This window comes from Falco cherrug, chromosome 5 (assembly GCF_023634085.1).
Source record: "Falco cherrug isolate bFalChe1 chromosome 5, bFalChe1.pri, whole genome shotgun sequence".
NCBI lineage: Eukaryota > Metazoa > Chordata > Aves > Falconiformes > Falconidae > Falco > Falco cherrug.
Window position 1 is genome coordinate 68220539 of NC_073701.1, and position 230219 is coordinate 68450757.

Consider the following 230219-nt stretch of genomic DNA (forward strand, 5'->3'; position numbering starts at 1 on the left):
CATATTTTAAAAAGGTAAGGCTTCACTTCTGAAAAAAGCGCTAGTGTTCCAAATAAGCACCAAATTATGCTAGGGTTTGTGTCCAGCTTTTGTGTGTCAATCCCTCTCATCTGCACTTCCATAAAACCAGTCTTATGGTACACCTGAAGTTTCTATCAGATGTCTACTGCAAAAGGGAGCCTTTCGTAGACAGACTTCTGAGGTGGTAGAGGGCACGTTTAAACAACTCTTCTAAACCTACAAGTTTACAGGGTGGAGAGTCTTGTAGGAGGGGTTGGGGAAATGGAGAGGAAGGGTACCATGAAACCTTTACCAGGGATTGGCTTGTTTGTGCCCTGATTTCTTTAGAAATTTAAACTTTTATCAGGAAAATCATAGGAAAACAATCTACTTTAATGTCATTAAAAAAATCCCTGCCTGTTCTGGCACATTTTGTTGTATTCAGACTTGTTTCCTTCTGTTAACCCTCTTGCCATGTGGCCTGATTGGTAGATTCCTTTTCTGTTCTCATTTCCTCCCACACTTGATGCTTCTCTTGCATTTCCTTCCTATGAACTGTTAATCTCCCACTGCTGAATTATTCTCAGTGAACTTCTGTCTGGTGTTTTTCTAAAATCTTCTCCTTCTAATCTCTCTGTCAAAATGATGATGATTTGTTGATGGATAGACAGACCAGTAAAGAGAATGCACCAGAGGCAATCTTTTACAAGAAGCTCTCTCCTTGTGAAGTGATTTTATACACTGAAAACTAGGAAATTAAAATTATTTCCAAATAAAAATACACAAAATCACAGCAGCAGCTCTGGATCTAAACAGAATCTAGACCTGGATCTGGTAGGTCATGGATCTGCCCACAAGTATTGAAGCTAGAACGTGAGCCAGATACCAAGGAAGGACCCTCTCTCCTGGAGCAAAGTCAAAATGTGGTTCTTTCTCACAAGAAATCCGAGATGTTGGTCATAATATTTTTTGGACTGGAAGGAAAGCAAGGAACGCTAAATAGCTGCTGACCTGTATACCTTCATGAAGGATGAGAGAAATCTAAACTCAAACAGCTGCCCTGCCTGCTGCAAAGGAAGGATTTGAATCTGGTTCTTGCAAACAAGGGGTGTTTGCTCTAGCCACTAGCATCTTGGTAATTTGGATTCAAGCATGTCTGTTTCTGGTTTTGACCAAAAATTGTGCACTGCATATGAGAAGATTTTCCTAATGAAGGTTTTATCAAAACCAGCATGCTCCTTTGAAAAGCGTTAACGAATTGGAATTTCCTGATGAAAATGTTCCACCAAAAAATTCCTGAACTAGCTCTCCTCTTCATTTTAGCTAGATTTGGATCCGGTCCTCAATTACTAGAAAACATTTCCTTCCCCTGCAGAGTTAACTAACAAAAGTTCTTTCAATGAACAAAGACAGACAAGTCATTAGCTTTTTTCACAGAAAGGTCTGAAGTGAATATAAAGAAAAATCCTGTACAGGCCGGTGAGGCTAGAATTGTTACTGTCATATAAATAAGCCTATCAGGAATCAAACATGATTTTTAGATAACTTCAAAAATAACAAAGCAGGCTTGTGAATAGGGACTGTACAAATATTTTTTGAATGAATGAGACTCACTTGAAAAGTTTAATCACTGTTTTAATTTTACACGTGAGATCATTTGTAACCCTGTTTCTTTTTAAAGAAAAACTGATGCAATTTAAGAAACATGAAGGCTGCAAGTATTTGCAAACCTTAATTTTAAAATATCACTTAAGGAAATAAAATTATCTCAAGTTCATAAAGTGTTTAAAAAACTTTTTAATAAAACAATGAAGTACTAAACCAGTAAAGAAATCCTTATTCTGAGAAGTCATTGGGTATATCAGACTGATTCTCTTCTCTTTTGAAGACTATGGGGCAAATTTAATTTAGGTGCTTGCTAGGACATAAACTGTGCTTAATTTTTTACTTGTCCTGTTAAATATGAACTGAAAATCCCAAGCTTGGACCTTGTTCTGTACTGCAGATGAACAGTCATCAGGGAACGATGGGAAACCTCAATAGAAAGAATGGACATAAACCTAAAGTAAACACACAGAAAATTTAAGCACAGGAGTTTCTCAAACCATTTGCACTGCACCTTCTTCCCCTCAGAAAAGTTGCTCAAGCCACAGGTAGAGACATCCTCATGTGATCTAATCTGGGAAGTTATTCAGCACAGGCATTTTCATGTATTCCTCTCAAGGTCTAAATAGACCCATAGTTTTCCAAACACAAAATTGGTGGTGACAGTGCCAGCATCTGTGTTTTATGTAGGTATCATATACTGATCAGTACCCAGCCAAGAAATGTCTGACAGAGCTGGAGTTGGGCACCCAAGCTGGAATCATCCAAGCTAATATTGTACATCTGCAAGGTACATGTGTGCAAGAGAGAAGCTCGCTTTCACCCAAGGAAGGAAACAAAGCGTTCCAGGGTAGAGTTCATCTGATCAGAACGGCATGCCTAGCTGGAGTGAGATGGATTTTCCCTAGCCCTGGCAGCTAGCTCAGGCGGGACTCCCTACACAGTGGATTTCTACAGTAAGTTGGAGGAATACCACACTTGAAGTCTGCTGAAGCCTTAAGTTTGGTACCCAATTCCTTTCACATACATGATCTGCAGTCTATCCACTCGATTACTTTTTAGCTTATTAAATGAGGAAAACAGCGAGGCTTTCTCAGTTCCCTGGGGAGCGTATACACACTAATCATGTGCCAGCTTCATGTTGTTTGGCAAGATCTGGGTGTGCATCCCTTCCCTGCAAGCCAAGCAGGATTTTCTGTGGAAGGAAACATGTTTTTCCACAGGCAGGAAGGGACTAGCGTGTTTCTATGGCTTCAGTCAATCTGGGTGAAAAAACGATGCAAGTGGTGGGGGTACACTGGGGATTGTACCTGGACTACAGCTTAGATCCAGCTGGCATGTCAAAAGTATTATTAGGAAAACCTGGGTTTATTTTTTCTGATCATAATAAAGTTGTGATGATTTTATAGCCAAACATATACTACCTGTCGCAGACCTCTTGTGTTGGGTGTGAACTGGCAGGATTAATTGTAGGTTTCATTTTTAAAAGCCCCAAAGCTTAATTACTGTTTAAATCAGTATAAAAATACTATAAATTCCACTTTCCAGTCAAAGGTTACATACAGACAGAAGGCAGTTTGGGGGGGTTAATTTAGTATCTAGGTCAGCATAAAGCTTTAGAATTTTAAAAGATCAAGTTGAAGAAATGTCTGGATAATGGTATTCTTGTTTTGCCTTTTACTACATCATTACTATTATTAATAATAATAATAATAATAAAAATAAAAAAATGTTTGCATGAGTCTTGGCATATTGGAGTATTCCAGAGAACTGGAAATAAGTAAATGCTCTGTAAATATTTTAAAAGGGTAAGTGGGACAATCTGGTAATTATATGCCTGACAGTTTGACATTGACACAGGGCAAAATAATAGAATGGCTGATACAGGGCTTTACTACTCAAAATCTAACGTAGGGTAACTTAATTAAAGTCAGTCAACATGGGTTTATAAAAACAACTCTTGTCAAACTATCTCTCGATGAGATTACACATTCCCATTGATAAAGGTAAATGATGCAATGTACTTAAACACTGAGTGGTATTTGACTGTTATCACAGAACATTCTATGAAAAGGGTACATTATAAAACCAACACATGACACATTATGAAGATTAAAACCTTGCTAGCCATTAAGTCTCCAGATACACTCATGAATGGGGAATTATCAAGTGGATGTGTTTCTAGAGAATTTTTTTCTGGTTCAGACCGCATTGCCCTCCAATATTTTTATCAACAGTCTTGAAAACACACAATTCCTAGACACCTTCCTGTGGTAAAATGTGAGTGAGAAGAGAATGAAAAGAACTTGTTAATATGGTCTTTAATATCAGCGATAAAAATGTATACACCTTACAATAAAAATGCAGGCAATGCATCTAGAGTAAGTGAGTGCTTCCTGGGATGCAGTGACCATGAAAATGGAGCGTTAGCACTGTGGATGTGTAGCTGATCACAATCCCGGCCTGACTCATGCCTATCAAAAAAGAATATAATGAAAACCAAGGGAAACGAGTGGGAAGGTTGCATTACCCCTGTATTTGTCATGTTTACTGCTCTGGGGATATTGTGCATTGTTAGAGTGCCTCTGCTCTAAGAAGCAGGTTTAAGCAACTAGAAAGAGTTCAGAAGAAACTCAGAAAGTTTGAGAAATATGCCTGGGAGTGACTGGATCAGTCAACTAAAGGGACTTAGCTTGTCTGAGGGGAAGGAGAGGAAAAAAAGATAAATTGTCTGAAGTCTGGAACTTTGACAAAAAGCACAGAAATGTGATAATGATTTTATGTTTTATTTTGTAAGTTTTGGGGGGTTTTTTTGAAGTTTTTTCAGTCTAGCAGACAAAATTGTGTATGTATGAACTGGATAAGGGAACACAGACTCCATGTAGAAAATTGCTACCATGTAAGACTAAGAGACATTAACTACTTACTGATACAATCTTTCTAGAGTAATAATAACTTTATCAGTAAAATATGCTTAATTAAGGATATGTGTTTATCTAATGATACCATTTGTTGGGATTAAGAGTTTAATATATCTATAATATTAATACCAGTTAACTGCATGCTATTGCTTGTTGCAGAAGAATTTATGTTGGAGGCCAATGTATGCTGCACCAGATGTCAACATCTATGAAAAACAATAGCATTCATGCCGATGGTCATGTTTTATTCACTAACTGTATGGTCAAATTGAATTCTGGTGAAGTATCCAAGTGTTTTTCCAAAGATCCACCAAACCGCGTTACAGGAAAAGTATGTTCACTGAAATTCATGTTACAATTGATAGAGGTTTGGGGGTTATACTGAATGCAAGACTGGGCTTGTAGCAAATGTATTTAATCCTTTCATGAAAGATGCAATAAATTACAAGAAGTTGAAAGGGAGTCTCATAATTCTCCTCCTGTGAAAGTTAGGAATGTTTCAAATTGAAAACATGTAAAAATTCAAAAGCTGTTTGCTCTGACCAGTAGAGCATGTTCTCCATCCCTGACCACTGGCATGGAAAGGAAAAGAAATGAGTTAGTACCAGAAAGGTAGGAGAGCTTTGGAAAAACACCCCACCATAATAAGTGAACAAGATCATTAATATTTTTTCTGTTGTTGCTCTTGCTATTTACTTTATCTCTTTGACACCTGGGGTTACACAGGTAATTACAGAAATGAGCAGTAGATTGGGGAAAGTCCAAAAGACTTGACAAGGTACTGACCCACGCTTTGCTCTGGGAAGCACAGACATATGACTGGCCAGAAGGCAGAGAAATCTTCAGAGCAGCCCAGAAAAAAAAAATCCCTGTGCCAGCTAGGGAAGAGGTAAGGTTAGGCTAACCAAACACCTTGATTCACATCATCTCCCTGGCACCATCTTTCAGGAGAGCCATCCAGGTTTTAAAGTTGGCTTTCTCTGGTAAACATCCAGGGAGGTGAAGGTATCAGTTCTGGTGCCTGCTTTACTCCAGGAGGGTGTGGATTTGCTCGGTTGTCTTGCTCCTAGGTGGTGCAAACTGTGAGGCTTATTCCCAGTAGGTGAACAGGAGCTATCACCTGCTGTGCAAATGTTGGTGTAAAGAACCCTTGATGTGCAACAGTCAACACAAAACAGATACTGTCGAGATCATCTCCATACAGACAAGTAGGAAGGAAAAGCAAACACATTCTGCTTATACTCATTTACACGTTATGTTGCCATAAGCCTTCCCCAAATATTATGTAGATGGAAAAGTAGACCTCATGCTGCTGTAAATCAGTAGCTGTGCTGTGGTGGCAGGAGAAAACAGTTAAGGGATTCATTTTTCTTCCAAGAAAAATCATACTTTTCAAATGCATCTGAATCAGAGCCAAAGGAATATTCCTTATCTGGCTGCAATGAGCGTTCTTTCAAGCAGGGGTATACGACCAACACGCAATGCTCAGGCGAGGTCTGCACTGCCAGGAGGTGGACGGGGGGGATGAATCAATGGGATGTGAGTGCCTAAATGTCTTAGATCAAAAGACCCTGAGGGACTTAGGCACCCACCCTCCCCTGCATTGTAAAAGGGATTTGGGTTCTTGCAGCCTCACAACTTAGGAGTGCCCTGAAATTTCTTTTCATAAACAGCAGTTCATATTTTTATTAAGGAAAACCACAGATGAACTTTGCATCTGGGAATTCTACCACACACATCCTGAGCTGGAAATTACTGGGCAGGAATTAGGGTGTTTAAATTTATGCATTGCTGCAAAATCGCTGCTGCACAACAACATCACTGTCTTAATATATACGGTTACTTTACTTGCATTGGAAAAAAATGAAATAATTAAAAAAAAATCAGCAAAAAGGCTTGATTTTGTTGCACCAAACAAAACCATAGTATGTGGCCTGTGATGGCACAGATCAACAGACAGAGCTAGCTGGGATTTAAGGCAGGATTTAGAACTCCTTCTCCTTGTTTCAAATTGGCTCCCAAAGCAAAGACGTAGGTAGAACAACTCTTTTGTCTTTAGTGCATTCTCTCATGAATTGACTGCTCATTTTTCATTGTTTCAGGGAACCTGTCTTTTGAACAGTACAGGTTACATCCTAAATAATCAGCGCTAAAAGCTGCGGATATAATTTTATGCAGCATCTTCATGTGACCCTGGACTGTGGAAGGTGAACATCATTATCCTCTCCACTATTCTTCATATACAAACGCTTCTCTCAATTGAATCAGTGTATCCATTTACACTATGTGTTAGTTCCCAGCTTGCCTGCAGTCAGCTTTCAGTTCTCTGTAGCCTGCTTGCCCAGGTGCTGGATTAACCACACCCTGGATGTAGAGACTGAAGCTGCCTCAATATAAAGCCAGTTTAGATCAAATAAGCTTTATTACTTCAAGCACAACTTCTCCCTGGAAGCTGCTCTGCTCCAGAAACTGCTGACCCCAGGCTCAGTACAGAAGTGAATGATTTGGATTTAGCCTGAGCTAAAAAGCCCTATGGGGCATGAGCTGGTCATGTGTGGAGGAACCTCAGTTCTCCCAAAAGACATTAAGGACCGTTGCAGATGCTTTGTGGCTCTGGATACAGCCATCCCTCTGGCATGGCCAGCACTAAGTTGAACATAAATAAGCCCAGCTTTACTCCAGTGACTCTTCCCAAATCATGTGGACATCTGCACTGGATTTCCCACATTGCAGCTATGTCTTTCTTTGGTTTTATGTTTGATGTTTTCTTCAAAATTATATTAACTGGGGTTTCAAGTACCTAGACATCGTAGCCTCCCATTCATAATAGACATTTCATTGTATCAGAAACATTTAACATAGAAACAATTTATTCCCCCAATGAGTGTTCAAAGCTACCCTTTCTCATACTTGAGTCCGCATGTCTAATGGGATCCTAGCTGGGAGGCAGAAAGTATTTTCATATTGATGTCTTACAGCTTCTCCTCCAAAAGATCAACCACTTTGCACAGCCTAATTCAGTACAAAGGAAAAGAGAGAGCAAGAGAGAGGGTCGGAGAGGAACGTGCCCAGGTCTCCGCAGCACCCAGGTAAAACAAGCTTAAAACTCTGACTCCAGGCTCTATTCCAATGCATATTTAATCATTTTATGCAAAATGTGAAAGATGTCACAGGAAGGATTTAGAGGGCTTCCAGCCCAGAAAATTCTGGCAGTTTCCTGGAATGTGGTAAATACGGAGCAGTGAAGGGCTTTGAAGTCAGGTCTCCCATCTCCCAGAGGTGTGCTTCTGTTACAAGGCTCCTGAGGAAAAGCAAAGCTCCTCTTCCTTACCCTGGTCATCCCACAGCCAGGGGAGAGAGGAAAAAGAGGCTAAGTGTCCTCTGAGGCTATGCTTCCCTGCAGCCAGAGAACGAGGTCCATGTTCTCCTGCCTCTCTTGTGAATCCTGGCGGGACTTTGGGGAAAGGCAAAAGGCCTCACAGTCCAGGCAGTGAGGGCATGTGCTCAGCAAAAATATTTAGGGAGGCTGAAGACTTTACCCGTGGGAGCTGAAGTACTCGATGCAGCATGTGATGTTTGGGATTCGGGTAGCAGTTTAGTCATTTGGAGGAAACAGCTTTCCGTGCACTCGCGGTGGACAGGAAACACCACAAACCATGGTCAAAGCTGCGTCCATCTGTTTTGAGCATATTCAGGTAATTCAGCTGCCGCTCATTTTCTATTTATTCCCAAAAAAAGATCTCTTGAAATTCTTCATGTTGATTCATTTTTAGATGGAGGAAAGCCTCTTTACAGAATGGGAGCCTTCTTATAAACCTTTGTCATTAGTTTTCATGCTTGCATGCATTTTAAAACATATAATTTTAGATTTTGGATCCCATATGCAGCTTTCTGTTGTCACATTTTGTACTCCAGTTTTGACTTGGTAATTTCTAAGCTGGTTTTTCAAAATTTACTTACATTTTGGAAAAATTGTAATTTTAAACATGGGGAAAAGAGATTGAATTTTGCATTGGAAGCTTTTTCCCTGAATTCAACAGCTGGCTATGAGACTGCAAGGGGAGATAATAGGAAGGTATTTTCATTTTTTAGCTTTTTTAAAAAATAAAATACACTTATTAAACTCTGAATTTCAACTGCTTTGGAAATTATATATAATTTAACAAAAAAAAAAAAGTATGTTTCTTCCCATCATTCACAAACAAAAAGATTGTACTTCTGGGTTTTTTTCTAACAGGAAAAAAAATACAATTCTGTCATGTCCAAAATCTGTTCAGATAGGTTAGGTACAAATGTAATGAACTGAAGACATGCAAAAAGAATTCAAACCTGGTAACTGCATGTGGAGAATTATCTCCAAAAAATGAGTGATAAAACACCTCTTTTGCAGATCTTTAAGGAGAAATGCACACGTTTCTATTAAACAGTTCTGCTAAGTTACTTCTTAGCAGACTCTTCCCATCATAATTTTAACCTGTTCCGTATGGCTGAAGAGGAAAACAACTGGAAACGGGGAAATAGAGAATGACAGAAGTCATGCACCTTTTGTATCCCTGGCAAGCTCTTGCAAATCTGGCTACAGGGAATTTATTAGGAAAAAAGCCCACATTTCTCTTATCAAAAATTAAAAGAGATCCTGCTGAGTAATTTTGAAGTTTACTGTGGTATATTCAGTGCACTTGCTGTTTGTCACCCTAACAATGCATGTTGTATTTGCTTATAACTGGGGACCAGGGCAGACTGGGAGCAAAAACGTTTACTTCCACACTGCAAGATGGTCACCTTGCACCCTTGATCTTGTTGTTACAACTCCAGATTCCCTACAACTCTCAATTTGAGTCTCCATGCACAACTCTGGTACTTCCAGCCAGCCTTAATGGGTAAGGGGACAGGAAGGTATAAATAGAAAAACTCAGGCAAATCCCTTTTTTTGCCAATGCAGCGTTCTAAAATCATGGTCTGGGCTTAAGAAAAATGTCTAAAAGTTCCCATTCTGAGGGCCCCATGTCTTCTTTCTTTGCGGAACAAACATGCAATGTGAATTAATTAATTAGTTCTACATTTGGATCAAGTCTCAATTCGGTTGCTAAAGATCAGCTTCAATACCAATGGAGTATCCCGTGGTACTGGAGACATTTATTTCCACAGGACAAGCAGGTATAGAACAGAACCTATGGCAGGTACGCAGCCTTCTGGAGCAGCACCTGCAGGTTCGTAAGTGTGTACTGCAGTGCCCAAAATGGTGTCAATATCCTATTAAATGTAACTGAATCACACTGAATGTACAAGGGCGAAGAGTCAGACACGTGGAAGATCCGATTCAACCTATCTTGAAATAAACAACATGAAACAAGCAAGGACTTCTCTTTTCTTTCAACTGTTGTCACGTCAACTACCTCTAACTGCAGAAAACTAAGTCAAAAAAATGTATTCTTGAATGTATATATAAAACCCTGCAATTTTTATCCAAATTGATCAGTGAAGTAGAAAAAGGGTGAAGTTTTGTTTAGATAAGACATATAGAACCACATCCTTAGACTTGGACTTCTAAATTGCAAACACATGCATTGATAAAAAGAATGATGAAAAATAAAATATAAAAAGTAAACACTGCTGTCTTGGAACTGCACATTCTTTGGGCAAAATCTACTATACCACACTGTCAGACACAGAGACATCATCAAATACTTTAATTTTTCACCACCAAGAATAACTTCTTATTTTACCCATATTGATTTGAATCTCGAACTTGAAAATATGCTTGTGTTTTTCATGGGCTTACTTAACACCACTGAGGATAACTCATCTCTAGCATCAAACGAAGATGCAACACTGCCAAAGCCCCAGTGGGAAGCACCCCCCCAAATCTGAGCAATTTGTATCCCAACATTGTATGCAGCCAACCAATAGCTCCGAGAAATGGAAAGAGGCAGGCAGGGGCCAAAGTTCTTAAAACTGTTGTTGAACCTAAGCAAATGACCTTATAACAACAGTGTACACAATATACATAGTTCTGGAATAATATTTTCCTCACTTGTTCATGTGTGTTACAGCTCTATGCAAAAGTTACAGCAAAGGTTAGAAACTAATGATCACTCCTCAGCGTGTTCACTGCACTATTCACAGCGTAGCTGCTTAGGTAAGAACATGAATAGCAGCAGAATGACTCCGAAATTAAAGCATCATAACCTGAATCCTTCAACAATCAATAAAAATCAATAAAAATCAAAGAATCTCAATTTTCCTGTTACCTGTGTCACAAAACTTCTCTTCCCACTTTCCACTTGGGCTTTTAAGGTGGGCAGTGGTGACCGCCAGCTCTGCTCGCTCTCTGCAGCATGAGTCCCATCCTGCTGGATGGATCAACAGCAAAATGAGCTCCTCTGCTTAGATGCATTACCCCTTCTGCAAGGAAGTAGGAAGCAAAGAATTCTGCTGCCACACAGCCTGCAATGGAGGTACAGGCCAACTGCTACGGAAAAGAAAAAAAATATCAAATTTTATCATGGGCATTGCTGAACCTACTCAGCCACCATTTCTTCTGCCAGGTATCCTTGTAACCCAAGTTAACCATTCTGCATTTCACCTATTTAGCCAAATTCTAGCGTGCAAGCATAAAAATATAAAACCTTATGTATTGCCAAATATAGCAAAAGTCCAATCTACAGTTTTAATTAGCTACAGGAATATATCATTTCCATCTAAGCTCTTTAGACAACATCAGGTGCATCTTGGCAAGCTGGAATTTATACGTTTAAATCCTCTTCCCATTTCCTTACAAACAGTTCAGTTACGCTCCATGCTTTCACTGCTTCATATAATCACAGCAGTCTTTCATAAACAGCTTGCTAACCTGAATTCTAAGGCTAGAGATGTACAAATATCAAGAAATTAGGCATTCTGTGCTGTATTCTGACTATATATACATACCTATATGCATGCACCATAAAAATTGTTGAAAGAGAGAACCATTCTGAGGCTGTGGAAGTTGCCCTCAAGCTGTTCTACCTAAGACCAAAAAGTGGGGACTCTATGTACCCATTTCAACATGTGGAGTAAACAAAATGAATGGTGACATACAGTTCCTGTCACCTCTATGTCAAAGAGAACGTGTATAGCAAAGTATTTTTGCCAACCCAACATTTCCACTTCTAGGAAAACCCTGATCCAACCGTAAAAAGTCACCTGAAGGGATGTGATGGATGGACAATGACTTGAACTACTTAAAACACTTTTGAAACATTTACTTGTAAGTAATAGTGGAAAAAAACCAGTTTCATTCTACTTATTTTCAGACAGCCACCACAGGAGTGCAGTCCCCTTGGGATCTTTATCCAGACAGGAGCCTTGAGCCAGCTCACCCAAGATCTGCGTCACCCCTCCGGGAATTTCTCTTTTCTGTATTGAAGAAACCTCCAGCCACAAGAGACTGCACCGGCTGCTGGGTCTAAGCAGTGAAATCTGGCTGCAATGAATTTGGCCTTAGGAAACTTAAGGAGTCATTTCGCCTCAGACATACATCCAGACTTTGGATTGAGTCAATTAAGCATTTGATGTTCAGCACTTCCAAATGAAGGACTGAGCAGTGCGGCTTGCCAGTAGCAGCCCTATAAATTTCAAGATAATAAAGTATGTTGTGAATAGTAGAAAGCTCAATTATATTAAAAGCCTTCAGCTTAAGCAAGGCTATTTCCTTGGTTCCTTTCTCTGTTTAATTTTCAGGCTATGGCAGTAACTACTTCACTGTGTGCTGGTTGATTTCCTGAGCGTTAAAGCATACAGTCAGTCAGACACAGCCATTGCAAAGATGAAAACAGTGAGGCAGAGCAGCCCTATGCAAAGTTGTCCTGGAAACGTAAGTGAAATAGGGTTTAATCACCATCATGAGATAAGTATAAGGATTTATTAATTTAGCTAGGATTTATTAACTTAAGCACTGGTCTCCAAACTTTGACATCTAGTAAGTACTCTAGAACTGTATACAGGGTTTGTAATAATTTTCCTGTTTGCAAACAATGGGAATGTCAAGCTATCAAAGTGCATTATTGCATTCTTTTTAGCTAATCAGTTTTACTGCAATTATATGCAGTTCCAACAGGATGGAAAAAAAAGGGGAAAAAATATCCCTTAAAAGACAGAAAAGACAGCTTAGAAAATTGACCTTTTTTTCCAAGTTTTAGCTCCATGCAAACTTGGACTTGCCACTTTGGAACTCACCAAATTTTAGAAGATATTTATGTGTCAAATCACCCAAAGAGATTTTATAAGCACTTTGTGTATAAGTTCTATTAATTTCTTATAAAAAATAATATTTTTGATTATTCTATTGAATGCCTTCAAAATCCTTACCTTATTCCTTTAAAGAATCAATGCTTAAAGTAAAAGCATCTCCCTAGCACCCTATATATTTCTCATACAACCCTACAGCTTCTTGCTCCCCTGAAATGGGGGAACTGAAATGGGTTAAAGCACCATATCAATACCACGCAGGCCCTTCCAGTGTGCTCAGTAACCAAGTCTTCTATTCCTTTATGTTTTCTAGTAACTGAACCTCACCCTTCATTTTGCTTATAGGCATACCACTCCCAGGTCACTGAGTTTTAATCCTCCACAAAACAGAAAAGGTGATGGCTGTAGCAGGGTACCATACAGGTGCATTTGTAAATGCAAATTACTTTGAGTACCTGAGGTGCAAGAATTCATTCCAGTGCAATGTTTCAAAAGCTTTCTGCCAATTATTTACTTTCTTCTCTCTACTTCTTATGCAGTCACCTACAGCAGCCAGCTGGATAGGCAATGACAAGCTGTCAGGTGCCAGCACAAACGCTGCTAAAGCTTCAGGTTTGTTACAGCACTGCACTGTAGTGCTGCATAACTGAAATAGCCGTCGCATGGTAAAGCAGACAATAAAGCACTTTTCCCATCAGAAAAGAGCCTTAGTTTGACAAATCACCACATAAAGCATTTCTATTCAGAGTTAACTTCAACTATAAAAATCCACTTTTCCTATCCACAGACAGAAATCCTGGCTCTCCAGGGGTCCCTCCCAACCGTGACCATTCTGTGATTCTGTGAAACTCAGGCTGCAGTAATTTGCCTTTCTTCTTGAAGATATTTTGCAGCATGCAGTGCTCTGTTCATTATATCTGTTAATATTAGTAGACTAGTTGTTAGTGAAACATGGTACCATCACAGTGATGGAGGCTGTCTTGGAACGATCATTGTCCAGGTCCAAGCAGTCAAATACTTTGCTGGTAAACTGAGAGGAAAAGAAAAACTAACTAATAAAGAGGAAATTAGCACTTCAAGATTTAGAATAATGGACAGAAGATTTCAGAAAAGAAATAAAACCACCTTTTTTACACATTTTAACTGGGGAAAACATTTCAATTTTGTTGCTGGCAATTTTGTTTTCACATTTGGTTTTGAATAGATGAAAATAAGGCTGTACCTCAGAACAAAGAGATTGGGTAGAGCTGAGAAAACAGCATAATGTGTAAGCTTCTCTTTGATGTTGAGCAGTTCACTCAACAAGCAGTTCAGTTTGCCCAGAATCCAACTTTAACAGCAGCTTGATCAAATTCACATGTAACAAACCTGTCCCCTGGGTATATTACTGACTGCTGAGGGATTGATCAGGGAAGCAAACTTCTTACCTATGTTGTCACCAGCATGCTCCTGTGTTTCTATTCTACTGTTTCTCAACACCAGTGTATGCAACTGCCCCTAGAACATCGGAGAGAAGTGAACTCAGAACAATGATCCTCACATTTTTTTATCAGGTTTCTGCTTTTGAAAACAGACTGGAACTTTGCCAATCAGATGCAAAGCAAGCTTAGAGAAACCAAATAATACCTACAGCTCTAGTAGCATGATCTAAATATGTTCCAGGGTTCACAATCTACAGCTGTTGGCAAATAGTGAATGTCACACATAAATACTCTTTATAAGGGATGTATCTTTATTTAAAACTTGATTCTTATATAAATAAAGTACTTCAGGAAAATAATGTCAAATTGTTAACAGTGATATGAAGCAGTCTCCATGTGTCATTTATTCCTGCTTCCATGCAAAAAATGTTGAAAGAGCTAAAATATTCTTGGCTTCTAAAGAAGAAACCATATTGGATCTTTCAGCTATTTCCTTTGGGAGAACATTAAAGTCAACCCTGAAACATCAACAGGACATCTAAGGAAAAGGAATGGTAAGAGAGAAATCACAAAAAGAAATTATGATAGTTGCAGGGGTCTTGAAAGTTAGATAAACATTTCATGATTTAGCTGGCTTAAAGACATTAGCCTTACTGTTGCCTGCAGCAGTATTATACTGCAGTCATCCTTTGTACAAATGATATCAGGCTATCTATTTTACTCTCTCCCAATTAAAAAGTTCATGTTTCTTTTCCACCAAGACTTGCTGATAATAAGAAAAAGGAAATATCGGAAACAGCTTTTGAAGGTAACTTCAAAGTTTTCTTTTTGGCTGATAATATAAGATTTTTCTCCCACCAGTTCACCCATCCCCACCCTCCTTGTCAACTCTTCAACCTATTTTTGCACTATTCCTCTACTTGTTGGTCATTAGATTTTGTCCTTTCCCGTGCTAGAACACCTCTTGTCTAGTAGCTTGGGAATCTTCTTCTAGATTATCCCTTTTTTCAGAACTATCTGCTTTCCTGTTGATTAGTTCTAACCACGGTCACAGTCCTACTTATGCAATAGCTTATGATAGAAAACAGAAACACCTTATTTCCCTGAACTGGAGATTATTTAGGGAAGATACAGTCCTAAATAAAGAGAAAATGGTGTATTTTTCATTGCATCTTTCAACTGTGAAAGAATGTCAAGCTTTTTTCATGCTTGGCTCAGCATTATGAAAGGCACTACTATAAAAAAAAAAAGCAGATATGCTTTAAAAAGGTTGCTTTTTTTTTTTTTTTTCCAGCCAGACCTTAAATTGCTGTGGCTGCAGATAAAGGCAAATTTGAAAACATTTGATTTTTTTGTTCAACAGGAGAAGCATTACTTGCTTTGCTCATGGGAAAGGAAAGGTTGTGCAGAAGTGGGTAGAGTTCAGTGAGAAACCTGGATGAGACGGGAAGCAGGCTTCCTGGAAGAGGGAGAGGCAGGTCACACCAGCCTTGGGAGGGGCAAACATCAGCAACAGCCAGCACATGAAGCTCCCTGAACCCAGTTATAGCATTCTGGGACACTTACATAGTCAAAGTAGGCAGAGAAGCCATAGCTGCTCTCCGGAAGTCCAAGCTTCTTCGCTAGGCCCCAAGATGCAGGACAGACTTTAGGTCAGAGTACCTCTGGGGTAAATGCAGCCGGTTAGAAAGATCCCAGATCACTCCTGTTTCATATTCTCTCTAGAGAAACAGATCCTTATTTTCCAGAATCTTTAAAAAGACAAATCCTCTAATGCCTGGGGCAAGAGCCACAACGATCCAGGAGCATCAGTCTGTGCTGGCTCCAAACTGTTACCTCAGATATCTTTTGATTTTTTTTTGTGGAGTAGTGGAAATCTAATAACTTTCAGACATCCAAACCAACCACCTGCCCCGGACCATCATCAGCAATGCATTCTGTGCCAGCTGGCCAACCATAGCCTGAGCACCTCTGTTTATCTGTACTTTTTCTTGAGCAACATTTGTCATGTAATACGAGGAAAACGGATCAGTTTTTAAGGCTAGATCCAACCTCATCAAAGTAAACACAAGACTTTCCAATGACCTCAGTGGAATTTGGATATGGCCCTTCATCTGTTCTTCTGTCTTTGAAATATAGACGATGATTTTGAAAAGTCCTTTGTGGCTTTGTGTATCTTTTCTGCATCTAAGTCTAGTAATTTATAAGGTGTTTACACAGAGGTGGGTGCTTGCAGCTTTTCTTTCCATCTTTTTGTTGTTGTTTTACTAATATATCACATCCTTTAAACAGGGGCTTAACATACTTGATTTGTTTCCCATTACTGACCTGAACTTTTAAAAACCAGATGTCAGTCTTGAGCCACACCTCTGTGGAATCTACACCTTGTCTCAACCAGTACAGCACTGCTCCTGCTGCTGGAGAAAAGAGCTGAGTGACCAGGTCCATACCTGCTGCAGACAAACTCACTTTAAGAAAAATAATAATTAAAAGAAACACCTATCTTTTGTGCTTTTACTGAAATTGTACTGGAAAACTCCTGAAGTATCTGAGGCTAGCATCCATGGCAACATAATATTTGCAGTCTCAAATCATAAGAAAGCTGTAAATGACTATGTGAGTTCAAAACAAATGTTTCATTCCTTCGGGAAGGGAAGTCAAGCTTGAAGAGATAGGAAACCAATAAAGGTGCATGACTGATATTTCTGAGACTATTCTGAACAAGGTAATATCGCCCACCCTTTTCTCCTATTTCCCCTTCCCCAAACCACTCTGGATATAATATTTCAAATACATTTATTTCCCTTTTAAATGTGTGTGAATGAAACAGGAATAATATTGGAACATGTGTTCATTCTTCTTACAGCTGTTCCATGACGTTCCCCATTTCAGGTTTGTGTTCTCCCCCTCTCTGCCCAGGTACACCTGCCTGAGCCCTCTTGGTGCACCTTTCCCACCTCACGGGCATTCTGAGCTGAAGCAGTCTCTGGTCACTGTTCCAGTACCAAAGGTGTATGAACAAGTCACAGACCTCATAGAACACGTCTTCAGATTGCCTGGGGGAGAAGAAACCTGCAAACACCTCTTCATCACGTTACTATTTCGCAGCCCTTTGTCACCTACCTTTCTGCAGTCCACCGGTCCCTCCTTTGGTTAGCAGCTTTTCAGGCACCCTTGGCCTTACATGAAGGGAAGGACACAGCAACAGTCTCCTTTCTGCATCAAGGAACAACATGAGATTTGTTCCACAAAGCATGATGTCCAACACTTCTGCTGAGTAGTGGCCTGGGTTTTTTTCTTTAGAAGCAGGGCTGCCTTTTGTGCAGGTAGTTCTCCTCTTTGTTCTTATTTCACTCATCTAGTTTGGGGGAACATGAAGAAACACTTTTCTCAACTGTACTAAATAGTACAGGTGTTGCAATTTCTTTCTACGCAGCGATGTCCTTTGGTTTTATTTGGGTCCACAAGTATGCTGAAGAACAGATATGTCCCCAAGTAAATTCACCAACCAGTGCTCCCTGATATGGAGCCTTAAAGGCTTACTGAGGTGCAGTGCCCATTCATGGATACATCCTTACCCCCCAGTAAATGCAAGGTGGTTGTGCATGCTCTGTCTCATAGCCATGTGCCCAAACCCCAAAACACATAATCTTCGGTATTGCAGCAAAATATTTCTGTCATCTCTTATTTTAAACTTTTTGGGGCAAGAGTTCTCTCTATTTTTGTTGATTATATTGTAATAAGCATAATAGCCTTCTGATCTTATTCATAAGACTTACTCCAAAGCAGTAGTATTACAAAAGTTCCTATTTGTAATAAAATAAACCAAAAATTTTATTCTAATAGATTGGAAAAAGACTAAGACATGCTTCAAAACAGCAGTTCACCATATATTAAATCAATGGATTGTCAACTAAAATTTATTCCAGTGCTTCATCATATTCTCTTATCTGTTCTCTTAATTGAAAATATTATTTTAAAATCTCCTAAACACTATTCTTATCATGACCTCCAGCCCACAGAACAGTGAATCCTGGGCCGCAGTTCAAAAAGTGCTACCCATCAGTGTTTGAACCTTGTCAGGAACTGGCTCTGCAGAATTTTTAAGAGGATTTCACTCTTCTTCTACATTTCTCAAGAAATCTGCTTCTTGCAGCTCATCAGTTTGTCAATGAAAGGGAAAATACTACTTCCCCACTGTTAACAAAAGATATGGTTTTGTGGTTCTAAACGAATGAAACTTTCTTATCTGTTCTGTCAAGACATTCTTCATGGAAGAATTTGGAGATATAATTGGTGAAGAAAATAAAAAATAAAAGCCTTTGGTTTTCCTAAAGATTGATACAAAGATACTACAATTTTCATGTCAAAATCCCTTTTGTGTGCAAAATTAGGGACTGTGTTAAATCAAAGATATATTCACTGTTTGCCAAAAGCAATAAAAGTCCAGTATTGTTTAAAACACAGAAATAAAGCAGAAGCCTTGAAGTGGAATAATTGAACTTTTGGCTAGTAGGCTCAGCACTGAGGCACTTCTAAGCTTTGTAGGAGCTAGTAGTACTTAGCATCTTGAGTTATTAATCACTTATCCCCCAAAAGAATTATCAAGTAGTTTTGTGTTAAAGGATCAAATTCAGACTTTGAGCATATGGAAATAACTCCAAGGTTTTTTATATATTACTCAAAAAAATAACCAAAGTGATCTCGGCCAGTTCTGAAAATGGGACTCGGGTACCTGTGTTTCACAGACATTTAATATTATTTAGGGCCTAAATGCCTGAAGATCTTTTAGAAGTTGTGTACGTGTGTGTTAACTTGTTTTATTCTTTATCTTGGGCTCCAATTCTTTCTGAGACTGTGGCTATAGGAATTTACGACACTTGTTACATAAATTCATCTAAATGCAAAATAAACTCATTTTCTCTAAACAAACATCAGATTTACTCAGCCAGATTGTTCACTGTCAGCCTCAAGAAAGGCTTCTCTAACCTCGTTTGATTATTTTCCCCCCAGCTGTACCACTTGCTTTAATAGAAGGTGTTACATTTTCCTGCACAGTTGGTTAATGGACTGGGCAGAGCAATTGTGAAGAGCAGAGATGACCAGAAGTTCACATGCATAGTTTCTAAGAAAAGTAATGCCGAAGTTCTTCATCCATGCAAAAAGGACATCAATAGTGGCACATTCTGTAAGCTGGTTTGTGTATCTCTGACAAGGGAAGACAGTGCTTAGAAGAGGATACTATTATGAATGCAGAACTAATAGCAGATCCATGTGACAGACAAAGAGGAGAAATTGCCGTACAGAAATACAAAGAATCGAAATATAAAAAAGATTCTACTAACTGAATTCAGCTGGAGTTCTTTATAGTAGACATTATACAGTACATACCCTAACAGACATATTTCTTGGCTAAATTGCACCTATAACTGGAAAATATTAATTCATTCTGCTGATTGACCTTTGCAACTTGAGTTTAGCAAAGCTTCATACAAAATTATTGCCAACAAATCAACACAAGACCAAATTACATTTCTTGATTCTATCAATGCTGTTGTTACGATCTTAACATGCAACTGTTAGAGGTTTAGGGGTTTTTACAGATATATACAATATTTTATGTTATGTAGGAAAAGAAATTCTGGGCTAGAAGTCCAGGTCTTGGGTGTGTCTGGTACTTAGTTTGTCTACTTTGAAGGCCTTCACAAGGCTGTGCCCGACTGATGGGTTGCCGCCCATAATGAACTGAACATGAGGCAGATCTTCCTCCCAGCACACATTTTCCTCTTTCATCATGTACTTGCTCTGGGACAGTTATTTGGCATGAGTAAGCCAGTTGAAATGAAAGAATAACTGGTAAAATTTTGAAGCCTCAGCTTAATGCTTTTTGGGAACAATAACATTTGAAGATGACAAAACCAGTTAGAACTAGTTGGAACATCAAGTATTTTAGAAGAACTGCAATTTGAGCCTCAGTGTCAGTCATATGGATGTTGGTTTGTATCAGCCTTTTTACATTGGTCGGGTAAATCCAGAGAAAACTAATAAAAGCGGTGTGGCTGGAAGGTTTGGGAGAAGGTTCTTAATTAAGCAAATTTAATTAAAACAATGCAATCTGCAGTGTTACATTTAAACAATGTTATATTTGCACAAAAAAGACAAGCATCACACACTGTCCAAGAAAATCTCTCTGATGCTAATCAGAGAAAAATAGAATTTAAAAGATGTAACTTCATATTTATCAAAATATTTGCATGCAGCCAAAATAGAGAGTAGCTAAAACTAAAGAAAAACTGAAGTTTTCAAGGAAGCAAGGGCTTAAACCACCTGTCTATCTGTTTAACTCTATAAAGATCACAGTTATTTTTTGTATACGTCATAACTTCCCCATCTTTTTTGGAGATCCCAAATCTTTGTGTTGCTTTTATTTGGCTTCTGTTGTTGAGTGCGGAGACTTGAGGGCAGGATCAGGCACAGCACTTACAGGCACACCACAGTTATTTATTAGCTAGTGCATACAGGTGTGGGCTTGGAAAAGTATGTTGTGAGGAAAAGCTATGGCTTGCCCTGGAATAGATTAAGATCTATGGCAAGATATAAGGTAAGATACATTCACACACAGCAGCATAGTCACACCTGATGAGTGCTTGCTGGCCATATCGCCATCAGCGAAGGGCAGTGTTAAGTTCTGCCATTCTTTTGAAATAACCTGACCCTCAGTATTGCTGATTTACCATCATCTCAATCTACCTTTTATTTCCCCAAATTTTACGCCTTTGCCTGCCGGTGGTTTTCTTCTGAATAATTAATTTTTAACTTCTTATTAACACATCAATCTCACTTCTTTGTTTCTGCCTTCTTACTATGCACAACTTAATGTCCTATGTGTTCTCTTACAGATTAATGGCAACAGCTGCTGCTCAGTGCTAGCTGCACCTAGATCACAAACTCAACCTCCTGCAACTAGAGCCGGGTCACGTCGTTGGCTGTGCAAGTCTAATGGCACATGAAAGTGGAAAACTTCGCTCTGCAGTTGATCCAGACGTTACATTCCCTCTACCATGTGTGTTTGTTACCGGTCAACTTGATTTCTGCAATTCACATTTAGACATGAAATCACATTCCAGCTGCGTGCCCCACGGTCTGTGGTGATGCCTTACTGATCTTGAGCAGAGGTTCTGTCCCAGGTTTCAGGCTTCAGTGTGACTATAGTGTATCACACCAATCCGTGCCTGCTGGCACCCCTAAGGGGCTCCTCAGCAGTTAAGGATTCCTGTGCTCAGCTATCTTGGTTTGCAGATGTGTCGCACAGCTGTTTAGAGCAATAACTCAGTATCTGTCAACTATTAGGACACTGGGGTTTTTTAGCCACCAAACTCCAGAAGCAGAGGCAAGAGTCTAGATGTACTTCAATGTGAAAATCTGTGTCACAGGGTAAAGTCTTTCTTACAAAAAGTACATTCATATAGTAAACCAAAAGTTTTTCCAAGGAGGACTGTGAATCTTTATCAACAGACACTAATCTGCTGCTGAGTTCACTATTTTTAAGTTCTAAGTCTCCTATTAAGTGCAAAGTCTGAAAGACCCGAAGCTGGATTTCATCTTAGACATTAACCCCTTTGTGTCAGTGAGGGTTTGTATGTGTTACAAAGTTTTGACATGGCAGATAAAGAAGGAGTCTCTATGGAATGTATACAGACAATTTTTATTTTTTTTCTGTTCTCTCTCCTGATTGTTCCATTAGCCCTGGAATGCCTCAAAACTGAGCAGGAAAGATCCACCAACTGTCAACAACTATTTAAAGACTCCTTCTGCATGGATCATTTGTAGAGCCATTAGAGCAGGTCTGTCACTTCACTCCACATTGAGAGGAAAGCCTAACATGACTCCTACCAGCTCAGGGTTTGCTCCCTGAAGTGTTCGCTTTGGATTGCTTAAAAAGGCACGTGCATACAAGGTAACTGGAGCTGACAGAAAAAAAAACCTAAATGTAGAATCTCGGGGGGGGGAATGAATAAACATCTCAGACTTTTTCTTCAGTATCTAAGAAGATGTACTGTAAGACCCTCACCTAAAACTTAGGCCCTGAAAGGCAATTTCTTCCTTCTCATCCACATTCTAATTTTCCATATTAATATTTTAACAATCCTAGTATGAAGCATCTTCCTTCCCAGAAGTGACTGAAAATTTGCCGCTTTTTTTTTTCTTTTTGGTTGCCTTGTTTTCTTTAAACACCCAACAGGTCACCTAAGGAATTCTAGTTATCCCTTGACAAAATACCAGAAAATTTTCTTCAGAGTACACTTGTTCTTTGGTGTTCTTTGTAAATTGCTATTTACAGTTGTATGAGTTTATCTAGATGGTTACAATCAGAAAATTATAAAACATTGTTATTAAATGTACCCACAAGTGCAGCAATAAAAGGCAGATGTGGAGTTTGTCCAGAATTCTTCCTTTCTTACAGATTTCCCTGTAAGGAACTCTACACTTATTAAACATTCATTGTTACTGTAAAAGCCTTTTGTTAAAGTCCAAAAAATTTGCTTTTTGTTGTTGCTTTTTCTGTTATTTTTCTCCTTGACACTCCAATATTAGTGCCATCTGCCTTCTCTCTATTTAACACACACGCAAATCAAATTAACTTGTTCTTTTATGCTTATCTTTGCAACAGGCATATTTTATCACCATCTAGCTATGGAAGTTCATTGGTTTGTTTCCTTTAAAAGAGATCTGTATAAAGAGTCTTTCTGTGGTTTTGTATGTTGTACAAGTCCAGTCCCCATTGGAAGATCATTCAAAATGTCTTACTACGTTGGAAAAGCTTTGACCCCAGTGTAAAACGTAGTTCCACCAACCAAGACCTAAAATTATGTTAATTATTATTCACAAGTTTAACAGCTGCTTCCATAGACTCATACTTTTTTCTTATGCAGTTTAGAGTGCTTTCTCAGGAAGATCCGGAAGGTTTGTTTAAATGAACATTCTGTGAGTTGTGGTAAATTAAAAGCATTAGCATGACAAATGCCTCCTTCCCCCTCTGCATGCTGTCTTGTTTCATAGGAACAAAATTTCCTTCTCTACAAACATAGTAGAGACACATCAGGTTTTGATATGATACAGTTTTGTATCTGAGCACAGGGAAAAAGGGGGTTTTGGAGATGTCTTGACACCTCTACAATCTTGTTTTCAATTTAAACCTGCAGGCATAGTTTGCCACCTTGTGGCAAATGTGCTTTTCAAAACCATGAATGAGTAGGCCTGTGGTCACAAATCATGTCTTATTACAATCACTTTCCAAAATCTAAGTCCATAGTTCAAAACAATTATCTTTAAAACATGGACCCTCTTTTAAAGGAATGAATTTTTTTAAAAAAATATTTTTTTACAAAAAGTGATCACTCCACTTAACAAATTGAAATATAGCGCTGATATCTGCAGCCTAGAAAAAAACATTTAAGCATTGTTCACACCAGCCTTGGAAGTCATATCATTTATATAGGCTGTTGACTGCTAAGTAACTAAAGGCGATTTTTTTTATGTATATAGATGCAGTCTGATTAATAGAAAAGCTTTGTTTTGAATAACAGTGATTATAGTTAAACTACCAGCAAAGACCAAGGTATCACAAGTAGCTCATGTTTCAGTTTGGTGGCAAAACCACAAATGAAAACTGGAAAGTTGAATTGAGTCAACCAGAAATAAAAATACTCCAGAATTATTTTCTGGTTTTTTCCAGTGATTTTATATAGAAAAAGCAGCTTGAGTAGACTTCCATGCATTCAACTAGGATGCTAGAAACAAAGATCCAAACAACTTTCTACTTACTTCGGAGCTACAGCTACAGCCATCCTGAGGATCTAACTGTTAGGCAATAAAATCTGCTTCCTCTTTCCAGGCCATTCACTAGTCAAATAGTTTCTAAGAAAGCCGAAAAACAAGTGTTTTAGACATAAATCTGAAATGTAAGAGACACAAAATTTATTGTCAGTTGTGGACTGTGGGGAAAGAGGCCCTGGACCTTGCCTTACCATATCCCAGATAAGTCCTTTAGAAAGTGAGCACGTGTATCTGAGAACTACTGTCATCCCTACATTAGCTTGATGAATTACTCCACAGACCCTCTCCTTTCCTCCAGATTTTTTGTTTTCCTATTACTATTGCCTGAATCTGGGAAGTCATTTGAAGAGCTTTAAGTCACCTGAAATGCTTTGTTTTCCTTTTTTTCTTTTTTCAGTTAAGAGGCTAAAGTACCTTGTGGCAGTGCCAGAATTTACTCAGATTTAACAATTGCACTTCAGGCTGTCTTGTCTTTAATTTTTCCAAATGGAGATTCAGTTTGACCTAGAAGTCTCAATTGGCCCACAGATCCCATCCTGTGAATCTTTGTATGTATTTCACTGCTTTGGTACAGGCTCTGAGGCATAAGTTAGATGTGGAAGAGACACTCATGTGGCTTAGGCTGATAAGCAATTGTCAGCAGGTCCTTACTGTCCTAAACAAGTTAATCTCCCTAACACCAACTACACAAGAGAGTAACCAACCTTTTTTCATATACAGATATTCTAAAAAAAGAAGAGGAGAGCAGTACTTCATCAGAAAGGGTTTTCCTCAGCTGCAAATGTTGCGTTTTCCATCAGGTTTTTAATATTAACCCATAAAGGACAGTTGGAATACTGCCCAAAAAGTAAAGAGCAATTCATGTAATTAATTCAAATGGCAGAGAGTTCCATGACAAATTGTTGTTTCTGTAGCATATAATGTGCTAGATCATTTGGGGATGTCATAAAACATAGTTCTCTGGATGACTTTTTCTCCAGGTACTTAGGATAACTTCCATTTCTGTTTTGAATGAGAGGTTAAATCAGACCAGACAGCTGTTTCTCAAAGGCATAGGTCTCAACAATCTTTCTCTTCTTAAAAGCAGAAGATCCTTCCCACCTCCTCCCCCTTACTGTCTGAATACATATACTGTTTTGATTGCTTATGTTTTGCTTGTACTTTGAAGCTATATTGACATATTATCCTGTTTCATATCACTTTATGGACTGATACAGTCATGCCAAGACTGAGTCTCCTCTCCCACAAGTGTATTTTTTCCTTTACAATGCAGATACAAGCCCCCTCTCTGCTCCCTCCAAGAAGCAATTAATGCAATTACAAAATGAGGGGAAACTAGATGGCTTTGACTTGCCTAATCCCTCAGTATCTATAGTTTCCTAGGTAAGGCTACAGGAGCCTTAAGATGGTTTTCACTTGCCACAGCTGTTTTGAAAATCAGGAATAAGTAATGCACGTTAAGCCAGCCTTGGCCGTTTTCTAGGTTCAAGATATAAGAAATCCTCTACTATTTAGCAGTAATGAGACTGAAAATCTGCCCAAGGTGTATTGGTTCCTTTCCTCCCTTCGTTTACCAGGAATCTTTTTGGTCCTTTGTGTTTCTAACGCCTGGCACTCAAGAAGAGGACAGGATACCTCAGCTCTACCATAAAAACACAAGGGTTCAGGTTCAAGAATTTTCTGATGCCTAAATTAAGTAAGTTTAGTCTATCAGCAATTCAGTTATACACTTCTGTGTAAGTATAAAACAGTATCAAGATATCCAGAAGCACTTTAAAAATTACTTATTTTTGATTGTCAAGCATATGAAAAAATCAGCATAAAATAAGGATGATAAATATTCTAGCATGTAGATTGTAATGACCCTACAGTAGAAATCCGAACTTTTAAAAATATTGGAAGTGAAACAGCTCTTCAGGAAAATGAAAGTTGTAATTTCTTGTAAATCTGAGGTCTAATATGTTAAAGGTAAAGGGGGAGGGGTGGGAACGGAAACACCACTTAAGGCCATGAATCTTCAGTAAAACTATGGGAGTCACATAAGTTAAAAATGCAGTACGCAACCTAACTTTTTTCTTCCTATCTAACTATTAGCCTTTGAACTAATATGAAAGATAGGCAGCTTTTACAGTGGGCAGATGATCCAGTTACTCAAGGCAACTGCCCAGTTAGGAGGAAAGTGCTCCTAACAGCAGCTGAAGAATGAGCAGCTGCAGATAGCAATCCTGTACACACCAGATGGTATAACCGCTAGGCTTCTCCCTTCGTGCTCCAACACGAAAGTGTAAACTATCTTTGGGGGAATAATAGATCAAGTAGGTAAGTGTTGCATGAATTTGTATCACTGAGCATATCATTTGGAAATGTCTAAACAGGATCATGTTGATGAATTTAAATTACGTTCCTTAACAATTGATTATTAAATGAAATTAGCTTCAAGTATTCTAGGAGGTATCCAGTGTGCAGACAAAATATACTACTTATCAGCTGTATTTGCCTTAGGGTTTTTTTTAATTCTTTTCATGAAAATATGTTCTTGCCTTTTCAAGGTGCAGTAGAGGCGAGGGATGCTGGTGGGCAGGGGTAGATAGATGCTAAGTCGCTTTGGGATGTAGCAGCTCTATAATTTTATGAGGAGGTTTTGGGGTTTTCTTAATTAAGAGGAAAAAGGGAAACATCATTTTTCTTGGAAACATTGATTGAGACTTTCAACCAAAGGGTTAGGCTCAACACTTCTATTATTTTTGTTAAACAGTCCCTGTCTACATTCCAGAAACTCCAATTTTTCCCTTAAGCTAATAGGAAAAACATTTGAAAACTTCAACTTTGATTTGACCAGGACTTCTTCTTTTTTTTTTTTTTTTTTTTTCCCTTGGTAATTTTAACCCAAAACTCTACCCACTTCTAAGTGGAAAATTTAGACTGGGATCTAGATAAATACACGTAGGTGGTCATTTTATCTCTTATAACAAATCAACACAAAACCTCAGGCATGAGCACCTTTAGGGAGTTCAGATCCATGTTTGAATCCAAATGATGTGGCTTAGGCTCTCTTCAACATGTGCAGTAGTTGGAAATCATCTCTTGCTGCTTGGAGGAAACCTTTGAGGGGCATAATATCGTTTCTTCCTATGTCAGGGAATAATGAATGCTAAAAGCCACCCAACCAGCATATTAAGACCTACATGTTTTCTTCTGTACACTGAGTACAATTAAGTTTTTGTGGGTTCCTGCAGTATTTTCTGGGTTTGCTTATTACAGAAAACCATAAATTTTTTTGTAACCCTTGGAGTAAAATCAACAGCCTCGTGTATGTAAAGAAAATGATCTTACCTGACATCCACACGTGGGGTTTTTAACCTGACTATGGCAACAGGAGGCTTTTGCTGTCAGTGTGCCTGTCCGTTATAGCCCTAATCTGGCACCTCCTTTCTCCTCCTCATAAAACCAATATTTTATTAAAGGACTTCAGCAGGGGAGCAGAAGCATCAAAGATAATCAAGCTTCCACCTGTTTCGTGAAAATGGATGACCAGCATCAGCAAAAGAACCTGCGTGTTATGCCTAATGGAGGAAAAAAGGAGATGCTCACATTCATCTCTCTCCCACATAGGAAGAGTTTTTAAGCAGGTCCCAGGTGCAGGAAAAGTTCCAAATGGAACCTGTGCTTCCTTCGGCTCTGAAGTCAGTTAGGCATGCAGCAGAAATATATGGAGCAAAAGACATCCTTATTTCCTGTGCTTGTGGAACTCCTCGTTTAACTAATTAGCCTTCATGACCGTATACAAATAGCTTATACAGAGTGAATGCTTCTGGTACAGTTGGGGTTTTTTATGTGCTGGCAGATGAAACATCAGTTGCGCAAGAGATTTCCCTCTGTGAATTAACCGACAACTGCAGGGTCAGTTACCTCTCATCCTCCCATACGCTGAGGCGGAACAGCAGCTGCCTGCTGTGTTCTTGCTGCCTGCAAGGCGTAAGAGTATGTGATAGGTATATTGTTTTAATTAGCATTCTTGCATGAACTTACACACAATGAATGTTAGATTTAGTGCATGAGGAAGCAGCTTGCAAACTGTCAGAAGGCAGGCAGCTGGGCAAGGTTCTGGGTTTGATCTTTGGTGTACCTTGAATCTACCAGGCAAAGGTCGGAGTTCCTTCTAATGAGCATTGCTAGTGTGTTTCATGTCTTAAATATGGCTCATTGCTTTGCAGTCTCATTTCCTAAAAGTCTTGGCTGAGTAAAATATCTCGTTATGCCCTGACATGGAAAAATAACCATGACTATTTCTTAAATTTCTGAAACAAGTTCTGTGGGAGACGTACATTCTCAGAAATGCCTGAGCAATACTTTGGCTCTTCAACCCTGTTATGACTCCACAACATCTCAGAGGTTACCCTAGAGGTAAACGCAGAAAGATATCCTTGCTGAAAGATTTTTTTGTGGTACTTTTTTAATTTGCAGTATGGTCTTGTCAATGTGAAGACCAGAAATATGTATGAGACAACCTGAGGGAAGAACTGGAGTTTTTCTCACAATATATTCACAAGACATAGGGACATCTCCAAGGCACGGGTTGTAATTAACTGTCTACAGAGAAATCGTCAGCTGAATAAACTTTGGGATGTCTGTAAAAGAAAGCAAGAAGTACTGCCATGCATCTTGCCTGCAGTGTAGGATAGTGGAGGAAAAGTTTTCCTCAGAAATGCTTCTTCTCTATTCTTCCCATCTTTTCTCTCTCAAGATATGATTTCTTCTATTTTCTCTAATATTTTGTAATTTATCAGAGGTTTTGTTTTCAAATCTAAGTGCTTTTATAGAGGAACCAGCTATAGATGAGGATCCTTTACTGTTTCAGGAATTTCTAACAATTTGCCTTGTTCTTGGAAGAGACAGCCTTCTTCTCCATGCCTCTCTCAAAGTTTTAACTGATTTACCAGGTCTCTCTTTTCCTTGGCACTTACAATTTTGAACTGTAAACATCCCTAGTCTCAGCCTTTTCTGCAAAGGTAAGTCTAGCTGTGAACACAATTTTTAAAAAGCTAGTCTGGAAGAAAAATTAAGAATAGTCAAGGGGGGGTAAAAAAAAGTGGGGGGGCGGGTGAGGGAGTGGAGAAAAATAAAAAGAGAGGACTCTCTGTCCCCTGGTATATCTGTCATGGCCCTCTGTGTTTAATTACAATATTAAAAGTTTCATCCTGGGATATCTAAATCAGTAATCCCCAATGAGCCAGACATTAGTAGCTTTCACCATGACAGCACTTTCCTGAAAGTGATCCTCCATGCTCCTTCAAACACACAGTCCTTTACCCCTATTAGCCAATAAATCTGGCCTCTAAAAATATAGAAGATTTTCTCTTTTAATATTTCCTTCCTCTAGTATAACAAACAAGAGAAACAGTTTTCCATTGTCTGAAGGATGGGAAGTATTTTAAAGAGCATTAACAGGATTTTTCTGAAAGCATACATTGTTATACTGCTACCGGTGCTTTTAGTCTCATTATCAACAAGGCAAATCATTTTTATTCAACTCTATTTATACATGTGGTACACCAAGAAAAAATGTTTTTTAAAAGGCTCAATGAGGTGTTACTTAAATGTGGTTTTCAGCTTCAAGTGATTTATTATCTATAAATTGAAAGTTTTCATTCCAGAAGGCTCTAGGACACTGCACTCTTCCTTCTTGTTGCAAGCCGTATTTGAGCTAAGATTACAGCAGGTGAAAGTTTTAATGTCTGTTCAACAGACCTTATGAAATAATTACATCCAGGAGCCATTTGGCTCTCATTAGATCCAAGACTGAAGGAGCAAAATCTTTTGAAGGCAGGAAACATCTTCCCCCAAGCAACACCCCACATCCACACACAAACATCCTACTGGCAAATTCTTTCTCCCCTCAAAATATTCTTAGTAAGCACAAAAACCCAACTTCATGGGCCTACCACTGTTTTTTAAATCCCACGGTATTTTCATTTCATTGGGCATTACTAATTATTTATGTGTCTTAGACTTCTTCTGCCTTCCAGTGTTTTTCCCTCTACTATATTTTATAGCTCTGAATTTGCGTGGTTTCAGTTCTCTGCCTAATTTTTCTCCCTACTGTCTCCAGCTATTCCCTCCAGCAGTGCTATGGCTCTCCTGTATGATAAAGAAACACCATCACTAGTCTGAAAAGTTGTTTCAGAAGAGGAAGAAAGTAAATGCCCTATTTTATATTCATAATTCCTGCTTTCTTTTGTTTGTTATACCTTGTGTAGATGATGATCTTCAGAAATTCATCCTGGCCAAGAAAATTCCCTCGTAAATCAGACCCAGGAGGTTCTGTCTAAACCTTCTCAGTAGGCCAGGCATCAGAGAGTTGGCTCAGAGCTTCTTTTTTTCTTTCTCCCTCCAAACACATTTTTCTGTTTCTTTCCTGAGGCATTTCTTCATTTTCTATGACCAGAGATGTTGCCTAAGTGTGAAAAGAAAAGGAAACTGTCAGCAACTCAGACTGGGTATATAATTGGCAGCAGAATATTACATTTCTCAAGTCCAAAACCTCTTTTTTCCACATCACGTGACAACTGTAGACTTTCTGTCATCAAGACTTACGTCTGGAATGGCAGCCTTGGGAAGGCCTTTAGGGTGAGCAACTACTGAGATTTTTTTTTATAATCAGATCATTAATTCATGAGAAGCTGTGGGAGTTGAGTACACAGTTACTTACGGAAATTCTAATGAGTATCTATCTGCATCTTCAGGTGCCAAATCTAGCCCGATGCATCCTGATGGTTCCTAACAAACCCTGACGTCTGAGCAGCGTCATCACACTCTAAAATTACTTGAAGACTGACATGGGAAAGTTACTTAAATGTTCAGGGATGTATTTGTATGAATGTCAAGAACAGAACATAGGAAGAAGGTCTTTCTTTCACCAATTAACTCATTAGAGGTCCATTGAAAAATTAATAGGATAAAAGGGGATTTTTAAGGAGCAGATTTGTTTGCCAAAATTCCATAGTCATCACTATGACTCATCTTCCGTAATCATTATCTTAATTGCTGGTGTTTCTGAGATCAGTCTGTAACTTTCTCGGATGGTTTTAATTACAGATACCCAAGAATAATTGTGGTGAAAGTAGTGCAAGAGCACAGTTCATGGTGGCCCTTGAGACACAGGTCCAGTACAAAAAGAAGCTAAACCCAGTCCAGTTATATCCTACCATCAAGAAGATAAGTAATAGATGTTGAAAAATGATAGTATATACTTCAAGGGTACCAAGGGTGGTGTCCTTCATAAAACACATTACTCTTGCTGTGGTTGATTGTCTCATCATCTGCTATGAATATTTTCGTTGTTGTACCTACCTAATATGATTTTCTGCTTCTTATGGAAGCTTGGCTGTAGGGGTCTGAGAGATGAGTCAATCTCCTATGCTGCAGAGACAGCTGCAGCTATGCTGCTGAAGTGTTTTCAGTCTTACCAACTTATGAAAGCTTGTATATCTATCTATCCCGTTTGATCAGTATATTCGTCCATCATGGTGTTAGAATCCTCTGAGTTAAAGAGAAAAGTTTTCCATTTCTTCATAGGTCATCCTCCCTAGTTTTATGTTTCATTCCTCAAGCAGGGACAAATGGTGTAGTTAATGAGGGCAGAAGCACAGAGGCCAAAAGCCTGGGTTTGCTTTCCTTCTCTGTCATGAGTTCTCCTGCTTCCATGGCCACATTTGTGTGTGTCTCAGTCCCTTCTGTGGTTCCCAGGGTGCTCTCAAGGTACACAGCTGAAATATTCTCTGAGTTGCTAAGATACTCTAGTAATAGAAGGGGATTTCAGGTTGTTTCTTCTGTGGCCACTCTCTAGAAGTTGGGGTTTTTTTGATAGTTTGAGACTGTTGTGGTACACTCCCTGCTCTGATAATTTGGAAATCATCAGAGTTTTCAGACTTATTAAAAAGCAATATTTGGCAGGAAAGGGTCTTCCTCTTCAGTGTTCTGAAATATCTCTTCCCTCCCCCAGTGCTTAGGTTGCATGAGGTGAATATCCTATGAGTTTAAATACCCTTTATACCATGTTCAGGAGAAGACACTGTCAGGAAACTCAGTCACTGAGAATAGACCTGTTACTTTTGGAAACAAAAATCTTGTCCCTGAATAGATTTATTTATGTGTCCCAGTTAAAGCACACTTTCTCAATTATTTTTCCATTTTAAAAAGTCTCATTAACTGTACATTCTAGATCCTTTATTTCAGATAAGGATTATTGCATCCACAAAATTTATGGAAGTCCCTTGCAAGTACCTCTGTAGTGCATGATCGCTATTTCCATTTCATCATGTGAAGAACAGGGACTGGGAGATTTAAATGAAGGAACATCAAAGACATAATTCGCTGGTAGTGCCATAAGGCTGGCCAGAAATGTTTGCAATCTGCTAACATGATTCAATAGTGGTTAGGGACTACTTCAGTAGGAATATCTGACTGCTTAGTATTCACTACACGTGGTCCTTCTCTAAAACAAGTGGTTTAGATCTGAGATTTTTCAGGGAATTTTTATCTCAAATAAATACGGAGAAAGAAATAATTAAATCAGTGCTACAATGCTGCTGTAGTTAGCAAGAGCATTGCATTTAACTAGCTGTTAAAGCAAAGACGTTATTAAAATAAATGGTTCTATTGTGAGTTTAGAGTTGAAAAAGTGTCACAACACTTGCTCGAAGAAGAAAAATAGCTAGTAGAAATGGAATTACAAAGAAATTAAAAGGATGGACTCGTGTGATGAGACCTCAGATGTAGCTGACCACAGTTTTATTTTTCTTTCTCCTTCCTGGCATTACTTACTTGAAATGAAGATTAATACCACATGATCATCCAAATTCTAACCCTCTCTTCTACTGCCTGTGTGCTCACCTGCATCCTAGAAGATCTAAGGAAAAGGCCACAGATTCTGCCAGTTCTTTTGTGTTGAATGTTCCTCGATTATATTCACCTTTGGCAATTATAGAACACGGACAGGAAATTTAAAGATATACTCTTTCTTCAACTATCAACCTAAAGGACTTCCACAGTGGAGTCCCCCAGAGCAATAAAGCAGTGTAAGGAAAGCAGGTTATCTGCTTTGCCTTTTCCATCTTTGATCTTTTTTAATGTGAGAGTCTAAGCAACAAAGGTACTTTGTGAAGAGTTTGAGGAAAAATGAGAAGGAATCGTTGAAGCTAGAAGAGGGATCACACAAGTCTAATTCTGCTGAAGCCTGGTCTAACTTCATAGTGCCAGGAATCAGAATCAAGGCTCGCTGGCTTGAATGCCAAAACTAACATATAAGCCCTATCTAGCCTTAATTCTTCCAGGAGTACCAGAAGTATATATATTTTTCTAAGTGCTGTTTTTACCAGTCTCTAACCCCATTACCCAAATGTTGTCACAAGGCCCATTCCCTGCTCCTTCAAGTTATGCTTCGGCCTGCAGGAGTCCTTACGGAAAGCATGCAGAATAGGTGTTTAAAGCCATGCACGAGGTCACAGAATGCCCAGGCTCTAGCAGCTGTTGCCATCACTTTCAATTTAATGCACTGAATGTGTGTGGGATCTCACCTTGATGGCCCAATCAAAATCATGTCAGTGAGCCCAACTTCTTGCCTACGCCCTACTGACACCTCTCCTACACAGAGCTCACGGGCACAGATGGTCAGTCTGTACAAAACTGAGTATTGTCAGTCACTGAACACACCACAACATGGTGGTGTAGCATTATCAAGAGGTCAAATTGCCTGGAAAAGGCATGTCTTTGCAGCCTGTTACTGTGCCATGTGGGAAGAGTTTCCAGTCCTGAAGGCAGAATAGCTTATGTGCATCAACATCTTTGTTTTCCTTCTAACTGTCATCAGCAGAAGCTATCGTCCCTATATCCGACTCCTGGCTAAACTTTAGATGAAAGTGAGTCTATGTGAAAGGAAAGTTCTTGCTTACGTGCCCCTATGTGACAGCAAAAGCACTAACAGTGATAGAAATGAAGTGATACCAACAACCATGGCACCTACATCAACCAAAGGAAGATGGTGTTGAGAGCTTTTTTTTTAATTATTCTTATTTTGTTCCTGTAAAAACACCAAACTCAAGAAAAATCGAAGCACTCAGAAGCACAAGAGAAGGACAGCACCCTGATGTCCAACGTGCAGGAGGGCAGGGCACTGATGAACACATGGATAAATAGCCAGAGGCTCTCATAGGCCCCTGCTAACTTATAAACACATGGGCTCCACATGTTCACTTCTGATCTGAAGCTGGTTTCAGTCTCTAAATAGAAGGCTTGGCAAGCATGTTACTAGTCCTGGGGACATGGGCTTTTTATCAGACCTGAGATGTTTGCTTAAAAGAGCCAGCCAACTCACGCTTCAGTAAACATGCCCCTCCAAATGCTGCTGTGGAGTTCCTTCATCACTACGCCTCCAAACCTGCCTTGTGCTAGGCATAAGGATTTAGAAACCAGGAGTTAACCTTCCTTGTATTTAGGTCTCTGTATATCTGTGTTATCAAACCACGTAAATGCAAGATCTCATTTTTACCCCCACAGTTATAGCAAAGTGTTTTAATATTTTGCTCAGAAGGATAAATCAATGGGCATTTTCCAAACCGGCTACAGAGAGGAACACCAGGAAAAATGCCACTGTGCTCCGCCGGGAGAGCACCCACAGACATCCAGTCTGTTGAGCGCACAGACAGAAACCTAACAGGGGTGCTGGGAGAGCTGCTGCTGCAGCTGGGTCATTCCATCCTGGGCGAGACAAGGCAAAAGTCACAAAGGGATTCAGGTTGAAGTGCAGCAGGAAACTTTTCCTGGGAGAATGGCAGATTCAAAAAGCTTTGTTTTGTTTGGTTTGTTGGTTTGGAGTTTTTTTGACTGGGGACAAAATCTGTCCCCAAATGTTCATGATGCAGTAAATATAACTTGAAACATACTGCTGTCATCCTGCTGAAAAGATTTGGTTTGCTTCTGAACTTTGGGATAGCGTAAAAGATTAGCAAACAAAGTTTGGAACAGAACAATTAAAGTTTCGGAGGACAAGACAGACCTGATATTTTACAGTCTTAGAACACTTAAAACACTTTGCCATTTTAATTCTTTTTTCACAATCTATTCAGTCTGGGATTTATCAAATAATCATTTTCACAAACATTACCAAAGGATTCTTGACGTATAGAGACACACTAAAAAAGCCAAGGAGCAATAATATTGACAAATCCTTCATTTGATCCAGAACTGTGGTTATTGTTATAGCACACGTCCACATGCAAACTTCTGAAATACTTGATACTGTAAACAGATTCTTAAAATCTGATCCTAATGACAGAAGATTGGGAGGGGAAGAAGTTCATAACTTTTGTTTTATAAAAAGCTCGTCATTTTGGTACGCTGAAGCCATGCTTTCTGGGAGTTCAGATACGGTATCATTGATTTAAAGAACAGCCAAGGACTTTACTCCAGAGATACTAGCACAATCAACGTCCTGCTCTGGCCTTTCAAGCCAAAATATTTGCACACATTTTTTCCCCAGCCTTCCCTTCTGCTTAGAACATCATGCCTGTCACCACAAGCCAATTCTTGAAACCTGACAGATGCTGAAGTATTTTGTAAATAGTCCTAAAAAATTAAGACAGCTACTTCTTGATACACTTTAGGTCTATCCCTGAAAGAGTGGTGAGATACTTCTGCAGAGCATGTGATACCCCTGGCTTCTTGTGTCGTTATATCTGAAGATCTGGGTCCATCTTTACCCAGACACACTGCAGGAGTTTCAGGTATCTGAACCAGCCCTGAAGCACAAGCTCGAGACATATCAGAGACTCAGACTACAGCAAATCTTTAACTTGGCTAAGATACAGAATGTTCCCCTTTACCATGAGCAGCCAACACAAAGTACTTTAAATACAGAACAGTCTTTTTCGACAGACGTATATATGAAATACCCTATCATATTATTTGGGGGGCTTCATGACGTTTATGGATATTTACTTTTACCAGTAAAACCCTATATTGTTCAGAGATGATACAGTAGTTTATAACTTCACAATTAATGTTGCTTTTTGGGGGTTTTCGTTACCACTGTATTTCTGAACTCTGAATTTGAGGGAGGCAGCCAACGAGACAGGCAACAGTGGACATTTCTAAGGTCCTAATTTTTGTGTTTATTATGATCCTTTCAGAGATTAATTTCATGTCCAATGGTAGGTCTCTTTCCCTCCCCCCCTTCCTTCTTTCTCTCTTTTCGTGAAACAAACAAACCAACAAAACCCCCCAAAAAACCATTTGAATTAGAAGTCTGAATTTCAGAGATTGCTGACAGATTCAGAACGTGAAAACAGTTTTTATGTAGAGGTGAAAAACTAAAGTTAGCAAAACTTATCTGAAGGCTGAATTGCATATTGGCGGCCACCTGCCACACAGTTAGTTCTGGTTATTTTTGGTATCAGCTCGAATAGAAATGCAGAATGTTGTTCTTTAGGTGTGCGGTCTTGCTACCATCTAGTGGCTGAAATAAATCTTTGCACTATGCTTTCCACGCCCGTATTTAGGTGCTACAACTATCCCTATCTGCCCTAAAGTTTTTTCTGAGATCTCGTATTCATCAGCAAAGGCACGGCAGGTGAGAAAATTATAAAATGGTGCCACGAATGGAGACCAAAAAAAAGGGATTTTTTTTTTTTTTTTAGATGAGTAGGAAAGTATGTTTTCATTACCACACAGATAAATTGCATAATTTTATTGCAGGATTTTAGACCTCAACTTTTTTCAAAAAAGGAGTCTGGGCGAAGCATTTTATGTTGACTCTTTCTAACATTCACGTAACCAGCCTAGCAGATCTCACCCTTGGTCTTCAAAGGCAGACATAGTGACTTACTCTGATACTGATAACAATAACTGATACCTAATGGTGAAAATACTATTATACTGAATGCTGGACCCAAAGATAGATATTGTCCAGCTATTCTTTGCTGCATCCTGAGTTTAATAGCTAGGTGTAATCAGTGGAATAAAAGTAACAAATAAACTGCTTAATCACTAATCATAGTTCTCTTCAATCCTGTTGCTTCTGCATGGTCAAACTCACTGAACCTTGCATGGACAAACAGATCGATTTCTTACTCCATGATGGGGAGCAGATTTTCTTGTGGATTTTTTACTTGTGGATTTCAGCTACAATATTGACTCAGCCATCTAGTGACAGACCTACAAATAAATTAAAAATACTTGAGTTCAGGAACACCAAATGGCTTGGAGCTTCTGGGAACTCTAGGAAGGGAGCCCAGTTACTACATGAATCTTTCCATTTGGTCTTCTGAACTAATCTACGCACATTTAAAACTGAACATAGAGAGTATTTAAACATTTGGGACATTATTTTTGAGAAGGATCTGTGCTATGGAAAACACTTCACTCAGGTTTTTATGCAAGTCAAAATATTGGGTTTGTGGTATCTCAAAGCCATGCTTGTGATCAGAGCCCTAATGTACCTTCCCTTAGTAAAAGACTAGCAGGTTCTTAAAGTAAGTTCTCTAAGCAAGCCAGAGGAAAGTTTGGTAATAAAGTTATTTGTAGTTTTACCAGCAGGGAAATCAAGGCACATAACATTTTACAGGAAGTCTCTGATTCAGCCCAGCACAGAAAGCAATACCGGTGCCACAACTTTGCCTTCGCTACAGGCTCATGCACTACTCTGTAGCTAGTATCAAAAGTGATTTCTCCTGTTAGTAAAAGCATTTTAGGGTAAATCCTTTTCATTCAATGTGATCTGGATGCCAAAATACTTTTTTCAAAATTGTTTCAACTGTTTCTCGGGATTCCTGAAAATTACAACTGTTAGTACTTATTTTCTCATGTGTTCCAGACCTTGAAGACTTTGCTTCTTCCCCTAACCTTAGGGGAAAAGTCTATTGTAAAGGTAATTAGTTGAAGTAAATACTGTGAAGAAAACAAATGGTACGTTAAGAAATACCACGGGAATAGATGGAGGAGAATCAACTACAAACCAATAAAATACATAGGATGAGGAGCACTCCAGAAAAGTGTGGGAATTGAAGTCTTTTTCTTCCCAAGTTTTAAATATTTGACCTTGTGCAAGTGCTGCTTTCAGCTTACAAGAACAGAATGGGCCAGAAATTTTTGACTGAAATGGAAACATGAACGCAAGATCAATCACATCTGTAACTCTTGGCTGGCCAAGATGCACAACCTTGCACATGTTCAGTCTTCCTACAGCCTTTTCTGTTGCTGAGCCAGTACCTGAGGCAATGTCCAGTATATGAAGTCATAAAACACGAGACATTGTGGAGCTGTACTTGTGCCAGGGGCCGTATCACATAGCACAATTCAGAGTATAATGGTTTTGAACAAGAAACCCCACACCAGAGCTGCAGGCTAAGGGCTCCTCCTGCTTTATAACCCCAACACATACAGCATGCTCCCATGAACTGAGGACAGCTATACCTAGCTAGACAATGAACAGAAACACTAACCTCATCTAGAAGCCGATAAATTTGCAGGACTGTCTCCAAGCTGCAGAGATTCAGGCCTACTGATGCTTGAAGCGTGCACTACAGATGAATATATTTTTAAAGAAGCAATCCTCCAAACTAAAAGCTTCAAGGCAATTTGGCCTTTCATTGTGTGGAAGCCAATTTCAGGTTGAACAGATTGCCACTGCAGATCCAACAGCCTTAACGAGCACTTGATTCTTCTGCAAAAGTCTTCATATTCCAGTAGCCAAGAGCCAGGCTTCAGCAGAAGGGCACAGACAGCTCACATCTGCCTTGGCCAGGCTGGCACAGGTCAGTAAAGGAACAATCCTGGATTTGGTGGAGAAGCTGGTGTAATAATGACAGAAAACTGTGCTGGAAGGGATGTCCATATTAATCTATGCCTTTGCCTGCTGACAGGATCAACTTACTTTGTCACCTGTTAAAGTTGCTCATGTTGGCTTTCATAGAAGCTTCCATAATAAATAATTTGCAGCCTCCTCAAGAAACTTCTAGTGTTTAGATTACAAGGCTCTCCTGTAACCTAATCTCAGTCAGTATTAACAAAGAAAGGTGATCCTTCCTTTTCTTTTTTTTTCTCTGCACATTGTTTAGTCTTTGAACACAAGTTAGCTACCCTGTAATTTTGTCTTAGCTGACTAAGCAACCCGAATTAAATACGTGACTTCTGTAGAAAAAACAAAATTCTATTCCCTTCCTTAACTAATCAATGTCTAAAGGCATACTGGGATGTGCAGGTCCGATTGCTCTTAATTCTGGAGAGGGAAAGTTGCTGTAGACTGTTACAAATATGAAATCGTAGCTGCCATATTTCTAGTGGAGCCAGACATACCTGGGTTGTGTTCCTTCCTAACAGAAGTCTGCAGAGCTCTGTGAAGATCCTTGTTCCCAAAGCTTCCACAATAATAGAAAATGTGGCAAATCATTTTAATGTTACGAAGATACGTGTGTGTGTGTGTGTATATATTGATTATGAGAAATCGAGAGATTCCGATATAAACATAGTGAACATGAATATATATAACTTTTACCTTTCCATCTCAACAGCACTATTATTAGGAATTTACACCTCAGCTGGCATAAACCGAGCCACTTGAAGTCGTCTCTAAATTTGACTGAGTCTGCATTTATCACAGTTCTCAATTTCCTATGTTTAATCTGGACTTCAAGAGAATAACTTCTGTTTTGTGTCAAGATTGTAGGAGTTTAGAGGAGCTATGTCAGCTCTGAAACTGAGGAAGTTTTGTTCTACCTCTGCCATGAGTGCCAGGTCTGGCTTTCACGTTCAAACACAAGAACCCCTGTAGACAAATCCATCCTTCTAGCATGTTGCTCTAGTCTCAGTGCCTACTGTAACAAGCTACAGAAGTCATGCACTGCTGTACAAGCCTGGATTTGTAGAAGTCAGTCCTCAGTTCAGCTCTGAGCACAGCCCTGATGGCAGGACCCTCACCCACCATATGAACTTATGCGTCATCTGGCTGCATTCTCCAGCATCCCACATCTTGCAGGGCTGACCTCTGTGTTTGGTGCTCATCCACGCAAAGCAGAGGCTTCAAAACAGACCGACTGACTGGCCCTCCTGTGCCTGCCCACCTGCCCAGTGGCACTATGTCCCTGTAAAAAACGAGGTCCTCTCTCCAAATCTCAGCAGAAAACACAGCACTGTCAGTACTTTGACGCTGCCTTCCCAGGCCAGGTTGAACCTGTAACTCTCTGCTGCTTTACGGATGGTGCTATTACACCACTGCACTGCTTCACCCCCTTTAGATTGTTCCAACTGCTCCCACTCCTTTAGTATGATGCAGTTTTTGAACAAAACCACTGACAGATGGCATTTCTTTTATTAATCTTCCATTGTTGTTTGTTTTTAATTATAGCAGCATATCATGGTTCTAGGCTTGCACAGAATCTTACTGAAGTGGTAGGGCTGTCTGTACCTTTCATTGACAGCTTGTCTCTTACATTGCCAGAGATACTTTTATAGACTCTTACCAAAATTATGGGGATGGAGAAGAAAGCAAAGCAGTCTTCCTCCCTCTGAATTATATGATAAAGGTGTCACTTGAGTAATATGATGATTATAGGCTGAAGAGAAATTCAGGTTTTTCAGTTCTTGCTAATAATTTTCACAGATATAAAATATCTGCAGATCTTCAAGGCACCCTTCAAACTTTTGTCAGGCAAGGATGTTATGATGCACAGATTTACCATCTCCAAACACAGAACCAGGGACTAGAGCAAAAATCTTGAATGTCTTAGTGTTGAATTAGGACTTTTAGGCATCCATTTATCTTTACTGTATTTAAACTCAAACATTTCTAAGGAGCAATGGTGTTTTTCTGTTGTCAGGAGTGTAAAGCAGTAAGATTAAGGGGGAACTGTGAAGCGTATTTAGGCATAAAACTGAAACTGAAATTGATGAGGGCTGAGTCCTTAAATATTTTTTATACATCTATTTGTTGAGTTGAAGGAAAACATCAGCTCTGTCCAGAAAAAGTTATGGGCAGGAAAAATCTTTCTTTTAAAATTTATGAATCTCCAGGATCATTTATAGGGGACAAATATTTAGTTTTCTTTAATTTGTAATTGCTATGATAATTTTTCTTTCGGAATGACTGATGGAATCAAGCTGGCCAAAGCAGCTGGGTTAAAATCTCATCGTTTCCCATTAACATTTAGTCAATGAGAACATGATGCTCCCCAGCAAAGATCTTTCAATTTATAAAGTAATACCCTATCACACATCTCTGCAATTTAAAGTGAGGTTATACCAAGAGACAACACAACTTAAGAGATGTATGGGAAGGGACTAGACCTTCTGTTTACCTTTGATGAGCAGGTGGGATAGAGATAATGTAACTAGCTTGAGCCAAAATTACATATAATATTTGGCTTTTGTACTTTTTCAATAATTAGACTAAGACAGCCTTTCTTTGTTCAAAGATGTTATATTCATGAAAGATTACAGACACATTATATAAAGACTGGTAGGTTAAAAGAAGCAAGCATATAAAGAATATCTGATACTGAAATAAAAAATAATTCGCATTCCAGGATGTAGAATTCTACTACTTTGTCATCTTGCCAGCATCATTCTTTTATTTTTCATGCTATGAACTGGCCATTGTCCACCCTTTTTTGTCCAAAAAACATTAATGTACACCAAAGAACTGTACCTTGAAAGCCGGTGATACCTCTTCAAAGTGAAGCATATGGGGTCCTAACAGCTTGAATTGATTCATAGAGATTATTTGTTTAGGTAATGAAGATCAATAAATCTCTACACAGATAAGCAAAATTTAGTAAGATTAATAGAGTAAACAATTGGGACAATAGTTTTGCGGAATTTCAAAGTGCATCATCAGAGAAGCCTAATGTGCTGTCTGCCTCATATTATCACTTTACTAACAACTCGTAGTTACCCTAAAGCAAACAGAATCATGAAGGAAACATGGGAGCAATGTACTGCCAGCGAGCTGTAAGGCTTCCCCTCGCCCCCAGGCTGGCTCTCTGTGCTACTGGTTTGAGCTTTCATATGTTCCATGTGCAAACTGGATGCAGGGGGAAAAAAAAAAAACAAACAAAAAAAACCCACTTAGGTTTATCAGATGTTTCTGCTCCCTGCTTAATGTTATCATATTCTGGATAGGAGATAAGTACCAGGAAATAGAAAATTAATAAATAAATGCGGGGGGATGGGGAGACAGGAGGGAGGAACACAACCCACAAAATTTTTGGAGAGACAGCTTATTGAGATGTACTGCTACAACTTTACAACTGGAGGCAGAAGAAAAGGTCATAAGCCAGACGAAGAAGAAGGTGTGAGCCCATTAAAGCTACCGGTGCTACTCCAGTCCCTATTAGGTGAGGAGCTGTTCTTGTGCTGTCAACTATCAGACTGCATCAAGAAGGCGATGATGTACAAGAAAAGTATCAAAACTTCTCTGCATTTGCTTTGTGTTGGTCATGTCTGTGTAGTTCTGCTTTGCTCACTCACCGAAACTGTGCTGTTCTTTAGGTGGTTTGGTTTTTTCCCTGCATTGAACGTATTTTTTACTTTTTCATTCGAAAACACAGGTGAGTGACAACAGAATAAAACCTGAAAAACTGTCAGAATCTGCTTTCTCATTTAGATATTTGTGCTTTAAAGGTTTGTGATTTGGTATTCAAGAGAAAGAGAACATTGTCGGTTATGACTTTTACAAGCGAGATGCAGTAACAGCAGATCCCAACATCAGTATTAATGGATTTTTGCTGTTCTGATAACATCCTCTTATTACGCTCAGTGGAGGTTACATCCCAGGTCATTATCTTTACAGAACCTACAGCACAATTTCTCTTAGAAGTCTTAGAAAAGATATTTTGTAAGTACAGCAGGATTCTTCCCACAGAGGTTATAGGTGTAGGAAAAACAGTATCTTTTTGTCCCCTAATAATGATCACCCACCCCTGGTTGTTTTGCTTTGTTATTTTCAACACTAGCCTCACAGCTGCCAAGCTAAATAAGTAGAATCTGCAGCTACAGAAGTCAGACAGAGTAATTGATTTGTCCAAAGTGAACCAAAGTTCCAATTACTGGTATCAAGCTTACAAGTCTGGAACAGCTGCACCAAGATCCTGGAGCAGCCCTGACAGCCCTGGTTAAGCTGCCGCTTTTCGTGATGTGCATCAGAGGGACTCGGCTGCATTCCTAGTCGTTAGGTTGAATGGAAGATCTGATCTCAAGCCTTTTCCTTGCATTGACTTAATGTTTCTCTTCCTCCTCCATTTTAAACTGCATATTAAAAAAAGAAAATCTCACATTAAAGAAAAAAAAATTCTTTCACAAAAAGAAAAGAAAGTATGGAGTCACTATACCAACCAAAACAAAGAGTTGGTGACACGAAGCAGTTGTTAAGAAACATTTCAGACCTAGAGCCCTTTATCTGAGCATTTTCAGTTGCTCAGTTCCACCACCTGACTGGAAGCAAGACTGTAGACTGAGAAAACAATTCAACCTTTCTTCTGAAGACTTTGGAAACTTTTTAAAATATGTTTCTAAAGTTTCAGGTTAAAAGTCAGATCACATTGTGCCTGTCACATCCTCAGCTCTCTGCATCCACTTGAAGTTAGAAGGCATCCACTTCTATTCAGTGGCACTTACTCTGAAGGTATGTACTTTAATATAGGTAATTCAATAAGCAAATAAGCCAATTAATGAATTCAACGGTGATTATTGTGGGGGCAAGCCATTATTTTATAATCTTACAGCTTTTTATGGCTTATAATGATAGAGGTTCATACTTCAGAAAAATCTCAATCATCAAAGTAGTGATACCTGGGTATATATGTTGTCTAAAAACTGTAACTTTGTGTCTAAGGGCTTCGCTTTAGCTCCAGGGCAGATAAATTATTATGCTGTAAGAGTTTCTTGTTGATTGCTCATTCTATGCTATCTATTGTTAGCAACAAAGTGATTCCTTGCTTTTTCTGTTTCCTTTTTGTTTTGTTTGGGTTTTTCCCCTGTTATAATATTCAGAAAATGTGAGTCCATGCTAGGTCCTTCAACATATCTGCCAGGCCTAGAAGGAAGTTTCTGAAATCCAAAAGTATTTCAGACATTGTTAGTTTTTTGCAGCTGAACTGGCCGTCATGTACCACCGCAGAGGAGCGCAGCTCTCCCCAGGGGTTGGGTGGCATGTTTGCCAGCTATATGCTGATATCTCAAATACAGTTGTTCTGGCAGGCTCTGTTGACTGTATTGGCTAGAATGCCGTTAACCATGAGATCTCAGACATCTCGTTTATATAGACAGCTAAACATAGGTGTCTTAGTCTTGAAATGAATCCCACACAAAGTGCCAACTTAGTCACTGGTAAATGACAAGTTTATCATCATGTGCCATGTGTAATTTCCATGAAAAGTTAGATTAACACTTCATAATTCATTAAGTCACTTTTTCTGGAAATAAAGTGTCCCTCAACCTGACTAAAAACATGGCAGATGTGGAAATGGAAAGAAACATTTGAAGGGAGTAACTCACTCTTTCCTTAATTTTCCTTTTATGTGTCAGTGCTAAAATCCAGAAAACAGAGGGAATTAAAATCAGTTGTTACAGCCATATTTACTAAAGACCATTATATTTTTATATCTACTTTCTAAAGACAAATGAAGAAAAAGATGGGTAGAAGCTGTGGAAAGAGAAACAGAAACCCTCTACCACTAGTTGAGGAGATGGGAAAAAGGAAGAAGAGAGGGAGAGGAAATGTGACAGACACTTGTCCATGTCCCTCTGGGAAGAGGTGGCCTGTACTAAGCATAGTACATACATACTACAGGTGATAGTACTTCATACATCCTTGTTTGTACGCATTAGTAACAAGAATAAGCAACAAACATGCAATGGCTAAAGCCTGAGAGACAAGGATCCAAAGCCACAGATCACGTGGAGATGTTATGGAGCATAACATCTGATGGCTTTGGAAATGATCTTTGTCTCATGGGAATCATTAGCTGCAAATTACAGTTATGTGTGTAAAAACTAATCAGCAAGAACACAAAGGCCCAGTGAAGATCAGAACAATGCCAGACTGAGGAACCCTGTAATGTAAATGGTACACCCTGAACAAGCTGCTTGGGACTATCCAAGGAGAACTGCAGGACTGTTGTCCCTAGTGGGAAGCCCACTAAGAACCAAGGACAGTCCCTCCCAGTGCACCCTGCAGACCAAAGGAGTTGCTGTATGCACAGGTTGGACCCTTATTATGGGATACCAGAGGAAGCAGACTTGAGGGGTTACGTAAAATGTATTATGAAGTATTTAAAGGAATTGTGGCAATGTGTGAGATATTACAGGATGATTAGAGAAGGACCAAAAGTGGAAAAGGGAACTATCAAGATGGATTAGGAAGTAACAAGCAGGAAAAAATAGAGAGGAAAGGGGATAAAGCAAGTTGGCCAGATGTAAATGTCTTTTGTTGGTACACTCCTCAAACAGCCCAGCATTTCACAGTTCCAGTCTGCCCTGTCTTCTCATTAAATCTTCTTTCTAATTATCTTCTGTATGGGTGTGCTCTCTATTCTGAGTGGGTATGTGTGAAAGTTGCTGAACTTCAAACGGAACTAGCCAGCAAGTAGGCTACAAAGTACCAGCTACTGGAGTGAAACTGCAGATCTCTGGGGATCCTGTGTCTGGGTACCAGCAGCTTTGGGGACCAGGATATCAGGGGAACAGCTACTGCGTAGCCTGAGCATCTCAGGCTCACCATTGGAGCGATTAATATTTTGTGCATACATATATGTGTGTGTGTGGCTTTTTGGTTTTGTTTTGGGTTTTTTTCTCGACACCGGATTTCCACCCCCATAGCCAGAAAGCAAGAACAGGATCAGGCCATCCACACTGCTCATGTTTGTGTGAGTGCTAGATGCATTTATCTGGGTGCTGGCAATGCAGTGCTGTGCATGTTGATCCATGTGGCCAGCAGTGCATGTGTCTGTGCATGTCTCGTGGATACATATTCAGCCTTGCTACTGGCCACAATGCAAAGCAACCTCACATCCATCAGGCTACTGCTTTCAACTACCTCGAACAAGAAACATGTCTGCCCTTGTGCAGCCAGGTGGGACAGGCCTTCAGCTGAGAGGCTATGATACTGTCAGCTGAGATCAACAGAATCACAATAATTGGCCAACTAAAAACTTATTCTCTTATAGATTTTCACAATTAAAAGGGGAAAGATGTCTGTTCATTTTTTGAAGACATAGATGCTTAGCTTACCTTTTAATAACAGTCCTATAGGGCTTTTGGGAGGTGGGGCTGGGGGGGGTGGAATTTGAAGCCACAGCAGCAGTATTTCAGTTAACTTGGGTTTGGAATATTCAGAAATAATGCACTCTTATTGTGAGGAAGCCTACAACTGTGTCCTTATTCTTGATATGAATATATAAAACCAATAGTATCTTAGCTTCATATAAAATATACTATATTGCTACTTATGAGTAAGAGGGCAAAAGTGGGCTCTGGTGTGATTCACATTGATTCTTTAATATAAAGATACTGCATTTGGATATACTATGCATATCAATCTGGTGAAAAAGAAGCTATATTTTCTGCTACAGCTCAGAGTTCTTCAATATGTCTGAGGAAATGGTGCTCTGCAGGAAGCACTGTGAAGCTAAGCAGCTGTGGAAGCCCACAACAGATATGTGTCTGTAGTGTAAGTATCAGAAAGGAGTATTTCCACCCACAGGAATTAGTTATTGTTCTGTTTCAGATGGCTTTCCCAGGTTATATGTCAGGATTCCAACAAGCTGGAAAGTACATGGGCAATTTATGATACCAAATGTATTGTACCTTGGAAGGTCAAAGCCATATAAATTGGCAAAACACAGGAGCAGTCTTGAAGAAACTACCATTCATTCTTTTGTGTTAAGGAAAAAAAAAAAAAAAAAGGCTTTAAGGCTCTAACTTATGGCATCAAATACATTGTGATTTCAAATAACTATATCATAAAGATATCACAAATTGACCTAACTTACCTTGAAAAATATTTGATTCTTTTTGACCTACAATATGTAATGGAATTTAGTTTAATAAATTCACTGGAATATAATAAAAAATATCTGATGTTTAGAATTCTTCCAATTTCTGTCAAAACTTTACCCTTGACACTTTTGCTTTTGTGCCAGCATTGCCCACTAATATGCATGGGCATTTTTCCATTTTTTGATGGTTGCTCTTCAACTACTACAACCCCTTTCAGCTGTTTGGGTTTTTTACTTTAAAAAAAAAAAAGAGCTGTTTGGATCCTGGGTCTGCATAGGTGTGCACAGCCATGTACAAGCAGTGATTGAAAAGCTCTTTCCCAGCTCTGCGCAAATGAAGTATAACTCAGTTCTTATCTCAAATATTTTTAAGCTAGTTAGTATGCAACTATTTGTTCTCAGCCTCTCAGTTCTTCGTTGCATCAGTTCTAATACAAGAGCAAAAGGCAGCACACTTCTACTGACCTGCAGAGTATTACACTGAGTTGTACCAGCTCGGTGTCCTACAGTAATGCAAAAATGTTAACAGGAAGGGGCTGATTGACTGTTTCTGGAACTTAAATCTGTTGTGATTCTAGTAATGAGCTTAATTTAAATTAGTGCAGAGAGAAAGGAGAACTTTCTTGCTTTTGATCCATACCCGGTATTTCAAGATGCCTGCTGGTCAAGAGCTGGTTTGGATGGGAGTCAGAAGAAAGACCATTTCAGATGTTGATAAGGCTGAATTCCTGATAAATGCAGGCAACTTTCCTGAAAATGCCACAGTTACAGTCCTAGCAACATGAGGAGTTTCTGTAGATGCAGTTTCCTGTGTTCAATTAAATGGAATTGATGTTCTGCGAGACTCATTTTGCCAACTGATACAGTAGCTAAATGCATTGACAGACAAGATTGGAAACTGACAACAGCAGTGACAGATGTATTGTATTTAATAGGTCAGTTGTCACTCTTTGGCAGCTTTCCCATGCTCAAACTATCTTCAGGATACAAAGTAACTAAGGTGGAAGAGAGTAATTTGTCTTCAGTATGGGGTATGGAGCTGAAATTTTTCACAATCATTTTGTTTGAGATGGATTTGTTTGCACACTGCATTGATGGCTCTATTCTTCTTTCTTTATTAAGACCAAGAACCTGCAGGTATGAAGCTTAAAAGTCCATTTCTCCTTGACAGCTTCACCTTTCCATAGGGACTAAGGTGCTGTCTTAGTTTTCAGCTGTTAATGGTGGTGTCTGTTTTCTTCACTTGGGGGGTAATAGCTTCCAAAGTGAGTTTGGAATCAAGCACTCAGGCAACCAGCTAGTTGCTAAGTCTGTGTGTGCTAAGATAGACATGGAATAAAATGGGGCTTCTTGGGTTGTAAGATGATTTAGTCCTGCCATATGATCTTACTGATAAATTCATAAAATCCTAGTTTATAACAAGTTGTATTTTTGGCCTTCTGGAATGCAGTTTTGAAATCCCGCCCATCTGGCGGTAGGAGCCCAGTATACAGGGGAGGGGGGGCAGGCTGTTACCATGTGACTGTACCATACTGTAGTCACCACTGTCACCTGCACATTGCGGCACAGGTAGAACACTAGGCACAGTGCTGCTCCCTCCAAGGGGATTGCCTGTGTTGAGCACCTTGCAAATTCAGAGCCGAAGAGGAGTGTGGGCAAGTGTTGCCACTGCTAGTTTGCAATTATTGAAAATGTTTTGCGTTAAAATCTTTTACAGATAATGGTAGGCTGACTTTTGAGGTACAAACTCTCTTTTTCCCTCCCTTTTGAGAAAAGGGCAGGAAACGCTTAGAAAATTGAGAAATGGAGAACAATAACATTAAACACTAATATTATGAAATTATCTAAAGCATCTTGCTTTGCCTAAATGATATGGCATAGTTGTTATATTGAGACCCATACTTTATATCCCTATTTAGAGAATTCAGTACCAGCTGCAATGAAATTGGGTTGCAGGTGTCATGGCAACTTTAACTCAGAGTTCTGTGTTGTATGTATACCTGGTAAATGGGATCTTCTTCTGTTTGTTATTTTCTCTCTTGGATGTTGCATTTCTATCCTTGATCCTCTTGTATAAAGCAGTATGGGGATATATTACAAACTAATTAACATTCTCAGTATTAACAGTGAACCCTTATCTAGAAACCCAGCTTAACTGAAAAATCAGTGTAATGAATCCATAAGTAAACGCTAGAGATACTGCTGGTATCTTAATGCTGATAGATACCCCGTGCTTTCCGTCCCCTCAGGTATGATTTTGCTGTCTCTACCACAGTTAACTGTTGCTCAGGAACGCAGTTCTTCCTCACCAGGAGTTATCCTGCAATTCTCCACTGACCAAAGCAGGGCTTTTCTCAGCCCAGGCTGACCTGCAGTCTGGCAAGACACACGTCAGTAGGGAAGGAGCATCACTTGCACAAAGAACAAAAAATCTTCCAATTTTTAATTTTTTTTTTTTTTAAATATTTGTTAGCATCTGACAGTATGCATGTTATGGCTGAGCACAGGTCATGTGGTGCTCTTTGTTCTGAACAGATAAGTAGCTGAGTCATTTTTAGGATTATTACAAATGTAAAATCAGCATTTCTTTAAGATTTGCTTAATATGTGCAATTTCACTATTTCTGCAGAAAGTTTTCAGGCTAATCAAGAATGACATGAGATAATAAGCAATGAGAAATTTTAAAAAATTATTCAATTCTACTTCAATTTACTTTACAATGTTATCCACCTTGCCCAATTATGAAATGTTGTAGATTATAAAATTCAAAGAAAAATAATTTTTATTTAAATTAAAAACTAACCATGGTTTATCTGTCTGGAGATGGCTATAGAAACACAGATTAACATCACTCCCTCAGAAAACTCTTACAATTAAAATTAAATTTAACAGATAATTACTTCCATTTCATAGGCTTTTTAAATAATGTAGAAATTTACAGCAAGAGTATTTAAAATTCCAGACGGAATCAAAATCCACCTCTCACACACTTATTTTGCATGTGCTTGCACACACACCAGGTTCTTTTACAGAGCCATTTTACAAAACTGAACAGTATTTCCCTTATCCCCCAACCCCCACACACCCACCCCTTGCTGCCCTGGTTTTAAATTAGTTTTATAAAACCAGTACTGCTTTGTCTTCACTGCCCTCTGGGTCTAGGGACGTCTCATGTCTCCCATCCCACTCACCCCTATGCCAGCTCCTCACACACTGTCATTTTTATCTTTTTTTTCTTTTTCATAACTGGCAATGTACTACATGGATAAATTAGCAGAAACATTGATTTTAGACTCCCCTTGCTATAATAAAGGGGGGGCAGCTGAAGGGTTTTTTTTCCATAAGATCCCCAAGGCTCAGAAAAATCCATTTTTATCAGGCTGTTAGACATGGATCCAGATGATGGCCCCCAGCCATCAATACCTCAAACACTGTTTCTAAGGAAAAGACTCCTGTTTGTGCCATGAAATTTGGTTTCTGCTGGGGTAGAAGGGTGTAGCTCTGGGTGTCTTCCAGAAGTTACCTTCGTTTTGTGCTGCTGATTTTACATGCTTGGCAGCATTTTCAAAGCCTAACAAGAGTACACTGCACTAATATAAAGAAAAATAAAAAGTATAGCTGGTCATTTGTTATGCCATTGAATTTTGTCTGCTTTTCTACTTTGTTCTTCTTATGCATTTTAGGAAGTTTTAAAAGAATGCACTAATGATTGAAGCAATAAAAAGCTGTGTTCCCTGTAGCCTCTCTCTTCAGATGGATGTAGCAGAAACATGGACAGATGCCAGCGAGCTGCAGTTCTCTGCACCTCTTAATTTTTTAATTTCCTTGTCTCTTTTTGCCCAGGCCAAACTTTGCATACAAAGCTGGATGATGAAAGAAGGTACGGGTACACCAGCTCTTTGCTTTCTCAGCTTTCTTCACCTTGCCCCTAAGGGTGACCTAGAAGCTATTTGAGAAAAGGACTGGGCTAGATGAACACATTGCTGACTCCAAAGAGCTTTGTATTAGACTGTCTCTGAACTCCTGAATGATGCTGTTACTGAAAAATGACACCAAATATCTTGGGACAATGCCAAATGTTTGGGATCAGTAGGTGTATAGCTCAGAAGGGAGGCTTGAGTGAGAGCTGTCTGCTGGCACAGGCTTTCAAGTGTGTTGTTACTCTGCTGCTGTAATAATTCTCAGCTCCTCACGGAGGAGCTTGTGTGTAAGCTACACACCGGCTTTTCAGTGGGCAAAACACTCTGCATTATCTGTTTAGTACAACATTCAATTTTACATGATTCGTTATAACTTGAAACCTCCTGTTTGGCAAAGCTAAATAAGCATCCGGTTCACGTAACTTTTTGAGCAACATGTAGTTAACTTCTTAACTGTTGAAATGCTCCTATTCTTTAATCCAGTATCCCAAGGTTTAGCCAGAATAGCGTAACTCCCCTGGTACTGGAAGAATAGGTCTGAGGTAGGGCTACACAGCTGACAGCCACCGACCTTGGAAAAAATCTGTTGAAATCAGAATTTTGCAGTGGGTGTGTTTGTCTAGTATGTTCCCAAATAAGGTAGACTAATCACATTTCTGGTTTTAGTATGCCAAAAAGATAATTAGAAATATAGATACATAGAATCATTCAGGTTGGAAGACACCTTTAAAATCATTGAGTCCAACCCTTACCCTGGCACTGCCGAGCCCACCACTAAACCATGTCCCTGAGCACCACATCTACGTGTCATTTAAACACCCCCAGGGTTGGTGACGCCAGCCCCTCCCCGGGCAGCCTGTGCCAGGGCTCGGCCACCCTTTCCATGAAGGAATTTCCCCTCACACCCACCTAAACCTCCCCCGGCACAAGGTGAGGCCGGTTCCCCGTGTCCTGGCGCTTGTTCCCTGGGAGCAGAGACCGACCCCCCCTGCCTACAGCCCCTGCCAGGCAGCTGTAGGGAGCCACCAGGTGCCCCTGAGCCCCCCCTCTGCAGGCTGACCCCCCCAGCTCCCCCCGCCGCCCCCCCCCAGCCCCTGCCCCAGCCCCTGCCCCAGCCCCTGCCCGGCTCTGGACACGCTCCAGCCCCTCTGCGTCCCCCCTGCCCTGAGGGGCCCGACCCTGAGCCCAGGCCCCGAGGGGCGGCCGCACCGGTGCCCAGCACAGGGGGACGGGCACTGCCCCGGCCCTGCCGGCCACAGCGCTTCTGACAGCGGCCAGGGCGCTGCTGGCCCCCTTGGCCACCTGGGCACGCTGGGGGCTCCTGCCCAGCGGCTGTGCCCAGCGCAGAGCCCCCCCGGCCCGGCCGGGAGCAGCCGGCTTCTCCAGGAGATGCTGGGCGAGACGGTGCCAAAGGCTTCGCTAAGGCCCAGGCAGGCGCCAGCCACAGCCTTTCCCTCAGCCACCCAGCGGGTCCCCTTGTCCCAGCAGGAGATGGGGCTCCTCACGCAGGACCTGCCTCTCACAGCCCCACGCTGGCGGGGCCCGATCCCCGGCCGTCCTGCCCGTGCCGTGTGACGGCGCTCAGGGCGATCTGCCCCGTGGCTGCCCCGGCACCGAGGCCAGGCCGGCACCTGCAGCTGCCCAGACCCTCCTCCTGCCCCTCTCGTGGCCGGGCCCACGCTGGCTGACCCCCGGCTGCTGCAGCCCCCCCTGAGCCAGGGCTGCTGGTAGGGGATGGAGAGCGGCTGGGAAAGCTCCTCCACCAGCTCCCTCGGTGCTCTCGGGTGGATCCATTGTGCGTGTCTAAGCAGGGTAGCAGGTCACTGACCATTTCGCTGCAGCATAACTGCCACACTATGTTGTTAACACCATGTAAGCGATTTATACAAGTATTTGAATTTTTCTGTGTGAGGAGCTATCTCAGCCATACAGTCAATCACTGATCAAATTCATTCAACCACATTTACAAAATAACATATAATTTCATATAAACAAATAACCATATCTTTGACTCAAAATGATTGTTAAAAATCATTCCTCTAGCCCAACAGAAGAAACACCTGAGAACTGTTTACTTGTTCTCCAGGTCTGGCAATATACCAAGGGACCTGATTCACAAAGTGAAAAGCTCTTTATCTGAAAGTCTGATGAAAACAAATTTTATTTCATTCAGCACTCTTCCGTGGAATTTTTTTTGTCCTCTGACCCTGTTCTCAGCAAACTACTGAACAGATTTGCTGAAACCTTCTAGAGAAATCCAGCCTGAGGCAGACACCTGGTGTTTACATTGTAAGCCATCCAGTTAAAGTTTAGAGAGGTAACGTGCCTGAAAATGGAATTTTAAAGTAGAAAACATAAGGCAAACTGATAAATTGTGCTACTGGCACCAACTGTAATCTGCAAATAGTTAAATGTCTGGAACTCAAAAATACGTAGCATATTTCTTTCGGTTTGCATGATTATGAAAATCCCTGCCATCAAATGGCAGATCTTAGCATTAGTTTATAACGATCCAGCCAAATTGGGACAGACCAAATTAATGGATCACTACTGTCCAACTGTTATTCACTAGCAAATCTGAAAGATTTTCTGGTATCTTGCTGAGATGTCAATGGTTCTAGAATGTAGGTAATATTGAATATCCAGGTGCTGGCTTGCACAGAAAACACATTACACTTTTCCCTACTAGTATTACACTTACATTACATTTTAGTATTTACACTAATATTTTTTTCCATTTCAATGGCAGACACTGAGCCACCTTGAAGAATTATGAATGAAAGACAGCTGTGAACTGTAAAGTTGATTTCAACACTGCAGAAGTTTGAGAACTTACACATTGTAAAGTACGTGGCAAAGGAAAAGTTATACTGTGGGATGGGTGGAGAACACATGATCTCATATGTATCAAAATGTAAACTGGTGCCAGTTCATCACTGTTCAAGGTGGGCACTCAAATTATGAAGATTTCCTTTTTTTTTTTAACTTGAAAATTATTTCTGTTTTCTAAACTATGCGTGAGAGAGAGATTTAGTGGCTAGAAACTGCAAGGGAAAGCAGTAATCACTGAGCTGATATGTAACATGCAATTCAAAGTAGGATTTTTAGGGATTTATAACTTTAAACTTTTTTCAATATTTTTCTTTAAATCAAGACAAGGAATCATCCACATCATTTAGAAAAAAAGCGTTCCACAAAGAACCTAAGAAATCTATGGAAGTTACTGGATACATCATCTACTGAAAAATAGAACCAAGCTGACTTAAGCAGTAAAGCTGAGATCCATCACATACCACTTTTTCAGTACCTTGGCCTTAACTTAAAAGTTTTATGCCCCTAGTTTAAAAATGAGGTGTGCCTCATAACAGTACAGAGCTTTAAAAGGGCCAAATAAATATTGAAAAACTTGAATTAAGCTTACAGCAGAAAGGTAAGGCTTTGACTGATTATAAGGGGGGGGGGGGGGGGGGCGATTCCAAAAAAAGCAACTTAATCCCCATGTAAAGCTGATTATATCCTAGAATTATATCTAGAAAAATTCATCTTCTGTTCTAAAGGTAATTGCAGTAACTTTCTTATCTTCATTTTTCTTCTTTCCCTCTATTTTTTAATTTTCCTATAGACTAAATACATCTTTATTTCTACATTATACTGGAGTTTGTATCTGAAATCTGTATCCCAGATAGGTGTTTGACGTAAATTTGTATATATTTGCCCTAGTCATTCTGTATGAGTTTGAGTTTCTTGAACTCTCTTGGCACAGATACTGATTTTGGCAAAGAACAGAAAGACTTTACTGCTTTTCACTGTTGAACGCTTTACAATGAGAACTAATCCAGGTGCCAAAATATACCTGAAGTCACTAACATGCCTTTGAATAACTCAGAGAAGAATTGTTCACATACAAGACTACTTCAGAGCCTGTGAAAACTAACAGAAAGGCTTCTTCTGACTTAATTTGAATCCTGATCCAACATCAGCAGATGCTGATGGGCCAGCTCATGCAAGTAAGTGTTGCAGGATTAGACCCTGTAGGTGTATTTATTTTTATTATAAATACCGTGTAAATAGATCTACTTTTGATGTCTTTCAAGAAGAATTAAGGTGGCAGAAAGATTATTTTTAAGTCTTTTACCAGGACCAAAAATGTAGAAGCAAAAATATCGTACACCATAGAACAAGAGAAAATTCAAAACTTAATCACATCCCATATAAATACAACCCAGTTCTACTAAGAAACATTTGTTTTCAATGAATAGATGAATAATTGTTTGTGAAATATTTATCACTTATTCATGCTTTTTTTAAAATCACAGTTGCTAGGAATAGCTGCATTAAATTTGCCTTTATCTGAATTATATTGTGCTTACTGTAATCGTATTGCTGCAGGTACACAGGTAGTTTTTATTTAAAGTCTGACTTTACAGTCAGACATTATGGCTGGATGTGTGCTAGTTAGGGGAGGAAACATCACTGGTTATAGGTCTAAAATATTAAAATGGTCTCTAGCACAGTACCGGTCTGAGCCAGCTAGCCCAGTTAGGCATGTTTTGGAAGTTAACACAGATCAGGCTTGACTCCCAGTAAGTAGTTTGTAAGCATCCTGCGTGATCTGGAGGCTGAGCGTTTAACAGCGGAGATACAGGCCACCTGGTGGCAGCTGGCCCCAGTGACAGAGAACAGCCCCACGCAGATCCCATTTGCTCCTGCAGACACAGCTAACAGTGCTGGCAAGTGATACCTTATCAGACTTGATCCTGGGTAAGACACGCAGGACTTGCGTAAGAAATCATGGAGGAACCAGCTGTCATGGGAAAGGCTCAAGAGGATTGATGGGAGAGAAGGGGGACGGGGGGAGAAACTTCCTCTTGAGTCATTTATGCTTTGTTTCTATTTATCTCCCAAATGCAGATCCACAATATAATTTGCAGCAGAGCATGGGCTGTGCAAGCAGTTGTTAAAAGCACCCAAATCTGTCAGTAAAGGAGGCAGTTTCCATTAGCAGGCATGCACTGAGCTCACTTTGCATCTGGAGCCTACCAGGCTTCGCAGGAAAGTTATGTGTCATATTTAACCTACAAGAAAGTGTTTGATCTTCATAGCTGGAACCTCAGGGGACAGTTTTGTGAAAAATGACAGCAAGAAAGTCAGTAGTCCGGCTTTTCTTTAAAATGCATTTAAGTGGTAAATAATTCCACTAGACAAGTCTCTGATCTCAGTCAAACTGTTGGAAATCCGCATCAGAAATCTTGCTGATAAACATCAGCTGCATTACTCTAATTTATCAAGGAGTAATGGTATAACAATTACCCCTAGAAGAGACTACACAATGTCATGATCCAGAGAATAAACAGAAAAGCATAAGGGTTGTTAGCAGATTATCCTACATTAAGCTTAGCAAATAAAGCACCATATTCTGAAGTCTGTGTCATACTGCCTAGCAGCAAACACATGTTGTGAAAAATGCACAATTTCACCCAGAATGTCTTCCTTGGAAAGAAAAGGTGAGGATTAATGACTGTAAGTTGTGTTAACTTGAAGTGACATAACACAGAACTCCAAAGTTGAAAACTTCCTCTGGGTTTTCTACAACGGATGAAAGCTTTGCTCCATAGTAACATTTGGCCAAAGTCAGTGGAACTGCTTCAGCACCTGAAATTGAGTATTTCTTTATCCACCGGAGTGCCGGAGTTCTTACGGCAAATTCTGTCTCTCCTGTTTCCTTATATCACAGCAGAATGGATCCAAAGCCCAAATCTCCCAACCTTCTGTGTGCTTCCAGAAAAGTCCTAAACTCAGATGCAAGTGCCATATATAAAGTAATCTTCAGTCACATATATCTTCATATGGATACGGATATCTGCAGATGGATGAACCCAGTTTGTCAAAGACAGGTGCACTCAACATGATTCACATGTTGAGCCACCCTCTGATCTTCCTCCTTAAATGTGTGTGGACTGAACAATTTTAAAGGACTCAGCACTAGAGACCTGGTTTCACATTTATTTTCACACCCTTTTTTTTTTTTTCCCCTTCTTTATTTAGCAATCTTTAAATGGTTTGAATACACATTTAATTTCCCAATTTTTTCTGCAGGAAAAATAAATTTAAGAGTGAACCTTAAGAGCTACTAACAGGGACAAACTGTCAGATTGTAGGACAGAAATTTCCAGATTGTGATAAGTCTTATTCACATGTTTCAAGAAAGCAAGCTAATCTCCCTTTTATATAGCAAGGTGGAATAACGTTTACATATTAGATTTTTTAACTTATTTCCCCACTAAGATTCTTAATAATGGATGAACTTTCAGGTTATGAAATATTAATTCATAAAACTAGGATTTCTAGAGTCTAAAAACTTCACTTTTGATCTTTTTCTCCAGACATATCTCAGATGTCCTTTTTCCTTTTTTAAGTCTAGTCCCATAATGAAAAAGTCCATCTGCTTTTTGTTTTCATGCCTTCTTATGTTTGTTAAAGCATGGGAATCCTCCAAGTTTCACATGTTTTCATTATATATTGAGGATGTAATGCTTTCTGAAGATGAAAAACAGAGCCTTCTTGTAGTGCTTAGAACTATGGGAGATGCATTGTTTCAGTTTGATAAAACCAGGTTGCTTGCTTCTGGCATTCCCAAGCCCTGTTGTGTCAGGTCCATGGCACCCAGGGGTTGGTGAAAGCCAGCAGCAGAACTCCATCCTGGTGCCTTCCCTGTGGAAGCAGAGGCCATACGTTTGTATGTGTGTCTAAGACCCTCCACCATAGCTGAGAACATGCCAGGGTAGTTCATTCAGCTCAGAAATCAGGCATTTTCAAGTGTGTCTATCCTAAGTTGGAGGATAACAGCAGCAAAATTGAAGCTCCTCTGTTTTCCTCCATATGTGCATGAAGAGGAGATGGCTGCAGAAAACTGCTAAAAGGAAACTAACTAAAACGTCCTGCAGACAGTCGTGGTTCATTTTGTTACTGCAGGGTCAATAAAAAGAAATGAAAAGCAGCCTCCCTAATGGGAGAGCCCGAGGCATACTCTTTTGAGAAGCATGCTGACCTGAAGGTGCATAGATCATGTTGATCAGATCCAAGAAAGGGATGTGGGATGGAAAAACCACGATGAAAAGGGTCATATGGTCTTGTGTGGGGAAAAAAAGAAAATGTTTGGACTTACTTTTCTAACGTCTTTGTGAGACAACTTCTAATTTCCAGGTCCACCAAGCAACACTTTTTGCAGCTTTTTCCATCTGCCTGCACACATGCCGGTGGCGGTGCACTGTCCTCCTACATGCTCCGTGCTCTCTTCAGGTCCAATTCCAGAGCTTTAATTCTCTGTTCCAGCTGTTTTCTGCAAGAGGTTATCAGTGATGCTGATCTCTGGAGTGGCTGCCTGTGTCTAAAGCAGGTGATGCAACTTGAAGAAACAGGAAGAAAAAGACCATGCCCACTACTCTCAAAAAAATGCTCTTTCTGCTGTTTTTATGTGAAAGCTGGTATTAAACAGCCTACAATGTTCTATAAGCACGGGTGAGGAAAAGGCTCACATTTTTCATGCACACAGGCTCCACGATGTATGCAGAAGCCCTTTGATACAGCCTTTTGCATCTCCCCAGCTTCCCTGCAGAAAAGCCAAACCCACAGCACTAACAAAGAGAACTAGATGCCCAAGACAAAACACCTAAAAGCCACAACCACTGACACAAATGAACGCAATGCTGTGCCAACTACAGATAAAAATCAGTACATCAACTGACCTGCAAGGGCAGACTGGAATATTGCTTCTCTCTCATTTCTTCTTGCACTGGCTGCTCACACTGTTTCCCATAAAGCACTGTTGTGCTATGATCCACCCCAGGAGTCACCAAGTGATGTGACAGAAGAGGCCCCAGCCCTCACAGCTGCTGATTTGTAGCCTCAAGCTGCAGAGATTTTTGGGACTCCAATTCCAGCTGCGCGGAGAGTTCATGCATCTGTATGCTGGGAAAAAGCAATCTGCATTCAACAAGGGGATCAAATATCCCTGTGCAACTCAAATGTACAGATCAGGGTCAGAGCTGTAAGCCACCAAGTTTGTATTTCAAGCCAGGGAAAAGCCACCTGTTTTTTTGAAGAAAAGTATGCCTTTCAAGCCCTTGCTGAGAAGACAACTCCAGCTTCCACCCTTCCCTCCTTTCCAAAGAGGCACTACAGCAAAGGCACTTGACTCCTACAGCATCATACAGTGTCCACACCTGGGAAGACACTCTTTTGCATGCCATTGCATTCATTGCATTTCACTTTGCTTCCATGGCACTCCTGTTCTGCCCCATCCCTTCCCACAGGCTCAGCCTTATACTAATGCCTGCCTGGGGCAGACAGTGTGGGGGAAGAGACAAGAGCCTCGAGGCCTTACTCAGAGGGAGGGTGAAGCCTGGCTTATGAGGTGAAAGCAAACAGAAAGGTACTTTCCTTCCCCCAAAACACCGCTGTAAGGGAACTAGACACCATCTTTCTGCAGAGACCGAGAGGAGAAAAACTTAGCAAAGAAAGCATTCCAACCCAGTGACATGTGGGAGCATGCAGCTTGCGATGTCACATCATGGCCACAACTTTTGGATGGTGTTGGAACAGAAGCGATTCTCAAAAGTTGCTTCCACCCGGATGTTGCTGCCAAGCCACTGCTTTCCCTCTCAGCCTCGAAACGAGCTCTGTGAAGAGCTGGGTGAGTTTTTCTAGGTGACAGAGGGATAGGCAGGGAGGAGAAAGGAGCTAAAAGACCCCTCTAGTCTGGAAAACAGTTGTTAGTGATGTTGAAGCTCATAACATCCTCAAAGAAATCTCTCCTGTCTCTGTTCCCATAATATTTTCTTCTCTTCTGGTCACTGAAGGAAAAGAACAGCTTCATATATTTTAACACATTCACAGACTTTGTTTTACCTTGGCCTTAGCCTTGTTCAAGTCCTCTTGCAAGTGGGAGTTTTCTTTCTTCAGGTAATCACGTTGGTGTGTAGAAGCTTTCAGTGAAGTTTCTGCCATCCACTGCTTTGCAAAAGCATCAGCAAAGAATCCTTGCAGCGCTCTCACTGTTCTCTAGGGAAACAATGTCACAGGAGTATGAAGGAAAAAGTAAGAAGCCAAAGTCTGTATTCTCAATTACTTGTTAATATAGCGAGATCAGTTCTCTAAGTGCAAAGAAATCTCATCCTCTGGAAGAAGATGGCATCTGCACAGCTGCTCATCTCTAACCATCAATGGCAAGTGAAGACAACTAAAGAGACATCATCTCTTAATTAAGATTTCTGTTTCCCAGCACATTACTCTCAGAAGATGCTGAGGCTGTGCCTTTGTGGGGTTTTGCTCGTTTGCCCAAATCCCATCCGATGCCAATGCAAGAGCCATAGCTGGACTGCAGCCCTTTCTTCAGTGATCAGAGGCAAGGCTTTCTAAAGCCAACTCCATGCATATCCTTTACGCTATTCTTGTGCTACGCAAACAAAAACCAGGGCACGCCTAAGCATTTGTATGTACACGTGTCTATAAGCTCCTCTCAAGGCTTGCCAGAACTTTCCATAATTCCAACAAAACCAGAACCAAGCAGAACCAACTTGACTGATGGGCTCCCACACATGTACCTTATACCTGTGGATTTTTAGGAGTGCCAGATAGCCTTGAGAAGTGCACTTCTTTACATCATTCCTGATCAGTGCTCACCTCACATCTTTTTTTTCTTTGTCACCTCACTTGTAAAGGCATCACTTACCATTCATTCTCAGGCAGTCGTCTTCTGCATGTCTCCCAGATGGTGACAGAGCTGGAGCTGGACCCGTTGTTCCTGCAGCCCTTCTGCCTTCTTGATGGCATCTTCTTGCTCCTCAGTTTCCTCAAGGTAGAGAGTATGCCACTCCTCTGCCAGCCTCTGGGCCCAACGTAAATTTCTTTCTGAGATGTCTAAAGCTAATGTCTTTGCTCAGAGGGTTTTTTTCAGTTGGTCCACTTTGTTTTCCAGCTTGTCAGCTTTCATTTTGCCTTTGCTCAGTTGCTTAGACAAAATGCTTTTTGTTTCTCACGTCTCAGTGATGTCCTCTTTGACCTTTTCTTGCACTTGAAGCCATTGCTCATATGCTCCCTGACACATCTCCACATCAACACTTTCTAGTGTCCAATGACTTCCAGAACTCAGGTGGGAAAAGGATGACTCAGATCCTGCTGTTGGCATTTGGGTTGTGCCGTTTTCTGCCTGTTTGAAGCTGAAGAATAAAAATTGACAAAACTTAGAATCCACTCAAAACAGGAGATAGTGACAGCATAACATAAAAGCAGAAGAGGACTGTCACCAACTTGACATCAGATTTTGATAAAAGAATTTTCAACATCTCTGCATTAGACGTTATTCATGGAAAAGTCTTATTTGGCATTCACATGCAAGTTAATCCTATAACGAAGACTCTCAGTTAAAAATCTTTGGGTTTACTTACCTCCCCCCCAGAGCTTTTGCTCTCCTTGATGGCTTCTTCAGCTGCGGGGGACTTGCGGATGGCAGGCTCTGATTGTACTGCAGGCTCATCTGCATTAAACCCACATATTTTTGGAACCAGAGTGAGCTAATACAACTCCTTGGTGCCTGGAGTGCTTTCCGAACCATCATGCTTCCAGAGACAATGTTAGCACAAAAACACACCCCAAACCCATGAAATTCAAGCAACGTATCAAAACATGGATTCAAAATGCATCAATTTTCCTGCTTGGAAATTCACTTCCTCTAGCGCACACACCTTTTCCACATGCCAGGGAGATCCCTCAAACTGATCAGAAACTAGCCAAAAGAGAATCAGTGTCCTAAGAATTCTGCTTCCCAGGGACAATGCCTGGCAGTGTGATTTTTTCCTGCATCATGAGCAACACGACATCATCATTTCCAAACATCCTCTCTCCAGGGCATCCCATCAGAAGGGCAGGTGACAGGTCTTTTCCCCATTACCTCCTCTGCACTGGAGAGTCTTACCTGCTCTCCCCAGAGCAGGTGTACACCATGTAACCCCAGCAGCTCCTGCCCCATAGACAGCACTGGATGCTGGCACCCCTTTTGCACAGCCTGGAGCAGCTTCTCCCTTGTTTTTCTGCTCCCTGGGGTCCACAGGCTGTGCTGTGGGACTGTGCCTGCAAAGACAGAAAGCACAACCAGTTGTAAGCACAGCTGATAGCAAGGTAACAGCCTGTTATTATCTGCCCTTGCCAGATTTACCTCCCTTGAGAACAGCCACAAGCACAAAGCCCCAGGGGAGGAACACAGCCCAGAGGTTTCCCAAAAAACACCCATCTGCTGGTGCTCCATTACCTGTCATCCTTGTCGCAGCGGTTGGTGTTGAGCTCCTTCACCCACGGCTGCCCTGGGGCCAAGTTGCCAATGGCAGCCACATGCTGCAGCTCCTCCTGGCCCTGTGGCTGGAGCTCACCTCCCTCATTGTCACTGCTGCTCTTGGAGGGCACAGGACCTCCCCGTACCCTCCTCCAGTGCAGGAACTGCCAAATCCTCTTCTGAAGAATATTCTGAAGAGTACCTCCTAAAGAGAAGGTGTCAGGAAGGAAAATTCCCTCCTGGCACCTATTCTGGGGGAGCAATGGCTGGACATTTCCAATGTGCATTTGGGCTCTGGGAGAGTGCAAAAATATGGGGTGCTGGTTTTCTTGGTTGAGAAAGTAGATAGCTCAATTTTTGTTGAGTCACTACCATGGGTACAAAGGCAAGGCTAGAAGCAGCAACAGAATTCCTTCTAGGCACCTTCTCCAGGGAAGCACTGGTTGAACATTTCCAACGTGTGTTTGGGTTTGAGTAGAATTCAAAATTTAGGGGACTATTTCATTGGCTCTGAAAGCAGATAGCCCAAGTTTTGTTGAGTTACTTCCATGGCTACCACGGCAAGGTGACTGCCAGCAAGAAAATTCCTTCTTGGCATTTTCTCTGGGGGAGCGGTGACTGGACATTTCCAAAGTGCATTTGGGTTTCCAGTAGAGTGAGAAAGTGAGGGGACCGTTTTCTTGGCTCAGCAAGCAGGTAGCCCAAGTTTTCTTGTGTGACTTCCATGGCTTCCAGGACAGGGTGAGAACCAGCAAGAGAATTCCTTCCTGACACCTTCTTTTCAGGAGCAGTGTCTGGATGTTTCCAATGTGCATTTGGGCTCCGGGGGCACACAAAAGTGAGGGATCTGTTTTGTCAACTCAGAAAGCAGATCGCCCAAGTTTTGTTGTGTCACTCACGTGGCTACCCCAGCTCCAGCGGAGGCACTTGCCCGCAGATGGGAAAGTCTGGCCTCTGCTCCTGCAGGGAAGGCACCAGGCAGGAGTTCCGTTCCTAGCCCTCACTGGCCCTTGGCCACCAGGGACCTGCTGCAGCAGCAGCAGGTCTTGGGCTACCTGCTTTGTGAGCTGAGGGAACGGTCAATTATTACATTGTTCTTCTCTCAGTCCTCGTGTTTACACTCCTGGCTGCCCTTCCCATCGCCGGGTGAGGGGGAGCGGGCGAGTAGCTGCGGGGTGCTTGGTTACCGGCGGGGTTACACCACGGCAGACCCCAAAGCCTATAGTACGGAATTTCATCCCAGAGAGTTACCATCAGCCCCCGAGTGATCTTGTTCTCTCTGCATGACACAGCTGTCCTCTCTGCTGAGGGTAAATCCCAGCTTAGTGACACCAACAAGTTTTCTCAGCGCAGCCCTCACCTCCACCCCGTGGTCACCGACGCGAACGCCCCGTGGAATCTGGAGACGTTACAGCACAAGTCACCGTTCCCTAGCAGGCCGCCGACACTTCCTAGCACCCTCATGACTGACCGCCCCCTTCCCACCCTTCCAGAGCAGGAGGTCCCGGGCGGCCTCATTAGTGCTACAGCCCCCACGGCGGGGAAACGCGGGCGGCACTCGCCGCTCCGTTCCGGGCCCGGCAGCACTCGCCGCCCCGGCAGCCGACAGGGCCCGGCCCCGCGCCGGGCGGGCGGGCCGCCCTCGGGGCCGGTAGGAGGTGGCCGCCCTCGCGGTCGGTAGCGAGGCGCTCCCCGCAGCCATGGCCGCCACCCGGCTGTGGCGACTGCGGAGGCCCATGGCTGCTGCCTTCAGCGGCGCCGCGGCCGCGGGAGCCGGGCTGCCCCCCCCGCCGGAGAAGCTGACGGTCCGGCGGCAGGCGGAGGGCGTCCGGTGAGGCGGCGGCGGCGGCCGGGCCGGGCCGGGCCGGGGGAGGCACTGCTGCGGGCCGGGCCCTCCGGCTCTGGTCAGCGTTACACTTTGTAGTAACCCTGCTGTGTTTAACGGCTTCTGCAGACACATTGTCTTGAACAACCCGCGGAAGAGAAACGCCCTGTCCCTCGCCATGCTGCAGTCCCTCAGGGAGGACCTGCTGCACGACGCCAAGGGCAGAGACCTCCGAGTTATCATCATTTCAGGTACTGCCGCCATTTCAGGCCGGCGGGAGAGAGAGGGAGGGGGCAGAAACGGGATAGTTGAGAGTTCAAACCGAAATCGCTCACAGAATTGCAGAAAACGGGACGGAAGGTACTTGCGTGTTGCTGTCCGTGCAGCAGCCCAGGAACAGGCAGTGTATCCTGCCGGTGCCTTCGCCCTTCAGTCCTTGTTCTTCTATATTCACCCTGTTCTTCTATACTCGTCCCAGTTTCCACCCTCACATACTTAATTCCTTATTCTTGAACACCACATTAACTTGGTTTTTATTATATATTTGTTGATAGTTAACGTGTCTAAGAAGAAACACTGTAGAAACACGTTCCAACGTGTCAGTATTTCAGTCAGTTTACACACAAACAATGTGTTTTCAGAGTTGATGAGCTTTTTCCTTTTGTAAAAACGTTTGGTAGATTTGGGTTTAAAACTATATGTAAATAATACTTTAAACAGAATAAAAGCTAGGTCATCAAACTAAAAAACTAACATTCCCAAATAGGGGGTTTTGTGCTGGGACATGCTGATCTCGTATGACACTTGTTGCCTTTGGTGGCAGGTATTGATGGTAGCAAACAGGGTTCACAAGGTTTATTCAAATTATGTGCTCTGTTGCTCTGCTGTAAGCCAGGATCAGCCTCGTATCTTTGCCACTGGTTTGTCAAAAATGTTTTTAAAAAACTCTCCAATGCAGGAGAAACCATAATATTGATACTGCAGTCACCCGTAACCTACAGTTGTAAAATACTCTCACAGTCTAGTACAGTTTTCTTCCATTTAGATATTAACCTGCAGAGTTATTAAAGATAGTGAAACTTGAGCCTGAGCTGTTCTTAAGCCACCTTTTTTAACTTTGCAATTTTAAGATAATCTTTCCCTGCCACCCTCTCAAACATCTTGGAGAAGTAGGTTTATTAATTTAGGATGTTGCTGTTCCTGTACGCAGAGGAAAACACTGTTAGTGCACAGACACAGGAGGGAGGAAGTAAGCTAACTTCACAGGGGTGAGTTTAAATATACCTATTCAATGTTTCAAAGAGCAGTTACAAATTTTGTGAAACACTTCAGGTTCTTCTTTGGGAGTATAGTCTGGCAGTTCACAAGCACAATTGAATTTGTTCAGGTTTTCTACTTAGAAAGAAATTGCACGTTCCTGTTGATTTTTAATTCCCTTGCTGAATGGAATGCAAATGAAGAAATCTGAAGATAATAAAAGACTTTTCAGGGAATGCTTTGAGTCTTTAACACAGACTTTGTAGTGTTTTCTTCTTCAGTGACGCACAAATGCAGAAGTGATTAGTTTCCAGATACGTATTGCTGATCCCATGAGCTGACTGATGTTAATTGTGTGGTTATTTATGGATAGACTGTGTCACAATAATGTGATCCGTAAGAAACGAATGCATAGGTAAGGTTGTGTCTGCATAGTTGTAGCTGGAAATCTCACATCCATACAAATACCTGAGAAGTTCTGAAGGATTCAAAAGCATCAAATTAGTTTATTCATATGGCAGATATCCTCATGACAAAGGAAAACTGTTGTAAAGATAGCGAACCTGTGAAGGGTGTTTTGATTTTAGCTGCCACTGGAGGCAAGCAAATCTAAAGCTTCGGTCCACAGAAACCTGCTTTTTGCTGCCCAAACACTGGACATGCTTTTTGGGGTTCACCAGATGACAGTTTTAGCAGTGGAAGAAAAGATACCCCAACAACCCTTTTGGTTCTGCTCTAGCAGAACAACTTTTTTTTTGTTTTGTTTTCTTTCCATGTGGCCTTGAATGCCGTGACACAAAAATCTTCATGCTTATTTAGTAAAAGTTAATCATTAATGCTGGGTACAATAAATGGGGACTAACTGTATTTATTAATCTGAGACCAGAGCACTCCACCCTTGCTCCAGCTGCCCAGTTTACATTGTACCAAGGAGCTGTTTAGAACAGTATCCTTACAGAAACTGGGCTCAGAGGTGTGAAGTGCCTTATTTTTAGCAAAGTAACTTGGAATACAAGTAGAACTAGGCCTTTAAAAATGTTTATGGCTGTTATTGCGGTTAAATGTTGCATTATGGCGATTTAAAGTTGTTATAAAACCCAGAAGGCAGTATTTTGGAACTCTGTAAAACTCCCTCCCCAAGCTCCTTTCTGACCATTGACACCTCATTGACATACCTTTAGGGGGGCATTGATATGCTGCTACCCCTGGTTTCTCGATTAATTCAGACTGACTTCCTGAAATTCTTTGCAGCTGAAGGACATGTGTTTTGTTCCGGCCATGATTTAAAGGAACTGTCAAGTGAAGATGATGTGAAGCATCATTCTCAAGTATTTGAAATATGTGCAGAGGTAAGCAGATGTTCTTATGTGCCACCCCCTTTTGCCTGGTATTGAGAGCAAGCAATGATACTGGTTTAAGGAGGGACAGCATTGCTCATCTGCCATCTAAAGCACATGCTGTTGCTCCCCATTCCTTGCTTTTTGCCACTCTGTCATTTTAATACCTGATCCTGGTGAAATTATGTTTTCCGTGGTTTTCTCGACATGCTAGTAGAAGGGCTAGAATGCCAATGTGCATGTCTCCTATGATAGGTACAGTCATGGCACGTTCCTTAGTTTAGCCAGTGTTCCTTGCAGCTGTTTGGGCAGTGTCTTTCCTAGAAGTCCAGGGATAACCATTTTCAAATCACTTGTGATCAAATGTTCTAGCTGGTAACTCAAGACCATCTTAAACATCAAGTAAACAATGTGAAAATAAGGTCTGACTCACTGGTTGCCCAGTCAGCCAACCAGACAAGAACTTGTCAGGAAGTTGAAGTGAATCCTGGAGCCTTTGCAGGGAATGTCAAACCCCGATCTGATTGTAACAGCAGTAGAATCTGACCCCTAATCGTGCTCAGTGTGACCACAGGAAGTAATTTGAAACCTTTTGTTCTAGTTCCCCCAGTAATAATGATCTTATACACATTGTCAAGCACATATTTAGTAAATGCTGTAAAAACCCTGTGTGAAAGTTACAGCTGAAGGGCCTTCAGTGTAATATGAAGAAATTCTCCTGGCAGCTTTGCGGGGATTTCATCTTGGTATGTTGATCACAAAGAAGTAAGTACAAATATGGCTGAATGACAGGTTAGTCCCTTCATCAGAAAGGAGCCAAGGTCCAATAGTTTAGCCACCAGTAGCTTAACATCAATTTTTCAGTTGCAGGGCAGAATACCAGTATGTTGTCAGTGGAAAACTGAACCATGCAGCTTCCAAGTCACAGAACAGGAAAGATTAGGCAGAAAAAAATGTGAAACTTATTCCATATGGCATGAAATCAAGAGCTGGTAAACTTCTCACTTTAAGGACCATAAGAGTTTACATTGTCCTGTATGTGTATCTAGCACTGTACCTATGTTCAGGGTTAATTAATAGTATAGCAAGCTTAACTTTGGTTAGTAAAGAGAAATAGCCAAAAATGTCAGCATTTAGAGTTAAAAACAAGCCTAGCTTTCTTTGTGAGTATGGTGCGCTACTGAATAGTAAGTTTAGTAAGGGACCATTATGATAAATAATAAATGGTGTATCAATTTCAGATGAATATTCCTGAGACCATGAAATTCAGAGATAGGGAGATATTCAAAATCCAGTTGGAGACCGTCCTGGACAACCTGCTGTACCGAAGCTTGCTTGAGTAGGAGGGTTGGACTCATCATCTCAAGAGGTCACTGCCACCCTAAATGCTTCTGTGAAACTGGCAAAGCGAGTTCAGGAAGAAATTAAATATGAGAGATGAAAGGACACTTGAAGTGATCCTTTTTCTGATGTTCGTGGTAGTGATAAGTGCTTTAAACTTTCTACCTGAGTATCCTAAATGGATTTAGGTTTCTCATAAATCACAATTCACTGTTGTCTTACTGTTAAATAACAATGGCACTTTACAGGCAAACATAAATAAAGGTAGTAATTTAGGCTTTATTTAGGATCCTAACTAATATCTAACTTTTAGTTTTAGCTGTTGGGTAGAATAATTGATTTTTGCTTTTTTTAGGTCAATAGAGAGAGAAAGGTGCTTTTGAGGGCTTCCAAAATGGGATTGTGTCTTCCTAAATTTCAATACTTAAGTAGGACAGATCTTACCCTAAATGACATGCTTACAGTGTTGTGGACTAGGGGGTCCAGAGTGTTGGACTACTTTTCAGGAACCTTGTATTCTACATCTGTCTATGACTGTTAGTCCTAAGCAGATCATCTCAACTGCTACACCTCTGTTGCCCCATGCATATGGCAGTGTTAGCAATACTATAATGCAGTATCCAAGAACTAAGTACTTGCCACATACAAGATTGAGACAGCTGAGAATATCACTTCTCCAGAGGTTTTTCAAATACAGAACCGTAAGTACCAGGGGTGGGTTTTTTCAGAGAAGCAGCTGACTGAATTTTTATAGCCACATGAGTACTCTGTAATTGTTTGTCTGCATACATGCTATATTGTTACTCTTTTGTTGTCTGCTTCTCGAGACCCACTGAAAATTTGTTTTTAAAGAAAGATAGAAAGAAGAATGGATACAAAGACTGACCAAATTCAAAACTGAATGTAGGTAATTTTACCTAAGCAATGTAAAATTTGCTAGGCATCATCTACTGGAGAAATTGAAGTAGCAAATGAAAAAATGTTACCTTGCTACACTGTGCTAACATGAGATATTATTTTTTTTGGTCTACATAATGACTGCAGTCATTTAACTAGCATTCTGTATCTTCAGGCATTAAAATTAATTGAGTTCATTTATTCTGATTGTACGGAAGGACAACCTGCATTAGAAATGTTAGGACAAATTAATCTTTCTTAATTTCAGCTATCTGAAGTTGGATGTCCAACCTTCAAGAGTTACAGGGAGAGAGAGAGAGAGAGAGAATGAGCGTGTTTTCCCATCTTGTGTGTAATATAAACAGGAAAAATTGTTTCCTGGCAAGTAAGTCTCTCCCTGGAATGCAGAATAAGCCTAGAAAAACATTCAGCGCTTGTGTTTGGGGGAAATTAACCCAGTCTTGAGATCATGCAGAAACCAGCAAGACAGGCTGCAGTGCAGAGACCCCAAGCTCCATGCAGATCGGATAACAAGCGTTTCTGCCTTTCATTCTTGTGTTTTCCATTTCCACTGGAGTTAGCAGGACCAACTCATGCTACGTAAACACAACTGGGCATATCGTGGGATGGCAGTGGTCTTGTGCATTAGAACAGGTTTTGCAGAGAGTTTGCTTCTTTTACTGAACTCCAGTTAATAAAGCTGAAAAATGCACACGAGGTGCATGAAGCAATTGCAAGTTTTAGAACAGCTACCGCTTAAATTTCAGAGACTAACTGACTGCTTTCTTTTGTGTATGCAGGTTATGACTTTAATCCAGAAACTTCCAGTACCAGTGATTGCCAAAGTAAATGGTTTGGCTACAGCAGCAGGCTGTCAGCTTGTGGCAAGCTGTGACATCGCAGTGGCAAGTGAGAAATCTCAATTTGCTACTCCTGGAGTAAACATTGGACTGTTTTGCTCCACACCAGCTGTAGCCTTGGGCCGATCTCTTCCCAGAAAGGTAGGCTTCCTTCCCAGCTGCTCTTTGTAATTTTGTAAGAAGTAGGTTCCCATGTTAGGAGTTTTAGTTCCATTGCCTAAACTTTATGTTGCTGCAATACAACATGCAAAATACTTCATTGCAAAAGACACCTTCATAATTCTTTGGACTGGGAAAAAATAATAAAGGGATGAACTCTGTTTAGGGAAAGCAGCTTTCTGTTGATGCAGTTTCAACCAGCAGGAACTCATACCAGCAGCACACCAGCTCAGCAATCCCTTTCCTTTCCAACAGACAGCTCTGTGCTTTAGCCAATGATGTTGTCCCCTAATGAGGAAACCCCTGCAAGCTCAGGATATCAGTCTCACTGAGGTATCAATTCTTGCCAGGCAGTGACATTTCACAGCCAGCATGACCCGCCTGGGTGTACATCAAGATGCTTTAAACAGCATCTAAAACCCTCCTATACTTTCTTCCTGCTTTATTTTCTATTGATTATGACTACAGGCCTCACTGCATAAACAATAGTATGATCTGTAAAGCTTCCATAACTGAGAAAAGAAATTTTAAGTTCTGATCCAGTTGGGTTCATGCAGACAGACTCTTCAAGCCCAGCAGGGCTTGCTGAGATGCAGTGTCTTAACTGCACAAGTCCAATTGCTGGATAAGAGCTTCAGCTTTAAACTTCCCATCTGTAAGGCCATCTTGTTCAAATCTAGCTTGTCTGTGGGGTTTTTTTTCCCCAAGTCTGCTGTAGTATACAGTTAGAACTGTTTCTGAATTAGTATTTCTGGGGGTTGTGATCACCTTTTGAAAATGTGTGGGATATACTTTTCTCTGCCACTTTTCAAAGTAGCAAGAACATTCCCTACAGTTCTCATGATTACTGATTTTACCTTTTATAAAATGAAATGTTACCATTGTTTGTAGCTACCAGAGCAAAGACACTAGGGAAGATAATCAGCTTTCACAATTCAGGGCATTGGTCAATTGCATTAGGAGTCATGGAAAAAAACTGTTATTGATATATAGCATTGAATAGTCACTGACTATTTGGGAGACTTTTTAATATGAAACCTCAAGTACAAGATGCTGGGAACAGCAGAGGACTGAAATAGCTGTGGCTATAAGAAGGACATACTTAAAAACACCCTACTAAATGTAAAACTAATGCAGGTATTTTCAAAAACTACACATTTATGTAAAAAGTCTTTATTTATTATTATATGCCCAGCTTAAAATACCAAGTTCAGTCATTTGACATTGTGGATGATCCATCTCTCTCTTAATTCCTCCTGCAGTCACTAGAGACTGTGAGCTTTTGAAAGGAATCCCAGGGGCGTCAGCCTAGGACAGCTGGAGTCAGTGGGCAGGTTTGAAAAAAGGTCAGCTTTCGACCCAGTCCCTCTCTTTGCTGAACCCTCTTTAACGCTTCCTTGACAGTTTAAGAGGCCAGAAGATTTAAAACTTAATCAAAAGAGTAACTTGCACTTGAAGGAGGAGGCTGAAATTCCCCAGACAAACCAAAGCAATAAGGTGGATGAATTGACTTAATACAATACTTTTTCTTGTTCAGGTGGCACTAGAGATGCTTTTCACGGGTGAACCTCTTTCTGCCCAAGAAGCATTAATGCACGGGCTTGTCAGCAAGGTGGTACCTGAAGACAGGCTGGAAGAGGAGACCATGAAAATTTCTCGCAAGATATGTGAAAGCAGCAAATCTGTCCTGGCACTGGGGAAAGCCACCTTCTACAGACAGATGGCACAGGACCTCGATACTGCTTACAAAATGACTACTCAGGTCATGATGGACAATTTGACTCTGAGAGATGGGCAGGAAGGTATTGAAGCCTTTATTCAGAAACGTAAGCCCATCTGGTCACACTCTCAGGATAAGAAGAAATGAATTTTGTTTCTAAGCTAACCTTAGCTGTGCTTTGTGATTCTTCATGCAGTTGCCTTTGGGAACTATATTTTTGTTCTTACTGAAAGTTAGATTTCTCTTCTTACATATGCCAAACACACAACAAATTTATTCTAAGTATATAATAAATCTTGAGAAAAAATCAAACAAAATGGTTTTTTTCAGCAATGAATTTAATCTATGGTTTTAGAAGGAATTCTGTGCTGCAAAAATCAGTTTAATATGTCCCAGGTTATTTAGGGAATCACAGGAACTTTGAGAGAGCTCAGATCACACTGTTCAGTACCTGTCCCCATAGTTCTGGGTGAGAATTTCCATTTTGTAGTAGTAGTAGTAGAGAATTAAAGGGCTTGGACACGTTCCAGAGGTGATGGTAGAACATATATCATAATGGATTCCAATCCTGTTTAGATGTTACAGACAAAAGCCTGGAACAGTAGTCTGTTGCTCCGTATGATTATATCTGCTTATGAACTGTATGTTTGTCTCTCTCAGCACTGTGGCAGACGGACGTTTTGCCTTAAACATTTCTTGGTACAAAAGGTGCCAGCTTTGCTGACTCAGGTGCATAGCAGGTGTTATAACCACAAGAAAGAATGAGACAGTGGTTTCCAGCCCTGCAGAGGCAGGACTGAGGTGGTATTTTTTCCACCCTTGCATCCCATGGTTTTGGTGCCTGTAAACAGCTAACTGCACACGTGCAAGGGTACTAAGTCATCAGCCTTGGGAAGGGTCTGGTCTGGTCTCACCCCAAAATCATATGATGCAACCCCAAAATAGTCCCTCTGTGACCGCCCAAGATCCACTGAGCCTGTGTGGAACCAGGCCGTACCTACTCTCACCTAGCGTCACACCCACCATGCATATGCATCAAGTTTCTTGGAACCGGGTGGAGATTTTGGGACTTGGCCTGTATAAAAATGGTACCGTCAGCCGCTTGGGTGGGACACCCACCACCAAGATAGCCAGAGTGAAGAGGACCAACAGGACGCAGCTGGATCCACAGGTGGTGATATTTCTTTCTTTTATCTCTCTCCTCTTTTTCTAGCTCTCTCTCTCCCTCTCCTCCTCTCTTTCTTCTTAGAAACTTGTGGCATGGAACTTGCTTATCCAATTAAGTTATTCAGTTAAGTAATTGCCATTGAGTTATTGTATCTACCCACATGCCTTCTATTGTGTGTTAATAAATCATAAAATTGGTTGGCTGGTGTCATTTCACCTTAATTCAGTCCAAGGGGATCGTGAACTTGGTCATTAGTCCCAAGGGGAGGGAACAGCTCCCTTTGGGTCGCAACAAGCACATCCTGGTTTTCCATCAGTTCAAGCACTTGTCCCAGCTCTGGAGAACTTTGCTGTTGACTCCGGTGAGGCCAAGCATGGCTTGGGAGTGTTTAGTTTCACAAAGGGCACACTGTGAAAGCCACTGCCTGTGGCTGTCAGCAGACATTTTCACCTGGCAGTGTTTTGACCCAGGTGTAATTTTCAGGCTGTATGTCTTCCGTTTATCACATCATTTTAGATGTGTTCGTTGGAAAGCCCATCCTTGCACTTAAAGCTGGGCTTTTACTGACACTGCAGCAGTTCAGCTATGGATTTACGGTCTTGACAACCTCCAACAACATGGATTCAGCTGTTCTTCTGGGTAATCTGTTATAGCACTTTGCAAACCTTCCGGTGAAATATTTTTTCTTAAAGTCCAGTCTGAGCCTCGAAGCAGCATTTTTTTGGCCAGTACCCCTTGTCACATTATCTGACATGGAGAAAATTTCAGTTCCATTATCTTTGTAACTCTCTTCAAGCAGTCACAGGCTGCAGTTAGACCATGCATAGATTCCTCTGTGCCAGACTGAACACGTTCAGCTTCCTCCACTTTCTTTGTAGGTCATGTTCTCTAACCAGCTTGGTAGCCCTCCAGTGGACCAATTGCAGTTTCTCCACATCCTTTTTGTACTGGTTGTGCCACAACCGGACTGTATTCCAAATAGAACCTCACGAGTGCTGAGCTGAGGAGAACAAAATATTCCCTGTATCTGCTGGCCAGTTTCAGCCAGTCAGTATCGCTCAGTATGTATGCATTTTGTCTTATTTGTGATGAGAGTGCACTGTTGGCTCATGTCCCGTTGGGCATCCACCATAAGGCCGGTTTCAGCAGGACTGCTGCCCTGCCAGGCAGCACCTGGCCTGTACTGGTGCTTGGGGTTGTTCTTCCCCAGGTGCAGAAACTTGCCTTTCTCCTTAGATTATTCTTCTGGATTGAAGCCAGGCCATTTGGTGTGTCAGCCATTCCCCCGGTTTCTCATCATCTGCAAATCTGCTGAGCATGTATTATTGATGATGATGCCAAGTAATATATATGAGCCTCGGTATCAATCGATGTTGATCATGGGATGGTGTCTCAGCAAAGACATTTTTTCTACAGTTCCACCTAGCCAAATTGTGTAGGCTCATCTGCTTTATCCTTAAACAGGCATCTTAGAAAGACCAGGTGAATCACTATATGGATGGGCCTTTTTTTATTTGTTGACAGTAAAAGTAGCCCAAAGTACTTAGCTCAGACTTAGATGTCTTAAGTTAGATCAGATGAGTCCTACCTACAGCTGCTAAAACTCCAAATATGGAAGTATCATGAATCAAGGATTGTTTTAAGGCATGTTTGCTCCTGTGTCCTTGGTTCCCTGTCTTGTATGAATGTTAGTTCATTCCTTAGTTCTACTCTGGAGTGAATCAGATACCTAGGAAAGTCCTGGCACAGTTCTCTCCAGGGACTGATTACTCCTAGGCAGTAGGGATGAGTCCACATGAGTTTTGGCTCGCTCAACCCTTCACAGTGCCCTGATACCACACCCATAGGCCTTGCCTAACGCTCCTGAGCATCCTTAGCATTATGCTAAAAACCACCCTGCCAGCAGGCCTGCCTTTATTTTGGGCACTTTGAACTGAAAAACTGCCACAGCAAAAAGTCAACACTTCCGTCTTTGGGCCTTTGGGCCATGAAGCAGCACCTTCATAGAGCTAGAGGAAGCCCAGGGCAAGTGCTATGCAATGCAGTTGATGCAGGTCTAATTCAGAATGACCTAAGCATGAGAGCCACCAAGCAAAGGCCATTGGTGGTGGTGTCAGCCTTGTTGCTGTCCCCCTGTTACGAGAAGTGGTCTCAGGGTTCAATCAATCTGCCTTCCACGCAGCAGCAATGGGCTGCACTCTGTCAGGTGTGCTGCTGGGGTCCAGGCGTTGGATGACATTTTGCTTCCTGAGTAGCGGTACTAAGTTCTGTTATTCCTTATAGTGGAACAAGACCTGAATAGTTTGGGGTAAAAATCAGCCTCTTTTCTTTCTGACTGGCCTACACATTTTCATTCAGTAATATAAATTCTCCTATCATTTATACGTATCCAGCCCCACACAGCAGTTCCCTTTTCCATCTACAAAGCATATTCAGAATGAAAAGAAAGCAATTTCCAGTTCTGCTGCTATTTTTAATGTGATGAATTAAAACTTGAAACTTGAATTTACCATTAAACTAGTTTGTTTCTACAGGAATGTGAAAAATGTGGATCATTGGGAATAGCTGCTTTAAAAATGTTCCCATGAGGAAAATGGGTAAGTTTTACATAAACTCACATAGCGTATTTAGGTTAGGAACTGTTATCAGCATTTAAGAGATAGAAGGGTTAAATTGGAGCCCAATAACCTTCATCATGTCCTTTTTAATGCAGTAAATTGCTGCACTTAGACTCTGTTCCCACATGCTGCTCTAAAAGCATTAGGAAAGAGTAAATTGTTTTTAAAAATATTTATACTTAATGGCTATCTTGCAACTACTCAGCAAATCTCTACTGGCTCTTTTGTTCCAGGCTTTTAGAATAAGTACATTACCTTATTTTTGCAATCTTTCCAACTAACTGCAGTAATAAAATGGTTTCACTGGCCATCTTAAAACATGAGTGATAATTTAGATGAGGATATTCTTTCCAATATTTAGAAATTCACCTTCTGCAGTTGATTGCCACCTATACAAGACGGGCTTTGGCATTATTATTAACTCCTGGTTATAATTTCTGAAGGAAAAAGGTCTGCATTTTAAAAGAATAATAACTTCATTTTAAATTGTTATACTGCAATGGAATCAAATTCTGGTCATCTTATTCCTTCACGTGGATACATTGAATTCAAATGGCCTTGTAAGACAGCGGTATTACAAAGACATACAGGTATCCTTGGCCTTTTTCGCTATGAGCAGGCCGACATTAATGGAAGTGCTATGTAAAGTTAAGAACAGGCATACTTTAGCAAGACAAAACGGTGATGGGAAGTTAACTATCAAAAATTATGTTCTGGTTGTTTATATGATAGGCACAGGGTAGGAGTGTTACCTTACCTTTGGCTTTCCCTGTAAAAGACCAAACACCACACTGCCTTGAGCTCCTTCACAGTTCAAATCCATGGAAGCTGAGGAAACACAGTGCTCTGGATGACTGAGTTCAGATCCTTAAGAACACTGCTTTTCTAGGCTCATGGTCTTTTTCAGTCTAATTCACAGGTGTGTTAAATGTTTCTGTTGTCCTTTCAGGTTGTAAGGAGAAAAAATATTTGTAGGTATGTTTTAACTCAGTTTTCACGGTATTCATTTGTACGACTTCATGCAATGAAGTAATTATGTACTTAGTAATTGTCTGTTCCAAAAATGATGACATCCACAGGAACATTTCCCTCTTGTTTGAACCACTAGACAGAAAAGCTTCAAAAGGTTTTAGAACATTCCTGCACTGGCCCCTGTAGATTGACAAAGCAATATAATTTTTTTTTCTGACTTGTATGGGATTTTTATTTTTGCTCACATCTGCCTTTATTGTTTAGTTGAATGGATTTACTGGCCATTTCTGAGAAACAGACTGGTTCCAGTATTGTTAATTAAGTTCTACAGCCAAGAAACAGCAAACCAAATGATAGATTGGGAGCCTTACCACTGTGGCTATCTACTGCCTGAGGAGAGTTTGTCCCAGAATAGCAAAGAGTCTATCCCTTGTCATATCCATTTTTATTAAAGAATCTGCTCTGCAGCGATATCTGCCAGGTAATTAGCCTAGTTTCAAGTGGCCCTGACAGCATGTGGCATACACACAGCCTTCTCTGTAAACTAAGAAGGAGTTCATCTGCGTACAGCCTCTAGGATGCAGCTTATCACTGCAAATTACAGAGAGGTACGCATTTTCTATTCATATACACAGGAACAGCTGGAGTAGAAACTCGTCAAGAAAACGCAAGTGAGGAATTGCCAGTATGAATGTAATGAACTATCGAGCCACTGACCTCAGTGGCCCTGAGGAATGGCTTTGAGACTCTACCTGGAAATTTTAGAAAAGATATATAGGCAAAATCTGGGGATACGATCATATCACTTTATGATGTAACTTTAGGCTGCTCTCATAAACAAGGCAAGCAAAAAGCCGGGGTGCAGCAACAGCTAGAGCAACACTTGGAACAAGGTTTTTCCTGATTCATGGACCAGGCAACAATCCGCCTCACCACATCAATTAGGAGATGTATGCTGAAGATAGAGTCAGACACCTTTGTCTGATTTGGGTGATGGGCAAGGGATTTATACCTTTCACGTTCCACAGAGCCGAAGAACAGGATGGGACTTCATATAAGCTCATATATAAACCTCATGATGTTTTCTTAAGGCCACCCAACCCAGGATTGAGCAGACTGGGTAAGAATTAGTTTTGTGCTGGTTTGAAGTAACATCCCATAGCTGTGGAGGAGAGAGCTTGAAAATCTGTACTACAAAGGCACAAAAAGCTGGATGTAGGTAACATTAGAAATGCATGACTAACTCATTGGCCAAAGTCAGTGTGGTAGTTTTTACCATCTAGCTCATGATTTCTGAACATTTGGAAGGCAACACTGTGTCCTTCATAGAATTGCCTCTGGGTAATTCCTGTATTGTCATCCCTGTGTTGCAGATGGGGAAATGGAGGCCAAATGTGCTTTACCTGAGGTCTCACGGTGAGCCAGTGGCACTGTAACAGTGGCATTCAGAATGCCAACACCTGCTCCTCATACTTCTTCAGCAACAAAGTTTTAAGCAAAATCAGAGGAAATGAAGGATGATTACATACCCTAGAGAAACTGCAAAGACTTCTGAACAGGAATTATGAGCTACTGCATCAAAGGCCCCATGCTTGACATTTATTGGCTTTTTGATTAACATTGGGGTAATTTTACTATCAACAGTTTCTCATTAGGAACTGGCAATGTTCTTTCTGACCGTTATCTCGCTCAATATCACATTGGGTTGCTACAAAGAGCAGGGATTTTATGTAAAATCCATCCATCTCTAGCTGCAAAATTTTGTAATAATTCTACATTTAAATAATCTCGTAGAAGTGCTTGCTGCCTTCTCTAAGCAACAGGGATAATAGAGAAACAGTTAAATTTTCATGAAGGCCTAAAGCTATAGGATAAATCTCATACTGCAATGAGTAGGATTAATTTGTCTTGATTTCGCTGGCATTGCACCTTGATCATACTAATTCTGAATTTAGCCACTGAAGAACACATCCCCATCCTGTTTTACACTCACAAAGGAGGGGAAAAAACATCAGAGCTATAACCTTCTATTTCTCCTTTGTATGATGTACCATCTCCTGGCTGCTTGTTGCCAGTATTAGGAATTATTTTTGTCAAACCCATAGCTTTTATAAAAAGAAAATAGTAGAAATGTACCCCTAATATCACTGTGTATTTGAAAGGGTGAAATTGTTCATTAAACTTCCATGTGTCCAAATGTAGTCATATTCATTATACGGCCTTTTAAAAGTTAATACTTATTTTAAATATTTGTATTCTGGAGTCATGACAATGTGAGCATCACAGAGTTATTGTATATTTTATTGATCATGTTTGTTATAGAGAAAAAATCGAGAACAAAACCAGGTGATAAAATAACAAATTGAATTTGTAGTGCTAAAAGTTAAGCCACATTCATGGGTTTGATCCATGACTGCTGTTCCTAGCTACTTGATACAAGAAAATTTAATTTTCCCTCTTTAGGTAGAATAGTGTTTTCAGCCTGCCGAAACCAAAACTTGTAATGCTGTGGAAGTAGTTCAAAATAGGAAACATTCCTGTAGCCTAGATCAAAATACAATCATCTCTTTAAACTAACTTTCATAGCAGTGCAAGTTAACCTGTTGGACTTAATACAGATATAGGTATAGGTCTCGACCACCAATTCTGCTGAAGGAAAGTCACCTCCTGGAAAGGCATAAAAGGCATGGATGGCAGTATCTTAGACTATCTGCTACTTGGCTCATTAGAGCCACATGCCAGTGAGGTCTGATGTAATGGGTCATGTCTAAGAAAGCAGAAGCTCCAACCGTAGTCTGCTCACTGAAGGAGTCTTTAAGGACAAATTAACTGCAATAAAGAGAATGTTGGCATTCAGGCTGCCTCAGCTGCTGATGACAGAGAAGTCCTTAGGTCTTCCAAAGGGGACTCAGGTTTTATTCCAGACCTGTCCTCCTATAAAAGTTACAGTGGATGAAATCATTTTTGGAAAGATGAGCAATGTTTTCCCTGTCAACTCTACCCTGTCAACATTAAGGGTAATGTAATATATACCTGCTCTGGTCTTCTCCACTTCCTGGCCCAAAATCATTCTCAGTGTAGACAGCGAGTGATGCTTCTGGAAAGAAACAATAAAGAATTAGTAAAACTTACATAGAACATGAGGGAAAGGAGAAAGCAAACGAACGCATTAAGTGATTCTCCTAATTCTAGACACAAATATTTTGTTTCTTATACCTCTTTAATAAAATGTACCCTTCATGCCATTAAAACTTTATCCTCTGTTGTTTAAGGGCATTAATCCTATAACAAAAATCTCTATTCTGAGTGTTAAGAGACTATATAAATATAGACATGATGAATACTTAGTCTCCGTTCTCTTTCAAGACCTCACTAGATTAGGTTAAAAATACTTTAAGATTAGTGTGCTTTTTCTTGCTTTTTTGTTTTTGAGTCTTTAGTGTGAAGGCAGAATTTTAATTCTGTTTTATCCTCTCCCTCCTTGGGTTTGTTGTTTGGTTTTTGTTTTCATGAGCGCTGAGGTCATTGCTTCTTGGCCTGCTTACTCCCATACAGCATTGGCCTGAATTGCAACTTTGGTTGAGCTAAGGCAATATCTAACTTTGTGAAGGAAAAAAGAAAAGGAAAAAAAAAAAGGAGAAAAAAAAAAGAAGATGCCAACAATATGATCCATTCTCCTTGCAGTCAGAACTTGTAGCTTATTTCTGCTTTAAATTCATCTGACTACAGCTTCCAGACAAGGTAATAGAGCTGCCTTTCTGTGGGCTTAGCTAGATCTTTCAGTATCTCAGCAGCCTTTATGTAAAATGGTGCTGATCATTCTTTTTTTTTTTTTAATTATTCTTTTTTTTTCTGTCTTTTCTCTGTAGACAAGCTCGCCAGTGGAAAATCGGCTCTCACTCCATGTACACCTTGCACAACAGCTTAGATGTGGGATGATTGATATGTAGCATTTAAGTTATAACAGGGAGAAAGGACATTAAAAAATCAAGCAATAAACACCGAAAATCTCTGAGAGAGGTTCCTTCAGTTTACTGCAGATCCTCAGAAATCCTTGCTTGCACAACAGAAAACCCATTTTAAACGTGATGGCACTATTAGCAAATTGTCAGCAGAGGGCAATAACAGCTCACATCGTGAAGCAAATCCTGGTTACTGTGCCAGACCAGTTCTGCCAGCGTTGTTTTTCTACTTGCCTGCTCACAAGGAACGAGCCCCTAGGTTAATCAGGCAGCTCTCTGAACAGCACGTGTCTCAGAAAGCACTCCTGGAAGTCATGCAAGTCATGGGTCTAAACTCTCTTCTTCCACTTTCTCTGCAGCCCCTGTCTTTGCATCCTCACTGATTACATCGGAGGATCAGTTGCAGTCCAATAGTCGAGGGACAGTTTGGTACCAAATGCTAGGAAGATCTTTGGAAGCAAAAGGAGACCCTGTTCTGCTTTAAGAAACACAGTTGTGAAAAATACAGATGTGTCTGGGGTCCTGGACCAGTCAGCAGAGCACAGTTTGGGAGAGCCTCGCTGTTCTGGCTTTCCTAGGGAGTTTTAATTGTAGATCCAAATGAGCTTGTGTAAATTGGTAAAAGGTTCTGGAGGGAACAAGTGATTCAGAAAGACCTTCCAGGAGACTGGATCAGCAAACCAGGCAGAAGAGGTGAGCAGAGTGTGACAATCATGCCTTCATGCCTCTTTCAGAACAAAGGATAAATCCACAAAATCAAAATGGATTTCTAAAGCTATCTTCGTCAAAGGAGTTAAGAACAGAGGACACCATTAGATTTTCTCTCTTACAATCCAAGATCAATTCTGCAGGCCAAATCCTCAGCCAACATAAATCAGTCAACTTCATTCAGACAAAGCTGACAGGATTTTATACTGTCATTCCAGATATATACTGCAATCCAGAGGATGGGTCTCTTAGCCAGAGTTTGACCAGCCAGAATCTGTGTCACCTCTTCCACCCTTCTTAACAGTGAACTAAGTGACACCCACCACCTCTGGTCTCCGTGGCTCAGTTTCCCCACCTGTAAAGCAAGCTATAAAGTTCTCTGTGACACACTTACGGCAGTGAATGATAAAAACTAATCAACTGTGCTACTCACAGCTTGGTGATGAACTAATGTGCTTGTCACACTGCTGGCCCATAGTCTGCTGGGTAGATAAGAAAACTGCTGAAGGTGTTAGTCCAGATGGACTGTAAATGCCAAGGCACAACAGGAACTGTTGAAAAATAAAAATATTCTCTCAAGTCCTCTCCCAGCAGGAACAATATTCCAATTGTAATGCAGATACCCTGCATTCATCCCTCATCCATCCCTTAGGGCAAGTGAACACTTTGCAAGAGTCTGCTAATCATTAGACTATTGTAAATATTGAAAAATACAAATGCCAGGTGTTTCTTTATCTGAGCTTTAGCTGTACGCGTGGCTTCATGAAAAGTAAGAAAACATGACCATGCATAATGATACCATTATTAATATTTGGAATTTCAGGGAACAGTAGTTATTAGGCTGAATTAACTGATTCTCCCCAAATTCCCATACTGTAGAAAAAGGATGGGGAGCAATTACATTGTTCAAAGCCACCACAGTAAACATCAAAAGAGCCAGTTGTACAAGGCTGTGCTGAAGCTACAGAGAAATTCAAATAAACAACATTAAATGACCAGCTCTGGAATGCAGTGAACCCAGGCTGGGTCAACAAGCACACTGATAAGTGTGCCAGGTGACAAGTGGGGTCCAGCCCAGGCTAAATCTCCGGCAGCCCATGGTAACGGGGTAGAGGTTATGGCAGCTTTGTGCTTGGCAGCTTCTAGACAACTCTTACCAGCAGACTGAGTGGAAGATGTAGTTTAACTGCTTCATCAGTTTTTACTACAAAGGCTCTACTCAGACCAGAGTCATCCCTATCAGTCATGATTCAGTGCCTTTTCCACTAGACAGCTTTTCAGCACAGTACAATTGTGCTCCCACACAGCTGAGACAGAGGTGATCTGTGCCCTCTGTTTCATTTTCCTCTCTGCCACTTTTTGATCTTTCTCTGACTCAGAGAAGCTGGTGCACGCAAAAGCCATTTCAGACTATGGCCATCTGTAACCACAGAAATTGAGCCACCACCAGTAACACTAAAAGCAAGAAGCAGAAACTTTGAAACGAAAAGCAAATATTACCTTGGAGTGATAAGCAGCTATAACAACAGACTTGGCAAGCCAGCATTTTAAGCCAAAAATATGTTAAAGAGATATTTTTGCAACCTTTTTTGAAATATTCTCTTCAAAGAAGCTAAATGCTGGTCTTAGGAAAAAGGTACTGAACATCAGTTTTAAGCAAAGTTATTTTCTTCTTCTGGATTAAAAATCTACATTTTAAAGAGTTTAAACAAAAGTTTATGCAAGCATTTCCATATAGATGAAAAAACCCCAACATTCTTTTATGTGGACAGAGAGTTCCTGTTAAGGCAGTGGTTGCATAGAGGATACAAAAATAGCTGGTAGCATAAGTATATATGGGATGCCATTAAGAAATCAGGTGCTAATGAGACTGCTCAGGACTGATTCACGACTGCCCTGTGGCTATTCCATGACAGCTCTTCCAGGAGGTGTTCTAGCAGCCATGAGTCAGATCCCTTCCCCTGTGTCGATCCTTCGGCAGGAAACTCCCTACAGAAAAGCTGGCAGGTATGTCCTTAAAGGCAAAGGAACCAGGGTTTTCCCGTGATTTAGCTCTTCCAGCTGCAAGAACTGAGGCAGCTTGGAGTGAGCACAGATAAAAGCAGCCTGAGAAGTCTCTGTACACTGGCACAGGCAGGAACCCGTCAGCATCACAAAGGTACGAAAGATGGCTGTGAGCCAGTTATTCCTGTTGGTCCTTGAACTGATGCTGGCTCTGACACCCTTGTGATCTTGAACACAGGCCTAGAGGACAGACTCTTTATTGCCTGAAATAAAATCCTGCCCTCAGTTACCCTAGGCAAGGTTAATGACTATAATTTATTAAAAGACCTATAATGATTTGTTAAATGATGTTGAAAATGGTAGTTTCAGGAACACAAGTTACAAAGCAACCTGACAAACAAAAGGTTTGCACTGTACTTCCTTTTAAAAGGAACATGGCAGATACATCTATTTCTCACTTCTTTTGGGCCAAGAACAACACATTAACTATATACATTCGTATCTACCATATACACACAGGTGCCCTATACCATATTGTTTCTTGATGCCCCAAATGCAACTGCACAATGGTTTCCTTCCCATTGCATGCAGTCCATGGAATTCACGATAATGGTACCGATAGCGGAGTCTGCGTGGAAAGCGACAAGTGAACTAACTGTAAACCACTTCTTTTATTGCTGTCTTCCTCTCGCAATGTAGTCTTAGCGAAGCAGCACCCTTCCTTATGAGAACCAGCAAAATATCCATAGGCATTACCTCCCGAGAGGCAGGGCTGGCAAGAAGGGAAATCAGTGCACAGGTGACCTCACCTGTCCTGTTTGTACTGATGTTATTCATAAAACACTTTTATAGCTATTAAAGAAAAGCCCAGTATTAAAGACTAACAATGTCACTTTGGTATTTAGCATTTGCAAGAGACCCTGCATGGCTGGAACTCAAAAGTCTCCAGCATTCAAACAATTTTCTCCCCTTTCCAGGGTCATATGCTCTCACTAGCCTGTTGTAAATATCCTGATATCCAGTGTTTGGAGCTTAGGTCCCCAGCCAAAAATTATATCCAAGCCCAGAGCTAATTGTCCAAGTTCCTTCCATAGTTATAAACAGAAATAAATGTTTCAAAAGATCAAAACACCCGAACTACTGGAAGGTACAGAGCTGCCTAGCAGCAGCTGGTAGGGAACTGATGTCTCTGAGCACTTGACCTTTGCCAGAGAAATCCTTGAGTCCTGGAGTCTGACACATTGTCCTGAGCATAGGAATATTTTCAGGAGTAAAACAGGGCCACTGTTTTCCTCTTGAAATGCACAGAAGATTGTAAAATAAACTTTTTCAATGCTATTATGTTGCTGTGCACATATATCGTTACTTTGCACTTATTTAAGAGCTTGAATATTGCTTTCATCTTGATGTAAGCCTTTTTTATATACTTTTTTTTTTTTTTTTTAAGTCAGGAATGTCTCTCCCACTCCAGTTTTAGAGATGCATATGATAGCAGTGTCCTGACCTTAGAAACTGAATTCTTAGTGCAAGATTTGGTACTAATTGTCACACTACCTCTTCCATTTGTCTGCACAGCATCAAGAGGATAAAAGGTGGGTGGGTGGAAGCAGTAACAAATGCGCTTTCATTCCTCACTTTTAAGGGTGAGATTTCCCTTCATGGGGGTAGATCTCAAATTATTTACTATTGGAGCCTGATATCTTTAATAGTATCTTCTTTCACCAACAGAAGAAATTCTTCTGAAAAAAAGCCAGTTCTCTGCTTGTTGCCACTGCCAGCTGCATGCAAGTACAAAATTACAAAGCACTCACTTAGTTGAAGTGAATACTTCATTAAACAATTAAGCAATAAGGCAGAACAAAGTCTGTGGTTTCCAGGCCTTGTTCTGTAATTGTATCCTACAGCATTAGGAGAACCAATGCTCCCATAGGGTTGCAATTTAGGCTAGGATTATCCTCTAATAACTTTGTCCTGTGGGATTAGAGGATTGCCATGATGGGGAATTTTTTTATCCATCAACGGCAATGTAAAATAGATGATTTGTCCTTGAAGTTCTGGAGGTGAGGATTCACATCTCTTTCCTCCTTTCATCATCTTGCTGTAATGCCTTGATTAGAAGCTTTTATCTCTGCTTTCACTTTCTGAACCATGAAAGCTATCCACCAGCCCAGTTTCTATGAAGGTACAGTACACAGAAAGCCAGTTTATAAGTAACACTGAGTATCCCCAAGCACACTGTGGACACTTTGAGCCTGAGTGACATTGAGGATGGAGAATGTGTAAGCCACTACGTTGAACAAGACGTAAGTTTGCGCTGAAATTTTCTGTTCATCTCATACAGCACGTGCAGCTAGTGAACTTTCAGGTCAAACTGAGAGGGACCTACAGAGGTAAGGCAGATGCAGGTTTAGATGGCTGGTAGGCAGAGATTGTTTGGATTGCAGATGAAATTTAAATGTCTGAAGTCCATCTACATTCTGCTACAGAGGTCTAAACCCCTTTCTTGATCTAGTAAAGCTCTGATTCAGCTCCTAATGAAATTACCAGGATTTGTTCTACTGACTTGAAGTTGACCCTGGACAGAGCCCACAGCCCTACCAGAATCCCTTTCCAGAACAGTTACAAAACATCCTGGATGGCAACAGCAAGTCCTTGCCTCAAACATGATACATAAGGAATCCCTCCATGCTGTTCTCCTTCTCCATATTCAGTTCTGCTGAAACAGAAAATACATCTCAAATGCAAAATACAGCTCACTGTATGACAGGACACCCTGTCCTTGGGAAGTGGAATTATGATAATCCAGATTCATATTACGGGTTAATGGAAGACCATTAGAAGAATTAACTTCCAGTTCTAACAGGAATCAAACCAGAAATTAAAAAAAAAAAATCTAAACCCATAAAACCCCACAATTTAAAAAGACAAGTTTATTTCTGAATATATGTATCTTATGCTGTCTTAGAATAAATAATTTTCTACACCTCTTTGATTCTACTTGCACTCCTTCCCTTTAGAAATAATATGATTAATATTTAATTAAATTCAGTGGCATATGTCTCCATTCCCCATAGGAAAATAAGTTGCATTCATTTCAGACTTACTGACACTGGAAAATAACTAGCTGCCTATACTCACTGGAATGTATGGGAGAACAAACTATCATTAAAAGTCAGAAAATACATGTTTTAAATAGTAGAAGCCAAGAAAAAGCTATTGGGTATATTTTTGTATTGCATTAATGCTACAGGAGCCTGCTCAAATTGGGTCACTTTCAGCCAGCTACTGCAAAACCAGTAGAAGGCCATCCCACCTCCCTCTGAACAGACAAAACATGGGACAAGGGAAGTATTTGCTCTAGCGAGTAGGATCTGCTGAAGGAAAGGATGAAGGACTAGATCCAATAAGGATTTAGGAGCCAAAACAAGGATTTAAGTGAAAATGAGGTACTGAATGCCAAAAATACACCCCAGCTCCCCTTTCCCTCCCCCCAGCTGAACTGCAGACAAACCCTTGAAGACAGCAAAACTCATCAGGTAACTTCTTTCTCTGTACCTGCAAAACCTTTTCTCATCAGTGAGGTGTACTAACATCAGAAGTAAGGCAAGGAGAGAAATCAGGTCCAACTCATTAGACAAGTCACTAGTATGCCTGTCAGGTTAGGCTCTGGGGCCACAAGGAAGAGGAACATGGTTTGACAGAGACAGAAGGCTGTAGGAAGCCACAAAGACAATATGGAGAGCTCTGGGGGAACAGGGTAAGTCAAGAAACACTGGTGGCGTGGGAGTGATGATGGAGGAGGCAGAAGGGATGGCTTGGGGACAGTGAGATGACCTCAGCAATACAGGAAGGAGATAAGGTACTGAAGAGTGAAGGAGGCAGGAGTGAATCTGGGTATCCACAAGACAAAAGGAGGACTGTGAAGGCTGGCTGGAGACAAGCTGATAACCACAGCTGCCTCCAGTTGTGCTTCTGCACAGGTACAGAATGGCACGGGCCACAGCAGTTTCAAAGGCAATTTCTCAATTAATTTAGAACACAAGCTGGAACTTAGATATTCTGGCTTAATCACAAATAGAACTAAATGCTAAAGGTGTTCCTAGACAGCGCCCAATAAATGCTGATTGTGTCTGCTCTCCGCAGATCCTATCTTGGCTGGTTTTTTACAGCAGGTGATGGTATCTCAAGTGCTTGTCTAGGAAGTGTGAGTCTAGGAGACTCAGTTGTCTCTGAACAATCACACCATTCGAACTCACCTCTCACTTTAGACACATGTACCCTAATCACTCAGGGGAGGAATGGGAGTTTCTGTCTGCAGCTCAGAATTTTTCCTGGCCCTGTGGCAACAGATCTGGTTTGAGAGGTTGTTATCTGTCTCCCTCAATGTAAAGTTTGGTTTTGTCCCATGACACTCTAAACAAAGTACAAAAATATCTGTGTAAAAAAAAAAAGATGATACAAGCTCTGCCAAATATGTTCATGGAATCATAGAACAGCCCAGGCTGGAAAGAACCTCAAAAGGTCATCTGGTCCAGCCTTCCATGGGAAAGGGAGCCTACATGGGATTCACCTAGCACCCTGTCCAGTCACATCTTGAAAATCTCCAGCGATGGGGACTCTACCATGTCCCTGGGGAGGTTGTTCCAGTAAGATTGTTCTCACTGTAAACAATGTCCTTTTTATATCAAGATGAACCCCCTCCTGGTGCAACTTCTATCAAGAAGGCCTCTTGCCTTCTTGATGTGGCTTCTTGTGAAGACAGAGCCTCCACTCTCTTTGTAGCAGCCCTTTAAGTACTGGAATACTCTGCTGACGTTCCCCTTGAGTTTTCTCCAGGAAGAAGAGACCTAACTCCTTCAGTCTTTTCTCACAGGGCAGGTTCTCCAGTCCTTTGATTATCTCAGTGGCCCATCTTTGGACCCTCTCCAATCTGTGTTTTTTCTTGAATTGCAGAGACCAGAACTGGACACAGTACTCCAGGTGTGGCCTGACAAGTGCTGAGCAGAGTGGGGGGATCATGTCTCTACTTCTGCTAGTAATGTCCCTGTGGATGCAGCCCAGGATCTGATTTGCCTTCATTGCTGCAGTGACACACTGATAACTTGCACTCACCTTGTTGTCTCTGGCACACCCACGTCCTCTCAGCAAGGCTGCTCCCCAGCCACACAGATGCTGGCCTGTATTGGGCTCTTGTGTTTTGTTGTCCCAGGTGCAGGGCCTTGCATTTGTCTTTGTTAAACTTCATAGCGTTCTTGCTAGCCCACTCTCCCAGCCTGTCCGACTGTCTCTATAAGGTGGCTCTCCCTTCTGACATGTCCACCTCACCATCCAGTTTAGTGTCATCAGCAAACTTGGTGAGGGTGCTTTCAATCCCATCATCCAGTGTTGAAAAGCATGGGGCCCGGTATCAATCCCTGGGAGATCCCACTTCTGACTGGCTGCCAGTCTGAGTAAAAACCACTGATCCCCACTTGTAAGCCGATTTCTTACCCATCTCACAGACCACCCATCCAGTCTGTATCTTGCAGGTTTGCCCTGTTTGTTTTGATCTAGTTCACTACGCAAACCTGACTGACAGCACCACAAAAGTCACTGGTTGGGCACGAGAGAGGCAGCAGTGACATCTGGGCTGGAATGTCAGCCTGCTGCTGAGTCACGGATAAATCCCAAGGTTTTGACTACTGTAAGTTTATCTTGCTGTTTGGAAATCCATTCTGCCAGCTAGGCACTGAAAAGCAAGGTGTGCTGTCACACCAAAGCCTGTCATTGGCTCTAGCTGTAAGTGCCTTGCCAAAAAGAGGACACGGTCAGTCAGGAGGAAAAGTTGTATAAATGAGTCATGAAGCCTATTTCATGTGGGATTACTAACTGTAAACAAGAATAACAATGACCGTACACTACCTGGTATTTATACAATACTTTGTACAATAAACCGTGGTCTTGTCTTGAGGTTTCCAATGGCACTCTTCTACAAATAACAAATCATATTACCACATTTATCACAACAGTATGTCAACTATAATGACCATAAATGTAACTCAGCCTTCACTTTGGATAAACCCTGTTTCTTCCACAGTTATTTCATATGTCAATGCACATTTATTCCCTATTTTGTCTACCTGTTGCCTTATGTCTAAAATGTAAGTTACCAGCTTTCTAAAACAGGATTATTTTTTTTACTTTATATACCCTGCCTCACATAAGGGGGCTCCAAATTTTAACTGTGGAACTTTCTAAGCCTACTGAAATTCAAACAAATAACAGATAGCTTTCCACCATTATACATTTTCTTTCTGACTGCTCAGTTCTACTAATTGCTTATCAAACCCAGGCCACATGCTTGGGGAAAAAAAAAAAACAACCAAGAAAAACCCAACCAAAACAACCCTAAAATGAAAATTCTTTATAAAGAAAGTCCAAACCAGGTGAATAAGATCTTCTCTGACCACAGCTGCTTAATTCTATGTGTCTAGTGTCAGCTGTTCGCAGTAATAAATATAATAAGCACATTCTGTGAGAAGAAACTTGAATTTTGGCCTGTAACACAAGGAAAAGGAGTCAGATTGCCAAGAGGATTTTTGCAAACACAGGCTTCATCTAGTAGCTCTGGTTTGGGTGGCATTTCCAGAGAAGCTGCAGAATGGACTTCCCATGCATAGGACTATACTGACACTGGCAGCTGGGAATGTTATGACGTCGATGTTGGAGTATGATAGAAGTTAGAAACCCACATAAAATAGTGTTTTGCTCTATTAAGTAGCAACCACAAATGTCAATATCACATGTTAATTAATGATTAATGTTAGAGGAAGGAGATGCATGCCTGACATATTTTTAAACTGGTACAACAAGTTTCCACAGCACAGAAGAGGGAAGTTCTCTAATACATAGTAATGGACTGTGTATTTGGAACTGTGCACCATAAATTTCCCCACCTCCAGGACAGAATGTGTCAACACACGGTTGCTCTCCTAGAATAAAGTTAGTGCTGGGATTAGCAGCTGGTAACGTTGCAGAACAAGGAAAGAAGAAAAAACATACAAATGACGATCAAAAGGAAAAAAAAAAACCTACCACCTCTTTCAGACACACCTGGGGTAGAAAAATGTCAACAGGGCACATTTTTAATATACGACTAGACCTCGTATTACAAAGTGCTGAGAGTAGATCAAGAAATAAAGAAATAACACTGTAGAGCCAACAAAGCCCTGGAACTGTAAGATCTTCCTCAAGGTGATATCCTACTTAGCAAGGAGAGCTTTAGCTCAGGCAGGATGAGTTGGCATATACCTACAAATAACACTGTAAGAATAATACATTGAAGTTATCTAACATCCCACATTGATGAATTCCAAAGCACTCTGCATTTGTGTTATTAGTGTTCCCACACTGGAAATCAATAAAGTACATGCTTACCTTTAAGTACATTCTTGAATTAAATATGTTTCCCAAATAAAGATATCCTCCTTAACCAGGGTCTACATGCTATATGTAGTAGACACCACTCCCCTTTGCTCCTTAATGAAATAATGCACTTTCCTCTCCTGTACTCTTGTGTAACAGATGTTACCCAGGACAGTCATACGATCCTGTACCAAGCTGCTGGCAAAGCCAAGCATAGAAAATAGAGGTAGGCGCACACTGCACAGCTCCTCCTTCCCAGTTCTGCTATGCCATTTACTTTGGGTAGGTTGCATCCTTCTGAAACATCTCCATCTTCCACAGTTTGAGGTCCTTCCTGCTCTAGGATTATTTCTGCCACCACAGCATGGGTGAGAAATAATGATTTCTGAGAGCATGTTGAAATTTTTAGTGTGACATAAGTCAAATAGTTACTTTGACAGCTGTCCTGGCTTTGTGCAACGGAGGAGGGAGGAGACATGACTGCTTGATAAATACCAGTGAGTATGATGATATATTAGCAATAAATAGAAGTACAAATAGGCAATATTTGTCATTGAGCTGCTAAATATACAGGTGGCACAGATCAACAAGGCACGTAAACCTCTTTCCTCTTGGCTGCGGACGCAAGCTCAGGCAGGGAGCATGGGGCCCCAGGGAGAGACCGGCTTCTCCTTCACCTCTTACCCTCAACGTTTCCCAGTAGGTCAGTGGAGGAACAAGCCCCACAGACACCAGATCCAGCACGGTTTATCCCTCATGATCGGGGCTGCCCCCGCCGCCCTGAGAAGCCAGCGCCGGGCAGGGTTTTACCTCAGGGCTCTCAGGGGAACCCGAAGGTATAGTCTCCCACTTTCACGGCTGCGCGCCGCCATGGTGCCCAGCTCACCCCCACCCTCACAGGGGGGCTGTGAGGACCCGCCCTACACACGCTGCTGAGGGGACACTGGGGACCGCTGCTTAGCGAAGCCACCTCAGGCAGCACTGTAGATGCGGGGACGCGCGTTTAACCCCCGCTCCAGGGGGACTGTCAGCAACACAACGCAGCCCCCCGGGCCGGACAGGGCCGTACTGCAGGCTACCGCCCCAATCCGCCCAGGGAGAAGGGAGGAGTACCGGCCTTATGCCCTGCCCAGAGGGTCGGATCAAAGGCGCCCGGTCCCGCCCGAGCTGAGGTGGAGCCGTGACGGGGCGCCGCTCCCCACACAGGGTGAGCCAGCCCCGCCTGGCGCTTTAACCGCCCGCCGTGGGTGGTGGCCGGGCGCAGTGCGCATGAGTTCGGGGCCGACTACCCGGCGCAGCCCGTGCCTGGCTGGGGCTGTCGCTCCGGCCACCTGCCCGCTGCCGCTCGTCCTCCGGGCTCCTCCCCGCCCTCTGCCGGGAGAGGTGCGGGCTGCTCCCCGCAGCCGGTGAGTGCAGCCTCCCCGCAGCGAGCTCCCCACGCGGAGCCCCGGCGGAGGGGACCCTCGTTTCCTCTCCGGTGTGAGGCGACCCGCTCCCGCCGCCCCGCCTCGCCCCTGGCTCAGTCTTCCTCAGCGGCCCCTTCGGGGAGAGGCCGCGGAGCGCTCCGCGCGTTGATCAGCCCCCGATAGGAACGGTTCGGTGTTGGCTTTGTTACTTGCTAAGGGATTTTTCGTTATTCCTCGCCCCGCCAGTTACCGCGGCTCCCCGAGCGGCGGGGGGGACGGCGCGGCTCCCTGTGGCGGTGCGGGCGGCGCTGGGCTCGGCTTGGGTCGCTGGGCAGGGGAAGGGAAAAGCTACGAGCCAGGAGCTTCCCTGCTGCCTGGGAGGCTTAGTTTGAGCTATGTTAAGGAATTATTTTTTTCCCCTTGGATTTCTTGTTCTTCCCCGTCATACCCTGTCTAAAAACAATTTGCACGTGCTAACTGGCAGTTTAGAGAGCATAATAATTAAGGAAAGGTTTTGTACCTGTGCATTGTTAAACTTTGGATGTGTGATGTTACTGGGGATGTGTGTGTGACTAAGGGTAATGGGAAAGAGCTGCCTTATTCCTTTTTATTGTGTTCTGACTGCAATGTAATGTTACTATTGGAAAAACTGTTGGCTTAAACAGTAGCAGATTAAAGTATCTTTTTCCACCTCCTACCCCGTCAAGTGCCTTTTCCATCTGGACACGGCAAGCATGAGATGGCTGGTGCTTAAGGTGGTAGTTCAGGTGAAGTTTAGTACGCGTAAGAGAAACCACAGCCTTAAAAACACTCTCGGGATTTTCAGTAATCCAGGATCTCATGGGCGTGTTTCCTGAATAGTTTTTGTTTTACTGTGGCACTGAGAGGAGGAGGCAGCTGAGAGCAGAGCTCTGTTCTTGGTCCTTGCGCTGGTGTAGCAAGAGATGATTCCTGCGGTCGCAAGCACGCCGATGAAATAGGAGGGAAATCTGGAGGAGGCTGTCTCTCTCTCTAAAAATTTTGCGTGGATTGTAAACTATAACAAGTATCAGAAATGTAAGTAACAATTATTTCCTTTCCCCTTCCTTTTATGAAGGGCACAGAAGGAAAGACTTCTTTCCAAACCCTAAAGCACAAGTCTTAGTTTTAAAAGCTTTTGCAATTTCTGTCTTAGGCTAATAAAAAGATATTATTTTAAGACTCTTTGGCTAATGCAGCACTGCAGATGGATTTCCTTGTACAGGTGCTACTGTAAAAAGTAATGATTGTGGCTTTTCTCCTTCCTTTGCAGTAATTACTGCTGTACAAGGGGGAAGCTGGAGTGTAAACAGCAAAGGGGTGTACATGTGTGTGTCCTCAAGCTCACTCAGGTCTCAAAGAAATGAAGATTATTTCTCAAAAATGGAATGATTTTTTTTTCCAGCTGTGTCTCTTATCAAGGATTTGTTGGCATTTTTTACAATGGAGAGTGAATAGCTGAAATGAAGTGTTATGACTGGAATTACAAGTAATACCTGGCATTGGAAAGGAAGAGGGAGATTCTATAGTACATTTCTCTATTTTGTCAGTAGTCTTCTCCTGTTGGTCATAGCTGCTTTTTCTCTGCATGCCTCTGAGAGAAATATTAACCAAGAATGTTGGCAGAGGGGCTTGCTGGTTGGGTATAGTAACTGGAACAACATAACTCCTGAGCAGTTGACACATCTCAGGCTGACCGACCTTCTGAAATACTGGAGCATGAAAATAAATGAGCATATGAATGTTGCTTTCAGAGCCAGCCAGACAGGCTTTGTCAAATACTGTTACCAAGTCCTCCCTCCTTTTTTTTTTTTTATTGAAAAATAAAAGCAAAGAATTTTAATTTCTAGTGTAACTAACTGCCTAAAGATATTCTTTTCAATTGGGTGTGTATTGATTATCCCTGTACCAAGGCAAGTCCAGGGCAAGAATTACTGCTCTGTTTTGCCAGTACTATTTTCAGCTCTGTTTGCCTTGGGCAGGCAGACCTTTATGTACTTACATAAGAATTAAATGTGCATTAAATTAGCTGCTTTTTAAAGTAAACACCTCTCCTTTGTGCTTCAGATGTCTTCTGCCCTCCTCCCTATGCCAGTACAGCAGTCACAAAAAGAAACATAGGAAAACAACCTAAGATCCAGTTGTGAGACTGTGACACAGCCCTCCTGGGGCTGAAAATTATCTTGCTGTCTTACATACTTTGTAAAACAGGATTTGGTTCACCTTTGCTGTGGCTGTAGCAGTAGTTACATAATGAAATCCTAAACCTGAGTGATGCTGCACCTGTAACAAGACAGAAGTTGACTAATTACAGAGGAGTCTGTGCCTGAAATTGTTTGTATACATTTCATGTTTCTAAAGTGGTGGCTGTCATAGATAGCACCACCCTGATGTTAACAGGGAGGACTTAAAAAGAGTAACTTTAAAAGACCTGGACACTTTCCTTGTTGAAATTTACATAAGGACATTTGTATTCAGAAGAGGCCCCAGCCGTCACCTGGATGTGTTTAAAACCCCACATAACCCTGGACTAGAGAGCCCTGGGTATCGTATATAGTTTTCCCACTGAGCAGATACTGGTCAACAAATCTCAGCTTTCTCAAGTGAGAGCCTTATTATCCTGGGGTAAGACGTTAATCTAAAGAAAAGTAACTACTTGTCACTGACTGGAGTTCTATTTTTAGTTGGGGCAGTGAGGGATTCTGGTACTGTAAATACATACGAAATGTGAGCACTTCAGGGATCTTTCTCTGGTTGGTTAATCTATGAACCATTGCCACTGGCCTTCACTTTAGGTAATGGGGTTCACCTGAAGCTGTTGGCTGATGTAGTGAACTGGGAACAGAGTTTACTTGCAGGGTGTAAGAGAGAATATGCCTCACAATTGTGGGTTTTTTTCTTTCCCCAGTAAAGTCTGTCTTGAGGGTGGACCAATGTGCTTAGCATCATCAAATCCTGTATTGGTATTCCACTGTAATTCCATTGGTATTCCATTTAAAAAAAGCAGCATTTCCTAAACACTGCAGAGAGGATGATGAGGTAATGATGATCTAAGCTGTCGCAGAAGGTCTCTTGTCTTGTGTTTGCTTGGTTGCCTTCAGTAGGTAACAAAGTTTCTAAAATGTAGGTTCTCAAAAAACTAAAAAGCCTGTTCTTGAAAATCCAGAAAGACCAGTTAAGAATGAGGCACAGTACTGAACCTTCTCTTTCTGGTATCTTGAGGCTTGGATTAACATGGTCAAAGATGTGACCTTAAGCATTGTTTCTGAGCAAAGCGTGATTTGGAGAATTCAGTGTAGCAATTGAATTATTATTAGATGATGAAAATGTTGGTTTGTGATTGTTTCCTTTCTTTTCAAGTGGTTGCTACGTTTAATTTGAGATCCAATTCACCAAACCATTTAAGCATGTGATGAAATACCCTAGTGAAGTCAGCTGGATTTAAGTTTTACTGAATTGGTGCCTTGCCCATCTAGTTCTTTTAAAAACTTATGTACACAGGATTAATTATTTCACTGTTGGCAGCTCTTGCCAATTCTAGCGTGAGTTGTATGAATGACATTCAGTGTGTTTCTTGAGGCTTCAGCTTCCAGGTTTAGAGGACTGAGAGAATCTTTGTGTTTAGTTTTAAAACTAACGGATTTTGTAGTTCTCCAGTGTGTAGAGGAAAGTTTGAATTGTCACAAGTGCAAACCAGGAATCTGAAAGTTTAAAACAAAATAATGGGGTTAGTTTCATTAAATTTTCTTGAATTCTGGGAGTCTTGCATGGTTGTTAGCACTCAGTTACTTTGGTTGCAGTTGCATGTCTGTCATGCTTCTGTGAGAGTACCCCAAGTTCCCACTTCGCTAAACATTGTTCAAATTTACTTGTCACCCATTCTGAAAATCTCAATCAGAATTGATGTCCCAGGAAGTGTCTGTAAAAATGCTGTTGGCCTGGTGGCTCTTGTTTAGAGGACCATACTGTTGTAGACTCTGTGTGTGTGTGTCTGGGGGTTTTATTGGGTTTGGGTGGTTGTTTTTTTTTAATAGTCAACACTTCTATTTGGCTGGCTGTACTATGGTGACAGTCCCTCTCTAAATAAAGGCAGGAATATTTCCTGGTTGCTGGATGTTGAATAACCACGATTGTCTCAGGAATTTTCATTAGCAGATAAGGAAAGTGCACCATAGTAAAATGCATTAGCTTATTATCATAAGCATCTACACTTATGATATGGAGAATAAAAGTTAGAGTTTAACAGTGTTGGCCAATTTTGGTTTAACTTTGTTCCTAAATGTCAAGCACTGTTGATTGTTATTTCAGTTTTATTTTGACTCTTTCTATAAGAACAGCTTATGAATTTACTGTCTGATTCTGGGGTTTTCATGCTCAGTCTTAGTTAGTCGGCTTCCCTGTGAGGTTTGTCCTTGGTAGGCAGTACTGTTACTTAGTCTATTCTTCTACCAGAAAGCTTGAATTTTACTGTATATCACAAGAGTAGGGCATGGGTTACCTCTAAAGCTCAAGAATTTACTCTTTCATATACTGAAGGAGGTAAGAATTCAGTTGCTGATAGCTGTGTTCATAAGGAGGAGATATGTCCATCATACTGGATCAGTTTTGAGGAGTTTGTAACAGCAATGGCTCAGTCAAGACATGTCATGGACCAGTTGGTTTTGTTTAGCTGTGATAGTGTACAGCAGGCCTAAAGGTATGTTGCAGGAGTACATAATACAAGGAAAAAGTCATTAGGTTATTAGACACAAATCCCTGGCCTGTTTTGGAAAGCCTGGTGGCTGACCACAACATGCAGGAATCTGAATGAATTCCTACTCTCTGCGTGCCTTGCTTTACATACTCTTCCCTCTGCTGCGAACTGGCAGAGGTTAATAGCGATACAAGTCTCAAGGCTGCCCCTATATCATCATTTTTATAAAACCTATCCCACTGAAACACTTCAGATGACCTCAGAGTGCTTTCAGATGTTTTTTCCAGATGCTTAACTCTCCAGACTCAAGCACTGCTGTGGAGTGCAAGGCAACTGATAGTGTACATTGGTGTGTCTGTATACAGCAAACAGATTAAACAAACCATGAAGTTCACTGGCCAGTTCTGTTTCAGTTTCATCAGTAAGAAATAGCTATTCAAGAACAGGCAAAGTATGTGTGATGCTCAGAGTACAGTCCAGGCTTAGAAATCTAACTTAAGAAATGGTTCGTGCAGAGTGTTCTAGAAATTGTATGTATATTGAAGGGAGGGAGAGACTCATTGTGCCCTTTTAAAAATGTATGATAACTCTCTAAAAATTGTTGACTCTACTTACTTTAAATATATTGTGCAGTAAATGGCATGATGCTATCTGCTGACTTTCAGCTCCTGGCTTATGTAGTGGTTGACTTTTAGCCTCTAAATGTCTTCAATTTTTTGTAGGATTTTATTTATTTTTTTTTGTCTAATAACCTAGTCTTCAAACAGGGTTGTTAATAAACAATTTTAAAAAAATCTCCTGCTACTGTAGGAACAGTGCTAACATTGAACTTCAGTGAAGAAGTAATCTTAGTCAGCAAAACTATAAAAATATCCTTCTTGAAAGGACAGACTCCACCTCACTTTGATGGCAGCTTAATGCAGTCTGTGAGTTATATGCCTCTGTCAAAGCAAAATTAAATCTTTGGAAGTAAAATTCAGTGTTAACTTCTGAATATTTCAATTTCCTACTACTGGTCTCTGACAAACATGTATGATATGTGACTTGGTTTAAATATCTCATAAAGGCTAGCCCTAGTGTAACTGAGAAGTGATCATTTCAGCTGATGGCATCTTTGGGCCGTTGCAATTCTTTTTTGGTTTAATATTTGCAATATTTTCTCCAAATAGTACTGTTCCTGTCACACTTCTGCACTCTTGTATCATGGTCTGACTTTTTTTTATTAATCCCTAATAGTACAGGTACATATCTCTTAAACCATGAAAAAAAAATAAAACAAACCTGACAAAAAACAACCCATTACAATGCATTGAATAGACCAAGCAACAAATCCTGTTGTGAGCAACTTTCATATTTAATGCATCTCTGAAGGTCAGGAGGAACAGCTGCCTGTTATCCTCAGAGAGCAAGAACAGCAGGACAGTCACCTTATTTTTTTGAACCCTTGCTTGTTACCTAGGCAATTCTACTGAAACAGGCAGTGGGGGTAGTCTTGAAATTCATTAGTTTCTTGGCTATTTCTGTCTTAAATCCATTAAGTCCTTCACTTAAAAGAGAGAGCATAAAAATTGTGAAGAGACTTCTGTGTTAGCCATGGTTAGGAGGGGAATTTGTAAAGCTTGCTTTATGCATTCCAGCAGGGTTAGGCAACCTCACATCAGCTGTTGCTGCACAGGGCACTGTACAAATATGTTTTAAGGGAGAAACCCCTACATAAAAAAAACCACAGAAGGGGAGAGGAAACAATGTATATGAATGGGTTATGATCTTGGTAACACATACCCTTGAAGTGTTGAAGATGGTGTAAAAGATAGAAGGAAACAAGATTTTCTCCTTGCTGCCTTTCTGCAGGCTCACAAGCTATCACACAGCTCCTGAGCTTTTCTGAAATGAGTAAAACCTCCAAAGGAGTCACAGCTTACAACACAAGCAGAACCAGTACCGTAATGCTTGCTACTTCATCCTGTGTGCATAGGTCTCTTAACCAGTTGCAGTCAGTGCCTTTATTCATTGTTTGGGAGCTTTGTGAAACATCTGAACTTGAGCTCCAAAATGAGCCCCAGGAGCTTGCTGGAAGCAGAGTTATTTGTTGTTATTTTGAACTTGTGGCTTTAATGTTTATTACTACTGACTCTGGGTGTTCCTGCTGTCCTGGATGTGGATAGCCTATTATGAAGTTTAGACCTAGCTGTGCTAAGGTTTTGCTGTCAGAGAAAGCAGAGCAGTACTCTTAAATATTTTCTTCTCCCTCAAAGTTTTGGCCTATTGATTGGTTTCTTGGTAACTTGGATTAATATCTTTATTTGTTTAGTCTTTAAATGTGGGTCTTGTCTATGATGGCTGTTGTAATCTGGAGCTATAACCCCTCGTAATGTAATCTATAAAATGTTTACAAACAGCTCTGAGTATAATTCCAGAAATCTAGTAGTTGTCTATAATATATCACTGAGGGACTGAACAAACGTGGCATATCCAGGGATACCTGGATAAAAATTAATGCTGCAGCTTAGAAGTGCGGATGACAAATAATACTCACCTTATGTTGGATGTCAGTAGTGGTACTCCCCTCTTGCTGGTCCCTCCTTAGAAAAATACTCTTCAGTCCCAATGTCACTTTAAAGTCATGGGATGAAATCTGAAATCAGTGAGTGTTTTTGGTGAATTTGAGTTTTCAAAATTTTCTCTGATAGTCTTGCCTCCTAAAAATGTTACACATCTGTGTCTGTGCTTTGAGTAGCATTTCAGAGGAGTCAAGACTTTTGCTGATGATGTTGCCTTCTAAAAATGATATATATGTTCTTGTGTGTGTGGCTGTTCAGTGCCGCAGGGTTTCTTGTAGATGGAGCTGCTGTTGCAGTGTGTGTTCTAGACTGATGCTGTTCTTTTCCAGTTTAGCTTTTTGCAGCATAGCTTTTGGGGTTGAGCCTGGGTGCGCGGCAACCAGAGGTACAGCAGCTGCTGCAGTGCTCTCATGTCTGCCTGTCTTGTGATTTTGAAAACCAGGACCAAGAACATGTTTGTACCTCTGTGGCATCACTTAAGGACCATTATCCTGAGGATGCAGTGTATCTATTTATAGCTAGCTATTAATAGAAGAAAGGAAGAATGTTCTTTATGTAAAAGCAAGGCTAAATCTTAATTGTTAGCCTGCCTTATGAACATTAGGTCTATCAGATGATTTTATTGTGGCAATCCAGTGCTCTGTTTGTGGACTGTGCTTCCAAGACTTGCTGGACCACAGCCTAGCTACACTGTGTGGGAGCCTTCCCATAGGACACAGTTGGTGCTATGGCATGGGTGAAGGAGCTTCGTGTGTACCTCTGGTAATGTCATAGCCCTCTCCTGGGAGGAAATGATCAGCAGGATGGAATTGTTGCTCAGTACCAGCAGATGCTATCTCACTGCTATGAAACAGTAATCTGCTTACCAGGAGTTCTGGTTTCTCAGCCTGACAGGGGAAGGGAGGAAGGAGAAGTAATCCAATTGAATTGGAAATGCAGACTTGACTTTGCTTCTCATGTTACCTCTTGAACTATAACAAAGGGAGAAGCACTTGGGAAGCAGGACCATCTCCTTTCATTTGTACAGTGTGAGATAATGGTATCCAGTTCCAGCTGATTGCATATAACATGGTACCTCAGAACAAACTGTTCTGAGGAATGCATCACTGCTGTTTCCTGGTCACAGGCAGGGTGGGGGAAAAAATTAACTTCTAACAAGGCAATTCCTTGTTGCAAAGGATGTTTTAACATCTTGGAGAGATAAATTAGTTAGGTTCTGTTTTTTTACCCACCCCATGTTTGTGCAGTTAGTGCACGAGGATGTCATTTGTTTGTGATACTTTGAGAATGAAGGAAGAAGTTCTGCCAAAGTGTTTTGGGAGATGACAACAATTCAGAGGGGTATTACAGCACTGAGCACTAGGATAGCTTAAAAGACTGGGGGCTTTTGCTCCAGTAAGTGTTGGTGCATGTGTCTGTTCCATTAAGCATCTTCCAAATGTACAAGCACTGTTCTTCATGGCTGAGTGAAATAAAAGCTCTGTAAGCTTTAAAAAGCAATTTTGCTGTGTAATGTGATGATACAAAAATGGCACCAAGTTCTGTTCGTGGACCTTTCACCAGGAGTGGTTGGCACAGGAATTAACTGCAGCAGTGTTGGGAAAAGAACTGGGTTCTGTTTCCCCCGTGATCTGATAAATGGCATTCTTGTCTAAAAGCTAATAAAAGATGAAGATGCTTGAACTGGGTCAGTTGATATCTCAGCTGATGGGATTTTATTGCAGTTAATGATGTGTCATAATGGAATACACAAATTGAATCTATAGGACCGGTGTGTATGCAGGGTCCATGCTTGTAACTGTAGACATTTGGTTTGGAAGCACATGAGATGGGGTATAGAACCTTGCTATGTTGGAATTTTAAAGTCAGCTTTTAGAATAAGACCAATTATTTTTTTTTAAAGGTACCCATAGGTAGTAGACACGTTCCAGAGCATAAAGATATGGCCTTTATCAAGAGGGATACGTTTTTAGTATTTATTTTTTACTCCTTTTCAAGTATTTTAAAACCAGATTTAAATGTAACACATTGTTCTTGTTTTCAGAAATGAGTAAGGCTGGCAGCCCTACATAATACACTGATGGCATTCTACGCAGTGTCGGGATCAATAAGAGTGTGATGCCTAGAAATCTCCTCTCAGATTCTCCTGAAATGGCAGCTGAAATCTCTCCAAAGCATGCACATGGGAGCATGGAGAGGGGTGGCGGTGTGGAAAATCATGGCAGCCAAGCTAGGTGCAGGAATCTTGCCTTGGTAAGTGTTTAAAGAACCTTATGTTTAGTAATACAAATTACATCAGTAGCTCTGTTCACATCCCAGGATTTATTTTAAGTGCTGATTTTTGTCATTTCTAGTCCTAAATGGTTGCTTGTAGTCTATGAGTTGCTAACAAACTGAAAGGCTAGAAATAACTGCTCTGACTTGGTACAACAGCTTGTTGTTCTAGCTCTGAGAGCTTGGAGAGTGCTTCTCTCTTGACATACCACCATTCCCAGGTCTCTGGGAGGAATGGAGCATGCATTATGCTGGCTACTTGGTGCAACCCACCTACACGTGGTGCACAGTTTGGGGTGCATCTCTGCCCTTGCTTTAAGTAGCTCGTAAAGGAACTTAGGGTGTTAGTTCTATATGCTGTTTCTTGCTTAAGCTGTTTGTTGACACTACTGAATGAAGGTCTTGGCTTATTCCACCTTCATATAATTAGGTGAGTAACAAATACGTCACCATAAACAAAGCTGTCTTTGCGTTAGTGAATATGAGTGTGTGGCCATTTAAATAGTATGTGAGTAATTGAGGGAGTAGGATGCATTTCTGCATTTTTCCAATTAGCAGGATGATTCAGGCAATGAACTCAACAGTACTGTTTGTACTGTGGCAGGCTAAGCCTAGAAAGCAGATATGGTTCCGTGCATGGTTTTCTTATCACAACCATTTGAAAAGCATCCATTTTTAATTGAGGAAAGAACACTACAGTAAACATGCTTTCCCTAAATGAAAATCTAGATTTCTGCTTTGCCTTAAACATAGAATTCTGTATCTTTCCCTTTGACCTCCCTACTAGCTTCCTTTTTAGTGAAGTAGTTTTCTGTGAAAGAATAAGTGGCAGAAATAAGTTGGCAAGTTGATACCTGTATTTGTCTATATACCACAGAAATGCGCAATGGTTTTGTGATACATCTTGAGCTTTTTGGCAACAGGAGGTAATTGTAACTATGCTCCTTCTTGGCTGTTTCTAATGAAAATGCAATTGTGAATATTATGCTGTATCTTTCAACTTGTGTGGCTAGGTAAAACATGAAACAAGTACTACTAAATTTAGTCCCTTAACTTTTCTGATCTGTGATGGAAAAAAGTTGTGAAGAGTCAGGGTGGAAGAGGTCAAGAGCATAGCCAAGTACACCATTTGGACTCGGGTATTTGGAGTATGTTGTTTATTATATGAAGATTGGTTGGATCTTAGAGAATGGCAGTGGGAGCTGGACTTTGTTAAATATTTACAACTTAATTTCATGCAGAAATACAAGTTAATTCTACGCATTACTCTGCAGTTTTCCCAGTTATCAACTAGTTGCCAATTACGTTTCCATGGGTTTTATTCTTAGCTGCAGTAGCAGGCATGAAAGTAGTCATTTGAAAAAAAAAAAAAAAATCAGTGTTGAATAATGAGGCTATGTATAAATCGGTATGTTTCTACTGTCTCATCCTGAGTCTGCTGTGTCAGAATGACAGATTCCTTTAGTCTAACTAGATCTTACCATGTGATAACCAATATGATGATGCATCAGCTAGAAGTGGAATCTCTTTCTACTCTGTAATGCAATAATCTCTAGATGAAGTAAAAGCTAGCTGCAGGTTTAGGCAATTCCCATCAGACCTGCGCATCAACAAAAGAAGTTTCTGAAGCCTTTAGTTTGTCTTGTTTGAGTTTGTGCATGAGGGAAGTGAAATGCCTTTAATTCTGGTGCCATAAATCCCCTTCCATGACTGTTCTTCCAGCAATATAGTAGGTGGCATGTCTGATAAGGCTGACAAATAGTATGTGTAGAATAACAGGTTGGGGAATTAAAATGCTTTTCAATAAAGGCATAATTTTGGTTTCTGAGTTTGAGAAGGAGTCTCTGTTGAACTGAACATGAAGGAAATCTTGCCAATTGTGATTTAAGTAAATAGTAGTCAAGGCTTTAGTGCTGCTTAGGTCTTTCCTTTTTGTGATCTGGTGTGAGGAAAAAAGTGTAATTCTACAGGCTGATGCCTTCTGTCTGTTCAGCCTTGACTGGAACAGGCTTTAGAAATCTTCAGGGTAAAGAGCAGCAGGATTCTTCAAATATTTATTTTTCTATATCCTTGTGTATAATTTTGTACTAAAAGAGTGATTTTTATAGTCCACTAAGCAGATCAGGAGATCTATAAGAGGAAAAGCTAGTTGCTGGAATATGCTCCTAGAGACCCTAACTTCTTGCTTCATTAGTTTTGTTACAAAGTTCATTAGACCCTTAAAGCTTCTGCATCTTCTGAATAGGAGGGGATAGCTAATTCTGTGTAGAAAATTTCTAATTAAACTAATTCTGAGAAAGTATAGGGCAGACTCTCAGGAACACTGTACCTTCCCTTCACAGCCCTGAAACGGAGCAACTACAGACTTACCTGCCTTCTCATATATCGCCTTTCTGGGTCTGTTCACCTAGAGACACAGCAAGAAAGGTCAGGGTTGACTTTAATTTTTTTTTTTATTGCCTTGCCAAGGAAAGAAGTGTAGCAGTACTTTTTATGACAGGCCAGTACTGCTGCAGATTTCTTCCTACTTGATTACAAAAAAGAGGCTTTTAAGCTTCTTGGTGTCAAATTACATTAGTCACTAAATATAACCTTTGTATTGCATTTGTGGAATTCAGAAAAACCTAGGGATGTGATAATAGAGACAAACATTTGGACTAGCCTATGCTGACTGCTTAGAGCTGGTTTGGCTGACTGTTGGCTGTTCATGCATACTCTGTGTCAGCGCTGGCATTACTTGCTGTAGAACTGGTTGTTGGTTTAGGAATGACTAGGAGATGGACATGAATTGCCATAAGGCAAAAACGTCTTAAAATTCTGTGTGTGATCCTTACCAGTTGGCTGTCATCAGTTAAGTTTAATTTTGCAAGATTTCTCACCTTCTTACCTACGCAAAGGTGCTTTTAGTTATTGTTTGACAATCGCAATCCTTAAAACCAAATTTATTTTTTCAAATGGAAAGCAAGGTGCTGATGTCCTGTCTTGATTGTAGTAGAATTTTCCATATAAATGATAGATTTGGCAGCATAAATCCAGACCTGAACATCTATCACAGCAGCTGAAGACAAGCACAAGAGCCTACATTTAGATGGAAAGAACATTTGCTTTGGTATCTTCATCTCACACCACCTTTCATAACCGTAAAAGCTCTTACAGATGAGGACATGAATTTGCACAATATTCTGGTTTCTTTTTAATGAAGGTGGTATCCATGCATATGCTTGGTAAAAGCATGAGGTAAGTGTACCTTCTCCGTACATGGAATCTGTTGCACTGTCCAAGGGGGGAGGGTAAACAAAACCACTCTGTTCTGCTTCACAGTTCTGACTTCCAAAACTCATTCTTGAATGACTCTGACATGTGGTATAAGAATTAACTTGCAGTGAAATACAGTTGCAGCAATTTAAGGACACTTAATTTGGAGATAAAACTAGGTCTTCACTTTTTTTGAAGCAATTTGTCTTCCTCCGTTGACGGAACAAGCACAGACTGACATCTTAAAGCAAATCCTCTTTCAGTGCTTCACCTTGGTAATTGTACTGTGTATCTATTCTCAGCCATGAGTAACTGCTTTAGTTTCTAGGTGTGAACAACATGCTAGAACACTAGTATCGCCTGTGAAATCACACTAAAAGGTGCTGGTTGTGCCTAAAGTGAACTGTGCTACTTGGAACTGTGCTAGTAATAAGCTGTGTCAGTGCCTTGGTTCTGTTGACACGACATCAGTGCTATACCTTCTGTATTTCAACCTATCTTACTGAATGATAGGTTTGAGGGATAGTGAGTTCTTGTTAATCTCAACAGATTGTGCTGTGGGCGTTGTTTTAATTTGTTTTATTTTTGCCACGGTTCATCACCAGTCTTTTTGGGGCAGTGATGACCTCCAGAATTTGGCCAAGTGACTATTGCTTTTGGTCACTAATAAAGTGGTTTAAACTGGAAGATGGCGATGAATCTGAAAAGATGTCAGTCTCATTCCATTTGTTACTTCCGCCAAGTAGCTTCCTCTGTGGCTCTAACAAGACAGTCACTGAAAACAGCTTGTCACTACCAGACACCTTGTATAATACAGGTGACATCTTGAACATTGGTTACATAGACAAGGAGAGCAAGTATCTTGTCAGTAGTCTGAACTGCCTCAGTATCTTATTTTGCGCACTTAGTCATTTAACTCAGGGCTGACTTCGTTATTTTGTGGTTATGATGCCTCTTGGAGCCTAAAAGTTAGTTGCTATGACCTTTGTCCTTTTGGGATCAGTACAGATAATCCAAATGCAACAGACCTGGCTCTTTAAGTGTACCACATAACTATATTTGCCCCAGGCTCTCTGCAGATGTCCTAGGATTCCAGTGTAGTTTTAGGAGTTAGTGGAAAAGGACAGATTCTGTGTCTGTTAGCCCACTGCCACCTTTTTTTCCTCACAATTTGAGTGTGCAGAGTCTTGTGATGCTGAACTGCACTTTGGGTGCATTCAAGGGAAAGTCCTGAGAGATTCTTTTCATAAAAATGTGTTTTTTTTCCCTTGATACTGATACTTTATAGGCTTTGCTGTAAAATAAGGTCTTTTTCCATGTCCAACTACTTTGCTAAATAACAATACTCAAAAAATGAGAAGAATTCTTGACTGATACTTTCAATGGATACAACTGTCTTTGGGCAGGCAGAAGCCATTCCTTACATGGTATGGAGAGAAGAGCTATGCTGTGCTTCATCCACTTTAAATTGATATTGGTATGACTTGGAAGCAGTATGCCTTGGAAAAATAAGAGTTACTGTTCCTAGCAGCAGGGCAAGAAGTAGAGAGGAAGAGGTGCTGGAAGACTGTGTGCTTTGGGCCATGGGTATAGAGCTAGGGTAAAGAGCGTGGCTCGTAGCAAGGAATGGCCTTGCTGTAGAATATGCTAGTGAGAATTTAGATACTGAAGACAATTTATGCGCTGTGCACAAACTGCATCGTTCTGCTTCAAAGAAGCATCAATCAGGTAGATAAATGTTATTCCAGCAGGTGGGCAGCTCTGCTCTTCAACCCTCACTGATAGCCATTCCTGAACCTCCAAAGTAGTTTCTTTGTACTCCACCGCTTTTCAAGGAATACTTGGATTAAAATTCTTGTAAAATGAAAGCCACTTTCCACTTGTCTCACCTTTAGTGCACGTATAGAAAATTATTTGTAATGATATAGGTGGTCAACTTTTAATATATATAAATACATACAGGGCTGTGTCTGCCTACCACCCATTCCTCCTTCTCTGTTTTAAAACATAACATGCTCCATTCTTCCAGCCTTCCTGTGCAGCTAAACCCTCAGCACTCCTTGCTTTGTTCTGGACCCTATCTGGCTTGGCTGTATCCTTTCCGAAGTTTAGCGATTGAACTGGAACCCTGTGTTCCAAATGAGGAGTGCTGTTATTTCATCACCCTGGTTAATATATCCCAGAATGACATTTGCATACCTGAACAGCGCTCTTTCCTCTTTACAGCACTTAAACTGACCTGCAGTTCTTTCTGTCTAGTATTGCTACTTAAACATTTTTCATCATTCTAATGTGTTTTTCAACTGAATTTCATGTTACAGACTACTGGCACACTTAATATAGCTCATGAAGGTATCTTCTGCCTTAGTTCTTGCAGCAACATCTTCCAGCATAAGGGGATTTTCAAATACTAAATTAATTTTCTACTGTTGTCAGTGAAGTATCAAGTTCAGAAGTGTAGAGATAAATCTGTTCAGGATTTCTTGCATTATACAATTTGCAATAAATCGTGCTACTTCCCAAAAACAACTCTCCCCTGCCCCCCAGTTACACAGGTACCTTGTAGTACTGCATCTAGGCATAGTTTCCTTATTCATCCATGAGTGTATTTGGGGGGGAGGGGGGGGGGGTGGGGGGGGTGGCAGGGGGGGCATGTCATGAAGCCTTCAAATCAAGGTATATGACATCTTGTGCTTATACCTATTGGCCAAGTCAGTAATGCTTTCATGAGAAATGTGATTGGTGTGAAATTACTTGATTTTTATAGACAGTGCTTAGTGGCTTTTGCCTGAAATGTCTCCAATTTTTCTCAATGTCATTCTAGCATAAACATTAAAGGGAAGAAAACTCTAAGCTTATCAGCCGAACTTTGATAACCAAGGTGATGTCTTCAGAGTTTAAGTAGATCTTGCATTGCTCTATCTTGCTTTTTTGAAAATTAGGTTAGGAGTAATTTAATCAGTTTTACTTCAGTTAATCTAGTGTATTTTTTGTTTCCTCACTTATGACCTATTGATTATATGCTTTGCTAACTATTATGAAGCACACAGGTACAATTATGTTAACAAACTGAAAAAAATAACATTCAATATTATAGTCTTCAGCAAATGAAATGGTATTATCAAAATCATCAGATAGTGGGTTGTAAAGGAAGTACTCTTTGACGCAGCACACAATTAAACTATGGAACTCATTGCTACAGAATGCTGTGAATGCCAGCCATTTAAGTGGACTAAAACAATAAGAAAAATTCATGCTAGAAAGCTTATTAAGGGCTATTAAGTACACAGATACGGATGCAACTGGGAAGTCCTTAAATAATGTGTTGCTGGAAACTGGAAGGACGCAGGGAAGAAAAATATAAACCTATCCAATATACAGGAATACTCCTCCCCCCAGCCACATTCCCCTGTCCTGTGCATTCTTGGTGGCTGAAGGCGGGCTACTGAGCTAAATGGACTTTTTGGTCTGATCCTGTGCGGTAGTTCATGGTCTGACCTGTTCTTATCTCTTGCTTCCAACTTAGGCAATGCAGTGGTATGACCCATTCTGTTTCCCTTTCCTGTAAATATAATCAGAGGTACTTGCCTTTTTCTTCTGTGCTGAAGCTTTTGTACCTGTTCCTGATACTGTTCCTGCATGTAGAGCTTTCACTCCTTACAAGTAGGACTGTTTGCTCTGTTATTAACAGGCTAAGGCATAAGTGCTGTTATACTGGTCTCTTTCTACTACATATTAGGATCGTTTGCTCCCTTCATGTTTTTTTGAGAAGCATCCAGTCATTTCTCTACTGTGGAACTATGCCTATTCATTCTTTGGCACTGTCAAGTGATTTATCATTAATCAGTTTAATCTGGTGTTCTGGTATTTTGCTAATTGAAATTTGGTTCTCTAGCAGTTTTCACAAGGAATTATTTTTTTATTTATTTTTGACTGCTACAGATGTCCTGTTATTTCCCCTGCTGTTCTGTTTCTGTCAAAGCTGTACTGGTCTTAAGATTCTAGGCCTGGGTGTGACTTTAAGAATTTCTTCAGATGCATGTGAAAAACTGTGGGCCTCTGATAGATATTAGGTTACTGTTTTGGACAGGTAGGAAAGGGATCTTTTCTATGAAACAGATTCTATTCTGGTCTTTTCCCTTTTTTTTTTTTGTTTTCCTTGCTTAATTTTTCCTTTTTTATACCTAACACTGTCATAACAGACTCTTTCCTGTTTGGTGGAAGCAGGAAACGTTTGGCTGCACAGAGATCTAAAATATTAATGCCAGCTGAGCATATTCAGCTATTTCAGCTGTTTGTGTCCCAAATTTCTTCTGTCCAAGCAGTCTTTTTAATCCTCAGCTAAGGCACTATTTTCAAATTTTAAATTTAAGCTGTCTTTTGACAGTAGCTTTAAAGTTGGTAGTGCTAGGTATATGTGAGATCGATCTAATTTCGGGAAGTGTGTTTGTAAGAGTAGGGAGCTGGTGGAATGTATGAGGTAAATAACTTCAGTAGCTGAAAAGACTGCTTTGACTGTTGAAAACCCAGTTTCTTCAAGGAGAAAAAGATGCCTAGAAAACCAGCCCAGAAAGAATACGAACTGTTCCAGTACTCGGAATATGTCAAAAATGCACTATTTGCAAATGGACTTGGTAACCTTAGTTAAAACTGGCACCAGTTAACTTATGACAAAATTCCTATTAAAAAAAAAAGCTTTACTATATTGTTAGTAATACAAGTGGGCATTTTATAATACCATACTGTTCTCAGACCAGTGGTAAAGCAAGTCACTGCTTGCTTTACATCTCCAAACTCCTTTGGTTTGACCAAATTGAGTAGGTTTATTTTCACTGTGCTTGTGTGTCTAAAATTGGATGATTTCCTTGTCTTGTAAACTGAAACATGCCCTGCCTGAGGAAGTTTCTAGTCAGGCTGTGTGCCTTACATCTCAGTACGGTGACCTGCCATAAGGCTGCCCATTCTCCAGAACTGCTGTCTGTCTTTTTGGCTGAGGAGATGTGATATTGGTCATCTTGAAGGAAAACTGCATGAGGAAAGAGACTGAAGTGCTAACTGAGACGAGGTTGGCCATTCACATCTAGGTATGACACTTACTACAAATGTATTTGCAAAGGGTTGATTACTCATTTCAGATCATTAATCTAAAGGGAAAGTGCTCATTCCAGCAAGATCTGTGAGGGGTGGTAAATTTGGCATAGCTCTGCTGACCAGTCCTTCTGCAAATCCCAACTGGCATCGAAAAGTGCTCAGTCTTATAGCACGGAAACAGAAGGAAGGGCTTCTGAAGGTCTTTGCTTCAATTCACCTGTTGTTTTGTACAGCTCTTGATCAAATGTGTTGAGCTCACGTGGGAGCAGGTCTTTTAAATGAACAGTGTGTTGCAGTCATTTCTGTACTGTACTGTATTCTGGATCTGCTGCCACTATGAAATTCTTAAACACAACCCCTTCTTTTCCTTTGCTTGTGGAAGTCTGGCTCTTGCAATGAGCTCACCCACAGCAAAGGCTTCTTGGAGTCCCTGTTCAGCTCCAGCTAGGGCCTACCTAACAACAGCTCCTTTCCTGTCATTCTCTTGCCTACTAGACATAGCAGCTGTATGAGTATTTGGGTGGGGAAGGAAGGAGATTGCAACATCCACGAAGGAGGGGAAAAAAAAAGGCTTGTCTGTCTCTCACTTCTCAAGTGCAGCCGTAAAACTTTCCTTGGCCTTTGAAAACTGAGCTCTGCCATGTGGTGTGCGCAAGCTGTGGAATACGTCAGCCTTTGAAATTTGTCCTTTAAATAGGCAATTGCAAATGGCATCCAAATTTAAGCTTTTGTAGCAGTTTTGCTGCAAGCTGGAATAAGTTATTTTTTTCTGACAGAGCACTGTGGATGGTAAGACTAAGTTACAAATATCTACACCCCAAACCACGTTCACCCTGATGGCAATAAAACTCAGTCTCTAGAAATGCAGTTGTAGCATGAGCCTCTTGTTGAAACCAACGTTGTATTTCCCTGCAAGGCTTCAGTCTTCTGTTTTAACAGAAAATTGTGCCAGCTGTGACTGAAGGATGCTGTGTTCATGTGATTGCAGCCACAGATCAGAAAACCTGCCCCAAAGTGGCTGGCTGAAAAGCTGTGTGTCGGTCTTATGTCATTCATTTATTTACAGGGAAAATGTTGTACAGGCCACACAGAAGGCAACTAAGAGCCTTAAATCACTTATTTTCTCATCTGTAATATTTCGAGTGTTTAGAGCCACTTGGTACAATGCAGCACTTTATAGTTCTTTAATCTATAGGCATTACTTTTCTACAGAGGTACATTGTTCTTATTTTTAATGCTGAGGACAGGGATAAAAGCTTTGTTTGTGCAAGGAGTTAACTGGTAGAGCTGCACACAGCTTTTTCTATTCTAATCTAATGTAAGATGATCTGAACAGGCACAGAGTTTGAAGCAAGTTGCTCTGCCCTAGCAAGAACATATCTACCTCTGGGATATTTGCACTGCATTCCTTTGTGTTTACCTAAATACCCCCAGTCCTCCATTGGGAAGTAGCCTTGTTACCTTGCCTGCATGCATGATCAGATGTCCTTGGAGAAGTGAAAAGCAGAGATGAGAAAGGAAATGGTCTTGTATTGCTTTGCTGGTGCCTTCTTAAGTTATTGACAGCAAAGTTTCCAGTATATGCCTGGCAGGAGAGAAATTCAATCCAGAAAAGGGAAAACCTCACTTACTTTTCAACAATACTTCATTATGTTCCAGAATTTACACAGCTCTCTTGGGAAATGTCTTTCCTGTATCCATTGTCTTAATGTAGTGCCTTTCCTAATCGTTCTTTGTCATCTCCAAGCTTCTGGAAAAGTAAGTGTTTCCTAGGGTGTAGGTGGAGGGGAAAGAGTTCGTGCATTGCTGCCTAGCCTAGCTTATCATAGTGATACAGTGTTAATCAAGAGCAGTGACTCAGAAAGTGAGAACTGGATAATCCAAGTGATAATTTATCACTTCTGTAGTCTAGAGGATTGTTCCCGCTGGAGAAAATACCCCAAGAAACTTTGCTGCTAGGGAACATATCTTCATATTTACTCTAAATTTTCCTTTCTGTAACTCAAAGGTAAAATCTTTAGAAACCTTTTCCCTCCTTATTATTACTTCTTTGTAATCTATCACGCAACTTCAGATAACTTGGAGATTGCAGTGGTAGAGCCAAATTTCAGCTCTAGCTCTGCCTCTAGAAGCCAAGTCTCACTTTGGTGTAGAGCAAAAAGAGAATCGATGCATTTGTTGGACTGTCCGGAATGCACCCCTTCCTTCCCATGCTGCTCCCTGAGTCTTGTCCCTGAACCTGACACAGCAATTGAAACAGCTTACCCCAGTCTGGAGCCCAAAGAAGTGATCTTAACCCTTGTAAAGGCACAGGGGTATGTGCAGAGGGTGTTGCCTTTTTTTATTTATGATCTTTTAGCAATTTGTCTTGTCCAGCTGTCGTTCAGCAAAAAAATATCCATTTGAGTTGGGTACTTTAAAGGACAAAATACCAGTTGCTGTCCTTAAGTCATAATTAATGCCCTGTAAACTCCTGGCTTTGTTTTTTTTCCTCTTGCATTGTAGTGGCTGAATGCTCCTTTAGGAAGGGGTGAAACATCAAGCAGGAGATGCCTCTGATGTGACTGCTGCCTGTTTCATCCTGCCTCTTTCTGCCTTTGAAAAGGGGTGCTGTGTTTGCTCTCAGTGTACTTACCTGTACTTGTCCGTAGGAATTAATCTTTCTGGCTTTTTTCTCTTTCCCCATAGGATGATGAGAGTCTGAAATACTTAACTCATGAAGAGCAGGATGTTCTTATGTTCTTTGAGGAAACTATAGATGCCTTAGAAGATGACTTGGAGGAGCCGGTCCTACATGACAGTGGCATCCACTGTCAGTCTCTAAGGTCAACAGAAGAAAATGTGTCCAGTCATTCAGAGGCTGAAGATATCATCGACTTAGTACAGTCTGCACCTGAGAGTAGTGACCATGAAGGCCCTCCTAGCAAAGATACGGAACCAGGTAGTAGTATTTCCTGAAAGTGTGTTTTTTCCCTTTGATCTAGCCCTGACATTCTAGTTCTCATTAGAAACAGCTGAAGAAAGTCTGTACCTTCCTCACTACCTCAAGATGAATCTGTTATGCATCAGGAGCTCTAAGGACCATGATTTCAATTTGATTTGGGATTTCTGGAATTATTGCTGTTATTGCAACTCTTTGTTGGGTTTTTTTCTCATGGAGTCCATGCATATGATGCTGTTGGACTCTTCTCTGTCCCCTACCTGGTGACAGAGTTGTAACAGAACTGAGTATTATGCAGAGTGATCGCAGCAAGGCAGATGAGTGTTCATCAACCTATTCACACTCTGCCTCTCTCAAAGACCTCTTAATACTGTTGCTAAGAGTTTTAAGATAGCAGATTGTTTGTAGTGCTGAGAGGCACTTGATACACCATTTTGTTACAAACTTATTGATAGTATTTTCTTCACCCTGTAGAGTTTGCTCTCTCCGTTCTTGGAGAATGGATTTATCAGCTAGCACATACAGTGGGATGTAATGTGTCCTCTCCTGGCTGTTATAATAAAAAATAACTGCAAAAGTCTTACAGAAAAAGCAGCCATTGAAACACAGCGGAGCTAACATGCAGACTGTGAATGAATAGCAGGAAGGGGGCTTTTAGTGAATGCATTGTAAATATGGGGATTTGAAGCATAGTGTCGCTTACAAGATGCCATTGCTAGGAGTTCAGTTACAGTTTCTTCTGGCAGTGTGGGCTGAGTTTGAGTTTGAAAGGCTGGGAGAGGAGGGTACAGATGCTTGCTAAGGATAGGTGAAAGAAAGCCTTGTATTCTACTCTGTGTGAAGACTTACTGACATTATTGCCACTTTGTCTTTCAAGCGTTGGATGCTGCCTGGAGAGCTGAGAGCCCTAAGCCAACTGTACCTGCTGACCATCCCCCACATCCCCCTGTACCACCACCATTGATGTCAGAGATGCTTCCTCTTCCCCCTCTGCCCCCTCCCCCTGTGCAGCATCCAAAACTGCTTCGTTCTATCCCCACTCCGCTCATCGTGGCCCAGAAGATGTCTGAGCAGCAGGTAGAAAGCAGGGTGCGCTTCCCCAGTGCCCTTAAGGAAGGGAATTTGGACAGGAAGAAAAGCCCAGTAACCAACGGTGATTATTCTGCGGCTCCAAAGCACCCTCCTGCACCTGCACCCAAACTGCACCGGTTCCCGAGCAACATCAACATAACAAATGTCAGTGGCAAAGAATTCAGTGAGACTATTTCAAAAGCAGCGGTTAATGTCCAGGAGCGGAGAGCTCAGGTGCTGGCCAACATCAATGGAGGAGCTGTTCTGGCAGCTGAACTGGAGGAGAAACTGCAGAAAAATGATTTCTTGTCACGTAACAGAAGCTCTTCCTTAAGGGATCTCTCCTCTGAGCAAACACGGTATGAGGCCCTGACAAAACTTGGCCTAGTTAAGGAAAAGCCAGCTGAGGACCAAGTGGACCATGCTGCAAGCACTCAGCAGCTTAATGTGCAGCCGAAACAGGCAGATGCTGTTCCCAATGGATATCAAAACATCCATGAGATTTTAAAAAGCGAGCCTAGCCCTTTCCTTCCTATGGGCAAAACTGTAACAATCAAGCCAGACATAGCTCTTGCTGCTAAGAAGGTCAGCAATGCACAGGAGGACACAGCAAAAAGTTTTAATGATTATAAACAACCTAGTCTAAACCTGGATATGAGGAGAAGATCGGGTTCACTGCCTAGACCTTCAGGATTTCGATCGCAAGGGATAACGGTAAAGTTTTCTGGCCGCGGCTCAACAGAAGAAGCTAGGAGAGAGGCACTTCGGAAACTGGGACTACTGAAAGAGAATGTGTAATTCGGACGGGAATGTTGTGGCAACAGCGGGGAAGTCGTATCATGGCTTTGTTGGCTTTGTGCTAGGATAGTCCCAACAGGATTAGGATCAAACAGATCGGAAGAAGAAAGGAGACTTTCTCTGCTTCAGGCAAGTAAGGAGGTACTAGACACTGCAGAATGACTGCTCGTGTTTATCCTAGAAGGACTGGCACCATGTATGGTCACTTACAGCAGCGGGTTTCAGCTGTCCTTCCTACAGAGAAACTCAGCTGTTCCTCTTTGTGACTAAGAGGAATTTTATTTAAGTAATGCTGGACTATGAGACAGCATCTTGTTAATGAAGTGTACAGTGCAGTATTGTTGTACGTAGCAAACCGAACAGTAAATCTTCTTTGTGCTATTTCTGAAGCCAAAACAGAGAGTTCCCTCCATTTGTCTTGCCCACATGTCTATGTCTGTTCATGGGAGCTCAAGAAAATGTCAAAACTGAAATTTCTGACCAGTGTGACACACCTCCATGACTTCTTGTTGTCTGTGTTATCTGGCTTGGCTTTGTTTCCTACCGGGGCAGAGTCGCCTTCCTCACTCTGTGCCCACTTGACTCGAGACTGTACAGAAGGGGTTTCTGTTTTGACCTTCTTGACAAAGCAGCCCAAGCTTTGAGTGGGTGACTGCATCACTCTGCTGCTTTGCTTGAGGTCTTGCCTTTCTTCCCAGCCACCTGCTGTTTGGTCACACTCTAGCAACCTAAGCGTCCAGTGAAAGACACCAGATAAGCCTCAAGGATATGCACCACGCACCGGTTTTCTCACTGACAGCCAAAGAGTCTCCTGACAATCTGTGACCCCAACTGTTCTGTACCACTGATGATCTTATAGCAGGGAAGCCATAAGAACAAGTTAATTTTGTACCAAATGAGAGAACCTAATGTTAAAAGTCTTACCTCTTACATTGGGGTTCCCATGAAAAAACTGGTTTTTTTGAACAATAGCTGTACTACATTGAACAGTTGTGCGTTCTGTTACTTCTAAAAAGCCTGTAGTATCACAGCCCCAATGATCCTCTGTTCACAGCCTTATTTGATTATGCCCTGCCAATGCATAACAAGTTACAGCCAAAATTCTTGCAGGCTAAGTGGAGTTACAGGAGAGAGCTGTATGTAAGAGCATGGAGCTGCTGACTGGTCTGAGTTGGCATTATTTTGCCTTTGTTCAACAGACATGCTTTTAAAGATGGTCCCAAATTATATTTTTGTGGTGGTATGATTTTTTTATGGCAAAGCTGCTCTTTTACATTAAAACTCACTTCCCTTTTTGTACACATGAAAACATCAAAAATAGCCATTTTAAAATCAAATGCCAAACTCTGGACCCTATAAATTTCTTGTTATTCCTGCATGTTTAAGAGTTCTCAGTGTTTTGGTTTTTTCTAAAGGGAAAAACTCACTCTCTGCACTTTCTAAAGTCTCAAGCAACTCCCTCTTTTTCCCCGAGTAGCTAAGTAATAACCTTGGAGAAGAGGAGGGGAGCAGCTATTGTAGAAACTGGCACACCCTTCAGTGAGAAGCTCTGATGTAACTGTGATAAACAAGTCTGTAGTCCTTGTGATAAAAGTATTTCAGACTTGCTGAGCTGTACTTTTAAGTGAAGCTGTCGTGAAGGAAAAATCTTTGCGTCATTTTCAACCTGCCTCATAAGTTAAAGTGGTTTTTGTTTTTTGTTTTTTTTAATTATCTGCTTGCTGCTTAAATTTTTAATTGTGTTGTTATGGTATCTGGCTGGTTCTGTTATGTAGTATTTCTTTCAGCCTTTTCACTGGGTAAGTGATCATGTTCCTCAGTGTGACAGGCTTACTATACATAAGCAATCGGTAATTAAAATATGTGGCCATTCCTCAGTCTGGCAAAGCACTTACACATGCATAATCAAATGTGAGAAGTGCTGCTGAAACAAAAAAGGCTTCCTGTACGCTGAAAGTAAAGCACGTACTTGTTTTGCTGGGCTCTGAGTCTGTAGTCCTAAATCAGAAAGACAGAAAATACTTTCAAGCACCTGGTTCAGTGCAGCCTGGAACGGAGTCCTACATGTGCATGATGCATCATAACTTATCAATGTAACCTGCTAAGTAAATATAAATGTTTCACGACCTTTGTGCTTTTAAATCCTTTTAAAGTAAATTCTTTGTTATAAATGTGAAGTGCATACAACACAATCTTCACATCTAATAGCTTCTTTCTAGCTCTTTGAGTGGTTTATAGCTGAAAGTCCATGCTAGGCAAACGGGGGGGGGCAAACCAAAACCCTGACACTAATTGTTTCATTGAAATGCAGTCCTGTTCAATAAATCTGTAATATAACCCTATTTAAAAAAACCCACATAAATTAGATGTTTAATATCTGAAGTATAAAGCTGCAGTATGCTGCATTAGCTGGATCATGTTCTTTCATACTTTGTGCTGGGCTGTGTCCTCAGCTGGTGGGAAGTGAGAGTTAAGATTTTTTCATTAGGTAAACAGATTTTGGCCCAGTGAGGACTTGGAATGAGGTATTCATTGTGGCCCTTCATTATAGCAAATATCCTACTGGTAAATTCTTCTCTGTGCCTAAAACTGTAGTAAGTAAAGCCATGTACTAAATGAAGTTGAGTCTAGCTGCTAATAACCTGTATATAAATTTAGCTCTATTTTGTGTATCTTGTTTTGTGTGTATATGTTGGTGTGATTTTATTTTTTTTTTCCCCTTGTGTTAGAGGTAACTGTCTCACAGAAATCTGATAAATAATCTATTAAACTGGGATAAAACCAATGAAATGATGGCTGATGGAAGGTGGAATTTTGTTCTTTGTCACTCAGTACCATGCATCTTTCTTGGAGGAGGGAAGTGACTTTCTTTGATAGCTAATACCAACTTAATGGCTTTTCTCTTTGTAACTGTGGATGTAACTTTGTGTGTGGGGGCCAGTTTCTGTCATACCATGGGTGAAGGAGGAGTAAGGGGAAAAAAAAAAAAAAAAAGGCAGGGGGGTGCGGCAGAGAGAATTATGTCTGTCCTCTGACAAGAGATATGTGTTCTCACTGCCAGACTTCAGGAACTGTGATAAGGGTCCTTGCAGAAAGCAAGTTCATCCTGAGCAGTGTTTGAAGTAGACAAAAGCCCCCCCTCTCCTAGTGTTTTGCAATACTGAGATGAGTTTTCCAAAAGGAATATTGTTATGTGAAAGAATAGTAATTAATCCTTGTGTTTCTGTGGCTGCCTTCCATGGGTGTTACTGTAAGTGAGTGTGATCCTGCCGAGGGCAGAAATCTATCTTGTTGCACAGGCCAAAGTTCCCCACTAGAGAATATTCCTACCTCTCCCTTCTGAGCATGTGCATGTGTGTTTGCAGCCTTTCTGTCTTTTGTTTGGATACTTGCACATCAAGACTGCTAAAACACTTCCAACAATAATTAGTGCTGACTCTGACATGCATTACTGGAGTTACTGCTGCTGAGTCGAGCAGAGAGGTGAATGTTCCCTGATGAAATGCTGTGCAGCTGAGGTGGTGGCTAAGTCATCTTGTGCTGAGATTTGTCCCGCTACGAGCAGGGAATGGTTTAGAGCCAAAGTTAACAAACTTGGATTGAATAATGACGACAGCATCCTCGGAAGAACAGCTGTTCAGGAATGAGTGGCTGCTTTTTGCTCAGACTGGCAAGGGCTGTCTTCAGTGGCTTCAGTCCCTCGTGCAGGCTGCTCTGAGTAGGAGGCTGGAGGGTGGCACTACCACTCCAGCTCATACCTGGAAGGAATCCTTGAAACAATTCTACTGTTTTGAAGACTTATTTCATATATATATATATATACACACAAGCATTGTTGAGCATTTGACCAAATCTCATGTATCATAAAAGATAGGTTGGTTTGGTGCTTTTGTTTTTAGAGTGATTTACATTCTAACTCCTGTTTGCATAAGATACTTTTTGGCTACCACCAATATCCTACCTGGGGGCATTAAAAAAAAAAAGTATCAGCAGGTCTAGCAGCCTGTCCCCAAGCTTTCCAGGGCTGCCTTGGGGCTCTGGTATGTGTCTCAGCCAGGCCAGGTGGCCTCCTGTAACTGCATCCAGCTCCAGCCTGGAGCCAGTGTGAGAGAATTTAACTTGGCTCAATCTCTAATGAAACTTAAACTAAGTTACAGTGCCTCACCCTTGCCTGTAGGGTAAAACCTCACAGAGCTGCCCGTTTACTGTCAGCCTTCAAGTGGCTGCAGCTTTGGGAATAAGCTTTTGATGTTTTGATCCTTCTGTGCGTGTTTTATAAAATTTGGCTTCTCCCTTAGACAGCTTCAGAAAGTGTTATCCATAAACTTATCAGGGAAGGCATGAGGCTAAAGGTAGGTGATAGTTTTAGCCCAGCAGCTTGGGCTGCTTTTCTGTACTGTTAGAGGCACGAACAGAAGGGCTGTAAGTGACAGCGCTCCTGAATGAACTCTTCACTGTTTTGTAACTGAACTCACCAAGGGAAAAATGATAGAACGTGTTTTTCACCTGGCTGGTTGGTGGTGGTTATTCTTGGCAGAGCCGGAGTCCAGGGTAGCACTGCTCAGAGCAGCGCGTACTCCACTCGTGGCAGGGTGTTGTTCAGGCTGCGCTGGAGGCAGCTGCAAAGCTGAGCCCTGATGGTTCAGTTCTCAGGTGTATCCTGTGCCCCTACAGCACCCATAACTCCAACTAACTTGTTCTTAGTGACTTGGACCCTAAGCATGTTGTTTGATGTCTTTAATAGGTCAGCACTAAATGATGCAGAGGTGAATTTGAAGTGAGTGGAAAAACTTGAAAGTGTTTACTTTATGCAGACACATTTAACTCTAACCTTTCTTCTGCTCTAAGAATCTAAGAATCTTTTTCTCTACCATTCTACTTTTAATATTTTGAGAGGTCAGAACAGCACCGGCTGCAGCTAGGTTGGCAACAGGCACACAGAAAATGGTTTGAGTGGTGTCTTGGGGCCCGTGTTGGTAGGTTGCATGACTGTAGTGACAAGGGCAGAGCTGGGGGAGGAAGGGTCTTGGAGCAGGAAGGCAGCAGCATGGTGCTCAACCCAGCACGGTGAGGCTCTCACTTAGCACTGCTTGGCCGCTAGCTGAAATGTGGGTTACGGTAGGTAGATGCCTGTTCTGTATGTAGCTTGGTGTGTAGATATGGACGCTCCCTTAGGTGTGATCTTGGAATAGTAGAATCGTTGAGATTAGAAAAGACCCTTAAGATCTTCAGATCCAACTGTCACCCCAGCACTGGGACCTGCCTCTCACAGCCCCACGCTGGCGGGGCCCGATCCCCTGTGAGCACTTGCACCAGCTCCCCCAGTGCGCTCGGGTGGATCCCATCCAGCCCCGTACACGTGTGTGTGTCTCGGTGGTGTGGCAGGTCGCTGACCATTTCCCCTTGGATTACGGGGGCTCCATGCCGCTCCCCATCCCTGCCATCCAGCGCAGGGGGCTGGGTGCCTGGAGAACAACTGCTCTGACTGTTAAGGACTGGGGCAAGGGCAGCACTGGGCACCTCAGCCTCTGCCTCAGCCTGTGTCGCTGCTTCCCCCGCATCCAGTAAAGGGTGCAGATTCTCCTCAGCTCTCCTTTCGTTGCTAATGTATTTATAGAAACACTTTTTATTGTCTTTTATGGCAGTGGCCAGATGAAGTTCTAGTTGCGCCTTGGCCCTTCTCACTTTCTCCCTGCACAACCTCATGACACCCTTGCAGCCCCCCGAGCTGACTGCCCCTTCTCCCAAAGGCCACAAACTCTCCTTTCCCCTCCCCCCCCCCCCTCCCCCGAGCTCCCCCCAAAGCTCTGTGCAGCCGGGTCGGCCTCCTTCCTTGCCGGCTTGTCCTTCGGCACGTGGGGACAGCCCACTCCTCTGCCTTTAGGATTTCCTTCTTGAAGCACATCCAGCCTGCCTGGGCCCTGTGGCCCTTCAGGGCTGCCCCTGAGGGACATTGTCAGCCAGTTCGATGAGAAGCTTTTAGTGCATCACTTCTCGCACGCACCCCTCCACCTGCCCAGGGTCTTGCTCCCAGGTAATCCCTGCATCATGCAGAGGCAAAGGCAGAGGAGTGGAGTCTTCCCCACGTTACTGACTCCCAAACTATAAATAACTTCTCCCCTGAGGTAAGGAGGGTCCTTAGACTAGATGGAGCCAACCCCTTCCACGGGAACACACCCTTCTCTGTGTGTTTTGTTTTTGTTTGGTCATCTTTTTTCCCTTCAAAACAGGCCGCTCTCTTCCCATGTGGGGTGGCTCCTCCCATGTTAGGAAATGCCTGGCTTGAAAAGTTGTCAGCGCAGCCGCAACTACTTCACCTAACGGTCAGATGCATTCTTGTCTCAAGGGTTTTGCCAGGAAAGATTATTTTTGTTAATAGGGCTGGTCAATACTTCTCAGCCTTTGGATTTTTCCACTGGGCCATAATTACCTGCTGCTACTTGCAACCGGCAAAATAAAGAAAACCAGAAGAGGCTTCTAGTAACTTTAGGATTAAACTGAACAGGCACGAGGAACCAGCTGGCAGGCTTGGAGAAGCAACTCGGTTTCAATGTCCTTCTTGTTCGTGAGCCTTTGCACCTGCCCTGAGCTTTCATGAATGTCTCGTGGAGCCCCAGGAGTCAAACTAATTGGGAGAGGTTCCCCGGAGCTGCTGAGGCACTGTTATCCTAGAACCATTATTTTCTCAGATGGGTGTCTCTGTGTCACAAAGAAATGCAGCTGTTACAGTGTCTTCACCGGAGGGACAAAGCAAGCCCAAGGTTTTGGGGGTTCCACCCCTCATCATTTTTTTTTTTTAAAGTATAGTTCCCTTTCCCGATAAAACCTGGCATGTATGTTGAAGGTTTGAATTTAGAAGACAGACATAAAATCCTTCGCTCAACCATTGAATCAGGGTGCAGCTCCAATTTCCAAAGCCTGTTCCATAGCCAGCCCAGGACTCTGCTGAGCTGCTGCCCGAGGTCTGTCACACATAGCTGTTTGCCTGAGTCCCTTCACTTGTGATTGCTCAGCCAGTACAGTGTCCCCCGTGGTGTCCCCTTGCCTTAGTCCCTTCACTTGTGATTGCTCAGCCAGTACAGTGTCCCCCGTGGTGTCCCCTTGCCTTAGTCCCTTCACTTGTGATTGCTCAGCCAGTACAGTGTCCCCCGTGGTGTCCCCTTGGCCACCCTGCTCTCAGACTAGCCCTTGCCTCAGTCCCTGCCCCAGGCTGCAGCAGCCACCTGACCAGCAAAACACTGTGTGGGGAAGGAGGCAACGACTGTCTCACCATATCTATTGCAAAATTTTCTTTATTTGTGAAGCAGCAGCCCAATGCAGAGCTATGAGGAACCTGGGGCAGGCTGGGTTAGGACGTGCAGCTAACTGGTGCCATTCATTGCATAGAAAAGTGCTGTCTACCTTCCACGAGCAGCCCCTGGCGCTGCCGTAGCAGAGGAGCCAGGACATCCTTCCTCTCCATTTCCTGGCTTGCAAATGGAAGATTACAGCAGTTACTGAAAAAGCACCTGACCAAGAAACTAGCAAGACAGGACCAGCAAAGGTCAAGGGATGTTTTGCCAGAGACCGGCCAGACCAGGGGAAAGCCCAGCTTAGCGGGTACTGCTGAACACCACACATGTATTTGTGAGTTTATGCAGAAAACTACAGCCAGGCTCTCCCAGTAAGCTCACATCCACCCCCCCAGCATCACCACACTCCCTGCCAAAGCCCCACACAGACCCTAGGACAGGCCCCATCTCCATAAACCATGGCTTGTCCTGCCCAGGAGTAACAGGGACCTGACGGAGCTCAGTGCAGCTGTATGACAGGGTGCAAGCATCCTTCACCAGCTGGAGAGCCAGCGTGGAGCTGCACGGGGCTCCGGGGACCCCAGCTCTTGCTGGGTGTAGCGCACGCTTGTGCTTAATGGCAGCTGTCACAGTACTCCTCTCCTGTTGCTGACGGTGGCTTCCCATGCAAGTCACTTCCCTCTCTGATTCAGCCTCGGAGAGCTCTTGTAGTGGGATCACTCATTTCCTCAGAGGTTTGGGAAGGTCAACTTCACCATCAAATGTTCGTGATGTACTTTTTCCCATCATTTCAACGGAAGTTCTCTACTCTGAGCTTTTGTTATTGTAAGCATCAGAAATATGTGTCATTTTTTATCTGTTCTCTGCTGGCTTATCCGTCCCCACGAGGAAGGGCAAGGGCTGCGTTTCCCAGCTGGGAAACAAGGACAATGATGTTAAGCCACGAAAAAAAGAGCAGAGATGAGCTTGACCTTTGGGTTGCCAGGTTTATACACTAATCCTGAATCACCCTGCCTCTCCCACCACCACACCTACCACTTCAGTAGCATTTCCTTGCCAGCCCAGGAGAAAAACCAGCAGCCTGGAAGCTAAGACTCACGTGTGCAATGAGTTGTTCATACTGTGATTAACGAAGATAAGCCACCCATTGTGCTGATGCTGAGAGGGTGGAATGACACCAGAAGGAAAAGAGTATTCCTACCAGCCGTCATGGCAGGAGGGAGAGTATTTCTTCATTTCTTAGGAAACAGTTGTCAGCACATTTCTATTTCCGATATACAAGCCAGCACAAAGGTAGAGGATCGACAGGGTCTTCAGGCTTCATGACACAAACTTCATTACCATGGAACATTTCCTGCCTCCTAAACAGGTTTACCTTGCATGATTAGGTTTAAATTTTATTTATGGCATGAGTTCTCCAGCATGCTCAAGCCCAGGAAATAGGCACTGTGTGCCCAGCACGGCAGTTCCTGCTACATCCTGTAATAAATGCCCGGGCTCTGCACTGGCTGTGCCAAGAACAGACTTTCCTCTGCGGCGTGTCACCCTGCAGGCAACAGCGATGCTTTCCCTGAAACCAAAAGCTGGTTTGGTTTTACGTTAGGTAGGACTCACAGCTAGTAATAAACCCCTAGTTTCACAGGGCTTGGGATTTGGGACCCACCTGAATAATAAACCACCGACGATTACACCTCTCAGGTGTTACAGTAAGAAAGGGAGAGTTTGTCTAAGTCCTGCTGTTGCATCCGTCTTTCCACTGGAAAAGAAAGGCTGCCGCAGAAGGGATAAGGAACTGGTGTCTGCCTGGAACAGCTTGGCTGAATTCTCATAAAGAAGCAGACTGCTCCTCCTGACCAGGCTGACCGATGGGTCTTCCTCCCAGGAGAGGGTTCTTCCTGCCACAGGCTTGAGGAGGAAGCCATAGCCCCACCACCACAGGAAAAGCTTCCCAGAGCAGAGATAAGAAAAGTCCCTCTCACTACTAGGTTACCTGGGCTTCATTTCTGTCACTCCAGGGATGCAACTCATAGCAGTTTAATAACCACTTACTGGATTAATACAGCCTAAGCACCAAACCTCTCTTCAGGCAGTTATAAAAGCCTTACCGATGCATTCAATTCTTGCTTCCCGGGAGAGAACACCTGATCTTTAGCTTGCTACAAACAGACATACGAGAGATGTATGTGTGTGCATGTATGTATATCTATACATCTATAATATACCTAATTTTAAGAATTGGATACTGGCGCAGCAAGGAGGATGACCAGCTCAGCCGGGCAGTGACACTGAGACACAGGGGAGCTCTGCAGCCAGGACCAGCTCTTCCTCGTAGAGCAGATGTGGACTTCCCATCACAGCCGGAGGGGCTTCCAGCAATTGTTCCCTGAAGAAATGCAAGCAAGGATGAGCGGCAGCCCCGACACCAGGCAGGCACAGTGCGCGCAGCATCCTGGCCCTGCCGGTGCGAAGGGTTTCTGAAGCTGGCTCTCTCAGGGCATCCTCTGGCTCGGGAGAGGCTGTTGCAGTCCCTCACTCACTGCCGTTTCGTGGCATTGCTATGTTCGATCAGGAGCTGCCCAAGAAGGAAGCCAAGGGTTCAGAAATTAGCACCTATCTCCAAAATGGGGATTTTTGATTAAATTTGATTTAACTAAATTAACCAGAAAAGAGGCTTTTAAGGGACTGAGTGGTGGCTGCAAGCCCTAGGAACTAGGAACAGCAGGCGGAAAACTACAGTCCTGAGCAGGCTGCTTGGGTATCCCCAACTCCTGTACTTGCACAGGCTTGTCCTTGTTGGCAGCGGAGGCGCAGCTGACGGTAGTGGCTAATGCTACCAAAATCAAGACTCTCATTAACTCTGTTTCAGCATTTCTTCTCCCGCAGTGAGCTGACTGCTGTCAGAGCAACCCAATTTGCTTGCTCACAGGTATTTTGAGATGTTTCATGCCCTAGCATACCTTGTCTGAGCCTCTGCTACCACTGGAGGAGGACACAGGTCTACCCCAAGCCCCATATCATATCCGCCAGTCCCACACAGATGCCTTGGGTAACACCTCCAACAGCCTCAGTCACCTACGGGACTCAGCTCCAGATGAAGATGTGAATTTTGGTGGCTATGCACATGTGGGACACCCTGCTCCCACTACTGCAACAGAGATCTCACCCGTGACACCTAGGCAGTGACTGAAGTCACCCTAAAGAAGACACCTAGTAGCTGCTGAGGCTTCACTGATCTGATCTCCACCAGCTGTAGCAGGACTTTGATGCCTTCTACACAGTGTAGACATCTCAGCTGATTTCCACACTCAGGCACCTGGTAGATGCAAGAAGTAGGACCTGAGCAATTTTGCATCTGTATGAGACTTCATGGGTACCAGAGGGCTTTTTTTTTTTTTTTTTTTTTTTTTTTTTTCACAGAACTGGCAGGAAACAAAACATCACTCTTTACAGCATCACTCCTTGACTGTTTCACACCACCTTTGGTGGTGCTTCCATGGAGCTTTCTGCATTTTAAGGTCTTCTTCTTCCAGTTCAAATTCCTATTTTGAGGAAGAGCAGTACACAGAGGGAACCCCTTCTCACGCACACAGAGCTCAAGTTCCAGTGTCTGGGAAGGAAACTTGCGGTCTAAATACATAAGTGAGATGACGTGAATTCCTACAACAAGCTCTGTCTACCCTGAAACAAGGGTCCTCACCTCTGTCACTGCCAGGATGCCTACATGGACAGAGGAGTGGGGGTGGCCAAACAGCCACCAGGTGTGATGGAGCTTGCCTAGGACACAGCAGCATGAACAGGTTTAGCCATACAGCTTCTTAGATGCAGAGAGAACACCCTGCAGTCATGCCTGGAAGGCCAGTGATAAAAATGCATTCAGGCAATCAGCACACGGGAATGGCCCTGGGCCATGCGGGGAAGGACAGCCCATTAGGACAAGCCACCACAAAAACCATCCCCGTGTTACCAAGGGGGATCCGATGGCAAGAGGAGAACTGGCTACAAGTATCTGCTGCAAACAGAGCTGAGCAATGAAACCAGCCTTAACATATTGGGTAATCTATCAAGAACAGGCCAGCGGTGTTATTTCTTGGGGACAAACATAGCGCCAAGGATTTCACACCGTGTAGATAAAATCAGTAGTTTCCCAAAGTCAGAAGTTTCCCAAAACTTCAATCACTTACACCAAATGGATGGAGCAGAGCGCGCAGCCAGGTACCTACCACAGCCATGTGACCCAAAATACAGGCATCCGCTGGCTTTCTCATCGCACTGCTGACCCTAGGGCTGCACGGTACCTTTAGTGGAGAAGAGCATCACCAGTATTCAAGATCATTTCCCTGGTCCTCACGAGTATTCGGGCTGTGAAACCCATTCGTGAGAATGCGACGTGGGTGTCCTTACCAAGACAACCTTGAGGTACTACCAAAAAATTGCAGACAATTCAGAGATAAATACAACAACGTTTTCAAGCTCTTGGGCTGTCAACCCTGAACTTGTTTCCAGCAGAAAAGGCCACTCTCCTTTATCCCACACGCAACAGGAACTTTTTTCTTGCAGGTAAATGCCAAAGAACAAATAAACATCAGCAAAATCTAAGTTTCTTTCTCCTTTTTAAATGTCTGAACCATTTTTTTATTTGCCTGGTGGCTTGGATCCAGATAGTGGAGGGAGGGAAGGAAGGACTGAGTCTTTTTAACAAAACACCATTTGTTCTTCTAATGACATAGATAAACACCAAGTGTTTTAATGGCACAATCATACCCCAACAATAACTTAAAAGCAAACTTTATAATCCAAACAATACAAGTAAATGTTTTGACATTTACTCACTTGTTTGATTCCTGCCCAAAATAGCTTCCTGCTCCCAGCACATTGGGATCTCCTTACCAGTGGTTGGAAAAAAGCTATTTCTAGTTGAGTTCTGAGAGGAGACTATGAAGCGTCATCTCAGATGAGCATCTTCAGCGGGGCAGAATGGCGTGTGGCTGAGGAAAAACCTCAGTGTGGAAAAAATTAGTGGTGAAGCTGAAAAGGAAGGGAAAAAAAAATATTTATTAAGGGGCAACAACAGGCTTGTGGTATCATTATTATCATATTTATTTTGAAAATATTCACTCACCTGGCTAGGATATGTGGTCAACAGCACCGCATTTTGAGGGTAATAGTAACTATCACAGTTTTTTACTCACTGTTTCATTCATCTACTTTAATTTATACCCCTCTGACAGAAAAGCACAATGACCATCTTGATAACAAGTGTGTAGCTGACGGCAGCCCAACAACCCTGCTCGGGCAGCGCAGCCACTGCTGCCGGTGCCACCAGTGCTGCTGGTCCTTCAGGTCCAACCTGCATGGACTACTAATGGCTTGCCCTTGGTCACAGCCGTCCTGAGTCGGTGCTGATGCTGAACAGCTGGACGAGCTGTGAAAAGCTATGCTGCCAGCTGACCGAGCCCATCCTGGGTGATCTCCCCAAGTCAGCACTTTGCGACAGCACCACATTTACTGAAGTCAAAGGTGTTCCCACGTCAAGCACAGAGAAGGCTGCATCAGCAAACTGCCGAGTCCAGCAGCGTAACTCCTCGCAGCTCTCATCACGCTGCCCCTGCCAAGCCCACAATTACTGCTTTGCTGGAAAGGGCAAATCAAAAAAACCTGAAAACTTGAGCAAATCAGGCAATCTCCACAATACAAAAGTACTTTTCTAAGCCTTAACATACATAAAATTACATTCTGTGTGTGTGCACTGCGGCATGTGCGTCGATGTGCTTGTATATATTTTTAGCTCCATAACAAAGAGGACAACAGTTCTTCCCTTTGAAGGCCTAGAAAGTTAATAAAATTATAGCAACATATAGCTGAAAACTCAGCAAGTCAGGAAGAAAAAAGATCTTTTCTTCTTTTATCACATTACAGCATTGCAATGGTAGAGAAAGAGAGCAGACAGCACCAGCTGGAGTTCAAGGTGTTGCCTGTGATTATGGACATTCCCAGTGAACCCACCACTTTCCCATTTAAGAGCTTCCCAGCCACCTCGGCTCCATCCTGGAGCAAGGACCAACACAGTACCTCAGCTCAACAGCCTTCCAAGTGATGCCCCATGAATCCTGGAATGGTTTGGGTGGGAAGGGACCTTAAACATCACCTAGTCCACCCCCCTGCCACAGGCAGGGACACCTCCCACCAGCCCAGGTTGCTCCCAGCCCCGTCCAGCCTGGCCTTGAGCACCCCCAGGGATGGGGCACCCACAGCTGCTCTGGGCAGCCTCTGCCAGCGCCTCACCGCCCTCACAGGGAAGGGTTTCTTCCTGATACCTCATCTAAATTTCCCCTCTTTTAAACTGCTGCCTCTTGTCCTGTCACTACGGGCCCTGCTAAGTCTCTCTCCAGCTTTCTTGAAGCCCCCTTTATATCCTGAAGGGATGCAGTAAGGTCTCCCCAGAGCCGGCTCTGCTCCAGGCTGAAGAACCCCACCTCTCAGCCTGTCCTCACAGGAGAGGGGCTCCAGCCTCTGGGATGCCCCAGGGTGCATCCCATCAGGTCCCATGGACTTACATATGTTCAGGTTCTTCAGCTGGTCACAAACCTGATCTCCTCCAGTGGGAAGGCCTTCATTTCCCCAGCCCCTGCCCTGAGCTTTGGGGGCTTGAGAGCTGCAGGAAGAGAGATTACCATCTAACACCAAAGCCACAGAAAAAATATATGAAGTACCATCATGCAACACACTTTCTGGTTGTCAGCAAGCCAGCTCAACAAGCCTCACATCTGTGAAGGCACAACTTCAAATATCCAGACCTGACTTTAGTCCAAATTCTTTCCAGAGAACGATAACAGAAATCTTTTATGCAAGAAAGAATTTCTCCATCTACGTATGCTTTCCTAGATTTAACTACTTCCATGCATGCTCAGGAACACTGCTCTAGAAATACTCTTTGCAAGAGCATATTTAACTAGCATCCCTTGAGAAACATTCCTGGAGGAACATCCTCTCTCTCATCGAACAATGCCACACCTTGAACTTGGTGTGATTCCCCCAGTGACCTGGTGCACCTGCAGGTCACCGTACTCCAGGCAAAGAGGAGATGCTCAGGGGGCTGGAGCCCCTCTGCCGTGAGGCCAGGCTGGGAGAGCTGGGGTGGTTCAGCCTGGAGCAGAGCCGGCTCCGGGGAGACCTTGGAGCAGCTCCCAGTACCTAAAGGGGCCGGCAAGAAAGCTGGGGAGGGACGTTTTACAGGGGCCTGCAGCGACAGGACAAGGGGGAATGGCTTTAACCTGAAAGAGGGGAGATTTAGATTGGATACTGGGAAGAAATTCTTTACTGTGAGGGTGGTGAGGCGCTGGCAGAGGCTGCCCAGAGCAGCTGTGGGTGCCCCATCCCCGGGGGTGCTCAAGGCCAGGCTGGACGGGGCTGGGAGCAACCTGGGCTGGTGGGAGGTGACCCTGCCCGTGGCAGAGGAATGGAACTAGATGGTCTTTAAGGTCCCTTCCCACCCAAACCATCCTACAAATCTATGATATTAGATAAAACGTCATTAATAAAAATAAAAATGTCATCAGGATAAAGCAGCGATACTCACAGGTAAGACAAGCACTGATCAAAATACAGGTTATTTCCCTGTTCCTGTACCGAAAGCAGGCTGCTCACCTCGCCATTTTCAACTAAATATTCTTTAAACAATGACAAAGCATTCTAATGACATAAAATGAAATGACATTCCAATGACATCTAATGAAATAAAATGACTATGGGGTGCTGTAACCCCTACAGCAACAAATTGTACGTGACTCGGGTGGAAAAACTGCTCCGCAAGCAGCAGGATGGCACCTAGCTGCACCACATCTGTGAGGCTGTGGGGCCAGCACAACGGAGAAGCAAAGAATAGATAGGATGCAAATATTTTTTTTTGCTGTGTATGTTCAAACATCATTGTTTCACTCGCAATGACTTTTGACATAAGATTTCTATTCAGCATACCATCAGAATAATTTATTTTGAAATTAAACTTCAAAAGATTTTTGAGGTCAGCCTGAAGTCCAGGAAATCCCCAACTGACCACCAACTGTTTTCAGCGAGTAATTTTATAAATGTATTTCCATCGATCCAAATTCCATCCAAGACATTAGATTGACACACACAAAACAGCTAAGGTGAACTCACATTTTATGTTTATGCAGTTATTCAATTCAGATAAATTAAATGCTTTTGAAACTAAGCAGCATGTTCAGAAAAGGAAGCTGACTTCAGTTTGAACCACAATTAGATGCTTAATTTGCTATTACAAATTAGTAGGTATTTTTCATCAGGGAAGTGGAAATTGGATTGGCCCGCTGGATACAGTCATACTGCCGTAAGAAGATGTTCCTGGAGGAGCTCAGAGTTACAAATGTGATTAATAAACATACCCATAAATTTTATGTGGAAAAAATTCATAGGAAAATAAACAGTTGAAACGAAGACCTGGCCTTCCCACAATGTACTCCTCCTTGTAGGGCAGGTACATCCCACAGCCATGCCACGTGAAGGACCTTCTCCAAGCACAGGGACACTTGCAAACAACTGTGACAACGTGGGGTTTTTAAGGTGACTGTACACTTTCAGGATACTTGCCTCCTTACTAAATGATATCCGGCAGCAATCTAGCAAAATGCATCTACACATGACATTGTAAAACCTTCAAGCCACGCTCTGCAAACTGGAAGTTGTCTACCAGCAGCCTGAGCAGAGGTGTCCTTGGGGAAAATGCGCTCCAACGATTTGAACATCTCCCAACCCTGACTGCTGTTACAGCGCACAAATGAGAGAAGCAGACTTAAAGCTGCGCTTGCACTTTGTTCACTCCCACTGTTCAATTTGTGATTACAGAACACAACGTTAAGTAGGCACATTGCAACAACCTTGAATCTTTCTGTCCAAACCACATCACTTGAATTAAGGTAGGCCAGTTTTCCAGTTCAGTTTCCCAGGTGGCTGCAGCAAGCCCCGGCTCCACACAACACCAAGGGGGCAACAGGAAGCTGCTGCAGACAAGGTGGTGTTAAGCCACTTCTTTCAGAGCCACTGTCAGCATGACAGCTTATGGGATGTGAAACGATGACCTGTTTCACAACTCCTTGCTGAACAAGAAAACCTTGCATTTGGTAGGTGTGCTTCCAGTACATTTCTTGGGGTAGGAATCCTCCTGCTTTGGTAAAATGCCATCTGTTTTTACATTACTTGTCCGAGCTACAGCCTGATGATATATCACAAACTCTTCAAAACATCGTTTCAGAAGGACAAAGTCAACGTAAAGAGACAGACACCAATTCTAAATTACAACACTTTATTGCAGCATTGGCAAAGATCAGATTTCTGAAGCTGGTGAAGATCGGGCGGCATTTCTGTATGAAATGTTGCATTTTACAAGTCTCTCTTCCTACATGCAGAAACCAAAAACAGTGGTAAAAAGGATTTTAAAAGAGCTAGAAAAAAAATTAGTAGTAACATACAGATGAGCTCCTTAACCCAATTAACTATCTCTACCTGAAAGCAAACAAAAATCTATGCTAATAAATAACAGATTGTCAGAAACAGACCAAGAAACCTCAATTTCTACTTAGAAAAAATAGAAATTCTACTTGTTTCCAGACTTAAATCTTGTGGGTTTTTTAAACTTTTTGTTTGTTTCAATAGACACAGAGGCTTATCAGCCCATGAAGATCAAAAAAATATTTGGATCCACTCCTTGACATCCTTCTGTTACGCTGACCGGCACATTTTGGTTTTCAATGATACATACAATGGGCTCAACCATATCCCTGTCCTTAGGCTGGTGTCAGGCTGTTCCAAGCAGTTCAAGTCAACACCCTGTGTTAATCAACTTCACATTCTATTTTAAACCTCAACAGATATTTTACCTTCTTGCCTCTAAGTTTTTCACACCTTCCCACCTCCTCCTTCCTGCTCATCTGGCAGCAAAAGGCTATTCCTTAACCAAAACCTGTATTGCTGAGGAGTGTTTGATAAGTTAACCTACTTGTCAGGGGTTTCTTTTAGATTTCACTGTTTGTTCTACATTTTTCTATTGTAGATTTGCAGCCCCCAAGGAATATCCTTCCAACACAAAGCGCTTGATTCGGAGATAACGTAACTTGCGCCAAGTTTAGAACTCTGTTCTCCCACATACTGAGCTGTCCAAGACCTTTTCCATTCCAGTGTGATTTATCTGAATTTCAGGTTGATCTTTGTTTTCACCAAGCTGCTCACCAGTCAAGTTAACCATCTCATTCATTTACTTCTGCTCTTACAAAAAGATTAACCCTCAATGTGGTTCCCATTACAAAAAGCTTTTTTTTTCCTTTTATTTTTTTTCTTTTTTTTTTTTCTTTTTTTTTTGGTAGGCCATGACTGGAAGCTTCCACTTGTTCTGTGTGTATTTGGGGGGGAAGAGGGGAGGCTGTTGTCTCTGCCCCATGGCCCCAGCCTGTCCCAGGTTTTGATTCTGAACGCTCTAGACTGACATGCTGAGATGTGTCCACTGCTCTCATTTAATCACTGGAGAACTCCACTATCCACAACATCAGAGATACAGGACCTAATGAAATGACGCTTGCTGCTGGATCAACGTCTCCTAAGAAAAGGAAAGATAACAGAAATACTTTAGTTATAATATATCCAGTACTATGCAGGTTAGCAACCACTGAAAGCAACTGCTAGCAATTTTGATATTCTTTTACCCTATACATATTCAAGTTAGGTATTTCTATTACCTGCACTAATTTTTTTCAAAAGATTACATCAGATATAAGAAGGTAGATAATGTGTTTCAGGAAAAAGTCCCCTATACAATCTCAGCAGACGAATCTAAAATTGTTCAGAAATAGCTGCCTTATTCTCCCAGATGAGATGCTAAACTACTGAAGTGCACAACTGATTTGTCAATTTGTTGAAATACAAGTTATACTAAATCGTTTTCATCTTTTTGTGCAGTTTCTTAATGTTTAGAAGTACTGCAGAAATGTCAGAGGGCTTTCCAGAGTCAAATAAACATTTAGAACCTTTCTAGAGTCAACAGTTGTATTAAAATCTTCAATCATCCCTTGTTCACAAAATCATGTCCCAACCTAGAAAAAGTCGCATTTAATTACTCTTAAGAACGTAAATATCCATTGAAAAGTTACATCAATTTTCAGGCATGTGACTCAACAAGACCAGAGTAATCTAGCAGTAACGCTAATCCAGTATCCCTAACTTCATCACCACTGTCGGTTACTGGACCTGGGCTGCTTTTCATCTGATTTCTAGACTGCAAATTAAAATCTAGTAGTACAAAGCAAAGTTAAAATTAGACACTATTATAAGAAAGCTCCAGGGCTACACACCCAAGTCTTTTACCATGTAAACGAAACAGTTCCTATTTCTCTACATTAGTGCATAAACCCCAAGCATTTGTGGAACAGTAATTTAATCTAAACTTAGTTTTTATTGAGAAACTTGCAAGATAAATGTTTCAAGTATGTTAACTGGACATAGTAACTATAAAGCTTTCACAGTGATACTGTATTCTTATGTATTGCTTTGTTATGTTACCCAGTATTTGTGTATTTTACTTCAACATACTGTATGTTTTTGCCAGGAAGTACTGAGCTGATGCATCACTAGAACTTACTGCAGTATTGCTTCTATTACTTGGTTTTAACCACCTTTTAGTGAAACATAATATAATACTCCAATTCTTTGTGGCACACTCAATATCAGGAACACTGGCTATGTGTTTGCAAAAGAGAGGAATTATAATTTTAATATATTTAGTCGAATGAGATTTCACTTGCAGAATGTTACAACTGAGAAGAAACTTCCAACATCAATGAATTGCAGAATCATGCTTTTACCTCTACATGTCCCTTTAAAAAAATAATTCTGCTGTTGATGGGAAGGGAAGGGGAAAGGCTAGGACTAGCTGCGTGTATTTAACTTCATAAAAGTTACTCTCATCCAAACCAGCATGTTGGTGGCAGGTAAGGGAGAGTAAGCAGTGTTTCAGTGGATTACGGCAAGGTGCTGCTCATAAAAATCTTAGTTGTAGTTTTTCCAAACACAGGTATTTCACATGGCATCTCTCTCCAAACTAGTAAACTTGATTCAAACCTGTATCTGTGGCAAGGTCAAACTTGGTACACAGTTGTAATTAAAAAAAATCCTGAAATCTATGTGCAAAATATATCTTTTTTTCTGCAATCTACTCCCCTCCCCTACTTCCTGCTACCAACGCAGTTATTAATTTGTGTAAAAATCGTATAGTGAGCTTCTCAATGCCACTGCGTAAATATTAATAGTGCCTACATACTCCATGTGATGGAGAAACACATAGATACACTTTTACATAACCATGGCCACAGTAGAAAACTGGAACTCATAAAAATGCACAGAAACATTACACTGTAGTATACGCTACAAAATAATCACAAACCTATTGCACATGTGAAGTTGGGAGAGTCTAAGTCAGCAAGACAACATTATGGCTTAAAATGAAACGTGCCCAGGAGAGTACATTAAATCAAGTAATTTCTGCACATCACCGATGTGTCCAGATTATATAAAAAACCTTATTATTTCTTAACATGTGAGACCTTTGAAATTAAACTGCACACTTCTGCCTAATCCCCTCAGGTCCTCCATCAATCCACAATGCCCTATGCATTTCTGAAGTACTGTATTTCTTCACAAATTTCAGGCACCTTCCTTCTCTGAACACCTCCTCTCAGAACTCACCTGGTGCTTTGCTTTTCATGACTAATCTCGGTTTTGGTGCTCTCTGTTGCCTCTCTCCCCTAATCACATTAACCACAAACAGGAATACAGTGAACACCTGAAATTTATTTTTCTGTTTTAAGCATACACTCTTCCACGAACAGCTCTTTTCTTTGTGTGCTTTATTCTGCTGAAAGCACTTTCTTGCTTTCAGATGCATGAGCTTGGGAGGGGACAAACAATTTCTCAGAGGGGAAAACAATCTGAAGTTCAGATTCCTGCTCCAAGCTGCTCCCTGCACGACAGCAGAGATAACTTACAGAGACAGATCTTTGTTTTCTCAGCTCTCCTCCCACAAAACTGCCCTTTGACAGTACGTATGCATTCCTGTATACTGGCAAGAGAAGAAAAATACTGGCAGATAGCAATGTAAATCCTGGGAAACTTAAATTCAAGCACTCGTCAAGCCACAGTCTGCTTCTTTCCTATCTCACACATCTATGGCATTGGACAAAGTATCCCTTGTCTTCCCCATGGCAGTACGCAAGTATGTTCACGTATCAGACCATGAGGTGATTTGATTCGACAGAAATGAATGCAGTAACAGAGATTACAGACTTACTGTACCTTAATACGGGCTGGAGAGAAACATCAACAAATGTAAAGTGTTTAGACTCATTCTAAACACTTTGCTACTGCTCATGTGACTATGCTCTCAACAGCAAAATTGAAAATTACGTTCTGTAGAATGTGAGCCTAGCCATTTCGTATTGCAAAGAAATAGCACTGGACTTTAAACAGCTGTTATCAATTTAGCAGTGCAAGAATATATTATCTGGAATAATCATATTTCAGACCATGTGTTTCCGGACTAATAAAATACTAAGACGCCCATGGCATTTCCTAACAAAATCTGAATTACCAACTTCCATACTGTAAACAGCACAGATTCAAACAATCCACAAAAGCTAGACTCAACTATGTAAGAGAATCTTAAGTTGTGCAAGTTCTTTTTTATATTCTCATCTGTTCAACAAAAATTAAATAACCTGACTAAATAAAATCAAAGTCATAGTATGCCAGATGGGTTATTACCAGGAAGGTGTTTTGAGGATTGTAAGGTAGTTTCCAGAGGGCCACAAAACTGCAGAGGTTTTTGTCTGCTTTATTAGTATGATTATTATTGAAATAACTCTTTTAAACAAAGAGTCATTATAAACTAGTATGCAAATAAATAAAATCTTGCCTTCCTTTCCCTCTAAACTCTAATTGTGATCGGGGTCTCTCCACCTTTGCTACATGGGTTAGACTCCCACCTACATTTGCAGAGCCCAACAAGCACCACCTTGCCAAGACAAACACCTGAGAACCTGGCTTTTCTTACTTTTTTTGGTTCAATTCCAGTGCAGACCATCAAAAGACGCTGCAGGACTTGGCCATCCCCCTACCCCCTTCATATTCCCACCCTGGGCTTCCTCCCATAAAACAGCTGAAGAGGGAGGCTGGAATTTCCCTGCTGAGTTTGGATGGCTTTCGTGGAAGGCTACACTAGCATGTGTATGTATTAGGGAAAAGGATGTAGTACAGGATCGAGAATGACAACTGAGAAAAGGTCAAGATGAAACTAGTAGTGAAAAAGATGGCAAAGAGTAAGGTCAACTGAGCTACCACACAATTAAATAGATGACTGAATTCTTTAGTATCTGTATCTAGTACTTATATCTAGAATGTAAAAGTGGGAGCCACTTCATCATAAAAATCTCTGAAACTAGCAAAATATTACTGCTAAAGTGATGACCTTTCAATTTTATTTTTTTTAAAGAATACAAGAGATCATTGAAAATTACAACTAAAAATTTCGAAACCAGCATGAATAACCAAGAAATACATTTGTTAGTTGAAGACAGTGCCACACCAACACCCAGGAGTCTGTCTCATTTTAGAAAATTACAATGGTAGTCTATGACAATCAGCCAGACTGAGACTAACAGAGAAACTGGATTTAGGCTGCCCAAGACTTCTGGTATGTCAGTAAGAAGTGAATTCAAACCTTCAAAATACAATATTGGTCAATACATCAGCTACATGGCAGGTGATGTATGAAGTGTGTTTGTCCAGTAGCTGAAACAGGAAATTGTGTTAAATTCACACTTTTCCTTATTACCCCATGCTCTGACTTTTCAGCATTAATGCAATACTATTCATTATGAGAAAATTTAGCTAATAAAATCCTAACATTCTGTTACTGCCGTTATGCTTCACTTTTATTTATTAAGTGGGTTAAACAGAAGTAAGAGTCAGATGCAAACAGAAGATGTAAAATTACCAATTAACTTGAATATCGTTTAGTTTATCATAGTGCTGCATCCCAATGAACCTTTAGACACAAACAGGTCCTCTTTCTTTACTATACTTTCAGAACAGCAGTGAGTTTTGAGGTTACTGCTTTTAATAAGGAGAGGTTTAACAAGACAAAAAACCTCCTTGGTAAGGCCCACTTTCTCTATGGTCAAATACTCACTGCAATTCTTGGTAATCAATGTTTTAAAACAGATTTCACAAAATGTGGTTGCTTTCATTTCACTTTATAAGCAAGCCATTTATCAGGTATTCATCCTCTTTAAAGAAAGGAAAAAAATATTTTTGAAGTGAGAGGCCAAAGTCCTCTTTTAATACACAAATGCTACAGAACTGAAGGCAAAAGTGGGAAGTGTTGCCTTCCCAGTTTGCTGAAGCAAATCAAGGAACCCTACTTCCAAAGGAGTCACAGTAAATTATCTTTAAGGCCAGTCAGTCTTGAATGTACGAGTCCCAAAAAGAATCTCCTCCTTGCAGGATTAGCAGGTCTTAAAACCTGAGGCTAAACCAGGCAATTACAAGCAAATAACAATAAACTCCAATTTTTGATCCAGGATTTTGCACATGTTAAATAAGAAGAAATCTGACAAAGTCTGTAAATCTCACTTCATTTAATTCAATATAGAAAAAGTACATACATCACAAAGTAAACACTGTGAAAGATTTCTCTCTTGTTTTTTAACAAAGTGCATGTTATATAGCCACAGCCACTAATTAATTCTTTCATTTACTGTGGGTTTATCACAGGCAAAAGAGGCATCACATCTGTGGGTGATTTTGGTTTTTTTGGGTTTGTTTTGGTTTAGCACCCCACTAGGCCCAAACTGAATCACAGAAAAATTTAGGTTCCAAGGGCCCTCTGGAGGTCATCTAGTCCAAATCCTGTGCAGACAGCAGGGCTAACTGCAAAGCCAGATCCAGCTGTTCAAGGCCAAAAACATACAAGAGAACAACCAGTGCTGCCCTCATGAATCTCTGAATCATACATTACGATAGGTCTATTTGGATTTTACTTGCTAAAAGATGTTTGAAACATGGTGCTTAGGACATGTCAGCAGCACAAAAGGATTTGGTGTTTTTACCTTTACATTTCTCTACTCAACAGTACTTAAAATGCAAGAAAGTCCTCATCTCAACTTCAGCTATCAGAACCCATCATATTGTACATTACAGTGGAATCAACAAGGAGATTTATTTGCTCAGATTATCCCTAACCTCAGAAAATTTAAAATAAAAAGTTGCATACCTTAAAGAAAGTAACATACATTATTATTTCCAATAAATTCGAGTTACTATTGTAAGAAAATAATTTATCAGTTTTCCGTATATATGAAGAAACAATGCAACACAGCTCACTCATCACAAGTGATAACAGCATCCCGTAGGAAAGTGAAAACTTCTCTAAACAGATACTAAAATTAATAGCTCAGATCTCTCAGCAAATCGGAAACACTGGTGTCCTCTAAGTCCATGGGGTAACTTCTTAACTAAAGCATGACGGGAGTCTGGGCAGAGACTGCAGTCCACCCTTCAAAGTCAGAAGACAATCTTTAATATTCCCTATAAATCAGAAGCTCTAAAAACGTAGGTGACAGACAATCTATACCTGAAGCGGTAAGCCACTGGTGGACCCACAGTCTCTGGTAAGAAAATCTCTGCTTAAATATCTTTCAGTTGGGGTTAAGAAAAGCAAAATTCCCTTACTACAGGCTAAGATGGCTCAACTGATGCATGACCACAAGCCTGAGCACTGCATGACACAACAAATAAAATATGCCTGCTAAAACAAATTTCCTGGTCCCTGCTCTAAGGAGCTTACAGATTAAAAGGAACAAAGAGTAAATTACATAATATAAAACTACATCAGAATTGTAAGTACACGGCACAGCTATTTGAACAAGCAAACACTACTTAAACTGTTTGCTGGACAATGTCTGACCTAGTTTACAGTGAAGTCCTAAACTGTATTTTCCCTAAAACATTTGAAAACAAAAAGCTTTCAAAAGAACTCATTTAAAAAAACCCTGCAAATATTGCACCTGCAGGTCTGGCTGCTGTTTTTAAAGAATTGCAGTGTGCTCCCCATACAGGTTGCAAGGCATTTGGGAAAGATGACCCAAAGAAGAGAAGGCTGCACAGTTATTTATGAAACACCTGCCGATATGGCAATTCAGTGTAACTGAATAGTTTCTATTCCTGTGACAGTATTAGGCCACAGTGCTATGAAAAAGCTAAAAGGACAGCACTGATCATTTTATTGAGTTATATTTGGTTAATTTTAAAAAAATATTATTTTAAACTGCAGCCTGTTTTCAAAAAACAGAGGGATTGTTTTGTTCAAGCAGTATCTGTATAGGGTCTCATTAGAGTGAGTGATCATCAGAGTTATTTTGTAACTATAAAAAAGTACCAGAAAGAATTTGGTAATGGTACTGTAACAGAGGTTTAGTATATTACGTTAACTTATTGGTAGTTTACAAAGACAGACCCATTAGTAGGTAAACTCTCCCTTCCCAGTTGTTGCTCCTATGTGTCCACGGCCAAAATTAACTTGCAAAGAAAACAGAAACATGAAAGCAGTCTGTGTTTCACCTGAAACTGTCTATTCAAATTTGTGCTGCAGGGTTAATTTAATAGTTTATTTGCAAGCTTAATTTGAGTGAGAAAGGACACACTGAGATACATTAAAGTCTCAGAATTACTATTAGGCAATCTGGAATGATTCTTTTCATGTTAATACTGGTTTTGGTATGCTCTCACACACCATATATCAATGGTTCTCCTCCTCCTTCCCCACCTTTACTATATTTACTTTCCATTCATGGCTTCAAATACAGAGGTATAGCTCTCAAATTCACACTCACCAAACTGAAAAAGCACAATGAGAATTTCTCTAGACATTCAATAATATCCTCTCCCCTCTCACTGAGAAAGCAGACTTGCATCCTTTCCTCTATAAAAAAGAGGCTCAGATTCTCCCAGTCATTTCACAACTGAAAAATAATCCTCTGGCTTCCAAACCTGTGTCAAGGAGGTGTTAATAGACACCGTGTTAGAAGCACAAAACACTGCTCAGTATTTTAACAGAGTGCTTTAGAATGGAAACTACTAACAAATGCACTTGCAAGTACACAGATCATTATCTATTTCAATTATGAAGGTAATTACTTGCCTAGAACCGGAATTACCACATTTAAAAGAAGATTGTCCTACCTCCCACCAGTTTTAAAGATTAGATCTGCATTAGGTGCTCCCTTCGGATGCTGGTAACGAGGCCGCCGTTCACGATTAGTATTTGCTGGAGCTGGACGCTGTGCCAGAGACTGCAGCATCTCTGTAATTTTACACAGAAGAAAGTTAAACACATTTTCTATGCATCATTTTAAAGAGGAATTTACACAAGGATATTTCACCACCATGTAGTAAAAAAGACATCTTATTTACAATTGGCAATACTTCAGGGTTAACACTCAATTTGTTCCACAACAGCTAATTTGTAAAAAGTTACTAAATTGCATAGACAGCTTCGACAAATCCAAGCTACCCTGTAATAAGAATTTGCATTTCCAGATGTTCTTACAGAAGCAACTGCCAGCAATGCTTTCCATCATAGGTGCTCACAAAAAAGGCCTGTGACCTTTTCTTTGTAAACTTATCAGCCACCACTTCTTTTATCAGTGATCAGGGACAAAGCTTCACAACCATATGAGAAGCCACAACATGAAACTACCCTGAAATAGTAACAACCAGACAATGCTACTGCCAATTAAAGACTCAGCAAGAAACCTGTCCTAAAATTAGGCACTGAGAAGTCTAAGCTGGCCATAATAGGATCCTTTTACAGAGAAGACAGGAACCTGAAGAGGGTGACTCAGCTGACCTACATTACACCAGCTGTCCCATGGATGGAGTTTTTCACTTTATGATCAGTGAGAAAAAAATAGGTGAGTGTAGAAAGAAGCCTACACTACCCTGTTTAGACCTGGACATCTAAATTTTAGGCAGTTTAGGCTAGGTAAGTATTGTACTTTGGCATTTGCTAAAAATTTCTAAAATGTCATTTTTTTAATGATACAAAATTGCTCTTTACCAGGCTAAGTTACTGGTTAAGTATCAAATATAATTATGAATACATCATAGGAACCTCCACATAAGCTCTGCCCATATGTTAGTGCATCTAATGGAAAGTATTTCTGACAGTCCACCTGTGCAAGAATCTGCATTACTCAGCAAACAGACAGATGGAATAAATGAAGGGGAAAATCGAATAAGCTTTTAAACAGATTATGTTTGAAAGTCTGCTCTGTCTAGTTCTCTAATCTCTGGTAATCTCATTGGAGACACATAGCCATCATCTGCTAGAAACAAACTCCTGCTACTCTCACAATAACTTGCACAGGGCAAAACTAGAGACTTCAACGAGAATCTTTTGCCATTTACAAAATGCACATGAGGCTTTCAGTAAGTTATCCACCCAATCTTTAAGAAACTGGGAAATCATGAATGATTTTAATAGACAATATTGCTGTCAACAGTTAACAAACCATGTATTCACGCTCCACATACTCCCCTACTGACACCTGGAAAAGGCAAAGAAAGCCATTCAATACACTGACAGTCCATTTTTGTAAACATCATGAAATAACATCCTTTAAACCAATTCTGTATGCCGGGAGAGATCTCTGTTGGCAATGACAAGACTCAGGGAGAAAATAAGAAGAGATTATGGTACACTGCCAGCTAGACAGTAGAAGCAAGGAATGAATGAGCAAGTACGCACATGCCTGTCTCTTCTGTTTTCCAGTGTAGGTGAAAGAAAATATTGGGGTTTGTGAAAAGTCAGTAACTGAGAAACTGCGTAATGGAGAAGGTAACAGAAGGAAGAAATGGCAGGGGAGCACAATGTATTAGCTAGGCTGAAGGCATGTCAACCTACCTTTGGTTTTAGTGAAGAAAAAAGTTATCTACACAGAAAAATACTAGCCTAAATTAGAGACTCACCAGTTCCTAATATTTCTTTAAATGAAAAATGTTATTTTTAAAATTACTAACAAATATTGCTGAAGTATTAAATAATTATCTGATACTACTTTGAAGTACATTAGTGAATTTTAACCTATTAGCTACCTTGTGCAGATTAAAAAAAACCACAAAGTGCAAATGTTAGGACAACTCTGAGGCATTTTTCCAGAAACTGAGACTTCTTCCTCCACTGGCAACTTCAAAGCTTGGAACAGAAATTTAAAACCAACTTTTTCTTTCAATGGGTATGTACCAACTGGTTACAGGCAAGCTGACACTTCAAAAGTAACAATTAAATGCACAATATCTAAATAAAATATAGTTCCAAAGAGAAATGAATATGGCCTGTTTAACCTGATCAAAAGGTCCCTTTTAGTTTGGTTTTACTGTGTATATTATCCAGGTTAATAAAAAAAATCAATACCCATTTTAAAAATGGACGCCAGTTATGGAAAAAGCTCTTTCTTCCACATTGATTTACCCCTGTATTAATGCTTTATACAGGACACCTAGAAAATCTATGAGAAAGTAGAAAACAATTACCAATTACTGGTTATCAATTAGTAGCAGTTGTCTGATTCATTTCTCTTGGACATAATCAATGTGATCCTTTTTTGGATAAAAAGCACAATTGCTCACAATAAAGTCTTAGATTAAACAGACATTTATAAAGATACTAACAAAGTCATATGCCAAGGCATAAACCCCCAAATGACCTGACCAGTAAAAATATCAGAAATATCATTAACGAGGAAAAACCCACAAAAAGCCTGAGAAAAGCACCTAAATGTCTAATTCTAGAGTCTACTGTTTCTCTTCCTTTTTTTTCACAGGTGGGCTATTATAAGAGGGGAGTGTCTCAGAAAATAAGTTGATTAGGTTGTTTAATACTAAGAATATACTGTGTTACCATTTCAGAGCTCTGTAGACACTCACTTTGGAAAAAACCTCACTTTTATGAGTACAAGAACTAAACTTGCAATATCAAAGTTCTGAAAGAAGTGTTAGATTCCACTCTGTTTTAGAATTAGAGCTGCTTTGAGTTTCCCATTTCTTGATGAATGATGACCTTTCACTAAATAACCTCAAATGAGATTTCCTGTTAATTAACTACTTATACTGTGATTACCACCAGACTACAACATCTTTACAAAAAAACAGAGCAAGTACTTTGGAGATGTTAAATGGAAACACTAACGCAAGAACTGATTACAATCAACTTTATTGGTCTGGTTTTATCTACTATCTTTGTAAGCCAAGGAAAGTTAAGCCTGAAAAAAGAAAACACCAAACCACAAAACAAACCACCCAACAACCAAACAGATCAAATGCATCAGTTTAGGGGCTATCGGATCTGTTGTATTATCTGTTTGCTTCAATCTGTCCAAGTACCAAAATGCCTGCCTTACATACCTCTAAAAAACAAATTAGATCATATAATTTGTACAAAACTTTATTTCTGTTAATATATTCTTATGCTCCATATTTGTAGCACTCTAGAACCCTTAGCAATACGAAGCTGAGGTGACAGTTTTTATTTTTCAGGTGAAGGCTACCTTTTTGTATTTGCAAGTCTTAGCTAGACTGATGAAGATTCTAAATACTATGAATATCTAAAATAACTATTAGTATCTAAAAAGCAGAGTTTAAGTTGCACAGAATCAACTCCTCTTGTATCCAACTCAATTGCCTTGCAGTAATGGAGACAATGCCACAAACAACAGATTAATATTGTGTTATCTTATTTTTAAGGAAAGTCTCAGTTACTCCTCTTTCCCAAAATAAATGGAAATGCTGAGATCTGATGCCCACCTGAAAAGTCTCTTCCATGCAAAAGCTGTAAAAACTTCTTCAAGCACAGAGACCAAAGAGTAAAATAATGAATGACAAACTAAAATACAGGTGTTCCATGAAGTATTGCAAACCAATATTCAGAACTTGAACTGCTAGCTAGTTATCACAAACAATATTTTCTCTAGATCCATGAAAGTTCCTCTGAAAATAAAAATAAAAATTAAATACTTGGTGATTTTCATACCCTGGTAGTCCTCTTGTTCTTGCCGTTCATTGATATCCAAAGTGAGCTTTTTCATCCTCATTCTCTCTTCCTGTTCAGCTTGCTGTTGGTTCCAATGATTTGCAGCAAGTTGGGAAGACATTGGTACATTTAGGATCTTAAACTGCAAATGAAAATACATTTGTAAGTGCTCATCACAGAAAAAACCCAACCCCAAAACAATCCAAAATGCAGAAGGGTTATGGTTATTTCTACGTCATTGTGATGAGATACTTCCTACAGAAGTTTCTACTTCTACTACTAGAAGTATATTGTTTCTTGGTTTTGTTTGTGGAGTTTTTTTAAACTCTTATTTCACATAAGGAACCATGAGAAAATACAAGACACTCAGATCTCCTAAAAGCACTGAGAACATAAAAAATGCTGACGTGCCGCTAAGGCAAAAGACTATACACACAGTATTTAAGGGGAACAAAACTGATCCACTTTCTCCAGAAACACATAGCTGTATGCTTTATTTCTTATTTTCATACAAGCCAATGCCCTCACAGTGAATGACACTAGTCTTGAGATAAAAGCACCATGGCTGGCTCAGAAAGCTGCATCTCCCTCCAACAGTCTCTATTTTCTAAAGAGATGAAGCCCCTGAGCAGAATGTCTACTATCACTTGTGATAACAGAGAAGAAAGGTTCCAAGCATTTCAGATATCCTCTGGTATTCATTCCTTGGCTGGTACTTTTCCTTTTAGGGATGACTCGAGCTCCACAGGGCTTCTTACTAGTCTGGAGACAACTGTGGTGCCAAATTTAGTCTTTTCCTCCTCCCCCACATGCAAACACTCACACTACACATTCAACCGATTATCTGATTTGCTATAAGCTATGGTAAAGGTAAGCTTAGTACCACTCCTACGGAAGTACCCTCTCTCTGAAAAATACAGCTGAGCTTTTCAGAGAGGCATAGAGAAGATGCTTTCTTTTTCCCTAGCCTCAGATAATCCAAGTTTTTATTTCCACAGAAGCTCCAGAACAGAAAAGTGATTCTTAATCTTAACTGCAACTGAAATAATAGTTTTCAGAAACGTCTTAATGCTAAAGTTTGTGAACATATTTAGAAAAATTTCACTTCCTCCTTCAACTGCATGTCCATTAGAAAGAAATATTTTCGTGCTATATGTAGGGTAATGCATTTAAGGATAATCACTCTCAATATTCCACAAACTGGTACTAGTCTGAATCCTGCTGCTTGTTCTTGTAATCTATTTCCACAGAAACAGAAGCAGAGCAAACTTCTAAGTGTTCTTTTCTGCTACACTGTCAAAAGCTAGAGACAGAAAGATACATTATCAAAACCTCTGTTGGAAGGTATATAGTAAAAGCAAAATCCTCACTATGTATGGTTAGTATTTAATGCAATCATTACTAGAGAAATCTCAAGGTATCTATTAGATAGTTAGTGCCCCACTAGCAGCAGATGAATGATGTGTGAGAAGACACCAAGTACTCAGATGCAGCATTTGAAAATAAACTGCGTTTGAAACAGTTAAGACAGACCCTTGCAAAGACTTGACAAAAACCTGGGTACAGTGAAACCCTATAAACTACATTTATTTAGATGAGACAGATCAGGCAGAAGATTTTTTTTTTTTTAGGGGCCGGGGGAGGGTAATAGCATATTATACTAGAAATTAATACAAGGTTGTTATTAAGGTGTGCAGGGAAGAACAAAACTGAAAATTCTTCAAATTCCAACAGAAAACAGTACTTATTACTGAGAATACTATGCATGTTCCCAGATACTGTCAAATACTTCACACAAACTACATAAATATCTAACCCATTACAAGCATTTCATGATAAAAATAATTCCTTAGCTTCACCACTAAGCTCCTCATCCATTTTAATATGTCCTTTATGTTTTATCAGTACTATGGATTTATCAGCTTAATGGGACTGGTAAGTGTTTTCAGACAGAATGCTTCAAGTATAAAAAAGAGAACTAAGGGTGCATATTAAAGAAAGAAAAAACAACAGACTGGTAATTAACAAAGTATCACTGAGTCACTGTCCCAAGGCATTCAGACAGTTGCCATCTGAAATCAAACTACTGATGACGATTGCTAAAGGATATGATGATTAGTGAGCAAACAAAATATTTTTGATTTGCAAATAATGAAGAGGTATATTAAAAACCTCTTATAAAATCTGTGCGATGAGGACTGAACATAAGGACTTCGCTTTGAAGATGGCAATCTGAAGAAGAAAAATTATCATTCAGAAGACTAGGTTACAGATTTCATAAAAACATTACTGAGATAAAGAACTTCACGTAGGAGAAGGTAATGGATATTGCCACTCTTTTACAGAAATCTTTCAAACAAAAGGATATCTTTTGTCTTAGGTGTTAACCAAGTTTCTGGACATTACGTGACTTGCTTTTTACTGTCTAAATCTCACCTTAGCTCACACCTACCTGGCACAAAACTTCTTGGACAGTTTCAAAAACATCTAATGGTATTAGATAGACCTCAGCTCCGATCCTTTATGATAGCAATATTTCTTTATTTCCCCTTGTCCTCTCATGGCTTGCAGATAAATCATGATGCCACTGTCTCATTTCCAGTAACAATGTTCAGTTCTCTGCTATTGGTTTTCTAAGTTTTGTTATACAACTTCCTTGCTCAGTTGACAGCTGAAAAACCCACCCATCTACTGCAAGACACTGGTCTACCCAATATCCTTGCTATTGCATGTTTTAGTAAATCACAGTGTGACAAAGGATAAAAATATTGTGTCCTTGTCACTATCAGCCCGTAATGACTATTAATTTGGGTTGTATGCTGCTTTCAGTTGTTCTTGTGTTGCTTGAAAAAACTAGCTGTCAATGCCCCACCAAAATCTGGCTGAACACTGGCACATGAGCTGAGTACTTAGTGACTGGACCTCAACTACCAAATATTAGCCTCCAGAAGGAAGCACAGCACATACCATTTTCATCAGCAAGTACTCTCTTACTGTGTGAATTTCTAGTTTCAGCAGCACTGTTGACAAAGCACACAGAGACCAAACCAACTGCTAAGATAGCAAGTGATTAGGTTGATGTCGTAGTGAAGCAGTGATGCTTATCATTCCAGTGGCAGTGCAGATGAGAAGCTACTCACAGCCTTCCAAGGTTGTCTGCAAACTCCTTTTGACTGTTTTTAAAAAGCTGAAAGTTTACAGCTATAACTTAACACTAAAGCAGGCATCCATCACTTCAAAACTCTGCACATTCTGTTCATGCAGATTTAAAATAAAGTTCCGTAAGAAGGAATAATTATTTTCTTTTCAACTCCACCTCTTCTTCTTTCCTGCTTATTTTTCTGTTAAAACTGACTGCTAAGACTTATTTTTCTGAATACAGAACTATAGACAAAGAAGGCTTTCACTGACTCAAGAACTGCAGTAGTCTACAAAGCAACTGTTTTCTACATTTCTAGAAACACTGAGAGAAGTTTTGGCAGGAAGAGCCTACTCCCAAAACCAAATACTGGGGGAGGAGCAGGGAAAACTCCTGAACAAGTCCTGCTTTCTTCTTAAGCCACACGTTGGCAATATTTTCCCCTCACAGAGTACGAAGATCTTAAAATTCTTGGTAACTACAGATACTCCCAGTAAATTATCCTGAAAAAGCTAAACACCCTTTTTTTTTTTTTAATAGACTTCTCTTAAATCCCTCCTCAGCCCGATGACAACAGTTAAAACTCCCCACTCAAAATCTCTGTAGAACTTTCAGTCTGGTTTGGGCTGGGGTAGAGTTAATTTTCTTCATAGGAGCTGGCATGTGGTTGTGTTTCACATTTGTGTTGGAAACCGCGCTGATAACACAGTGGTGTTTTCCTTATTGCTGGGCAGCGCTTACACAGCATCAAGGCCTTTTCTGCTCCTCATCCCACCCCACCAGCAAGTCGGCTGGGGGGCACAAGGACTTGGGAGGGGACACAGCCAGGACAGCTGGCCCCAACTGACCAAAGGGATATTCCATACCATATGACATCATGCTCAGCATATAAAGCTGGAGGAAGAATTAGAAAGGGGAAGACATTCGGAGTGATGGCGCTTGTCTTCCCCGGTAACCATCACATGTGGTGAAGCCCTGCTTTCCTGGAGATGGCTGAACACCTGTCTGCCCATGGGAAGTGGTGAATGAATTCCTTGCTTTGCTTAAAGACGTGGCTTTTGCTGACTTTACCTCAACCCGCAAGCTTTCTCACTTCTACTCTTCTGATTCTCCCCCCATCGCACTGTGAAGGGAGTGAGCGAGCAGCCGTGAAGGGCTTAGTTGTCAGCTGGGGTTAAACCACAACAAATTGATATACTACACTCAAGTTCCAGGAAAACAGAATAACCAAAGAAACATAGTAAGGAAATCAGTTAATCACCACTACTAAGTGCAAGCACGTATGTGCCCACTCAAATAGGTATCGCCACTTCCACTTTGAAAGCAGTTAGCACAGCGCACACTCAGTAGTTGAAGTGTTTTATAAGAGGCATCACTTTCTACATTAATTTTTGAAATGTCTTTCATATGAATGAGAAGAAAGACTCTACTTTGGGTTTATATACCTCAACTGTTACACTACTGTCACAATTCAGTTAACAAATGTCCAGAGTAATTACAGGGATCTAAACACTTAAATGGTACAGATGCATGGAATGAAACAGTGCCTTGGGTTTCCTTTCCATATAAACGCGTTCATTTTCACCATCAATTTACACAACAAAAATGAAAAGGTTCTTTCGAAGACTTAAACCATGATGAGAAATGCATGTGGAACATGTCAGGTATTTATTTGTATACTATGCATTTGCTGACCTAAGAAAATTCAAACATACTGAAGAAACGAGCCAAGACAGATATATAGCTTGGCTGCATGAAGCAAGGCATTTGTTTGGTTTATCTACATTATTTCCATTTAAGTTTCTCCAACAGAGTCACTCAGTGTGTTCTGGAATAGTCCCCTATAAATGTCTTCAGAGATAATGACTTTTTTGGCAAGGTGAACAAATTCAGCCAAATGGGAGTTACTCAGGAAATGGAATTTAGCAAATGACATATATCTCGACTTGAAGCCGAAAGTGTTTTCAGAAGAATCTGTAGAATCTTAAGATTCTGGAATATTCCTTTTTATTTTTTGCTACTCCTTTCAACATTCAGTGGCAGTCCATCAATCGCATCCATTCATCTTCCACAACTGTACTTCAAATACATTTAAGACATACTACTGTCCTACTGGTGTAATCACCAAATGTAACTAGCAATGGTATAATTTAACCACAGAGTTTTTCCACGTGATTTCTATTAACAGCCAAGAACTCCAAGAAACTACATATGGTATTTTCTGTTTAGCAAAAGTAAGTTATCTGTACCCCATTCTGAGAAAAGGGTGAGGAATGAAAACACCTGTGTGACTCAAAAGTCACAGTGTGACTTTAAGTGAAAGGATTTTAGTTATTTAAACAATATCTCGGCCTTATGTAAACTCCTACCTGCTGTTTGTTGCCTTTTCTTGTTAACATGACAAATGGCATTGTGTCTCCAGACTCTGACTCTCCTTCCCCACCACCAAGCGGAGGACCCTTCTTCAGTTGACTTTTGAGATGTAGAGGAATAGCAACATCCAACTGATGTACTTTAACAGATTCACCACTCCGTTGCTATAAAAAAAAAAAAAGTGGTAAATTATATAAATGATCAGATACTAAAAATGTCAGTTAAGTCTGGCAACATGCATATTTTCATGACTGAGAAAAGGTTTAATCTCCCAGGAAAATGGAACAACATAGAAATAAATGTATTAGGCTTTATTACATTTCCCTTTAGTTTCCTTGCTTGTGAAGAAGACAGTTAAAGGGACAGAATACTTCAAATTTTAAAGTTATTCTGAATAACAACCTTCTAAAGAAAGAAATCTAGAGACTTGATTAGACAGACTTGAGAAAGGATATTCTACATTCAAGATTTCTTGTAGGCTCTTAGTAATGTATTCCTCATACAGGGTTTGCTATACTCAACACTATTGATTAGATGTGACTGGAACAAAAAAAAAGAACTTAAAGGTTACGTAAACATAAATGCAGCTACATTTTAAACATATTAAAACCTAGGCATGGATGCTTTAGGATCAAGTCAGAAGCATCGTATAGTATCTGATGTAGCTGTTATATATGTCAGCATGTCATATATTCACTAGGCAAACAACACAACATCTATTTTACTAAAAACTACTTATCCAAATGTGTCAACTACAGAGAAGAGGCCACAGTTAAGAAAAAAAAAAAATCATGTTCTTTACTATAGGAAGCTAAGCATTTCAATAGCTTATTTTAAAAAATAATAATTAATATTTATATATATATTTATAGTATAATTATATTTAGAAGTTTAATTTAAAAATTTTTTAAATTAAAACAATCGAATATAGTTAGCTGTACAGCAAATTATATTAATTCAAGAAAATAAATATCTATACCTGAAGATTTTCCAGCATCATTTTATCCAATGCCTGAATGAAGTCCTCATCTTCTGCACAAGGGACATGCTTAAGTCCTCCTCCTTTAATCATTACTTCCTATTGCAGTGGGAATAAACATTCTACTACGTTAGTTTCAGAAATACAAATATGCAGTCTAGAAATAAGTGGAACAATATCCTTAGTGCTTATTATGTATCATACATAATCAAAAGCTTTAAACAATTGGATTGTTAAAGAAAAAAAGCTTTCAGCCTGAATTATTTTCTTGAAGAAATATTTCCTGACCCTTATTGCATCAATTATTATGAAGGCTGGCCAGTCATAACATTCTGACATACTAGTGTATGTGCACAGATATGTATGTACACATTCTAGATACGGCAAAAATACAAAGAAAAGTCTCTATCCTTACCACACCTAATTTAACTAATTTTTCCAGTAAGTCCATAAAGTTAGATGGTCTTTTCAAGACAACTACTACTCTTCAGTATTTGGAAAGCATAACATTGTTTCTAGAACAATGTGTTAGGGTACTGGTAATGTTCATTACTTTCCTTACTATGTAACTGCAGTTCAGGCTCAACCGGATGGGTTCTTTTGCTACAGGTGTTACAATCTACCAATCCCAAATTTGTATTTTAGCAATTCTGCACTTTGTAGTTTGTCTCCTTTTTAGTTTTGAAATCTAGTGGAGCGTAACTACTTTACCTTGTTGTATAATACCACTTTGCTACCATTGCTAGATTGCAAAACTATCATTTATGCAATCTTTTCCAGACTAGCTACCACCTGTGAAAGCACACAGTCCTGTGAAAACATGTTGTAGTAAAGTTGACAGCGTCAATATTTTCAGAAGGTAATCATGAAAGTTTGCAAATATAAAAATAACTCTAAAATGTATTTGAAAGAATAGCAAGGAGTGTTCTTGCCGTATTTTCCCAGACATGTTAGGAGCAGCATGGGAAAAAACATTCAGTAAAGAAAACCAAAGATGCAAAATTCCATTCACTTATCTTAAGCTACAATACATACTGTATTCTCCTCATCAGTTTCATTTTCCTTATTGGAGTCTGTAAGATAATCTGTGTTTTCTTCCTCCTCTTCTTCACCTTCTTCTTCCTCATTGTCAGAGCCCTCCTGAAATATTCAATGAATAACTTCTGACTATTTTAAAACAAAAAAGGCCACTTGCATCTGATTCTTCATTCACCTTTTCTGTACCTTTCCTACCCGCTCCCCAGCCAAACCTGTTTAGTTCAGTTCAGCCTCAGTAAATGTGTTATGTTTTGCATTTAATGTTTCGGTCTGGACTCACTCAGCTTTATCTGACATTTCCACACAAACATACAGCAGAAAACTGGGAGCAATGGCTGATACACGAGATGGTTGTGCTGCCACTCAGAGAGAACTCGACAAACTGGAGGAATGGACTGGCAGGAACTCATGAAGTTCAATGAAGGGAAATGCAAAGTCCAGCATCTGAGGAGCAAGAACCCTGTTCCACCAGTACAGGCTGGAAAGCAGCTCTGCAGAGAAGGACCTGGGGTCCCGGAGGACACCAAACTGACCAAGAACCAGCAATGCACCCTTGCAGCAAAGGCAGCTGACAGCATCCTGGGCTGCATTAGGAAAACATGTTCTTGACATGTCAAATGAGGCAGCCCTTCCTGCCTGCTCAGCACTGGCAAGACACATCTGAAGTGCTGTGCCCAGCTCTGGGTTCCCCAATACACAACAGATATGGACACATGGAGTGAATGCAGCAATAGGCTGTAAAGATGATTAAGGGACTGGAGCACCTGTCATAGGAGGAAAGGCTGAGACAGGTGGTGGTGTTTAGCCTGGGGAGGAGAAGGCTCTGAGTGGGGTGAGATCTTCTCAATGTGTGTAATACCTCAAGGGAGGGAACAAAGAAGAGGGAGCTGGACTTTTCTCAGTGGTGCCCTGTGACAGACCCAGAAGCAGTTGGGCCCCGACTCAGACACAAGTTGAAAATTTCCATTTAGATGTAAGAAAACCAGCCTTCTTTACTGTGACGGTGCCTAAACACTGGACCAGATTACCCAGAAAAGTTGTACAGCCTCCATTCTTGGAGATACTAGAAACTTGATTGGACACTGCCTCAGGCAACCTGCTGTAGGTGACCCTGCTTTGAGCAAGGGAGGCTGGACAAGAAGATCTCCAGCGGTCCTTTCCCCACCCCACAACCACTTCTGATTCTAACGATACTATTAATTTGTGGGTAAAGGCACAAACCCAGCCAAACTTCAGGAACTTTAACACTGAGAAGCATGGATTGGAAGAAAGCTTACTAGTAGACCAACAAACCCAAGCATAAGGAGAAAAGTATTTCCTGTTACCTTGATGAACTCATTTTCTTGTAACACTACCATTACCACGTAAACTGCTGTGTCATAGTGACAAGTTAGAATTTCTATGTACACATCTTTTTTATTGGCTCCACCATTTCTGATTCAAAATATGATTGGCAGAGTAAACAAGGAAGGTTGTTATGCTCCATAACTCTTATTTATTCACATTATACAGGCATACTCTGAACACCTGTTATTTTTCCTACACAACTGCTCAGACATCTAGTCAATGCTTTTGCTTCTACAACAGATAAAGATAATTATCTGAAAGTGTTTTCATGCCAAAAAGTAAAGGCATCTTTTTGTTGAGAAGCAGCACATACCCTGAACAAAGTTATCAGGTTCACATTGCTGCCATAAATTCTCTAGAATAAGCCTCAGACACTGTATTCAGTTTTCCATATATACAAAACTGGGATGGAAATAGCCTCGGAGTACTGAATGAGTTGTGCACACCCACATTTCACCTGCTAACTCCATGAGATAGAAGGGCTTCAGAAAATAATGAGTAATCAAAATACCGATTACTCATTCTTTTTATGCAAGGCAAGTAAATTATTAAGTTCACCTCTTCTTCTGGCTCATTTACTTCACTTTCATTTCCAGATTGTTCCTCTGTCTCTGCTCCACCTTCTTCCTCCTCTTCATCTTCTTCCAGGTTCTCTCCTTCTGTAATGGAATCTTTGGAATCTTTGTCATTTACAATTCCTGAAATGTGGAAAAAGAGAAAGAAGTAGAACACATATAACCGCTCAAGTTATATGTGGAAGATCACTGCAAAAGTCCATTGTTACTGAACATTAAAACTTCCAATGGGTTGTAATACTTGACTTTTGAATGAAACATTTTCTATATAGCTACCTTACTCACAAAGGGTAATAATTTCCCTGCCAGAAAAGGAGGAAAACGTTATGAAGAATGTTTAAAGTCTCCCATAAAACAGAATCAAGATGCTGCACTGTGCAAACTGCTTCAAAATATCCACAAACTAAATGTGCAACCTTAGTGAAACATAAGCACTGTTATAGATGCTCTACAAAGCCAGCAGAACCACAGAACACATCAAGACCCTGCAGTCTTAGTTACAGTACTTCACACTACTGCCAATTTACAGGTTTCGAAACAACTATATTCTCAGACTGTAATAAAACTTTCTGACCCTCTTTTCATGCTCTGAGGCTGCACTTGAACCTACGAGGATGTATATATATAAAGTCTTTAAGAAACCAGTCTCTTCCAAAAGTATTATCTAGTATGCTCACCCTACTTGCAGACAGGACTGATAGTTCTTTCACTGTTTTACTTCATCTTCTAGTTTTCCTTACTGTCCTGCTTGCTGTCTCTCAAGACGTTTTGGTTTACTCTGTGTGCACGTTACCAAATGTAGCTCCCTAAACCTCTGCTTTCTTTTAATAAGGTATCCTTCAGTGTAATACCCTTATCTATACCATTCCCACAGCAGTGAACAGTAAGTTTTAGCTTCTTTCAGTGTCCAATTTAGTCTTAGAAATAGACTTCAATCAGAATCGTTTTCAGAGAAAGTATTAAGAATTGAGCATGGTTCTGATTCGGGGGGGGGGGGGGGGGGGGGGGGGGGGAATCAATCTGTTTTTCAAGAACGGTCACTGCAAAAAATTAGTCATCCAATGCAAAACAGAACAAGCTTCCAGCACATACACTGTTGTTCTCATACATTCTATTAATTTGGTTTCATTGATTTACAAAGCCACTTAAGCCTCCAGAGGATCATGGTTTGAGCTAGCACAAAGCAACGCTGATACCAGTCTTCTGCAACACAGCAGAACTAAGCAAGCAATTTTTGAAAGATTTTACTAAGGAGTCAATACAAGTCACTATGCAGTTCGTCATTCATGTTTTGACATCATACTGACCACACCTGGGGATGGCCATTAGCGTAAAGTCTTTTGGAGAGCAAATGAACACATCAGTTCTGTATTCATGCCACTCCTCGTTTGTTCTCTCCATATGCAAAGAACAAATGCAGGAGTACACAATTCCCGAGCAGAAGTCTAGATTCTGAGGGCATATCTCATTGGTTTTTTGTTGGGTTTTTTTTTATTTCTCTTCCAGCTGTCTTTAAGAGATCCAATATGCAGACACACACAGCCAGATCTCTGACAAAAATTTGACTAACATCACAAAGATCAGCTTTAGAAGGAGGTGAATTTTCAGAGCAATGCTCAAATTAAACAAAACTCAGAAATAGAATTAATAGTAGATACGGTTTTATGGTAGTTACTGAGGATTTCAGTTCTGTGTAAACACACACATATGCTTCCTCCTTCATATTCCAGACATTTCAAAGCATTCTTCTGCACCGCCGCCCCCCCCCCCCCCCCCTTTATTAATACTGGGCTCTTCAAAGCACGTGCTGCTCCACAATTATGCACAAGTTCCTTTTGAATGACCCTATATTCTTACTGGTAGAAACCCACCAGAGCAGCACAGGAAACAACAGTCAGTCCCAAACGCACACTCTGCAGGCAACAAGCCACCCACTGTTCTGCATAGAATTACACTTAGGACTGACAAAGAGCAAAGCACACCATGGTCTTTTGCACAGTACCTTCTTGGTGTTACTGTCCATGGGCTGGGAAACCGTGGGGACAAACTGAATCAAGAACTGCAGATTTATTAGAGCTTTTGCTCAAGTATTAAAAACCTCATTTCCTTCAGACGTGCTTGCACCTATCATCATAACCTTTTCAAGGCATTTGTAGGAGAGAAGTGCCAAGTGTCTTTCAAAAGAATATTACATTTTATGTCACTACTTGTAAATTGCTTCTTGGTTATCATTTGGAAAGCATAAAAGCTGGTATTTAGATCATACCATAAGGAAATTTTTATCTACATTACTACATAGGTAATTTTAAGGCATGTCAATTAAACAAACAGCATATTAAAAAACAAATTCCACGTAAAACAGAATTTGCAATGTTTTACCTGGCTCTTACACATACTTATCCAACTGGATTAAAGGATTATTCTTAAAAATTCTATTTGTCTAACTAGATGAAGTGCTATTAAGGCTCTAATTAACACTTAAATAGTGTAAAATTTACATATGAAAGCTTTTAATGAACAATCTTGTCTTCAAATAAAAATAGAAGATTAGAAAACAACTCCATTTAATGAGAAATGAGCACAGTACTATTCAATAATTAGAAAGAACTGATTTGTAAAAAGTTCTAAAAGTTAATATGACAATGATAGTTTAAGATACACACCAGTATTTTGTCAACTGAGCTGTACTGCAAACCCAACCTTTTTCTCCAGGAATTACTGATTTTTAACACAGCAAGATTTATAAATACATATTACTGTAATCTTAGCAAGAACTACAAACTAGCATGGAACCTTGCCAAAAGGTAAATATTAAGAAGAAAAAAAAACCTTTAATAATCTAACCAAAGCTCTAATTCATGAAAAGGAAATCGCCCTCTGGCCTCTACTGAAATGTAAAGTCCATTCAAAATTATTCCAAAGGAAGTGTAATGCTCAAGGTACCTGATTGTGTTTTAAAAGCAAAATCTGTTCCCAGATTTTTGTAGTCTTAAACTAATGCTTACTTTGACACATTAACTTTGGTGAAATCCAGAACTGGGGAAGGAACACAGAGTTGCAAGCAACCAATCTACCAAAATGACCAAGCTGGTTTTCATCAGTGCTTACCAACCAACAGGCTGCAGGAACTGAGTGCACAGATACTACTTGCTTTTCGTAGTAGAGCATGCTTTCTAAAGTTTTCTGATGATATTCAGTTTTCTTCCTCATCATTTGCACCATACTACTGCATATACTAATATAATGTATCTACAAACAGACACACTCTCCCACTCCAAATACTACTATATTAACAGTATTGGTATTGACTTTTTTTAAAAAAAATAATTCATCACTTTAGAGTTATGGAGAGTCTATATGATCTCCATGGTGATGAGAGAAATGCAAAGAAGTTACACAAATATTCCTATCATGAGACTAAAAAGATTGTACCATGCAAATAACAAGTTACCCATCATTACCACCATACAAAAGACCATTTAAAGAAATACAGGAATTATCAAAACCAACTCATTTCACTTGTACACTTTCTTACCTAATTTTATTAAGAATTCTCGTTCCAAGTCTTGCACCTGTCTGATAGCTTCTTCCAGAGAATTGCAGAGCTTTATCTTTGGTCTCAGCAGTTCCAGAGTATCACTGATCATATAGTCTATGTCTATAGGAAATGGGTGGTCTTTTGTCCAAACATCCAGACTTTTCTTCCACCAAACATACCGCTAGAACACAAAATATTAAAATAAATTATATGCACAATGGCATTTATAAACTATACAAGTTATTAATGCTTACCTATATTTGTACAGTAAAAAACGCAAAAGATTTCACATCACTGCTCTCCTATTTCATACAACTGTCAGATATTTTGATATCACTAAACACTGTTTGGTAACACTGGGTATCACAAACATTAAGAACATGATCCTTTTATCATAACACTTGCCAGAAGTATGAAGACTGAGCAAAAAGGCACTGAAAAGAAAGCACCTTCTAAGGGTAGATTCTTTCTATGAGAGATGAGCGCTTGACCAGCCAGCTTTCAACTCCTTCTTCTGTATATTTTCAAGAAAATTAATTCCCCCAAAGGCATATTATGAGGAAAAGGGGGGAAACATCACAAAATTTTTAAGACTGCAGCTAGCATGAAGTGACTGATACAGTTTGCTTCATAATAAATTAGCACATACCCTTTAAAATAAAAGTGTAAGAAATAAATGCTGATCCTAAGTGAACCTAACAGTGGAATCCAAGAACAAAGGTGTTGCAAAAATCACATCTGAAAACAACATACAAGCAACAGATTTTTTTATTTAAAAGGTGACACGGTCAAAAGGAACGCTTGTCTGAAACCGTAAGGTGTAACAAAAATACAATGACTTTTTCACTGACAAGTTTATTCTGGGTTTAAAAACAAGACCATGCTGTACTTCAAAACATCATTTTACATCTTGTATACAGATGAAGGATATCCATTCTGGAGGTCTGAAATAAGTCGTTATCACCTATTTTTTAAAAATATCCTTGTTTTAGTACAATTTGAAGAGAGAAGCAGAAAGACAAAGAAATTAAAAGCCAAAGATTTTTAGCATGAACTCCATGGGCTGGAATTCCCCACTTTCTGAGGAACACATTCCAGTGTTTAAACACCCCCATCATGAAATCCTCCCCCCCCCCTTACGAAATCCTTCCCCCCCCCATTACATCTATTGAATCAGAACTTTCCTTGCTGCACCTTGTGACCATTACTTCTCATCCTTTCACTGTGCACACCTGAGAAGTTCTGACTCCTCCTCTACAAACACTATTAGCTGAGGACAGCAACTTAATGAGCATTCTCTTCTCCAAGCTGAGTAAACCCACAATGTGAGCACTGACAGCCTCCTGATCATTTTGGTGAGCCTCCACCGGACCCAGCTTAGTTTGCTGATGTCTCTCCTCTCATCTGCCAGGAAGCCCTGACCTGGAAACAGTGCTCCAGATGTGGTCTCACAAGTGCCAAGAAGGAAAGTGAAAAAAGAAAAAAAATCATTCAAACCTCTGGCTACACCCCTGCCAACACAACACAGTATGCTGTTGGCCTTCATCACCCTAATGGTGAAAAACTTTATGTCATGTTCATACAGTACAGGAGTCCCAGACCTTTTCCTGCAAAGCTGCTAAGTAGTCAGTACCAGGCAGTATTGCTGCATGGAGCTATTCCATCCCAAATAGAAGACCTGATACTTACCTTGGCTGGAATTCACAAGGTTTCTGTCAGCCCATTTTCCCATTTGCTGAGATCCCCTGAAGGGGGGGAACCCAAACCCTTCAGTGAATCTACCGCTACCCCAGTGTCCTGCAACTTTGCTGGAACAGTAACATCTACATATAAATCACTTTAAAATAAAACTGCTATCAGACAGACAGGATTCTAAGAACTATAGTGCTAGAAAACAATGTAAGTAACAGAGTGACTCATGTTCGGCTTGTTAGAGAAATCTACAGAACTACATAGAATTTAGTTTAGCATACCTGAAAATATACAAGGAAGCAATCAAGTTTACGTTTGCTGGATCCTCTGTCAAAATACTGCCCACAGGTATCGAGGATAGTACAAACTAGTCTGATTCTGAAAAGATGCTCTGGAGGATCCAGTGGACTAGGACTACCATCAGGGTTCACACCAAATGATGTGAAAGAATACAGAGTTCGAAATATTACAGCTGATTCCACCATTCGATAATTGTAAAGCTCCCCCAAAAACTTGGCACTGCTGATCCGCCGTTGGTTAAACTTTGGCTGGTTAACCTTTATCAAAAAAGAAAACAAAAAAATCACTTTATCATGCAGACACAACAGAATCTTTGTAAAAGGTTTGTTGTTTGGTGGGGTTTTGGTTTGCTTTTTTTTTTTTTAAAGAAAAAAGTAGTATACAAAAATTGATGCATTTGTTATAATTACAGATGGTTACTTCTGGCTACATACACTAACAAAATCAAACATTAAAAAGTAGTTATGAAAGCTGGTCAACTAATAGTTATTATAAAGTTCACATACATTTAGCACACACTCTATCTTGCCCAGATAATTCCTGTAAATTCACCTATCAAAATATGGACTAGTCTCCAAAGTTAAGGTGCATGAATCTGACTACACTGTGAAAGAACAAATTGTATGCCATTACTACAAGGGGAGCACAGCAACTATCCTAGTAATGTCTGCAGTTTGCTGGGGTTTTTTTGGGGGTGTTGTTTTTTTTTAATTTAAATAAACCCACACAAAGCAAATAACTGAGGTAAAAAAGTCATCAAACAACAACCCAGAATTCAAGGACACCTTTCTTTAAGCAAGATTATTTTACTATTTTCCTTTCAACATAAGTAGATGAATATAGTTTAGTAAGAATGTCAGTTGTTTACCTCCATTCCTAGTCGAATATCCTCTAGTACTCCATCCACAACATGAATTCCAACATCTTCCTGGTATAAGACCAACCCTGCTAAGAGGTTGGCTACACAGTGAATACTATTATATTTCACATTCCAGATGTTGATCATACAGCATATAACATAGTCTTTTACTTCCGCATCCTGCCAAGGCAGCTTGCGCATCTGTCTCAGGACCTAAACCAAATTTTAAGACAAACAACATTTTAGCAGGCAAAGTAACAGGTTACTCACTGTCATCCCCACATCTCTCAGCTGGGATGAAATCTCTGTAGGCACCTGCAAGCAATCTCATTCTCTTTTTCAAGCATCCTCCAGATCTGCAGTAGCTATGGAAAACTCCATACATGTAACCCAACTTCTGTTCTCTAGCTACTAATGAAGCTGTCCAAATCTGTTCTGTAATTTCCTTGCTCTTACAGTCTGTATTTAACTGTAGCCTTTTATCTCTTACTCTGAACACAAGGTACTTAGCACAAAGATTCTCATTTCATTCTATATTTGTGCAGCACTTAACGCTGTGGAGAACACAGGTCCATGAATGGAACTTCTATGCATTCCAATAAAATAAATTAAGCTATCTTAAAATTTTTTTATTCCTACTTGATCTCTCTTGCTTGCAATTAAAAAAATTATAACCCTCCCCAAACCCTGTAGGTACTATATCACTTCCAGTAAAACCTGTATTAAAGATTTCAAAAGGACTTGCCTTCTCTGTGGTGACTTTGGAGAGATCCTTGTAAAGAAGCTTACGAATATATTCCTGCAAAGGAGGACGTTTTTTCTTCACAGTTTTTTCAGCTGGAGGGGGATTACAGTAGTAATATGCATTTTCTACCATTGTAACATAGCGTGCATCAAGATGCATTGCTTGTTTTTTTCTCATCATTTGTTCCTGGAAATAAATGCAAATGTTCAACTAAAGACATTGATATATTACATTTTCAAGTCAAAGGCTTTTACATCTACGTTTGGGACAAAGGAAACATGAAAGATCACAGAAAAGTAAGTTAAAAGCTTGGGTAGAGAGAAGAAAGGACAATGCATGTATGTAGTTCTGGGTTGCTATTTCCAGGATCATTTTTCTTCACAATCCCCATTTTAATAATGGTTCACCTATGGTGAAAAAAGTTTCAGGACAGTATTTAAAGTTTAACTTGAAATCTAATTGTTATGATTTAGATAAATGATTAATAAGATTATTAGCAATTCCATTCAAAACATGATTTTATTTAACTAAAGTAACTGAAATATTGATGTCTTGACACAAGCATAATGAATTATCATAAGAGTGGCAATCTATTTTCTACATCAGTATGCAACTCCAGAAAGTTTATACTGATGGTTTCACATTGCTTTTCAATGGTTTAGGCAATGACATTTTCCTTATTACATGCTCCATTGTTGTTTACCCAAGCAGAATAGGTAGTTTTTCTTGCAGTCGACCACAATGTATGACTTTGGGGAAAAAAAATTAGACAAGTAAAAGGTTACTACATCAACACTAATTACTGTGCTTAACTGTCAGGTTTGTCCTAATTTTCCTCACTGAATACAATCTTCTCTCCATATTTCATCTTGAATATGTACTTTAAGATTTATTTTGTGGGTTTTAAAAGTTTCTTGTATCTAAAAATTCTGTACAAGAACTAAAGTAGCTGTTCTAAGCCGCTGATTTTTACAGTTAAAGATGACAATGAGCTTAATTCCATTATAAAATATTTTTATACACATATGTGTATTTATGTATATATGTGTGTAATTCTGTAAGTTGCACTGCATTTTTATGTACAACATACGATCCCATATATTCTAAATCACTCTAAAGTGGTTCAACAGAAAAAGAAACTGCACCATTTTAGACTATTATTTAATAGAGGTTGGCTAAACAATAATTTACAGCATCAAACAGATAAACAAAACTAAGGTGTAAGTACTGTTCTATCACTATACGCAAATGTTACTATATACATTCATGCAGTCCAGTAAACTAATGAAAAGGGTTTAAACCTTTTTTGATCATTAGTAAAGAAGTACAATTCTTCATGCGGTGGACTTTCCAATAAGATTGAGTAATTTAAAGTTTCTTTTACAAGACAGTGGTTGTAAATATACTTAAACAGCTCCTTAACCTTGCGTTTCAGCTGCTAATTCAATAAGGAAGAGCAGCTTTGTGTAACATAGTAACTCAACAAATAATGTGATTTGCCTCCTAGACTGCTCTATTCCTAGGAAGACTAATCTGACAACAATGCTAAGGCATTTCATTTTTAACCTTTTCCATGACACAAATGGCCTCCCCTTTGATTCCCTGAGACTGCTCCCTTCCAAATGGGAAATTTCTGTCAATTAGTAGCAAGTTTACCTACAGATGCTTAACAAATGCATACATAAATTGTGGGGAAAAACCACTTATAGTACAAAGTTCCAAAACCTAACAGTGTCATCATATACGTTAATGTCACCTTTGCAAATTTTTCACCTTTTCTAGATGCATCGGGAGAAAATACATCTTTACTGCCTTAATGACATTTATCATGCTTTACTATAAACTGAAAAATGAAGTGGGGCAAAGTAAAGCATACCAGAGAAAATGGCAGAAGGGCTTGCAAATAAAATTAAAAACTCACTAAAACTACATAATTTTTCTGTCCTCCTGTTATAAAAAGTTGTACATTATACTGTAAATAACAGGTTATAATTAAAATGTTTCTTCCCAGATGAGACAATAGGCACTTCCCCACGTCTCAAAATCACTGTAATTCATAATCTTTTTGAGCAATCCCAAGTATGTATTCTAACTCTAAGTGGATGGTATTAATCTTAATCTCTGTTTAAAATCATCACTATTTTAACCAACCATGTGTATTTCAATCCTTTTCCATTTACGGCATCAAGTCAGATGGACAGGCAACAAAGAGAAACCGTAACAATACACTGCCTACAATAACAAAAAACCTTGACACATTTCAGAAGAAAAAAGCAAGACCTGCAGTCTAAAGCACTTTAGGCTAACTCGTTTTCCTAGTCTAAAATGAAGAATCACAAAGGTAAAGCATTACATTTAAAGATTAGGTTTCTGGTTTTCCTTTAATAAAAAGATATCACAAATAACATTAAAATATCCAAAAGTTAAAACAGAAAAAGGGTTTAGTGTTTGGTTTTTTTCTTGGTACCAAAACCTCTCTGTATGTAGCGTATACTGCAGATGCATTTCAAAAGAAAATCTGGGGAGAATTAGGAGATGCTCCCCTGGTTAATAGTCTTGCTCTTGCCCCCCTCAAGGTGATAACATCAACCTGCATTGCAAGAAATAGAATTTTTGCAAAGCAGACCAAAAAAAAAACAAAAAGAGAGAGAAGGGGGGAAAAAAAAGAGAAGTCACCAAGTAAAACATAAGGAGCAGGAAAAGCCCATTTCAGAAAAGCATTTCAGCATGACTAACATTTACATTATCAGATTGTAATAAAGATTGTAATAAGATACTGAAACAGTTCAGCTTCTCCTTCCCTTTACTACCCACACTACCCTGCTACTTGTTCAACAGTTCAAAATCAAAATTCTAAACTTCTTGGAAGCACAGCACTGTTATAGTGAATTAACAGTCTCATTCTAATTGTAATTCTACAATTACACTGTCACATCCTCCCACAGTTTCAACTCCCTCTACGAAAGGAGTCTCCCCAAGAAACGGCCACTGTGTAGCTTAAGTTCTATATGTTTATGAATAAAAGTGATCTTGCCCTAAAGCTTTAAAAGACAATTGTCTAAATTAAAGGATTAAAAATGCATCAGAAGTCTTTTAATACCGAAACTTGGTATTCTTTTAACAAGGCCAGAACAGCATAAGACAAGAATTTGACATTTTAAAATGATTATATTAAAGAAACATAGATCAAGATAATACTGATCTTCCTTCCAAAGCACCAATTAAAATAATCCAATTCAAATAATCTATTTATCAACAGACCAACCCTAAAGCCAAGCTAGTTTTACATCAGTATTTTAAATTACATAAAGGATATTGAATTTGAAAGACTTGCCAAGAATGATTAACAGAAATAAACATTGCCCTGATAAAAGAATCTTTAAATAATTTGCGAAACCTGACAGTAGTTCTACAAACCCAGAATGTGACCATCAAATGTTTCTCTGAAGTCACTTAGTGCCACTAAGTTTGTGGCACTCTCACAGAACAATTTAGTGCCTAATAATTAATTTTCCCTAAATAACTTTCAAAATCCATTCTTAGCTATGACTTTCTTCCACACCAGGACAAAGCAATATTGTCTTTAATAGGAGACATATGGCCTGTTTGACATCTTACTACATAATATATCGTCAGCAGTGAAGATTTAAGACCAATAATTATCTGGAAGATCAACAGGCCTTAATTCTACTAGTAAGAGTCATTGGTAAGATCAGCTTTACACTTCCTTAGACTTTTACCACAAAATCCTAATTAGCTTGCTTTAGGAGTCATCTTTTCTACAGAATACACTAACTGGTACCACACTATTTAAGTAAAAATGAAATCTCTACATTCTACAGGGCAACATTAGAAGAGGCAGCTGTTAATATGGTTGTAGAATATAAATGTTAAGCTTATTTTACATCTTAATAGATATTCCAAACTTACTTGTCATCTCTAGCTTTTCTCCTGGTTCCTCAATGTGTAAGAAAAGGTTACTTATCCAAAATCTTGTGAGGCTTTAAGCCTCAGTTATTGACAGAGCATTTGTGGTTTGTCTCACACTTCACAGTCAAGTCATGTTTAGCATTCATCCAACAGATTTCAGCAATACAGCTAACAATCAGCATTTTTGCAGTGCATAAGACTAAAAGCAGTCTGTTACAAAAAGCAACTCTGGTAAAGGTATTTGATTTTTCCTGACCTCTAAAATTTTTATTAACTACAAGAAATTGGTAGCAGTGAGTAAAGTGTCTTTTAAAGACAATGGGCTAGTGTTTTCAGGGGAAAATACTTCATTATGGACAGGAATATATTTAACGATAAAACACATCAGCTGGCAAACCTTTCGAAAACTGAGAGATTGAGCCTTTCAAGATACAAAGTACACTGCAACAAAAATCACGAGCTGAGAACTTGCAAATTATTTGCCAATCTCTATCCTCCTGTGACTGACTACGCCACTGAAACAACGCTACAACATTCTAAGATGTTCAGAAAGAAATAGCATTTTGTAGAAAAGAAATCGTATGATGTACCCAAGTATGTAACAACTACGTCTTCATTAACTCTACAGCATGAGAAGGGAGGCTATAGAGTCAAGAAAATGACATGTCAAGTATAAGCCTGTGCTTTGGTAAGGAGGAGAGAGAGCAGACCCAGCAATATTTCAGAGTTTAAGTGCTGTGTCTCTACAGAAAGAGATTCCAAACACTTACAACTGCTCCCTTCCAGAAGGGTAAAATGTCCACTTTCTCCCCCAAACACAAATACTACTTTCTTTACTGCAGATACACATGTCTATATAATTCCTGCAGTGCACAGATTTGAAGGGAACATTAAAACATCTAGTCATACTTCTAATACAACAACATGGGCTATTAGTAGGTCTGTATCTGCTTAAGTTGCTTTTAATTTAACGCAATTTCCTATGGGTAGTATCTATTGTTGATGGACTTCAAACACGTTTGACTCAGTCTCTTGGCTTGGACACAGACTTTTAGGATTGTCTCAAGCCTGTAAACATATTATTCAGGGCTCAAATTCATACATTAAAAAAGACCCAAAGTTAATCCTTGTTATTTTTAAATCTTTGCCAGTACTTACCTAGACTTACAGATACCACTTCTACTCTCACCTTAATTACCAATCTCCATTTCTAAACCCCCTTCCTCTAGCATCTTCATAAACTTTTTCTTCAAATTCAGAACCTCAGGTTGTTATGCAGGGCGCATAAAGGCACACTCTCACGGCTATCTTCACCTCCAGCTGAAATATCTTACTATCTCTGGTTCGATTTACCACCATTTTCCCCCTCAAATAGCATCTCAAGCATGTTCAGGTACAGCTACCATGTTCTTTCAACCTCATCCTCTGCTTTTGCCCTATCTCTGAATTATCTGAAAAACAATAGTTTTTTTGCTTCAGAAACTAAATTCTTTATTTACATTTTAAGTCATGAACAGATTTATAGGTCAGCTGGAGTTCTCCAGCATACTTTCAGAAAGCTGTTCTCACAGGAGGTGCAATCTCAGAGCTGAGACAACACTGGACAGGCTATAAATAACAAGATGACAGGTCCATAGGACTACAAACCAAGGCTGATAGAGCCAAAGCAGCCCAGGACTCGCACATATATAATACTAGTCCATCTCAACCCCATTCCGCAATGAAAAGGCAAGATTTCAGGAAAATTGATTCATTGTCCTCCCATACTTGTCTTCTTTTTATTAAAGAATCTTATCCTCCCTGAGCAGCCAAGATAAAACTTAATGAAAGTTTTCACTTACAATTGTTTCAACATTGTAACTGACAATTAAGATATTAGTCACAATCATTGTTACAGTGACACCACTTCACAAAGCCAGAAAATAGAAGAATTGGTTTAATTAAGTGCATGACACCCTCCCCCATAAGACGATGAGTCTCCTCTTACCAAAAGAACACTGGTTCTTAAGTGAGATTCTGGTGATCTAAAGAGGAATCGTCCACAGGTTTCCAGCAGAGTACATGCCATTTCAATATGGTGATGAGAGAAGTCTGACAGAAGCATCTGGTATATGTTTATGTAAAAACACAGCATGTTAAGCATCTTTTTCAACTGCAGAAAACAGTAAGTTGTATCTACCAGACTTTACATTCCATAGTCTTTAAGAAAAAAACCGCTAATTGATTTTACTGATCAGATGTCAACAAAACCCAAAATATTCATCTTATTAAAAAAATATAAGAACTGTCTAGACCCCAAATTCTGACTCCAGAAGGCTGAAACACAGGACAGTTCCTAAGTCTAGCATAAAAAGACTACAATATTAAAACAAACACTGTAATTTCTCCCATATTCCTTCCAACTCAGGCACATCTCCTTTAAAATTCCTGCTGCTAGACTGGAAAATCACCAAATAATACTGCAAAAGGACACCATAACCTCAGAGCACATCTAATTGAATTGTATTGTTTAAGTTAAGCAATAACTACAAATTAATAGAGCTTTGCATTTTACAATAACCTATAGATGAGAGAAGAAAAATTATGAGTAACTATTTAAGCATTCAGCTTCAATACCTAATGAGTCCATATAAATGAAATTATTCCCACCAGAAGCCATCTTAATTCAAGTGAGTCTTCAACCACCTTTTATGAAAGGCACTTTTATTTTTTTAAACCCATTTTTAATTTGGTATTTGACATCAAGGATAAATTTGAACGTTTAACAGCATACAAATCGAGACTATATGCCTAGAGGTTAATGCTTTCCACAGATTTTTGTTCCTCAACAGAAGCATCTGCTAAAATGGCACATAAGCCTTTCCTTGCATCACTGAAAAACTTTCTGCCTTTAACCTCTCCCCCTTACTGTTATTTTCTCTGTAAAAACATTAATTGAGATCAACATAATGAAAGTTTTGCAATGTCTAGTAGATAAGTAGCAATGTCTACCATCACTTCACACAGAAAATTATTAGCAATTTGATTATGTCCAAAGGTGGAAGTTTATTTTAGTATATTCCTACCACTACAAAAATTAAAACATTCTAACTTCTAGAACAGCTATAAAAAAGTCTCCTCACATACAGTAGCAGCAGACATTAGGGTTAAAACATCTTAAGCAATGAATTAATGGATAACATCATCAACAGAGATACGAAGGGGAACAGGACACAACATCAGCACATACAGTAATACAGGACTGTCACAACACTAACCTTTAAACAGTGGAGAGTATCATTTTTGGAGAACATCTTAAACTTGGTAAGTTCACCAATAAATCTCACAGTTTTATTCTTTGTTTCAATGTTGATCTGGTCCTTTTTTCTTACCTAGGGGAAAAAAAAAGTTTTATTTTAGGCCCTCAAAAATACCTACCTCTTAGAAATTACTTTGACCTGAATGTGTACAATAAGCTTGGGAATTCAGCAGTGTCTGGTATTTGTGTGGTTCCTTATGCTCTGTTTTTACCTATCACTGAGGTTCCTAAAAGTTTCTACAAACTTGTTTCTTTAGAAGCTTTTCATTTTCTTTCCCCATCCCCCCAAAATACTGAAGTCCTCTGACATACTTAATGTTATAGACATGCATCCACCTGGCCACCCCCACTTTAAGTAGTGGTTAAATATTCTAGATTCTATATTTTAAAAATCAACAAACAGTCTCTATATGAATATGACCACTTGTATAGTCCATAAGAAAATATTAAACATTGGCAGCTTTTTCAAGCCAGGTTAATAAAGTAAAGACTTTTTTTTTCTTTTTAAAATTACTGACATCCAGCATAATTTTACTAACAAAGTACAAATTTATATCTACCTCTAAACATAATCCACAAAATAAAAAATGGTATTTCTCCCCAACAGAAAAAGCTTAACTTCAGATAGTTAAGACTTCAGTACATCTGATCAATTCATACACGTTTTTAACAGCAGTATTAGAAAAAAAATTTGAAATCTGTGCCATAAATCTCAGAAAACAGTGAGGGAATCATCACTGTGCACCATAACCGATTTGATTACAGAACTTAGAAGAATGTGGAAGAAACAATGCCACAAAATACGTTTGTGAGGAATATAAAATTCTGGTTGATGAAAACTGTAAAAAATAATTTGACTTAAGCACTACATTACAATAATAACAACTACATTAGAAAAGTAACCTTGTAGTGGGGAACCTGTTGTTAGAATAGGTTGGTTCTCATTTTGAATGCAACTTATTAATTTACAGAAGACTCAACACTTACTGTTAAAGCAGTTTCTAATTTTTGCAACTTTTGTTTTGTTTGCAACTGTTGTACAGTTCATTTTAATACATATATATGCAGGCATACATGGTAAATTGTAATTCTAGAACAAATTTGCTTGGCTGACAAATATTCACTGAATTTAAGAATTAGTATCAACATAAAAACAAATGTTATTTTATTCCCCAAGGGATGACTTATTAGCAGACTGGTTAATCTGAATGCAAAAAACTGAATCAACAAAACATACATGAAACCTGAAATCCCCTTTCAGCATGGAACAAAGATCCTCTGCTACATCAGACATACACGGATGCAATGTGGCAACCAGTCTTGCATAAAATGGTAGCAAATCCAACCTGCAAACAAAGGAGTTTATAAAATAGACAACTAATTTATAAACAGAAATGCATTTCTGTCTACAAATATGGGCACCACTTTACTTGTGACAAGAATGAATGTATGTGTACCGACAGAACTACGTACATGCAGTTTTATGGGCTCACACTTCAGACTGCAGCATCATTTAAAAACAACAAGACAAGAAGGTATGCCACCACATCCTACTGGAATCCTTCGAAGTTAATTTCCTTTCAAAACTACTGCCTTAGGTGAAATGCCAAACACCACCTTACCTACAGAATTTGACCTTTAAGAAATCACCAGATACAAACAAAATTCAGAACCCATTTCAACATTCAAAACGAAAAATTCTTCCACAACTCCATTTATTACCACTTTTTTTTTTTGAGTAGCAGCGGACATACCCAGGAAGGCAAAAACATCTTTATTTCTAAGGCAGTGAACTTCTACATGAATGCAGTAGTTATTACATAAAATAAAGCTCAGCAGATGTGATGTGGCAACCCTGTTCCCCAAAACTAAGCTAGCAGTCCCACAAACATTACTTCAAAATTTTCTATAGAACTTTCCTTATTTTCTTTTTCTTTCCTGGATTATATGCCTTCATACCCATTTCAAAGTACTGCATACTTCCCTTAGGGAATTCTGGAGGGCAATTTGTATTTTCCTTGTTTTGTACTTTGTTCCTTTCCATCAAAGACTATCTGGTTGTAGAAATGGGATAAGTGCTCTTAAACCTGGTTTGCACCATCCTGTAACAGGACACAAAACGTAACACTGCTGCTTTGTGTCAATGTGTATGTATCACTTAAATGCAGAGAAACCAACTGCACTCTGAGGCCTCGTAATATTATTTAACGAGCTGAAAGAAGTCTTCTTGGTTTATTTTCAGAATGTAAGTCAATGCTCCAAACACATGAACTGCAGAATGAGCCTACTGTTTTAAGTGTACAGAAACATCTTAAATTTGCATGCCTCAAGTGAGAAATTGCCTATAAGTGCCTATAAGGGAAAAATGGATCTTGAGTTTACACTTTATGAAGTTTTAAGGTTTTCCCTACTGCTAGGGAAAAGAAAAAAAAATACCAAGAGAAAAAATCTAAAAGCATAGCTGATACATTGAGCTTGCCCTGGCATGAAGTAAAACTGGAAGAGCATAAAGACAAAAACCCCAAAACAAAGAATACTCGACCACCTCCCCTCTCCTTTCTACTGCTATGTCACTAGAGACATTTCCAAGATCTTTAATATCCACTCACAGAAAGAGGGATAATTATTTATTTCAACTGTGGATTAGAAGCGTCAGAATATACTACCTGGAAGAAGCAGCCATAAAACTCCTGGTGAAACATTGCAGGTAGCCCAGTTACCTATTTAACAGTTTTTATTCTCTCCTGTTAATCGATAACTGAAGCAGTATTTACATTTTTCAAGCTTGTTGGAACACACAGTCACGAACGACTAGCCACAGCAAGTTACTATGATGTTATTAAGCATTTAGCCATTAACTCTCAGAAAAGTGAAAGTCTCATTACTTCATACACACCTACAAAAGCTCAACTAAGAAAGGACTTTGGCTGAATTGAGGAGGTGTATTTGAACTGAGGGGATTTCTGTATGGTATCTCTTTTAAGAGAAACAGCTGAAAGTTTTATTCTGGTCTGAACAAGTACCTGCCTGCTGAAAGCTAATAATTTCATCTCTGTGTAAAGTGAACATACCTGGGGGAAAATTAAAGTCTTAGAGCACATTGTTGTTATTCCCTTACAGAATACAAAAGGTTTCTTCATGGGGAAGAATACCAAGACTGGGTATTTAGAAATAGGTGAAATATAATAAGGAAAAGCCTTAGGTCAATTACAGTGAAATTGGCAATCAGAGATTGAATCTGTTCCCTCTCTCACAGGGGAGACACAAATTCATGTTCAGAAGTGGAGCTCTCACAGGATCAGTGGCACCATCTACTGGTACTTGCATAAAGGCTTATCAAACCGGGTTTTCTTTTCTCCAAAAGCATTTCTTTTCCTTGAGAAGGCGGGGAGAAATTAAAAAAACCCAACAGGAATCCCACGGGATTGCTTTCCCTTCCTACTCTTCTACATTATGAAGCAAGACCTAGCATCAGGGATGAGTCAGTTACTCTTTGAAGCCCCTGTTAAGCATCCTAAATATAAAGTATCACAGTAAAAACCCCACTACTTCTGACCATTGTCATTTTGACCACACACTTTGGGTTTAAATCTAGTTAACTCTGGATCACATGGACTCCACTTCAGTGCTGAGTACATCTTTTCCTGTAAGTTTCAAATGTTAAACAAAACAAAAAAACCTCAGAAAAATAAAACAACTTCACTCAAAATTAAAGTCCTAATTGCAATCTCTCTAGAAAATTGTATATCCAGAAAGTATATATATATATTTTGTACTTTTTTATATATATATATATATATATAAAAAACACCTACACCCAGAAAGACTGAAGGGGCATTTTTACATTTATTAACTGGGATGCTCCCAGAAAGCCAGCTTAAAGAATGAAGTAACACAGCAAGAACTCCTGCCTCAGAAAAATAATCATAAACCAGATAAATGCAGCGTATTCACAGGGCCTGAACAGGTACAAACTGCCACCGGCACTGTTCAGTGGGAAGAGAATGATGCAGCGGACCTTGCACGCTGCCAGATAACCACTTTTTGCTTTTCTTTCTTTGCCATGGCATAAACTCCTTGATCTCAAGCACATCCCTCAGTTTTATCCTTAAATGAGACACGCCACTGAAATACTGTTAAGTCACGTTCAATTGAACAAAAAGAACCTGAGGATTCTCAGGATATAGAGCTACAGGACTACAATTTTTTCAGTTAAAATGCTCAGAAATATGCAACACTCAAGAAGCAGTTAATTAATAACAGTGAAAGATAATGCTAAAAACTTCTGAATGGCAAACAACGGATCCTTTCCTTAGTAAACTCACAACTTCAGAGATCACCCTAGATGGCAACAGCAAAAAAATCAGAAGCCACAACTCCTATTTACTGTTTAGCATTTGGCTAGAATTGTTTTGAATTTAAAGCATTTTAAACTTTGCACATTGAAGCTGAAAAATGTGACAGAATTGCTGTATGCAGTTTAACATAAATAATTACATGTATCTGTACAGGAAGATAATTCAGTTAGATAGCAAAGAATTACATATAAATACCCTAAAGCTGCAAGCAGTATGGGTTAAATCACTGTATTGTCACTTTATTGCAAACTATGTAGTCCTGAACTAAAAGGCTAATCATTAGTTTTAAAGCAATCCTCCAATGAAAATCTGAAAGCCACTTGTATGCTAACATTGAAAAATCTTTTTAAAAGGCTTTCTGTTCTGTTGGGTTGGAGGTTCAGATTGCAGCTGAAAATATAAATGCCATCCATTCATAAGTATTTTACAGAGCAGTGCAATGATGTTGTATACTAACACTAATCTACAGTTAGTTCAGGAAACACTGTCCTTTTCTGTCAAGTTCAGGTTTCTGTCTTGAAGAATCCTGCATTTGTCCCAATCTATCCAACCCTAGGAGCAGCGAGAAAGCTCCCTGGCAACACTGCATAATGACTTCAACTTTACGGTGTCTGCCTTACTCCTCCTACATGAAACCAGTTTGTACTTTCTTGGTAAAACTGTTGTCCCTGCACATTTCCTAAAACTCTTTAAGATCTCTCAAGAGTAGAAACAGAACTGACTCGGTTATTGAAACACCTTATTACTGCTGCCAACATAATAGCTAGACTTGGACAGCATTATCTTACATGCTTGGAGACTAAATGCTTTGGAAAATATACTGGTTTATCTACACCCTATAAAGGACACTGTTCCTCTGAGTCTTTCACAAAAATACCCAAAACCTAAAACCCCCACAAAAAAAACCTCCTCCAGGACATAAACACAACAAGCTTTCTTCTCCCATGGTATCCCAGAAGGATATTGCACAAACTCCTGGAATTAGTAAAAACCAGTTGCAGCAACAATAACGGAAGGTAAAGACATACCATTGTGGCTCAATGAAGAGATAAATGAAGCAAAACCACTGTCAAAACATAGCATACAAACCTTCAAAGCAGTGTATTATATAATTTTCTAAGTCAATTTGTAGCATTTTATAGCAGCCATTAGTACTGTGTGCCATATACACAATTCCACAAGGATTATAAACGTTGATTTCAAGACAGAAAGCAGAACTGCTCCTTTACTAACTGCAGTAATAAAGCAAATCTAAATAATACGGATAGATTGCCATTTGAAGTCATCTGCATCTATGGGCAATTCAGCAGGTATTTTCAATGCAACTGTCTGTGGTTCAGAACAAGCAGCTCAGTCCACATCCTGTTTCTCCTGCTTAGTAGTCCAGGGACAGGCACCACTAATGCAGGCAAAAGAACAGGCAGATATACGCTACTGAACTTCAGATCTTACAGCTGGAAGATGGAGCATTAATTAGTCCAGTAGGTCTCTGAGCAGACAGCAGAAAAAGGTATTAAAATACCTTTTTGTACGTGGAATATTAATATTTCCTAATATTAACAATAATATTTATAATTAAAAAGCAACAGTGAGAAGATCAGCTGAGCCATTTCAGTATTAGTTCCAACTATTAGAGAATTGAACTGTCACGAAGATAGCAGCTTCTTGAGCCAACCACACCATCTATACTAGTCTACTAGTTCCTACAGAAAAATTAATCTTTTTAAAATTATTATAAAACACTTTTGTGGGATAATGAAACTACCACTGGGAGGACAGCAACAATGTGGAGACTATATATGTTTCTGGGAACTTACTGTGTTCCTAGTACAGCCTCATCAAAGACACATCTCCTTTTTTTAAGTACTACAATACACAAAAGAATTTAACTTTTGCTTTCATGGTATCTATGAAACCAAGCTGCTGGATTTACAAGCCATTATGATGTTGTTCTTTGAAAAAACCTCTTCCACTGGGGACAATGTCAACAAGTTCCTTCAGATCATTATCATCTAGCACACTGCAGTGGATTATGCAAAAAAAATAATGCATCTTCAAGGAGATTCTAAGAGTTAACAATCAATTTAACCTATCTGGAATCCACAGCACCAGAAAGAAATACAGAGCAGTAGTACAAATATTACTGTATGTTCACAGACCAGCCAACAAGCCCCTTTTAATTTTGCAAACATGGAAAATCCTCTATTATGGTAGAGCTGAAGACAATAATTTAAGTCATCCTGCTGATTTATATTGCTGCAGATGTCATAGACCATGAAAAAAAAAAGTTCTTCTCAAACTGTGTTCTGATGCATTTCATGATTACCAGCAGGCTGATAAATGGAAACATCATTTCCTCTACACCGTCATTCGGACTGAAGAGCACCTAGTTATGTCTAGCACAGAAGATATTCAGCTGCCTGCCTCCTCTATCAGTCATATTTCAGGCACAATCAGGCCTCTATCAAAGCCTCCAAAGACTGAGACGTCAAAACCTTAATTTTTAGAGAAAAGAATGCATAAGAGAATGGAAGATTATGTGTACTATCTAACTGCAAAACCTAGTATCAACATAAGAGTCAGGTTAATGGATACGGTCAGCAAACAAACCATTGCTTTATATACAGCTAAAAGAGCAGGGTTATTAGCACAGGAGATGCTTATTGCAGATGGAGTGTAGAAATAAGCTAGAATTAAGGTTGAAAACACAGTGTAGGAAGTGATTAAAAGGAAAACACCACAACAAAGTGTTTATTCAAAGCAGTAGTCTACACAAGTTTTGAGACAAAATGGACACTCAAACCATGTTTCTTCCCCCAGTGTTAAAAGGGAATGGAATCCAAGTGGTGTGAACTCTTAACAGGATATCCAAGATGTTGATGAAACACTTGAAACTAAAATCAGGATCAAAACAACCAGGAGAAACAAGGCAAGGTGGAGCTGGAAGAGCGACTCCTTCATAATTGCACCTATTTAAGTTACACCTATTAAAGGTGTAAGTTTACCAGAGAGCAGAGAAATATATTATTCTTCCAATGAATTTAACATTTTTATTTTAACATTTGCAATCATTTTGTAAGCAAGGCTCTTCCTGGAAGTGCAGGGACCTTGCTTACACAAAGAGAGACAAGGAAAAAGAGCAAAACTCTACACGGACAGAAGAGGCCAGGCTCAAACTATTCTACTTGCTTTCTCTAAACTGGATGGTGTGGAATCCTCTCCTGCTGCAGAAGATACAAGGCTATTATAACAACTATGTACTGTATCAGAATTAACGTACCACAGAAAATCCTCCTACCTAAACTACACTGTGCTCTAACTATTCACAGGTTCTTACATAAAGCGGTGCAAGTTCTCCTGAATTAAATATATTTTCCTTTTTTGATAGAAGGTAGGTTTTGTTGGTTTCATGGTTAAAAAAAAGTAATGAAAAGATTCACTATAAACACGCAAGTACCAGAAAACGGAAGTAATTATTAAAAGAATTTACACTGCTGTGGCAAAATATTGTGTGAATTGCTTCATCATGAATCCTAAATATTTCTTTGGGGCTCTAGCATAAATTGGTCCAGAAGTGCACATCAGTAATAAACAAATGCTACTTGGAACATACATTGGTTTTCAGTTACTTAAGCAGTTAAAAAATATACACATATATCATATGTTAAGTTAAATAACCAAAGGGTGGATCCAGCTTGTTCCAATTCAGTTCTTACCTCTGTCGAGGCACTATGAAAAGTGCTCGTACTAGTTTTCTTCTGTTCGCTTTTGTATTCATATTCATGCAAAAATCCATTGCTGCCTATAAAGAGAATAGTCAATACAGTACTTCACCTTTAATGGAGTAGGTTTTTTTAAAGCAATATAGCATGCTTTTCAAAAGCATCTTTTAGAGCTATTGCTGTTACATGCAGCTGCTTTAAAAATAACCAGAAAGAAAAATCTTCATTTTTGTCTAGAACTGACATAGCCAGAAAACACGTCCAGTTACAGGAATACAGACTGATTCTTTAAATGAACACAAGGACGAAAGCAGCTGTAGGTAGATGAAGAGTAATTTGTCAGGCAGTAATGGAGGAAAAAAGGAAAAAGTCAAGTCTACTTCCAAAACAAACACACATGTAAGAAAATGGCCAGACTAAATCAGTATCACATGGTATTTGGGCAATGGCTAAGTGAGAAAAAGAAAGTATTTCCTCCAGGTTAAAAATTAATTCAGCTACCGCTAAACTCCAAAACTTCAAATCTTTATTTCTGATCTATTTGATCTAGCATTATAGCTTTTAAGAGTGGAAAAAATGAAAACTATGACTATACCTTGTCTATGAGGTCTCTGTTGACACAGTTTGGAAGCTGCTGGAGAAAAGCATCTACTATAAGTTTTAAATGAGATCCAGTACTGGCTTCTTCATCCTCTTGTTCTAACAGAGTGAAATAAACAAGCAGCACACATCTTTAAGCTATGAAATATCATGATTTACAATCACATTCCCAAAACACAATGCATTTGTAATGATCAGTTAAACATTCATCCACAGATTCAAAAAAATAAGATACAAAGATGAATACAAAATTTCATTTTTTAATGCAAAAAAAAAATAAATCCATTAATTGTCCAGGCTGACAAAAGTCAGAAGTATCACCTTCAAAACCTGTATTTGTATTAATGAAGTTCCTTCCCTCCTAATTTATACTGTCAGCAGCATCATCAAATATATATTCCTAGAAAACTATGGTAACTTCTTGAGGTGATAAAAGGAGGACCACAAGAAAGCCCAAACATGAAGGAAAATAATACAGGAATGAAAAACCCCAAACACCTTAATGCAACTGAAGATTCTACTTTTTCATGTATGTTTGCTCTGCAGGAGGAATAGAATTTTTGATCAAAAATGTCCACTCAGATCATTCTTTCATCCGGTATGCTCTTGACATCTTTTCACTTGAGGCTCTAAAAGCTAGAGGCCAACCTAATTCCTTCAGCTTACAGAAACAAGAGTATAGAACCATAAAGCAACAAGAAGGGAGGGTTGATCATGTAGCAATTGCAAGGCAAGTGACAACTTGTTTTTCAAGCAAATGCTTCTGTGTAATTAGCAACATGGGGAGCAGTGACAGTGACCTGTATCTACTGACTGAGTCAATAACACTACTCAGGTAGAAGACTGCAGGCCAACTCTACCACTGAAATCCAGATTTTCTAACATTAACTGTAAAGATCTCACCAAACCAATCCCCCTAGTTACCCTCCAATTGGAAAACCGTAGTATGCCTCAAAAAATGTCCAGATTTTACTAGAGAGGCATTTAGTTTGCTCTATAGCACAACACAGGTCAAAACAATGAATTATAACACAAACACTCAGAAAGAACCCTTCCTCAGCCAAAGGAACACTAAAGAACACTACTTCCTGAAATAAGGATCATCATGAAGCTTGGTTTTCTTTCAGTTTGAGGATGTTCAGTAGTAACAGAAGTACCCAAGACGTATGTGAAAGGAAAACAGGCACAGACTTCAGAGGAGAATATGGTGGTGGTGGTCGAAATCACACTCAAATAAACTACAAAATACCCAACACCTGGTGAAGTCACTATGTCTTTACAGACTAAACAGTAAGAAAAACCAGCATGAGAACACCCATTCCTTTTTCAAGTTACTGAAAGGCAAAGAGATAACAAAGATGCTACACTGTAGGACTTTTTTTTTTCTTTTTCTTGTTTTTGTAAACTGCTAGGGGCAGGGGTTGAGCTTAGGTAGACAAATGCTAAGCATTGCTCCAAGGAACACTGCCAGATTCCCAGTCTTGAAGGTACTAGAGATTAAAGCAGACAACATTTCCTCCTCTCCGGCACAGGCAACTAGAAGTTGGAAGAACAAGAAAGAAGGGTTCATTAAGAAAGGCAGAAAAAAGGAAGGTGTTCCAGGTGGCTCAGACAAAAGACTACCACAAAGTTTTAAATGCTAATGGAACCCTGACTCTCATCATCCATCTAATCAGAGCTGGAGTTCACTAGGATGCATGCAACAGCTCAAGCCAGATAATTTTTACTAGCAAGTCTTGTTTTAAGGCATTTTTCCATCTAGGTATTTATAGGCACACTTCAGAACATTCTTTTATCTTCCCCTTTTTCCCTCAGAGCAATTAGTTGTCTCACCTCAATCTTCTACTCAAACTGACTCAATGCTCTTGAAATAAATTAAAAAAAATAAGTCTTTGACAATTCAGTCACTTTCCAAGACAATCTTTCAAGATGCCCCGCTACCACATTCGATCTCAACAGTTCCCAAATACAGCTATTCTTTCACTGGTCCTCTCCTTCACTGGAGGGCCACAGATATTCTTAAACCGTATTTCTAAGTATTTCTTTCTCATCGTAGTACACAGATAGTTTTGAAGTGGAAAGGCTCTTTTATAGTACCTGAATCAGGTTTGTGACTTAAGATAGAAAATTAAGAATTTTACAGTGACAGGAAATGAAACAGTCATGGCTTCCTTCTCTAAGGCAAATGACAATTCTAGGTATTTAATTCGTGCAAAAAAAATCACTCATTTCTTGATTTTCACCTTGATCCTCTTGAGTTCCACCGTTTCATCACCACCACATTTTTACAACGGCATTACCTCTTTTTAAATATTTACTACCAGTAGTTACGTGTAACAGTTACAGTTAGACTATTTGTGATAGTCTATCTGGGTGCAGATCAAATCATGCAGTATGATCACTGCAGAGACTGAAAGTAAATCTCTTTTCTTTTTAAACACCTTTATATTTAACCAAAAATGGATGCAACCCTGCAACTTCCAGGGAGCAGAACTGAGAAAGCATTAGAAGACACTAAGGACTTACTGAAGTCATTCTCCTGCAACGATCAGTATCAAACAATCTTCTACTTCAGCAACAACAGTTATTTGCCTTCCCCTCTCCCTACACACATACATTTTCTGAGAAAACCCTGGCTCCCTTATTGGCAACATCTTTTTTTTACTTTTTGCAAAACTCTAAACTTAGAGCAGTCTCTCTCCTAGAAAATCCACTCTGCCTGAAAGCTTCAGTCTACTTTGTACAGCATCACCCAGACAGTGGAAATAGAATTGCTTTTGTAATGCTAGTAGCTATTCCTCTGTAAGACAAATTTCTGTAATGAATCTGATGATGCAGGAGCCCTCACATTCAGATGGTATAAACCAACACCATAAGCAAATTGTTGGCTGGATCCCGCTCTCTGCACAACACTCAGGCATAGTATTAAAGATCTTGTTTGTTGAATCAAAGCCTCACTGAGGAATGTGTTCAGAAGCCAGTCTCACAACTCCAAAAAATATTTCTTAATGACTATTTTTAGATTTTTCTTCAATTCCTGCTTTTCTGATAGGTTTTCTGATAGATTGCTAGCTCTCTGAACAGTGTAGTAAAATTAAAAGGATTGACTTTGAGATTCCTGTGCATTCCTGTGCAACCTGCTCTAGGTGAACCTGCTTTAGCAGGGGTGTTGGACTAGGTGATCTCCAGAGGTCCCTTCCAACCCCAACCATTCTGTGATTCTGTGACTTAATACTTCCTTCTACACATCTTCTCTGCTGCTGAACAACCTTATAAAAACTGGTGCTAGATCAATATGTATTAACATCACTCTTCATGCTTCCAGTACCCTTCATGGCTTTCACCCTGTCCATTCCTTACTTAGCATCTTTGTCTTCATTCACACAGCTTCATTTTTACCATTTTACCTTCTCTCTTAAAAATAACCTCAAAACTCACTTCTTGCAGCATGTTTTCCGCCACTATTTTCAGCTCCAGTGCTATCTGCTCCCTTTCTCTTCCCTGAGCATATTGAAAACAAGAAAATTAAGATTCACTCAAAGTTAACACAATAGAGAAACAAAATAAATTAGCTGAATTCCTGGTAAGCAAATCTCTTCAACTAACTGCATCAACTTTCCTTTTACACGTCATATCTTAAATTTAGCTAACTATAGACTCCAACCAGGGCAGACCTGCTTTAAAAACATACACTTTGGAAAACTGCCTTGTCTGCCTCGTATTTGGATGGGGGAGAAAAGACTGAAGTGACAAGTGATGCAGAAGTAACAGAAGATATGCAGTGCCCACTGTCTGACTGGACTGTCTACCCCATTTATCCTGTTTTCCCCTCTGTAATTTACTTATTTCCTCTGTCAATGAAATCTACACCCCAAGTCATCACCTTACATCAGGCTAGACGGGGCTTTGAGCAATCTGATCTAGTTGAAGATGTCCCTGCTTATTGCAGGGCAGGCAGACTGCTTTAAAGGTCCCTTACAGCCTTTCCATCTTTCAGGAGGAGTCTGAAAAGATCTGGCTCTGGAGCTAACTTCTTTGAATCTGTGAGGTGTCACAGACCAGCATAGTCCCAAGATGAATTTCAGCTCATCTAACTTTAGGTACACGAGAGAGTCATCCAATTTAAAGATTGACATGCCCTAACCCATCCGTATTGCCACCTGAGAGAAACTTGCACTTTCAGTTGTTCAAGCTACTCAACGCCCGAACTGACAGATCCATTCATGAGCCTGATCAGATGAACCCATGCTTTAAACACTGATACACATGCGTTCGCCGGGGTCTGAACTTCTCTGCTTTCACTGTGAACCCCATGGCTTGAAGTTCTGGCTTTAACTTCCTAGCTTTTAAAGACCAATGCAGATTCAAGCAAGAGGATGATTAGATTATAAATTCACTAGATCAGGTAGGATTTTCACTTTTAAACCACAGAATCTCCAGCCAGTCAATTCTAGATGTGATTTTTCCCATACACACACACATTCTAAACACAGAACAAGTTTCCTGCTTCAGAAGTTAAAAGAATCTGCACTGGCCCTTGGAAATCCAAAGCAGCAAAACCGATGGGTCTTACCAACTGGGCTCAAAGAAAACTCCTCACTTGCTCCTTTATACAGCTCTCAATACCTGCTTTACCCCTATTTAGTACTACTGAAACAAAAACTTGCAATTCATAAGAAAAATTCTCAAGAATCATTTTGCTGCTGTTTCCCTTAGTAAAATTAACACAGCTAGATTTTCACAGATGCCATTTGCAGCCCTTTACGCATAATTAGAGGTTAGAATTCTTAAATACTGCTGTGTAAAGCTGTAACATCAAAAGAAAAGTCTTTAATGAATAACAAGACAGAAAGGCAGAGATGAATCATAGATTTCAAGGGAAGTTAAAAACAGAAAACAATTTATTAGTACCCTAAGCACATTTGATGAAAAAATCGTTTATGCATTGAAGTCTATATACTCCTTTCTAGTCACTTTTCAGACAACTGCCTCCACATTCTTTTTTAAAAGCTGTATGAGGGCAACAGTAACTTTCACTATATAAACCTCCATGTATTTTTCACTTGTAGCCAAATGTCTCGTTTTGATTGCATTTCTGACCACAATCCTAACGGTTTCTAGCAACTACTTTCATAACTAAATAAATCTCCCTGAAGTCACTCTACATACTGACTAAAAACCACCAAGCTCAAAAAATGCCACCAGGGAACACCAAAGAATTCCTAAAAACCATTCTTTTTACCTTGCTCATCAAGCAGCTTTTTTGTAAGATCTTCTGCCTCATCTCCACAGTCTAACTCCAGGGGATCATCATTAATATCCAGGTTCTCCAGCTCCAACTCCAAATCCTCACTCCCAGATGCTTCCTTGTTATCTTTGGCATCTTTTGAATCTATTTAAAAGTTCAGTAGAAATATTAAATTATTAAATATACACAGTCACGATTAGAATACAGGAAGACTCGCATTTTGTTAAGTGTCTTCATCTTGTTAAAAGGAAATGGGACAAAGAATACCCACTTCTTGAGACGACACTGTCTCATCTGTTGGGTCTCAGTGGTTTGATACCCTCCATGCAGCTTTAACCACACGCCTAAAAATTGTAAACGTTTACCTGCACTGGGGCCTGTAAAGGACTGCCAACAGTTTTTAGTGCTTTGGTTTGTTTCAAACTATACTTGGTACATCTTCATTGGATGACATGCATACATTGAAATGGAACAAGATTTCAGAAATGTAGCAATCTAAGTCCAAAAGCGCTTAAAATGTAATTGCCAGGCCATCACATGAAAGTACAAGCAAACAAAACGTGCATACTGGGAAGGTCAGGTAAAAAAACATCCTCCAAAAGCCTAGTAACCGAGTATTCACAAACAGTATTCAAAAAGAGCCAGTTTCAAAGATACTAATTCTAATGCCTGCACTGCATATTCTTCATAGCTCAACTGGTAACAAAATGGACAAAGCAAGGTAAGCAAAAGTGTTTTACGCAGACAAAGGGAAAAAAAAAAAGCAAACAGCAGAACAGGAGGAAGATACTAAAGAAATCATGCGCTATGTAGAAGGTCAAATAAAAATCGTATTTTCCTTGAAAACAAATAATCTATGAATCTCTAGATGAAAATTCGGAAAGGAATCGCTAATATTTTTCTTGACAACACCACCAGTCCAGCATACAGCATTTTTCCAAGAGACTGCTATCTACATATTTTGCTATTCTTTCAGGCCTCCTTCAAACCTCACCTGCAGCCTACACATCATAAAAAAAAGTAATTTTCAAGGCAAATAACTTTATTAAAATACTTAAATTCTTCAAACAAAAATGTGACAACTTCTAAACAGTGCACACATCATATGGAAACAGCAGATTCACAAAGCAGGCAACCTGTTTAGAATGACAGATGAAATTAGTCTGGAATGGACCTTGGTGAGGTCTCCAGTTGAACCTTCTGCTCAGAGTGGCTGAGCACTCTATTCACATCAGATTTCTCTCACATTTTTTCCAGTTATCTTGAAAAATCCTTTAAGACAGAGATTCCAGTCTCCCTGGGCAAGCTGCTCCAACACCTAATTATCCTCACAGGGAAAGTTCAGAATTTAGAAATCAGAAAGAAGGCCATGGGCTATAAAGTTGAAATTCCATTAATACTCAGCCCTGACCTACTGCATGTGTATTAGAAAACCACGTGGCCTGTGTCTTTGCTGGCATTTCCTCAATGCCAGAACACTGCTCTTATCCAAAGATGCACCTTGTTACACTTTGAGCCAGCGATGGTGAATGTAATTTTCATCCTGTTATAACTGAAAGCCTACCAATGCCTGGCTGTGAACCTAGCGCTGCGTCAGAAATGAGGAACCACCCAGATCTTTAAATCTACTGGAATTTCGTACTGAGACAGTTAGCTACCATTAACAGTTTAGTGGAAAAAAACCAAAACGAACACTAACCATCTTTCAAAGAAGGTAAACTTTCAGGTTTCCCACAGAAAAGTTAATGTTTACTCACACTGCTTAATCTCCAATTATTTTAAATTTAAAATCCTATCACTATTACAATGCATTTACTTTTTTTTTCTTCCTTAATACCATACCCAGATATAACCCTTATCCCACAGTTTCTTCCCTAAAAATTCATCCAAACTGGTGTACTCTTCTGATCACCACAAATTATTTCATGAGACTCATTACTTCCATCAAATTTGTATACCTGTTGGACAAGATATGTTAAAAAACTACTCATCTAAGCGTTCTACCTCTTGATTCATCTTTGCCAGATTCCTTGTTCTGGGAACATTTTTCATTATCTTTAAACAAAATTGCTGGCACAAAAGCCTTTAAGTCAATGAGATTCTCATAGAAGTTTCTAGCATCTTCATCTTCCCAGATACCCCCTTCCAGGTCATATTCTCCAGGCTTTCCTGGTGTGAAAATATCAATACCAGGTCCATGTTCTGCAAAAAGAGTGAAACCGTAAGTTATTTGCACACATTTCTGATTTCCTAATGGTAGGCCCCTTGAAAGATTAAAAACAATACTTTTAGAAACACATTAATGCATTTATTACTACTACTGTTTTCACTTAAATATTGCAATGTATAAAGTGCTTTTAACAACCCAATCTTAATACTAGATACATCAGTAAGTTATCTTAAAATTGTAAATTTGACAATGATAGAAAACACAGACAGTATCAGCGTGAAAGTCAAATCAAGCAGCACATTATGTGGTAAATTAAAAGGAAAGCTGTAACAGACTAACTCCATTAGCATAAAAAGTAATCGCTTTGAGTATGATAAACTGTACCCCATTACAGTTTAAGAACAGAAGTTTAAAAAGAATAATTTAAATTTAGAGGCATTCAATAAATACAACTTTAAGCTCAAAATCAAGAGATAAGACTAAAGGTACAGTCATCATTTCAACAACATCTCTAAATCTAAAAATTTGAGATTAAGGCACTGAATAGCTCTGCCAGCTTAATGCTGCATTTCTCCTCAGGGGGCCAGAGAGCCACCTAGTGACTCACCCGGTTTAACAATATGTTCCAGCTCATAATATCATGACCCAAAATACACTTCAAACCCATTGTTGAACAATTTTAGATTTCAAAACTCTAACACAAAGTTCTTTAAATATTAAAAAATGCATTATATTAAATGGAATGGATTAGGTTAAAAACATTTTTAGTTTTCTATTTATTCCTGTGCTACTTGAAACAAATCTAAAGAGATAGTAAGTTACCATAACTACGTGGCATATACAATAGTTAAGGTTACATGAGGTTTAATTATATTGATTAAAAAGTGTATTATTCGGTTATATCCTTAAGGGGGAAAGCCTAAATAAAAAGAAATCAGTGGAAAGCAAACATCAGAAAGGGTTTGGTTAGCTTTCCCACCACATCCAAGTGAAATCCAGCATTCTGTTTACTTGCTTTAGAAGATGGCCTACCCTCAGGTGTTGGTTTCTCCTGGGGCAGGTCAGGCATATTTTCATCCAAAAGATCAGCTAGAGATTGAGAATTTGCCAACAGCTTCTGATATGACATTGCAAACTCCTCATATTGTTTGTGTCTGTCTTCACTCAGCTCTCCCTTGGAATGAAGAATGCGCCTATAAAAATCAAAGTAAGACCATTTCTTTCTTAAAATATATTTGAGCTATGCTGAACCACTACCAATGAGCAAAGCTAACCTTCCCTCTTCAAGGTAACTGTGAGAATTCTAGTTTAGATCACAATAGCAAAAGTTTGAGCAATTCTGGTTTTTTTCCAACCAACCATACAGAACTACTGATTTTGGTATCATTGCGGATAGTACAGTCAACAGAAGCTCTAACTTCAAAGTCCAAAGAGAAAGGCTAACTTATTTTTTTGCCATGATTATCCTGTTACAGTCTTGCACTATGAAAAGACTTCTGTGGTAAATTAAAACATTCAACTTACATGAAAGCTGGATAAAAGTTGCTTTGCATCTGTAACAATTGTTTGAACAATGTGGAAATATATTAAGTGGGCAATCATTGCCAGGAGGCTCAAAAAAGTTGCATGTTAAAACAAGTCCATTAACTCTCTAACAAACCAAGTTATGGCAAGACCATCAGTCCAAATTAAGAGCAGTTACATTTATTTTTTCATTTGCTCTTTGTTTTCTTTTATGAAACTATCCATACTTAAATTATCATTTGTAAAATTGAAATCTGTTGTCAAAAGCAACTTGCATTTGAAGGAACATAATCACTGCTTACAAGTACACAATAAAGCAGTTTCAGAATGATATGCAAAACAGTACAACTCAATGTTCTTTACCAAATTACAATTAAGACCATGTTGGATTTTAGACAAGACAAAAAAAATAATCAAGAACTTTCAGTAGTTTGAACCAAACATACAGAACAAAGTAGTCTCTGCTAGTACAAAGCTTGCCACAGAAGACTGATGAAAGACTGTCATTCTTGATTTTAAGTTAACTAAGAATAAGCTCATTGCTCATTAGCAATGTTCTAGTTTGTCCTCAGCTAGGGCTCCCGAGAAGTGCATTTTCCCCTCTGTGGCAGGGTCCACTCTGCATGAACCGTTCTTATATGGACAAGGCACAGTCAGTTCTTTACCAGTAAGGGACGCACTCTGGACCAACGGAGCTGTTTGGGGGCCTACCACAGCAAAGATACAAACGGACTCAGATCAAATGTGGACGTTCAAAGGGAAGCTGACAGAATGAGCTTGCCTTAGCAAGTTTCCAATTTGTTTTACAGTAATTTGGATAATGGTAGTAACATCAGACTGACTAGCTGTGACCACTGACAACACACCCTGCAATGAGATGAAAGAATCAGAAGATAAAAGTTTGAAAAAAGGTGCAATGTCATAATTCCTAAAGCAGGTTGTATCATTACATAATTAATAGGCTTTCATTAAGCAGTAAGTATACAATCATATTCTTGCCAAAATACCCTAACAATTTATGGCATAAAAATTCCAAAGCAGTCTAAGCAACATTGAGGGATATCAATCTTAGCTCTTCTCAGTTCCAGGTTAATTGTAAAATGAAAGTCATCTTTGTACACAACACATTCACAGGGTGAGCAACAAAATCCTTAATATCTGCTCAGAACCAAAACTTGACATAAATATCTTGCTAGAGGGCAAGAAGCAGTAACACTAGCAGAAGTTCTATTTCTTGTCCCTTTTACAAAACCACACATATATAACATGTATTACCTGCTCCTGCAAATTAGAGCAAAAAAAAAATATAATCACTGAAAATTTCTCAAGTGCAGTAGTTCAGTTTGGATTCAGGAAACATGTTAAGTGCCAATTCATAGCCTTTCCATAGAGACAGCTATCCATTAGGTACCTATTTTAAGTTTACAATATACCAGCAGTCTCAAACACGAGCACAGAAGCTCCGTGCTATTATTAAAAAACAAAAAAGCAAAGTGCTGTAACAACAGTACAGTAGCTCCAGTTCTTAGTTTCAGTTCCCAGAAGACAAGTATTAACAAATTCAGGCAAGCTAAAACCTACTAAGTAAACTTCTAAAAGCACAATTAATTTTTGAATACAATTAAAAGTATAGCACACAGCACTTATCTTACTTTATGTCTCTTCAGAATTTCATGAAGTCTCACAGCACAAGTTCAGCAGTTCTTAAAAACATCCTTAATTTAGATAAAAGAAGTTTCTTCTGTATCTAACTCTTGTTTTCGAAAACTCACGCTAGAATCTGGGAATCAAGTTGTTTCCTTCCAATGACCCAGCCTGCACAGATTTTCCTGTGCCCTTAGCTGGGTAACCAAACAACCTTCTACTTAAGGTAGTTTTCTTCATTATGCACTTGCAGAAAACCTTGTGTCTAATAATGTTTTAATTTTACTTAAATGATTCAGCAGGTAACACAGTATTAAAGCACTGTTAAGGTTAGTATATTAATTTCCAACTAACTCAACCAATCTGTACAGCTTGAGTTATGTCACACTCACTCTTCTGACACAGACAAATTCAAGAGGTATTTACCTGACAAACTATCATAACCTAAACATATGACACTATTGATGTACAAGAAGGAACAGTCTGCTGCCTGTTCACCTCATTGGTTCTGGAATAACAGTGGGAATAAAAGCTGTTGCTCTCTACAAAGTGGATCAGGTTTCAAATATAGACGACTTTTTTCTGGTAAGATCATTGCTTTTCTAAAAACAAAAAACCCCAAACAAACAGAAACAGAAAAAAACCCCACAAAACACAAAGCTACAACCTCCCTGCCCCCCCCAAAGAAAACCCAACCCAAAAGCAAGCAGCCAACCAACCACACAATCCCCTTTCCCAAAATCCACAATTTATGAAGATTTCTATAGTATTCACAGACTTCTTAGTACGAAAGTTTCTATCTTTGACTTCATGCCTTGCACCTCCATAGCATGCAAATGACAAGCACCTCTCTGTTGCAGACATGCTGTAAGCAAATAAAATTAAGCTGGAAAGTTTTTTGATGTCTTGTTTCTTTAACAAAACTTATTCCCCAACTTTTATTAAGCAGTTAAAATACACACTTTACAGTTCAGGTAAATAATAAACTTATTCCAGTGATAAATGATAGTTCTTCATATTTCTTCCCCAAAACAAAGCTTTGCACCCAAGTTCATAGGTGTAATTCAGATAATAAGGTGCATAAAGAGGTCTCTAGTCTGATCTACTCAAAGCAGGCTCAATGATGAGAACAGACCAGGCTGCTCAGAGCTCTATCCAGTCATTTTTATTTAAAGCATATTTCCCTTTCCCAGATCACTTATGTTCTTTCGTCTTCACAGTTTCTTAGCATTCTTCATATCTCTGGGATTTTTTTCACTTTATTTCCTATCATACAGTCTTTGTAACACTCACTCATTGAAATCCCAGAACCAATTGTAACTGTGAAAGTATAAAAGTTTATATTCATCAACTTTTAAAAAATAATAACTAATAGCACACTTTAAAGTAATAAGGTACTTCTGCAAGTTAACAGTAGTTCAAAAGTCAGTTTATAGTCCTGTGAAATAAAATGCCTAGCGGACCAAGACCTGGTGGGACTGCAGCACAATACCACCAGCACAATGGATCCAAGTTGAAAGCCTTGGTTTACGAACATCAAAATTTAATGTATTCTAAGCATACATTTGGCTCTGCATGTTCAGCCTCCTAGTCGAAACCTGTGCCTACACACAATAACACATTCATTTCTCTCTGCCTGAAGTGCTTCCAAAAGGTTTTAAAATGACTGCGTTTTAAGACCAGCAGCTGGGTTTAGGCTGTCTGCAATAATGACAACTCAGGATGCTCTGAAGAAAAGCAAACAATTACTAAACAATGTGAACATGGTAGAAATTAAATTATTCAGATTCCAATGCTGTGTATATCCAGACCCTTCAATATTAGTACTTCATATAGACATTTAAGAGGATTTGAATCAAATTGTCTATACCCTCCTACATTTTAATATATAAAATTTGCCCACATTAAAGTGTAAGGGATACCTTGTTAATCTAACCTAATTTTTCCTCCATACTGATAGGCTAAAAGAAAAAAGTAAACAAGCCAAAGCCATGGTGGCACATGCTCCATTAGGTGCATGTGGGTGGAAAGGGAGAAATCAGATTGTGCCAAAGGGAAAAGGACAGTACCAGCTGGGAAGGCAGCATTACTCTCAAGCTGCTAAGGGAGCATCACCAAAGTAACAGATTTAAGAGAATTAAAGCAAAAGGTAAACCTCTGTTTTCTTTAAAGATATGCAGAGTCTGTTTTGGTTTTGCTTTTTAAATATTCAGAGAATATCTAAAACTTTTTTTTCATAAATTGCAGAATATACTTATCGTCTACACATCACCAACAGGCTTTGTTTATAAATACTGCAACAAATCTAGGCATTTCATAAATAAAACTATTTTTTTCTCCATAAATAAAAAGCAACATTCAAGTGTCACCTGTTTTGTCTTTCAATATTTTGTAGCTCCCTGTGGTCCCTTTTCAGGTGTTTGGTCAAAGATGTAAAGTATTCCTTCAACAAATTCTGGAAAGGCTGTTGTTTCTCTGGGCTAATGATCTCACTAGGAGGAAAGCTCAGGTTAAACTTCTCTGCAACAGTTTTTACTTTCCTTGGTACCAAACCGGCAATGTCGTCTCCACAGTGCCGACAAAAGCTGATAACCACAGAAACATGGGTGTGGGATTCTCGATCAGCGTTAATAATATTTTTAAGCTGCTCATAGATTAAAGACAGACCTTCCTTGTCAGTGAAAATCCCAACTATTGTCAATTCTGCAATGAAACGCAAATCAGTTCTTAACTTGGTAATGTTGGGAGTCTTCTCTTCCTTCCTTGCTTCGAAATGTTTTTTCCAAGCCTGAAGTAATGAAGGAGCAAAATCAGCATAGCGCTGGTGAAAGAGAGAACACAAGTGCACAGCACAGTTCACATCTGATATTTTCAGTTTGGCTTCCACTATAGAAGCTACTGCTTCTGCAATGTATTTGCTTAAATTCAGGCTATTAAAGTCATGGGACAAGGAGTCCCTTTGTTGCTCTGTAATGGTTTTTAACTTCTTAACAAAAGCTGTGTTCTTCTTCAGACTAGAATCCAGTCTGCTGAAGAAGTTTTCCTCAGGGCGATTGTCTGGTGCATTCTGGTTTTTGCTGCGAAGCTCTTTTCTTGCCTGATGGCGCTCCCAAGCCTCCTGATGGAGCTGATGTGCTTCCTCTTTTTCCCTAAGAGAAATAAAAATTAGTCATTTTCTTACAGAACTTTAACCAGGTTAACAGTTCAAAGAAAAAAAAAAAAATCATAGTTGGAAACCCTCCAGTAGTTCTAACAAGTTAATCATAGAAAGCTGAAGCATCTGCTTCATAAACTCAGTTTAAACTTTTTGCTGCAAAAGGCAAGTACTACTTGTAACAAAATGAAATTTATCAAATGTTTCTATGCAGAACATATTAATCCCAACAGACTTCAAAAATATAAACCTAAAACTCCATTTACTCCCCAGGAAGAGATTACATTCTTACAGAAGAGGACAACCACCTTTCAATAGGTTACTGTATTACACAGTTAAGGGAAATCTTTTATTCCCAGACTACTGAAATTACACAGAAAATTTTAAATAGGTTAAATACATCTGTCCCAGCTAGAATCTGGCAATAACATTGCCTGAGTCTTAGGAAGTGACATATTTCAAACACAAGAACGTCTGAAATCTTGCCTTTATTGGTCTAAAGATGCCATCTTCGACACTGTAGTACCTTTTGATAACATGCTAAGAAACACTGTCTTGGTAGTACCACATTAAACCGCCAGCTTACATGCTAAGAGACTACAGCCATCCTTCACAGTACATTTGCTCCTGTTATGGTCTGTGGTCTGCTAGAGCCTGTTTTCCCAATTTTATGACGCTAACACTCCTCTATCTTAACAGAAACTGCTCTTCTCCATTTTGCTCGCTTTGACTAGGGTAATTTAATTTTCTTCATAGAGGCTGGTATGGGGTCATGTTTGGGATTTTTGCTGGACACAGTGCTGGTAGCAGGCGTGTTTTCATTACCACTGAGCAGCACTGACACAGAGCCAAGGCCTTTTCTGCTTCTCACACGACCCCACCAGTGAGCAGGCTGGGGGTGCACAAGAAGTTGGGAGGGGACACAGGTGGGACAGCTGACCCCCCAACTGACCAAAGGGATATTGCAGACCATACAATGCCACGCTCAGCGGTATAAAGCTGGAGGAAGAAGCAGGGAGATATTTGGTGAGATGGTGTTTGTCTTCCCAAGTAACCATTACACATGACAGAGCCTGGCACTTGCTTGCCTTACTGTATATTAGTCTAGTCCTCATTAGTGGCTGATTTTTGCTTTCACTGCTTGTTGTAGTGCTGTATTGCTTATCATCTCACTCTCCTGTGCCTGTGAACATTATGGTAACAGCAATGGCGATGCACCTGGGCTGGCAGATGGCCAGGGCATCACTAGTGTTTTGGTGCTGCTGTACTGGACAGGCTGGAACTCCAGTATGAACTCAAGTCAAAAGGACCATGACCTGTGGATGAGTCCACACAGGAGCAGGACACCCTGAAGCATCTGTGGTCGTGGATAAGTCCATACCAGAGCACATGTATCTCAGAGCATCTGCAGCCATGGTTATATCGGTGCAGCCAGTACACCTCTGAAGGGACTGTGGCCCATGGAGAATGTCACACTGGAACAGGTGCACCTCAAAGCATCTGTGGATGTGGGTAAGTCTATGCTGCAGCAGACATACCCTTGGAGAGACCGTGGCTCACAGGTGTAAGTCTCCACTTGGAGCAGGTACACCCACAAGGGACAGCAGTCTGTAGGTAAGACCACACCAGAGCACAGGCAAAGGAGTTCACTGCAACATAAAGCCCAATGGTCTTGTTCACATGGACCAGGGATGGAGACTGTAGCTTTAAATCATTGTAACCCAGGATTTGGGATGCATGTTAGAGGAATTACTATAGCAGAAACTACCTGTTGCTAGCCAGGCTAGGAGCACGGGGAGGAGTTTACTGCAACGTTAAATCCTACAAACTGGCCCAAATGGATCAGGGGTGGTGACTGTAATGGGAATACTTTTAAACTGTTTTCACCCATTATTTCAGTTGCATGTTACACAAATGACTATACCAGAAACCACCCAAACTAGTGGAGGACAAGTCTTACAAGAAGCAGTGCAAGTGCAGCAGTGACCTGACCTGAGCTGGCTTCGGTGCCCAACACCTCCATGCAACACACCACCTCTCCTGTCCTGAGTGACCACCATAACAGATGGAACACAAAGTCATGGACTCAATGGACATTTTGTGGACTTTTGTAGACATTTTATAGGGGTCATATAAAGACTAAGGGAATGACATCTATGTATTACATCAAAGGACAGGAGAGGGGGTGGTGGTTAATGATGTTCTAATGGATAGTGTGACCTTAGCATGATGTAAATAGTATGGAATAAGGGCAGGAGAAGGTGCTGTTTTGGGCTGGGGTAGAGTTAATTTTCTTCATAGGAGCTGGCATGTGGTTGTGTTTCACATTTGTGTTGGAAACCGCGCTGATAACACAGTGGTGCTTTCCTTATTGCTGGGCAGCGCTTACACAGCATCAAGGCCTTTTCTGCTCCTCATCCCACCCCACCAGCAAGTCAGCTGGGGGGCACAAGGACTTGGGAGGGGACACAGCCAGGACAGCTGGCCCCAACTGACCAAAGGGATATTCCGTACCATATGACATCATGCTCAGCATATAAAGCTGGAGGAAGAATTAGAAAGGGGAAGACATTCGGAGTGATGGCGCTTGTCTTCCCCGGTAACCATCACATGTGGTGAAGCCCTGCTTTCCTGGAGATGGCTGAACACCTGTCTGCCCATGGGAAGTGGTGAATGAATTCCTTGCTTTGCTTAAAGACGTGGCTTTTGCTGACTTTACCTCAACCCGCAAGCTTTCTCACTTCTACTCTTCTGATTCTCCCCCCCATCGCACTGTGAAGGGAGTGAGCGAGCAGCTGTGAAGGGCTTAGTTGCCCGCTGGGGTTAAACCACAACATTTATTCAAGCATAATTGTGCATTACATGGTCATCACATGGAAAATACTATCAAAACCCCATATTAGAGACTAAAGTAACAGGTGTTAGAGGTGAAAACCCAAAACTACGTAGGCATACATTACAAAGCATACCCAGCTAGCCATGTAAAACACTACATAAGTAACTCAAACAGTTAACCTTTTATAATTCTGCCCACAATCCTGACAGCAAGACTACAGCATTTGGCACAATTAAGCCCTTAAAAGACAACTTACTTCAGTTGAGCAGCTGCTTCTTCTTGTTTCTTTTTCTCTTCCTCCTCTTGTTTCTTTCTCTCCTCCTCTTCAAGTTTCTTTTTTTCTTCTTCTTCTTTCTTCTTTTGCTCTTCTTCTGCCTTTACTTTATCCTCTTCTTTCTTCTTCCGCTCCTTGTCTTCCTTTTTTCTTTTATCTTCTTCCAGTTTTTTCTTTTTATCTTCTGGAACCTTTAAAGTCTCTCTCTTCATGCCAACTTTGACGTCTTCTTTCGGCTTCTCCCTGGTGCTTACTGGTCGCCTTTCACTAAATTCTTTTTCTTTATTATTTAATGTAGATTCTTTTTCATCCATATTTGCTGGCTTTTTCCTCTCAGCTGGCATTGTGTTACCCAGGGAAGTCTGGAGAATCACAGGAAAATAAATACTTTTAACTTGTTGATGTATTAGCCATTTCCACAGACCACCCATGCTCACTTAGTTCTTAACCAAGTAAGATAACTCACAAATGTCTCGCCAGAATAAAATACAGCTTTAAAGTAAGTTTTATTGAACTAAGGAATGGACCTAACAACAGGTAAAATCTAATGATTTTGTTATGGCATTATACTGCAAAATTGTCTTCAACAAGACTTGTGAAGTAAAAGCATTTGAAGTTTTGACAACCAGAGGAATACAAAACTTTTTAACAAACTGAAGCCCATCTGGAAAAAAATAATAACCAAGACTGACAAAAGCAAAGTATTCCCAATTTTAAAATAAGTATTTGATTCATCAGCATGCACCTGCACCTCACTGATCTTTCCACACATCTCCTAAGCATACTCCCTCTTCCAGAACCTCTACTTAGGATCACAGGATAACTAGATAGATAGGACCTCAAGTGCGTCCATCTCCTGTTCAAAGCAGGGTCAGCTATGAGGGTCAGACAAGATAGCTCCAGGCTCCAGTCTTTAAAACTGCCAAGGATACAGACTGCACAACCTCTCCAGCCAACTTGCTCCAATACCTGACTGTCCTCATTGTGCAAAGGCATCATCTTGCCCCCTCCTTCTCAGCTTGAGAAGATTTCTCCCCAGTCTTCTCAAGCACTCTTCCCCATAGCACAAGTACCAGCTGGAAGAACATGCTGTGCTAAGATGTACACACAAACCTCCCTGCCAGCAGAACAAATGGAAGTAACAGAAAAACAACAATTAGCAAGCATTATCAATGGCTCCGATTTGTATTTCTTTCTACTCAACCAATGCTATTCTGGAGACTCATAGGAACTTCAGCATCTTTGGGGTTTCTAGCCCTCTAAGCTTTAGTTTCATTTGACTAAGGATACAAAAGATAACATATAGTGAACAAGGGTAGAATCACAGAATAGCTTGGATGGGAAGGAAACTGTGGAGGCCCCCTAGTTCAAGCCCTTGCTCAAAACAAGGTCAAATCAGATCAGGGACTTAGCTATCTAAGTTTTGAGTATCTCCAAGGACAAAGATGCATCGGTCCCCTCTGGGCCCCTGTTCCAGTGCCTGGATAACCACACTGTGAAAAAGCTTTTCCTAATGCCACCCTGGAATTTGCTATGCCCCGTTTTATGTCTATTTCTTTTCATCTTATCCCTGTACAACTTTGAGAAGAACCACCCAGCTCCATCTTCTCTTTAACTCTCCCGTTAGGTTGTTGTAAGCAGTAGCGAGACTTTCCTCTCTCTTCTTACAGATTAAGAAACCCAGTTCTCTCAGACCCTCTTCAGATACGTCCTTCAGCCCCTAATGACCTTGGTGGCCCTCCAGTGAACTTGCTCCAGCATGTCAATGCCGTTCTTGGAACTGAGACTGCACAGCTGGATGTGGTGTCTAAATTTGTTTTGCTAAGCACTAAACAGAGGGAAAGACTCACCTTCCTCAACCAGCTGGGTAACTTGTTACTACAGTCTAGAATGCAGCTGGCCTCAATGCAAAGCATTCTGCTGACTCATGTCCAGGATCAGATAGGGCTGGACAGGACTGAAAGAGGCACCTAGAATCACCTAAGCCTTATTTACTTCAGGTTAAATTAACTTCTTAAAACAAAAAGTAATTTTCACATATTTACGTGCTTCCATTTAAGCACATACATAGGCAGGACTGGTGGGACACATTGCAAGTGATACCTCCTAAATAGTTTTTTATTAGTAACACCAGTTTGATTCCCAATTACCACCCCTACTTTTGCCTTTCTCACATTTTACTCAGACTGGACAATGAAAATATGCTAGATTCACATGGATAATGAGACACTTGCATTCCAATGTAGAGTGCTTCTAGTATTATTTTTAACTATTTTTGAAAGATATTTATAAGTAAGACATCATGCTAAAGAAAACCTCTGTTTCTAATTAAGTATTCCACCTTCCCCCACCACCTCTCAATAAAACGACTTGTATACTATTCCATAAGGAACACTGTGCTACAGTTTTTTATATGCTTGTCCAGGTCCTCTCAAGAAAAAACTGTTTACAAAAGTCCACAGTATATTCAGAAATGGGCAATGACAGCTTCCCAATGGAGAACCTATTTGGGGCTTGGCCTCTCTGGCAGCAAGTGGCAACAGCGCCAATGAAGAAATCTTTGTTCTGACACCAACTTACAAAAGTGAGACCAATCAAATCGGCATTGCTTAAGCAAGTACTAGCAAATGTGGCTCCCTAACGCATGCCTACAACTAAAAGGTTTCACAGTTCAACATAATCTGAACTCCTTAAATTTCACAAACACTGATCTACATCATCTTAAAACAACATTATTATGCAATGAGTACTTAACCAAGAGGGGGAAATCAACAAAACCCAAACAACTAAGCATCGCCCCCAAACCCCTTCATATTAGAGGTCTAAACTAATTTTTGTGCCCTGTAGGGCAGTTAAGTGGGACCTGCTCCTCACACATTCATCTGAGGGATGCGAATCCTCTACAAGTCCCGTTTCAAATTCAACATAACTATTTATTAATCTTTTCTCACTATGAATGCACATTGGAAATTCCATCACTTTGAGACAGCTAAAGCATCTCTCCCACCATTTTTAAAAAAAGCGTTTTGAAAGGGAAGCTTTTAGCATTTAAACATCACCATAATGTCCTACTACTAAGATTAGGTCCATTAGAACATTGCGTTAAGACTCTCCAATAATTGTATCAAAATGTTTTTCACCAAGAAGCCTATTAAACAAAAAGAACAGAGTAACACATTCATTAAAAAGAAATTTAGATTCCAGAAGATAACAACTTGGGAGCCAAGTTTAAAAGGAAAACATTGGGAAAAAATGTTTTCTTGATTAAAGACATGCTGGAAAGGCAAGTCACAATTCCAATACTCTGGCTTTTATCTTTGTCCCCCACCTGTTGTCAGTAGGGCAATTCAATTGATTTGTAAAACAAAAAAAAAAACCCACAAAACAAGATATGCAGCTACACATGTAACTTTTAATGCAGTTGCTTACAAAAATCATCACAGTTCTCAAACCCTTATTAAATTTAGGAACTCAGATTTCTGTTTTAAAGACATATCTGACATTTGGCTTGTACAAAAGCAAAATAGTGAAGATAGGATAAAAAGAAAAGGGATGGAACATAATAGGATACATTGTCATCTTGGCCACAAGGCAGCATTATCCACTTTTCCCTACGAACACTGACTACCAAAATAATCCCAACAACCTATTTTACAATAGATTTCTGTCCTGTATCACGTATCTTACAATACTCCTTACTACCTGCTATGTACATAGCTGCTTATCTCACACTTCTGATCATACTGCCAGCTCATTTATGCCTAACAGCTACTGATGGCAGGAGGCAGGCAGTGCGGTTGCTGCCTCCAAGCTACACACAGACTGATTCAGCGGTCAGCGCGAGTGCCAGCAACAGCACAGACAGAACAGAACTGTCCACTGAGCATATGCTATCACCCTTCCCTCAGCAAGAACAGTAATGTAGCCCTTGTTGCTTTTCCTCAGCTGCCTGTTCTCCCAAGACCTGTAGAATGTTTATACCTTCAAAATATCTGCCTAATTTGACTGAAACTGGCTGAAAGGTTCAAAAGTTGCAGGAAGCAAAGAAAAATGGAAAGAGACAGGTAGCAGGCTAGCCTGGCTCTCATTTCCACAGGAAATAAGGCTGAAGATAAACACTTTGGTCCAGATTAAGAGAATGGCAAGAAAACAGTAAGAAAAAGTTAACCATTAAGAGAAATTCTATTTAATACCTAATGTTTATGTGAATGTACCGATGAAAAGACACAATAATGACATGAACTTCATAAGCAAATAAATCAAAAGAACCGGTGCTCACAACTGAAAATCAGAAAGAACAGAGAAGACAGATACAAGACAAGCATCCATGTGCTTCTGGACTCTTGACAGTCCATTTCCGTAGTGACATTTAGAAGCTTTAATACTCTATCTTCTTCGTTTCATCACTTACAGATGCTATTTTTCAGGAGAAAACCATTTCCCTTAATTTTTTCTATTATTTGACATACCTTAACTCACTCCTAATTAAGAAATTTTTTATTGTACCTGAATTTCTACTTAGTTTTTTTTCATGCTAATCCTGCTATTTGAAAAAGCAATGGGACTGAGCTCATGATACTGTAGGCTCAGAAACTTAAGAAATAAGTCTTGAAATATGCAGACAACATTTAAGAACAAGAATCTATGTACTTACTCTCAAGGAAACCAAAGATTCATATAAGGTATTCAGCATCACTAACTCATTCACCATTCAGAACATATGGATAAACAGCAACACCCTGGCCTGATACGCTTAAACCCTCTCAAATCTGTAAGAACAGCCTACTGTCACAGACTGCACTACCATGAACCAGAACCTCGATCCTTACAAACACTAGTTGGGAGGGGGAAGGAATACAGCTTTATTAAATAAAGCATACAGAGATTTTTTTCACACTTTCTTACTGCTGCTGGAAATTTATCACATAAACATTCCTTTATGCAGCTACTCTATCACAAAAGAGATAAGGGAGGTGAAAGAATGTAAGTAAGACATCCCAGTCCTGACCATGTGAAAAAACTTCAGAGAGGAACAAACTTTTCCACTGTTACAAATCACACCCCTCGAAAATTAAGTTTCAAGAATCGAAACGCAATTAAGGTCTCTCTTAAAGCGAGGAAAGGAACATAAGAGAAAAAGCATGGTGAATCAAAAGAAAGTAAACTTAACCACAACTTTTGAAAGGTGATAGACTGAGCAAGCCAGGCAATCACGGTGCTGAGAAGTCCCCCCTGTGCCCCGGCAGGGGAGGCAGGCCTGCCTGACCAGCCGGGCAGTTTTACTTTCGATTCCATACGTCCCGGAGAAAGTGTTTTGCTGTCACATCTGCAGGAACACGCTTTTCACTGGGAAGAGGCCTACAGACACGCCACTAAATACACGCTGAGCAGAAGACTCCTCAGCGAACAAGCCTCCCCCCTCGCTCCCTCCAGGACGCCCCTCACACGCCGACCTGCGCGCGCAGGCCCTCCCGCGAGCCAGGCAGCCCCCGGCTCTGCCTCCCCCGCCCGCACCGCAAGCCCGAGAACAGCCGCCACCTGCCCCCCCCAGCGCTCCCTCCCCTTCACCTTCACGTCCCGCCCTGCCCCGGGACCCCTCAGCCCTGAGGAACCCTCGCCCCGCTCCGCCTCACGGCCCCCGCCCCCGACAGGCCCCCGCGCCCTCCCACCGCCTCCCGGGCCCTCTTCCCCACGCAACACGGCACGGCCCGGCACCGCCCTCCGAGCCGCCCGGCGTCCCCGCTCCGCTACCTCCGCCCGGTGCGAACATGGGCCCGGCCTCCCGCGGAGCGACGACTCCTCCGCCCGCCACAGCCCCCTCCCGGCGCGCGAGGCCCCCTCGCTCTTCTCCCCTCACGACGCCCGCCTCGTTCCTTGCCGGGGCGCCCGCCGCGCTGCCTGACCGACAGCACCGCCCCGGCCGAGCCCGCCGCGCCCGCCCGCGCCGCCCGGCCGCGACAGGAAAGGTAGCGCCGCCTAACCGCGCCGTGGTCGCGGCTGCAGCCGGCTCGGCCAGCGGCGCTTCCCGCCGGGCGGGATCAGGCGGTGCTGAGGGCAGCCCCGGGCGGGGTCCTGGCGGCGGGCGGCCCTGCTCGGGTTACCGGGAGGCGGCGGAGGCGGAAGTAACGGAGGGAGGGGGCGCCCGTACGGCGCCTGGGGGGTTGGCCCCGGGGTGGGGTGTCCGCGGGCCCCGGCGCACTGTTCGGCCTGTTGCTCCGCGTGTTGTCGCTGCGATGGCGTGTCGGTGGCCGTGAGCCGTCACGTCGCATGGCGCTCGTCGTCATGTTCAGGGTGGCCTGCCTGAGGGGGCCGCGCCGCGGCTGCGGGGCACGGGTGGCTGCGGGGCGCGGCGCTGCCTGAGCGGCTCAGCTGTCACCGTGAGAAAACACTGGGAATAACTCTGGCGTAACACCAAGTTACTACATCAGTAGCGATTTAATGAGTGTCGTCGGCTGTGTTGCATAGCCTGAAGCTGGTGCCTGCACTGAGGCCTGCTGGCTGTCCGGTGTGCCAGCCGCTTGTGCCTACCCGGTGTCCGGAGGCCCTTTGCAGCAGTCAACGTGCCAGCACAAAACCCCCCGATTTGAGGCACTCACAACCTGCGTGCCAGTTCCATGTCAGCTGCTGGGCAGCTCTGGAGGTGCTCAAGCTGGAAAAAGCTGGCACAACCCAGAATTCCAGATGATAATCTGCTATTTAATCCTCATTTTGAATCCGGATCCATTTTTCTTGAGTATGGGACAATGTTTACACCGCTCCACACCTAAGCACCCAGAAATGCCTGACAGTGCCAGCCGGCAGGCCTGGATGTGCATAACGAGATTATTCAGCTGTTAAAGCCACCTTTTTATTCAGAGGCAAGAGTCAGTCCAAATTTAAGACTGTTCACTGATGTAGAGGTTTAGGTGTACTCTACCCACCAGTACAGGACTAGACAGGTGGGTTTTTTTCAGGAAAGACCTCTCCTCCCTGTTTAAATTAATCACAGACACATCTAAAAATCTCTGAGTTTGAAAGGGCAAAGTCATGCTTATTATTTACACAGATCATTCCAGTGTCCCTACTACACAAAGATTTCATTTACTTGCCAAAATATCTGGAGTTACCAGGTTGATTAAGCTTGATTCACTAGAGAGAAGATCCATGTGCTAAATGTGGAAAAAAAGAAGTTAAATGGGGAGGCTAACTCCAGGCTAAGTGTTGGCACTTTATTTTCCAAAGGCACCAATCCCACAGCCTGTTAAAGGATGCCTTTGAATTATTCCTTTTTGAGTCTGTTTTGAAAAGGCGGACTCAGCATTATGTTAGGCTGATGTATCAGTTTCAGTGGCATTCCATCAAGAAATGTTGGCTTGTTTTCTTTTGAAGCATGATATTGCTGCCTTTTCTAACATGACTAAAATGCACTATCAAAATTTTGAAAGGAAACAAGTTCCTTCTGTATTTATACCACACTCCCACGCAGTACACCTGTGTCAGAACTCTGTTCTGTAAAGACCATGCAAGTAAATCTTGTTTTACCTTCGATAGCTCAGAAGGCTTTTCCTTGTAAAGTACCTGTTTCATCGGTGTACATACTGATCAAGTTTTCCTACTAACTTGCCAAAAAGAAAACCAGGTAGATCTCATTTCCTGAGCCTCAGATATAAAACATATCTTTCACTTTTTGTAATTCCTGAAGCTCTTATTCCCAGCTTTTTCAATATGTTTCCTCAATTAACTGCCACCAAACGTGGACACAGTATTCAGAGAGGAATCACAGTCGTGCCAAATACTGACCTAATGTAGAATCTGTAGGTGTCCTCAGTATTTCCTTGTAGCCAAATCCAGAAGATAATCTTTCTTGCCAAGTGAGCTGATATTCACATCACTTTTTTAGACCCATCTGTTTCAGTCCTATGATTTTCAGAGGTAATTCATAGCCACTATTTCCTGGAAAGGAGCTATGTTTTAATGCCTATACTCTTTCAAGGTATACAAGCTTGCGTCTCATCCTGTTAAAATAAATTGCATTTGCTTATGCCCAGTCCATCTTGACACTCAGATCCAAGTTAACCTCTCTTCACCATGTACCTCCAGCTGATAAATTTTGACAGGACTTAATTTGTGGGCAGTTTTTTCAGGTTGATATAGCTGCTGAAGTGGCAAGGACTATAATCCCTTTAGAAATACTCTCAGCTGATGATTTTCTGTTTAAAATATTGCAAGTTTAGATCTGCTAGGTAGTCAATTGCATACTATTTAGTATATATACAACCCTGATTTTCAAGCATTTCTGGTTTTCTTATCCAGAATATCAGGTACTATGAATCAGCCTCACACAGGAGTCCTCTAGGGCAGGCTCTCTGTGCCAGAAGGGTCAGGCCAGGAGAGGCTCCTTGCAAAGCTAGAACATATGCCCTTAGCAGTGGTGTTTCTGCTGGCACAGGCACCACTTTCTCAGATTTAGACATGAACCAAAGTCAACAAAATCTTCTGTTGACCTAGATATAGTTACAGCAAGGCTTTTGCCACGTCTAATCATGTCCTACGCAAGATGATTACACTGGCAAAAGTCTGCAGAGCACTTCAAATCTTTATTAACTGAATTTTGAATCACAGAAAATGCCCAACGAGTTAACTTGATGAAATATATATTCCATAAATACATGCTTAGACTTCATTAAACTGGTAAGTGAACCCATATATACAAATATGCCATTACTTCTCCAAGATCCACATTGTGTGATGGAATCATCTCCTTTAGTCCTTTTTAACTTGGGGAAAAAATTTACTGTTCAAACCCATTCCTATCAGTGCTAGTTGGGAAATACTCAACAAAGTCTCTATCTGCTTTAAAGCAAAGCCACAGTGCTATTTATTTATTTATGCTATTTGACTGATATTTACTTTAGAACTGTGGAAAAGTATTTCATCATCATGCAATCTGTCTGCAACTTTTGTCTTTTTTCCCAAGCACAGAAAGAAATATTTAACTATATCAACCTTTTTTGCCTCTCTACTGTCAACGCCAGGAAATCATGTAACGTTGCAACATTATTTTCAAGGTTTCTTTGTTCTGATATACATTGAAAAAAACAATATCCAAAGCCATATTTCCACTACACTTTACTCTGTTGGCATATGTCAACTGTCCTTCTATAGCTGCATCCTTTTGCTTTCTTTGCAGCATTAAAGGTTTTATTTAAAACATTTAAAGTTTTATTTTTCTCCCAAATTGGCTTTTCTAAATCTGCATAAACCCAGCCATATGAACTCAAGGAACGCAAGTGGTCCCTCTGCAAGAACTGTGAATATCTTAAAATCTGTGTCCAGCTGTGGTGTCATAACTGATTCAGTTGCAAAATGCAGTTCCACCTGTTCCAAAAGCATATAACCGTGGTTTGATGTGAAGGAAAAAAATACTCTTTGAGTTCCCTGTTGTGAAGGCAATATACAAAGTAGATTCATGAGCACAACCAAACCTGTGGAAAGGCAACTGGCCAGCTGCATTCACACAAAGTTTACTGAATGACAGAACGGCTGACATTGGAAGGGACCCCTGGAGATCATCTGGTCCAACCCCCCTGCTCAAGCAGGGCGACCTGCAGCCAGCTGCCCAGGGCTGTCCTGACAGCTTTTGAGTATCTCCAAGGATGGAGACTCTACAACCTCCCTGGGTGACCTGTGCCAGTGCTCAGTCACCCTTGCAGGGACAGAGCGTTTCCTAATGTTCAGAGCGAAGCTCCAGTGTTTCAGTTTGTGCCCATTGCCTCTGGTCCTGCCAGTGGGCACAACTTGTTCTCCTCTTTGTATCCTCCCTTCAACCATTTATGTACACTGATAAAATACCCCCAAGCCTTCTCTTCTCCAGGCTGAAGGGTCCCAGTTCTCTTAGCCCTTCCTCACATGTGAGATGTTCCAGTCCCTTCATCATCTCCATGGCCCTTCATTGGACTTTCTCCCCTATGTCCATGTTTGTCTTGTACTGAGCCAAAAACTCTACACAGGTGAAGCCAGCTGTGGCCTTACCAGCGCTGAGCAGAGGGGGCCTGCTGGCAGTACTTTAGTGAATGCAGCCCAGGATATCATTTGCTACCTTTGCTGCAAAGGTACGATTGCTGGCTCATGTTCAGCTTGGTGCCTGCCAGGAGCTCCAGGCCCTTCTCTGCCAAGCTGCTTGCTAGCTGGGTGGCCCCCAGCATGTGCTGGTGCGTGGGGTTGTACCTCCCCAAGGTGAAGTGAAAAGTTACTACATTGATTACTGCTTATGAAGAAGTGTTTGCCTTTAATTAGGGATCGCTTAACTTGGACAGGGAGCTCAGGGAGCTCAAGGACAGCTTTAATGAGCAGCTGGGGTTTGTCCTGAGCCCCCTCAACCGGCAAGATGTGAGCAGGACCATCCAGACAATAAATACTGTGTGCAGCTGCGTCATGGTGGTAACGCCACCACGCTTGGGGGTCTGGCCAACATCCCTGGCATGTGTGAGCCTTATGAATCATCAGATAGTGCACGCCTGCAATTAGCCTAAACTTAAAAGTTTACATACACTAGGTATATAAACTGGTTTTGTTTTTCACCAACTATGAAGGCTTGCAAGCTCCAGGATTGGGCCAGAAGCCTCACCTACGGGTGGATGCACCACGTAGAAATTCTCCCAGTTACCAAGAGACTCCTGGTGCCAGCTGCAACGGGGCTCCCAGCTGAAGGGTGGGCCTGGGCGGTGTTAAGGTGAGAATTCATCATGTCTCCTTTTCTTAGTCTCGGTAATGCTTTGCAGTTACAAATTGGTGCTTTGCTGCTGTTGCTTCTTTATCATATTGTACATAACTAGTAGTTTCCTTTTATCATATTGCATGCTATTTTTCTTTATTGTATCCTAATATATTAAACTGCATTTATTCTTATATTTGATTTGGAATTCATTTTTGCTTGGCAGCCAGTCAATCAGCAAAACACAGGTGCAGGACTTTGCACTTGTCCTTGCTGAACTGCACAGTACGGCTGTCGGCCTGTTTCTCCAACCTGCTGAGGTCTCCCTGGATAGCAGAATCCCCGTCATGGATCAGCCACTCCTCACGCTTTTGTTTCATGGGCAAACTCCCTCTGTGCCCCATCATCCCGATCATTGGTGAAGATGCTGAACACAACTGGACCCAGTGTTGACCCCCAGGGTACACCGCTCCTCACCAGCCTCCAAGCAGGCTTCACCCTGCTGACAGCCACCCCCTGGCCCCAGCCCTCCTGCCAGTGTGCAGCCGCCCCCCGTCTGCCCCCCCAGCCCATGCATCGCCTGTGAGAGGGTGCGGGGCCTGCCAGGCAGCAGCCCCCAGCCCCTCGCCAGCCCCTCGCCAGCCCCACACGGCAGGCAGCCCAGTTGGTCAAGCAGCGCCAGGCCATGCTGGCGGCTCCTGACCTTCCTCATCCTCCTTGTGTTTCGAAACGGTTCGCAGCACCTGAAAAGCAAAGCTTTTCGGTTTTGTTCCAACTTTCTTCCTCACGGCCTTTTTTGGTGGGTTTTGCGGAGATGGTGAGGTTACCATGCCGCCCTCAGCCCAAGCACAGCCCAGCACGCCGTAGGCACAGGGTGAAGCTTTGACTTTCACCGGAGGGTGAGGCAGCCTTTTAATGGGAAATACCAGGGCACTGGCACACATTTCTGCAGCCGCGGAAAGGATCAAACAAGCAGTGTGGGCGGTCGAAGCCACGGGGGGCACCGGCGCAGCCGCCCCCCCGCCGCCCGGGCCGGCCCCCTCTGGGGGCGCGGGGCGAGAAGCGGCGGCTCCGCCCGGCTGGGGGGCGGTGGTGGCGGCGGGGCCGGCGGTTGGCGGGCGGCAGCAGCAGCCATGGCGGCGGCGAGCTTACGCTGTGCTCCGTGGCGGGGCGGCCTGCGGCGCTGGTACCGCACCGAGCGGGGCGTCTACGGCTACAAGCCGCGGCAGGCGGTGAGCGGGCGAGTGGCGGAGCGGCGCGGCGCCGGGGCGAGCGGCAAAGCAGGTCGGGCATCGGGCACCTCTCCGCTGCTCGCCGGAGCCGCGCCGGGCTGAGCGGAGGGCGGCGGGGGCTGCCGGAGGGTCTGCGCGTCCCGCCGCGGCTCGGGGGGCGGCTGGGGTCCCGCCGCGGCGGCCGCAGCCCCGCGCTCGCCTGAGGGAAGGCGACGGCCCTGCGAGCGCTGCGGGGCCCAAAGTCCGAGGGCGCCAAGCGCCGGTCGCAGGCGCTTCGTATTCGGTTGCTTGTGCCTGAACGAGCGCCGTGCGGGGCCGGCGGGGGCCGTGCGGGGCCGGCGGGGACCGTGCGGCAGCGCTGCTCCTCTCCGCGCCGTTTGCTTTGGCTGCCGGGGAGCCACCGGCCCATCCCCGAGGGCTGCCGGCGCCGCCTCAGGCGTGTGCCCCGCTCGTAGGAGTGCCTGCGCCGGGCGCCTGCCGCTCTCCCTCGTTATGTTATGCTGCTTGAACTAGCCAAGTACAGGTAACGCTCTCCTCTAGCAGTAACGGCGATGCTTGTAGCGCACTTACTTTTAGCGCGGAAAGGTAATTTCAAGCACAGAGCCCTCTGGGGCCCTCGGGAGACGCTGGTAGGATTTAAGCCCGTCGCAGAGGAGCCGGGAGCGCAGCCGGTCTTGTAGCTCCTGGACACCAAGTCCTATCACTAAGTAGCCTCCTTGTTAAGCTAGGAAAGGGTTAATATATTTTTACGTTACTTTTTTCAAACTGCTTTCTTGCTGAGAGTGCTGTAGGAGATGTTAGGGTCGTGTTCTGTTAGAGAAAGGGACCAGATTTGGATGCGCCAGCTGTGTGAACATAATAGCTGGAGCAGAGTGCCAGCAGTGGAAACATGCATGTCAGAGAAGTAACTCTGTGAAATGGGCTCCGAAATTGCATTGTTTTGTAAAAATCAGTCTTCAGACCTGAGTGGTGTCAGCATTGCCATCTTTATCAGGGTAACTCCCCCCACTCCCTCCTGCCTGGCCCCAATTGTTTATCCATTATAAACTGGTTCATATCATTACTTTGTAACAGATTCTGCTTGCAATATATTGTATTGTTTTACAGTTTTTCAACCTGGGCTGTGGCATGTGCTCAATGACAGCAATGTTGTGGGCATGACCTTTCAGCTGGTCAAGTTTTGTTTATGTTGATAATTTTTTTTACCTCAGTGCAAAATGCCTGCAACAACGTGTTCCTCGTGTCTGCTGAAAAACATTTTCACCTACTCGAATTTTTAGTGTCTGGCCTAGCTCAGCACATGCATGTGCTGCTGGCTAGTGGCTCCTGTGGATACACTACTGAGTTCTTTTTCAATTATACAACCTGAGTTGTTGTTAAGACCCTATCCTGCCATTCCAGCAAGGAACAGGGAAGCATAAGTGGTATGATCGAGTTGGCTGAGGAAATAAGACTTTGCACACTTGTAGTGTGCTGATCTTGAGTTGGACGTACGTGTTGTAAAGAGATTCAAAGCCAAGTGAAGTAGCTTTGCGTATGTTTACAAGAGCCTGTTGGGGGAAATCTGGAATGTACTTGCTTGAGAATAGGATGGGTGAGCAGATTTAGCAGTTTGATGATAGGAGCTGTTGTGGGGTGTTAAGGTGAAAACAACTGCTTAGAAAAACTGTCTTTACAGCCAGAATCTTGATTATCAGTGGACAGAATGCTCCTGTGTTGGTGCTATAAATGGATTAAATGTGAACACATGTGCGATGCTGTTCTACTTTCTTTTTGGTTTTAGTTGACCATGCTCTTGCTCGTTTAATAACTGCATATGCTGAACATGGCCACAAAGCAGCCAAAATAAACCCATTGTTTGCTGGCCAAGCTGTTATGAACATTGTACCTGAAATCCAAGAGTTGGCGGAAGTTCTTCAAGGGCCTCTCATTACTACAGGTAAGTTTGCAGCCTTATCACAGCAAATTCTCTTCACGGGTGATTTACTGAGAGGCTGTGGCCTCTGCAGATGAGCTAAATATTGAGTGCTGGTTAAATCAGTAATGAACTGTTGGATGGGAAATTGTTAACTTCAGTCTACTTACATGTTTGTTGCAGAAATAATCATGTGATGAGGAGCTACCTTGTAGCATCTTTGGAAATCATGAAAATTTTTACTTGTTACAGCTACTGAGATTGTACATTCATTTCCTGTGACGCTGTAACATTCTGTGATTTACCATAATACTTAACATGGTAGTGAAGCTGTCGGAGCATTGGGGCAGAAGTCAAGACTTGTCTTTTCTTGGATCAATTAGACTCTTGCTGTGACCTTGAACAAAGGAGGCTCTTCATGCTTTATGTTCTTTGTCTGCAAAACAAGTGCTTAATTATTTGTGATGCAGCCGGGATCAGAGCTCATCTCTCTGAGCCGCAAGATACCAAGTGCTATACTGAGTCACAAAACTAGTGACTTTGTGTCATTCACAGTAAACCCTTTCCAAAGGGCATTTTGAGCACCTTACAAATAAGGAAGAGACCCTTGTATTAATTACATTGAAGTGCACTTATAAAATAATTTCTTGACTTTTGTTTTTAAATGGAGGAAAGGAACACAAGACGTTAATTTGTATGCTCAAAATGTCAATGTAATTGCAAGGCAACAGTTTAGGTCTTAGTGCTTCTCCCTCCTTCCCCAAAGTGGCTAACAACATTTATTTCCCACCAGGGCTTCTGAACATGGGAAAAGAAGAGGCTTCCTTAGAGGATGTGTTGGCTTACCTTAACCATATATACTGCGGGCATATTTCCATAGAAACAAGCCAGCTTTCAACTTTGGAGGAGAGAGAATGGTTTGCTAAAAGGTTTGAAGAGCTAAAACAAGAAGCATTCACACCTGAAGAGAAAAAGCACTTGTGCAAACTGATGTTGGAGTCTCAGGTATCTTGTTCATTATTAGTGGATTTTAATAGAATTCTGGAGTCTGTTGTGAACCCTTTACTGCTCCAGACATTACTCATGCAGATAAAGAACAATCGCTCTCCTGAAAGGCTTTTACAGGGTGTAAGAGGAAGAAGTACAAGGTTTTGCCTGAAAAAGTGCAATATACAAATGCAGGAATCTCATTAGAGGTTGTTGCTGAGTTTACTTAGCAGCCATCATCGAAACAAATAGCAATACCTTTTGGTTTGTGTTGATTATTTTGGAAATTATTTCTAGGAAAATATTTCCGGGCAGTTCCAAACTCAAAAGGCTTTTAGAATTAATTAGAACATACACGGTGTGTAATGTATATTCTTGTAACCTATATTCTTTATCATTCAGAGACACAAACAATGACCCTACAAACCCATGAGTAATCAGTCTTTAAAAGTGAGGTTCTCTTAGGCTAATGATCTGACAGCTTATGTTAAATGTTAGTGATGTGAATGCAAGGTTGGGCAGAGCTCTGTGAAATTGTGTGTTCTGGTGTAGCTGTTCTGCGTTTTCCTTCATCCTCATGCTGATCTGTTTACTAGCTTTTTAAGTATGAGGTCTCTCAAGGTTTTGGGAGAGCAAAGAGTCCAACCAGAGAGTTGGACTGAGGTGTTAGCCATATAGCACTGGTACATTTGTTGCTTTTCAGCAAAGGAACCTTTGTTTCATGCATCCTGTACAGAAATGGAAGATTTATGTACTTGCAAAATGTATAGCAAAAATTTATTGCAGTAATTCTGTACTGTGAAAAATCTGCTTTTTTTTTCTCCCCCCTTTTTTCTCCACGTTATCGAGAAGGATGGAAAGGTAGAAGAGCAGGTTCCACAAAAATGTCTGTTTCCAGTTTTCAAGTGAAAGGAGTGTTAAATGTGATATTTACCAATGACTAAACAGAAGTGTATGGCACATTTTGTGTTTTTCTTGCCTGTTTGGCAGTTAGAGGAATTTGACAGTGACACAGGAGGTTGAAACTGAGACCCTGATGTACCCTATCTTGATTTCAGTATGACCAGAAATATGCTTGTATGAGTGTAGAATTTAACCCTGACAGGAAAAACTGCTTCTAGGTGTGGCTAGTTTTGTATACATTATTCCTTAGAACTAAATGTTGCTTAACTAGAAGGAGTTCAGCAGTTGGCTCGGATCTTTGGCTGTGGCTCAGTCTTCCCTTCTCAGTTACAGACTTGATTTATTTTCAGTCTTCATTTGCAAAACACTACAGACACTTCCAGTGCTTCCAAAACTTTGTCATTTAGGAGAGCTGTCTAGGAGTAGATGAATGGAATGAAGTGAGAAGAAAATGAAGTAAATACAGATGTGTGTATTTTCCTTTTCTCAAGCATTCTTCTACCTATGCACTAAGGACTGTGTCCAATAGTAATCAAAATTAAACAGTGTGCTTCTCTAGCACTTTGCATCTCAGAATAGTTAAGGTTTATACTGTAAAAAAGCACCATTCCTTAATTTCCACCTAAAATAGCTAAATGATCAAGGAATTTGTAAATTGCTGTGGTATTGTTTCTTTGTGCACCTCCTTCCATGTTGGATGGAGAGAGTTTGGTCCTCAATTCAACATTTTTCTGCTTAAGAGGAGATAACAGCTGATTTATTGTAGTCATCATAGCTTCTGGTCTTAGTTTGTGTGGGTGGAGAATGAGCTGAGAAATTTAAGGAGTATGCTTAGGTTCCTATGTCTTAAAGGTACAAACATAAATTATATTTCAATTTTACAAACAGAAGACTGCTGCTTAAAATAGCTCAATACTGAAGTTCTCCTGGTTTTAATAGGAGTTTGACCACTTCTTAGCCACAAAGTTTGCCACAGTGAAGCGGTATGGTGGTGAAGGAGCAGAGAGTATGATGGGTTTCTTCCATGAGTTGTTCAAGATGTGCGCGTACAGCGGTGTGACAGATATCATTCTTGGAATGCCTCATCGTGGAAGACTTAATCTTCTCACAGGTTTACTTCAGCTTCCACCTGAGGTGAGTGATTTATATTCTGATTGGCAGTTGCTCTATGCCTGGTTTATTTGCACTAAAGTAAAATCGCAGAAGTTTGTCATGCTGCAAATGCTGGAGCAATAAAAAAAGTTACCTGTGTGAGTGTTTTCCCCTCCTGTCAGCACTTCAGCCAAATACCCACAGGAGACTGTTAAAAGAACTCTTAATGAAGGGGTTTATGTGCTGTTATCAGAAGCATCCTTGCAATTTCAGGACTAAGAGAGCATACAGTTATGTAAATATTTTCCTTTCGTTGTGTCAATGAATCGGAAAGGAAGTTTAACCATATTTATTTCCATGCAGCTCATGTTCCGTAAGATGCGTGGTTTGAGTGAGTTTCCAGAGAATTCAGCAGCCATTGGAGATGTTCTCTCCCACCTGACATCTTCTGTAGATCTCGACTTCGGTTCCCACAGGCCTGTACATGTCACCTTGCTACCTAACCCCTCACACTTAGAAGCGATCAATCCAGTGGCCGTGGGCAAGACACGAGGAAGGCAACAGACTCTGCTCGATGGAGATTATTCCCCAGAGAGCTCGGCACAGCCTGGAGACAAAGTTATTTGCCTGCAGGTATTTTGTTCACAATTTGTAACTAGTCTTTGTAAGGCTTCCTGGACTAGCATGTGAACAGAAGTAGCGTGTATAGAAATATCAAATGAAACCTGAATTAATGTAGAATGTCCAGAACTGGGATCCTCTTTATGGAGAAAGAGGGCAAGGAAGATTTCCAGGTGACATATTGGCATTTAAACAATTCCACTTCTAAGATTTCTGAAGGACTGATTCTGATACCTTCCTTTTATTTTAATAGTACTCTGCATTGAGTGCCATGTATGCCTTTCCTCACAGACAACTTTTGCATTTAGGTCACCACTGTTAGTCTTCTTTAAATTTAAATGGGTTTGGAGAAGAGCTGTCAACAAGGTTGCAAAATTATACAGGAGGATGTAGAATTTTGTCATTTTATCATGGTACTGTTGAAGAGTCTTCTGGAATTGATTTTTACTCCTTGAACTGTCTTTTATAGCTGTGGAGGCAGTTCTAAATAGTTCCTTCATAAATTTTCTTTTCTTGTATTATATTCAACTTAGAAATATGAGTGAGTTGAGCTGGCAGTAAAAACAAGTTGAGGCAGAACTGTTCTCCTGTGAAGTATAATAAACATGGAGGAAGTTACAGGTGGAAGTGCAAATGTATTTCAGTTAAATAAATCTTTTGCTTCCTTCTGGAAGGATGTGGATACTGAGAAAAAGCAGAAAGGAGAATATGAAATACTGAGAGAACTGGAGGCACCTTGGGGTTCTTACTGGTCGTATTTTCTTTTACAAAAAAAAAAAAAGTCTTTGGGGCATGTGAGTACTGGGAGAAAAGTTTGTTGCCTGATGCATCTTCTCCTCATCTTCCAGTGCAGTTATGTCAGTTAGTTTGATAAGATATTATTGTTTATTAGATTCTGTCGATCTTGTAATGTTAGATCTTCACCATGTAGTAATGAGACTACCACTCTTTAAACAAAGATTCTTCAGAATAAATGGACCTTCCCTATGCAAGAAAAATGTTTTATTTTTGGAAGGGGTAAGTGGTAAGGAGGGTTGCATAGTAGAGAAGAACAACATTGAGCTAGCCGCCTCTTTGTTATCAGTACTTGTGATTGTGTTTTTAAGAGGTCCAAGAATTACATTTAAAAAAAAAAAAAAGGCAGCAAATTTTTCCAGTTGTGATAGTTAACTGCTCTCATTCAGCTAGTTTGGAAGCAGGCAGCTCCTCTTTCAGAATCTTGGTTTGGAGATTTCTCTTTGGGCTTTCTGTTTTCATTGCTGCTTTCTCTCCAGAAATATGCGTGGAAACTCTGAATTGAGGTTTACTCTGGCATTTGTTCTTTTATTCCACCAGCCAGAGCTTGAGGGTAGAAAGAGTAAAGATGAGCTAAGGTGCCAGTGTCAGTGGTGAGCGTTGTTGTCCAAGGTGTGAAGATCTTATTTTCTAGAACTTTATGGGGCCTGGAGTATATGAAAACTACGCAGCTTTGCATGGTTAACTACCATGGACACTTCTGCAATGTTTAATTGCCTACCTCCGCTGAAAAGCGGCTTATTTTTCACCTTCTCACATATCTTAACTCCACTTTGTGGAGTTCAGGCAGTTACTGGTGTTTATGATTTGAACTGAAATCTGAGAATAAGGTCTCTCTGAAATAAATTTCACATTTGATGTTCCACTGTCAGGGTCACTGTTTGAATTAAACTTGATAGTGACCTTGCTTTTATCTTCTTGGGTAATGCTGCCCAGAAAAAATATGTGCTAGCAAAAATTGTTTCCAGCTTTCAGCTAGAAGGAGTTGTGCCTGCGCCACAGGAATTGAATCCTCTGGGGTTTGAGTTGCATATGATGAGTTTTGTGTAGCTGGATAGTCACAATGTCTGTAGGCTTTAATGCTTTGGGATGTACTGAAGGCCATAAAGTTCTTTAAGATACTCTAGGGTCTTCACTCAAATGGTATCACTGAGATACATAGCCTTCTTAGGCAGCAGAAGAAACCAGAAGGGAAAAGTGAAAACACAACACTTCAGGAACAAGTGTAGCGTGGTAAGAGAGTGGAGATGCTGTGTTGTTTCTGTTGCAGTAGTTAACTTTGTTTTTCTGTGGTGCCTTTTAAAAAAAGTCTCTGTATTAGAGCTGCATAAAACCCAGTGCTGCCATTTCACTGGGTGATTGCCCCTCTATTCTCTTCCAGGTGTCCTTGCACCTCCAAAAGTCTCTTAAGGCTTGAAAACACTATCCCATAACTAGAAAATAGAACTGTCATCTGCTTTCAGTAAGAAATCACATCAGTCTGCATAGTGGCTTTGATCTGCAAAGCATCAAGTCTGCATTTTGAGGAAGCTGTGATCATATTGATCAATGGAGAACTACCTCTAGTTTCAAACCACTGAAATGCCAGATGATGCTCATTCTAGTATCTCTCGCCTTTTGGAAACCTGGGTTGGGAATTACAGTAGTCTCCCCTCCCCTTCGAAACTTTTGTTTTTTGCTTGCAACATTTATTTACAATTTTGAAATGTAATCAAGAACTTCCTACTGAAAGCTTTTAGTTGCTTTGGAATGCTTCCATTAGTTCCTTTTCTACTTTTTTTTTTTTTCTCCTGTTGTGTCTGTTCTTGTCTCTACTTGGTAAGGTGGAAGTAGGTATAAGTTCCAGTTCACTGTCATTTAACTCTCAGCAAAGCATGTAGCGAATGCCATGGTGACTGGCTTCCTTTTGTTCAAGGACTTGCTACTGACTGCTGCAGTTTTCTATAGTCCTGATGCTTGTGGTCACTTGCACACTGGTGAGTCAATTTAAAGAGATTACAGGTCAGTTTCAGGTAGTATTACATCAGGCAGTCATGTACGGATGTTGGCTGCTATGACCTTGTGTTAGTGATAAGACTGTATAAATCACGAAGGCAGTCTGAAAGGGGTTAAGAAGTGGATTCTACTGAAAATGTGTCTGTTCTACCTACTCGTTTAAAATGTCTTGCTTAATGAGTTATAGTTTTGATTTTGCTCTTCCTCCATTGCTTTCTAACGAGACTTTTCAATCTTCTTCCCTAATATAGGTTCATGGAGATGCTGCTTTCTCTGGGCAGGGGATTGTTCCTGAAACACTGACCCTCTCTAATCTACCACATTTCAGAGTTGGTGGAAGCATCCATTTGATTGTTAATAACCAGCTGGGCTACACCACTCCTCCAGAGCGAGGAAGATCATCTCTGTATTGTAGTGATATTGGTATGTACAGTTGAATCAGAAGGAAGATTGCCTGTTCTGTTGGACAGTTTTTTTTACTCCAGTGTGAATATACGCTCTGCTATGGGCTTTTTATAGCAAGTGCCTATCAGCTCCAGGGAGTTAGACTAATATATCTCCATTTTCATGATAAAGTAGAAATTAAAATTATCTCCTACTAGCAAAAATTCAAGATGCTAAAAATATGTCCCCCTCATCTGCTTTTTGGCAAAGACTAAATATTAAGGGAAATCTTGTCACATTTTTACAGGGTGTTATAAAATATTTGCAAAATTACTGTGAAGTCTTTATATATAACTCATTTTTGCCATGTCATTGACAGCTTTTAAAAATGTATTGTGACGGAGTGTATAATAGATGTATTTTAAATGTATCTTGTTAAATTTAATCAAAATCATTCTAGTGTGTTTCATGACCAAGATTTATAAGTCAGTTATTCCTGCGTTTTTCTGTGATGTTTGTTGTCAGGTGAGCTTGTTGAGCCTTCAATTGAAAGACGAGGCTCACTGCATTTCTAAGCTTAAAGTAGAAGTCTTTTGTTTTGAATTGGTCTTTCTTAGTGATAAACAGATGTATTATGATCAGCAGGATCAGAGACGTAGTAGTTAGTTCCTTTGTGTATGTCTCTTGTAATTAAAAATACACTGGTATAAAAATACATCAAGTGTTTGTCTTACGGTTTCATCAAACTGTGAACAGGTAAATTCACTAAATCTGATAAGATAGATAGTATATGTTATGACTACGTTTTCCCTGGGCTGCTTTTGTGTTGTGAGGTTGGGTATTTTATGTTGTTTCTTTTTCTTCCTCCTTCCTTAGTTTTCTTTTCTTCTTACCTGGTCAGTGAGGAGGGGAGTGTTACCCATTTAAGGTTCGGGATTTTGCTAGGGAGGGAAACTTGATGTGGGTCAGGAATGGCTGAAGGTTCTTAATTTCCCAGAATTTGGGCAGATGAAGTATAAGAGGAGCACTTTGTTGCTGTGAAGATTTGCAGCCAAATTGTCACACAGGAGAGGGTGTCAAGATGTTTGACTTTTGCAGCATTTTCTGTAACGAGAGACTTCCCTGCCTGGAGGACGAGTGAATAGAACAACTGCTCACAAGGGAAAAGATTGTTTCTGGCCTGGATGAATTCATAGTAGTGATAGCTTAGGATAAGAAGGAAACAAAAATCATGTTCTCTTTGAAAGAGAAGCAATCAAATAGTTCTCTCCCATTCCCCATAGACTTCCATGGAGATTAATAAGATGCAGGAACTGTGTATAAATACAAAGTCCTTTGGGAATTTAGTGCTGGTAAAGAACTTGTGCTCAAAGTGTCACAAATACAACAGGTTGGGCTAATTGCACTTTCTCTCGGGGAAGACGACTACTCCTTACCCCAGCTCTCATCACAAAGAGCATCTTCTGTAGATTTGTTTTTGTTAAATACACTTCACATGAATTGTCTGTGGCTTTCAGCAGAATAAGTGTGTGTCTGCTTTCTTTGGAAGGCGTTGGGTGTGATTGCTGTTGCTGTTTTGAATTCCTGGGCAGGTAAAATCGTTGGATGTGCAGTTATCCATGTGAATGGGGATGATCCTGAAGAAGTTGTGCGTGCCACACGACTGGCTGTCGAGTACCAACGCCAGTTTCGCAGGGACGTGATAGTAGACTTGCTGTGCTACAGGCAGTGGGGCCACAATGAACTTGATGAGCCATTCTTCACCAACCCCAGCATGTACAAAATCATCAGGTAAGGGTAACACCACCTGATGGGGGAACCCAGAATGTCTACACCAACTCGGTATTGCCTGCTAGCATAGTAGAATTATCTGTATAATGATCCTCTGCTATACCGACAAGTCTTTATTAGTGTAGCTACACTGTCAGCAGCCCTTGACTAAGGTGTGAGTCTGACAGTGTTAATGAAGGTAACCACTAGAATTGGTTCTTGAACATGCGGCTTGATGCTTCTTGGAGAACAATCTTGCGCGTAGCCCTTGGATTTCAAATTCATGATTGCTAGTAATCAGAAGGCAAAGTTGTCTTCTGTGTGTCAGAGGGCAGCATAGATAATGTGGGAGAATAAGCAGGAAGCCAGTAGGGTGGTTGTCTCTTCTTTGCCCGGTCCTTCTGGTTCCAAATGGGGGCTCATCTTTATAAGCATTTAAATGTATTCAGATTCCATCTTTATCCCCAAAGAAAAATACACATAAAAATGTACTAGCCAATGAATTCTTGTATTTTAGGTGGAACATTTATGGAATGGATGGCTTGATTCTCAGCTAATACTGAAATCTGTAAATTTGTTCTCAGCTAATACTGTAAATTTGTTTGAATATGCATGATAGCACAGACTCAGCCTAACTGGGAGGGGTTTTTTTACTTGCTTTTACCTGTAACTGCCAATTATAGGCACTTTTTAAAAAAACGAAGGACTGTAAAGCACATATCCAAAAGAATTGTTATATTTCTGGAAATGCCAGAAAAGCAAACTTGATGCAAATGAGCGTAACGCACCAGGACGTCGTTTATTTTAGTTTTCCATGGTACCTGATGGTACTAAGGTGGTATTTCCTTGTTCTGCAGTGACACTTTTCAGGCTTAATATCTATGGGGTTTGATTCCCTCCCTGACAGATCCCGTAAGAGTATCCCAGATACGTATGCAGAGCACCTAATAGCTGCTGGACTCATGACTGAGGTTGAAGTATCTGAGATAAAGACAACATACTATTCTAAACTGAATGATCATCTTGCCAACATGACTTTGTATAGTCCACCTCCTACCAACCTGCAGGCTCACTGGAAAGGCTTTGTTGAGCCTTCAGCTAAAATCACCACTTGGGACACGGGTATGCCTATACCACTTCTGCAGTTTATTGGAGTCAAGTCTGTAGAGGTGCCTGAAGAACTCCAGATGCACAGCCATCTTCTGAAGACCTATGCACAGGTCAGTAGAGCATAGTGATGCTTCTAGTCTCATGGATCAAAGATGTGACCTGTTACAGGGAAAACTAAAGACAGCAAGGCTGCCAGTTAGAGAACAGCATAGTATTATCTAGGAAAAAACAAGCTCGTGCTCTTTTTTGAGCCTGAGATCGTAATTTTTCCTCCAGTTTTGAAGAAAGGCATGTCATCTTCCCCAAATCTGACCATATACTTAATTTTGTTACTTCAACAATATTTCCTTGCAATGAAGAAAAAAGCTTATAGAAAATAGTTGTTTATTCTTAGAAATAATACAAACTATTATGATAAATTACTATCATTTATATACTTTATGATTTTAATGAATACTTTGAGAGAATGAATCGGGAGCTTGTAATAGTGTGTGCACTTTCCAAAGCTGGCATTGAATGTTAATGTTTTATATGTATAAACATAAGCATATGCATGTGGCCAAGTTTATCAGTCAGTTTTTGATAGCTTGTAAGTTTGTGTGCAATAATTGGATTGGTTTGGGTTTGTGAATGTTTCCCTTTGATGAATTATGACCACATGTGAGTGTCTGGTTGGCAGCCATAGAGAGGCCATGAGCTGAATATTTCAGAAGACTGGTGTTCTTGTCTTCCCAGCCCAAGGCAAGAACACCACACCTGGGTAAGATCATTTGTCTGCAGTTCTGCAGGCCAGAACAGGGGAGAGTTCTGGTGACTGAAATACTTAAGCCTGGTATCTTCCGTCACTGCTAACCAGACAAACCAAAAGTTTGTCAAGAGTATGCTCTGTGCTGTGCTAAGATTTTTAATATTTTCAGACTTAAGATCTAATTTGTCAGATCACAGTTCGTTGACTGGTAGGTAAACATGTGGGTAATCCGTGGTTCTGTGGTTCTCAGGGAAACCTTCTTCAGGATGTGCTGAAGTAAGACTGTGTGTATTCCAAACCAACCTAAGCTGGTGGCAGGAATATAGCATTTCTCTCTATAATGGTGGAGGTTTTTTCCTCCAGCTTCTCATACTGCTGAAAAAGATGGAAAAAGACAAAATGATAACTTTTCCTTGTTTATTTTAGTCAAGAGTTCAAAAAATGGAGGAAGGAAAAAAGCTGGACTGGGCAACAGCTGAAACTTTAGCATTTGGTTCTCTGCTGAGCCAAGGTAAGAGGCAACTAGAGAGCAGACAAAATATTTTGGCTTTGATGTCAAGGAAGTATAACCTTAGAATTCTTTGGTGTTTCTAAGTCTGAAGATTGATACGATGTATAAATTTGACAATTTGCATTTGTATGGTACTACAAGAAGGTAGATATGAATCTTGTGTGTCGCTGATATTTATAGATCAAGTACTAAATGTCTTCCAAGAATTGTTGCTCCCTCCCACTCCCAAAAAACATTTGTGCGTGGAGGTAAGGACATGAACAGTGCAGCTGACATCAGCGGGGCCTCCCAAATCCTTGTAGAGTGTGTTTCATGATACTATTTCTTTCTCCTCCTCTCTAGCCTGAACTTATATCTCCATTTACATATGATACAGAATGCACTTTTTTTTGCAGTTTGCTTCAGTAAATTGAAGCATAAAGTAATTCTTGGCAGCAGAGAGGAGAAAAGAGAAATGTCTGAGCATCTCTGTGCTTGTGAGTTGGAACTGCTGGTGGTTAAGAATTCCATCTCAGATTTGATGTTGCTGGTAAGGGAAAATCCAAGAAGAGGCATAACAAGAGAAGTAGTATTTTAAAGTAGCGTGGTGTTGTCCTGCATGTTTTCTTTTTACATGACTTGCTAATCCAGTGTTTTGTTTATTGCTTGGCAAGGGTTTAATATCCGATTAAGTGGACAAGATGTTGGCAGAGGAACCTTTAGCCAACGACATGCAATGTTGGTTTGCCAAGAGACAGATGATACCTACATTCCTCTGAATCATATGTCCCCAGACCAGAAAGGTTTCTTAGAGGTAGGTCCTGCGGTCCACAAGACAACCTTCATGAAGTTGTGCTGAAACAGAATGCATATTTTAAAGCTGCTGAGGCATATGTATGTAGCCTGTATATTCTGGCAAATGTCAGATACAGAGACATAAAAATTAACAAATTTAACAAGGGGTTTTGCTTTTCCCTGAGAGATAAGATTCTTTTCCCCCCGCTGTTTTCATTCAAAAGCAAAAAAACCAGGTGACCATCGACTGCCTTTAGGAGTGCATGTCCTCAGTGTGCCTAGCACTGATGTGCCTGGTTCCAAAGGTTTTTAACCCTGGCTCATCTTATTCCTCACCCACCCCTCCCAACAATTTCCTTTTGTTAGGTGAGTAACAGTCCCTTGTCTGAAGAAGCTGTGCTTGGTTTTGAATATGGAATGAGTATTGAGAGCCCTAAGTTACTGCCAATATGGGAAGCTCAATTTGGAGACTTCTTTAATGGAGCCCAGATAATATTTGACACTTTCATCTCTGGAGGTGAGTGTACAAGGAACTAATATATTTAGAAATCAATCATTTATACTAAACACTAGAAAATCCTTCATCTTTAAAGTAAAAGGGCAATGTGCTGAGAAAACAATTATATTTTCTTAAGAAGTCTTGTGAGCTTACCTATGTGGTCCTGACTTCTGTGCAGCTTTTCCCTGAAGACAAGACATCTAAAATGAAAGACACCCCACCCTTGGCAGAAGACAGTAATTCCAAAAGACAGTTCGTTATATCAATAGTGTTTCTTCCTGGCCCCCTCCCCAGTTTATTTTACTGTGTGTATACGTAGTTGATAGCTTTTTAGGCTGTACCTTTTCTTTTTGAGGCGTCTGAAAAAGTCCTGAAGCAATACAAAAGGAAAATAGTGATTTAAAACAGACAAATAACCCCACAACAAGGCTTGACAACTACCCTCAAAGTTTCACTCTAGCATACTTTCTGAGTGCTCAGATAAAAGATCTCTCTGAGCTGGAACACGCTTGAAAAAATGCTGGGATGGATTTCTGGAGTGAAATTCACTATATGTAAACATCCAGTGTTTTGGCATCTAGCCTCCCTTAGGTCTCGGCACTCCCTCTGTAATCATAGATGAAATTCAGAGGCCCTCTTAACCCACCTGTCTTCAACATGCATTTGAGGCTGGGATGAACACCTTCTGGATTTGACTGTAATCCCTTTAAATAGCGCAGGAGGTTTGACAGAGCCCAGGGGAAGCAGCCTGTGGCTAGCAGTGCTGTGCTAGCTAGGCCTAGCTCACAGTATGCTGCCTGGGTCACACCTGCAGAGAACTAAATGACAAGGTATGCAGGAAATACACAGTGAATTATGGTTAGGGGTTTTCTTACTGGAGAGTTAGAGGACACCTCAAAGTCAGGAAGGCAATTCCATTAAAAGGATTCTTGCTGTGGTGATGTTTTAGACTACATTTTAAAATCTTCACCTTATCACGTGTTCCACATGGACACTTAAGTCTTCTGGAAGCCCAAAGTTACATTGATAATTTCAGAAACTTCAGATCATCTTATGTGTGCAGTTTCACTGTTGTGAATCTCATGGCAAAATGTCAGCAGCATGTTTCAGGCTTGTATACAATGATGTGGAAATTAGCTATTTTATTTTCCCGAGTGTTTGTACGAAGTAGTAAGTGTTTTGTGGCTTTATGTTCTGTGGAAATATTTCTTTCCTTCCTCCTCATTGTGTGTTTTTAGGTGAGGCTAAATGGCTTCTGCAGAGTGGGATAGTAATTCTTCTTCCCCACGGCTATGATGGTGCAGGCCCTGAGCACTCGTCCTGCCGAATGGAACGGTTCTTACAGGTACCCAGCCACACCTTTCAGACTCACAGATCTCCCATCGCAACACTGGTGGTCAGTGCTCTGGGAGTCTTGCTGCAAAGTGCCCCATTGCTGGTGTTCCTGCTAGTGACAGCAGAAGCTGGAGGCATACCAAGATCATACCACCATGATGAGATAACAACAGGCTGGGCTGAAAGGGGAGAAAGAAACCATACTGTGATTAGAAGGTGTAGGTCTGGAAGTGGTGAGGAAGCAGTTCTGGTTTAAATGCTGCCACAACAGCTTTGATGCAAGACTCTGATTGAACCTTGTAATAAGTGCTTGCTGTTACTGTTGCATCTCTGTTACCTGCCCAAGTAGGTGTGTGATAACCTGGAATTTCCTAACATGAGATTTGCGTAGTGCTTGCAGGGGCCCTGTGCCTACTGCACACAGCCCTAGTGGGACATGCTTCAGTACTGCCTGCTGTCTTTTTTTTGGATTGCTGCTCCTCAGCCGTGGCACTGCGCCACAGAACAAGTCCAGTAGCAAGAGGAACTGCTGAATTGCAAATAGCAGACCTCTAATGAGCGCTTTGTATAGAAAATATTTTGGGGGTTTGCATCAGAAACAGGCAGCCACCCTCTTGAGCAAACCACTCGCAGATCTGTCCACTAGCCACAGATCGTACAAACAAAATACTGGACACTATTAAATACCAGTTAGTAACTATGTGGCACATTTAAAAAAAAAAACCAAACACCCAAAACAACCCAAACAATGACTGTTATGCCCCTGTGACTCCAGTAAGTAAATGAAAGCCTTTTCATCTGAGTAATGAGGCTTAAGGAGGTGTTTACAGTGTATTTGGAGGCATGCTGCCACTCTGGTGAAGTCATGACCTCTCTGCTGTTATAAAAACTGTCATGCCCTGGTTTCACTTTGCTAGAAGGGGGCAGTTCAGATACAATCCTACCAGTTCAATGCTAAAGCCATTTCTTCTCTGACATTGTTCTTCCCTTGCAGTCAATGTCTGAATTGGGTTATTTGCTTTTCTGTTCTTACACTAGTCAGTGTCCCATGTGTGTCTAGATTCTCTCTTGCATAGTTGGTTTACTGCTGGCTTCTTGACAAGGTATTACTGTGTTCCCCTTATACAGATGTGTGACAGCTCAGAAGAGGGAGTTGATGGGGACCAGGTCAACATGTCAGTTGTGCATCCCACTACCCCAGCACAGTATTTCCATTTACTCCGGCGGCAAATGGTCCGAAACTTCAGGAAACCTCTCATTGTTGCTTCTCCCAAAGTGTTACTCAGGCTCCCTGTAAGCTGAAAACTTTATCTTCCTGTTTCTTTTCTTACCCCTCCTCTTCTTCCTTCTCTTCTGTGTTCTCTTCCCCTTTCTCTTTGTTCTTCCTCTGTTCTCCGTCTCTGTTTTGGGGTCAAATTGATGAAGTTTTCTCTGTTTGGAGCTGGATAGGTTGAGAATTAAAGCTGGGTGGAGGCGAGCTAGAAGTAGGGTTGATTCTAGGTCTGGTGGTGTTATTGGGAATCTTATCCCACTTTTTGTCGGTGGGAGTGGGAATGGGAATAGGAGGGAGAGGAAAGCCTGTATCTTTTGTGCTTATCAAAACCCTGCCTGGATATCTTCTCCCAAACTCTGGCCTCAGGGAAAATGCAGCAAGATTTGGTAACTTCCAACTCTCCCCTGTGTAGGCTGCTGTATCAAGTTTTGAAGAAATGGGCCCAAGGACAACATTCAAGCCTGTCATTGGTGACCACTCAGTAGATCCTAAAAGGTAGCTCTACTTTCTTAGAGGAAAGGCTCAGGAAGGATGTCCTGTCCCTTTCTCCTACCTAACAGCTTGAGCTTGAGGTGGTGTGAAAGAGGTGACTTTGGGGGGGAAAATGTGTTTTATGGTGGGTGACTTAGTTTACTTGTTTCTCTCCTTTTCTTCTGCTTACTTTTTGGGAGTTACCGTATCTGCATAATAGTAAAGTGTTCAGGCTTTCAGCCTTTGCCCTACAGGGAGGCTGTGATTACAGTTAGTCAGACACGTGCTGTTCTGTGCCGGGCCCATTAGCTAGCAGTCACTGGGAGCAGCCATTATGTGAGTCATAGAATCATAGATTTGTTTAGGTTGGAAAAGACCTTTAAGATCATCAGATCCAACCATTAACCCATCACTGCCAAGCCCACCATTAAACCATGTCCCTTAGCACTGCATCTACACGTCTTTTAAACACCTCTAGGGATGGAGACGCCACCCCCACCAGGCAGCCTGTTCTAATGCTTGACAGCCCTTTTGGTGAAGGAATTTCCCCTCATGCCCAATCTAAACCTCCCCTGTGCAACGTGAGGCTGTTTCCTCTTGTCCTGTTGCTTGTTACTTGGGAAAAGAGACCGACCCCCACGTTGCTACAGCCTCCTTTCAGGCAGCTGTAGGGAGCGATCAGGTGCCCCCTGAGCCCCCCCTCTCCTGGCTAAACACCCACAGTTCCCTCAGCCACTCCTCACTCCTTGTAGGACTTTTGCTCCAGCCCCTTCCCCAGCCCTGCTGCCTGTCTTCAGATGTGCTCCAGCCCACTCAGTGTCTGTCTTAGTGAGTGGCCCAGAAGAGATGCAGAATTTTTGTTCTGGTGTTGGAACACTTGAGCTGATGAAGTTATGGCAATAATAAATTGTGTGTGTATATTTTCCTCCCTTTATGTATCATAGTGAATCCTCTTCACAATGTGCAATTCTAGGCTTCATTTTTTGCCTTCCTAAGCTTCTTATCTGGTCCTTGTCCCAGTAGTACCCGAGTCTGACAGCGTTGCTGATGTTTGCATCCTCACCCACACTCAAAGGCTGGAAGTATCTTAGCATCTTGGGGGTTTTTTTTAAGTGGGATGGTGAGGCACAAAGGGTGAGGTTAGGGAGCTGAGAGCTCTCAGATTGCTGGAGGGTGTTCTTTATCTCCAAGGTTAGGGAGCTGAGACCTCTCAGATTGCTGGAGGGTATTCTTTATCTCCGGCAGTCAGTTCCTGGCAAACAGTTCCTCATTGGTGTGGGAGAGGATTGTTGTCTGGAAGTGCTTCTCTCTCTCTCTTGTTTATTCTCTACGGAGAGCACATAGATGACTAGCTTTGACTAGTTGTTTAATTTTTAGATATTTAAAGTTAAGCAAGATGAATCCCACTGTAAGGTAGCTTTCCCAGGATTACTGAAGAAACCAGACCTCTGGGCTGTGGTATACAGTGCCCAAAGGTTAGTTTGCCACCTGTTGGAGGTGAGTGGGAGAGAAAACAAAGAAGAGAAAAGATGTTCTAGGCTAGCAGTTTAGCTTCATAAACTTGTCTTCAAAGTTTGGCTGTTAGCTGAATGTGTGAAACTGTCCTGCATAGAGTTTCTGTAACACACTAAACTCTGAAAAAATTCTTACTTTTCTTCAGTGTTACCCAGGTGGTGCTCTGTTCTGGTAAGCATTACTATGCTTTGGTGAAGCAAAGAGAGACACTAGGAGAGAAACAGCACAACACAGCTATTCTGAGACTTGAAGAACTGTGTCCTTTCCCCCTGGAAGCTCTACAGCAAGAGCTGAGCAAATACAGCCATGCAAAAGGTCAGCCAGATTTTTACCTTTGTGTTTCTACACTTTTTGAAGTACTGAACTAAATCTGTTGCCTGTCTTTTAGGATGAAGAGTTCTAGTGGCTTTTTGCTCTTTGTTCTTCCTCCAGCACATCTAGTGTTTCTGGGGTGGAATAATAGAAATTTTTACCACTTGTGCTAAAAGAACTTGTCTCTCTGCTATTGATAGTTTCCATAAAGCACTACTAAAAATTACAGTGAACCTTTAAGTAGCTTTTGAAAATGGCAGTAGACAAGCAGAATATACTCACAGTATACCCTAATAGTGGATATACTTTTGGTTTGACTTCAGCAAGCTGTGACCTGCAAGGGAATTCAATCTGGCAAGCCTTCATTTCAAAGATAGTGCCAAGACAAAAAAGGTAGAGGTGCTACAAAGAAAAAACTGTTTTTCTTGGGCTGCTGAGAAGATAAATATATGCATTTTAATGTACCCTTGTCCTTCCTTTAGTCTTCATCTGGAGTCAGGAAGAACCACAGAACATGGGTCCATGGTCCTTTGTGTCACCACGGTTTGAAAAGCAGCTGGGGGTTAAGGTAAGATGGTCCCCATGGTGTTTTAGTCTTTAAAATGAAGTTTGAAGTTCTCCTTGAATGCAGAATTCTTTGGTGCTTACCCAAAAAAACTAATCCTGATGCCTAAACCAAGTAAGTGTTCTAATTTAAGCTACTTATGCTCTTTATAGCACCATTTAGCAGTAATGAGCAGGACTGGAGCTTTCTTCTACCCTGTGTTTAGTTAAAGTAGACAGGATGAGGAAAGATCCCAGGTAGGAAACAACATACTTGAAGTGAGCAGGAGGAGAATCCAAAGCTGCTGTTTGCTCTGGCAGATCGTGCACTATAATGTTCCTGGAGCCACGGTCTCTGGGAGATGGAGGATAACTTCCTGCATTACTTCAGCTGGGACTGACCAGTATGTGACAGTAGATACCCCCATGGCATCAGGGGACCTCAAGATGCAAACCTATGCTGTTGCTTCATTAATCATTTCCTCCTGACTCAAATTTCAGCTCCGTCTTGTGAGCAGACCTCCTTTACCAGCCCCAGCAGTTGGCATTGGAACCCTACACCACCAGCAGCAGGAAGAAATTCTTACCAACACATTTATCTAAATTTTCAACACATGGACTACTCCTGCTGTCAGTCAGGTTTGGTGCTTCCTGCTGTGAAGAACAACAAAAGCCAGACCCCTAAGACTAATTTCTCCAAAATCGAAAAAAAGAATGGAACAAGTTCCGTAATGATGAAGCAGTTTTTTCATGAAGGGGAATACCTAAAGATGAGAGGTGATGCCCTTTACTCTAGATACTTCTTCTCTTGCAGTATTTTCTAAAAAACATCTTTTTAAAGTTAAAACCCCCTGAATAAATGCAGTCCAGGGGGCAGATCTGTGAGTTGACTATAAAATACTTTGTATCACATTGCTTATCTGCACTTGAAAGTTCCCTGAGATGGTGCATATGTGGAAACAGTTTCAGTTTCCATGGAAGTGTTAGTGCTCTTTGGTTGAATAAATGCTTCCCCATGCCTGGGAATGAGCCGTTTCTGTAGCTGAGTGTCATGGATTTTCTCATTTCTTTTGCTATGGGCCAGGAGTTAAATCTGTTGCAGCTGTTGATGCTCTTCTGAATGCATGAGTTGTTAAAGCAGGATTCCTGGGGGGAACCTTGCAGGATGGCTCCTGAAGGCTTCAGGCACCACTGTTTTTCTTGCCTGGAGAAGCAGTGCTTTCATAGGAGCTTGCAGGGTGGAAGGCATGCTGCAGACATTGTGCTGTATTTTAAAATCATGTTTTTTGGAGACCAAACCGGTTTCTGGAGGTTAGCTGAAGAGTGAAGACCTCCTACGTGGAAAATTCTCCTTAGTGTCCTTCTGGTTTGTTGGTTGTGTGTTTTTTGTTTTTGCTTAACCCCAAGATTGTACTGTTAAATTGGTTTAGTATTCCGTGTTGAGAAGGAATGTGTAATTTCTCACCAGTAAAGCCAAAGGGAAGTGCATTTAAGAAACCAGCTCTTTCCCAGTCCCAGGCTGCTTTGGTGGTTATCAGTTCTCGTGACTGGCCTGTTTTCAAGGGCTTACTTCTGCTTGGTTTCTTCCTTCAGTGGTCCTTGGGTTCCACACAAAGTCTTGCTCATGCTGGAAGAAGGCTGAAGTTGTGACCAAGTAAGAGCAACAGAAAAGAGTCCAAAGCTGTGGCAGGCTAAACAGAGAAGCGCAGTGAGGCGGCCTGCAAAGAGTTTGAGGGACAACTTGCTGAAAGGTGTGAGTGAGGCCTCTTTCGAGTACACCAGAAGCTGGAAGGCTGAGAGGTGGGAGAATTAGGAGGTTGAAGTGACTTACCAAAAAAACTGCTATAGCAAAAAAAAGCCCAAACATCACTACTTTTTTTGGTTGGTGGTTGTTTTTTTTTGTTGGGGGAGATCCTCATGGCCTGTTAGGAGGTTCGTGAGCGAAAACTCTTCTTTGCAGTGTAGGTATTGCAGACTTTGTATTGAAAAGATGTGTCAGTAAAATGGGGTTATAGAAAGCAGCAAATGACAAAACAGGAAGGTAACCAGCCAGGTTTTCTGAAGGAGCTCAAACAGATGCAGGTATTCAAGCCATTTGAAGAAGGTCCCAAGATGCACCTTTGCTCCAGCAATGACACAAACTGAGCAGGAGAGGACAGTCAGCTTTAGCTGTCACAAGCAAGGAGTGACCACGGGTCTTCCCCTTCTCACAGCTTCTGCTGATGGCCCTGAGAGGGCTTCTCCTGAATCCTATCTTACTGCACCAAGAACAATTCTTCCCTCTACAGCATGTGGGAGCTCTGCATCCCTTTAGAGGACTAGTGTGTCAGCTAGAGCTCCACAAGGGATCTGTTAGGGCTTCCAGAAGGCTCTTGCCCTTCTGCTTGTCTTAACTTTTTCAACTGAATGTGTTTGGAAGAAATGTGAAAAAAGCCCTTTGCCCTCCACTCCCACCTGCTGAGACATTTCTATAGCCACATGCTCTGTATCTCAGCAGTCAGCATCCAGTTCCTGGCTGGAAAGCCCTGGCACTTCCTGAGGGAAGGTTTCAGCACAGCTGTCATCTGGGGAAAGGAAAGAAATAGGTCTTTATTGGGAAGCAAAAGATAAATGACGAAAACATGAAGTTAAGCAGGAGAATAATGAAGCCAGATGGCAGAGGGAGGCAAAAGCTGCCCAGGCAGATCCCAGTGTTGATGGCCCTCCTGCTGCCCCATGGAAGCTCTCCCATCCCCACAGGCTTTTTCCCAGCATTTTTTCTTTTCCAGTCTAGTTGTCAGTGTGAAGTTGGCACCTCCCTACTCCTCTCAAAGTTACCTGGGGGAGCATGGAGCGTGCTTGAATAAACAAAACCCACCACAAGCCAAAAAGCTTTTTGAAAAGAATCAAGTGGGGTTTAAGCAAATCCAGCACTCTAGATGGAAAGTCACGGTAGGTGAGGAAGAGCAGATCACAGGCAGGGTGAGATTCATCTAGGGAAATGGCTCCCCAAAGTGTTTCTGAAGCCTACTTCGGTATTTTATCATAATTAATTCACACATTAATTCGTTAACTTTATATGACCCAGAAATAACCTCTGTAATCTCTGTTCTGTAGTCCGTTTACATGACTGACTGCTGTAGCACATCCATCACAGTGACATGAAATCACATTTCTTCCACTTTGCTCTAGCAAACTTTACAACTTCTCAACAGCTTTACCTGCTCAAGACACGTGCTGGTTTAAGCTTCCACTCTGAGATTTCTAAGGATTCCTGCCATGGTCCTTGGACAGTAGGCTCTTGCAGGTTAAGTCGCCTTTGCTGAGAATGGCTGAAGCTCTGCCTGTCCTTCTGTTTTAACCATGAATCTTGTCTAGTACAGCAGCTGCTCTCTCACAGGGATATGGTTACATTTTGTTTGGATATAATACATAATAATATGTATACTTCAGTTTGCTGGACACTTTGCCCAAACAGGCACTTTGTGTTGCACTTGATACTTACTTGTACAGTTTGTCTCCTGATGCTCTGCTCACAAAAAACCTCTACATTGATAACTAGAAAAAGGAGGCTAAAGACTAACAGTGCTTTGGCTGCAGCTGTAGCTCAGGAAGTTGTAGAGCTCAGTCACCAGCCTTGACTCCAAGCTGACAATTACATAAACTCATGGGGTTTTTTTCACTCTGACAATACACCCAAGGGAAGAACAGACTTAGTATTTTTGAGTTTCATGTTGCCTAAACCTGACCTTTAACGCACTGCTCGCACACGGGCTGTGCAGGTTTGATTATCTAACCAAGCAACACGCTTGAGTGTTCAGAGCCTGGTTTATCCTCCTGGTGGGATGGGAGAGACGGCTATTTCTGTACCGCTGCTTGGCTGAATGTCCCCAGCCCAGTGTTGCTGTGTTATGGAGCCCCCAGGGATGCTGCAGTAAGGAAGGGAGAGCTTCAGTACAGTTTTCCTTGCTATTGCTGATGCAGATTGCCTGCAGAACATGCTCTTCTGTGATGGCTAACAGCTACCAGGAGCAAGACAAAGCACTTGCTGATTTAGGGGTTAACACTATTTCTCCCACCAACTTTGGACATGCATGAAACTGTTTTCCATCTGTATGCTATGCTCTGCTCTACATGTAGACTTGGCTGTCCCTGTGTAAGTGCTGGGTTGCTTTTGCAAAAAAAACATTTTGGAAAAGAGAAGCAGAAATTGCAAAAGGCCCAGATGAGAGTGCTGCTTGACAATGGGAGCGAGTTTCCTGTGTGTGCAGGAAACTTCTTCCGGAAAGTGCCAGATGAAATGATATTATACAAGTTGGGTGAGTGGGTAACAGAGCAGGTCCCAATCCTTGGACAGGAGAGCTTTGTGGGTCATTAACAAAACCAAGGTGAAGCTTTACGTGCTGTTAGATAGCAAGAAAATAGAAAGAGAGGAAATGTTAAAACACTTGAGTGTCATGGTGTGTTCAGGAATTTCAGAGATGTGCAACACTAGAAGACAAAAAGTGAAGACACTGAAGGAATGAGATGTTGGGTAGTTCATTGAAGACAGCAGTAACTCTTAGTGACAGGAAGAAAACATATCAGGAAAACAATTTAAAACAATTGTTTAGTAACAGTGATGTTATTTTAGTTTCAAAAAAAATAACATTTAGCCTGAATTATGAAGGCACAAAGTTTTGAACACAAGGGTATTGATTTCAAACAAGCAAAGAAAACAATACAGCATTTTGATTTTTTGACTTATTTTTTTACTGCCATCACTGGGAACCCATTTGTGAGTCACATAGTAGCATTTTTTCAGCATGCCTGAAGTGGTGCATCTATGTTAGTATGGACTGAAGAAACCTTCTGGATGTTTAATCAGTCACCAAAACGTGGACCAGCAACTATAAATAGGAGCTGTGAGCACATGAGCTTAAAGAACTTTTAAGATAAATACAGCTAAAAATCCAAACAAAGGGTAATTGCAAGAAACTTCCTCAGTCTCAGCTATTAACCCAGCTATTACTTGGAGATTATGATCTACAAGTAAGATGCTAGGTCCATTAATCAGGCCATTTGTCAGACTAATCAGGAACTATAAGTGAAAGTAATTGCTACAGGGTAGCTCATTAATATTTGTAAAATTCTTGATTATATAAATTGGAAGAAAAAGCCTTTATCGGCCCTTTCAGATAAGGGAGGCTAGTGAACAAAATTCTTTACAGATATTGTAGCAAGGTCTTGGTTAAGAGGATTTCTTCTCAGGGACTGCAAAGCAAAACCTTACGTATAGATTCAAGTACTCCTTTCACATGTCTCATGTTCTTTCTTGGTAGCTTAGCGTAAAACTAGGCTAG

The 230219-nt window shown here is 40.8% G+C and overlaps 5 protein-coding genes and 1 long non-coding RNA gene across 9 annotated transcripts; 3 read left to right on the forward strand and 3 right to left on the reverse strand.

The window, feature by feature from the left end:
- Positions 1-54988: 54988 nt before the first annotated feature.
- On the reverse strand, positions 54989-63796 carry LOC114017121 (uncharacterized). The gene is made up of 4 exons (XM_055711861.1): positions 62281-63796; positions 61948-62102; positions 61421-61509; positions 54989-61192 (listed from the first exon to the last, which is right to left on the reverse strand). Exons 1-4 carry the CDS (start codon positions 62586-62588, stop codon positions 61142-61144), a joined length of 603 nt encoding a protein of 200 aa, XP_055567836.1. The 5' UTR covers positions 62589-63796; the 3' UTR covers positions 54989-61141.
- A 155-nt stretch (positions 63797-63951) lies between these two features.
- Positions 63952-73062, forward strand: ECHDC3 (enoyl-CoA hydratase domain containing 3). Its single transcript, XM_055711860.1, has 5 exons — positions 63952-64132; positions 64256-64377; positions 66635-66732; positions 69759-69959; positions 71515-73062. Exons 1-5 carry the CDS (start codon positions 64002-64004, stop codon positions 71842-71844), a joined length of 882 nt encoding a protein of 293 aa, XP_055567835.1. The 5' UTR covers positions 63952-64001; the 3' UTR covers positions 71845-73062.
- A 5676-nt stretch (positions 73063-78738) lies between these two features.
- LOC114017118 (uncharacterized) lies at positions 78739-90881 on the reverse strand. Of its 2 annotated transcripts, none has more exons than XR_008732440.1 (3): positions 90546-90881; positions 79489-79552; positions 78739-79389 (listed from the first exon to the last, which is right to left on the reverse strand). It is a non-coding gene; the product is annotated as an uncharacterized LOC114017118 (long non-coding RNA). The 2 variants fall into 2 exon arrangements; XR_003561989.1 differs by lacking the exon at positions 90546-90881 and adding an exon at positions 81559-81762.
- An 863-nt stretch (positions 90882-91744) lies between these two features.
- PROSER2 (proline and serine rich 2) lies at positions 91745-117431 on the forward strand. 3 transcript variants are annotated; one of them, XM_055712252.1, is made up of 4 exons: positions 91745-91939; positions 101256-101464; positions 112520-112772; positions 113650-117431. In XM_055712252.1, exons 2-4 carry the CDS (start codon positions 101330-101332, stop codon positions 114639-114641), a joined length of 1380 nt encoding a protein of 459 aa, XP_055568227.1. In that variant the 5' UTR covers positions 91745-91939; positions 101256-101329; the 3' UTR covers positions 114642-117431. The 3 variants fall into 3 exon arrangements, with proteins under 3 accessions (XP_055568227.1, XP_005443797.3, XP_027667716.1); XM_005443740.4 differs by lacking the exon at positions 91745-91939 and adding an exon at positions 92705-92995; XM_027811915.2 differs by lacking the exon at positions 91745-91939 and adding an exon at positions 103828-103912 and having other exon boundaries at positions 101343-101464.
- Positions 117432-131235: 13804 nt separating this feature from the next.
- Positions 131236-199326, reverse strand: UPF2 (UPF2 regulator of nonsense mediated mRNA decay). Its single transcript, XM_055710666.1, has 22 exons — positions 199172-199326; positions 193403-193782; positions 189526-190305; positions 185021-185181; positions 183823-184020; positions 181813-181962; positions 176566-176669; positions 175965-176050; positions 169128-169236; positions 167850-167963; positions 166580-166696; positions 160663-160848; positions 159927-160130; positions 159040-159315; positions 157064-157247; positions 153512-153651; positions 151604-151708; positions 150569-150667; positions 149586-149753; positions 144078-144219; positions 140231-140351; positions 131236-132539 (listed from the first exon to the last, which is right to left on the reverse strand). The coding sequence occupies exons 2-22, from the start codon at positions 193762-193764 to the stop codon at positions 132530-132532; spliced, it is 3816 nt and encodes a 1271-aa protein (XP_055566641.1). The 5' UTR covers positions 193765-193782; positions 199172-199326; the 3' UTR covers positions 131236-132529.
- A 5890-nt stretch (positions 199327-205216) lies between these two features.
- Positions 205217-225939, forward strand: DHTKD1 (dehydrogenase E1 and transketolase domain containing 1). Its single transcript, XM_055710893.1, has 17 exons — positions 205217-205397; positions 207129-207284; positions 208054-208265; positions 210090-210284; positions 210606-210875; positions 213905-214076; positions 215630-215828; positions 216715-217027; positions 218092-218176; positions 218830-218969; positions 219317-219467; positions 220688-220794; positions 221913-222077; positions 222470-222552; positions 224189-224358; positions 224838-224923; positions 225400-225939. Exons 1-17 carry the CDS (start codon positions 205247-205249, stop codon positions 225499-225501), a joined length of 2757 nt encoding a protein of 918 aa, XP_055566868.1. The 5' UTR covers positions 205217-205246; the 3' UTR covers positions 225502-225939.
- The last annotated feature ends 4280 nt before the right edge of the window (positions 225940-230219 follow it).

Bases quoted from the DNA above. Each gene is read 5' to 3' on its own strand.
- UPF2 (XM_055710666.1), bottom strand. From the start codon at position 193,764: ATGCCAGCTGAGAGGAAAAAGCCAGCAAATATGGATGAAAAAGAATCT. The intron at 166,697-167,849 runs GTTAGTGTTGTG...AACATATACCAG, and splicing joins ATACTCTCCACTGTTTAAAG to ATGCTTCTGTCAGACTTCTC. The intron at 149,754-150,568 runs GTATAGATATTT...TTTTTTTTATAG, and splicing joins TGATGCTGGAAAATCTTCAG to CAACGGAGTGGTGAATCTGT.
- ECHDC3 (XM_055711860.1), top strand. From the start codon at position 64,002: ATGGCCGCCACCCGGCTGTGGCGACTGCGGAGGCCCATGGCTGCTGCC. The intron at 66,733-69,758 runs GTAAGCAGATGT...TTGTGTATGCAG, and splicing joins TATTTGAAATATGTGCAGAG to GTTATGACTTTAATCCAGAA. The intron at 69,960-71,514 runs GTAGGCTTCCTT...TTTCTTGTTCAG, and splicing joins GCCGATCTCTTCCCAGAAAG to GTGGCACTAGAGATGCTTTT.
- DHTKD1 (XM_055710893.1), top strand. From the start codon at position 205,247: ATGGCGGCGGCGAGCTTACGCTGTGCTCCGTGGCGGGGCGGCCTGCGG. The intron at 208,266-210,089 runs GTATCTTGTTCA...TGGTTTTAATAG, and splicing joins AACTGATGTTGGAGTCTCAG to GAGTTTGACCACTTCTTAGC. The intron at 210,876-213,904 runs GTATTTTGTTCA...TCCCTAATATAG, and splicing joins ACAAAGTTATTTGCCTGCAG to GTTCATGGAGATGCTGCTTT.
- PROSER2 (XM_027811915.2), top strand. From the start codon at position 101,388: ATGCACATGGGAGCATGGAGAGGGGTGGCGGTGTGGAAAATCATGGCA. The intron at 101,465-103,827 runs GTAAGTGTTTAA...TTCCCTTCACAG, and splicing joins GGTGCAGGAATCTTGCCTTG to CCCTGAAACGGAGCAACTAC. The intron at 103,913-112,519 runs GTCAGGGTTGAC...CTTTCCCCATAG, and splicing joins CTAGAGACACAGCAAGAAAG to GATGATGAGAGTCTGAAATA.
- LOC114017121 (XM_055711861.1), bottom strand. From the start codon at position 62,588: ATGCACATTGGAAATGTCCAGCCATTGCTCCCCCAGAATAGGTGCCAG. The intron at 61,510-61,947 runs GTAAGACTCTCC...GGTTTAATGCAG, and splicing joins ACCTGCTCTGGGGAGAGCAG to ATGAGCCTGCAGTACAATCA. The intron at 61,193-61,420 runs GTAAGTAAACCC...TTTATTCTTCAG, and splicing joins GCAAAAGCTCTGGGGGGGAG to CTTCAAACAGGCAGAAAACG.